General features: G+C 41.3%; 2 protein-coding genes and 1 non-coding gene across 3 annotated transcripts in view; 1 reads left to right on the forward strand and 2 right to left on the reverse strand.

Moving 5' to 3' along the window:
- Positions 1-6,833: 6,833 nt before the first annotated feature.
- Positions 6,834-132,833, reverse strand: LOC126271634 (hatching enzyme 1.2-like). Its single transcript, XM_049974168.1, has 12 exons — positions 132,638-132,833; positions 101,672-101,762; positions 98,706-98,772; positions 98,187-98,290; positions 93,648-93,729; positions 80,714-80,831; positions 73,644-73,819; positions 58,904-58,972; positions 37,639-37,748; positions 13,588-13,669; positions 13,401-13,514; positions 6,834-7,120 (listed from the first exon to the last, which is right to left on the reverse strand). Exons 1-11 carry the CDS (start codon positions 132,649-132,651, stop codon positions 13,411-13,413), a joined length of 1,017 nt encoding a protein of 338 aa, XP_049830125.1. The 5' UTR covers positions 132,652-132,833; the 3' UTR covers positions 6,834-7,120; positions 13,401-13,410.
- Positions 132,834-162,995: 30,162 nt separating this feature from the next.
- Positions 162,996-288,358, reverse strand: part of LOC126271602 (beta-glucuronidase-like) — a 129,493-nt gene continuing 4,130 nt past the window's right edge. The window contains exons 2-13 of the mRNA XM_049974165.1: positions 276,467-276,676; positions 253,615-253,797; positions 244,591-244,757; positions 236,190-236,335; positions 230,191-230,384; positions 228,819-228,965; positions 225,865-226,037; positions 205,537-205,680; positions 191,532-191,616; positions 189,320-189,496; positions 181,581-181,719; positions 162,996-163,342 (exon numbers count right to left, since the gene is read on the reverse strand). Coding sequence (XP_049830122.1) covers positions 163,158-163,342; positions 181,581-181,719; positions 189,320-189,496; positions 191,532-191,616; positions 205,537-205,680; positions 225,865-226,037; positions 228,819-228,965; positions 230,191-230,384; positions 236,190-236,335; positions 244,591-244,757; positions 253,615-253,797; positions 276,467-276,667 — 1,941 coding nt within the window. The 5' untranslated portion in view covers positions 276,668-276,676 and the 3' untranslated portion in view covers positions 162,996-163,157. The remainder of the gene's footprint in view (positions 163,343-181,580; positions 181,720-189,319; positions 189,497-191,531; positions 191,617-205,536; positions 205,681-225,864; positions 226,038-228,818; positions 228,966-230,190; positions 230,385-236,189; positions 236,336-244,590; positions 244,758-253,614; positions 253,798-276,466; positions 276,677-288,358) is intronic.
- Trnat-ugu (transfer RNA threonine (anticodon UGU)) lies at positions 169,694-169,767 on the forward strand. The gene has a single exon. It is a non-coding gene; the product is annotated as a tRNA-Thr (tRNA).

Below are 288,358 nucleotides of genomic sequence, written 5' to 3' on the forward strand. Positions count from 1 at the left end.
CGGGAATATACATAATGGATGTAAGAGCAAATGTTGGACACACATGGTTGACAACATATGGAAGTTTGGGTCTGGTCGCGAGTTGTGCTCAGGTAGCCAAATGTTAAAGCTGACCACCCTGGATAAGCGGGAAATCCGGAGCAGATTTTCATTGTTATCATCCCTTTATACATCTGAAGGTCACCCATATTCGCAACTGCAAATAAATTTAATCTATTTGTGTGTTTGTGTAAGGAGGCAAATACTGCTAGCACAAGAGAAAAAACATGTGATCGAGGAACACATTGCTCAGTAGAGTGCTGCCAACAAGATTGCTGTTTTAGGCTCCGTAGCTCTGGCTGGCTCGGGGCTGAAGGCTGGTAGGGGTGCGCCTGTGACACCGCGCCCCGCCACTGCACTTCCATGTCGAATACAAGCAACTGCGCTGCCAGGATGAGATTTCCACTCTGCAGCGGAGTGTGCGCTGACATGAAACTTCCTGGCAGATTAAAACTGTGTGCCGGACCGAGACTCGAACTCGGGACCTTTGCCTTTCGCGGGCAAGTGCTCTACCATCTGAGCTACCCAAGTACGACTCACGTCCCGTCCTCAGGGCTTTACTTCTTCCAGTACCTTGCCAGTTTGGAAGGTAGGAGGCGAGGTACTGGCAGAAGTACCGTATTTACTCGAATCTAAGCCGCACTTTTTTCTGGTTTTTGTAATCCAAAAAACCGCCTGCGGCTTAGAATCGAGTGCAAAGTAAGAGGAAGTTCTGAAAAATGTTGGTAGCTACCGCCACAACTAACTTATGCCGTCGAATATATGTAGTGCTACACGGGAATGCTTTGCAGGCACAAAGATAAATACTGGCGCCAAAACCTCTGCGTCAGTAAATAATTCTTTTTTAAAAAAATGTGGAAGACGAGCTTTTTGCTCCGCCCCGAGTTTCGACCACTGCATCTTCATACATTATCCAACGAAGTACATACAAATTAAGTATTGTTCATCTTCGAATTTAGCAGCATTTCAATGTACTATGAAAATCCGACTGGCAAGACTGTTTGGGGTGTTTGTCAATATTGCCAACTCTATGTTCTTAATTTTTTCTTACCTGTGAGAAGAGACGGTTGCTAATAGGAACTTTTATGAATTGTGAATCACATGCAATATTCTCTTCCCCATAAGAATAATACGAATATAAACATTTTGCCATGTATTCTTTCGTGTTTGCTGCTATCTCATTTAAAACCTGTTTGCCTAATAAACTACGAAACTAGAGTGAGACAACAGCAAACACGGAAGAATGTACATATCATGTCATGTTTATATTCGTATTATTCTTGTGCCTAATAGTGACACAGTCAGCAATGAAGCATGGCAATTGACTAGATTTTTAATCCTAAGATGACTCCAATTTCTGTGCAGAATGTAATGTACTTAGAGGCGTCTGCAAAGATTTTCAAACGGAGAAAACTTTTCGCTAAACTCTCGTTCAGAACATCTTCTACCATACGCAATCTATTATTTGGTTCTTGTTGATCATTATCAAAGAAAGCAGCAGTGTAAGTAACAGCAAATAGCAGTCTCTTGCCATTGTTTCGCTAATGAGACGATTCCTCTCTCTCTCTCTCTCTCTCTCTCTTTTTTTTAAATTGTATGCAGCGGTAGCGTGCACAAAGGCAGGCCATGCCGCGAGCGGCGACAGGCCGTAAACACAGAATGCAACAAACGATGCATGACACAGTATAGTAATACATTTTTTAGCTAGAGTGACGTAAACACCTATAACAAAGAGAACGACACTTATCATATCAAAGAAAAATAAGCAATCAATTCATACCAGACGAAGCACGTGAAAAAGGAAGGGTACCCGTACAAATACGAACGGAGTGCCAGACGCTTAGACCTGGCATAGCTTAACTGCTAAGCTTACGACTCGAACCAAACTACTGTAGCTCTATCTTCATTCATTCGACCTAAATTGTGTCTCATATTACAATGGACCATCATTGTTTCGATTTGGAGGTGCGGCCTAAAACTTTTCTCTCCCTTTGAATTTCGAGTCTCAAACTTCAGGTGCGACTTAGATTAGGGAAATTTTTTTTCCCTTGATTTCGAGTCTCATTATTCAGGTGCAGCTTAGATTCGAGTGCGGCTTAGATTCGAGTAAATACGGTAAAGCTGTGAGGACGGGGTGTGAGTCGTGCTGGGGTAGCTCAGTTGGTAGAGCACTAGCCCGAGAAAGGCAAAGATCCCGAGTTCGAGTCTCGGTCCGGCACACAGTTTTCATCTGCCAGAAAGTTTCATATCAGTGCACACTCTGCTGCAGAGTGAAAATCTCATTCTGGAAACATACCCTAGGCTGTGGCTACGCCATGTCCCCGCAATATCCTTTCTTTCAGGAGTGCTAGTTCTGCAAGGTTCTCATGAGAGCTTCTGTAAAGTTGGAAGGTAGGAGGCGAGGTACTGGCAGAAGTAAAGCTGTGAGGGCGGGGCGTGAGTCGTGCTTGGGTAGCTCAGTTGGTAGAGCACTTGCCCGCGAAAGGCAAAGGTCTCGAGTTGGAGTCTCGGTCTGGCACGCAGTTTTAATCTGCGAGGAAGTTTCAACTAAGCTGCCATCTGTCAGACCTATTCTCTCACCAAATGGAGTAAAGGTCATTTTTTACCAAGTCAAGAAGCACTCTGTTCTTGGCTATCGGACGAAATACGCTTTTGATATTCCCTCTTTTTTTTTATTCTTCCTACTGTTGAAGCCTTTCCCCAAGTATATGTTACAAAAACCAGTGATCTACACGCATCTTCTAGTGACTGCACCGCAGGTCCAAACTGGAAGGCATTACATATCTGCTGTCTGCGTAGGACTTCTACTGTTACACGTGTGTCAACTTTCCGCATCTGAAATGACGAAACCCCTCTTTGCCAACTTGTATAGGTCACGACGCGTTCACACTGTGGGTAGCCAATTGCTGCATGCAGATAGGGCTACGCCTGCGCCGGTTTCTATTAAGAAATAGTTCCGTCGTCCTTTCTGTAGATCTGCATGTCTAGAAATGGAAGCTTTCTATTCCTTTCTAGCATCATCATGAACTTGATGCAGTGATAAAGGTAATTAAAATGATTCAGCAAACAGAACAGAGCGTCTAATCCATGTGGCCAAATCGTAGAAGTATTGTCAACTTATGTTCACAAAAAGTGAAGTTTTAAAACCGCAGTCCTCAGCGTCGTGTCTTCAAAATCATCTAAAAATAAATTTCTGACCATACAGGATAATGGGCTTCCAGACACCACTCCCTCAGTTTCTTAAAAATAATTATCATAAATAAAAAAATGTTAGTTTCACGTCCAGTTTTTCAGTAACACAAAGGATGTGTAAAGAGGACACCAGGTAAAAAGAGAAACTACATCAAAGCTCACAGGTAAATGCATGGAACCGAAATACAAAGACTTCAACCGCTGGATAAAAAAGTCATATACCTGGGAACATGACACTCACAATTTCCAAAGTTAGGGCTTTGAACAGATGTTAAATACATGCCCAAGTTGTAAGTGGGTACAACCAAGTTACCTACAACTTTGACTCATATTGTGTGCAGGTTTTTTTTTCCTGCAACTAAAGGCTATCTCAATTAGACGATGTGCCATTGACTCTGATTAAATCAGACTCTAAGTAGTGTTCCTAAGAGTGCCAAAGAGTTGGTGCTAATTTGTATGCCAGGTTGAGAAATCAATGTTTTTGTCTCCGTTACTTCTATTATAAACCATTAGGCGTTGATAAGTTGTCTCTGTTCAGTTTCCTTAAATGCCTATAGATAACAAACACAGTGTGACACTTTTTGTGGCGTGTTACAGCCAACCCACGGCACGTTTGAATTCCCGCCCACCCCGCAATCCACTTCAATCTGTTACTGACACTTGTCCGCCGCGAGTAGCGGCTGAGAAGACTCGGTTCGACACTGGGAACATGCAGGGTGCACGTTCTAGGGTGGTGCACTGTCAAGCCCGTTTTATGTACATTGGTTTGTTTGCCCCGTGGAGCACTCAGAGGGGCGTGGTTCCATGTTGTCGGAGGACATGTGGCTATTGTAGCCATGGGGTGAAGCGGTCGCGGTACCAAGTGACAGTTGGGGAACGCCGGCGAAAGTGGAGGGAGCAGAGCAGCTGGACTAAGAACGGCTGACTGGAGGTGCGGACGTCTGTAAAGGAAAGGATCGTTGAGCTGCAGCAGCAGAGGGTGTTTACCTCTGTACACCCAGACGATACGACAGCTGGGAGCCATAGAGGAATCGTCAAAGAGAGTTTCTGTTATGACCAATGGCAAGAAGGGCATAAGAGTGCATTGTGCCGTTGCGTGGTGATGGTAAAAGCATTTGCGCTCGCATCAATGCCTGCTAGAGAGTTGAATTATCAAAACACACGGAAGCCGTTGTGAGGCTGTATTGGTAGGACAGTGCCTCATAAAACTGTACTCGAATCTAAAAGGCATGGCGACAATACCGGGTCTGGCCATCCTGATTTAGGTTTTCCGTGATTTCCCTAAATCGCTCCAGGCAAATGCCGGGATGGTTCCTTTGAAAGGGCACGGCCGACTTCCTTCCCCATCCTTCCGTAATCCGATGAGACCGATGACCTCGCTGTCTGGTCTCCTTCCCCAAACAACGCAACCCCATGGCGAGGCCGTGTTGAGTTCCGATTTTACTACAATTGTACTCTATTTAATAAAGTGTGGTGAGGTCGTGGTGTGATCCATTTGTATCCTAGTGATTTGCTTCTGTGAGGCTGTTGCCAGTTTACGCACCTTTATAGTTGACTGTATGTTAGTGACAGTCGTCTTCCAACCTCTACACCTTGCGTGGCACAGCAGTGCAGCAGCGCAGCCCCTGTGAATCATGGGTCAGGTTGGGGGTTGGGGTTGTTTTGGGGAAGGAGACCAAACAGCGAGGTCATCGGTCTCATCGGATTACGGAAGGATGGGGAAGGAAGTCGGCCATGCTCTTTCAAAGGAACCATTCCGGTATTTGCCTGGAGTGATTTAGGGAAATCACGGAAAACCTAAATCAGGATGGTCGGACGCGGGACTGAACCGTCGTCCTCCCGAATGCGAGTCCAGTGTGGTAGCCACTGCACCACCTCGCTTGTTGGTGAATCTAGAACTATACCTGAGCACACTAGTGCTAACCATCCAAACAGATGAGAAATGTATCTTGGTTCTGATACCAAGTAGAGTACTGCAGTCTAGTGTAGTGTTGTACAGTAGTGTAGTTCAGAATTATAAATTACAACATTTGAGATAGAGCAGTGAGCATAGTGTAGTATACCAACAGCATGTGGATTCGGGATTCCAGGTGAACATATATCTTTGTGCGAGATGGGCAAATGTTGTATGTAGACATTTGTTTCTTAAATTTATGATGTCTTCTACTTAGATATTATATGTATATTTTCCCCATAAAACACCATAATGCTTACTTATACATTTCAAATAATGTGCTATGTTGATGCCAGTTCATGAATAACGTTTGGTCTGTGTTGTATCTAGGTAAAAGACTAAAAGAGAATAGCAAGTCAATAATTGCCATAATTGTGGTATCAGTCCTTTCCAACAGCTCCGAAAGAACAAACACCTCATATTCAGGGTGTACATAATGTCCGGAAACACTTTCAATTATTTATTGCACAAGAACCAACATTGTACAGATATCATACATATGTCATTTTGAAGAGAAACCCTGAAAGTTTTTTTTTCCTGTATACCGCCACAGCGTAGTTTGGTAATTTGCTGATAGTTAGCGCTAGTCGCAAATATGGCGAGTTCATGTGCGGGGCGGGCTTTCTGTGTGTTGGAGTTCACTGTTTCATGAAATGCGTCTCCCCGAACACCAGATCCCATTCCGAGTGAAACTTTCTATGGGGGACACATTAAAGATCTGGTGTATGTACCGCCTCTACCAAGTGATGTAGCAGAGCTCCGGGAGAGAATACGGGAAGCGACTGCCACAGTCGATGATGCCGTGCTGGGATGGGTATGGCAAGAATTCGATTAGCGTATTGACGTCTGCCGGGTCACTCATGGTTCGCATATCGAATGTTTGTAAAAAAAACTTTCAGAGTTTCTCTTCAAAACGCAATATATAGATGACATCTGTACAATGTTTAGTTCTTGTGCAATAAATAACTGTAAGTGTTCCCGGACATTATGTACATGCTGTACAATTATGGTGAGGCTGGCCAATGATACCTTAAGTGAAACGCCGCGAGTAATGAGGATTATGGGCAGACACACTACGTCAGTAGTGTATGGATAAGTTGAGAAGTCGAGTCTGACGGGAGGTGTGCTCGGGTAGACCGCGCAGTTGCGATGACCACTGTGCCTCGACGGCTTAGCGATCAGAGCGCCTGGCCAGTCAGCAGGAGGCTCAGGTTCGAATTCCAGTCTGGTGCAAATTTTCAACTGTCCTCATTGATGTTAATCAATGCCCACTGACAGGTAAATCTCATTAATTCCTTTCTAGCTTGAAATAAATGACAGTTTGTGTGTCAGTGTAGAATGCATTTTTCGGGTATGTTGATGCATCTGGTGTTTAATTAAGGTGTTGGTTGTAGCTGGATGTTGTTGTAGTATCTGATGACCTAGTGTTGTTGTTGCAGAATTATCAGTTTCCCCTCTGCAAAGTTATTTTAAGTATCTTAGGGTAAGTTGCTCTTTGATGTTCCATTGCAGTTTTAATTCTTTAATCCGGTGAGTGAGTAATTATATTTTATCAATTTTATTTTGTTATATCGTAAGTTGATTAATTTGGTATATTGAACACAAATGCCTGCTGTGTTTACTTATGCATGCACTGTGGCATTGTAAGTTCTGTGTTAACAAATCAATGTACTTGTTTCAGAGCCCACGCTTGTACAGCAACCTTACAGTTGTTACCAATTTGTTAACAAATAATTCATTTTTGCACTAGTAACACGGCAGCTGTGTATGTACAGAGCGTCATGTTTGTGGTGCACGCGGGCAGGACCTAGCAGGTGCCGCAGGCGGCGGGGCAGAAGGCGGCCATGTAGTCTGCGGAGGCCGCGCACTCGCCCTGCTGTGCCCAGCGCTCAGATTCCTCGACCTCGTCGACGCACACCCGGTCCGCCGCCACGCCTGCAACACGACATGACTCAACAGTGCCTTACGAGCCGCAGCTGCAGATGTCACTCAGCAGTCTGTTTAATCAGCAAAATCATAAAAACTCCTAACAACTTATATTTTATAAGGATGGAAACTTATTAGCATAATTTCTGATATCCCTTTTACGAGGTTCCTTCAATAAGTAATGTAAAACTTTATTTTTTCTCTGCCAGTTTGAGACTGAAAAAGTGCGGAATTTGTTATGGTACATGGTACATGGTGGAATACTCGCGCTTCAGCCCCTATTTTTTCATGAAGTGCCAACAGGTGGCACTAAACGTAGCCATCACAATGACGTCTGCAATGCAGCTGCGTGTCAAGCAGAGAGCTATCACTGAGTTTCTTTCGGCGGAAAACCAGAGCATCGCAGATGTTCATAGGCGTTCGCAGAATGTCTAGGGTGAGCTGGCGTTGAAGAAAAGCACAGCGAGTTGTTAGGCGAGGCGTCTGTTATCATCGCAAACCTGTCAGATGTCCCGCGTGCCGACTGGCCACACACAACATTGACTCCAGCAGTGTTGGAACGTGCGGACACTCTCAGTTGAGGTGATGGACGGATCACAATCAAACACATCGCTAGTCAACTGGACGTGTCTGTTGGTACACCTGACACACTCACCCACCAGTTGGGGTATTCATAGGTGTGTGCCATCTCGATTCCTCGCCATCTAACAGTAGACCATAAAGAGCAACGGAGGACCATCTGTGCGGAATTGCTAGCGCATTACGACGCAGATGGTGACAATTTTTTGTTGAACATCATCACGATGATGAAACATGTGTTCACGACTTCGAACTGGAAACAAAACAGTAACGCATGGAGAGGCACCAATTATCTCTCCTCCAAAGAAAAAATTCAAAGCCGCACCCTCAGTCGATAAAATAATGGCGATGGTCGTTTGGGACTCTGAAGGGGTTATTCTGTTTAATGTCCTTCCTCATGGTGCAACGATCAACCAACTTCTCTGCGACAATGCAAGACCCCACACTGGTCTTCACACACAGACTAGTTCACAAAACTTCACTGGACTGCTTTTCCTCATCCACCCTACAACCCGGATCACGCACCTTACAACTTCTAGATGTACTCCGCAGGAGGCAGTACATGGACGACAGGGAGAGTATTGATGCAGCAAGCCGTTGGCTCCGACGTCGACGAGCAGAGTGATAACATGCACGCATACACGTCTTCCCAATAACGCTGTAGCACTGAGCGGAGATTCTTGAAAAATAGTGTTTTGTTGTCAGAAGTGCGGGTATTGCAGAATAATTTGGTCATGATGATGATGATGATGATGATGATGAAAAGAGGTTGGTGGCGAAAAAGAGATTATTGAGTAGTCGTTAGAACCTACGAAGCTGTTCTGGTACAACATGAATCAGACATCTTTCATCAGTGTTCTTACTAGAACTGTCCCTGTCGACCTGCTGCTAGAAATGATTACAATTTTCCTTCCCGCCTCTCTTCTTGTGTGGGTCGTACAACTTTTTCAAAAGAAAGTTTTTTCGAAGATAAACTAAAACTTTTCAGTACTTTATCAACCACTGTGTGGACGTTGTAAATCTGCTAGAGAACTACAATAGGATTGATGGCACCATTTGTTCTTGCAAATGTGTGGCAGGAGATAAAGTATCTTCTAGACAGAGTCCACACTACTCAGTGCTCTCAAATCGAAGTCTTTTACAAGTCTTCGAGTTGTTCTTATTATCTGTGGAAACAACAGTGTAATAAACAGGAGTTTCCAAGATAAACATATTTGTTTTCCTCGGCTCATTTCCCGTCACCCAGTATATGAACCGACGGAGGAGCGGCAGCAGCACTAGTCTGTTCTTTGCGGGAAATGCCATTGGAATCACCGCCCGGTCACCTAAATTTAGGATTTCCATGGTATCCTTAACTGCTTAAGGTGAATATCAAGACGGTTTCTTTAAAAGGATACGACTAATTTTTTTTCCTTTTCCGTTCATCCGTGCTTGTGCTTTGTGTCCACTGTTCTCATCATCAACTGGAAGCCTACGCTTCAAGTTCCTGCTTCCCTTTTTTTTTGTTTTCTCCCAAGTGTGTTTGAGTATAACGTGACTCATTCTCTGCACAGTCCTGAAAGTCCACATGTTATCGCTCTACTTTCTTTTTCATTTGACAGGTTACATATTAATTTCCTATTTGTTTTACTCCAGTGTCATGTTTCGTTCGTAATGTTTCACTTTTCACTAAATAAATGTACACTAAGCTGGCAAAAGTCATCGAATACCTCCCAACACCGTGGTGGGCCTCTTTCTGCCCGGCGTAGTGCACCAACTCGGCGTGGTTCGGACTCAACAAGCCTCTGGACTTTCGCTGCAAAAATATTGAGCCATGCCGCCTCTATAGCCATCCATAATTGTGAAATTGTTGCCGGTGCAGGATTTTTTGCACGAAATAACCTCTCGATTATGTTCGATGGGATTCGTGTCAGGCGATGTGGGTCGCCCTGCGGCCCGAAGACGTGACGACGTTGCTAGGGAACATGAAGTCCATGGATGGCTACAAATAAACATTCCCAGTCAATGGTCGGTTCACTTGTACCAGAGGACCCGTTCCACTCCACGTACACACAGCCCACAACACTATGGCGCCATCACAAGCTTGCATAATGCTTAGTTCACAACTTGGCTCCATGGCTTCGTTCCGTGGGGTCTGCGTCACACTCGAACTCTACCACCAGCTCTTGCCAACTGAAATTGGGAGTCATCTGACGAGGCTGCTGTTTTCTAGTGTCCAACCGATGTTCTAGCCCAGGAGAGGCGCTGCAGGCGATGTCATACAGTTAGCAAAGGCGCTCGTGTCAGTCGTCTGCTACCATAGCCTGTTAACGCCAAATTTCACCACAATGTCCTAACGGATACGTTCATCGCACGTCCCACATTGATTTCTGCTGTTATTTTACTTGCTTGTCTGTTAGCACTGACAACTCTATGCAAACGTTGCTGCCTTTGGTTTTAAGTAATGACCGTCAGCAATGCGTTGTCCGTTGTGAGAGGTAATGCCTGACATTTGGTATTCTTGGCACACTCTTCACACTATGGATCTCGGAATATTAAATTCCCTAACAGTTTCCGAAATGGAACGTCCTATGCGTCTAGCTCGAACTACCATTTCGCGTTCAGAGTCTGTCAATTCCTGTAGTGCGACTGTAACCACGTCAGAAGCCTCTTCATTTGACTAACCTGTGTACAATAGACGGCTCCGCCTTGTGTACACGATACCTACGTCATATGGATATGTGCATATCGCTATCCCATGAGGTCTGCCATCTCCGTGTAGTTAGGAGTTATGCAAAAATGCTTGTGATACCTAATGTTTAACAAATTCCTTTGAAAGTGGCGTCTGTAACCTGTAGCCAAACAACCAGAATGACGTCGCCACGTTCTGGTGCAAGAAGAAGCTTCAGAGAGGCCGTACGGACATTGCGAAAGTCTCTGCTCTGCCGCTAAATCGAGATTAGTTACCACACATCAAGACCCCCATTGCTGCTGGCGGGGCTGGAACGCTGTTGACACAGGGGACAGGCCATCATGGTGGTGGCCCGGATTGTGCTCTGACCATTCCTGGTAATGCGCTGCTCCTGGGGTATACGCGATCGAAAATAATGTCCTGTGAGATCAGAGTGGGGTCGAGCGATCACGAATACCACCCGCTCGGCCTACGCTGTATCTGTCATTGTCTGCAACCAGCTCCGAGAGGTGCTCAACCACAGTCGAGGACCGGATCTGCATCATCCAGCCTCATGCTATTAGACAGCGCCTCCGCTAGTTGTGAAATTAAGTGGCGCGCCAATGCCTGAGGCTGCCAGGAGCCGAATGGCTGCCTTCCAGGTGGGAGCTATCTGGTGGTTGACTTAACCGGCTTCACGGCACCGACCCAGAGCTCCAGGGTTCATACACACACACTCTTACCACTTAGCCACAACCTCTACCCGCGATCACGCACTTTGCTAACTCAACCTTCCATCCTATGCTGTGGTCGCTCAGTTCGATTCTGTGCTTGAGTTCTCCCTGAGCTGACCGTACATTAGCGCCAAACGGCTTGACAAGCTTGCAAACGGCCCTGCATTTCATTGGATCACGACTGTTCTGCTTATCAAGCTAAGCACACTCGCTACTCTCTGGGACCAGTCTGCGCTGCTGGACTCTGACTGGAAAATGACGTCACGTTAGCTGCTGTGTTGCTCGTAATGAGCAAAAATGCAATTGAGTTCTCCTTGCTTCTATGACTTTATGGTGGCCGTCCATCTGGTTCTATATACCTGCTGCCCTACCAAACACCTCGCATCGTCATCGCCACCTGCAGTGAGGTCTATAAGCACTCAGGCCATCCTCACCTTCTTGCACTGGAAATACTGTACACTTTATAACAAACAAAGATTCAGGGATCTTATGGCAACCGAGCTTACGTACCACCCTGAATTGATCAAAAACTGTGATCCCTGATCTCCTGCCGCCAATGTTTGTTCTGATTTCGAAAGTAAAATACTGGGATTCATTATCTTCACGTAAGTACACTATACCCTGAAGTATTTACGAAATATTTTGGCGAAATATTTTTTGCATGCTACTATGCGAAAGTTTAACATTATTAAAAGTAGTCATCCTATAGATCTAACTTAAAAAATATAACCAGAAGAGATTGGAACTACGAGAAATGTATTTTGGTTTCTTTTTTATATGATTTGTAACAAACATCACGTGGATTTTGTTTTCCGAATTTAATTTCCCTAATACCAAATATCATTGCATTGCTCACTAGAAAAAGAACCACTATTACATTTCAAAAACACAGTTAACTTCTTCGTAAACAGTTTATGTCCAAGTAAAATTTTTATATAACAAAATGTAAACAAACATTGTTACGGGGTATATCTGGAAATGTATATTCTCTTTTATCGCTATATAATATAAGTCATTATCATCTTTGAAGGCACGGTTTCACGGCCACATGTACTGATAAAATTCTGTCTACTTCCAGCTGCGTAAAGTGGTTTAAAATCCACAAGATTCCGGCCAAGTACTCCTCGTTCATTGCCAAGTGGTGACTGCCTTTGGTTGTTGCTGTTATATTCAGAAGCCCACTCTTGAGACGGCCGGGCGGGTCCCAAGCCGTGTTTAGCTGCAGATCGCCGTCTTTAATGAGGGCTTTGTCACAAATTTTTACCTCGATCGCTTCTTTAATCACGCTGTCCCTGAAACTACTAGTCCGTATAATGACTGATGTCTCTGAACTAGCAGTTCCAGGGACAGCGTATTTAAAGAAGCGACAGAGATAAAAAAAATTGTGACAAAGCCATCAATAAAGATGGTGGCCTGCAGCTAAGCACGGTCTGGGACCCGACCGTCGGGAGACAGATTCAGGTGCGGCAGACACGCAATGAAAACATCGCCTTGTATGGCGCTGGAGCGAGCACCAGTCACGTCACAAAAGGCAGCGCGGCTGTCTAAGGACGGTAGCCGCAACCAAAGACAGTCACCACTTGCTAATGCCCGAGCAGTATTTGGCCAAAAGCTTGTGGATTTTAAACCACTCTACGTGGCAGCAAGGCGAGAGAGTTTTATTATTATTGTTTTTATTCTCACATTTTTGTTACCATAAAAAGCTAAAGGTGATTACTGTTTGTAAAACTGGATGCTGCTATAAAACATTATTTCAATAAAACATCTTCGAGAATATACTGGAAAACAATGCTGTATTGTATAGAACTGAATGTGTTCCAAAAGAGAGAGTAGCCAGTGGGAGTCAGCCCATAGTCAGTTGCCCATAGCAATCAGTCCAGTCGAGTGTCTGCAATTCGCTTTTTTATCTTTTGTATGTGAGCGACAGTAATATGTCTTCTGTTCTGAAAAGTGTTGCGCAGGAATTTCTCTTATGTGCAATAATGTGAATGGTACGTTTTCCTTTTGTGACCAGACAGATGTGCAACAGAATGTGAAGAATTGTCAAAGAATAGCGTTTTCATTGAAGAATAAACAGCCTGAAGACAAAGTCATCTCCTACCAAGGCGACAAGCAAACATTCTCAACAACGAAAAAATGAGTACTTATCTTACGCTAATAATGTTCATCAAATTCTGTTTCGGGTGGTGGGGGACCGCTCTTTCTGTAACTTTTCGATGTACTACATTACCACACTTATGAGGTAAAACAGTATGTAAATGTTGATAAAAACTGCAAGAACTTCTTATATTTTTGGAAAGAGGATCACTTAAAGTTGTAGACTGACCGCAGGAGCCTCAGGAGAGCAAGCAGCGCATCTTCATCCAGATGGAGCTGTGGAGCAGGCACTGCTCGAAGGGCGGCCAATGGTTGCAGAAGAGATCGTCGTCGGTGCAGACTGCTGGAACAGAGGAAGGCGTCTGTAGGGCGAGCTCACCATCAGGCCAGCAGCCAGGAACACTGAGGGTACTCACCAGGGCGCGGAGGCGGCTGCGTGGCCGGCCTCACCAGCGTGTTGCGGCAGCCGTACAGCAGGTTGATCTTGGCCACGTCCACCTGCAACACGTGCGCGCACGTCACCAGCTCGCAGCGGGAGCTCCACACCTTATCATGCTGTCGAGGACTATTTTGACAGTGACTGGACTAAATAACACAAACACCTGATAATACAAGGAAGGTTAGGTTAGTAGTATTACAGCCAATGTTTACTTCTGTCAAGACTTCCGAGTTGAGAGGCTGTTGTCGATAAATAAAACTATTCACTCACGATTCCTCGCCATTTGATGTGGACATTTTCAGAATTGAACCAATGCCAACAACCGCGTAGATAGCGTAATGGGCCCAAATATTTAGTGGCGTTATACAGAGGGCGACAAAAGTGATAGGATACCTCTTAATATTGTGTCGGCCCTCCTTTTCTCGGTGTAGGGCAACGACTCGACTTCGCACGGATTCAACATGTCGTTGCAAGTCCCCTGCATAAATATTGAGCCATGCTGCCTCTGTATCCGACAATAATTGCGCGAGTGTTGCCGGTGCTGTATTTTGTACACGAACTGACCTGTCTATTGTGGCCCGTAAATGTTCGGTGGGACTCATGTGGATGGCAAACTATTCACTCGAATTGTCCAGAATGTTCTTCAAATCAAACGTGAACAATTGCGGCCTGCTGACACGACACATTCCCATCCATAAAAATTCCATCATTTTTTGGTCACATGAAGTTCATGAATGGCTGTAAATGGTCTCCAAGTAGACGAACATAACTATTTCCAGTCAATGATGGGTTTAGTTGGACCAGAGAACCAGGTCCATCGACGTAAACACGGCCCATACCGTTATGGACCCACCATCAGCTTCTACAATGCCTTGTTGAAGGGGCCTTTGCTATGTGGGGTCTGCACCACCTTCGAACCCTACAATCAGATCTTATCATCTGAAATTGGTTATCATCTGATCAGGCCACCGTTTTCCAGGTGCCTAGGGTATAATTGATATGATCTCGAGCACAGGAGTAGCGCCACAGGTGATGTCGTTCTTTTAACAAAGGCACTCACTTCGGTCGTCTATCGCCATAGCCCATAACGCTAGATTTCACCGCATTGCGCTTAAAGACACGTTTGTCGTACGTCCCAGATTGATTTCTCCGCTTATTTCATACAGTTTTGCTTGTCTGTTAGCACTGACAATTCTAAACAAACCCCGTGTCTCTCCCTCGTTAAGTGTAGGCCGTCGCCCAGTTTGTTATCCGTGGTAGAGATACCGCCTGACATTTCGCATTGTCATCTCACTCTTGACACTGCGAATCTTGGAATATTTCCGAAACAGAATTTCCCATGCGCCTGGCCCCAACTGCCATTATGCGTTCAAAATATGTTAATTCCCGTTTTGCGGCTATAATCATGTCTGAAGTCTTTTCACATGAATCGCCTGAGTGCAAATGACCATTCCGCCAATGCACTGCCCTTTTATACCGCGTGTACATGATAGGACAGCCCTCTGTATATGTGCACGCCGCTATTCCATGACTTGGTCACATTGACAGGCTGATGGCTGAAACAGTTTCTATACAGTGTGTCAATTTTAACTGAAGACATTCAAGTATCTGGAAAACTATGTCTAGGTAGATTGTGCCTACAGGTCACACGCATGTGTCATGTTTTAGCTACAAGTTTGTCTAGCATGACGAAAGTGGCGGCTGAGCACCCGATCATCACCAAACGACGAGCGCAAGAGATCTTTCAAGCGTCCAGCTTTTTTTTTTTTTTTTGTTCTAATAAAGCCCCATGTAATTCCAAGCATGTGTGTCAATTTTTACCTCTCTATCTACATTATTCCGTGGTTTATTAAGTTCTCAAATTTATACTGACTTTTTGATCACCCGGTATTATCAGCACCTGACAAAGTTGATTTGTTTCCTTCAATTTACGACTATGATCACAAACTGTTTGTTATCAGATTCCCGGTTTTGGTCTTTAATGGTCGTCATCAGATCTGTTTCATAAAATAATTCGTCTGCGACAACAGCCACATATCTACTACACTTGTCTGAACGTATTGCATGTAATGTAATGACAGATACGGAATTCACTGGTAAACTAAACTAAGGCCTGCTAACACATTTGTTACCAGTACCGTTAGAATCCCACTCAGTAGCGGGAGCGCTAATGCACGCCGGTGAGTTTGACTCTAAGATGTTCTGTTCTGGTCCTTCTACAAGGGGTTCTTTTTAATTGAACACATTGAAATATCTCAAAAACTACATATTGCTTCAAAAAAAGTTATAATTCCAATTGCTTTGTCGCGGACTGGTACATCCAATGATACCACACTCGACACTCCATCCCATCAAGGTGGTGGGGGCAGCTTTGAAATCTTCAGTGGGAACCCCCTTTTTTTACTGCAGATTAAGATTCCACGGCAATATATCATAACTTCTAATAGGAAACCCCATTCGTGACGCTGTATTCCTCCGACATGACGTATCGAACAGGGGACTACTCAACGCGCCACTGCATCCATGGCTCGAGGCGAACCCTAATCTACTTTTCCAATGGGAGTAAGGGTTCAAACGTTGTATTGCCAACTTGAATACACTTAGTATTAGAAGTTATGAAATCCTGGCTTGTAATACCCTTGCAGCATGGAGGTGGGGTTCCACGAGTCTCTGAATGCTTCGAGGGCCATTGAGTAGCATTTCGTGAATTACGACGGTGTTTACATTTTTGTTCCTCCGATTACAGCGCCATCTATAGCGAAACGAAGAAAATGCTTCAGGCAAAACATGTGCAGCTTTCACTACAGAATCATAATCTGCAATAAAAAAAGGGGATTCCCGCAGAAGATTTGAAAGCCACTCACGCACGGGTTGGGGTGGCGGGCCGTGTATGGTGTCGTTGTAAGTCCCCTTTTGAGACAAATAAATTGGAACACCTTTTTTTGGTCCGATATGTAGTTTTCCACATATTTGAATGTCTTCAGTTAAAATTGACACTCTCTATAGAAACTGTTTGAGCCATCAGTACTTAGCCTGTCAAGGAAGCTATGGTCATGGCTTATGGAGCCTGATTATCACACTTTTGGACTAGATTACAAACTTCCTCGGGATGTTTGGTGGAGTAAGAGTATATGAAACTGTTCTTGGTGATCTCCACACGGACTTTCAAACTATGTGTGAACCTCTTGCTGCCATTCAAGCGGAATGTGGTGTGCTTCAGCATCGAATATCAGACTCGTACTTCTATTCTCTTTCAGCAAGAACGACATAAACACAACATGTCATTAGACAAGCATTCATCAGAGCCACCCGCATAAAACTCTTAGATACAACATTACACACACGTGTGGCCTACAGGCACGTTCTACCTATGAGATATTCCAACCGTTAGTACCATGCCATATTTACAGTAATTGTCGCTATTATGACCGTGTGACAAAGAAAGACGAAAAGCCAAGTCGTGTGTACGCAGCCGTACCAGCGAAAGCAGTGCGCCTGAAACTGCACAAAACTAAAATTATATTAAAAATGCTGTAGCCACACCTGCCGTTTTGTAAGCGTTGATTGTGATTCTTTCCGGGAATGTGGTAGTCCTTGAGTTTCCAACAAACATAATTATGTAATTGTTCAATCTTAAATTGCTTTGAATGGATGTCCTTAGTTTTTTTTACTGTCACGGCTCAATGATTCCATACTGTATAAGGAAACAATATAGACATATTTCGCTGATTTGTCAAATTAAATTAAATTTTGTGACTTTGAATGTCAGCAAGCAATCTGTTTCAACAAGCATAAAGCATCTGCATCTCTTCTATTCCACGAAGCTTTTCCAACACTTCTACTGCCTTGAATCTAAAAGCCCTTACTTAGTCTGTGGAAAGGACACTGTTTGTCAACGAGTAATATTTACCGAGTTCCGTTCCTTAGATAGTTTTCACTATAATCAATTACTTACTTTGATCTTCAGTAGATAATTACACTACTGGTCATTAAAATTGCTGCACCACGAAGATGACGTGCTACAGACGCGAAACTTAACCGACAGGAAGAAGATGCTGTGACATGCAAATGATTAGCTTTTCAGAGCATTCACTCAAGGTTGGCAACGGAGGCGACACCTACAATGTGCTGACATGAGGGAAGTTTACAAACGATTTCTCATACACAAACAGCAGTTGACCGGCGTTGCCTGGTGAAATGTTGTGATGCCTCGTGTAAGGAGGAGACATGCGTACCATCACGTTTCCGACTTTGATAGAGGTCGGATTGTAGCCTGTCGCGATTGTGGTATATCTTATAGCGACATTGCTGCTCGCGTTGGTCAATAGCCAATGACTCTTAGCAGAATATCGAATCGGTGGGTTCAGGAGGGTAATGCGGAACGCCATGCTGCATCCCAGTGGCCTTGTATCACTAGCAGACGAGATGACTGGCTTCTTATCCGCATGGCTGTAACGGATCATGCAGCTACGTCTTGATCCCTGAGTCAACAGGTGGGGACGTTTGCAAGACAACGACCATCTGCACGAACAGTTCGACGACGTTTGCAGCAGCATGGACTGTCAGCTCGGAGCCCATGGCTGCGGTTACCCTTGACGCTGCATCACAGACAGGAGCACCTGCTATGGTGTACTCATTGACGAACCTTGGTGCACGAATGGCAAAACGTCATTTTCTCGGATGATCCAGGTTCTGTTTACAGCATCATAATGGTCGCATCCGTGTTTGGCGACATCGCGGTGAACGCACTGCGGAAGCGTGTATTCGTCATCGCCATACTGACTGGCGTATCACCCAGCGTGATGGTATGGGGTGCCATTGGTTACACGTCTCGGTCACCTCTTGTTCACATTGACGGCACTTTGAACAGTGGACGTTACATTTCAGATGTGTTACGACCCGTGGTTCTACCCTTCCTTGGATTCCTGCGAAACACTGCATTTCAGCAGAGTAATGCACGACCGCATGTTGCAGGTCCTGTACGGGCCTTTCTGGATACAGAAAATGATCGATTGTTGCCCTGGCCAGCACATTCTTCAGATCTCTCACCAATTGAAAACGTCTGGTCAATGGTGGCCGAGCTACTGACTCGTCACAATACGCCAGTCACTACTCTTGATGAACTGTGGTATCGTGTTGACGCAGCATGGGCAGCTGTACCTGTACACGCCATCCAAGCTCTGTTTGACTCAATGCCCAGGCGTATCAAGGCCGTTATTACGACCAGAGGTGGTTTTCTGGGTACTGATTTCTCACTATCTATGCACCCAAATTGCATTAAAATGTAATCACATGTCAGTTCTAGTCCAATGAATACCCATTTATCATCTGCATTTCTTCTTGGTGTAGCAATTTTAATGGCCAGTAGTGTATGTTAGTTCGCGCACTACAGCACTTAACTGTATAGAAAACGTATCTGACGTCCAGACGATCACTATATTGGCGTCCACTATCCACTATAGTCTTAAATGTCTTAGGGAATCCGCAGATGAACTAGTACAGAAAATTCAGAGAGCATTATTCACTCACAACTTTTTTACATCGTCAAGAAGAAGCATTGTAATTTTTATAGTGACAAAACTGAACAACTGAACGCCATTGGATCGTAGAAGATTGTGAATTAGCATTGCTTTAAAAGTGTATAGATAGAAGCAGTGTTGCTAGATCTTTCGATTAGTTTCTTGCAGGTATTGTGAAACGCCCGCTGGTGTGACGTTGACAACACGACAATTGACACCAGGAAATACTAAATGTTCAGAATTTCAACTTTTTATATTCCTCAGTGCCAAGAGTGTACTGGGAGTATCTCATTGAAATGATTATCCTACAACATCGACAAAGCAGTGCCTGATGCCTCCTTTTGAAGTTTCAAACGCGCTTTTAAAATGAAACCAACGACTGAAACTGATGTCATATTGACGGTGGAAGTCAATGTTTCAGCAAAGGCATAAGTCCCCGAAAGCATAACACGTCTGATGGTAGCATATCATTCAATGGCCGCGACTATCGGGTCATGCTGGTTGCAAACGCGAACGCTAGGGCTGGTTTTCCGTAATCTGGGGAATGGAGGCTGTTCTCCAGATATAATCTGTCTAATAGATTTGTGGTCTCACCCCACTAAGCCAGGTTAAACGCTTGTGGCTTTCCAGGACGGCAGAAGTTTTCCAACAGCTGTTGGAGAGAAACTTCTGGAATTCCTGGCAGGAAGCTGCAGCTTACATAAATGCTGTTAATGAGAGCAGGGAATCACCAGTGGAGATGTGTACGTTCTGATCCCGAAAGGTGAAAGGGCTGAGTGTTAAATAATTCCCTGGGGAGTTTAGGAGCAGAGGAACCAAGAGTGTGCCAGCAGCCCTTGCGAAGATAACAGAAGACGTGGGCCATGTGGGGTGGAGTTAGTGTTTTAAAAGAGTGCTTCGGACGTCGGTAGTTAGTGATCCTCAGGAATCAATAAAATTGTTTATTTATTTAAATGTCAAGTTCCGTAGGACCAAATTGAGGAGCAAATCTCCAAGGTCATGGAACGTGTCAGTACATGAACTTACAACATAAAAAGTAATAACAGATAAAAATAAATGTTCATGAACCTGAAAGAAAATCAGTCCATAAGTTTAAGCAAACGCTATCAGCAGTACAATGAGAATCATCTTAGTTTTTCAAGGAACTCCTTGACAAAATAGAAGGAGTGACCCACAAGGAAACTCTTGAGTTTCGATTTGAAAGCGCGTGGACTACTGCTAAGATTTTTGAATTCGAGTGGCAGCTTATTGAAAATGGATGCAGCAGTATACTGCACACCTTTTTGCACAAGAGTTAAGGAAGTCCAATCCAAATTGAGGTTTGATTTCTGCCGAGTATTACCCGAATGAAAGCTGCTTATTCTTGGAAATAAACTAATATTGGTAACAAGAAACGACAATAAGGAATATACATATTGAGAGGTCAATGTCAAAATACCCAGACTCGTGAACAGAAGTCACCAAGAGGTTCGTGAACTCACACCACTTATTGCCGAACCGCCCGTTTCTGAGCCAAAAATATCCTTCTAGAATGGGAAGAGTTACCCCAAAACATAATACCATACAACATAAGTGAATAAAAATAAGCAAAGTAGACTAATTTACGTGTCGAAGTATCACTCACTTTCGATACCGTTCGAATAGTGAAAATGGCAGTATTAAGTCTTTGAACAATATCCTAAACGTGGGCTTTCCACCACAGCTTGCTATCTATCGGAACACCTAGGAATTTGAACTGTTCAATTTCACTAATCATATGCCCGTTCTGTGAGATTAAAACGTTAGGTTTTGTTGAATTGTGTGTTAGGAACTGTAAAAACTGAGTCTTACTGTGATTTAACGTTAGTTTATTTTCTACAAGCCATGAACTGAGGTCATTTACTGCTCTACTTGAAACCGAGTCAATGTTGCACACAACATCCTTTACTACGAAGCTAGTGTCATCAGCAAACAAAAATATTTTAGAGTTACCCATCATACTAGAGGGTATATCATTTATATAAATAAGGAACAGGAGCAGCCCCAACACTGATTCCTGGGGCACTCCCCACTTGACAGTACCCCACTCAGATCCCACATTACAGACGTTATCAACAATGAATAATGACCTTTTGCTGCCTGTTGCTAAAGTAAGAGGTGAACCAATTGTGAGCTACTTCCCTTATTACGTAATGGTCCAACTTCTGGAGCAATATTGTGTGATCAAAAAATACGTCAAGTGTTCGAAACTTCTAGTTTAGCCCATACAGTACCTCACAGAGAAAAGAGAATATAGCATTTTCAGTTGTCAAACGACTTCTAAAGCCGAACTGTACATTTGATAGCAAATCGTGTGATATAAAATGATCAATTAACCTTACATACACAGCCTTTTCGATAACTTTTGCAAACACTGATGGCATAGAAATAGGTCTAAAATTATCTACGTTATCCCTTTCTCCATTTTTATAAAGCTGCTTTACTACTGAGTAGTTTAATCGCTCAGGAAACTGACCATTCCTAAAGGAAAAATTACAAATATGGCTAAATACAGGGCTAACATGTGGAGCACAGTACTTTAATATTCTACTAGACACTCCATCACAACCATGAGAGTCCTTAGTCTTCAGTGATTTGGTTATTGTCTCAATCGCCTTCTTGTCTGCATCACAGAGGAGTATTTCAGACGTCAATCTCGGAAAGGCATTTGCTAAGAAATTTATATGATTTCTTGTAGATACTAAATTTTTGTTTAATTCACCAGCAATGCTCAGAAAATGGTTGTTAAATACTGCACATATATCTGATTTATTAGTAACAGAAATATTATTACTGCTAACTGACTTTATATCGTCAACCTTGTGCTACTGACCAGACACTTCCTTCACAACTGACCATATGGCTTTAATTTTATCAAGTGAACTAGCTATTCTATTTGCATACCACATACTTTTTGCCTTGCTAATAACATTTTTAAGCACCTTACAATACTGTTTGTAATGGGCTACTGTAGTTTGATTGTGACTACTTCTAACATTTTGATATAATTCCCGCTTTGTTCTATATGATATCCTTATCCCACTAGTCAGCCAACCGGACTGTCCATTACTGCTAGTACCCCGTTTAGAACGTTCTAATGGAAAGCAACTCTCAAAGAGCATGAGAAATGTGTTATGGAAAGCACTGTATTTATCATCTATATTATCGGCACTATAAACATCTTGCCACTTCTGTTTCTTGACAAGTTTTGAAAAACTCTCTATTGCTGTTGGATTAACTTTCCTACGTAGTTTGTAATTAAATACGACATTGGTTAGAGTACAAAAACCTTTTAGTGTTGAAATTTGTGCATCATGGTCTGAAAGGCCATTCACCCTTTTACTAACAGAATGCCCATCTAGTAATCAAGAATGAATAAAAATATTGTCTATGACTGTGCTAATGTTACCCTGCACCCTAGTTGGAAAAAACACAGTTTGCATCAGATCATATGAATGCACAAGTACAAGTGTAAGTAGGCTGTTTAGGTTTTTTTATTGGTAACGCCGCCGCCACGTAGCGCTCTGTATGAAAATCACTGGCTGTGCCTTGTGCAGTCTGTGGCTGGTTTGCATTGTTGTCTGCCATTGTAGTGTTGGCCAGCGGCAGCTGGATGCTAACAGCGCGTAGCGTTACGCAGTCGGAGGTGAGCCGCCAGCAGTGGTGGACGTGGGGAGAGAGATGGCGGAGTTTTGAAATTTGTAAGAATTGGTGTCGTGAACTGATATATATATTATGACTATTAAGGTAAATACATTGTTTGTTCTGTATTAAAATCTTTCATTTGCTAAATGTGCCTATCAGTAGTTAGAGACTTCCGTAGTTGGAATCTTTTAGTTAGCTGGCAGTAGTGGCGCTCGCTGTATTGCAGTAGTTCGAGTAACGAAGATTTTTGTGAGGTAAGTGATTTGTGAAACATATCCCTGAAGAGGGGCAGCAGCCTTTTCAGTAGTTGCAGGGGCAACACTCTGGATGATTGACTGATATGGCCTTGCAACATTAACCAAAACGGCCTTGCTGTGCTGGTACTGCGAACGGCTGAAAGCAAGGGGAAACTACAGCCGTAATTTTTCCCGAGGACATGCAGCTTTACTGTATGATTAAATGATGATGGCATCCTCTTGGGTAAAATATTCCGGAGGTAAAATAGTCCCCCTTTCGGATCTCCGGGCGGGGACTACTCAGGAGGATGTCGTTATCAGGAGAAAGAAAACTGGCGTTCTACGGATCGGAGCGTGGAATGTCAGATCCCTTAATCGGGCAGGTAGGTTAGAAAATTTAAAAAGGGAAATGAATAGGTTAAAGTTAGATATAGTGGGAATTAGTGAAGTTCGGTGGCAGGAGGAACAAGACTTCTGGTCAGGTGACTACAGGGTTATAAACACAAAATCAAATAGGGGTAATGCAGGAGTATGTTTAATAATGAATAGGAAAATAGGAATGCGGGTAAGCTACTACAAACAGCATAGTGAACGCATTATTGTGGCCAAGATAGATACGAAGCCCACACCTACTACAGTAGTACAAGTTTATATGCCTACTAGCTCTGCAGATGACGAAGAAATTGAAGAAATGTACGATGAAATGAAAGAAATTATTCAGATAGTGAAGGGAGACGAAAATTTAATAGTAATGGGTGACTGGAATTCGAGTGTAGGAAAAGGGAGAGAAGGAAACATAGTAGGTGAATATGGATTGGGGCTAAGAAATGAAAGAGGAAGCCGCCTAGTAGAATTTTGTACAGAGCACAACTTAATCATAGGTAACACTTGGTTTAAGAATCATGAAAGAAGGTTGTATACGTGGAAGAACCCTGGAGATACTAAAAGGTATCACATAGATTATATAATGGTAAGACAGAGATTTAGGAACCAGGTTTTAAGTTGTAAGACATTTCCAGGGGCAGATGTGGACTCTGCCCACAATCTATTGGTTATGACCTGTAGATTAAAACTGAAGAAACTGCAAAAATGTGGGAAATTAAGGAGATGGGACCTGGATAAACTGAAAGAACCAGAGGTTGTACAGAGTTTCAGGGAGAGCATAAGGGAACAATTGACAGGAATAGGGGAAGAAATACAGTAGAAGAAGAATGGGTAGCTCTGAGGGATCAAGTAGTGAAGGCAGCAGAGGATCAAGTAGGTAAAAAGACGAGGGCTGCTAGAAATCCTTGGGTAACAGAAGAAATATTGAATTTAATTGATGAAAGGAGAAAATATAAAAATGCAGTAAGTGAAGCAGGCAAAAAGGAATACAAACGTCTCAAAAATGAGATGGACAGGAAGTGCAAAATGGCTAAACAGGGATGGCTAGAGGACAAATGTAAGGTTGTAGAAGCTTATCTCACTAGGGGTAAGATAGATACTGCCTACAGGAAAATTAAAGAGACCTTTGGAGAGAAGAGAACCACGTGTATGAATATCAAGAGCTCAGATGGCAACCCAGTTCTAAGCAGAGAAGGGAAGGCAGAAAGGTGGAAGGAGTATATAGAAGGTTTATACAAGGGTGATGTACTTGAGGACAATATTATGGAAATGGAAGAGGATGTAGATGAAGACGAAATGGGAGGCAAGATACTGCGTGAAGAGTTTGACAGAGCACTGAAAGACCTGAGTCGAAACAAGGCCCCCGGAGTAGACAACATTCCATTAGAACTACTGATGGCCTTGGGAGAGCCAGTCATGACAAAACTCTACCAGCTGGTGAGCAAGATGTATGAGACAGGCGAAATACCCTCAGACTTCAAGAAGAATATAATAATTCCAATCCCAAAGAAAGCAGGTGCTGACAGATGTGAAAATTACCGAACTATCAGTTTAATAAGTCACAGCTGCAAAATACTAACGCGAATTCTTTACAGATGAATGGAAAAACTGGTAGATGCGGACCTCGGGGAGGATCAGTTTGGATTCCGTCGAAATGTTGGAACACGTGAGGCAATACTGACCTTACGACTTATCTTAGAAGAAAGATTAAGGAAAGGCAAACCTACGTTTCTAGCATTTGTAGACTTAGAGAAAGCTTTTGACAATGTTGACTGGAATACTCTTTTTCAAATTCTAAAGGTGGCAGGGGTAAAATACAGGGAGCTAAAGGCTATTTACAATTTGTACAGAAACCAGATGGCAGTCATAAGAGTCGAGGGGCATGAAAGGGAAGCAGTGGTTGGGAAAGGAGTGAGACAGGGTTGTAGCCTCTCTCCGATGTTATTCAATCTGTATATTGAGCAAGCAGTAAAGGAAACAAAAGAAAAATTTGGAGTAGGTATTAAAATTCATGGAGACGAAGTAAAAACTTTGAGGTTCGCCGATGACATTGTAATTCTGTCAGAGACGGCAAAGGACTTGGAAGAGCAGTTGAACGGAATGGACAGTGTCTTGAAAGGAGGATATAAGATGAACATCAACAAAAGCAAAACGAGGATAATGGAATGTAGTCCAATTAAATCGGGTGATGCTGAGGGAATTAGATTAGGAAATGAGACACTTAAAGTAGTAAAGGAGTTTTGCTATTTAGGAAGTAAAATAACTGATGATGGTCGAAGTAAGGAGGATATAAAATGTAGACTGGCAATGGCAAGGAAAGCGTTTCTGAAGAAGAGAAATTTGTTAACATCGAATATAGATTTAAGTGTCAGGAAGTCATTTTTGAAAATATTTGTTTGGAGTGTAGCCATGTATGGAAGTGAAACATGGACGATAACAAGTTTGGACAAGAAGAGAATAGAAGCTTTCGAAATGTGGTGCTACAGAAGAATACTGAAGATAAGGTGGATAGATCACGTAACTAATGAGGAGGTATTGAATAGGATTGGGGAGAAGAGAAGTTTGTGGCACAACTTGACTAGAAGAAGGGATCGGTTGGTAGGACATGTTTTGAGGCATCAAGGGATCACAAATTTAGCATTGGAGGGCAGTGTGGAGGGTAAAAATCGTAGAGGGAGACCGAGAGATGAGTACACTAAGCAGATTCAGAAGGATGTAGGTTGCAGTAGATACTGGGAGATGAAGAAGCTTGCACAGGATAGAGTAGCATGGAGAGCTGCATCAAACCAGTCTCAGGACTGAAGACCACAACAACAACATAGGTTAATCTTAGTCAGGGCCATTCTCTTGTAGGGATTACTGAAAGTCAGATTGCGTTGCGCTAAAACATATTGTGTGTCAATTTAAGCACAGTCTTGTATAATTTTTCTAAGGGGACGTTTCATATGTTGACCCTTAGCCGAGGATACCTCACTGGAATCTTCTGATTTTTTTCTTGTAGTTTGTGTAATCAGTGTAGATTTTGTTTATTGCTAGCGCGTAAATGTAGAGAGAATCTCCTTTGTAGTTGTAGTCTTTCATTGTTGTACAATAAAAGAGTTGTAGCATACATGTAGATTTGCACCAAGTATTTCGCAGCTGCGCTTGCAATTAACTAGATATTATTTCCTATGTCAATGTGTTCTCTTATTTTTGCTCTTCAAGTTGTGTTTTTCTGTGTTGTCGTGTGAAATATTGTGACAATAATGGCGTGTGAAAAACGTAATACTAGGCTACAAAGTAAACTGAGAAATGACAGTGAAGACGAAAGCAGTGTGTTAGCGCCACCGTGTAATAAATTAACTAATGTTCAAAGTAGTAATTTGGTAATTGTGCATAGAGAAATGCAGCGGGCTGCAAATAATGGTGTAGGCAGTGAAACAATTAGTGAACAGGGAAGCATTATTGATCGATCGGTCGGCAACAGCTCGCGTCAGGAATCCGAAATGACAGGACACAATCTTGCAAATACTGTACATTCAGGTTTTGCGTCCTCACCGTTTTCTCTAATAAGTCAAGACACATTTTCTGCTTGTTAAAACGTGAATGTTGCCGGTGCAAATGCACTGCCGAAAAGCATAGAGGAACAGATTCCAGACACTAATACATTATTATTGCATTTAATGCAACAAATGAAACAAAATCAGAGACAAACACAGCAAAAGCTTCAAAAGCTAGACACAATGGAACAAAATCTTCGGAAGTTAGACACCACACTTGAACAAACACGTGAAGATTTAACTACTGAGTTACATAACATTGAACCGAAATGTCAAAAAGTCTGTAATGACGTAAAAAAACAAATTTGTGAGCATTTTCAAACTATTTTTTCGCGACATGAAAATGCATTACAGAATCACGAAGCAGCCATAAAAGAACTGCAAACTACTGTTCATGAAAATCATGAGACCTTTCAAGCCAAAATTGACTCAGTTGCATCTACCGATTCGGTTACGCAACTTGCAAAAACTCAGCAAAACTTGAAGGACACAGTAGATACGATTTCAACACAAATGGACACTCTGAAATTTGGTTCAGAAAAACACACTGAGGAAATAAGTACACTATCGGAGAAAGTAGCCGAACTTTCGGATCAGTTCATTAACTTATCTGCAAAGGTAGATGATGATCTGAATGATACAAAAGACTGCGAACAAATTAGGAAATTCAAACAAAATCAGAATCAAATTAATACGCAACACCAAAGATAAATCCGGGAAGTACAAGATCAGCTGACACAGGTAATACAAGAATTACGTATTTCAGAGGACACTCGCGCTCCAACACGGGAAGAGGAACTTAGAAATACGGAAAAGCCACAAAATAATAACACAGGGCATTTCGGAAATTATGAAAGAAATTGGCAAGGTGCACCGAATTTTGAGATGGAACCGCCGACACGACGTAACAATGACCGATATGCTACCCGCCGACACGATGATTTTGACTATAAGCTGTTCATTACTGCACGTAAATTCAAAACATTTAAGAATTCTGGCAACGACTTTCATCCACAAGCGTGGCTCCATCAATTCTCTCATTTTTTTCCTCCCAACTGGTCATTAGAGCACAGATTAGAATTTATGTGTGGCTACTTGGAGACTGAACCAGCTGTAAGAATGCAATCGGTCATTCACGATTGTCACAGTGAAGGAGAATTTTATCATGCCTTCCTCTCAGCATATTGGTCTCAAGCTACATAAGGCCGAGTAAAACATAGCATCATAATGATGAAACATTTCGAATAATCTGAATTTTCCAATCTTTTCAAATATTTCGAAGACATGTTACATAAGAATCAGTATCTTGCAAACCCATACAGCCCCTCAGAACTCATCCGCATTTGCTTAACTAAATTACCTGAACATTTACGACATATTATTTTGGCAGGACGTTGCAAAGACGACATTGAAGATTTTCAGGGACTCTTACAAGAATTAGAAATTGACACAGACAGTCACAGGATGCGAAAACAGGAAAACAATCACTACAGGTCACATCCGTCGCAATTCCGCGATGAAAGAAACAATAACTGGACACGACAAGGCTATTCTTAGAACATAAATCGTGACCAAAACAGACACCACCCAAATGACAACCACTGGCAGACTAATAGTTACATAGAAAGATCGCATTTCCGTAGTAATGAATATTACACAAACAATCATAGAAACAGACAATATGGCAACCAGAACTATTATTATCACGGGAGACAGAGTAATTTCAGACGCAAGGGTCCACCGCGCAGTGATAATTCAGGGAGAAATTCTCCACCACTTAACCGACAAGAAAGAAACTATAGGAACTACCGACATGACGACAGACGATATGATCGTAACGACAGACCTTAATTGCAGCAGAACTGGCGGGATTCAAACAGAGCAGGGCCCTCTCGACAAGGTGAAGTTGTAGAAGTTAGGTCTCCAAATCCCAATAACGACGCGCGCCAACTAAGAGATAGCAGACAATGACTTGCACCGCAGGCAGCCACGTGCGCCGGCTGGCTCAGAGAAAAATAACATAGACGAAAACCTTGAGCTAATTTTAGCATTCCTTACCGACGTATACAACATGATAATTGCTTCGAAGTTGAAACTCTGCGCACTAGGAAGAGTAAAGGTTTACACCACATTTCACACGTAAAACCGTTTATTGAAATATAATCGGCTTTTTGACTTTGTCCTTGCCATAAAGCTGTTCTCTTCACATTACCAGTATGCTTTGTCAGACTTATAAACTGTTAATATGCAACAATATTTGAAGTTTACTATCCAGTCTAGAACCTACAGAACATATTTAGACAGTATTTACGAGTGCATTGTTAAAGTGAACAGACGTCACAGTGTTATTGTGTGTGTACATTCTTGCTTGTTAGTTGCGCGATTACGTAACGGCTACAAGGCTTACATAATTAGAACATTTACCAGTACTGCTAATGATATTTTAATGCAACATTTTGGTTTACTTGAAAATACATTCTTTATTTGAAGTTCATTCGGTGAGATTAAAGATGACTTAGCAATTGGTTTCTTTGACAGCTACACGATTTTATCACGACGCTACTAGTGAGTGACAATTTACAATGTTGCTTTTGGGGTGTATCTGTTTTATATCTGCACAGTTTTTCTGTATTATTCTGGAAAGTAAAACATGTTTTAGTAGTAACTTTTGTGGTATAGCTACAATGAGACAGCCTTTATCGTAGCACAACAATACGTTACATTATAGTACTTTCTTGATCACGGTAAGCTACATAATAACTACGATCTCTATACGGAAAGCATTTCACTTTCGTTTATGATGAGGTAAGTACATTGACTTCAGCAGAACTTTGCTTACAGAGGACGATAACTACGACAGTTCCACAGAAATATCTTGCAGCAAAACGCACATTTATCACTGCAGGGCACGCATTTGAGTGATTAATTTGGTACTTAAACCATTTATTTTTCAAGATTGTTGAATTACAAAGAAAGTTTTTCGTGATACATTTCATTCCATTGCTGTAATCTGTAACACCTGAGGGTATAATTACATTGATCCTCAGGGGGGTACACGCTTACTTTGATACCATGTGCGAGGCAAGCACACGGAGCCCTAGCTAATATGGTATTTGCTTATACAACTTTACACATTGGTACCATATTTCTCTAACACAGAATTACACAGCTATCTGATCACTTAACTGTGAGAGACAAACATTCATTTTACTATGTCAGTGACAGATGTTTACGCTATTACACAGTTGGATAACTTCACACTTATGAAATTGTATTTTGTCTGTACTTTGTGAAATTTTCATATTTTTTTCAGAACCATTGTGATACTATGAGAGCTTTGAATGATGTATTTGGTATGGGATCATGATTTTTAAAGTACGTTTGAGGTAGATGACACTATTGAAATGAGCAGAGAATTCTTTTTAGGTTTTGAAAGTATGGCAGAAAGCTACGACGATTTTGAGATTTGACTGACGTGTTATGATATTTTTACGACGACGATGTGTATTATGCTGTTGAGGTATGTTTATGATCAATAAGCTGATGTTCTATGAGGAATTTGATTATGCTACATATCTGTTGGGATGAAATATTGAAGTGTCGACCAATACGTATATGTATAATAAGGTAAAGAATAATTAGTAGTGGTTAGTGACTCTGATTTGTGGAAAAGCATGTTGGAACCCAAGAATCGTACTTTCAGAATTATGAAATGTATGTATATGTGTAAATGTATCACAACGCTGACGAAATTTTTTTGGACACTGTTATATTTACAGGATTTTGTTTCTACAGATTTGTAACGCAAATTTTCGACCTGTGAATTTTTTATATGAGACTGTCACTGTAGCGGAAACTGATGTCGTAAATATTTCGGTAAGAAAGTTAAGTGACCACCTGCACCTAATGCGTTGTGAGGTGCCAGGTGTGCCAGCCGCCTTGAGAAAAAGTAATTAGTGTGTGCCTTTTAGAGGCACAGGTGGAGAAAAAAAAAGAGGCCGTTATCCTCGCTATTGACATTCCTTTGTAGAAAGCATCGTAAATACGACACCCTCAAACTTGAAAACATGATTACACTGTAGAGTTCTTAATTTATGATATTTACTGAAATGAAATGATGAGAAACGTTTCATGTCTATTGTCTTGCTAGTTGAAAGATTGTTTACTGCATTATGAAATGTCTTATGGCTAGCGAATGACGTTTCACGCCTTGCTTTGCCTATTTTGTTTAATATCTAGTTTGTAGCTCCACTGCAGCATTGGTTAAAATAAAATTTTATAGATGTACTAATATAAATATTTTATGCCTACAGATCCAGTACATAATAACTTTATAATCTACTCCAAAAAAATGAGGGAGCACAAAAAGACATTTCCCTTCACATGAACTGCATACATAATTTTCTTTTCAAGTACTTGGTAATTTATTTCATAGAATAAGTTTTTGTGGTGCACCACTTTAATTATATAGACATTAAGATGTGAATATACAATTCCCTTATCTGCATTGTTGTCTTTAGTGTACTATTTTTCTGCTTGAGCTTTGTCATGTTTAGGTATAAGTTATATTGCCTTATATTGGTTGTAATATTGCTGCCTGCTTTGACAACTTCCATTTTTTTTCATTGCTGTTTGTATTAATTGTTTTGTGTTGCTGCATTGCCTCGTCCCTTAGTTTAGCATCTGAGCTCAGTAGATTTAAGTTAGATTAATAGGGGGTAGCCTATATAAAAGAATGAGTTGTGATGAATTGGAAGAGATGCACTGAGAGGTTATACAAAAAATGCACAGAAAGCAGGTACAGGTAGGATTTTCTTGGAAATAAATGATGAGGTACGATACCAGAAAATAAATAATGAGGTAAGAAATATGTGAACATATAAATACAAAAAGCATGCTTTGATAGGATTTTTTTTTTGGTGGAAACAAATGTTGAAATAAGACGAAAGATCTATGGAATGAAGTTTTGGGTTGGACTGCAGAACCAATGTTACCCTGAAAACAAACCCTGTCCTTTCCTTTTGTGTTATCCCACTACGTGTTTGTGTACCCCTGTGTATTTATTTTCTTCCTATCTCTGTGTACTGTTTCATAGAATTTTTTCTCTTCTAATACTAAGCTAAATTCACTATGATGAGGAATACTGTTATCCTCAAATATAATTTGCATTAATAACATGTTATTTACTTCATAAAGATGTTTACACATTATTTATTCTGTTTTGTTCTAATGCTCATGTGTGAAGTTGAGGTTTCAAAAGTTATTCTGATCTTTTATCTTTTATAACACTGATGTATTTGTTATTTCGATTCTTTTGTAAAGCCTGTATTACTGCAAATGTTATCTGTACTATTATGTTCTTTAATGATATATTTTGTACCTTTGTTATTGTATTCTCACGTTATAAAATTGCAATTGACACCAGTTCATCAAATTAAGTAACTTGTAAATTACATTTCACTGCACACGTTTCTGTTGGTCATAGTATATGGACAATATGTGAGAAGAAGAACTGATAGTGTTTGCATGTGTGTTAATAATTCAGCAAGGGACTGGACAACGGCATTGCTGGTTCTAAGGACAATTCCAAAAACTTTGTAAGTGCACAAGTGGTGGTTGATGGACTTGCTATATTCTCCACAAGACTCTTCGATGGTGATTGTGCACCTGCACAGTCGCAACAGATGGCTGCTGGCTATCTCTACAAGGACTGAAGTGGGTCTACACCTTTGATGACTTACCAATACCATTATTTCTACAAGGACTGCAGTGGGTCTGCAACTCTGGTGGCCCACAAATACCGTAATCTCTACCAGGACTACAATGGGTCTACTCTGTGTTGACCTACCTACCAATATTCTTCAACTTCGACTGACTCTGCTGTGGGTTTGCTCTGTTGTGGCCCATTACCTGTCTGCATGTCAAGAGCACTGTCTTTCCGTTGGAAGGACAACACTACTTCTTCAAGACTGCATGGAAATCCACTACTTCCATGTGCATTTTCTTTTATTGCTCAGTCTTTGAGAAAAACACTGCTATCTTACTGTGATGAATGATCAGGACTGTCTATATGGACTGTGAGAAAATTTTAGCGTTTGACCAACATTGTATCAATAAGTGTGTGCATTTGATTTCTTTGTTATTGTAATCATAATTATGAAAAAAAAATTTCATATCTGTATTGGCCACTGCCCAAAACAAATTGTAAATTTTTTTGTGGGGAGCATGGGGGCTATGAAAGTAGGCTGTTTAGGTTTTTTTATTGGTAACACCGCCGCCACGTAGCGCTCTGTATAAAAATCACTAGCTGTGCCTTGTGCAGTCTGTGGCTGGTTTGCATTGTTGTCTGCCATTGTAGTGTTGGCCAGCGGCAGCTGGGTGCTAACAGCGCGTAGCGTTGCGCAGTTGGAGGTAGCCGCCAGCAGTGGTGGACGTGGGGAGAGAGATGGCGGAGTTTTGAACTTTGTAAGAATTGGTGTCGTGAACTGATATATATATTATGACTATTAACGTAAATACATTGTTTGTTCTGTATTAAAATCTTTCATTTGCTAACTGTGCCTATCAGTAGTTAGAGACTTCCGTAGTTGGAATCTTTTAGTTAGCTGGCAGTAGTGGCACTCGCAGTATTGCAGCAGTTCGAGTAACGAAGATTTTTGTGAGGTAAGTGATTTGTGAAACATATAGGTTAATGTTAGTCAGGGCCATTCTCTTGTAGGGATTGCTGAAAGTCATATTGCGTTGCGCTAAAAAAATATTGTGTGTCAGTTTAAGCACAGTCTTGTATAATTTTTCTAAGGGGACGTTTCACAAGGACTCACTGAGTGTAGTACGTATAAGTGGTGATTATACAGTTATATGTAGTACCTTAATATGTACATATATCAGTGGTTTGTGTGTGTTTGTGTGTGTGTGTGTGTGTGTGTGTGTGTGTGTGTGTGTGTCTCAAACATTCATCCCGCAGACATGTCACAACCTTCACACCCTGATGATTTCCGTGTGATCGTAACTGCACCACATTTTAATACTTCATCTGCTGCCCAGGGGAGAATAAACAATGGATTATTTGTGCAATGCATACTCTGAGGGGTCCCGGCAGAGGTTCGAGTCCTCCCTCGGACATGGGTGTGTTTGTTTGTCCTTAGGGTAATTTAGGTTAAGTAGTGTGTAAGATTTCACACACATTTGAACATACTTGGAGATAATAACCAACCTTAAAACATACGACTTGTAATAACTATAATTATTAGTCTGCAGATGACGAAAATGATGATGTAATGTTGCTTAGTACATCATCCTCGAATAGAACGAGAATAACACTCGCTCAGCCTGTACTTGAGTATTGCTCATCAGTGTGGGATCCGTACCAGGTAGCATTGACAGAGGAGATAGAGAAGATCCAAAGAAGAGCGGCGCGTTTTGTCACAGGGTTATTTGGCAAGCGTGATAGCATTACGGAGATGTTTAGCAAACTCAAGTGGCAGACTCTGCAAGATAGGCGCTCTGCATCGTGGTGTAACTTGCTGTCCAGGTTTCGAGAGGGTGCGTTTCTGGATGAGGTATCGAATATATTGCTTCCCCCTTACTTATACCTCCCGAGGAGATCACGAATGTAAAATTAGAGAGATTCGAGCGCGCACGGAGGCTTTCTGGCAGTCGTTCTTCGCGTGAACCATACACAACTGGAACAGGAAAGGGAGGTAGTGACAGTGGCACATGAAGTGCTCTCCGCCACACACCGATGGGTGGCTTGCAGAGTACAAATGTAGATGTAGATGTAGATCCTCAATCAGAAAAAGAAATATCTGCAGTTATGCCCGTCACACCCAGAATATTCCGTACGTCATTACATGACGCGTTGCGGAGGGTACCTTTGTTGATACTAGTCATTCTCTTTTTTGTTCCACATGCAAAAGGAGAGAGGGAAGTCTATATGCCTCCGTACGAGCCCTAATTTTTCTTATCTTCTTGGTCGTTTGTCAGCGACAGTAGAATAATTCTACAGTCAGTCATTTCTCTAAATTTCCTCACTGGTGTTTCGCGGAACGGTCGTCGTCTTCCCTCAAAGGATTTCCATTTGAGTTCACGAATCATCTCCATGATACGCGAGTGTCGATCGAACGTACCGGTAACAAATCTAGCAGCCGCCTCTGAATTGCTTCGATGTCTTCCTTTAATCCGACCCGAAGCCGATCCTAATCGCTTGACCAATAATTACGAATGTGTGGCACTACCGTTAGTATGTGGTCTCCTTTAAATATGTCGTACACTTTCTTCCAACAAACTGAAGTCGACCAATCGCCTTGCCTACTACCATCCTCACGTGCTCGTTCCATTTCATATCACTTTGCAACTTTGCGCCCAGATATTTCATTGACGCAAGTGTGTCAAACAGTACACCACCAATACTTTATTGGGACATTACATTACCGTGTTTCCTACTCGAGTGCATTAAATTACAATTTTCTACGCGTAAAAATAAGCTGGCGTCCATTACAACAAACAGAAATTATAAGTCACTTTGTATCCTCCCACAGTAACTCAACGATAACGCTTTCCCCTACACTACAGCATCATCAGCAAACTGTCATAGATCTCTGCCCACCGTGTCCGTCGTACGTTGTACGTAGAGAACAAGAGCAGTCCTGCCACACTTTGTCTCCGATGAACTCTCACAGCCCAGGACAACGTATTAGGTTCTGTTACTTCTACGAGCACCTAATGTATCGGTGCAAGAGGACAGAAACCAGACTAAGACGGAGCTGTCACTTTTTGTGGTGCTCGTTTTCCTATGCAGTCGCCAGACCTAGCTTAAAAGAAAACAATTGAATCACTATAGGGCGTTGACTAATGTTATAGGAGTAGTGAGTTTTAACGCTTTCTCAAGAGTCAGGGCGATGCTAACGACCTTATGAGACTGATGGTACGTGTGTAGCATTGCATACAATTGATTGGATCCACCAATAAACATTTCCGATCATATCAACATAGCAGTATGTCGCATAATTCGCCTAGCACACCGCTTCTGGCCACGTCTGTGATTGAGAAATCTCGCGAGGCAGCAGCAGCGTTGAGGACAGCCTGCGTCCTGTGCCCTTAGACAAATCTAGTGTATCAAAAAAAAAGAAAAAGAAATAAAAACCACAAGGAGGAAGGTAGAAGGCACAAATGTTACATTCAATGACACCCGCGAACTCATATTGACGATTCAGTACCTGGCGTCGAAGTTACAACGAGTGAACCGCTCAGTTCTACGAACTTCCCACCCTTTGTTCTTCTTTCCCCATCATATGGGTGTATAATAGATGGGAGAAACAGAAGTGTCTGTAGTAAATCTTTCCCCCTCATACTACGCTCCCATATATTTCTTCTGTACACTTAATAACGAGCTGAAGCTGCTACCCAAAATATTGTGCTGTGTGTGTTAATGACCTTCACTGCAAATTCAAAATTTGTTGGCAATCTTGTATGACTTCAGGTGTTTCAGCTATCGCCATCATCAGACTGAGAATGAATACAACAGATACAATGTTTCTCGTCAGGTCGAGGTCTATGGTGCAGTGTTCAGAACACTAGACTCCAATTCGGGAGGACGACGGCTCAAATCCCCGTCACGTCATCTGGATTTATTTTATCCGTGATTTCCCCAAAACGCTCAAGACAAATCGTCCTTTGAAAGAGCTCGGCGGACTTCCTTCCCCCTCCTTTCGTAATCCGAGCTAGTGCTCCACCTCTAATGACCACGTAGTCGATAGGACGTGAAACTCTAGTTTCCTTTTTTTCTCGTCAGGAATAGTACCTTTCTGTACCGTAAATGAGAGGGAATTCCAAATAAAATACGATCCGGTTGATGGAAGGAAAGAGGGGGAAAGCGATTACTTTTTTAGGCACCTACTACATACACTCCTGGAAATTGAAATAAGAACACCGTGAATTCATTGTCCCAGGAAGGGGAAACTTTATTGACACATTCCTGGGCTCAGATACATCACATGATCACACTGACAGAACCACAGGCACATAGACACAGGCAACATAGCATGCACAATGTCGGAACTAGTAAAGTGTGTATCCACCTTTCGCAGCAATGCAGGCTGCTATTCTCCCATGGAGACGATCGTAGAGATGCTGGATGTAGTCATGTGGAACGGCTTGCCATGCCATTTCCACCTGGCGCCTCAGTTGGACCAGCGTTCGTGCTGGACGTGCGGACCGCGTGAGACGACGCTTCATCCAGTCCCAAACATGCTCAATGGGGGACAGATCCGGAGATCTTGCTGGCCAGGGTAGTTGACTTACACCTTCTAGAGCACGTTGGGTGGCACGGGATACATGCGGACGTGCATTGTCCTGTTGGAACAGAAAGTTCCCTTGCCGGTCTAGGAATGGTAGAACGATGGGTTCGATGACGGTTTGGATGTACCGTGCACTATTCAGTGTCCCCTCGACGATCACCAGAGGTGTACGGCCAGTGTACGATTGTTTTGAGATATGGAAGGATGAATGCAGATGTGTCTGGACTCGGCTTTGACGACTACTACTTGCTGTGCATGTGCGGCAACCAGACAGAGCTGCGGCATTACTTCGTTTCTTTCATCTCGGAGTCTCTAAAACTAGGATGAACACCCGCAGCGTCCCAGTTGTCGAGAGTGTTAAGAAGTGATGAGCGCCGCGTGTCGTGACTCACCTCGCTGAAGCCTCGCCGTTGGCCGATGGCGGCTTGTGGGTCCCTGGGCACGATGGTGGGCGAGCGGCCGTCGCGCGAGAAGTCCAGCCTCCCGTAGTGCATCAGCGAGCCTGCAACACGCGGACACCGCCGCCGCTGCATGTCTCGAGAACGTCTCTGCGCTCACAAAGCTAACGAACAGCACTGGGACGGGCAGCTACGCAATAAACATGCAATTCCATTTTGTTGCTTGCCAAGTGTGTTTTTCACTTCCAAAAGACACAAGCAAAAGCTCCAAACAACCACTATTACCTAACTTCTGTGACATGTGCAAACCACATGCTACGAATTATGACTTTCTTGTTTTTCTTGTTCATAAATTTTCTGCTCAGCGTTCTGTATACCACGCACTGACTCATTCCACGATCGAGTAGCTTTGGTTAGTATGGTTCCACGAAGCCTCCTGAGTAAAAAGTAAAGAAAAGAAAAACTCCTGGCTGTGTATAACAGTGGTTTCACCTCTTCTGGGACCACTATCATTGAACTAGATTAAATAGCCCAACAAAGTTTAGCACGTAACTAATCTTTCCAATTAACAAAAAAAATTACAGCACTAATTTTTAAATGATGAAAGATAAATTGTATTTAGTTCATTAGAATTCTCGTAAGTTGCTGTTTTATGGAAACAAGAGGTAATAAGTCGGTGTGATTGTTGGCACTGCCAATTTATAACCAAATTTTAGTTATATTTCGTTTGGTCTCTCCATATGCACATCCTGTGTCATGCCCTGAGTTCATTCCTTTCTTGTTTTCATTGCTGCCACAATCTAAAAATCTACTTTCGCAACTGTCTGTTGCAGCGAATATAATCAGTATTCTTAAAGTCCTTTTCCAATAGTAATCGATACTCGCCAACACCCTATTGTCCAAACATTGCCCGTTCCGCTTTGCTATCTTCTTAGAGTACAACTAATTGTACCTTGGCTCGAATTTCACTATGTGAAAATATTCGTCCATTCAGTGTTAAGTGGTCTTAAAAGGACCCCTTGAGTGCGAGATCACAAGTTCAATCTTTAGCAAGGCTCATTTAAAAGTCTTGTCTTAACAATTATGATAGGAAAAATATTAGCTGCTAACGACAGCAAACAGTTAGGGGAATAAGTAAATACAGATTTAAATAAAATGCAAGAACAAGTAAATAATCTGGAAAAACAATGGGAGGATATGCACACTGTAATGGGAAATCAAATCAAGGAAGGAAAGAATGTGTGCGAGAAATTTGGTGTGCAAGTGGCTGCTAAATCTACTAACCTGGAAAGTAACAAAACTCAATTTACTACAGCTGTAGGTAAACAACTACGTAACCATGATGGTAGATTAAAAAGAGTAGAACCAAGTGTTGCTAACAGTAGTGGCTATGTAATATCTAATGGTGTGGTAGAATCCTCAGAAATTGAAAATGTGACACATCGGCTGTTTGTGAGATTTGATCCAAGTAAAAATGTACATCCTAAAGAATTTTGGGATGATTTTCAGGAGGTTTTGCCCAAATCATGGAACGACAAGCAAAAAAATTGGTTTTATAGCGTCAAATTTGATGGGTGAAGCTAGTGTGTGGGGAAATTGGGCAGTAGATAAATATGACAAGATAGAGGATTTTAAACAGGCATTTCTTGAGGAATATTGGCGCAAACGGAAGCAGATGGTCAGATGAAAAATATCACCCGAAGAAAGATACTATTACGAGGTTTGTGCAAAAATGGGTCACAATTTTGTCATATTTGAGCTCTAAAGTGGAGACGGAACAGATCAGTAGGAAGATAGAGAATAAGTTGCCTTTGTGCTGGCGTAATAGAATAATCTCTGAACCTACGGATCATATTGATAAATTCATTCATTATGTTGAGAAGGTAAAAAATCTTCTAAAGGAGGCGGAGAATGCTAGGAGGGATTATAGGCCTCCTGTTAAGCAAAATGAAAGCAGAGCTGAGGCACATGCAAATAGGACAAGACTGCAAAGATCCAGTAATTAAAGAACCAGGTACCGAGGACGAAGGGGTGCTGTTGGAAGTAGGTGTAATGACAGAGAACGAAACGTTGAATACCGACAGCGGTAGTCCACTGACTGCGCGGAGTGCCGAAGACAGCCAGACGAAAGAAATGTCAGTGACAATTACTGCGTAGGAGAGGGGGAAAACTAATGGCATTTGCAGGATGTGGCACCACAGGTTAAATCCGCTAGCAAAACCTTTTGTAAGGCAGCCACCAACTGAACATCTTGGGGTTGGTATAGTAAAAACAGATGTTGCAGAGGAGAGGGACACTGTTAAAATATGTGTTTTTCATTGAAGTGTAGTAGCGTAAGAAAAGGCTATAACAGCGATTCCGGGAACCACGTTAATGAGGAACAGCTATTAGAAAATAACGATTCAGAACAGGATGTTAGTGTGAGTGAGCACTGCAATGCAGATGAGGAGCTTACAGTGAAATGTGGAATTATCACTGTAATAGGGGAAACGATGTTAGAGGTACCCGAGGAAGAATATAGAAAGGCAGAGGAAGTTTTACGTAGATTAGGAGTAGTGTCTCATAGTGACGAAGAAGGAACAGAAGTGGAGGAAGCAGGGGGTTATTTTGATAATTCTGGCAAAACAATAGGAATGGTTGCATAATCTCATATTATTATTATTATTAAAGAAGGAGAGTGTTGGGACAAGGGTTTTGATTTGTCAGTAGTGGACAGACTAATTAAATCTGCCACAAACAGTTAAAGAAGAAGAAGACTCCGTGAATATGTGAGTAATTTCCACAGAAGGTGCAGGATTCAATAGACGTGATGTAGTGCAAGATTTGTTAGATGAACCTGATTCTGAAGTCTGCAGGACAGCCTATAATAGAAGTTATTATTTTTAATGAGAAGGTTCCTTGTTTACTGGATAGTGGTTCCGATTTATGTGCAGTGTCACAGGGTTTTGTGAAAGCTCTCCCCACTAGTAAGGAGTGGATATAATGCCAGTGAATGGCATAAATTTTGTAGCCACAGGGAAAAGTAAGAAGGAAGTTAAACATGAAGTTATGCTACCTGTCAGGATCGGTGATGTACAGTTGGGCCACAATTTTCTGATAATGAATAACTTAAGTGTGGAAATGCTGGTGGGAGAAGATTTCTTAAAAAAAGTACGAAGGAAAAGTGGAGTTTGGACGTAATGAAGCGGTCCTTGTGGTGAAGGGAAGAACAGTAGCTATTCCTTTTATTGGAAAAAGGGGGCAATATGAATCCGACGAGCAAAGTGACAGACCTATACGTTACCGCCAAAAGAAAGAAAGAGGATATTGTGGGGTATAATGAGTATGGTGAAAGGAAGGAAGTAGATCCTTCCGAGGTAGAAAACATCCGAATAAGACTTAACGGAAAAGTACAGGGATTATCGGATTTGACAGAAACACAAAAGAATGAGGTAAAACAAATTTTGAGCACGCATCAGAAATTGTTTTCTAACCAGCCAGAACTAGTTCGAGATTACGAATGTTATCTAACTGTAAAAGAGGATGCACATTTCTTATGAAAGCCATTCGCTGTTGCGGAAGTACACAAAGAAGTTGTGAGAGATATGATGCAGAAAATGCTTAAAGCGGACGTTATAGAAAGGGGAATTAGTGTGTATAACTACCAATTGGTTGTCATGCCTAAAAAAGATGGTTCTATTAGGCTCGTTTTGGATGCTAGAGCTTTGAACAAAATAATATTGCAAGAGAGTGAGAAGTATGAAAATATAGAAGAATTTTTGCAAAAACTTAAAGGTGCAAAATTTTTCACATCGATTGATGTAACTGGTGGTTATTGGAACCTACCCTAAGCGAAGAAATCTGGGAAATACATAGCTTTCCTGTTCGAGGGAAGGTGCTATCAGTACAAGGCTCTGCCCGTTGGGTTTAACATCAGCGTTTGTGCATTTGTTAGGGCAATGTCCCTAGTGCTAGGTGACAAGTTATTAAGAAGAATTACAGTTTACGTGGACAATGTTTTGATTTCAACTCCCACTTGGGAAGAACACTGTATGTTGTGGATAAGGTTTTAGAAGCAATAGAAATGGGTGGAATGAAACTCAAATTAGACAAAACGGAATTTGTGAGGAAAGAAATAAAATTCCTGGGACTAACTGTTAGTGGAAAAGGAAATATGCCCGATCCTTAAAAAATTAAAGCGATTAGGAATTATTTGGCACCTACTGCCCGAAAGGAATTAAAAGGTATGTTTGGTCTTTTTGGATTCTATCGAAAATTTGTGCCTGGACAATTATTCAATGCTCCTTGTCTGAGAGAACGATTAAAGAAAAATGTACCGTTTAGATGTACAAGTGTGTGTCAGAGGGCCTTTGAAGAACTTAAAGAGGCGCCGCCGCTAAGTAGTCAGATCGTAACCATCCTGACTCTGCCAGCCTTTCTGTCTTGGATCAGATGGATGTGGTTCTGGTCTGAGGGTGGAACTGTTCCAAATTGAAACAGAAGGAGAAAACCAAGATCACAAAACGATCGCGTTTGCTACTCGATCATTGCAACAGGCGGAAAGAACTATGACATTTCGGAGCTGGAAGCTCTAGCAATTATATTTGGGCTACATATATTTTAACATTACCTATTAGGCCACAAAGAAATAGTGTACAGTGACCATCGGGCCTTATCATATTTGCAGACATGCCAACTAAAACACGGCAGACTGAGGAGGTGGTCAATGTATACGAATGTTCAGCAATTTGGTATAAAGTACATAAAGGGCTCAGAGAACATTGTAGCCGATATATTGTCTGGAAATGTGAAAGAAAACGGGTAAGAAGTAGTTCCTTTAGGACAACGGGAATGGAGTGATGTTTTGCTGGCAAGAATACAATTAGAGGAAGAACGACCGCTTAAACGCATTTGTAAGAACCTCAGGAGGGAACAAAATCAAGATGACAATATTAAACTGGTAAAAAGCCGGCTAGGTCATTGAGATTTTCCGAAAATAGCGGAATATTACAAAATACATCAGGAGCTATGATTGAGGCGAAGAAAGAAAGATGAGGAAAAATGGCGCATCTGTTTCCGAGAACAACATGTGGACTGGCTGGTAGATTGTGTGCGTAGGAAGCACAGGCATTATGAAGCCAGAAAAAGTATTGCGAAACTCAATGAGGTAGTAATTTTCGATAAAATGTGTTGCACGGTACAGAAAAGGCTGGAATCTTGTGACAGATGTCAGAAGGTGCGAGCAAATAATACAATCATACAGGGACAAACGTATTTTGTGGAGCCTCAGAATAGACTAGATCTTGTAGCTGTGGACATTTTTGGTCCTTTACCTGTTTCAAGGTGGGGTTGAGAATATGTCTTTGTACTGGTAGATGGATTTACGAGGTATGTTACGTTTTACCCTATTAAAAAGGCAAACTCCAAAGTAACTATCAGTAAACTAGAGAAAGATTATTTTGTAAACATTGGGGTGCTGAAAGCCATGTTTTCAAATAATGAACCACAATTCGTGTCCAAGAGGTTTGATGAATGTTTAAACAAAAGGAATATAAAACAAATAAAGATTTCAGTCTATTTTACTCAGGGAAATATGTGCAGAAGAATAACTAAACTAAATCGTCTCTGTAGGACGTATTGTCATAAGAAGCACTGAGCTTGAGCCAACTACTTAGAATATTTTGCATTTCACACTCTTACTGAAATGGCCATGGAGCAGAAAAAGAGGACAGCACAGGAAAGTATTAGAAAAAGGGCTCTCGAAAAAAAAGAAGACATGATGCGAGAGTGTGTCCTACAAGTTTTCAAGTAGGCAATTTAGTGCTGGTGAAACCAAGGAAAAAACTAAAAAGCTTACTGCACAAACAAAAAAGTTCACAGATGAATATGTGGGGTCCTTTAGAACTGTGGTCAAGCCTCATACCAATGCGTATAAACTAGAATATGTCAAGTTGCACAAACTTCTGGGATTGTGAAATATCACACACATACAAAAGGATGATGGGGACAGAAGTAGTTAATAGACCTAAGGGGACGCACTTTCTTAGCGTCGTCAGGTGTAGGACGAACACCAGACATCCTGAGTTGTTGAAAATATAATTTCTTTTTCGTTTCGTATTATCAACCAAACTCTTCATCAATCAGAACTTTTTTGCTATTTTATTTCCTTCTTCCCTATCGTAGTAAATAATGTATATAAAATTGTACAAAGAGAGTAAATGCCATCAGATAATAAGGGAACTGGTAAAAGAAAGATATTTTTGGAGGTAAATGATTACTAAAGACTAACACCAATGAATGTGGAGTGAAAGCTGTGTAAAAAAATATACTGTAAAAATAATGTAATGTAACTCCTTAATAAATGATTTCTAAGCCATTTTCAGAACAGGTAGAAATGATGTTTGAAGATGTTTGTGGTAAGAGGCATAAGAAAAGAGCCTAGTAGAAGTAAGTAAATAGATTATGTATCTGATGTTTATTTGAGAGCCACGTAAGTTGGCGTGAATATTTTCAACATTTAGAGTAATTTTGCATTCTCTGTGTATCATAGTTTGTTTTACGTAAAATCATAAGATATTTTATAGTAACTGTAAGGTAAATATTTTTTCTGAAAAGAAAAGTTAAAGAAAATATTTGTTTTACGTAAAGTCATAAGATATTTTATAGCAACTGTAAGGTAAATATTTTTTTTGAAAAGAAAAGTTAAAGAAAACATAAATTTTTGAAAAAAAAGTTTTTTTTTTGTTTAGCGAGAACTTGCATAGAAGGAATTCTCTCACTACAAAATGCATATAATGATTTTTTGAAATGAGTAAAGTAATAGTGCCAATCTGGGTACTGTTGGTTTTAATAATAGTAATTTCACTCTTTACTGAAAATAATTAGTACTGTATAAGATTATTTGATGAAAGATGTTGAATTTCAATGAATACTGAGTTTTCTTGGAAAAGAGTTTTGTGAAATAAGCAGTAAATTTCGAGTACACTAAAATTCTGGAAGGTTCCTCGCAAAGTTTCCCCTTTAGATTTGAGAACACAAATGCAAATAATGATACATGTACATGTTAAAGTTAGGGTGCAGAAACTGAGAATGGTGGCTTAGATTTTCAGGTACGAAATTTTGAAAAACCTAATACGAGACTACAAGAAACCAGGTCAAGGACAGATGACTGGACGCTGCATCACACTGAAGTGCATCTAAAGCAACCAAAGTGTAAGAGTGAGAAATAAAAATGTTCTACCCCAGTGCTGCTACAGAAAGTAAGTGTTTTCTTACTAAAGTATGTAAAAAGATGCTCCCCAAAGCGAGAAGATTAAGAATAAGTGAAGAAAATTTAATTGTAATAATACAACGAAAGAAACATTTTATCCACAGCGATGATTAAACATTGTGTTATCCTGATAGAAAATATTGTGGAATATCACTAATTATGTCGAATCTTTTGTATAATAATACACTACTGGCCATTAAAATTGCTACACCAAAAAGATAGGCAGATGATAAATGGGTATTCATTGGACAAATATATTATACTAGAACTGACATGTGATCACATTATCACGCAATTTGGGTGCATAGAGCCTTGAGAAATCAGTACCCAGAACAACCACCTCTGGCCGTAATAATGGCCTTGATTCACCTGGGCATTGAGTCAAACAGAGCTTGGATGGCGTGTACAGGTACAACTGCTCATGCAGCTTCAACACGATACAACAGTTCATCAAGAGTAGTGACTGGCGTATTGTGACGAGCCAGTTGCTGAGCCACCATTGACCAGACATTTTCAGTTGGTGAGAGAACTGGAGCATGTGCTGGCCAGGGCAGCAGTCGAACATTTTCTGTATCCAGAAAGGCCCATGCAGGACCTGCAACATGCGGTTGTGCATTATTCCTGCTGGAATGTAGGGTTTCGCAGGGATCGAATGAAGAGTACAGCCACGGGTCGTAACACATCTGAAATGTAATGTCCACTGTTCAAAGTGCCAAAGGGACCGAGACGTGTAACCAATGGCACCCCATATCGTCACGCCGGGTGATACGCCAGTATGGCGATGACGATTACACGCTTCCAACGTGCGTTCACCGCGATGTCGCCAAACACGGATGCGACCATCATGATGCTGTAAACAGAACCTGGATTCATCCGAAAAAATGACGTTTTGCCATTCGTGCACCCAGGTTCGTAGTTGAGTACACCATTGCAGGCGCTCCTGTCTGTGATGCAGCGTCAAGGGTAACCGCAGCCATGGTCTCCGAGCTGACAGTCCATGCTGCTGCAAACGTCGTCAAACTGTTCGTGAAGATGGTTGTTCTCTTGCAAACGTCCCCATCTGTTGACTCAGGCTGGCCGTTGTGGCTGAGCGGTCCTAGGCGCTTCAGTCTGGAACTGCGCGACCGCTACGGTCGCAGCTTCGAATCCTGCCTTGGGCATGAATTTGTGTGATGTTCTTAGGTTAGTTAGGTTTAAGTAGTTCTAAGTTCTAAGGGACTGATGACCTCAAATGTTAAGTCACATAGTTCTCAGAGCCATTTGAACCATTGTTGGCCGCGCGGGATTAGCCGAGCGGTCTAAGTGCGCTGCAGTCATGGGCTGTGCGGCTGGTCCCGGCGGATTCGAGTCATCCCTTCGGCATAGATGTGTGTGTTTGTCCTTAGCATAATTTAGGTTAAGTAGGGTGTAAGCTTAAGGACTGATGACCTCAGCAGTAAAGTCCCATAAAAAGAAAAAAAAAACCATTGTTGACTCAGGGTGAACCTACCGATTCCATATTCTGCTAAGAGTCATTGTATCTCGACCAACGCGAGCAGCAATGTCGCGATACGATAAACCGCAATCGCGATAGGCTACAATCCGACCTTTATCAAAGTCGGAAATGTGAATTTACGCATTTCTCGTTCTTACTCGAAGCATTACAACAACGTTTCACCAGTAACGCCGGTCAACTGTTGTTTGCGTATGAGAAATCGGTTGGAAACTTTCCTCATGTCAGCACGTTGTAGGTGTCGCCACCGGTGCCAACCTTGTGTGAATGTTCTGAAAAGCTAATCACTTGCGTATCACAGTATCTTCTTCTTGTAGGTTAAATTTCGCATCTGTAGCAAGTCATCTACGTGGTGTAGCAATTTTAATGTCCAGTAGTGTATATTAGGTTTCATGAACACTACAATACTGACTGTAAAGAGCACTAAGTGGTTTATTTCATTGCAAAACAATATAGAAATTTGTCAAGCAATTGGTTAAAGTATAATTTAATTTCGAGGAAAACTTGAATATTTGCTAGTGTAAATCAATTTTATTACTCGCTATCAAGTCCAAGCCTTTGAAATCTGATGTAACATCGCAGAAATTGTAATGCATTTTTGATATTTCCTCCATTTGAAGAACTTGTAAGTAGGAATAATTTTCATTAAATATCCCATAGTTAAATTTGTAGGTTCAGTTAAAGAATTCAGTAATGACATTGCCGTTACATGAACCTTAAATGCACTTAAAAGCAATTTTAGGTTCGTAGGGTGTGCGTAACGCAGCAAGTTATTACGAGATGACATTCGTTGCAGTAAGGCACACAGCCATCTTGTACGGTGGCTGCAGGATGGCTTTGTATTTTTACGCTTTTCTCACAGCATAGCTGCCGTGAGAAATGCATAGCGTAACATTCAGTTGATAAAAATATTCATACCCTTTACTAATCTAAATAATCCATATTAGTTATCATCAGATTTTGGTACACAGCCTTTTTTTATTAATAGAATGACGCTGTCAAAATTTCGGAATTTTATTTATTATTGTTCTGGAGATAAAGTGAATTATCTGAAAGTCCTAAAACCTACGCTTGTTTTTTAAAACCAAGTTAGGAACAGTAACAGATTGGCTTTCATTATCATTTGAAGCATTACAAAGTTGTCAGTCCATACAAATTAATTAATTAGAATTTTCTTTTTTAGTCAATTTGCATTACGTAATACAAAAATCAGTCAAAATTATTATTTTATTATATTTTGTTGTGTGAGTGCGTGATAATGATTGAGAGAGTGTATGTGGGACATACGTTAAATTCTAATATTTCATTTTACGTAAAACCTTGTACAAACGAATCGTGGGAAAGTTATGTTGCAACCACAATTCAGGTGACGTATGTCTGTGTGAGCATGCTTTTGTATAAAAGCAGCCAGAATGGCAGTTAGAGGCGGAATAAGTTTATCAATTTGAAGAATATTTCGCACTTTGTTTATTTTGATTAAACATAATACAAGAAATCGAAGTTTTGCTGACATTAATTACTATCAAATTAGTGGTTGGATAAGGTAAGATTTTCCGCTAGAATGATCAGGAAGCTATGTTCTGTTTGGCCGTTTAGATCAACAGCCAATCAGAATTGCGCCGTTCCTGTGCAAATAGGGGTGTGGTCAGACAGGAGAGTACCTCGATAGAGTAGCTTGGTAGCCAGCCTACGGGTGATCGCTCCTTAAAAATATTCTGTAAGATCATGAAATAGTGAGCTAATTTCGATTCGAACATATCGTGACTGAAGCGGCTGGAGATATGAACATTTTATTGAAAATTTGGTGTTTCTAAATTAAATAGTTTGAGAGAGAGGAGTGTGTCAACTTTCTGGTCGTAGTAACAATTCCGCGTGGCGTGTTTCGTGCTCTGTACGGAATATTTTGGCGAGCACTTCTTACGAAGAAGACCACTGAAACGACCGAGTGTTTAACTCGCAAATAGTTGTGGGTCTGCGGTTGGTACAACGTAAAAATTAGTCAGGTCGGACTTGCTAAAATTCTGCCTGCTTTTCAAGTGAATATTTGATATAAAGACAGTGAACTTTCAATGATAATGTTTCACCATATTAAATACGGACTTGATAGCCATTTCATGTGTTTCAATACAAATAAAAAACAGAGTTAATTTAATTTTAAATGCTTTTCTGCAAGTAGACTGAATATCCCGAAAGCCCGATTTTTTAATCATGAACTTTCAGGAAGTGGCTTTCAACTATCTACGCGGCCTCTGTGTGGTAGGTATTAGGTAGTGGTTTCATCGATGCTGCTTTACACTGCCTAGCATGTATCTGCTACCACAGAGTGAAGGGACATCGAGAAGAATCCTATCGAGGTAGGTGGACTGAACGATGGCATTAAAAACAACACAGATGACCGACCCCGCCCCATCGCAAGTGGTAGTGTTGAGAGTGCGATGGGAATTCCACAGTTAATTGCAGAGGAGAGAGCGGATAGGTGGAAAGAGTATGTTGAAGGGCTCTATGAAGGGGAATATTTGTCTCATGTGATAGAAGAAGAAACAGGAATCGATTTTGAAGAGCTAGGGGACCCAGTACTAGAATCAGAGTTTAAGATTACTTTCGGTGGACAAGATAACATTCCATCAGAATTTCTACGATATAATCATTGGCAATAAAGCGACTATTCATATCAGTGTGTAGAATGTATAGGTCTGGTGACGTACCATCTGATCACTGGAAAAATGTTATCCACACAATTCCGAAACTGCAAGAGCTGACAAGTGCAAGAATTACAACAGCTCATGCATCAAAGTTACTTACAAGAATAATATACAGAAGAAGGGGGAAGAAAATTGAGGACGTGTTACATAATGATCAGTTTAGCTTTAGGAAAGGTAAAGGCACCAGAGAGGCAATTCTGACATTGTGAGTGATAATGTGAGCAAGGCTAAAGAAAAATAAAAGCACCTCCATAGGATTTGTCAATCTGGCAAAAGCATTCAACAGTGTAAAATGGTACAAGATGTTCGAAATTCTGGTAAGCTATAGGGAGATACGGCTAATATGCAATATGTACTACAGGGAGATACGGCTAATATGCAATATGTACTACAGGCAAGAGTGTACAATAAGAGTGGAAGACCAAGAACATAGTGTTGGGATTAAAAAGGATGTAACCTTTGGCCCCTACTATTCAATATATACATCGCAGAAGCAATTATGGAAATAACAGATAGGTTCAGAAGTGGGACTAAAATTCAAGGTGAAAGGATATGGATGATACGATTCGTTGATGAAATTGCTGTTCTGAGTGAAAGTGAAGAAGAATTAAATGATCTGATGAATGGAATGAACAGTCTAATGAGTACAGAATATGGATTCAGAGTAAATTGAAGAAAAACGAAAGTAATGAGAAGTAGAAGAAATGAGATCAGCGAGAAACTTAACATCAGAATTGATGGTCACGAAGTAGATGACATTACGGAATTCTGCTACCTATGCAGCAAAATAACCAATGACGGGCGGAGCAAGGAGGACATAAAAAGCAGGCTAGTACAGGCAAAAAGGAAATTCCTGAGCCAGAGAAGTCTACTGGTATCAAACATACGCCTTAATTTGGGGAAGAAATTTCTGGGAATGTACATATGGAGCACATCATTGTATGGTAATGAAACATGGACTGTGGGAAAACCGAAAAGGAAGAGAATAGAAGCATTTGAGAGGTGACGCTACAAAAGAAAGTAGAAAATTAGGTGGACTGATCAAGTCAGGAATGAGGAGGTTCTTCACAGAATCGGAGAAAAAAGAAGTGAATGGAAAAAACTGACAAGGAGAAGGGACAGCATGATAGGACCTTTGACAAGAGGTCAGGGAATGACTTCCATGGTACTACAGGGACCTGTAGAGGGCAAAAGCTGTAGACAAGGACAGAAATTGGAATATGTCCAGCATATAATTGAGGGCACGGGTTGCAAGTGATATTCTGAGATGAAGAGGTTGGCACAGGAAGAGGAATTCGTGGCAGGCAGCATCAAACCATTCAGAAGACAGACGACTCAAAAATAAAATAGTTACCTTATTTCGTTGCAAAGCGACAGTGAGCGTATTTATTTCTCCAAAGAAATCCGTTTGGTGTGATATTTTTGAATAAATACATTATATGTTATTTTGGTGCGGTCAGAAAGAAACATTGAGCAGTAGGAGAGCTTTACGAAGGCGCTACTGTCCACCACCAGCAGCTGTGGTGAGATCCTTTACTTCGCACACATACGATTCCTGATATAATGTGATCTACTATCTTCAAACTGTCTGCTCTCAGCCCTGTCCGAATGTGCTGTCTGTGACTTGAAAGGATCTCAGGCGATACGTCTGGTGCTGTGGTGGAACTTGCAGCTCAGTAAGTTCATATCTACTGTATGAGGGCTCGACGCCGGAGGCCAGCATCTTGCCCGCTCGCTTACCCTGCAGTCCGCGGTTTGAGGTTGAGCTTTCCTGAGGTGCGCATGCGCAGTCTGGTGCATGTTTATGTTGCAGGGGGCTCTGGTTGTCACCTTTCCCTGCGAGGACGTCACAGCCCTTCCCCACTTAGGTAGGCAGTGCTTCTCTTATAAAAGAATGTATAAGCTGGCGAGCCACTACAGGTCTCCACAATCGCAAAGGAAGATGGCGAGCAGGTGTATCGTTGAAATTTTATGTGGCTTCCACAACCCACGTCTGGCACAACACCTGAGAACTTCAAAATCAGTTCTGTTAGGAAACATAATTTTTGTCCAAGGACGTACTATTCAGACCACAAAATGATATTCGCAGGCTTCATATAGGTCAGAATCTATTGAACTGAGTATCATTATAGTCACATCACTGGTATCTAGCCACTTATGAGAACAGCGACAGCACTCACGTGTATGAAATGAACAGCTGGCAAAGAGATCAAGTGTTTGGGAGGCTTGTCTTATATCTCTGAGTAAAGAACATGTCACGCTCCGGCATACCTTCAACAACAGGCTCCCATAACAAACGGAGCCAGTCAGTGACAAAGTATATATGGCCCTTTTAACTAAGAAAAGAAACGACTCAGGGCAATGCTTCATCTATGTTATAGAAGCCGGGGCACGTGCCCGGGAGACAGTTTCCGTCTGGACGCGGTTTAGTGGCAATTGAATGAAATGAGTAAGGGCTAAAGTAGGAAATAGGAGAAGAAATAGAAGAACAGAGTGTGCTATAGGGCGGTCAAATACAAAGGGTGCTGAGAAAGGATATCAAGAAGAGACTCTCATTGGACTGTGCTGAGCAAGAATATCGTAAGACCTACATTTCCTTGTTAAGGAGATGTTTTTGTCTTAATCTCGACTTGTAGGTGTAGAACTCTCTTTATGCCAAGTACGCCAACGCAACTAAATGTAAACAGTACATTCTGTGTTTAGTATTTTATTGATTACAGCACCACACTTAACAGCAATAAAACAGTGAAAACGGTATCGTGTTACTGTTGTAAATAGTGAAATTTTGGACAGTGTGTTGTTCCATGCTTTGAATTGCTTGAAAAAACAATGACTGAAATGTGCACCTTTTACTTCATTATAAAGCTATGTTGAACTCAATAAAGGAATAAGCAGACTGAGCCACTGAGAAAGGGGAGACGTCGGCAGTGTGGTGGCGCGCCACGTAGGCGTTTCCTCGTGGATTACACCGGCTGCGCCACTGGGCACTGATTCAGAGTTTAACGCCCTATCGACCTCCAAGTAATTAAAAATCGAACATGTGGTCGGATTACACGACGATGGATTGGGTTATTGGCTGTAAGTGTTTTAAAGGAACCATTCCGCCATTCAAGTAAGTGACTTAGGGATGCCGCGAAATCTTGCATCTTGGAGGGTGGTCGGAAATTTGAACTTACTATTTCCGACTATGAGTCCATTACCTTAATCATAACGTCGCCTTACTCTGTAAGATACACTTTAATATGACTTTTGTTACTAAAATAAGTGAGATAAAGAAAATATTTTATTTTAATCCAGATTTTGGACTGTTACCAACTCTTGTCAACTCATATAGGTTTTCCTCGGTTTTCTCAAACATTTATTGTTGGATTCATTACCTTGACCGTTAATTTCTCCAGTCGCTGTACATTATAAGTAATGTGAAGTTATCTTATATAGAAACATCATTGTGGACATTAAATTACATCTCTGTCGGTACCTCGTATAGTGTGACAATCATAATGAAATTGTAAACACTTACTAGAAGTTCTGCTACTGTTATTTATTTGCTCACAAACCTGTTTTCGGTTTCTTAGGCCAGCATCGAGTGAAAACAAAAGGTCTCAACTTCGAATAAAATGGCTTGTGACTTACACAGATTTTACAGATTCGGAGTTTTTACAAGTAAAGGCACAGCATTAACAAATTACAAAGAAGAATTTAACAGAGAAGAAAATAACTAACATCGGATTCTGTGTCACATTTTCATAGATTTCGAATACTTTCAGTAGTATCATCTCTTGAAGGTATCTAGAAACTCACAGTATACATCACATGACTCTTTTCTGGTAAAACATACTTTTGTCAAAGTTAAACCTATTTTCCCTGGGATTCAGCAACTCACATATTCTGACAACCAAATTATAACAGCTCTGCCTGTCAGATCAACATATAATTTTCGCCAGTTCTTGCAGTCGACCCTACATAGCCCACTTTGTCTAAAAGGTTTGATTACATTTCAATATTTTGAATATTACCTTGGCGATGTTGTAATACGCACGACTGCAAGATTTTAACTTTTTTTGTAAGCCTATATGAAAGTCTGACAACGCTTGGAACAGAGCACCAGTTTTTGTCATTACCCACTGGTTTATGTTGCCCAGCGTACAGAAGTAGTAGGATTTCACTAAATTTGATTCTTTGAACATTATCAGTCAGGTCATAGCTATAGCCATTGCAGAGCACAATGAGTCTGATTGTTCACAATTGTTTCCTGAAGGCAGTTTTCATATAATGGAGCAGATACATGTGGCCATGCTCTTTGAAATGGAAAGCTACATGTTTGTGATTTTGTGAGTGCTGCTAGCGTGCAGCGAATATAATGTCGCTGTTTTTTTTATAAATACAAAAAAATAGAGTTTCTTTGTGTTGGTGTTTGTATTAAAGTCCGAGAAATTTATACAACAACCTCATAGCTCATTGTGCAATGACTGAATAATATTGGTATTTAATGTTCAAAGAATGTTTTTAATTGTCGAGTTGCACCTGCACACTAGCACAGCACACTATCCATATCTGAGACAGTATTTAATTTTGCATTTCATGGGTGCTTTATGTAAGGAAACTTGTTCGAAGTTACCTACGAAAAATTCCGACAGTGTGAGACTGAAAGGGAAAGTCATGGGTAGGTTATGAGACAATCTATAGAAGAGTTCTCAGACTGGAAAGAATTATGTTATACGCATTTTTGAATACCAAATATTAATCATCTAATTCTATGTGACTTCTGGTAGATATGTGAAAAAAAGTCGGCAGATATATTAACGCACTCATCAGCAGATAATTCATAAGTAAGCTAGTGCTCTTAGAAGTTCGGAACTGGATGACACATTATATCTTTAGCTTTATCCATTAGAGGTATGGAGTTTCTGACAACAAACGTGGGAGGGAAATCCAAGAAGAACCAATTCAGTACTTTTCTTTGTAGTGATGTGTTCTAGCTCCTTCACAAATAACAATGAGCACAGAATAATGACAGTACTGGGCGTGTTACAAATGTAAATGTAAAATTTCGTTCCCTAGAATTTTGTAAATCCCCTGATTTGCTTTCAGAGTAGAATAGTAAGTAAGTGTAGGTATAAAATTTTGTTAAGAACCAAAGGAGGCGGCTAAGTGGGGCGTGTCTGCCGACTACACAACGGCACCCTAATTCAATATCAACATGGGTGACCCGAAGTACAAATAAGCTGTGAACTGATTTCATCAGACTGTGAGAGAGGGAAGCCAAGAACAATCAAGTCATCACTTCAGCAACAGTACGGAACAGACAGAACGTGCTCCTGTATGTATTAAACCGGGGACCTAGAAACAGCGGAGAGGCTTCGTCCCACCGTAGCCCTCAGTGGTTCACAATCCCACAACAGACGAGTGTAACCCCAAATGTTTGCATGGTAGAATAGTTATGGTGAGTTATGGTGTATGCATACGTGGAAACGGTGTTTGTGCAGCAATCGCCGACACAGGTGGAATAAGGGGAACCAGCCCGCATTCACCGAGGTAGGTGGAAAACTGCCTGATAAACAATCCACAGGCTGGTAGGCACACCGGACCTCGACACTAATCCACCAGACGTATTCGTGCCTTCCCGCCCGGGAAGCACCGCGTTAGACCGCGCAGTTAGCCGCGCAGGCTACGTGCTACTTTAATGAGGCTAAATATAGTAACTTTACTTAAAGATGCCACAAGAACGCCTTTCAGGGGGCAAACTTCTCATAAAGGAACGCTCTGAAACCCTGAAGTTAAACACTAGATCAGCCAAGAGCACTGACAGGCTGAGGAAACGAGGGCACAATCGGTTACCGGTGTAAAATAGGGCGAGAGGGGTTGAGGGGAAGCACGTCATCTACTAATACAAAACCTGTGCCCTCCTCAAGCTCATTGTCAGAGTTGGGCCATTGCAACTGCGTTACGAATGCCGGTGGAAGACCAGTTCTGTTAAGATGCAGGATACTCTGGTGAATTCAAAAAGTGTCTACAAGCTTCCAGCAACTTGTCCACTGCTGAAAATCCACAGCAGCCCGACCGGGCAGAGGACTTGCAAACCGCATTTCGTCCGGTCACAATGTGAATGACTGACGATAGAGGCTGGGCCGGTCTTCTGTGGATGAAGAACGGATCCGTACGTCTGCAAGACGTTCGACTTAGGTGCTGGGGGCCTGTGTCGCCGGTACTGGGGCAGTACAAGTACCACCTTAGCGGCTGCATGCTTCGGCAACCATTGGGGCTGTCCTTCCTGTTGCTGCTAGGCCTTCTGCCTCCACGCCTTCTCGACAACCTACATCAGGGATGTGCAGATTTTTGAAGCCGAGAGCCAAAGCACAGCTTCACTGTTGGAGAGCGCTTGCGCTCTGACGAACGCCCACAGTGACGCCAGGCTGCTGAGACGCTCCTATGACGGGGCTGCGGCAAACACCTCAGGCAACGTCAGCACCTGAGCTCAGCAAGTTCCTCGCCGGACACTGAGGTGCTGTCCGCGCTTTCAAGCAGCGCGGACTCAGTACGGTCACCGCTGAATAGTGCTGGGATGAAGACAGATTGTAAAACTCTCGCCAATAAACGATTGTCAATTGAATGACGTTTCGTCAGTTGATGATGATCTATGAAGCTGAAGACCTGATTATGGATAAATAAAACTGCAGAATATCAGAAGTGCTTGCTTTCTTGTTCTCTTTAAAATCATTCAACCCATTCGTCGCTACTCTGCCCTTAATTTCGGCTTTCGAGCTTTGCATTCACTGAAAATCTTCTCAGGTATTTACAGCTGTCCGTTCTTTGGAATGTCAAATCTTTGACTACTGGTGGCATCTTTTCGTTCCCCATCTTATTGATGTCCAGGTGATTTCTCCTCCCGTCACTAATTTAGGGTTGTGCCTTTAATGCCATACCTTTGTATGTAGTATCCACGTAATGAGGTTTTATCTACTTTCAGTTATTAGCACACTGATATCTGCAAACGCAAGGGGGAATAGAATCACTATCAAATGTTTATTATTATTCATTGCAATTAATAATCAGCCGATAACGTAGCTATATGATCCGTGAATATGTGAGAACGTTACATTAAAAACTTACAGTATGGCAGTAGTCGTATGTCATAAAATTTATATAAATAAAAATCCAAGAAGAAGGGAGCCATAGACTTTAATATCCCCATGCAACTCACCCTCCCTCATCCCATGGGACTCTGAAGACAGCTTTTGGATTTAATTGAGGATATTGACGCGAAGAGTGATAGTCAGGAACTGTACGCTACCAACTCACTTCACTTTACCGGCCAAATATTGATGAATAAGTTCTTTTCCTTCACCTAGAGACGAACCAGTAATTCTCAGCGCAACCTTGGGACCACGACATACGCCCACAGTGACGCCAGACTGCTCAGACGCACGGATGCTGCATCCTCCTATGACGGGAGATGGAAGCATGTGTTCGTTTGCGCAGGCAGGACCTGTGAGAGGTGAGCTCAGACAAGAAATTAATGAAAAACTTTCATGGAAAATCTGTCCAGTGTACGCAGACCTAGTTGTTTTCTCAATTTCGTTCTTACCACCAGCCATCACTATTAAGTAATTCCTGTAATCATTGTCATCTACATCATAGTTGTGGTACTTATGTTTTAGTGCGTGGCTGAAAAGCTTCCCCCTCTCCCTCTCCCTCACCCTCCCGCCTCCATTTGATCCGTTATGAAGCTGCGAGGGGGGCATAATGATCCTCAGTAGGGGATACTTGAGAGGGGGCTTTCCAATTCTGTGGTTACCTTAAAACCAATGGAAATACTCTGTAAAACTTTGTTCGCAAGCGGAGGATTGTAGGTATTTTTAATATGTATCTGCTTTTCTCCAATTCATTCAACTTTTTCTCCAGATTCGTTTAATTCTGGTGCCACCCATTTCTGTGAGGAGTCATTATTCGCATAATGAAGACGTAACGAGGAATATAATGTACACAGCGTCAACTAGACTAACATTTCTGAAATATCATGTATTCATGTAGTAGTAGAATTTACAGTTAACGTACTTCATCTACTATAATCATAACTTACTAATTTTAGTAAGTTTACATTACCATAGATGAAGTACATTAACTGTAAATATTAATAATAACAACAAAAACAATAATAGACACAATTATGGATACATCATATTGCAGAAATGTCAGTCTAGTTAGCACCATGTACAGTACATTCCTCGTTACGTCTTTTACATTTAGTTGTGTCTGGTTAGATGGAACAGATCGAGGTAAGGATTTGGATAATGTCCTCACAATGGCTTTGGTTACTGTACTACTGCCCTGCCGATGTACCGAAAATTATGTCGAACGTTCGAGTATCAGGTGTACAAATTGTTTCATTCCGCTGTGTTTTAATCATTTCACTGAAACTCCACATTTGTACTTCGAAGACGAATAAGGGAAGAACGTACGACACAAAGCAACTACTGTTTTGCAAAACATGGCTTTGTAACTTCTCCATGCGGTAACAGGTATTGTCTTAAGCAAACGTTTAGCTTTTCGTTTCACAATATCTAACATATGAGTTTTGGGAATTTGCTGCACATAACTCCTTTAACAAGGATTTTTTTCGGGAACTCGTGCATCTAAAATCCATTCGTTATCCTTCAAACTTGTAAATACAGAACATCATATTTTAAAATAATTTTTATTCGATTATAGCCGTTCGATGTGGGGAACTCCACTAGTAAGGAACGTATGAAACATGCAGTAATAAAACATCGTAACTTGATAGCTATTTAGTATTAGAAACATCCGTTACACAATAAAGCTTAACTGCATTGTACACTGACTTTTCGTTACATCTTTAACGTTTCTGAATCTTCTGGCTACCTTATTAAGCGTCCTTGTCTACACATACAAAAAAAATTACTTACGTCGTATCAGCTGTCTCCTCCCAGAAGAGACATAATGAAAACAATTTCAGATTATAATGAGCCTACAAGATAACGACTTAAGCAACATTTATATCTCGCTACTGAGAATTATGTGTAAAAATACATAAAACATGCAAGCATAATATTGCGAAAACCTGCGGGATTCAAAGATTTCTCTCTTTGAACACAATAATAAATGCGTCGATAAACGCGCTCCAGTGAAGATAATGATGTTAGTTACTCACACCACAAGAAATAAAAATGTCACAGGAAATGGTTGCACGATATAGGTCAGAACATTCCGTAACCAGTTAGCACAGTTCAGTAGGAGCAAGCTTGAAATGCTGACCAGCCGTGCACATTCGGTATACCGCGACGTCTGTAACACCCTGAGGTGAATGACCGAGCCGAGCTGGGTAGTCGCACGGTCTATGGGCGCCTTGCCGTGGTCCGCGCAGCTTCCCCCGTCGGAGGTTTGAGTCCTCCCTCGGGCATGGGTGTGTGTGTTGTGCTTAGCGTAAGTTAGTTTAAGTTAGATTGAGTAGCGTGTAAGCCTAAGGATCGATGACCTCAGCAGTTGGTTCCATAGGAACTTAACACAAACTTCTAAATTGAATGACCAAACGGCTCTTCGACAAACCCATGGCAGCCATCCTTTCGGTCCTGAGGGAGCAATGTCGGTGCTTCACCTTTAATAACATTGACAGGATGTGAAGCTCTATCGTTTCTTGCAAACTACAGACATTGCGCGACTGCTTTCTGTCTCATTGCGTAAGAGTTGTGCACATAAGCTGATACTTAAATTTATATATCCTGTGTATAACTTGGAAACATCATATTACTCAGTAAGATGAAAGCGCAGCCATCTGTCAGGTTTTTATACTAGACTTACCAGTGTCGTACGGCAGGCCGAGGCTTTCTGCTATGTGCCAACCATGCTTCTGGAAGTTGGACTCAAAACCTGCGACAAAGTAAAACAGGCGAAGATAGTCATGCTCACTCTTTGTGTTAATAGTAGTTAGATTATTGGTTTTTTAAGTTATCAGTGTTTAGGCTGGTACGCTGTGTTTCCTACCTTGGGTTGACCTCTTCATCACTACATCACATCTACAACACTCTATAATCTAAATTCTTCATTTGTGTGGCCATAGTGACCGTAGTTGCTTTACAATTCTTGAGGGTATTTTTGTTCTGTCGTAAAATGAGTGCCTTTCTTACCAGACGCGTTTCGCTTGATTGCGGTAAAGCATTACCAGTGGTCTGTAATTAAATTATTTACATTTTGATTTGCAACAAAAATACACTTAAGAGTTGTAAAGCAACTACAGACACAATGGCCACACAACGAAGTGTTTTTCGATCTAAAGGCAAATAAAAATGTAAATAACTTAACTACAGAGCACTGATGATGCTTTACCTCAATAAAGGGAAACGCGCCCGATGAAACAAATCACGCATTTTTGTAGTTGTAACGACAGAATAAAAATACCCTCAAGCTCTGTAATCTCTTCTAGTGTCTCAGATTACTTGCGGTATTTATCTCTTGCACTGCTCCTCCCAGTGCAGTTTAATATTCTTGGATGTCTCACTAACCTTTCCCTTGTTCCGGTAGGTGTTCTGGATCTACTTCTATTCTCCCCCACATATTCCCTTTAGCAGGTTGTCTATCCACTAAATTTTTTAACGCTCTTTGACAGCATCACACTTCAAATGCTTCCAGTTCCTCATTCTCTTGACTACCAGGATCAGCTTCCACACGACGCTGTGCTCAGAACTTACACTTACAGAAACTTCGTCAATCACACATCAATCTATGATATCATTAGTGCTCTTTAACTCAAGAAAGCTCTCCTCCTCTGCACCATTTGACTACTTATACCTTCGTTGATGCTGCTCTTCTGTGTAATCTCGATTCGTAGACTGGAGGATACTTACACAATTGAGACGTTATCAGTTCCGATGTTAAGCGAGTTATTATGCTCCTTTCTCCTAGTCTTCATCACTTTCGCCTTTTTTCTGTCTATCCTTAAGCGACATACCGCATAAAGTATGCTATCCATTCCTTTCAACAGGTGTTCTACTAAGTCTTCCTTACACGTGCTATGTCGTCTGAGAACCTTAGCGTTGTTACCTATTCCCCTAGAACTTTCAATTTGCGTTATGAAACGCTTCCTGACTTCGTTTGTTTCTTTTTCGGCGCCCAGTGTAAACAACTGTGGTGATAAACTGTAATCCTGGCTTGCACACTTCTTAAGGTGAACCAGTCTCTTTTGACCTTCTATAATTACACCTATGTGTTTTGTATACGTTGTGTATTATTCGTCTGTCTCCACACTTTAGCCGCAATCTTCTAAGGACGGTGAATACCTTATTTCACCATACATTAACGAAAGCTTCCTCCACATCAACAAATGCTAGGAGAGTATCCCTATCTTGTCCGCCTTCCCTAGCCGCGTGGTCAGTCAGTCTGCATGTCGTAACAGTTGTGTGCAGACCAGCCACGTCTCGTTGCTGTCTGCTGTCAACAACACTGCGTTGGGTGAGTTAGGCGCCTTGCTGTTGTAGACAGCAAGTACTCAATTTAAGGAAATTTGCTGTATAATGCTATAATGTCACTACCAACACGAATACATATATTGAAAGAAAAGTTAGACTATAACTATATTCGACCGAATCCTAGCCCCAAGAACCGATAAAAATCACTTTTGAATACATAGTACGCATCCATGATTCACCACAACCTGAGCCAGCAATCAAAACCTGCCACAAGACAATCTGAAAACATAACCGAAAGATCGGCTCCAAAAACGAAGGGGAATTAGAAGCACATAGCCAACCAAGGCACTAAACATATAGGTGAACTACTATGTAAGCAAGCTAAAAGACTACGAAATGCATTCGCAAATTGCACATACAATTTTACAACGGCTACACCAACTGCTAACATATGAAAATTTGTGCTGGACCAGGACTCTAGTAAATCGTATAGCCGTTGTATAAAGGTAGTCGCAATATGTGGATGCAAAATTGGTCGAACTCTACCGACACTGTAAATTCAGACACTGCACTAATGTAAAGCTAAAAGAGTCGGAAACAAACAAATGGAGCAAACCTCTGGAAAGACAACATGACAACAGGTGTGCTAAACGTAATTCAGAGCAAAGAAACACTTTCCTCCTTAAGTGCAACTGTCAGGATGATTGCAGGGAGGAAAAACTTCGGATCTGACCATTAAGAGAATAATTCCACAGGCCAACGATGGAAAAACTTTTTTGCTGATAATACCTTATTCTTATGTTTTTAGGGTCGGAAATCCAAATATGATACTTAAAAATCTGTATCACCCACCATTTCTTCACATTTTACAGTTAAAGTTATTAAATTAAGCGATTTTTTAAAGAATTTAACAGCTTTTTATCTAGTTAAAATAATCTAAAAAAAGGAGGTGTAATGAATGTATATGACGTTGGTAGCACTGCTGAAAAACATTTTCTGGCAAAAAAAAGAGGTCTGTAACACCGAAAATGCAGGATACAAGGCACCTGCTACCGATATATACATTTCTTTTTAATTGTATGTAAATATTTGTAATTAAAATGTTTTCTTTTAATAAGTAAGGACATTGCTTCACTGTATGTCTACATTTAGGTAAAAGTCTGTTGACTTTTCATTTTATTTATCTGTGTTTTACTAAGAAACTTACAAGCACTGGGAAAAAGCAGAAGGAATTGTTATTTGCATCGACTAGCAACGATAATGGCAGTGCTTGTGCGTTGTAAGGTCTTTGGGTAGGAGGTTGTTGCGCAGAGCGCGCGGAGAGAGCGGGTATTCTGGTATTTAATTCTGTTCAGGTCAGTAAAAAAGAAAGGGCTCTGTTGTTCAGACAATAATATGAAATCCAATTTGAAAACTAAGTAGGTGCAAAGTAAAAAGTGCTTGCCTTTCTCTAAATTTCTTTGATGACATTATGCTGAGATCTCTGAAAGTCACTTAAAATTAGTGTTAAAAAAACGTGACATCCTTCAGTTGCCACGTCAGTGTTTAATAATAAATGTTTTTCTTTCCCATCATCTTGTACAGGATTTTTGATGTAAATCACCCTTTTGTGCTAGCGACCGTAATTATTTCCTTTTCGTTCATTAGTGTAACTTTTGGATTCATGATCAGTGGTACCCCTTTTCCGTCCAGTGTTGTTCGTGAGTGAATGCACAAAATAACTTTGATTTTTTCAAATTGTAGCCCTGTTCAATTTACTAAAAATAAGAAAAGTAATTAGACTTTTCTATCAGTAAGATCGGTTGTACACTTAACCTTTAGTTATTGGTATTAATTCTTCGGGAAAGATAGCCTTATGCAATTAGAAAAATTCCATTAGGTATACATGCGATCCACGGTCATAATTTATATCGCAATCAGTATAGATCGATTAGTAAGGGGGAGGTTACAGGTCGATTCTATTTTTGTGTCAACACACGGTGTTTTGTTTACTGTCAACCTAACCTCACTTTCCCATTTCCTGTACATGTGCTCAGTACAATATCTAATGTTTGTTGTAAAAACTCAGCTGAAAGTTTTTGTTACATTTGCAGTGAATTTGTGATTAAAAAACACCAAAGAAACATTACAGACTTTTTGAAAAATGTGTATCTATCATACGGTGGATCTAAACTTGGTGATCAAAATAAATCTTGCGCGACGTATATGATATGTTATGTGTGTGTTGAAGATCTGAGAAAATGGTCCAAGGAGGAGAAAAAACCTTTAGATTTGCTGTTCCTATGATGTGGAGGGAACCAAAAAATTATTCTGATGATTCCTACTTTAGCAGTGTTGATATTACTGACCATAATTCGAAAAACAAGAAGGTAATAAGCTACCATAACCTTAGGTCCGCCATCCGACCAGTTGGGCATGGTGCGGATTTGCCGGTTCCTGAACCACCAGATGATTTACATTCTATTCCAGCAGAAGCATTTTCTGATGTACAATGTGATTTAGATGAACCAGATGATGATGAATTACATTATGATAAAGAAAGTCTAGACCCCCAAACTGTTTACTCAGACCGAGCTTAAAGATTTGGTTAGGGGTCTGGGTTTAACGAAAGAAAAAGCTGAATGGCTTGGCTCTATATTAAAAGAAAAGAAATTGTTGGAAGTTGGAACCAACAGATACATGTATAGAAAGAGGGAGCAGCAATTTTCCACTTTTTTTCAACAAGAAGGTGATTTAGTGAACTGCTGATGAATGAGTTTGGTACTGAATACAAAAAGGAAGACTAGTTTAAAGCTGTATTATTACACAAGGGTAACATATATGCATCTATACCTGTTGGACATTCTGTACATATGAAAGAAAGCTATGAAAACCTAGAAGTAGTGCTAAAGAAAATAGCCTATTCTGCTCATGGGTGGATGATAGTGGCGGTCTAAAAGTAACATGCATGCTTCTTGGTCAGCAAGGTGTCTTTACAAATTTCCATGTTTCTTGTGTGAGTGCGACAGTGGGGCTGGGGATCAACACTGGCGCAGAAAGAAGTGGCCTATGAGGGACCCTTTAAGACCTGGTGAGAAGAACATTCTAGGCAAAAACCTTTCAGATCCAAAAAAACGTACTCCTGTCTCCTGTACGTATAAAGTTGGGCCTAATGAAACAGTTTGTAAAGGCTTTGCCTAAAAATGGACCATGTTTTAAGTATCTCTGCCAAAAGTTTCCACACCTTTCAGTAGATAACTAAAAGAAGTCGTCTTTGTCGGACCTGACATTAGAAAATTGATGTTTGATGTTAACTTTGTATCCACAATTAACTTAAATGAGAAAGAAGCATGGGTATCATTCAAGCAAGTCGTTACAAACTTCTTAGGACATGAAAAAGACCAAAAATATGTTTCTATTATAGCTACAATGTTAAAGAAGTTTAAAACTTAAGGATGTTCAATGAGCCTGATAGTTCACTTTCTGAACAGTCACCTTAATTACTTCCTGGATAACAAAGGAGATGTTAGTGAGGAACAAGGAAAGCGTTTTCACCAATACATTAAAGTGATGGAAAAAAGCTACCAAGGCCGCTGGAACAACAACATGATGGGGGACTACAGTTGGTAACTTCACCGAGAAGTTCAGCAAGCGACTTATCATAGAAAAATCTACACAAGAAGGCTTCAAAGAAAAAAGAGAAATAAAATATAAACCAATTCCAGGTGACAAGCGAAACCCCTATTAACATATATCATTGTTTTAAGTACTTTATTGTAAATACAAACCATCCTTACGTAGTAACAAAATGTTTCATTAATTTCTCCATTTACCGTATAGCATAGGATTTTTATACTATGTAATAAAAAGCATATTGCTGGAAAACTATGGGTGATACAAAAAAAGGCTACTTTTGGAGTCATCACACAAAAATCTATAAAAATCAGGTATCAAAATAAAGTTTCTCAAAAAAAAATTGCTGGCCTGTGTTCTTGGAACAGAACGGAAATAACAAAGAAAAAGTCTAAAGCAACGTGCAGAGGGGAGTGTGCAGATGAAACTGAGGAAACCGTCTAGGATACAGATGTGATGGAGATACCTGAAGCAATAAAAGAAGCATTACTCTGCCAACGAGTACACGAGATGCTGAGAGAGGACAACACTTCACTTCACATGGAACAGAAATCAGAAAGTGGAGCACCAAACCGTGTCTACAACGGCGAGTGTCAACTCCACCCAGAGAAACAGTACATGCACTCACTACAAGCGAATAGCGCTGAGACACTAAATATCATTAAACTACATTCAGCTCTACAGTTAAATAATCTGCAAGATTTCTTATCCTCCGCAGAAATATACATAGGGTTGCTGCAGAAAAAAACTTATATCCAATTAGAAAACTAAGGGACTGTAATGCCATAACTAACCGAGGAAACAGAACGCACATGGCCACCCTCAAAAGAGGGGGAATACCATTTTTTTTAAAAAAAGCGGAACAGCTCCCAGACAGTAGAAGAATCGACGGTACCTTCAACAAAAGCAAAATCAACAATATCTATGCACAGTCCAGAAGTAATAATAAGCACAAGAAAGTAGAGTTCTTTAAAGGTGAAACAGTCCCTTCTTTCGGAAAATCCTATGGAAACACCATCTTCGCAGGAGATTTTTAACTGTGTGGAAATTATTCAGATAGTTAAAGGAGACGAAAATTAAATTGAGACGGGGAACTGGAATTCGGTAGCAGGAAAAGGAAGAGAAGGAAAAATAGTAGGTGAACATGGACTAGGGAAAAGGAATGAAATAGGAAGCCACCTGGTAGGATTTTGCACAGAGCATAATTTAATCATCGCTAACGCTTGGTTTAAGATTCATAAATTAATGTTGTACACGTGGAAGAGACATGGAGACATCGTAAATTTTCAGATTCATTATACAATGGTCATACAGAGATTTAGGAACCCGATTTTAAGCTGGAAGGCATATCCAGGAGCAGATGTGGACTCTGGCCACAATTTATTGGTTATGAACAGTAGATTAAAACTGAAAAAATTGCAAAAAGGAAGGAAAGTAAGGAGATGGGACCTAGATAAGTTGAATGAACCGGTGGTTGCTGAGAGTTTCAATGGGAGCATAGGCAATAGTTGACTAGAAAAGGAAAACGTACAGTAGAAGATGAATGCGTAGCTTTAAGTGATAAAATAGTGAAGGCAACAGAGGGTTAAATACATGGAAAGACAAGGCCTATTAGAAATCTTTGGGAAACACGAGAAATAATTAATTTCATTGATGAGAAGAGAAATTTCAAAAAATGTTGCAACTGAAGCAGGCGAAAGCGAATACAGACGTTTAAAAAATGAGATTGAGGGGAAGTGAAAAATGGCCAAACAAGAGTGGACAGAGGCCAAATGGAAGGATTTAGAAGCAGCTATATGAATAGCAAGAGCTCAGATGGAAAGCCAGTCCTCAGCAAAGAAGGGAAACTGAAAGATGGAAGGAGTATATAGAGGGGTCGATACATGCGAGATGAACTTGATGGCAATATTACAGAAAAGGAAGTGGACGTAGATGAAAATGAGATGGGAGACATCGTACTATGAGAAGAATTTGACAGAGCTCTGAAAGATCTACGGTAAGTCGAAACAATGCCCGAGTGGTAGAGAATACTCCGTCAGAATTGCTGATAGCCTTGGGAAAGCCAACCATGACAAAATTCTTCCATCTGGTGTGCAAACTGTATGAGACAGGCAGAATACCCTTAGACTTCAAGAAGAATGTAGTCCAATTCCACAGAAAGCAATTGCTGGCAGGTGCGAAAATTACTGAACTATCAGTTCAATAAGACACGGTTGCTAAATACTAACACGAATTCTTTACAGGAGAATGTAAAAATAGTTAGAAGCCAGCCTCGGGGAAGATCAGTTTGGATTCCGGAGAAATGTAGGAACACACGAGGCAGTACTGAACATACGATTTATCTTAGAAGGTATATTAAGGAATGGCAGACCTACGTTTTAGCAGATTCAGAGTTTTAATTTTGATAATGTTGACTGAAAATTTCAAGATAGATGGGGTAAAATACAATGAGCGAAATGCTGTTTAGAAACTGCGCAGGAAAAAGACGGCAGTTACGAGAGTAGAGGGGCCTAAAAGGGAAGCAACGGTTGAGAAGTGTGTGAGACAGGGTTGTAGCCTATCCCCAATGTTATTCAATCAGTATACTGAACACGCCCTAAAGGAAGTCAAGGAAAAATTTGGAGCAAGAATTAAAGTTCAAGGAGAAGAAACAAAAACTTGGAGGTTTTCCGATGACAGTGTAATTATGTCAGAGGCAGCAAAAGACTTGGAAGAGCAGTTGAACGAATAGATAGTGTCTTGAGAGGTGAATGTAAGATGAACATCAAAAAAAGGCAAAATAAGGGTAATGGTATGTAGGCTAATTAAGTCAGGTGATGCTAAAGTAATTAGCTTAGGAAATGAAACACTTAAAGTAGTAGATGAGTTTTGCTATTTGGGCAGCAAAATAATGAAGGCCGAAGTAGAAAGGATATAAAATGTGGACTGGCAATGGCAGGAAAGGCGTTTCTGAAGAAAAGATATTTGTTAACATTGAATATAGATTTAAGTGTAAGGACGTCTCTTCTGAAGATTTTTGTCTGGAGTGTAGCCATGTGTGGAAATGAAACATGGAGGATAAACAGTTTAGACAAAAGGAGAATATAAGCTTTTGAAACGTGGTGTTTGAGAAGAATATAGAAGGTTAGGTGAGTCGACCACGTAACTAATGAGGAGGTACTGAACAGAATTGGGGAGACATTAAATTAGTGTCACAACTTGATCAAATGAAGGGATCGGCTGCTAGGACACATTCTGAAGCATCAGTGGATCATCTGTTTAGTATTGAAGGAAGTGTGTCAGGGAGCGGGGAGGGGTAAGAATCGTAGAGGTTGCAAGAGTTATTTAGAGATGAAGTAGAGGCTCGCACGGGATAGAACGGCACGTAGAGTTGCATCAAATCAGTCTGAAGACGACAGTAACAGTAACTCAGTTTTAAGGACCAAGCCTTAAAAAATGCGCAGAATTCAATAAAAAATTATCCTTGCAGGAAGGTTTAACCGGATCTTCAGTCTTAAGGACCAAACAACTAAAGTTAACAAATCGACGTTATTAGACGATCTAATCCTTGCACTACAGTTGATTGATACTTGGGAATTGAAGCATGACACACAACCTGGATTATCATGTCGCATTCAAGAGATAAAAGTATGTGGCGTAGAAAGACAATGGAATTCTGTTATAGCTGCCTCAGAGATCTGCACCTTTCAGAAGAACAAGTAATAGGAAATTATGCGAAGATAAAACAAATTATAGCAAAACTAATATCACTGAAGAGGCAACAAACAAAAGGCAAGAAACAAAAGGCAGCAAAATAAGATCTAGACCGCAGACAAGATAGATGAAGATTATATGCTGATATACCATCTGTTATGACAGTTTCACTGAACTTAAACCAAACGATGGGAAAATTCTCACGATGCAAACCGAAATTATGACGGCCATATTCAACCAAGTCATAGCACTAAAGACCAACAATTCTCCAATGAAGATGCTCAATACATGCTATCAAGCAATGAATGAAGAGAATTCGGTGCCGAGGAAATAGAAAACTTCACTATGGAAATTTATGAGGACTGGGACTGCTGTGCAGTTGTAACGAGATAATAAATCTAAACAGTGGGATTCCAATTGTGCTCCTAGAGGAAATGATAGTCTCAGTACCGAAAAAGAGAGGAAAAAACTGTTGGGAATCTAAAGGCAATGAGCCTCTTGAATGGCGACTACAAAATTATGGTGCAGCTATTAGTGAAAAGACAAAACTGCGATGGACACAACAGCCTGGGCAGTAACAAATGAGCTTCAGAAGAGACAAGAAAATCCTTCATTTTTTTGAATACATAACCTTTTCAAATAAAGTGCGCAATAGTCTTCCTAGAGTTAGAGAAACCGTTTTATGGAGCAATTTTTGCTTACCACCATCTTCGCAGGATGGGTCTCCTGTGCCAATTAACCAGTATCATACAAAATATCTTATGCAGTGGTGTAGCCAAATAATATAGTCAATGGACAACTAACACAGAGATAAAGAGAAACGACTCCATGCGACAGGGATGCTTGATCACCACGGCGCTTGTCGCCATTGCTGTCAAATCTTTGCTGCCATTCTAGCAGAAAAATTACAAGGACTGTTTATGAAATGGAAAAATTGTGTGCAATGCGATGCAGACTATATAGGCTTCTTGATCCGGTGTGAAGAAGTACACACAGCTCTGGAGATTATATCCAAGTATAAATTACTGCCTGAAGCCAAAATAATTAAAAAGAAGTCATACACAATGAACACGGGAAAAGGCATCTAAATACATAATGATGATCAGCTAATGAAATGTCGAAATGAAGAGCGGGTGTATCTAAATTCTGGAGTATCATCCAACACGCCATTTCTGCGAATTATCAGTGGGTTTTCTTTATTGAAATATGTGAAATGCGAACATTTTCCCAAAAGGAAAACGGATTTCACAAAAGAAAACCAACTGATGATGGCACAGAGGTGATGAAACATGTTTCGGTCACATGAAGAAACTATGTTTTACTCAAAAGGCGGACTTTATATCCAGTAGTTGTATCTTTTCAGATTGGTCATAATTAATCTTAATGTTGGTGTATGTCGCGAGATGTATTGCACGCAAATTTTGGTTCACAGTTATTAAATGCTCTGCGAAATTTGAATGTGTGATGTCACTCTTCAGAGCTCCCTTGTTAGGAAATTCTTGTGTTCTTAGTTCGAATGCTGACTATTTCTGTTCCTTACGTAGGTCTCTGTGTAGGATTTGGGTGGGTGGGGGTAATCATGCGTTTAAGTGTGTGTGTGGGGGGGGGGGGGGTGTATTTTATTTCTCTTCTGTGTCCTGCGTCAGTTCTATTAAGGCAACGAAGAGTGTGTTGTTGCAAAGCGTTGTGCTTTCATTTATTATGTTCTTCGTTTTACTATAGTCTAAAGTATGCAATAATTTATTTCTAAAGTTAATTTCTGGTGTAAATTGTTGTTGTGTTTTAGCAGTTTCGATATTTGTAGGATTGTGGATTTCATTTAATAAGCCTTCTGCGAACGCGGAATTCTGCTTTTACTGTTTAGAGATCTCATGTGTTCTGAGTATTTTCTTCAAAAGTTTCTGCAAGTTTGCCCTGTGTACTGGGTTTGACAGGGGTTACATGTGAGTTGGTATATTCTTGCATTGCTGAAATTGTCTGGAGTTCCTTTGTCTGATCTTAGTCTTTTTTGTAATGCGTCGATTGCTCTCAATGCTACAAGGATCCCTTGCTTCTTCATTACATTTCCGGTTCTATACATTACTTTATTATTATTTATTATGTCCGCCCCAGGTAGGTGTGTGATGCGGGGTCGGTAGCTCAGTGTGTTCGGTCAAAGGGCTGCTTGCCCTCTTTAATAAAAAAAAACTGAGTAAACGAATCAACAATCAACTTGAACGTATGTCTTGTGACGTGTGCCCATACCAAATGCAACGAACAATACCGAATAAAAGGCAAAAAAAAGTGGTCAGCGTGAAAGAATGTCAATCCAAAGGGCCCGGGTTCGATTCCCGGCTGGCTCGGGGATTTTCTTGGCAAAGGGACTGGGTGTTGTGCTGTCCTAATCATGATCATTTCATCCCCATCGACGCACAAGTCGGCAAAGTGGCGTGAAATCGAAAGACTTGTACCCGGCGAATGGTCTACTCGATGGGAGGCCCTACTCACATGATATTTCCATTGTTTATTACGTACATTATGTTAGTGCGTAACATTTGTTTTTTTCTGACCAAATGTGGTCTGTTGTGTTGCCTGTGTTCTGCCTCTTTGGATGTGCACTTGTGTGGCACTTCCATTACCTTTCATGTTTATTTTGTTGTTGAGATGGTTTACGGTGTCTGTTTTGTACTCATTTTCAACAGCAATTTGTTAGCTTATTTTTAGTTCATGTGTGTACTTAGGGGCTTGAAAGGTGTTATTTTCAGCCTCTGGAGCATGAGTGTAAAACTTTAATATTTATGACTTGTTGGGTGGTTGGATATGTTATGGATGTATGTTTTGTACTGATGTGGAATACGTCTTAATTGTTGCTTCTTGTCGCTGTGGGGTGCAGGAAACTTTGTGGGAATACTATGTTCATGTAACTGTGTGTGTGTGAGAGAGAGAGAGAGAGAGAGAGGAGAGAGAGAGAGAGAGAGAGAGAGAGAGAGAGAGAGAGAGAGAGAGAGAGTGAGTGAGTGGGTACATAAAGCTGACCGTCTACATTTGGCCAGACAACGCAGAAACTGGACCCTAGCTGACTGGTAGCATGTGGTGTGGTGCGAAGAGTCACACGGCTTTGAATGCCCCGACGGCGTGGGGCTAGGGATGGAAAAGAACCGGCCAGTTAAAACCGCTGGTATTTTTCAGTGCTGTCTTAATAACAATAAAGACTGAAACGAGCGACAAACAAATGGCATAAGAACTGACACAGCCCTTCTGAGACAATTATATACCTGTTACCATGTGGCGTGGCCTACTAGATGTTAGGCCCCTCTGGTCTATATAGTAATTTCTCACTGTCGTCATTGGACATCACGTGTATTACAGAACGTGACCACCCCTTCATTGCAAATATTTTACAAAGTGCAGTATGAATGAAGTTCAATGCTCCATTCGCTTTAAAAGATTAGAAACAGAAGGAGCCACAACAAACTTGCGACATAATACGAAGAGAAAACTTAGTACTTAACAGTTCATTTATAGTTCACAATAAAAATAGAAAGCAGCTGATATGCTGATTGTTTGTACACAGCATGCCTTCATCTGCTTTTAACCCTTGAAACCTGACAAATTAACATGAAAAATACAGATCTTCAGCCGCAGTTGTCATCCACTAGCATTGACTATTCGTAATGTCTAAGTAGTGGTATGATCCACGTTTATCATAAGGCTTTCGAGGAGAGTTTCAAAAAATTAGAATCAGAAGGAGGATATTGCTCATTTTTTGTGATAGTCCATCACTCACCGCACTTCGGAAAGAGTGGACGGACTAAGTTTTCTTTTATTTGACTGTGTGAGATAACAGGCGACTCGTCGTGCCCTGCAAAAAGTTCTAAGTTCTTAGGAAGCAGTGGTCGCACGGACCGTACATAAATTAATAGTAGCCAGATGAATCATGATACCTCAAAAAGAAACATGTACATTATTATTAGTTGCAATATGATTCTGATTGCGTAATCAGATTTTCAATACATTTATTAGTTTAAAGTTTCGTATCTGACGGTAAATTATACAAGTAACACAAAGGAACTAATTTCCAAAATATAAACGCTTCATCCGATTTTGTCGATCGCCATCTCTTTAGAAAGCTGCTAGTGTAAACCTAAATTAGTATGAATTACAGGCATGTAACTTGAATAGTACATGAGTTATTGAAAGTCAAAGTGGCCGATTACTATCGATTGTGTCAGGCCATAACTACTCCACTGTTACGCGAAAAAAAGGTTGCAGCATGCTTATAAATGTATTTATTCATCTACGTCTTTGTTTATATCCGGTATATACTAATCATGAATTCGTGGCGGGCCGCATCAAACCAGTCAGTAGACTGATGACCAAAAAAAAAAAAAAAAAAAATACTAATCATGAAGAAATTGGTTAAATATTTACTGTGTTTTAGAAAGCTCAGAGACATTAGGCTACTGGTCTACCTTTTGTTCTTTTCCTTTGATATATGTCTATTTAATTTGTTTATGTATCTAATAATGTGTGTTAAGAGCGTGATTATGGTCCAGCTGTAGGAATATTTATTTAATTTCGAGTTATTCAAATGTACATCCAGTACTTTGAATGTGCTTCATTATTTTTGTGTGGGTGTGTTGGATTGAAGACATGGCGGGAGCACTCTAGCCAATGACAGCTGTCGTGAATGCGGAGACTGGATGGAAGGTGGTTCTGGGCAGTGCGGCGTTGTGGACACTACGGGACAGGAGGAGGGCTGGACGCGGCGGACGCGCCGTCACGGCACAGACTTGCAGTGCGGAGCGGTTTGTGGGTGGTCGCGAGAGACAGAAATACTTCTGAACTTGAGATGTCCGTGGCTTCTACAGAGAAGACATACTGTGCGTTTAGAAGTGAATATCTTGCGAGCTATATTGTTGTTAATAACTAATTATGTGCAGTAGGAATCTATTGTTTCCCTGTTATTCAGCCTATATTATATTTAATTGCTGGACCATCGACACCAATAAGTGTTTTGCAGAAATATACCGCTTTCTCAAAAGTACTTCTACTATCTTACTCATCATTTAAAGTCATTAAGATAGTACCTGCAGATTTTATTTGCTTGCAATCTTTCATAATTCGCAATTGCACAGTGACAGAAACCTTCGACCATTCGATTCATGTGTGTATTCTTATCTTGTGCTGTAGACTCAGCAGTATTTGGCCTGTAATGCGGCGACTACATATCCCAGCCCCTAGACAACGTAACCAGCCAAAACTTTTATTACTGCAACTGTGAGTTGGAGGCTGCGTAGTTATTTGAAATTCCACAACTGTTTAGTTTAACATTTAAGTCCTATGCATTTTGAAACTGAGGGAGTCGCAACTTTGCAATCTTTATTGGGTTCTACGATTATTACAGTAAATAACAGAAAAAAACCTATAATCGGTTATTTCAGAAACTGGTTATTTCTAGCAGTTTTAACAGTCCGGTTAAACTGGCGTTGCAAACGCCGTTGTCGCATTTGTAACACCATTTCCCGTCACATGACCGAAGTTAAGCGCTGTCGACCTCTTCTGGCACTTGGATGGGCCACCGTCCGATCTGCCGAGCTGTGTTGGCAAGCGGGGTGCACTCAGCCCTTGTGAGGCCAATCGAAAACTGACAACGGCCGGGAGAGTGGCGTGCTGACCACATGCTCTTACATATACGTGACGTCTATGAGCTGAGAATGACACGGCGGTCGGTCGGTACCGTTGGGCCTTCAAGGCCTGTTCGAACGGAGTTTGGTTTTAAAAAAAAATTGGCGTTGAAAAATCCGATATGATCCAAAACCGGTTTTTTCAGCAATAATTGGCATCCCTACCTGGGATAACGTTGTGCAGCAGGACGGTGACGTAGTCGTCGCGGTCTGAGCGGCTTTGCTCGTGCCAGAAGCCGAGGGCGTGCATCAGCTCGTGCTGCACGATGCCCTTGTAGACGCAGCCGGGACCCAGGCTCACCGTCTGCTCGCCGCCCACGGGCCCGACCAGGCTGCTGCACCTGCCACAGCGCACAGAGACCAGAGTTACTTGCCGTAGCGCTGCTGGCAGTTTCCGCCTCTTAAATCTGTAATCAGATCTCACCGTCTCTCCCCTACTGCCCAACCTGAGTATCGAAGACCAAACCATAAATTAAAGAAAGGTTCAGAAGCGGAGTTACAGAAAATCACCAGATCCAGATGAAGCACTCTCTGTTTTACAGATAGTACTCTACGGCATTGGCCCCTTACCTAGCTTGCATTTATCGTGAATCGCTCGCCATGCACAAAGTCCCAAGCGACTGAAAAAAGTGCACCAGTATATAACAAGGCTAAACGAATAGAGCTGCAAAATTGCAGACCAATATCCCTGTCTTAATTTGCTGCAGAATCCTTGAACGTAATCAGTCTGGATATCATATACTTTCTTGAGACTGAGTAGCTTATGTCCACGAATCAGCATGGTTTTAGAAAGCACCTATCGTGCAAAAATCGGCGTGCTCTTTTCTCACGTGATACACCGTGAACTATGGATGAAGGGTAATAGACAGATTCTATATTTCTAGACTTCGAGAAAGCGTTTGACACGGTTCCCCTTTGCAGATTGTTGACGAAGGTACGAGAGTATGGAATAAGTTCACAGGTACGTGAGTGGCTCGAAGACTTGTTAAGTAATAGAACCCAATATGTTGTCCTCGAAGGCGAGTATTCATCAGAGACAAGGGTTTCGTCAGGGGCGCTCCAGGGAAGTGTGGTAGGACCACTGTTGTTCTATACATGATTTGGCGGACCGGGTGGGCAGCAATCTGTGCTTGTTTGCTGATGATGTTGTGGTGTACGGTAAGGTGTCGAAGTTGAGTGACTGTAGGAAGGTAAAAGATGACTTAGACAAAACCACTAGTTGTTATGATGAATAGCAGCTAGCTCTCAATGTAGAAAAAGTCAGTTAATGCAGATGAGCAGGAAGAACAAACCTGTAATGTTCGGTTACAGTAGTACTAGTGTCCTAATTGACACAGTCAAGTCGTTTAAATCTCTGGGCCTAACGTTGTATAGCGATATGAAGTGGAATGAGCATGTGAGAACTGTGGCAGGGAACGCAAATGGTCGACTTCGATTTATTGAGAGAATTATAGGATAGTGTGGTTCACTTGTAAAGGAGACAGTATATAGGGCGCTGTCGCGAACTGTTCTTGAGTACTGCTGCAGTGTTTGGGATCCGTACCAGGTCGGATTGAGGGAATACGTCGAAGCAATTCAGAGGCCGGCTGATAGATTTCTTACCGGTGGGATCGAACAACTCGTAAGTGTAACGGAGATGCTTCAGAAACTCAAATGGGCAACTCTACAGGGATGGCGACTTTCTTCTCAAAAAACGCTATTGAGAAACTTTAGAGAAACGTCATTTTAAACGGAATGACGAACGATCCTATTGTCGCCAACATACAACGAAGATAAGATACGGCAATTTAAGGCTCATACGGAGGCATACCTCGCTCTATTTGCGAGTGGAACAGAAAAGGAAACCACTAGTAGTGGTACAGGGTAATATCCGCCACGCACCATACCTCGGCTTGCAGAGTATCTCCGAAGATTTTGATGTAGTTAGGGTGAAAGGGTGTTAATCGTAAGATTCAGTGATAGCATTACCATCCTTTGTGCAAGTGAAGTAGAATTGTAGCACATGTCGAGTGGATTCAACAGTCCACAGAGTTCAGAATATAGATTTAAACCCAGAGGCTGCGCTAGTATTAATCGTCCTCGTAGGAAAGAGGAAATTTTGTTAAAAGTCAATGAACGTGCTGTTGGACGATGGAATCTGTGGCCACTGGCAGAGTGTTGAAACAGTCGACGGCTAGTAGGGCAGGAAATGCAAACATGGCATTCGCGAGTGCGATGCTGCGACAGCGCTATTGCGCGCACGAATTGTTTTGTGTGAAACAACAACGACGCAGCAGACCGCAGCGTCGCTTGAAGTTATTGCGATATGAGGCGAGGAACTAGACCAGAGCCAAGTCGAGACTTCAAGATGGCTGACGTTTGAAAATTTATCTCTGCCATAGTTTCTGTCTCTCTCTGACACTACGTCAGAGGTAAGGGAAAAGGCAGTTCAAATAATGAGGTACTTTTACCTTTGGACGGAAGGTGTGCTAGGCCTGTCGAGCGTGGGGACGGACCTGTGCTGGTCCACGCTTATAGGGGCCAGTCAGGCAGTCATGTTGTAAATGTTCTTATTTTATTTCTGTGTACTTGTTCGGGCTGTTTTCTGCCTCTGGGGGCACAACACCGGGGCGGGACGGAACGGCAGCTGAGTACTTGGAGACTGCACGGTCTGCCTGAAGGAGGGCAGTGACAGCGGTCTGCAGTGGATCCAGGATGAGCCACATTCGCTTCCCACCTGGCATTCCGGGATCCGGGCGAGGCGTACGCTATGGGAGACGTAGCAGCGTTGGAGCAGTGCCAGAGACAGCAGCGGGTGTGGCCATCTGGCAAGCATCACTGGCTGCAAGTTGCGGCACGGCATCCAGGAGGGTGCGGGTTCGAGTCCGGTCTGTCCTTGGAGCAGCGGTGGCCCGAGGGCTACGAGTGACCAGTACTACCACCTTTGTCAAACAGTCGGACAGAGCGGGCCAAACGGGGCAGGGGGCAGTGAGGACCAGGGACTGCCGAGCAGTTCTAGGCACCACAGTCTGGAACCACGCGACCGCTACGGTCGCAGGGTCGAATCCTGCCTCGGGCATGGATGTGTGTGATGTCCTTAGGTTAGTTAGGTTTAAGTAGTTCTAAGTTCTAGGGGACTGATGACCTTAGAAGTTAAGTCCCATAGTGCTCAGAGCCATTTGAACCATTTGACCAGGGGCTGTAACAGTCTTCGGATTCACGAGCGGCTACGCGGCACAAGAGGCGACGCCTCGGCGAGTGGCGACTGGGCGAGCAGGGCTGAGTTCCAGCTGAGCGGTCTTGCAGACAGCAGCAGCAGTGTCAGCAAACCACTAGCTGCTGAGCCGGCTGGGCGTGTGGCACAGCACTCGGGCTGCTGCCGACAATACTCTGCACCCTCACTGTAAATTATGACAATAAAGTAATGCCACCAAATACCTATGCATCACTCGGTATTGCCACTTGACACTATTGAACTTGCTCGGCCTCCTGGCGAAAAGCGGATCGTTGGGACCCGGCTTCAGCTCATCCATCTTGAGTCCCGGGTTCGACTATCCCGACACCCCCGTATCAGACGAAATTAACAACAAACTTGAAATCGTAATTGGGGACCATGTGCAAGACGAAGCGCAGAAATTCTCCTACCTCGGAAGCAAAATAACCGATTATGACACAATGTGAATTCGTCTCGCCTAGCGAGAGCTGGCAGAAGGGTCATTACTGCTAGCGCAGAGGACGAAGAGGCTGGCCCAGGTAAGCGGAGCGGAGGGCGCCTCCAGGAAAGCATGCTTGAGGAGGGTGAGGAAGACACAATGGCTCTTAAGGCGAACGAAATATAAGATGCTTAATCCATATTCAGGAATACTTGTCGCAGCCCATTCAAAAATGACGTAGTGAAACCAAATACATCATAAAAATTACAGTGGTGAGACGAGTCCATTGCAACTTTAAGCAAGATTCTACCTTATATATTAAGACAGAGTGGGCAACAGAAATTCATAATATATTAACATCCGCTCTGCTCACTACGTACTAATAGTACAGGATTGAATGAGAAATTGTTAGATTTTTTAACCGACTTATGCCGTTGCGTACCGATTTCGCGCTGAAACCTACTATTTGTGAAAAAATGTTAACATAAAAGACCTTTTAACCGTCAGAAACAAAAGGCCATCATAGATGCCCATCTTCATACCTATATGTTACAAAGCTAACTTATTAATCACGTGTAACAGACACCTTTTTCATATTATCTCATTACAAATACCATTTCCTTCCTTTTAATGTGCGAGGTGCATTCAAGTTCTAAGGCCTCCGATTTTTTTTTTTTTTTCTAATTAACTACTCACCCGAAATCGATGAAACTGGCGTTACTTCTTGACGTAATTGCCCTGCAGACGTACACATTTTTCACAACGCTATGCCATGATACCATAGCAGCGGCGAAGGCTTCTTTAGGAGTCTGTTTTGACCACTGGAAAATCGCTGAGGCAATAGCAGCACGGCTGGTGAATGTGCGGCCACGGACAGTGTCTTTCATTGTTGGAAAAAGCCAAATGTCACTAGGAGCCAGGTCAGGTGAGTAGGGAGCATGAGGAATCACTTCAAAGTTATCACGAATAAACTGTTGCGTAACGTTAGCTCGATGTGCGGATGCGTTGTCTTGGTGAAACAGCACACGCGCATCCCATCCCGGACGTTTTTGTTGCAGTGCAGGGAGGAACTTGTTCTTCAAAACATTTTCGTAGGATGCACCTGTTACCGCAGTTCCCTTTGGAACGCAATGGGTAAGGATTACGCCCTCGCTGTCCCAGAACATGGACACCATCTTTTTTTTTTTTTTTTTTTAGCACTGGCGGTTACCCGAAATTTTTTTGGTGGCGGTGAATCTGTGTGCTTCCATTGAGCTGACTGGCGCTTTGTTTCTGGATTGAAAAATGGCATCCACGTTTCATCCATTGTCACAACCGACAAAAAGAAGGTCCCATTCATGCTGTCGTTGTGCGTCAACATTGCTTGGCAACATGCCACACGGGCAGCCATGTGGTCGTCCGTCAGTATTCGTGGCAACCACCTGGATGACACTTTTCGCATTTTCAGGTCGTCATGCAGGATTGTGTGCACAGAACCCACAGAAATACCAACTCTGGAGGCGATCTGTTCAACAGCCATTCGGCTATCTCCCAAAACAATTCTCTCCACTTTCTCGATCATGTCGTCAGAGCGAGCCCGATGTTGTTTCGGTTTGTTGTCACACGATGTTATGCCTTCATTAAACTGTCACACCCACGAACGCACTTTCGACACATCCATAACTCCATCACCACATGTCTCCTTCAACTGTCGATGAATTTCAATTGGTTTCACCACGCAAATTCAGAAAACGAATGATTGCACGCTGTTCAAGTAACGAAAACGTCCCCATTTTAAGTATTTAAAACAGTTCTCATTCTCGCCGCTGGCGGTAAAATTCAATCTGCCGTACAGTGCTGCCATCTCTGGGACGTATTGACAATGAACGCGGCCTCATTTTAAAACAATGCGCATGTTTCTATCTCTTTCCAGTCCGGAGAAAAGAGATCGGAGGCCTTAGAACTTGAATGCACCTCGTACTATACAGTATGCCACAGACAATAACAGTGACCTCTGCGGTGATCCATTACCTCTGCCTGTCGTACAAGCTGACTTTTCTAAACGAATGTACTTTCCGAAACAACAAACATATTTCTCATTCTCGCCAACTACCCTTATCCCAATGACTATACTTATTCCAAATACTGTCATGATTTACTACTACAAAAGTGTGAAAGTTTCGCACGTGTCCCTTGATAAAAATTAATCCATTACAGCGATCACATCAAATGAAGGCTGAAAGTATCAAATGTGAGTCGATATCAAAAGTTACAGACGATATTATGAAAGATAGATACTCGTTTGTGCCATAACCCCAAATCCTCAATAGTTACACATAGTATGAAGGCAGTGTCAGTCACTTAGTTTCTCACCAAATGAGCCCAGATAATGGTTACCTACAGTTAACTGTTAGATATACTTTCAGCGAATGTTTTTAATGGCAATTCATAAAAGTAATATTAAATAGCTATGGAGCTGTAAATGACAAGTAAAACATATGCACAAACGGGCACAAGAACGGTCATCCTTGAAACTCGCCACACGTATTTTGTAGTTTTCATTTAATTCTTTCACAAGCAGATAGAAGCATGTTTATGAATTGATCTAATAACTGACTTAATATTGCATTGTTATTGAAGCGAGAGGTCGCAAAATGACCTTAATAAATGTGGGATTCATTTTACCGTTTTGTTGGACTTAAAATAGTTGCGGGTAAGAATATGGTTATACTTCAAATTTTCACAGGATTCGGAATATTTGACGGTGGTTTCGACGATTAAGTTTCAGCGCGCTTATGAAGTGTAACTTTATTCGAGGGACGCGAGGTAGCGGAGTACTTTACCAACTGTGCTGCAGTTAACAGTGAGACTCACGTGGGAAGGAATTGTTGGCTTGTTTTTACAGTGATCATTTAGGATAAAGAACTTTAGTTTTATGTTGCAATTAATAGTGATAAACTATGCTGCTGGAATTTGAGTATTTTCTTCTGAAGTATGTGATTAATCGACTGTTAAACGCAATTTGCACGCTCGTGTTCATTTCACGTTGAGGGGACCACAGCAGTGACACGATTTTCCCATTGATCACCGGCTGATTTAGTCGGGTGGTTGTAAATCTTGCTAGTCGGTGGCTAGCGTCATTGATCCTCGGTGGGTTCAACCCTTTTCGAAAAAGTCAGTGTTTTCGGAGCGCGTGTGATGGTTTGAGAGCCAGTCCATCAGGATTGGCTCAGGACAACCTGTGTGGAACCGTATAATCTGATGGTCAAACGAATAACCAGGATTTGTTTGCATGGATCCTTTGCAGGTTTCTTGGGTTTCAGATGGCCCTGTAAACTAGTTGGTAGGGGTCCATGATTGTTGCCCAACGTGCGTCGGTGCAACAGATACTGTGTTGCACAGTACATCAAATTCCACTGTTGCTACTAGCTCCTTTGTTTTATATACTTCTGACTTCACATGCCATTTGGTTGTAATTCACAGCATTAAAATTGCTGAAGATGTACAATTAACCCCCGAAGCCGTTAGCCTTTAATAACGGATACTGTGTCAGAGCTGGAATTTTCTTCGCTGTACTTAGACAAGCGATGAATAGCTAAACTTCATCGACTGGGCTGTACTCACCCGGCGCCCTTGCGGAGGTGCACGTAGCCGGTGTGACGGGCGCGCGGCACGAAGCGCACGCACGTCAGCTCGTGGATCTCCCGGAAGGCCGCCGCCACCACCAGCCGCTCGCCACTCGCTGCAAAGAGAAGAGACACAAAAACCCTACAGAGACGCTCTGTGCACTCACTGCCCTTCCAGCTCTGCAGATTCAAATGTGTGTGTGTGTGTGTGTGTTTGGGTTGAGGTTACTACATTAAACAATACCTGATGAAAACTGTCCGGACAGCTATTAGTGGACTTAGCATCAGGTGTGTCAACCCTTCGCCTTTATTACACCTTAGACTCTGCCAGGACACTTTCAACGAGGTGTCTGAATTTGTGGAGGAACAGCAACGCATTCTCCCTCGAGAGCTGAAACCAATGAAGGTAGCGATGATGGGCGCTTGTGTCTTCAGCCAATTCGATGTTCTGACCTGTCCTACAGTTGTTCTGCTGGATTCAGGTCGTGACTCTGAGCAGGCCAGTCCATTTCAGAAACCCTATTCTCCCAAACGTTTCTTTATGACAGGGTGCACTGTAGAGCTCATGCAATCAATCATTGTCTTCCAACTTCCTTTACTGTATGTGGTACATAATCTTGATAAATGTTTTAATATCCCTCAAACAATCCAGGTTGGAATGTAATAATATTATGAAAAGACATGTTCATGCTCACCATATAGTGGAGATGGTGAGTCATAGAGAGCTACAACAAATGACTGTCACAAATAAATATTTCGCCCAGTAAGGTCTTCATCAAAAATAGATGAAAAACACATCACACACACACACACACACAGAAACGCGCGCGCGCACAAACGCAACTCACACACACAACTGCAGTCTCAGGCAACTGAAACCACACTGTGAGCAGCAGCACGAGTGGGTGGTGGGAATGGCGACAGGGTGGGGGTAAGGAGGAGGCTCGTGTGGGGAGGAGGAGATATGGTAGGAGTGGAGGAGGCTAGGGCAGTGAGGAGGAGGGGAGGCGGTCAGTGAAGGGCTGCAGGTTAGACGGAAGGGGAGCAGTGGGGAGAGGGGTAGTCGAAAAGGAGAAAAGTAAAAAGAGTGGGTGCGATGGTGGAATGAGGCTGTGTAGTGCTGGAATGAGAACAGGGAAGGGGCCAGGTGAGTCAGGACAATGAATAACAAAGGTTGAGGCCAGAAAGATTACAGGAACGTAGGATGTATTGCAGGGGAAGTTCCCAGCTGTGCATTTCAGAAAAGCTGGTGTTGATGGGAAGAATCCATATGGCACAGGCTGTGAAGCAGTCATTGAAATGAAGGATGTCATGGGGCAGTGTGCTCAGCAACAGTGTGGTCCACTTGCTTCTTGAAAACAGTTTGCAGTCGCGATTCATGCAGACAGACAGCTTTTTGGTTGTCATGCCCACACAGAATGCAAATTAGAATTTTTGATGAAGGCCTCACTGGTCAAAAGCCTTATTTGTGACTGTCTTTTAGTTGTGCTTATCTGCGATTCATCATCTCAACTATATGGCGAGTAGCAACTTTTCTTGTTTAAATATCGTTCCATATTTAGCGTTCTCTTAAGTGCAGTAAAAGAACCGTAACTCTCTACGAAAAAGATCCCCACACCTCAAAATCACCTCCTCCATGCTTTCCTGATGGCACCACACGTTTTGGAAGGTAATTTTCTCCAGGTATTCGCCAAATCCAAACCCTTCCATCAAATTGCCGTAGCATATAGTGTGATTCAGCACTCCAGATCTCTGTTTTCCACTCATCTGCTGTCCAGAGGCATCACTCTTTACGTGCCTCAAGTGCCACTTAGCATGGACTACAGAAATGCGTGGTCTCTGAAGAGCTTCTTTACCATTGTACCCCATTATTTTTAACACTCTCTGCACATTGATTCTGCTACTAGCTGGACAGCTGGTATAGTAATTTGAAACTCACATATGATTCCTTCGGCTGATTTCATGGGCTGCTCGACATTTCTTTTCCCTCAGCAAATGAGGTATGCCTGGCCTTCATTTAGTTCTGGCTGTTCCTTCATGTTTGCATTTCACAACTACATCATCAGCAGTCGACTTGGGCTGCTTTAAAAGGGCTAAAAGCTTCCTTAGGTATTGTTACTAAAGTGACATCCAGTGACTAGTTCACGTCCAAAGTCACTGAGCCCACCTGACTGACCCATTCCGCTGTTTCTGCTTCTCTTCTCACAACATACTACTTGTAGCCCCCTTGTACGTGGTTGTATCCTCTCCGCCTTACAATGGGATGTCCAGATACTTTTGATCAGATAGTGCCCGTATCCATTTCCAGATTTCTGAGGTAACTATTACGATAACTAGATATCTCGGACGTGGTAAGGAACTCTACATAATTAAACGCTGTGTGGTTACCATAAGACACTTCCCAGTTGCTTGTGTGAGAGCCTGCCCATGTGGCCATGTATGTAGCCTGACAAGCAGCAGTAAATATTCAAGCGAGGAAATGGCACCCGCCTCAGACTGACCGTACCTGACTACCTGCTAACGAATCTGAGTGGCTTTGTGAGCCACAGCAGGAGTCTGGAACCCACATAAAACAAGGCAGAACAGAAAGCCAAGTACCCACCATCATAGAAAACAAAGTAACACAACCACCAACTTTCCTAATGTGGGTGGAAAGAAACAGGTGTCCCCCCCCCCCTCCCCCAGCCTTATCATCGCCCAGTTACACGATGGTATGGTATACATCTGTGCTCACAGCGATGCTGCAGTGGAAAGTATTGATAATGGTGGGAGCACATGTCGACTTGAGACCGTGTAAATTGTGAAATTGAGAATGTTGTGAGAACTTGTTGCCATTATAGTTCTTAAATAAATTGCATAACACATGAACTTCTTAGTTATGAAAACCTCCAAATTGAAAACTGGAAGTTGTACTAAAGTGAATGAGGTAAGAACTGATGTAAACAATTTATTATTGTTATTACGAGGGTCACTCCAAAAGAAATGCACACTATTTTTGTAAGAATACAGTTTTCATTCTGCATGTGTGAAAGTTTTACAGTGTGTAGATACATTCTTCCTGCTCGTTTTCAAACTTAGTTCAACCTGTTCCCGTGAGTGGCGCCGTCACAGCATGTCTTCAAGAGGGCTGCTACACTTGACGTTCATCAGAAGCAACGTGCTGTCACAGAATTCCTGTGCTGTGAAAATGAGTGGGAAACATCCACAAGAGATTGAAAAAGGTGTATGGAGATGCTGTTGTCGATCGCAGTACAGTTAGTCGGTGGGCAAGCAGGTTACGTGCTGAAAGCACTCACGGCAATATTGAGGATTTTCCTCACAGCGTCTGGCCTCATACGGTGAAAGTGTTGGCGTTAAGAAAGGTTTGTGCCAGGTGGGTTCCCAGAATGTTGACAGTGTCTCACAAAGAAACAAGAAAAACGGTATGCAGCGAACGTTTGGAACAGTACGAGAATGGTGGAGATGAATTTCTTGGAAGAAATTTGACAGGTGATGAATGGCTCCATCATTTTCCACCAGAGATGAAGAGGCAGTCAATGGAGTGGCATCATGCAAATTCACCCAAGAGAAAAAATTTAAAAGCATACCTTCAACTGTAAAAGTTATGGTTACAGTGTTTTTAGATTCCGAAGGACTCTTGCTTGTGGACATCATGCCAATGGAACCATCATAAATTCTGATGCATATGTGACGACACTGAAGAAACTTCCAGTTCGACTGAGTCGTGTTCGACCACATCGGCAAAAGCAGGATGTTTTGCTATTGCACGACAATGCACGGCCACATGTCAGTCAAAAAACCATGGAAGCGATCACAAAACTCGGATGGACAACACTGAAACACCCGCCTTACGGTCCTGACCTGGCTCCATGGTACTATCATCTCTTTGGGAAACTGAAACACTCTCTTCGTGGAACAAAGTTTGAAGATGATTACTTCCTTGTGCACGCTGCCAAACAGTGGCTCCAACAGATTGGTCCACAATTTTACCGTGCAGGTATACAAGCGCCGGTTCCAAGATGGCGTAAGGTAGTTGAGAGGGATGGAAATTATGCGGAGAAATGAAAATATTGTTCCTAAAGGATGTATATACACACTGTAAAACTTTCAAACATGTAGAATTAAAGATGGATTTAAAAAAAATAGTGTGCATTTCTTTTGGAGTGAACCTCATATTATATATGTTTGTACATTTTTTCTTATTATTACTTACAACCTATGCATCTGCGGCATGTTAGAAATAGGGATGACAACAAGGTACATTGAGTGGTGGGGAAGGGGAGCAGATAGTTACAAACTATGACCCCATCAGAACCGAACTCTGCATCCACACCTTAACTCCAGAACTTGTCATTTGTCTCTACCTCTGGTATTCTTAGAAACATTAATGCATTGGTTTTCTGGGGCAGATAGCAACGAGTTCGCTAGCTCCATATTATGACACAACTCACGTTAAACATTCAAATCATAATGTGACATTTAGGAATTACTTTTCCAATGCCTAGCTGTCTCCTGTTTACCCTCACACTTACGTGTATGCCTACACATACATTTCGCTGTGGGCGTGCTGAGTCACTATGGAACCTAGACCACGTACATGAATAAGTGTATACTGTAGTGTGGCTATCTACTCACTTAAATCAAGAGCGGTAAAGGTTATTGCTTGCGGGCTGTGCCTGAACAGGAGTGCGAAAGCGCTTAGCATTGCTTCACATTTCCCCTACAGCCACACTACGCTGTCTGAACGCGAGGAGAGGGAAGAGGGGACAACAGCGAACGCGCCGCATTTAAATGGCAGTATAGTCGTACCACATACTACTTGGTTTTATATTTCACATCTCTCATCAACAAAGCTCACAAACAAAACAAATTTTCAGTACTATTTAATTATTTTTCTGGCTCTCAAGACATAATATCATTTTAAATGGTACAAACTGTCGGCATACAGACACACGCAGACAATTCCTCAGACTTTCCTACTTAAGTTGCCACGTAATCGTGACATATTTAGTTTCGTAATCGGAAAGAGGTCTTTCACCCAAATATGTCCATCGAACTATTGACGCAGTTTTGCAACCACATTATGGTGACTTGGAAACTCTACCTGAGGAAAGCAATGCAGACATCCTGGACAGGTTGAATGTAAAAATATTTGTCATCGAAACTGGAATTAATTTGCAGGTCTGACAGTTACATCAGCAAATGTAAAGTGTCACTTTCAACTGAAATGGCAAACAATCTCACAAACAGCTCGGAAACAGATGTAAGACTGAAAGTCTCCTCAAAATTTTTTATAAAACTATCCCTGCAATTCTTTCAACGCCACAATGAATTCTTTAAACTTGACGTTTTCCTTAAATCCAGTGACCTTATGAAACTGGACTGCCTTCCTCCGAATGTGCCTTTCTTTTTTAAATGCTTCAGCATCCAATTAGAAAAAAATTACCTTGCACTGTCGTATGCGTACAGTGTGCAGTCAGGCACACTTAAAATGAGAAGTCTACACTCCATTCCGAATGATCTGAGTTTCGTCCTTGCACTCCTTTGTCCTTCACAAATTCAACAATAGTGAGTTTAAATCGAAAAGTCGTTCCAGGCAAGCCCCTTATCTTGACCAACATAATTTGCAGTAATGTATCCGTACTCTTCGTTCAGTTCCACTGAAAACTGTTGCAACTGATCACGAAATAATGCGAGCGACTTGAAAACTTTTGCTGTTCGCGCCACCAAATTCTTCAACAGCTCCAGGTCATCATGTTTAGCACAAAATGCTTTTTGATGTACAGAACAATTAAATCCGTGTGTGGATCGTTGTAATTATTTGCTCTTTCATTATCAACGAAATTTTAGATTCTTTCTGTATGGTACTGTAACGTCGTTTTGTAGCAAATGAGCAGTACCTGTCGCATACACGAATTGAGAATTCTCATCCCCAGCCTTTTAAAGGATGGCAAAGATAGATCACTATACTGCCTCTCTTTGTGCAAACGACCACTGGACTTGTGAATATCCTTCACATCATGAACAAGTAGCGATGGTTAAATAACACTAACAGCACGATTCTGTCGAACTGAGAGGATTGTACTCACAGAAAAATGCCGCGCCACAATTCTACATGAAACGTGGCGCTGTGCCGGGTACTTCCGAGAAGCGCCGAACAAAGCCGAGTGACAGGGCGAGGCCTCGGACTACCCGCGGTTCGCCACGTTGCACGTGCGAAGTTCGCCACCCCATGGCTGGTCCTGACTTGCATGATACAACCACCACCACGACTCCACCCCAGGATTTTTTCCTGCAGCATTGATGGCTGTTTAATAAGTAATGCAACACTTTGTTTCTGTATGCAGGTTGGTTTCATTCAGATTGGAACACACCTTACTATTCCCCACTCTTCTGGCTACAAAATCCTCTTTTTCGACATAACCGTTAAATGTGACGGTCTTTCGCCACCTTACTGGCAGCCCCTGTATGCCCGCACGCTATCCCTCTCCTGGTCACGTCAGAGCCAACGTCTTGCTACTTTAATAACCTTCTCATCATCCACGTACTGCTCCCCATGGACTGCATCCTTCATTGAGCCAAACAGATGGAATTCGGAAGGTGCGAGATGTGGGCTGTAGGGTGGATGGGGAAGAACAGTCCAATGAAGTTTTGTGAGCTCCTCCCGGGTGCACAGACGTGTGCGAGGCCTTGCATTGTCAGAATTGGGATTTTGGTGGCGACGAATCTGCCGAAGTGGTTTCTTCAATATCCTGAAGGTATTACGATACACTTCAGTGTTGCTAGGTGCACCATGGCAGAAGGTATCAAACGAATAACCCCCTCAGAGCCCAAGAAGCCCGTCGCCATGACTTTCCCAAGTGAGGGTGCGGCTCCGAACTTTTTCTTCATTGGTGAGGTGGTGTGGCGCCACTCCAGGGACTGCCGTTTTCTTTCCAGTTCAAAGAGATGAACCCACCTTTCGGGTCTGTGACAAATTTCTACAAAAATTCTCATGACCAGTCTCGAATCGCGCAAGCAATTCCGCACAGATGGACCTTCGTTGCTCTTTACAGTCTTCAGTTAGGGGGCGATGAACCCAGCGAGCCCACACATTTGAGTACCCCAATTGGTAGACAAGTGTCTCAGCGCTACCATCAGGGTCGTACAGCTGAGCAGCGATGTATTTGACTGTGATCCGTCGATCATCTCAAATAAGTGTGTCCGCACGTTCCAACATTGCAAGTGTCCCAGCTGTGTGCGGCGGGCCGGTATGCGGGAGACCGGACAGGTTTGCGTGACCTCGTTGCAATGACGTCAGAAGTCTTGTCCAACGACTAACTGTGCTTTCGTTCACTGCCAGGTCTTTTGTAAATATTCCGCAAGCGCCTATGAATACTTGCTATGCTCTGATTTTCCACCGAAACAAACTCAATGACAGGTCTCCTTTGGAACGCACACACTTAACAGACGGATTTTGAAGGCAGTGTAGCCTAGAGCGCCGCCATCTATCGGAACTTCGTGTAAGTAAAGAAATGGAAGGAGAATATTCGACGATGTCCTATAAAAAATAGCGTAATTTTTTAAGCGAAATATGCCGAGAAAATATGCGTTACATTACTTACTTACGTCCCCCGTATCTACTGACGATATTAATACATTTTGAGGTGAGACCTGTCGAGGGAATCAACGGGAAGGGGGAGTTGGAGGGGGATAGTGCATCAACAACAGTGAAGCAATGAAAGAGATCGCAATTTTTATCACCATTGCATAGATTGCTCGCTTGTTTCATTATTTATGTATTAAGTGCGAAAATTCCGACCTTGATCTGCAGTTACGTTTTGACATCAGAGAGTGACATCGTCCGTTAAAAAAATAGTTCAAATGGCAATGAGCTTTATGGGACTTAACATCTGAGGTCATCAGTCCCCTAGAACTTAGAACTACTTAAACCTAACTAACCTAAGGACATCACAAACATCCATGTCTGTGTTTCCCACCCATCTCAATAGCTGAGAAGCATGTGACTCCATCCCTTGGCGAGCATGCTGCTTCGCATTTATGGCAAAATTTCATGAACGCTTGTTCTGGAAGAAGTATTTAAATAGGATCGAAACTAACAGAATATGGGAAACGGTTTATCAATATATTGGAGATGGTAACCATGGTATCTGGAATAACTCGAGAATAGAGATTTCTTGAAGACGGGAAAGAAGGAGCATAACACAACAACTCTCAACACATGATCTATCAGCTGCACTTTGTATACGGAACGCACATATACTGAACGCAACTAAAAAACTTTTATTTCAAAAGATTTTTAAGTTTTTATAAAGATGTTTTAAAGATGAAACTATGTACACTGACGAAAAAGTATCGGAACACCACAAAGGAGTTGTGCGACGTAACCTAAAGTTGGTAGGTGTGTCTTTACATCTGAAAGCTGATGTCTATTCCAGTTTCGCGCCAGTCGCATCAGTGTGGCGCTAGTAGCGCCACTGCGAGGATGCAATTAGGTCTGTTTTAAATACACTCTGTAACGGTCGTGAGCGTTAGTTATATTTGAGATTGGAAATGGTAAGTTGATGTTAATCAAATCAAGAACGCATTTAACGTTACAAAAACGTCATTATGAATACCTAACTGAGTTTGATTCAAATGGCTCTGAGCACAATGGGACTTAACATCTGAGGTCATCAGTCCCTTAGAACTTAGACTACTTAAACCTAACTAACCTAAGGACATCACACACATCCATGCCCGAGAGCCTGCGACCGTAGTGGTCGTGCGGTTACAGACTGAAGTGCCTAGAAACGCTCGGCCACACCGGCCGGCTAACTGAGTTTGAATGAGGTCGTGTAATGAGGTTACGATAAACTTCTGCGACACTGCAGAAAGACTTGGCAGGAATGTAGTCACTGTACGTGATTGCTGGCATTCTCTGGAATGTACAGTCACAAGAAGACCGTCACTGGAAGGCGACGTGGTACTACCGACAGGCGAGGCGTATGGCTCCAGCGCATCGTACTTCATCTGCAGCAGCAATATGAAAAGCTGCTGGCACCTCAGTGACACAACGAACTGTTACTCGTGCAAATCGGTTACTTCAGGGACAGATCCGAGCCAGGCGCCCTTTAGTGTGCATTCCACCGGCCCCAAACCATCACCATTTGCGACTTCAGTGATTGTTGGTTCTTCAAAAATCAAATGTGTGTGAAATATTATGGGACTTAACTGCTAAGGTCTTCAGTCCCTAAGCTTACACGCTACTTAACCCATGCCCGAGGGAGGACTCGAACCTCCACCGGGACCAGCCGCACAATCCATGACTGCAGCGCCCACAGACCGCTCGGCTAATCCCGCGCGGCGAAAGTTGGTTCTGCCTCGGTGCCGGTAATGACCGCGTGTTGGTTAAAAGGAGGCTATCTGAGGGCCTGCAAGCAATCTGTCTGCGTGCCAGACACACTGCGCCTACACCTGGAGTTATGGTCTGTGGTGAGATTTCGTACGGCAGCAGGAGCACTCTCGTGGTTATCCCACGCACCCTGACTGCAAAACTGTACGTCCGTCTGGTGATTCGACCTGTTGTGTCATGAACAGCACCCCAGGGAGAATACTCGCCCACATACTGGTGTTGTAACAGAACCCACATGTTGTGTTTGCCTACTCGATCACCAGATATCTCTCCAATCGAACACAAATGGGACATCATCGGAAGACAACTCCAGCGTCATCCACGAACAGCATTAACTGTCCCTGTATTGACCTACAAAGTGCAACAGGCGTGGAACTCCATCCCAGAAACTGACATCCAGGCCGTTTGAATGCTAGCATTCAACATTCTGGTGGTTACATCGATTGTTAATGCACCTGCATTTCACATTTGCAATCCCTTATCTCGCGTTTACATAACATATAATCTTGTAATGTTAATCACCGAAATATGTCACCTAGAGAATGCATTGCCGAAATTTCATCTTTCTACACTATTTTTTTGTGTTGCGATTGTTTTTCGTTAGTACATTTGATGTACTAGCTATATCGATTACAGTTTCCATCTAGGAGGCAAAGACCAAACGGTGGAAACCAAAATAGGAGTACGCTTCCCACAAAGCAGCCCGACGACCCTGCAGTGAGTCAGCGGTATCGACCGCCGTTATCAGAGGTTTGCATGTGCAGGGGACACCCGTCCACGAAAATATGCTTCATGTTTGCGCCGAACGAACAGAGATTGTGGTGATACTGCATCTCTGAGCTGTGTGTGGCCAATTTCGTATCGGATTTTATATGAGAGGTTTAAGTAAATACTCATCAGTTCTTCCCTACAGCATAATGGTGAGAGATAGGAACACCGTAGAAACAGATTGGCAACAGCAATTAAAGCTAGCTCCTCAACAAAAAAAGTTCTTATTATTACGTATGACAGGGAGTTTCTGAAGAAGTCTCTGGAATGTTCCCCGTTTAAAAACGAGGGAAAGAGAGACCTGAATTACCTCAGATGTTATGGTACAGAAGGATCCTGAAAGTCTGGCGAGCATGTATGAAAATGAGTGGGCAACTTATGGACACGGCGGCTGCCTGCCGAACTATATCTCAGTGTAGTGAGGCGACAGAGAAATCAAGTGTTGGTGGGATGGTGCTGGTGGTGGTTTGATAATCTTGATAATTTGGGACGTTTTTTCTCGTTTAGGCTCTTAGTACTGGTTTTTACCAAAAGGAAAGTATCTTCCACAATGAACTGTTTCCTAATCTGTGGCAGCCATTTGTAACTGAACATTTTCTGAGCCAAAGTGTTTATGCTCCAGTCAACTGTTGCGTCATAGTACGAAGTAACTGACGCGCTGGCCTATGCAGAGACCTAGACTGCAGCCGTTGAAAATTTTTGGTATGAACTGCAGCATCGGTTCAGTACTAGATCAAATCTCCCAAGCCAGGTCCAACACGCAAGTTATTACAGGCACGACTCGTAGGTTACTAAGCCAATTATGCCAATACTGAGAAATATGTGCGTCATACTAAATTATTGATGATAACGTGCACCACAGTACCAAAAAGTAAATTGCGATTCAAATTCATAATTAAGGGTATTCGCAGTAAAGTCCTCCTAATTAATGAAACGTTTCTACGAGAAGTATTGACACCGTTGTCAGTAAATTTATTTCCTTGATTTTCGTCTTTATCTACATCTACATGACTACTCTGCAATTCACACTCGCAGAGGGTTCCTCAAAACACCTTCAGATAATTTTTCTACCGTTCCACTCTCTGACAGCGAGTGGGTAAAATGAATGCTCCAAACTTTCTGTACAAGCCCGGATATCTCTTAATTTATTACAATGATCGTTTCTCCCTATGTATTTTCACATTCAAAGACGATCTCGCCGCAATGAAAAACGCATTTTTTAATGATTGCCACCCCAGTTAACTTATCATATACGTGACACACTCTCCGCTGTTTCGCAACAACACAAAACGAGCTGAAATTAATGTATTTTTCTACAGAGTTTGACATACCATTATTACACGTATCTATTGAACAGAATATCGGTATCTTTTTTTGCTACATTTTTACAGCTCTATAAATATCTATGAAAAAAAATCACAAAATCTTAGGACTCTTCTCTTACGTAAATGGCTTCCTACTGCAGAAAATTAAAATTCCTTCCACAACATGTTTCACTACAGTATTGACTAATAGAACGTCGAATTTAGGTGCTATAATGTCAGCGGTTTGAGAGGAAAAGGTACAAGAGTTGTCAAAACATAATTTCGGAAAACCTGAATCACAGATTTGACAGTGTTAGTATCAGGCCTTACCTTATATGAGTAAACTAGAGCAAACCATATGGATCCTCCTCTTCAACCTCAAGCAGTCTTTTCTTTCCTTGTCCTCTTAGGTTAACCTGGTTTTGAAAATGAGCAACAATAATGTCAGCTGCATTAATTCTCCTGTTATCGGTTTCCTCAAATATCGACAGCGTGAAAGGTCCTGGATCAAATCCTAGTATCTGGAGAGTCTATAGTCTCCCAATGTTAGCACAGTTAAAAACTAAACAAGCATTATGCGGTAAGGAAATGTTGTCTGGTTGCATGGTTTTCCATGAATGCACTTTTATAGAAGTTCTCGATCTGCTAAGCACCAAAATATTCCCACATTGTGGCTGCATAAAACTGGAAGAAAACACCACAAGAATAAATAATATGAGGAAATACAGAACAACAAAGGTGCGTGGCCACCTGCAAGCTTTTGTTAATTGTCATTTTTATCCCACGTAGAAGTGGAATTGGAAAGTACTGTTCAAGAATTGAAATTTAAATACTGTGTAGTAAATGAAGATTCAATAACAATTTTTTCACAATTTTCGTCGCTTTCGCTAATGTCCCCCCTTAAGAGGGCTGCTCAGATTGTCACCTAAATCGGTTATGTAGATTGGGGAGCACCATGTATCATTTCTGTTTCACTTTGGCGATATTCCGTCCATTACTAAGTACTGTGACCTTTCTAACAGGAAATCACTAATTCAGTCGCACAACTGAGAGGATAATCCATACGCACACAATTTGATTAGAAGTTGGTTTTGAGGGATGGTGTCAAAAGCCTCCTGGAAAGCTATAAATATAGAATCAGTTTATGAATAAAGAGCTAGTTGTGTTTCACGATAACAATATTTTCTGAATCTGTGTTGACTGTGCTTCAGTAGACGCTTTTCTTCAAGAGAACTCATTGTTTTATACGCGTTCTTAATCGTTTATCAGCAGATCTATAATGGCTAATTCCCAGAATGGGTGCGTACATATGTAAATTATCGTGAGTGCAGGATAAATGCCTTCGTAAAAATTGTTTATAATCGACACATTAAAACTATTCGCATGGATCACAAGCTCTGTGCAACTGCGCGGCGTCGGAAGCTGTAAGAAGCGGCCTGTAGACGGCATGCAGTGGCGACACTCACTGAAGGCTGCAGAGATGACGTAGGGCACCATGCCGCCCTCCCAACGCCGCGTCGAGCTGTCGTGGTTGGCGGCATCCGGGTCCTGAAAAACACACCACATAGCGGGGTCTCAGCTAACAAACTGACCAAAGACTCCAAACACTCATCTCGAAGGCAAACCATTCATGCCAGGTATCCAGAGCTGGTATCATGACTGACAGTCGTAATTAATTATGGCAGCAGATCCAGGGGTCGAGTTATTTGGGGAAGGAGACCAGACAGCGAGGCCATCGGTCTTATCATACACCCAGGTGACAGCAGTCATAGTATAGAGATATGCCCATATACATGTGGCGGTGGTATTACGTACACAAGGCATAAAAGAGCAGTGCACTGGTGGTACTGCCATTTGTACTCAGGTAATTTATGTGAAAAGGTTTCCGACATGATTCACCCACTCTCAATAACACTCAGCCATAAAAGCAGCTGATTTGCCCTTCCTAAACACAAGAGAAAATAATTCCTTCATACTACGAGGGTCGGTCAAAAAGTAATGCCTCCCATTTTTTTCTACTTAAAAAAATTAAGTTAAGTGAAAAATTTGAATTTGGCGCCATTCCTCAAACCTTCTTCTGCAATCCACTCCAGTAGTAACTTTCTGTGTCAACAGGTGGCAGCACAGCAGAAGTTTGTAAGATGGCCGACATCGATGTTCGTTTGAGACAGCGTTGTGTGATTGAATTCTTGAATGCAGAAGGTGAAACGCCCATACGCATTCATGAAAGACTGAAGAAGGTGTATGGTGTTGTGACAGTGGATGTCAGCACTGTTAGACGATGGTTTCGTCGTTGTAAAGAAGCTGAAGGACAAACACCGTTGACTGACGAAAAGCGGAGCGGCAGGCCGGTGAGTGCAGTGACTCCACACAACATTCAGCAAGTTGATGACATCATTCGTGGTGACCGTCGGGTGACTGCAGATGAAGTGTGTCGCATTATTTCTCTTAGTAAAGGCAGTGTGATCACGATTATTAAACAATTGGGGTACTCAAAAGTTTGGGTTCCAAGAATGTTAACCGATCAGAATAAAGAGGCAAGGAAAACAATAGCCTCCCAACACTTGCAGCGCTTCCGTTTGGAGGGAGATGAGTTTCTGAAAAAAATTGTGACCGGGGACGAAACATGGGTGCATTTTTTTGAACCCGAATCAAAGAGGCAGTCAATGGAGTGGCGTCACACAAGCTCGCCGAGGAAGAAAAGATTCAAAACTGTGCGATCGGCAGGGAAAGTTACGGCAACAGTTTTCTGGGATACAGAGGGTGTGATTCTGGTTGATTTTTTGGAGCAGGGATGCACAATAAATTCTGTTCAATACGTCACAACCCTCAAAAAACGTAAAGCACGTCTTCAGCAAGTTTGCCCAACAAAATCAATGGCAGATGTTCATCTTTTGCATCACAATGCAAGACCACACACCAGTCGTCACACCTCTGACGAGATTGTCAAAATTGGATGGGAAGTTTTGCCTCATCCCCCATACAGCCCTGACCTGGCACCATCAGACTTCCATCTGTTCGGGCCACTAAAAGAAGCTCATCGTGGGATTCATTTTGAAGATGAGGAGACCGTCAAAACATCCGTGCGTCAATGGCTTAGGAAGCAGAGCTGTGATTTTTACCGTGCTGGGATACATGCCCTTGTTCAAAGATGGATCAAAACTGTAGAGATGGGCGGAGATTACATTGAAAAATGACAAAATAATCCTCAATGTTGTGGTTTTCAACCTATGTAATTGCATTTAAATTTCCTGACAATTAAACGTAGAAAAAAAATAGGAGGCATTACTTTTTGACTGACCCTCGTATTACTAAGCTACCTGCCTTTGTGCAATATTTTATGTTGCCATTCGTAATATCAATAACGTACGCATTACACTAAAATATTAACAATAGGGACGTTATATACACATCATGAGATGTTGAATGAATAGCCCTGTAAATTGATTTGTATAACATACAAGTAAACTGAAATAATTTTATGTCGTAAAGCAACATATACATTGAATGGCACTGAAAAATTGTCACTGTGACCATAAGTAGGAGAGAGAAACTCTGTAAGGTGGCAGAATAAATGAAAGATTCGTACCTTACATGAGAGCTATATACATCGCAACGAGAAGGTGAATATGACACCTAATGTAATTCAGCAGTTATGAGTAAATTTGCCTATCAGTATGTAATACAAAAAGGGATGACAATCACCGCTAATTAACATACTGTTCCTATATAATGCATGTCTTGGAGCAGCAGGTGCAACAAGCAGTGTGAGGCGATTTAGTTTGAAAGCCAGAGGGACAAAGGCAGAAGAGAAGGCACACCACAGGAGTTACCACAGAAACCACTTAAAGGGGTGGCAGGTGGAAAGTCAACGACCCAACGAGGTGACTCTGGCAGGAGAAATGCATGTAGCGGCACGTCTACAGAGGGACAGAAAAAAAGCTTTAGAAAGCTGCATTTCAGAATTCCAAAGGGATATGAACAAAACCAGTGACGCATTCGGATCACATGTGACACATGTGAAGGTCAATGTACTTTAGACGTCTAGAATGGGCACAAAACGTCCGATTGGCCGAAACGCACTAGTATAAAAAAACACTGGAGTTTCGACGCAGTTTAATAGAAGGAACATTGCGATTGGTAGAGAGAGTTTCCAAAAAATAAGAGGAACGCTCCTATAGGTCGAAAAAGGCCATGAACGTGAAGAACGAATGAACCCAAGAGGGAGAGGCAGTTCGGCCATGAGTAAGACAAGAGAGAATTTTTCAGGGACTCTTCTCTGAACTAAAGTTAAGTGCAGAATGGAGCATTAATTGTTCTTGTGAGAACTGAGAGGGCACTGTAACATGCAGCCTGCTCCAACCATGTGCGTGCATATCGCCACCTACAAAGACGAGGGCTGAGTACATGTTTTCTGGCGTAACAAGAAACATAGGGAAAGTTTCTGCTGGAAAGTTCAGCAAAGGTTTGATTAGTTTTATAAGAATTTCAGAAGAAGAGAGCAGCCTAGCAGACGGCAGCTCGTCGCAGCTTAAGGTAAATACCGCATGCACATGCATAAACTTTGTTGGTTCACCAGCTTGCGTCCACTATAAACTCAAGTGGCTTTGGGTTGTCTTTCGCTCAGTTTGTCACATAACTAACCATCCACCGTAGACTTGATTGTCATCCTAAATAGTAATGAACTATGAACCGGAATCGGAAGATTATCGTAGTACTGACCAACATGACAATGTATGTGCAGGAACAATTTTGTAAAAAAACTTCTAATTAAACTCTAATATTGTTCTGTTTAGGATTAATATTCTTTCTGAGAGTTAATATTTAATATTGTTGTATTTAGGATTATTTCACTGTTTGATATCGGCGAGATGCGTTATCCTGACAATTGTTTTTATGTTGTCAAATTGAAAACTGCGTAAAGCATGTATTTTTTGTGCTAAAATTGCGACATTGAACATGTCATTTCAACTTACACAGTTGTTCTCAATCCTAGAATAAGTACCCACGTTACAACTCTTGAGAAGGCTGGACTCGGTTGTAGGCAGGCATGTTAGTTTGTGGAATGATTGGTGAAACTGTCACGTAAGGTGTAAAAAAACTTCTGCCAGTTGCATAGTCTTGGACTTTGCAATATTTTCAGCTCTCTTTTGACTTGAAGGAATTCTGATAATTGCTAGGTCTTGGGACATGGAAATATTCCAACTGCAGTTGGAATCATAAATATTTTGAGCATTGCTGGACTTGGAAAAATGTTCGACTGTCACCAGACTTTGACTTATTTCTGTCAGACGTCGATCTAAGAGTTGCATGTATGTTTTATATAGATATAGAGAACAACTAATAGTAACACAGAACGTAGCGGACTGTGGCTATAACACAGGAGACAATAACAGAGAGACACAAAGAGACAACGACAACGAGCTAGGCTGAAAGAGTGAGAGAGAAAGGGCGACTGGGAGTGGATGGGTATGAGCGACTTAACAGCGATGTGCTGCTGGATGTGAGTGAGTTATGCTTAGGGGAGCTTGAGGGAGTCTGAGGTGCGTTGCATGCTGAAAAAACCTCGAGTATGTTCGCATGCTAAAATTTTTGGAAACGTTCTTGAAGGTACAGTGGAAGCTAGAATGAGACAGCCAAAACCCCACTTTTCAGAGTCTTTTAAATAAACAGTAATACATTCGGATTTATTGTGCTTCGTAAGGAGAGATTTCCCTCTTGTTTGCAAGTCTTCTAACTGCAGTAGATTCTCAAGAGAGCAACTCACAGCAGCAAATAAAAAAATGGAAACAATGAAAAAGAAACAAATCAATGCAAAAAGAAAAAAGGGCACGGTTATTTCTGTGACAAATCTCTCAATGTCTCTAACCAACGCATGTCAACAAGAAGTTAATCTATAACCATCTTTTATACCTGGTATGTTCACAGGCAACGAGTTTTAGCTCGGATACAGTGCTGGACTTCCAATCGACAGTTCGCGGTATGCTGTGTCGAAGCCCACTCACCTCTAGAACGTCCTCCGGGGAGACCCCAGCGATGTCGCCCTCGAAGAGCCCCGCAGCAAGGATGGGGTCCGGGGAGCCGTCGTCCAGTGGCGGCTGCAGCAGCGCTGTAACACGACACAACATAGCACATCGCGCTACTGGCTCCAAACTCCAAGGGCGGCACAGGCAGCGAGGTAGCACCAAGCCAGGAGTATACCATGCCATTTCGAAATGTTCTAGGCAAACTTAATGAAATAAATTATGTCACCAACTGCAAAAAAATTCTTTTGATGGGAGGTGACCTTTCAAGCTTACGTGTTTGACGTACCACTCTCAAATAACACTGAAATGTCTGTAAATACACACTTGAATTATCACAGATGTATAATTTTGAAACATCACAATTTACATCTGCAACCTGCAAATCAGAGAGCAAGGAATGCTAAAATTTGTTTCCTCCGATGTACAACGGAGTATGAAAAGGAAAAATACTTATATGACTGTGTGTTCTTCTAAAGTGGCTGAAGTACCGGCACGCACCTTCGGCAGAGGTGGCAGACAGCGCGAACTCCTCGTCAGAGATGGGTTCCCCTGGCTCGTCTACTTCCTGCAACACACACAACAGGCGCACCGATCAACATGTCTGCTCACAGGTGACGGGCCCTGGCTAGAGTGGCGCTCTACCACAACTATGGTTCGGTATTTTTGGTAGAGAACATAGACGATGTAGTAAATGGTAGGATTAATGGTAGTATTGCTAGCATTGCCAGAGAAAGAAACGTAAGTGAATGTATGAGAGAGAAACTTGATCGTGTAACTTCTCCACTTTTATATAACCAAACCAATTACTTTTGATGTAAGTGCAAAACATTAAAACACCTGTATAATCATTATTGTTTTTTCATCACGATTAAAGGCAAAAGTTTTCTCTAATTATTTATAAGTGTGAGAGCTATTTGTGAATAACAGAAACACGTTTTATATGAGCTTGACGAAGTACCGAAGCGATTTTTGATATTTTTTCGTTGTGTGTTTATTTTAAATTTTACCTTTTTTTCTTTGTGGCAGTTATGTTTTCTAGCCCTATATGATACACCTCTATTGATTTTTTTTAAATTTTTTATACAACATCCCTTTTTTTCACGTTACGAATGAACTCTTTTCGAATAAAACCTGAATTAAACATTGAAACTTTCATTCTTTCTATAAATACTCTTTGTTTTAAGTAACAGACAGGACGCTAATTGGGTAGTAGCCTGCAGTAGTTTTACAATGGTATTCCTGGCCAATCCTGGATGTCTGTTTTATTTCCTTTCCCAGCTGTCCTTCCAGTGGCCGCAACATCATCTTAATCTTGCTTAGGAAGTAACGTAATGAACCAATGTTTGCGAATTGTATCATCTGTGTCGTGAATGTTTTAACTGTTCCTATGTTATTATAGAACGTCCGCGCATTTGCCAAGACAGGCATGGTAGGCCTAAAGAGTGCAACCGGGATACCAGTTCACCAGAGAAACTGCGGGAGGAACCAGACTACGTCAGTTTCAGCTCTGTGCTTCACGTCTATTGTACGTGGTGTGCTACACAACAAGCATAGAGCGCAATAAGTGTCAAAACCCTGATTCCAAGTTCTTACAAAAATATTCTAGTGAAACAACCTCAACAACATTTTTTTACACTACTGGCCATTAAAATTGCTACACCAAGAAGAAATGCAGATGATAACCAGGAATTCATTGAAAAAATATATTATACTAGAACTGACATATGATTACATTTTCAAGCAGTTTGGGTGCTTAGATCGTGAGAAATCATTTTCGAACATTTTCTGTATCCAGAAAGACCCGTACAGGACCTGCAACATGCGGTCGTGCATTATTCTGCTGAAATGTAGGATCGAATGAAGGGTAGAGACACGGGCGTAATACATCTGAAATGTAACGTCCTCTGTTCAAAGTGCCGTCAATGCGAACAAAAGGTGACCGAGACGTGTAACCAATGGCACCCATACCATCACGCCCGGTGATACGCCAGTATGGCGATGACGAATACACGCTTCCAATGTGCGTTCACCGCGATGTCGCCAAACACGGATGCGACCATCATGATGCTGTAAACAGAAATAAATTACGTTTCGCCATTCGTGCACCCAGATTCGTCGTTGAGTACACCATCGCAGGTGCTCCTGTCTGTGATGCAGCGTCAAGGGTAACCGCAGCCATTGTCTCCGAGCTGATAGTCCATGCTACTGCAAACATCGTCGAACTCTTCGTGCAGATGGTTGTTGTCTGCGGGACCCATCTGTTGACTCAGGGATCGAGACATGGCTGCACGATCTGTTACAGCCATGCGGATAAGATGCCTGTCATCTCGACTGCAAGTGATATGAGGCTGTTGGGATCCAGCACGGCGTTCCGTATTACCCTCCTGAACCCACCGATTCCATATTCTGCTAACAGTCATTGGATCTCGACCAACGCGAGCAGCAATGTCGCGATACGATAAACCGCAATCGCGATAGGCTACAATCCGACCTTTATCAAAGTCGGAAACGTGATGGTACGCATTTCTCCTCCTTACTCGAGGCATCACAACAACGTTTCACCGGGCAATGCCGGTCAACTGCTGTTTGTGTATGAGAAATCGGTTGGATACTTTTCTCATGTCAGCACGTTGTAGGTGTCGCCACTGGCGCCAACATTGTGTGAATGCTCTGAAAAGCTAACCATTTGCATATCACAGCATCTTCTCCCTGTCGGTTAAATTTCACGTCTGTAGCACGTGATCTTCGTGGTGTAGCAATTTTAATGGCCAGTAGTGTATATTCAGAATATTCAGAACCCCTGCGGGACTTAGCGAATGCTGCAAGCAGTCGTGCAGTGATGCTAAAGGATAAGGGGGCTACTAGCACGTGACAGATTCAGAGCTTCGTCAGACCGGAAGCGTGTCTAGATGACCGAGACGGTTAAGCTGACCGTTCTAGGGAAGCAGAGCAGCTGGGCTTGAAGCCCGGTCCGGCAAAAATTTTCAGCCTTCACCATTGATTCATTTCAGTGCTTCTAGACGGCCGAATGTCCTAATTTCTCTTAATAGTTTGTTCTATATGGCCGCTGTAGCACCAGTGGTATCTGTTCTGTTGGACATGTCAAATGTGTTAATATCTAAGGAGAAACAGACAATTTACAAGGTAACGACAGCGGAAACCGCTGGGCTAATGATACCAGGATGTATGAGGTAGTGAGGTATTGGAATCTTTGAGACGGGGACTGCAGAAATGTGAGTCCTCTATAAGACCGGAAACAATAATTCAAATTTAAAGTGAGTTTGATGAAGAAGATAAGAACTCTACGTGTCGTGCAGAGTAAGTAGAGAAACAGAATAGATTTATGTGGGCTTTCGGTGTCTTCAGTATAGCACCTCGTGGTGCGTGAATGCTGGATTACTTAGGGCGATACTTTTTAGCAACAAGCTGCCTGGCAGGAAGGTGTGGAGGCCGGTGCGACTGACCTGGTCGGGAACGCCGAGCGGCAGGTCGAAGGCGGCGGCTGTGGCGGCGGCGGCCAACAGGGAGAGCGCCAGCCACGGGCACGGCAGCGGCCTGCAACACAGGGGCGCCGGTTATCGTCAAGACAACCGGTTTTAGGTTATACCTTGTAATGGTACTCCAATTACGTAACCATTACGGCACCTCAACTCAACCTCTCGATACCAGCAATACTCTACTGTGTTTCTGTAAAGTAGTTGACGTATTTCTGAGACAACATTCAGATTTGATTTCATTAATGTGGAGGTATTTTGATACATCGATATGTTTATATTGCAATGATATTATTCTTATGTGTATTCTTTCTTTTGCAACTATGATCTTTGTCGTACTTGTAACTCTTGATTTTTGGGCGCATAAGCGATTATTAGTTAGTTAGAGTGTTAGAGAGTCGGACCTTGAGAAAGTCAAGTCTTGGACGTCATGTTGGAAAGACGCATATTGTAGTTAGCTTATAAAATGTGAGGAAGATGTTTTCAAGTATGTTTTGTATTGCGAAGTGATGTTTTGTGTGTTACGTGATATTGCAACAAAATAAAAAGGAAGCGTAACTTAAATTCAGAGTGCTGATTACTTTTTTACATCACCATTGGCCTGCAAAAGTGTAATCTTCAAGAATGGTTTGTGAATCACATCTATAAAACTTTTGATCGCAGAATAAAACGTAGTCCTCTTTGCATCCGAGCTTGGAATCATCACCACCTAGATTTTCGACGATTCAGCCATGATTTTACAACGAGACCAGCGTAGGAAACACGAAAAGATGAGTGCCTAGTTTATTCATTATTACATGAATCACTATTAACTGTGCTCTAATGACACCTGCCACATAATAACTTTTTTGTTACCCGAAAATGCAGTATTTAGCAGCGTGAGCAACACCACAAACATTATTAAATTTTGACCTTTGTTGTGGTAGGGTTGTTAGAACCTGTTTCTTCATCTCCAGTTTAACCTGACTCTTAAAACCGCTCAAAATAACCAGTATCATAAATAAGCAATTTCCGGTTTGTTACTGCTATTATTTCCATTAATAGACGTAGAAATCGAACAATAACCGAAAATTTCTAAGACTTCCTCAGTCATATGCATTATAAGTTTAATGACACATCGAATCAAAATGTCAAATAAAATAGTTAAATTTAAAAAAAGCTTAGTCCACACACTGTTCGTTGTCTTTCTCGACAAGTAATCGGGGCTTGAATGCTGTAATAAATCCAGCAGTATTCTCCTCGCGACTCAAATTTTTTGAAATTCTGCTCAAAAATCGATTCTTATAATACCGGAATGAAATGATCGAATAGCATTGATGACCGCGACTCCCCAGCTCGGAAAGTAAGCCACCGAGTTGCAAGTGTTTTCACTTGCCCCTACAGTGGAAGACTTGCGCATCCATGATGAGAAAATGACTATGAGGACAATACAGCTGCCAATCTCTGAGCGGAGAAAATCTCCGACCCAGCCAGGATCCCATTCGAGTCCGCTGCGTGGCAGCCAGATGCAATCACCACTCACCTTAATGGCATTAAGGAGAGTCACTGCTAAAGAATGAAAACTGACGCTAGAGAACTCTACTTTTAGTGTTGTGCATTTCCAAGGACTGCAAATAGACAAACCTAGACACAGGCAGCACATCAGATACTTTCTATTTTTTTTATAAACAATAAATGAATCCTTATGTTTTCAACTAATATTGTTACCTTATTTCCTTACACTTTTATCACTTCCTAGAAAAGGAAGACAAATAAGAAGCTTTTATGCACAACTTCTACAGTTTTGTTTTCTTTAATTATTTTGAATTTAAAGAAAGTTTTATAGTCAAATTATTAACTTCCTTTTTAACATGAATTTGAATACAATTCATTTTTTGATGATAAAATTCAGAATGCTCTTTCAAAAATATAAGTGAACGCTTTAGATAGTAATCAAAATAGATCGTTTATCTGAAACAATTATGTGGAAACAGTTAAAATTTGAGTAATGAATTAATCCAGTGGCCCATATTTTCTGTCCAGTATATCATAAGCACTCGTCCTATAATGAGCTGATTTGTAAATCAGCTGCTTTCATCATAAGCAATATCATTCAAATACGAAACCAATCATTAAGAAGCCATAGAACATCTTAAACGACAAATAATTAATATCGAGTAATACAGAGCGGTTAACATTGCAAGATCACAGCTTAAGCTAAGCACGAGATAAGCCATTGCAAATGTGAAATGCTGGTTCATTAATAACTGGTGTAACTGGTAGAATGTTGAATGCAAGCATGCAAACTAGCGTGCATTGTGTTGAAGAAGTGACAGATATCAATTTGTAAGATGGAGTTCCATGACTGTTGCACTTCGCGGCTCAGTACAGGGACAGTTAAGAGCTGTTTGTGGGCAACGCTGGAGTTGTCCCATACGTGCTCAACTAAAGGCAGCTCCGTGATCGAACATGCCAAACCAGCATGTCGACACTGTGTGTAGGATGTTGGGTTACAACAGTGGCATGGGTACGAGCGTTATCCTGTTGGAAATTACTCCTTGGTATGCTTTTCATGAATGGCAGCACAACAGGTCGAATCAACAAACAGACGTACAAATTTGTAGTCACGGTGTATAAGACAACCACGAGAATGCTCCTGTAGTCATACGATATCGCACCATAGACAATAACTCCAGGTATATGTCCAGTGTATCTAGCACACATACAGTTTGATTGCAGTCCGTCAAGAGGCCTCCTTCTAACCAATATATGGCCATCAACGCACCGAGGCAGAACCAGTTCTCATCAGCAAACACAACGGACCTCTCCACCCTGGGTTCCAATGAGCTCTCGCTTGACACCATTTAAGTCTGAAGTGTTAGTGGTTTGGGGTCAATGGAACGCACGCTACGAGACCTCTGGCTCGGAGCTGGCCTTGAAGTAACCGATTTGTAACAGTTCGTTGTGTCACTCAAATTACTGCTCCAGATGCAGTGTGATGCTCCAGAAGCAGACACCAAACACTATGGTCTTCCCTGCCGGTAGTGTCGCGTGGCCATCCAGAGCCCAGCCTTCCTGCGACTGTACAATGTCGTGACTACCGGTGCCAGCAACCGTGTACAGAAGTTACGTTGCTGCCAAGTCTTTCTGCAATATCTCAGAAGGAACATCCAGCTTCTTGTAGCGCTATTACACGATCTCGTTCAAACTCAGTGACGTGTTGACGGGGCATCTTTGTTGTCTTAAAAGGATTCTTGACTGGCACTAACTCACCATAGGCAATCTCAAAAGTAAGTAATGTTCACGACCGTTACAGCATGTATTTATAGCAAACTTGGTGTGCATCCTCACAATGGCGCTACTATCGCTACCCTTATGAGACAGGGGCGAATTCTGAATAGACATCATCTTTCAGATGTAGAACCGCACCTACTAACGTTTGTTTGTATAGCAGAACTCCATCTTGCTGCTGTGAATTATTCCGTCAGTGTATAAATAAGACTGTTTTAAATGAAACTAAACAAATAAAGAAAAATCCGGTTATTCAGAACTAAAATGTCGATGTCGGTATTAACCGGCCGGTTTTTTCCAATCCGTACAGTGACAGGGCTCGCATCATCACGGCGCACTGAGGGCGCACTCCACTCCCGCTGGGTGGCGTCCACAGAGGGCTCCCGCTTAGCCGGATTAAGGGGACACAGTCGCGAGGGAACTCCCTTAAGGAATCAATGCCAAAACGAGCAAACGTCAGGTACACTTTCTGAAGTAACTAATGGAGATAAAGACCTGAAACTTTTACAGTGTACAGCTGAAACATCATTCTCAAATCACATAAAAATGGTTAATGTATTTTATATATTTCAAGAGTAATAATTTTTTTGTTCTATAAGACAAAAAATTAAAACTTTTCTAAACACATCAGAGCTTGTAAATCTGTTCTTTTTATCACTACTGGTCTATTTTTTATCTAATTAATCATCGTTGTATTAACAAGAGATACTGTAAGTCTGATGTCTGTAGCAGTCATAAGTTTTTGAGAAAAGTGTACCAGAAGGTCAAAAAATGTAGTTTTGAGAAAAATGGTAGGGCTATTAAAGTTTTACATGCAAGAAAGTAATGTACAATGTCATACAGACACACTTTTAAAACATTCCAAGGCTATACTGTGGCTCCGCTTCTTGATCTTTATCTTCTTTTCTTTGATCTTCTGACTATCCTGGCCTCATTGGTAGCATTTCCTGCAGAAATATCAGCATAACGGATACGGTCCATGTCAATCTTTTTCAGTCCCTTTTCAGTATTGATACCATCCTTTGTTCCCAAGAGTCTTAATACATCAGTCTTCTTTGACACACCAGCATTGAAGCACATCACTGCATCATGAACACCAAATTTTAGTGTTTCTTTTCTAACGAAAACAGTTTTTGGTAGCCTTGTCCAAATGACAGAATTCAAACTTTCATTTGGGTTTTGAGTTTTTCCATGGAGACACTTTTTCAAGAGCTCTTGTTGGCTAAGGTCTCTGAAAATGGGTTTCACAGCTAGCAGGATTTTTTCTGAAATTGAATGTTTGTGCTTATAGCTGGAAGATGCAGCTGGGTTGTTGAATTTACACCAGCTGTCAGGTCCCCATGGGCAAAGGTTATGTTGTGGTTCCCCATCTGTTGAAATTTTGTGAAAGAATATAGCCCATATGGCTCTCCTCATTGCTTCTACATTGTTGCAGTTATTTCTAATGGCCATACCATAATAAGTCTGGATCCTGTCTATTTCAGCCTTTGTCAGGCCCTCTTTACCACCTAACTTTTTTTTCCTTACATATCTTTAGAAGTCGTGATCCCATTCTTTTCTGTACATGTCATATACATTCCAGTTTATTAATTTTGACTCTAGGCCCATAAGGTTTATCTTCTACCACTTTCTGATAAGCCTTACTGTCCCCGTCCCCAAGAGAGTCTGTATAGAGGATACCTCTTGAATGCAAAGACCTTTTGAAAATGTTAGCAACACCAGCCACTTCATTGCCTCCACTATAACCATCATAGACCTTTTTGCACACATGTTGTATAGTGGGATTTTTGCTACAGATGTCACAGAACTTAGTAATAATCTTTTGTATCCAGAACCTTCCCAGTATCAAAAGAAGTTGCTGACACAATGCCATTTAGGGATGTATGCACACGTTTCTGCCAACTGCCATCAAAACCAGCAGAAATTTGCCTTGGGTCAGATTTCGTATCATTCAACTGAACTGCTTCTTTGACTGCTTTCAACATTGTAGATTCACTTACCTCAGCTACAACTGCACCAATAGTCTTGTTGTAAACATCAAACTTTCTTGGAGGTGGAGGAATGTTCATCACTGCACAAAGAACAGCACCTGCACTTCGCCCTTTGCCAATAGATCTAAGTTCATACACTGATCTTATATTGTTTTCATACCAGATGCTTCTTGTTACGTGGGATGACATTGTATTGACAGTACAGCTACATTCCAAACAAGTCAAAAATAAATTACAAACAATTCCCTTGGTTTTCACCGCATCTTCGTGCAAAGCAACGTTTCCACCACAGTTTTTCCAATTTGTGTGTTTTTCGATAAGTTCACGTAATAACCTCATGGAGATCAGAATGTTTGTGTCAGTTACAACGGAAACATTGTTCATACTACATACTGCATTGTCACGCATTTGAGGGGCACTTGGAAAACCGGCAGCCTTGAAGCACTGACACTCGCACTGACTTCACTTTCAATATTATTTTCTGCCCTCTGTTCAGAACTAGCAGTTTCGCGGTTTATTTTTACATATTTATTTCCACGAAACTTAGGCTTATATCCAAACTTCCTTATTCTACCCATTGTGTTATAACGTTTCTGTGAAACGTTATACATTACATTTGTATCACCAAAACGTAAACAACTAGGATGAAGAAACTGACAAACGATAGTCGACATTACAGACAGGCTGGCAAACATCAGAATACACTTCTCTCTTGCAACCCAAATAAAGAGTATTTATATCCGTGGAACATAAATGATTGTTGTATTATAGTCAAATGCTGACTACTGCGCAAGACACAGCAAAAATGGACGTGGCGCTAGTTTCCATGCTTCACGAACAAATTAATAACTCCGAATCTAATAATCAGATTTGTATGAAACAAACGGCATTTTGTAGCCAAAACATTGGAGCATAGATTAAAACTTTTAAAAAAATCGATTTTTTTAGTCTGTTCGCGACTGTGCCGCTTAATGCGGACCTGAGATTTCTCGCATAATCCACAACACGAATGGTTTTGCCGGAAACTACTATCATATGACGACATCTCTTTTTTCTCAACGCATACTAGTCGTATAGGAATGATTGTGTAAGGTTTTTTAACCGGCTTCTAAGATTGCATACCGATTTCGCGTTTGAGGTTAATTTTAACATTTGCGATCACTATGAACAAGTCGCAGGGACAAAAATTTCAAAGAGTGAGATTCTTACAGATCTCGTCTTTGCTCACAGATAATAATTGTATGTAGCCTTTTCAAGGGTAACTAAATCAGCTAACAATTTTTATTCATTGAAGAAAATTAAAAACAAACAGAACACGAAGATTACATTCTTACGTCACATATCGTTTACACTGAGGTACTGTAATTCTCTGTAGACAATTTTGTTCAAAATTATATGCATAGAACTGCATACACAAGTATGTGTCAGAGATTAATGATTATTATTTTTTCACTTCATTCGGTTTGTTTTAAAATGTTTGCTTTTCATTTCCACAACTACTCTTATCCCAAGACGACACTTATTCCACACACTCCCATTATTCACAACTATAAATGTGTGAAAGGTTCGCATAGGTCCCCTGGTTTGCTATGTTATCCAAACATGCTACATGCCACATTAGAAAGGCCACTCCTTTAACGGAAGGCTGGCTGTACTGGACACGTGGGCTTTTTTTAAATTACATTTCTTTCTTAACATTTTACTGGAACATTTTTCACACTAAACAGTACTATGATCATTGATTTAAGAAGTTATAAGACTCAGTGTCATAAGAATATACGTTCATTTACTTTTAACATTTTTCCATAGTTGAATTTGAACGTTTAAATCTTTGTCGGGTTGTGTCGGACATGAGATTGTAATGCGTTGTAGTATTCACCAAATAGTTTTTGTGACTAACATAAAGGTAGCAGGAAGCGGGAAGTGAGCTCCCTACAACAGTTCCTGTACTGAGGTGTCGTGCTCGCAGCCGGGGATCTACAAATTCTCCTTCCAGCCTGCCTGCTCCTATCCCTGCCGCAACCATTAAAGCAGCTCAGCCTGCCTCAACAGAGAAACAGGAGCGCATGTCTACTGGAGCACGGGTGTTAAAGCGGACCGACTGCGGTTTAAGCAAGCCTGGCAAGCTTTACGGGATCCATTCAGCCTGTTGTACATGATAACAGTTGCGTTATCAATCCAACATGACTAGCCAGGTATATGTTTGCGTAGGTGGTTTCACTGCAGCTCATTTTTTCATAACGATGGGAGCAGCAAAATGAAGAAACCTAATTTAAATGTGATTGGGCAGAAATTAAGAATTCGGAATATACAGGGTGAGGCAGCTAAGTCATAACACCCCTTTTATCTCCCCAACGATAACAGATACAAAGATTATGTTTAGACAGTGAATTGCTGGGACAGGGGATACTTGAATACATCACATTTCATGTTTGTGCTATTTTTTATTAACACTCCACGGTTGCTAATGCTGCCCCTGTCGAAGCCAATGTGGGTACTCTATTGACCCGTAATGCATATTATGCAAATTCACATAACCGTGGTTGGTGAAAATCGGTTCTTCAGTAAAAAGTACCCGTTGGAAAAACGTTGGATCATACGGTAGGCGCTACAGAACGAACCGGCAAAATTCCTGGCGCCGTTCGAAGTCCACACCGAAGAGTACTTGATGTAATGAGAGGTGAAATGGGTGAAATCATGCCGGTGCAATATGCTTAGAACACTTCTCTGACTTATACCACATTCCGAGGTGATACGTCGCGACAAAACAGTAGCGTCGTTATGTGCCAACGCTAGAACGCTCTCTTCATGTACCTCGCCAGTTGCAGTTTTCTGCCTTGTCCTCTGTATGGCGTTCCATGATCCCGATTCAAGTAGTTTCTTGCAAATACGTGCAAGAAGCTGGCGCGTAGGACGCTCACGATCAGGATACAGCTCTCCATATCGCTTTATTGCTCTAACAGCATTTCTTCTGTTTTCACAATACACTAGAAGCACAACTAACTTTTCTTCGTTGGTGTACATGTCTGTTCCAAGAAACTGTGACGGTAATGCGATGTCTCATTACCCCAGCAGCATATTTATACCCTTCTCTCCAGCTACCTCATGCGTGACCTTGCGGCGTTATCGAGAAGCAGGAAAACAACGTCTTCCCAGTTAAGTTCCTCAGTAGTCAACAGGAAAGGTCGCACTGGACAACGCCACTTCGAAGGACGAATACGATACGCATAAAAATCATCCCATCTACACATTCACGCTGCTGCGGAGCTGGAATGACGTGGTTGCGTAGAAGACACTCATAGCGGTTACCAGCAACGTTACAGATAACAGGACCAGAAGCAACTGTCTCTTCGAGAAAATATGGCCCTCTGATAAATGATGCCGTAAACGCACCCCACACAGTGACCTTTTCAGCATGAGGTGGTACTGATTGATTTGCGTGTGAATTTTTCGTCGCCCATTTTCGACAACTCTGTGTCCTGTCCACAAGATCTTCCACGGCCAATCATTGTCCACTTCCATGCGAGCAAGAAATTCTAAAGCAAAGGTCTCCCTTGCTGGCAGGTCAACAGGAAGCAGCTCGTACACATGGGTAATTTTGAAAGGTCAGCAAAGAAGGATGTTTCGTAGGATTTTAGGCGCCGCGCTCACGGGTACGTCCAATGTTCGGACCATTCTCCACGCACTACACGTTTGCGCACTCCTGCATTGCTGTGGCCACTGCTTCTACTGACGTCGAATCAATTCGTTTCCTCCGTCTACCAGGTTGCACACCAAAAGAACCCGTCTTTTCGAATTTCCGAATTATTTTCACCAAACCCACGGCAGTCATCGGACCAACGCCTTTTTTCAAAGCCTTCAGTGTCCGGAACTTCTGCAGAGCGACGTGTGCAGAGACATCATTCTTGTAATACAGCTTTACAAGCAGAGGGCGATCCTCCATTGAGACAGTCATGGTGAACGTCGCAGACACGAAAGGAGGAAAAGCCGCGTACCCGGCGTGTTTATACCGACTTCAGTGGGTCGTGTGCGTGACAGTGGTTGCAATTTACGTATTCTGACACAAACGTTTTCCTCCTTCTCGGATAATATTCCGTTGCAATTTGACGTCGCTATGACCGGTGGTGATATTTGTAAAGCGTTTTGAAACTTTAACTTTAATTATAATCACGCTGTGTATTTAAATGAGCCTCGTCTTGTGGTACTCGGGTAAAGAAAGACTTTTAATCAACTTCCGAATTCTACTCATAACACATCAGCGGAAGCGAACAAAATAAACAGCGTGTGACGAGCAGGTAAACAACACTCCTTTAGCCTGCTTGGGCTGAACGTAGCTCGGCTTGGACGAGAGTGAAGCAGCCTGCACGTTCAGCTGGTATCTTGCTGCAGCTTGCCTGCCTGGCTAACAGGCAAGCATGGCCAGTTTAAAGGCGTAATGTGAACACCTCTGGCTTATAAGCTGCAACTCTCTAGTCACAGGGCAGCATTATACTAAATTATAAATAACGTTGACAACTTGATGAGAAACAGTTAACACTCATTCAGTAAAAGAATGTACACAGTAAATAAGCAACTTTAGTTTGATAACAGGGCGTCGTGGTGAAGTAAGAGTTCTGAACTGGCCTAACACAACTCAGTGAAAGACGACTGCCTAATATAACAGAAGTGCCAGTAATTTAATTCGCGCTCAATTCATAGCTACACACTGCGACATCCCGCATCGACTGCGACAATGGAACGTTACTTGTTGATAAACGCTGGTAACTCGTTCATAACAGGAACTGCGCGAACGAAGTGGTGAGGCCGCCTAAATTTGCCGTCGGCTGAAGAATGTTCGTTCATCTGTGAATTGTTTGGTGGATGAAGGAAGTCCCTGGTATTAGCACGTCTGTGGTGTCACACTGACGTAACTACTGAATAATAGATCGGACTGTTTCATTGTTATTTACGCTTTCCCATTGTTCTTACTATTGTTAGATATTTTCGCAGCTTTCAGTGTAGAGAATAATGTCACTTTTATCTAAGGGTATAATAAAAATGCAATATTACATACTATCAAGCAAAACACAATACTCCAAAGCTAAGTATAAGAACTGGAAATTCCCTAGAAACAGATGACTTTGTTGGCACTCCGAAACATACATTTCTTTTGATTCAAAATCGCGTTACAGATCTCGTTCCTCCACAGTTCACACATCAATGGTGTGATAGGAGCCGACTATAGGAGCCGAGTTTAGAAATGACTCTAGTCCAATATTTATCGCGTCAGATATCACCCAGTCTCCCCCAACTTACGATCTAATAGACGGAAATTGACACTATATTTCAAACCACATGTTTTAAGCTGTCTTTCGGAAAATGAGGGTCCAGTTGTTTCTGTTTCTGATTTTCAATCACTTTTTCTCCTGACGACGGATCGTCCTCGTTTTCCGAAGAGTCAGACCATCGGTATAGTCAAACGGATTTTGTCCTGCATACTCTAATAACAGATGAACACATTTACACAATTGGTCCCTCGGTCGCTTCAGCTTCGCTCTCTTCGTCTGCTGAATACGCCTTGTTTACTACATCCGCTTGATTTAGTTACTCAAATCCAGGTTCACAGACACCACTATTTATCCAATCGCGGACTATATCGTCACCTGCGATTCTGCTACCAAATATTTGTGTTCCATACCAATATATTTGCTCGTATTCTAACAGAATACTTAATGTTTTGTTTTTATCTGTTTTAAAAACTGGCACACAATGCAAGGGTAACTCGCAAGCTGGATAATCCACAACCTGAAGTTTCTTGTACCTTTCAGTCGGGATCGCTATGTAACTTCATTTTAAGCGAGGGCTGCTCTAATGACACTGTAACCACACCCTCCCAAACTCTCGCTCCTACAACGCTTCCTGACAAACGGAAAAAACTGCCGTTGTACATCTGGCAGGGATCAAACACTTATCTTTAGACAATTACTAACATCAGAATAGTGTTATAGCTATAATTACATTTCCTATGAGATATTTTCAAAGCAAATTACAGCTGTAACTTTATATTGCACCACAATATTACTTTTAGAACCGGGCCGGAGTGTGTGCAAAGGATGCAGATCTTTCGAGATTGAACCACATCTGCAGGGCAACATAGATTTAGAATAGCAATAGAACCAGCCGTTTGGTGTAGACACGATGTACACACATCAAAAAAAGTTTTGCATCACATCGGTTCCGAGAGTTCCGGAACCTGTACAGAAAACTGGAATAGAGATCAGCATAAACATCATTTCAGCCCTTTTTATTGCTCACGAAAACCACACTAAAATCCCTGGGCTAGCAGGACAGAGCGAATGCGGTTATATTTGTGCAAAGGGGCCAAAATAAGTTACTGTCATTTGCACTCAACATATAAATTTTATTTGTTGATAAGCACAATCACATAAACAAGAATCAAAACTGACGAGGTTTTAACGAAAGACTTCCTTTGATTTAATTTAGATCGGCTGAAGGCCACTTAGAAAATCCAAGGCACAAGGCCTAAGCAAGGAATTGAGGTACAGGAGTTCTTCAGGATGTTTCACTTCTTTAGAAAAAATTTTTTATCTTCAATATTAATAGGCTGAAAGCCTTAGCTTAAATTTTTTCGATAGAACTCGGCTGAAGGCCACATATTAATCAAGAACAGTGTTACGGCTTAAGGCCAAGACAAAGATTTTCAGTGTTTAATCTAAATAGGTTGAAAACTTGGATGAAGGCCGCATATCAACAAAACAATTTAACGGCTTAAGGCCTAGGAAGAAGAGCTTTCAATTTGAAAAGGCTGAAGGCCTTATCTTAAAATATTTCGTGTAAAACACGGCTGAAGGCCTCATACAAAAGAATAACAATCTTATGATTAAGGGCAAGACAACGATTTTGTATTTTGAATTTTAGAGAGTTTAAAACTCGGCTGAAGGTCACACATGATGTAGAAAACAAATTTGCAGCTTAAGGCCTAAGAAGAAAAGCCTTGCAGTTTTCATAAGCTAACACTCGGCTGAAGGTCACACAGAGAAATCAAGACTAAAAAGGCAATCAGTATGTAAAACACAAGGAGCGGCGCTCAGAATGTTTCAAGGGTCGGACTGGGAAGGTAACAATAACGCACATTTAGGTGAGACAGACAGCCAGACCGACAACCTCTTAATCGGCAGACAACTCAACAAAAAGCCAGCAGACGAACCAACCAACAAGATCAGTTCTGCTCCACCCGACCAGCAAAACGACAACAAGATGTCAATAGCACAACTTCTGGATACTGGTGCCCAATCCATGCAAGTCAGAAAAAACGCCCAAAACTACTAACAACACCTCAGCTGTCGAACTACACGCCTTGCTGGACAACATCAACATGACGAGGAAAATACACTGCCAAAAACTACGTCAACGACCAGGGCAGTTCACCGGAACGCAAACGGCCACAAGGCAGAAGATACCGCTGGTACACTTCATTAATGAAGGAATGCATTAAATTAAGTTAAACATCACATAGGAAGACGGCTGCAATTCTAGCCAACTTCAATGCACACACATTGTTGCTCGCGGGAATCTCCCAGAAAGTGACAACCAGGATCAAACGAAGAGATGTGACAGCAATTGGGGCTTGATAGTAGGTTAAGTGAGCACTCAACTTAAGTGTTCAGGATCGGTGGGCGACGAACTTCGTAACCCTCCCAAGAAGCGCCTCCAACTCCAACTGCACCAACCGACCAACTGCCTCACACACGGTTAAAGACCAAATACACGTCGGCCGATGAGACGACCGACCGTACGACCAACCAACGGTCGTTCCTGCTCCAGTGTCCTTCCGTCGGACAGTGCATGTGTGTCCCCATCAGTCGGCAAGTACTGTCTGTCAGTACCTCACTGGCGCTCTGTCCCCGACACTGCTCCATGTTCGACTGCACTTCTGGTCCGTCTCCAACTGACTTCTAGACACACGACGACCCGGAAAAACTATCGGTCGCTTCAGAGATGGTACGACAGTGCACTTATCGATAAGTGCTCCTGTTGCCACTCATGGGCAAGTAAGGCAGAAGTTAGTGACGCCAGTAAATGGAATAAGAAAACGAGGTGGCAGTGCCATAGAAGAAGACGACAAACAATAAATGGCATGAACACGAGCCGTGCACAGCTCACACACATTGCATGTTATACCACCAAACAGCAAAGGTCTTCAAAGGTGGTGGTCCAGATTGCTGTACACACCGCTACCTCTAATACCCAGTAGCACGTCCTCTTGCATTGATGCATGCATTCATGGCATACTATCCACAGGTTCATCAAGGCACTGTTGATCCAGATTGTCCCCACTCCTCAATGGCGATTCGGTGCAGATCCCTCAGAGTGGTTGGTCGGTCATATGGTCCATAAACAGCCCTTTTCAATCTATCCCAGGCATGTTCGATTGTGTTCATGTCTAAAGAACATGCTGGCCACTCTAGTCGAGCGATGTCGTTATCCTGAAAGAAGTCATTCACAAGATGTGCACGATGGGGGCTCGAATTGTCGTCCATGAAGACGAATCCTTCGCCAATATGCTGCCGATATGGTTGCACTATCGGTCAGCGGATGGCATTCACGTATCATACAGCTGTTACGGCGACTTCCACGACCACCAGCGGCGTATGGCGCCCCCACATAATGCCATCCCAAAACAGGAGGGGACCTCTACCTTTCTGCAATCGCTGGGCAGTGTCTCTAAGGCGTTCAGTCAGGCCGAGTTGCCTCCAAACACGTCTCCGACAATTGTCTAGTTGAAGGCATATGCGGCACTCATCGGTGAAGAGAACGTGATTCCAATCCTGAGCAGTCCATTCGGCATGTTGTTGGGCTCATCTGTACCGCGCTGAATGGTCTCGTCGTGGAAAAGATGGACCTCGCTATGGACGTCGGGAATGAAGTTGCGCATCATGCAGCCTATTACGCACAGTTTGAGTCCTAACACGACATCCTGTGGCTGCACGAAAAGCGTTATTCAATATGGTGGCGTTGTTGTCAGGGTTCCTCCGAGCCATAATCCGTAGGTAGCGGTCGTCCACAGAAGTAGTAGCCCTTGGGCAGCCTGAGCAGGGCATGTCATCGACAGTGCCTGTCTGTCTATATCTCCTCCATGTCCGAACAACATCGCTTTGGTTCACTCCGTGACACTTGGATAGTACCCTTGTTGAGATCTGTTCCTGGCACAAAGTAACAATGTGGTCGCGATCGAACCGCAGTATTGACCGTCTAGGCATGGTTGAACTACAGACAACACGAACCGTGTACCTCCTTCCTGGTGAAATGACTGGAACTGATCGGCTGTCGCACCCCCTCCGTCTAATAGGCGCTGCTCATGCATGGTTGTTTATATATCTTGGGGCGCGTTTAGTGACATCTCTGAACAGTCAAAGGGACTGTGCCTGTGATACAATATCTACAATCAACGTCTATCTTCAGGAGTTCTGGGAATCGGGGTGATGCAAAACTTATTTTGATGTATGCAAAAGGGTCACTAAAAAAAGTTTCCATCTGAGAGTGTTGCTTCAGCATGTATGTGTCATAGCACGACTCCTATGCGAGTATATAAGTACCAATATATAGGCAAAGGATTAGTGCAGCATTCGTCTCTTCCGCCGTGTGAGCCGTAAATTTGGAAATATAAACTATAGCGACGTTGTTATCAAATGTGTCTGTATGTGGCTGGCGAACGACAGACACCGGTAGACATCCATCGGAGAAAACACAGGAGAATAAGTGAGGACACAATTTTCCATTTATGTTAAAACACCATAATTCACCATTATTAAATCTGTTAAGTGTTAGCCGGCCGGAGCGGCCGAGTGGTTCTAGGCGCTTCAGTCCGGAACCGCGCGACCGCTACAGTCGCAGGTTCGAATCCTGCCTCGAGCATGGATGTGTGTGATGTCCTTAGGTTAGTTAGGTTTAAGTAGTTCTAAGTTCTAGGCCACTGACGACCTCATGAGTCCCATAGTGCTCAGAGCCATTTGAACCTTTTTTTTTTTTGTTAAGTGTTAAAGAATGTCATGTAAACTTATGAGATTATGAAATTTTATTTACGTTATTCAGGACCAAAGTTAATTATTTGTTAGCTAAATATCGGTTGGTTACAATTAAAATGTAACTACGCATAGAGGTCCACTATGTGCTGTAATTATCGTATGGCAATGAAACTTGATAGATATGCTAGGCGTTAATGCGGAACCGATTCAAACTGGAAAAAAATTAGTTCCAGTTTTGGTCACCAGATGCAAATCTGTCGCTATATATCATCTCATCGACATTTGAGAGAACTGTGTAAGTGGCAGTTAATAATAAAATCAACATTACGCTTTTCTCGCTTGTTTGACCTTTTCTGCCCATTTCCTGTTCCTAATCCATTATACACGCAAACATTTCTATACGTCTTTCCTGCATTCACAGCACCAGCTTTGCACCTGGCAGCCAGATTTGGAACTAATTTGTTTTTTCAGCGTAAATACGTTCCGCATTAATGCATTACAACACCTACTTGGTTCCGCTGCCATACGGTAATGACAACCCACACAGGACCTCTGTGAGTAGCTGCAGTTTCATTATAACCAGCCAGCATTTCCTTTTTGATTATGGAAATTTAGTTGGTTTTGCACAAAATATTTTTATTTAACGGAAAATCACGTAACATCTATACGTAAAGAAAAACCCATAGCCTTCCCACTGTCCGACATTCCAACTTAAAATATAGTTAAAATAACTACTGCCACTATTTTAGTTATTCGATTTTACTGCGCGAATTTTAAATTTAAATTGCTCCTAAGAACCGACTGCAGTAAAATTTAACTGAAGTTACACTTACGGTTTCTAGAAGATTCTGGGGACAATAGTAAATTATACTGTTGTGGTCTTCAGTCCAGAGACTGGTTTGATGCAGCTCTCCATGATACTCTACCCTGTGCAAGCTTCTTCATCTCCCAGTAACTACTGCACCCTGCATCCTTCTGAATCTGCTTAGTGTAGTCATCTATTGGTCTCCCTCTACGATTTTTACCCTCCACGCTGCCCTCCAGTACTAAATTGGTGATCCCTTGAGGCCTCAGAATAGTCCTACCAACCGATCCCTTCTTCACGTTGTGCCACAAATTCCTCTTTTCCCTAATTCTATTCAATACATCGTCATTAGTTGTGTGATCTACACATCTAATCTTCAGCATTCTTCTGTAGCACCACATTTCGAAAGCTTCTATTCTCTTCTTGTCCAAACTATTTATCGTCCATGTTTCACTTCCACTCAATACAAATACTTTCAGAAACGACTTCCTGACACAAACGGTAAATCTATACTCGATGTTAAAAAATTTCTATTCTTCAGAAACGTTTTCCTTGCCATTGTCAGTCTACATTTTACATCCTCTCTACTTCGACCATCATCAGTCATTTTGCTCCCCAAATAGCAAAATTCCTTTACTACTTTAAGCGTCTCATTTCCTAATCTGATACCCTCAGCATCACCCCATTTAATTCGACTACATTCCATTATCCTCGTTTTGCTTTTGTTGATGTTCATCTTATACTGTCCATTCCGTTCAGCTGCTCTTCCAAGTCCTTTGCTGTCTCTGTCAGAATTACAATGTCATCGGCAACCCTCAAAGTTTTTATTTCTTCTCCATGGATTTTAATTCCTACTCCGAATTTTTCTTTTGTTTCCTTTACTGCTTGCTCAATATACAGATTGAATAACATCGGGGATAGGTTACAACCCTGTCTCACTCCCTTCCCAGCCACTGCTTCCCTTTCATGCCCCGCAACTCTTATAACTGCCATCTGGTTTCTGTACAAATTGTAAATAGCCTTCCGCTCCCTGTATTTTACCCCTGCCACATTCAAAATTTGAAAGAGAGTATTCCAGTCAACACTGTCAAAATGCTAGAAACGTAGGCTTGCCTTTCCTTAATCTATTTTCATAGACAAGCCGTAGGGTCGGTATTGCCTCACGTGATCCAACATTTCTACGGAATCCAAACTGACCTTCCCCGATGTCGGCTTCTACTAGTTTTTTCCATTTGTCTGTAAGGAATTCGAGTTAGTATTTAGCATCCGTGGCTTATTAAATTGATAGTTAGGTAATTTTCACATCTGTCAACACCTGTTTTCTTTGGGATTGGAATTATTATATTCTTCTTGAATTCTGAGGGTATTTCGCCTGTCTCATTCATATTGCTCACCAGATGGTAGAGTTTTGGCAGGGGCAGACTATCAGTAGTTCTAATGGAATGTTGTCTACTCCGGGGGCCTTGTTTCGGCTTAGGTCTTTCAGTGCTCTGTCAAACTCTTCACGCAGTATCGTATCTCCCATTTCGTCTTCATGTACATCCTCTTCCATTTCCATAATATTGTCCTCAAGTACATCACCTTCCATATACTCCTTCCACCTTTTTGCTTTCTCTTCTTTGCTTAAAACTGGGTTTCCCTCTGAGCTCTTGATATTCATACAACTGGTTCTTTTTTGTCCTAAAGTCTCTAATTTTCCTGTAGGCAGTATCTAAGTTACCCCTAGTGAGATAAGCCTTTACATCCTTACATTTGTCCTCTAGCCATCCCTGCTTAGCCATTTTGCACTTCCTATCGATCTCATTTTTGAGACGTTTGTATTCCTTTTTGACTGCTTCATTTGCTGTATTTTTATATTGTCTCCTTTCATGAGTTACATTTAATATATCTTCTGTTACCCAGGATTTCTACGAGCCCTTGTCTTTCCACCTACTTGATCCCCGGTTGCCTTCACTATTTCATCCCTCAAAGTTACTCATTCTTCTTCTACTGTATTTCTTTCCCCCATTCCTGTCAATTGTTCCCTTATGCTCACCCTGAAGCTCTGTACATCCTCTGGCTCTGTCAGTTTATCCAGGTCCCATCTCCTTAAATTCCCACCTTTTTGCAGTTTCTTCAGTTTTAGTCTACAGTTCATAACCAGTAGAGTGTGGTCAGAGTCCACATCTGCCCCTGGAAATGTCTTACAATTTAAAACCAGGTTACTAAATCTCTGTCTTACCATTATATAATCTATCTGAAACCTTCCAGTGTCTCCAGGCCTCTTCCATGTATACAACCTTCTTTTATGATTCTTGAACCAAATGTTAGCTATGATATGCTCTGTGCAAAATTCTGCCAGGCGGCTTCCTCTTTCATTTCTTAGCCCCATTCCATATTCACCTGCTACGTTTCCTTGTCTTCCTTTTCCTACTATCGAATTCCAGTCACCCATGACTATTAAATTTTCGACTCCCTTCACTATCTGAATAATTTCTTTTATCTCATCATACATTTCATCAATCTCTTTGTCATCTGCGGAGGTATTTGGCATATAAACTTGTATTACTGTGGTAGGTGTGGCCTTCGTGTCTATCTTGGCCACAATAATGCGTTCACTATGCTGTATGCAGTAGCTTACCTGCACTCCTATTTTTTATTCATTATTAAACCTACTCCTGCATTACCCCTATTTGTCTTTGTATTTATAACCCTGTATTCACCTGATCAAATGTCTTGTTCCTCCTGCCACCGAAATTCATAATTCTCACTATATCTAACTTTAACCTATCCATTTTCCTTTTTAAATTTTCTAACCTATCTGCCCGATTAAGGGACCTGACATTCCACGCTCCGATCCGTAGAACGCCAGTTTTATTTCTCCTGATAACAACGTCCTCCTGAGCAGTCCCCGCCTGGAGATCCGTATGGGGGACTATTTTACCTCCGGAATATTTTACCCAAGAGGACGCCATCTTCATTTAACATACATTAAAGCTGTATGCCCTCGGGAAAAATTACGGCTGTAGTTTCCCCTTGCTTTCAGTCATTCGCAGTACCAGCACAGAAAGGCCGTTTTGGCTAATGTTACAAGGCCAGATCAGTCAATCATCCAGCCCGTTGCCCCTGCAACTACTGAAAAGGGTGCTGCACTTCTTCAGGAACCACACGTTTGTCTGGCCTCTCAACAGATACCCCTCCATTGTGGTTTCATGTACGGTACGGCTATCTGTATTGTTGTGGCACGCAAGCCTCCCCACCAATGGCAAGACCCATGGTTCATGTGGGGCGGGGGGGGGGGGGGGGGCTGTCAAAAAAAAAAGGCACGCTAGACAGAGTCTTGGTCCCCTGTTGTTTGTACACATTTGTTTGTATGCAGTTCTTTTCTCTACGTGACGGGCGGATGTTGTTTTCCACGATAAACATTTTATATTATGAAGCAGTCTATCAGTATTGTTTGTTTAAAACTGTGAACTTTTAACAAATACGTTTGTCAGTTGTGATCCAACATGTGACTTTGTATTGAAAAATAAATTTGTGTTGATTTATGAGAAAGGTTTAACTAAAGCACGAAAAACAAAAAATCATTAATGTAGGACAGCAAATGTTCTCATTCATGAAGTTAAAAATCTGGTACCCCTGGGCAATTAGACCATTCAACTAATATCAACAACTGGATATTCTTTTTTGACCTCTTCGTCTCTAATGAAAATATCAGGCGTCATACTATGATTGGACTTGTTAGCAAGGCAATGTCAACAACTGAGATTTACGCAAACTCTAAGTTTCATGGATAATTTCTTTGAATGCTTTCTTTAGGTATTGAAAGTAGTTTGAAGAGGAAGGGAGTGTTTCACACTGATGAGCGATGCAGCCCATCGAGGCACGGACTCCATAGGGTACTTCATGCGACCGAGACTTCTGATGAACTATACGATTCAAGGCGAGTAGCATCCTTCACGACAGTGCCAAAGATACGCTCATTAAGACTGAAATCAAATAATCACAGGGAAACTACTTTCATCCCTATTAAATGTTGATCCAACCAGTATGATAGCTTCGAGACTCCAATTGTGTTATTCCTCTAACTGCTCTAATTTTTGTACTTAGTGACACTAGTGCTCGTAATTGGTTAATTGGTGCCAGTGCCAGATGATGCAGTTGGTGGCTGGTGGCACGCAGTGATGGATACATATGGGCGGCGCGCACCCCTCCCTTCCCCCTATCTTGTGGGCGTGCATGGGAGCTAATGCTGAAAGCCACTTTGCTCATATTGTTGAAGAGGCGAAGGCAGTTAAGGAAGAGTTAGACGTGGAGATGAGTGTTCCTCGTTTTACAGGCAGACAAAGACACAGGGAAAACTGCGATCATAATGATGATCCTATGATATATTGGAAAATAACTGTATTTATTCTAACACTGGACCATGTTACGACTGATATGAGAGAACCTTATTACTGAAAAAAATATTTATCATTTAAAATTCAATATACCTTTGCCCTCACAACTACTGAAACATAATGGTAAAGATCTAGTACATAAATTGAATCAGTGCTTAACTGAACAACCGTTCTTTGAAGAAGGATCACACTTTGTGGTTAAAAAGAGACTATTGGGAGAGATTCTTCAATACAAGCGAACGAGCATAAACGCCCTTAATGATCGCGATTCTGTTATACAAGTGTTGTCACTCTGTCCTAGAGCTGACTATCCTACTTTGCACACTCTGTACAAAATATTTGCTAGTCTTCCTGCATATTGATACAGTAGAACGAAATTTTTCAACATTGCGACGTACAAAGACATGGCAGAGGTCGACAATGAAGGAGGATCGACTTAATGGCTTAGCTCTGCTGAACGCTCACCCTGACATTGACTGTCCTATTGACGATGTAATTAATCAATGGCCAGTAAGAATAGGAGCATAGAGGTCAGTTTAGATAAAACTTTCTTAAACTTTACATTTGACTTGGTTAATTGCTATTACGTTAAATGTAAAGATAGCTCTAGAAATCTTTAGCACTCCCTCCTCGAGGATTTCCTGTATCCACCACTGAAGGCAGAACCTGTCTATCAATGAGCAGGTGAGGGACACGCTCCCCTGTGCCCCATCCAGCGGATGAACACGTTATCCAAGTGCTGTTGATCCAAGCACGAGGCCCTGCCAGCAACTGCTGTAAGTGGTTCACCAGGTTACTCTCAATTGATCTCTGACCCAGTGTCTCGACGACTTCATAGATCTTATGTCCCAAATATCTGTCTCTAATGATATGGTAGCGACCAAGTGCACTGAAGTATCGCGCCTTGACTATTCTGCGCGCAACTGCAGCTAGGACTCCACCGTGGCGTCTCCACCAAACTCTCAAAATCGCTAAGACCACAGGAAAGCTTTCGTACCAACGTAGCAGCTACCTCTAATTACATTGCACACCAGAGTCTTTTTGAAGATGCCCGTTTGCCTGCATTATTACTGTCAAATGAACGAATTCGATTTCTTGTTCGATTCCTACATAGATTACCAGTACTGCAGACATCCTCTGTGCGTTCCCAACTTCAGTAGGCACCACTTACAACGTCAACTCAACATTTCCATCACTACGCTAATTACTTGTATTCAATTTCCCCAACATTATTTAACCGTATGTACAATACTACTGATCTAATACGCCTTGAATTCTTCCATCACAGTGAGCTTATTTCCCTATAACTTCATAAATCGGCCATTTATCAGAATAAAGTGCCTGCATATTTTCTTTTGCAGTTTTTGTGATCCAATCATCACACATTCCTGAACTGCCATTATTTCAAAATGATATCTATCGCTTAGTACTCATCTATGTCATGTATTCAGATTGTCTGCCACAAATTCAGTCGTTTTATTTTCAACTGTGGATGCCATAGGCGCTTCATTGTGCACAGCACATCAGCTACATAGTTTCCAACACTCTACATAGTGCTGCGTTGGACGAAACGTTAGGAACGAAAAAGTTTCATTTCCCGGAAGATTCATCAGTAGCTGTGGCATCTGGTCGTAAAAACCTTGACGGTATGATCACAAGACTGTACAAGGAAAAAGTCTCAAAATGAATCAGACGTCTGGAATTTTTACTTAAGAAGAGAGCAAGTTTTTTAATTTGTGCTTTATCTTCCTTGTGGCGTTGTAGAGACTCGTCCTCTATTGAAAACTGAAGGGAATCATTTGGACATCTTGAGCTCACATATATGTTTATATAGAAGCAACACTACTCCGAGAAAGGATACATTGTACGGGAGATGTATTCTGTTAACGTAACTTGCTGCAATTGCTTTTATTCATTGCTGGTAAGACACAGATAGAACCGTGGAAGCTATAAAGGAGACAGCCACTAGAAGTCGTAAGAATAATTTCGAAAAACTGCAAACTAATGTAGGAAATACAAATATTATGGTGTCGTCTGGTACTCTTCTTAATGAGTTAGAAAGAGTGTTGTCTCAAGACGAGATCTCCGTCCTATCAGAAACAGCAAACTGTGCTATGACACCTGTGAAAGTCTCTGTTGAGATTAACGCGAATGTAGCGGTAGATATACAAATTCTCCTAAAAGAAATTGCAGATGCCAAGTCGAATCGGAATCCCAAGAGTATTGTGTCAAAGTAACATTCCTAATTTAACGAAAGGTGAGAGAAAGGTTCTCAATGATGTAAGAGATGAAGAGGTAGTGCTTCCTCCTGCTGACAAAGGGAATGGTGCTGTTGTTATGAATAAAGAAGATTAGACCGATGCTGTGTGTCACAGGCATAATTTCCTACGCATAATTCATAAAATAGATCCTCCATTCAGACTCATTGCTGGTGCTATCAGTTCCCCGGCATATTAAATAGCAAGATATCTGGCAACTCGTTTACAGCCGTATATTGGGAAAACTAACTCATACATGGAAGACTTGCATCTTTTCGTAGAGAAACTTGAAGGGAAATTTTGGATCCTTGAAATAATCTTATAAGTTTCGACATAGTTGCCTTTTTGCTATGGTCCAGATGGCATAGTTATGGTTTACATGATAGAAGTGTTCTCAGGGGATTTGACTGCCCTTTTTAAGATTGCCTGACTTCTAGTCAGTTCCAGTGGGATGTTGAATTTTATGATCAAGTTCATGGTATAAAAATTAGATCCCGTGATCGCTAATTTTTAAATGGAAAACCTGGAAAAATCAGCTCTATAAAAAGCAAATAAGAAACTTTATTATTGGTATCGGTTTCAGGATTATATATTTGTCGCTTGGTAACCGGGTAAAAAAGCTTTAGAAGAACTTTCTGTTATCTAAATAATACAAATCGGAAAATCTAATTTACCTTGTAACTGGAAAGTGAAAATGAAATATCCTTCTTGGATGTTTTAGTTAAGAGACAGAAGGTCGGAATATAAAGTTTTTCGTTAAGTACACGTAAGGGAAATCGTCTACATAAGAACGCTAACCACCATCCACAACAAAAGAGGAGTGTCTTGTCGGTAGAGCGTAAGGAATTTGTGTGCTGGGTGTGCTGGAACTCCTGGACGCCGAATTAAAACATCTGATGTAAGTTCTCGAGAAAAATTGCGATTCCGGAACAGAAGTAAATACAATTCTACGACCAAATAACAGTGTACTGAAGGACTAGAATAAAACACAACGCTGGAATAAGACTGTTTCTCTCCCTTTTGCTTTATCAACAAGGAAAGTAAGTCAACCCCTGAGACCTGTAAAGGATAGACGCCCTCCTCTGCCTGTTTGCGAGATATGCACACATCAAAAAAAGTTTTGCGTCACCTCGGTTCCGAGAGTTCCGGAACCTGTACAGAAAACTGGAATAGAGATCAACATAAATATCATTTACTTCCTTTTTATTGCTCATGAGAACCACACATTGCGTGCTGTACCACTATACAGCGAGACCATCTGGGGTGGTAGTCCAGATTGCTGTACACACCGGTACCTCTAATACCCAGTAGCACGTCCTCTTGCACTTATGCATGATCGTATTCGTCGTGGCATACTATCCATAAGTTCATCAAGACACTGTTGGTCCAGATTGTCCCACTCCTCAACGGCGATTCGGCGTGGATCCCTCAGAGTGGTTGGTGGGTCATGTCGTCCATAAACAGCCCTTTTAGTCTAACCCAGGCATGCTCGATTGGGTTCATGTCTGGAGAACATGCTGGCCACTCTAGTCGAGCGATGTCGTTATTCTGAGGGTAGTCATTCACAAGATGTGCACGAGGGGAGCGCGAATTGTTGTCTAAGAAGACGAATGCCTCGCCAGTATGCTGCCGATAAGATTTCACTAACCCCGCCCAAATATATAAACAACCATGCATGAGCACCGCCTATTAGACGGAGGGGGTCCGACAGCCGATCAGTTCCAGTCATTCCACCAAGGAGGTGGTACACGGCTCGTGTTGTCTGCAGTTCAACTGTACCTAGAGGGTCAATACTGCGCTTCGATCGCGTCCGCATTGTTACTTTACGCCAGTCAGTGTATAAGACACCATAGTAATTAAACTGAAATTGTTGAGCGAAGTTTTCGCGAAAGATGCTACGCACATAACATACAAAGTGACAAACTGGAGGCCCAATACAATAATTTGATCAAAGAAATGATGAAGTACTTTGAAACTTCCTGGCAGATTAAAACTGTGTACCCGACCGAGACTCGAACTCGGGACCTTCGCATTTCGCGGGCAAGTGCTCTACCATCTGTGCTACCGAAGCACGACTCACGCCCGGTACTCACAGCTTTACTTCTGCCAGTACCTCGTCTCCTACCTTCCAAACTTTACAGAAGCTCTCCTGCGAACCTTGCAGAACTAGCACTCCTGAAGGCTTAGCCACAGCCTGGGGGATGTTTCCAGAACGAGATTTTCACTCTGCAGCGGAGTGTGCGCTGATATGAAACTTCCTGGCACACAGTTTTAATCTGCCAGGAAGTTTCATATCAGCGCACACTCCGCTGCAGAGTGAAAATCTCATTCTGATGAAGTACTTTCGTAGTTAAGACAGAGAGTTTGGCGGACATAAAACAGAGTCCGTCCTGATTCTACTACGGCCTGGGGGGTAAGCACAGAGAAGTATGCAGAAGATATAATATTTTGATTTTGGAAAAAGCTGAATGTTTCGTAGAGGGAATCTGTCAATGTTTCCCAGAGGGAATCTGGAGGCAGCTACAATTAATAGAGAAGTATTCTGCAGCAGCAACTCACAGGCACATGCTTCTATATTCTCATCAACAAAAAAAGATTTCTCTCAGTATTTTTGACTTTGTGTCAAAGTTTAACTTACGATGCAACTCCTCGTTTTTACACTAATAATAATTTCAGTAACCAATTTTCCAAATCGTGCACAGCAAGCTAGTAGGACCCTGATTGATAACAGTTTTATAGATCGTGCTCAGGCTGAAACAATTAATTACGTCATAAATGAAGGCGTTCAAGACCTGATGTTTCAGCTGCCGAGAATTCCTCCGGGCTGTAAAGCCGTGTTCCATGGAAATCTATCTCTAACGTTTCGTCCAAAGCTACGTTGGACATATTCGGAGATGCTCCTGGTTGTGCTGAGTCTTGCCGACTGACGAGTCGTGCGCCGAAGAACGGCCTAAAATACCGTGGAAAGTGGGCGTGGTCTGGATTTCACGAGACAGCAGAGGTAAACCTTTTCAAGCATGAAATATAACTATCAAAACTTTTCATCGATTCTGCAGCGCAACTGTCCATATATCTCTGAGTTTAATAGCATCTTCTATTCTGTTAAAATTATTCCCATGTTTATATATTTCGATGGATTCACTGTATAGCTGTGGATAATAGTTCGTCATAGTAAATAAAACTTCAGTTTCCGAAGATTTCACTACGCGATCACCCGACTGAAGGGCGTGTTCTGCCACGGCTGACTTGTCTGTTTTCCCTAGTCGGCAAAGACTCTTATGTTCCTTCAGCCGTGTATTCACACTTCTCTTTGTAGTTCCAATGTAAATCCCACCACGTGTACCCGGAATCTTGTATACACCACCTGCAGAAAGAGGAGGACGTTTGTCCTTAACGGAACGAAGTGCTTGGCCTATTTTCTTAGTTGGTCTGAAAATCGGTCGAACGTTTTTTCCTTAAAATCTTGCCGATTTGATCGGTTACTTTTTTGTTGAGGGGTAGAGAAACCGTGTTCTTCCATCACTGTATCCTATCGTTGTCCTCAGGCCTCCTGTTATTTATTTCCCTACTAGAGTACTCATTCTGTAGATGTCTTAACTCGGCGTCCTGGTATTCCGGCGCACAAATCCTTTTAGCTCTGTCCACTAGATTTTTAATTACACCTCTTTTCTGTTGTGGATATTGATTGGAATCCTTATGCAAGTATCTGTCGGTATGTGTAACCTTCCGAAAGACTTTACGTTTCAAGCTGCCATCAGTCTGTCTAATAACGATAACATCCAAGAAGGATATTGCGTTGTCTTTCTCCATTTCAATGGTAAACTGGATTTTAGGATTTAAATAAGAAAAGAATTCCTCTAACGCTTTTTTGTCATGAGACCAAACCACAAATGTATCATCCACGTATCGATACCATCGACATGGTTTCTTATTCGATTTTTCCAGAGCTAATTGTTCGAATTTTTCCATGTAAAAATTGGCGCTCGTTACCCATGGCCACACCATCAACCTGCTCATAAAACTCATCCTCCCACTGGAACTGACTAGAGGTGAGACAGTGTCTGAAAAGAGCAGTCAAATCTGCTGGGAAAACATACTCTATGTAAACCATAACCTCGTTAAGCGGAATCATCGTAAATAAAGACACTATGTCAAAACTGACTAGAATATCGTAAGGAGCCAAAGTTAGTCCCTTCAGTTTCTCAATGAAATGACATGAGTCTTTTACACAAGAATCAGTTCGGCCAATATAAGATGCCAGATAACTTGCTATTTGAAACGTTGGGGAATTAATATCACTGACAATGGGTCTCTGAGGAAGGTTAATCTTATGAAATTTAGGTAGGCTATAAAGTCTGGGACACATAGCTTCATTCCTCAACAAACCTTTCTTCTCTTCCTTTTGAATTGAAGTAGATGACTTTATCAGCGTATTTGTTTTCCTCAATATGCTAGCTTTAGAGTCTTTCTTAAATTTATTATATTGTCCTGACGTTAAAAGTTCCAAAATCTTACTTCTGTAATCCTCCTCATTCATAATAACCGTAGCATTACCTTTGTCAAAAGGAAGAACAACTATCCCTTCATCTACATTTAAATCTCTGAGAGCCCGACAAATAAACAATGTAGAGCCTTATAACCCTGGCGCAGGTTCATGCAGTGCACAAAGGTTTATTAATGAGAGCAGGATAAAATGTTTTAAGAATAAGTTAAATGGGATTGAATAGGATGAGGCACATATAGAAACAGATGCTAACGCTAAATTCAGTTCATTCCATAGTTAATTTGTGTCAATATTTAAAAGCTGATTTCCTATAAAATATTCAGAAGACCTATTAAAAAGTTAGTAAGTGACAGATAACTAAGGAAACTAAAATCGCATGTAACAGGAAGAGGGAAATTTATATAAATCCCAGAACAAGTCAAGTTCCCACATTATTTGTATACCATACTACTATAAATACTTAGCCTTTTAAGGAAAATTATTAAAACGCCCAGAAGTCTGCACATCCTGACAGAAATAAATAATGAAAATAATGAATTTAAAACAATAAGGGGTACTGTGAAATGGGAGACAGGACAGCCAGTCAGTGTATAAGACGCCATACCAATTAAACTAAATGACAATGATGTGACTCATAATTCATAAGATGCAAGTACTTTCAAGAATCACTTTGTAAATGTTGCAATAAAAATGGGGTAAATGGTTCAGTCGAAAAAGCAAGAGAATATATTAAAAACGATTTTGCACAAAACTTGCAAGCAACTAGAAGTAGCACTGAACTTAATAGATTTACAACAATTCTGAAAAAAGTAAACTCATGAGCTGTTGATGTCATTTCAGACACAATTCTGAAGAGTTGATCCAGCTTAATAAGTAATGTCTTTTATGAAATGTGCAATGCATCAATGGTACAGAGAATTCTTCCAGACAAGGTAAAACATGCAACTGTTAAACCTCTTTACAAGAAAGGTGACAAGACGGACTAAAACAATTAGCACCAGTTTCCTTACTGATATCTTTTTCCAATATATTAAAAAAAGTCGTGTAGTCACACTGAAAAAGAAGCAATTTACTTAGAAGATCACAGTTTGGATTCCAAAAGAGTTGCTCAACTCAGAATGTGTGATCTTCCCAAGGCATTTGATTGTGTAGATCATGTTACTGTCTTGGAAAAACTCGCGTTTTGTGGAACTGATGGCTTTACACACAGGTGGTTTAAAACATACTTAACAAACAGAATACTAAAGGTTATGCAGAATAATTCAAATAATGTTGGAAGGGTAGAAAATGTTAGCGATTGGGGAGACATCACAAATGGAGTCCCACAGGGTTCAGTTTTGGTCGGCGCCTATTCCTTATTCATGTGAATAACTTTCTACTTAACATTCAGTAAGCAGAATTGGTACTTTCTGCAGATTATACTAGTTTTGTAATACATTCCATTATAGATAAAGCTACAGAAGAGATAGTAAATGATTTTTTCCAAAGAATTATAAAATAGTTCTCAGAAAACGGATTTTATTCAAACTTACAAAAAACACTATATTCAGTTCTGTACAACAAATAGAATCATGCCAACAATTGATGTAGCATATGTTTAGCTGCATACATTGATGAAAACGTAAACTGAGAGAAGCATATTACTGAGATTCTCAAACAGCTCAGCTACTATTTCACTTCGTATAACTGCTTATGTTGGAAAACCCGAATATATCTCCTGACATATTTTGTATATTTGAGCTCAATAATGTCTTGACGAATAATTTTCTAGGATATCTCTTCACTTACAAGTTTTAAATCTAATTTAAAATCGCTTCTCCTGAAAACTTCTTTTATTTCATTGATGAATTTCTACTTAAAAACTGGTAGCCAGTAAAAAACAGAATAAAATAAAAATTGTTTTTAAGTGTAATTGCATGAATGTGGCTAAAATAAGAATTTGTTCATTGATGTTAACGCTAATCATATACAAACATTCTGTTAACTGATTGTTGCTGTATAATTATGATAAAAGAATGGTTCACTTAATCTATGGAATATATAACTAATCAACTGATAACTTGATTGCAGCAGACTGAAAGTGGACCACACAATGCAATAGATTCTATTTTATGCAATCAAATTTTAAAACTGTACTGTTCCAGCATTTAAAACAGTTCGAGCTCGCTGTAATACTGTTGCAGAATTGACACTGTTAACTGAGCGCTTGTAAATAAGACAAAGATAGAGCTGTCTATGTTTGTATCATTGTCAAAGCTTATAAGTCTAGCTGACTCCATATCTACATTATTTTGTTTTTAAGGTATGTGAGAACGCAGTAAAACAATAATTTCGACAAAGACACGTGCACAACAAACAGCTCGCACATCAGAGAAGTATGTAGAATGACAATGGGAAGTATGGTTTGGCGATGCGCAATTTCTCATATATTTCAACACGCAACATTCTAATGTACGAGGGCTGTCCAGAAAGTAAGTTACGATCGGTCGCGAAATGGAAACGACTATGAAAATCCGATAAAGCTTTGCAAAGATGTGTTGGGCAGTGTCTCTAGTATGGCTCCAGGTAGAATTACGTCGCTCTTTTCATTCCTGAGCTCTTAGTGAGAGCGTAAAGATGTTATAGAAAATAGTGTCTCCCGCCAAGTACGAGGGCCTCCTGAGAATTTTCCCCTGAAGCTATGCAACGAACATTACATAACTGTCGTGCGGTTTCTTCTTCAAGCCAATCCAGGGGCAATGAAGATGATCCTGCACCGTTTCAATTGGAAATGATTGGTTACCCACAATACTGCCCGTAATTGTCTCCCACTGAGTTTCATCTCTGCTGAAACGAACCGCTGGCTACGAAGACAACATTTTGGCACAGACAACGAGCTTTAGGCCAGCGTAGAGAATTGGCGGAAAGCACTGGCGGCTGCCTTTTATGATGAGGGCATTAGAAAGTTGGTACAACGCTACGACGAATGTCTGAGTCAGAACGGCGACTACGTAGAGAAGTAGCTGAAAGGTGTAGCTAACTGTTACAAATAAAACATTTCTGATTTTCACTGTGAATTTCATTTCGCGATCAATCGTAACTTACTTTCTGGACAGCCCTCGTACACTGTTGTAAATGAATGTAACAGAGTTATATGTATAATTGATCATTAAGATCATGAACATATGTTCCTCTCATAGCGTAGACGACAATGTTTGTGGCGCTCTCTTGCTCGGTTTTAGGAAACCAAACGAAGAGCACGTTTTGTACACCGTCTCCGGTGGGCCGCTTGAATTTGCACGCGCAACGGCCCGACTGGCTAACTGGAGCGCAAATAAACTCGTAAACTGCACAACGTAGCAAAGTCAGGGGAAATCTCTCTCCTATACGAGAATATATATGCACGTTGTATTCACATGGTTGACAACATATGGAAGTTTAGATGTTGCCGTGAGCTGTACTCGGATAGCGTAATCGTAAGGCGACCGCCCACGCTAAGCGGGACATTCGGGTTCGAGTCGCGGTCCTGACAGTTGACCATATCCGCAAATGAGAGTATATTTCATGTACGTTTTTGTTTTCGTCTGTAGTATCAGGTATCGATGCCTTAAGTGGTACGGCAGCACGTTCCTTGATGTTCACATGCCACTGTGCACATAGCCGTGCAGCTGAGGAGAGGCTACGGTTACAAGTGGATATATTAGCATGGCAAAGCTGGCGCGTACCTGCGTAAAGTCATGGGCGGTTTCGTCGGCGTCGGCTGCGGTGGCGCGTGTGTGTTCGTGTGTGCGCGCGGCGACGTCTCGGCCTCTTGCGACGCTGGCTGGCTGGGTATCTGCGCGGAGCACAGTGTGCGGCGGCGAGGGCGGAGCGCCGCTTTATAGGGGACCGCCACAGCGGGAGGCACCACCCCGCCCCACACACCACACCACACCAGCCGCCCACGCACGGCACAGGGGCCGCCGGCAGGTCGCGTGGTTCCGCTACTGGTGAGCCCCCCCCCCCCCCCCCCCTCTTCCTACCCCACAACCCACGTCTAGCAAAGCCACAAACATTCGTTTCTACGAGTCGTGTGAATAAAGCGGAGAATGTACTTTATTCTCAGAATTACTGAAAATATTCGCAGGTCCGCATGAATGAAGCGAGTCGGAAAATATACTTCGCCTGACGATGTTCTTAGCTTGAGTAAAAGGGTGGAGAAAGTTCTTCCCGAAGAACATTCTTCGAACTCATATGAAGAAAACTAGAGAAGTTTCCCACATGAAGAGATCGCTCTACACCTTATGAAATGAGCCCTGCAGCGAACCTCCATCTGAGTGGTTCTGTTGAGATTAAGCTTTACAGTCTTTTTAGCAAAGACGGGAGAATTTACGTTGCTCTGAATGCAAAAAACATATGCTTAGCTAGGGGTGGTAACAACCAACCGGTTAAAACCGATACCGGTGTTTTGTTCCCAAATAACCAGTGTTCTTCGGTATTTGTTTGGTCTCGGTTATAGCAAGTGCTTTTTTTTATTTTTTACTGACAGTCGGTTAAAGAAAACGAATTTTCAATTAGCGATAGCAAAATTGCTAAAATTTTTGGATCCTAGATAAAAACTTTTTTTAAAAAAGCGAATAACTTTTATTCCTAAAATTAGCATTGCTTTGAAGTATTGCGTTATTATAGAAAATGGTAAAAGCGATCAGCGCTGTTGTAATAACAATACCGACAAAAACGAGCAACAAACACAAGGCATAAGAATTGATACACCTTTGCTGAGATAATAATGTACCTGTTACTATGGCATGGCCTATTAGATGGCACACATATACGTGCAGTGTGCGGGACTTGACCCACATGCTCTATTTTGTAATTTCTCGTTGTTGTAGTCGAACATTTGTTGTATTACAGACTGCCGCCATCCCTGGTCTGGAACTATTTTACAAAGTGCGGTATCAGTGAAGTACAGAGCCACACTTGGCTTAAAAGATTAAGGACGGCTGCGCAGGGTGGCGGCGCGGTTTGAGGCACCGTGTCACGGACTGCGCAGCCCCTCCCGCCGGAGGTTCGAGGCCCTCTGGCTTAGGTGTGTGCGTTGTTCTTAGCATAAGTCAGTTTAAGTAGTGTGTAAGTCTAGGGACCGATGACCTAAGCAGTTTGGTCCCTTAGAAATCATGCACTTTTAACATTTTGATTAAAGAAAGGATGAACCACAAACAAACTCGCAACATGACAATAGGAGACAAAACTTAACAATTCATTAATAGTTTAAATAAAAATAGAAAGTAGCCTCTCTGTTTTCTCTGTCTACGTAACGTGGCTTTACCTGTTTGTAACGTCTGAAAACGGACGCATTGACAAAAAGATATAATTCTTCTAATTCACTTTTCACACTTTAGCACTGACTATTCATAGTTCCCGACAGTGGCATTATCCTCGACTACGACATAATTTTTGAGATGGGTTTCAAAAAAATACTGGCGATTTTTTGTAGTATTCAGCCACTTATCACTTTTAGAGAAAAGCATCGAACGGCTGACGGTCTAACTTTTCTATTTTTATTATAGTTTTTAATTTAATATTTTGATTCTATGTAACACGAAAACCTGAGGACGTCATAAATTTTCGTTCTGTGTTCGATTTCTACGTTTATTACAGGAAATAACGGGAACAAAAAACCGAAAATCGGTTATTTAAGAAATTGACTAATATGAGCGGTTTCCACATTCAGGTTAAACCGGCGTTGAAAAAAAAATGATATATCAGAAAAACGGTTGTTTCAGCAATAACCACCATTCCAGTAAGTAGCTCGAAGAAATTCTGAAGAGAGAAACTGAAGGAGTGTATGCAGGTTTAACAGTGAATACATTGTAAGTGGCCCGAAGAAACTCTGAAGAGAGAAACTGGAAGAGTGTATACAGGTTTAACAACGAAAACATTTTGACTCGTGAAAGGGAACGGCTGATTTAGTTCCCCAACTTTTGGTAATGCGAGCAAATGCTCCGCCTCTAATGACCTCATTATCGATGGGACGTTTAACTCTACTCTTCGTTCCTTCTTCCTGGATAATATCTCAGGTAGCACGTTGCTATAGTCAAGTAATGAGTGGCTCTGTCTCTTTACCGTTAAGATATGACTATTTGTTGACAGTAACTATCTTCCACGAGTTGTTGTCGACGCTAACTGATGCTGTCCGTGTCAGTTTTATAGGCAACGAAGTGCACGTCTTAGATAACTGATACAGTCTCTCTGTCTTCGCAACATCATACCGCGCCTAAATCGATGATTGACAGACGTGGGTTAGTGATACATTTCTGAACTCGCACTCAGGAAAGACTGGAACAGTTCCTTCAACTCCAAGGACCGAATGCTCCATTTACAGTGCTCTCAGTGTGGACTCAACGTTGAATTCCCAAATTCCATCTTTTCCTTCTCGCGACTTTAATATCTGGGTACACTTTCTGGCATTACCGTTCAAACACTTCTGACAAGAACCACAGAAGCTGTAAGAAATAAAGAGCTATAATTCATTCCCAGTTTTATTAGCCAACTTCTAATAGCCATAGCTCAACGCAGTTTCTCTAGTTTCAGTGTTTTGAGCTCGATTACTCGGTTATAGATTTAAGTTTACTTCGTCTGAGCTGCTACATCGGCTAACCACTTGACACCCCATACTGACGGTTTCGGGTACAACCATCCTCAGCTACAAATAATAATGCGTAGAGACGCGAGACAAGTGCGTCACTTAAAGACGAACATTGTGGCAACTCGGCTTCTGTACGAAACGGAACCAGATACAAAGGTGAATAAGTGCTCATTTTTCTTGAGGGAGGCGTTTTAGAGCCCCTGTTTATTAGACATTTCTTTCTTATTTTGATCCACACCACCACCTCTGAAAGTTTGTCACTGGAGTTCTGGTTCACCTATTTGTCCTGTGTGTCATGACGTATCACCTCGTACGGGACTGAATATTGTTCCAAATTTTCTTTTTGTCAATTGGTTGCTCTTAGGAATATTACAGAGTGATTAGTTCATGGGGCTCAAACTTCTTGAATATCTGATGAATTGGTGTGTCCATACTACAACCTCTGAAAGTTACCTTCCCTACAGTCTTCGTAACGACATTATCGATGTGTGTTCCACTGACAGAGGTATGAGAACGATTTTCGATTGTAACATTAGACTTGGTAGTTTCCGTACCAAGGTTCCTCAACTCAGATTGATACATTTACACTTCTCCATTATCCCTGAAAATCTGTAACATCATCAAGGAGTCACCCTGTATATTTCTCACGCCTACTCCGGTTTTCGTGTTGGTCACAGATGTCACCTTAGCTGTTGTTCAGTTAGACAAATGACTGTCGAGCAGTGATTTAAACGACTGAAGTTGAATTTGGTGAAATTACTGTAATTGATTTACTCTTAATTAAACAAAGTGAATTTAAGTACAACTGGTTTAACCTTGATATTTATGCACATCTGAATAACGATTGATTATTTAAGTAGGTGTGAGTGATGTTGAATACAGACACAACGGGAAGATGATGAATATATAACGAATTTCAAAACGCAACGGAATGAATTTACTGCTATTTAAACAAAAGCGCGCACACAGATAATATTTATGTCAGGATTGAAGACAAACCTGCCGCCTGAACTACTGTTCCCATTATCTAGCAACATTAAACACTCCAGCAGCTCTAGCTGATTACCAGCTAGACAAGAATGAACATGGACAGGGCGGAGTGTCTAAAGCAGCACGGATTGTCAGGGGCAGCAAAGGGATATTCAGACAACTGTGCGCAGAACGACAACACTGAACACTGGTGCGGTAATGCGTCGTCTTTTCAGACAAGTCCACACTTTGCGTGCACCATCACGGTGATTTTATCCGTGTGTGGAGGCTCTGAGCCTCCAGATTGAATTCGCCATCGTCATAAGAGTCCAGTATCTGAAGTTACGATATGGGTTTCCGCTGGGTACACAATACGGTCACCTCTGGTTCGCATAGCCTGTAAATGGACAGCCGTTCTTGCATTTCTGACGTATTGAGGCCAGTGGGTGCACTATATCTTAGAGGTCTCCGCGACGTTATTTTTCAGCAAGATAACGCAAGACCGTATGCTGCCCATGCTGTCCTGATCTATCTCTACAAAGAGGGTCTTAGATAGTTGCCCCAGACAGTTCGTTCCCAAGATTTCTCACACAAAGGAAGCAACTACAGTCGTTTGGTTGTGGAAATGTTGTTGTTGTTGTGGTCTTAAGTCCTGAGACTGGTTTGATGCAGCTCTCCATGCTACTCTATCCTGTGCAAGCTTCTTCATCTCCCAGTAACCACTGCAGCCTACATCTTTCTGAATCTGCTTAGTGTATTCATCTCTTGGTCTCCCTCTACGGTTTTTACCCCCCACGCTGCCCTCCAATACTAAATTGGTGATCCCTTGATACCTCAGCACATGTCCTACCAACCGATCCCTTCTTCTAGTCAAGTTGTGCCACAAACTCCTCTTCTCGCCAACCCCGTTCAATACTTCCTCATTAGTTATGTGATCTACCCATCTAATCTTCAGCATTCTTCTGTAGCGCCACATTTCGATAGCTTCTATTCTCTTCTGGTCACTATTTATCATCCACGTTTCACTTCCATACATGGCTACGCTCCATACAAGTACTTTCAGAAACGACTTCCTGACACTTAAAACTATACTCGATGTTAACAAATTTCTCTACTTCAGAAACGCTTTCCTTGCCATTGCCAGTCTACGTTTTATATCCTCTCTACTTCGACCATCATCAGTTATTTTGCTCCCCAAATAAAAAAACTCCTTTACTACTTTAAGTGTCTCCTTTCCTAAATTAATTCCCTCAGCATCACCCTACTTAATTCGACTACATTCCACTATCCTCGTTTTGCTTTTGTTGGTGTTCATCATATACCCTCCTTTCAAGACACTGTCCATTCCGTTCAACTGCTCTTCCAAGTCCTTTGCTGTCTGTGACAGAATTACAATGTCATCGGCGAACCTCAAAGGTTTTATTTCTTCTCCATGGATTTTAATACCTACTCCAAATTTTTCTTTTGTTTCCTTTACTGCTTGCTCAATATTCAGATTGAATAACATCGGGGAGAGGCTACAACCCTGTCTCACTCCCTTCCCAACCACTGCGTCCCTTTCATGTCCCTCGACTCTTATAACTGCCATCTGGTTTCTGTGCAAATTGTAAATAGCCTTTCTCTTCCTGTATTTTACCCCTGCCAACTTTAGAATATGAAAGAGAGTATTCTAGTCAACATTGTCAAAAGTTTTCTCCAAGCCTACAAACGCTAGAAATGTAGGTTTGCTTTTTCTTAATCTAGCTTCTAAGATGAGTCGTAGGGTCAGTATTGCCTCGCGTGTTCCCATATTTCTACGGAATCCAAATGTATCAAGACCGAATAACTGTATGATTCTACAAAGGTCATCCGAAAGAACTTCCTCCTCCTCTGGCAGCTGCTTTTCGTAGTTCAGTGGCGCAACGAAGGGTACCTAGCGATCCGAAAAATGTGTATATAATTCTCATTTTCAAGAAGGATCGTAGTACTGATACCCATAATAGGGGTAACATCAGTCTTTTGTAGAATTATGAAACATGTTCTATGTTCAAGAATTAGGACGCTCTTGGAGAATAAAAATCTCCTCTATAAAAATCAACACGTATTCTGTAAATAGTGATCTTGCGAAACTCGGCTCGCTCTGTTCCTCCATGAGATCCACAGGGCTGTAGACGACTGTGGTGATGTTGATGCAGTGTTCCTTCATTCCAGGAAGGCATTTGTCACCATCCCGTTCTGCTTACTAAGGAAAATACGTGCTAACGCAACAGGTTTGGGACTGTTTTCAAAACTTCCTTGCTGCAAGAACTCAAGACATCGCATTTTTGAGCCATCAGTCATTCTGACTGTTTTGACGCCCCCTCTCCATGAATTCCTCTCTTGTGTCAACGTTTTCTTCTCAGAGTACCACTTGCAACCTACGTCTTCAATCATTTGCTGGATGTATTCCAATCTCTGCCTGCCCGCGCAGCTTTTACACTCTATAGCTCACTCTAGTACCGAGGAAGTTATTCCCTGATATCTTAATAGGTGTCCTATCATCCTGTCCCTTCCTCTTGTCAGTGTTTTCCATATATTCCTTTCCTCGCCGATTCTGAGGAGAACCTCCTCATTCCTTACCAAATCGGTCCACCTAATTTTCAAACTTTCCTTTGTAGCACAACATCTCAAATGCTTCGATTCTCTCTCTTTCGATTTTTCCACAGTGCATGTTTTACCATCAAACAATGCTGTGCTCCAAACGTAGATTCTCAGAAATTTCTTCCCCAAATTAAGATTATGTTTGAAACTAGTAGCCCTCTCTTGGGCAAGAATGTCCTTTTTCCAGTGCTAGTCTGCTTTTTATGTCCTTGCTGTATCCGTTATGGTACTTGAATCATGGTCTACAGGTAGCTTGTTTGGCTAGTAATCAAAACGTCCTCGGTCCCGGGTGAAACAAACCACTTTTTAAATTTTGAATGAAAATTATCAGCAGTAGCGGCAGAAGGCTTACGGCATAAGAAAACACTTTTGTTCTGCCAACGGTCTTGTCAAATAGGGCGGACTCAGGTACAGGGCACTCTCTTGCCCTTGTGGTGAAAACTGTTCCTGAAAGGCGGAAGAATCAACAATCTTCAACGGCATGAGGATGCAGAAACCAATGGAAACTACTGCATCAAAGACATATAGTGTGTATCTTCAAGACATGTGGCCTGTAACGTAAAAAGTCCCCCATTTGGATCACCGGGAGGGGTCTGCCAAAGGAGAGGTGACCATGAGAAAAAGCTCGAATAACGTCGCTCTTAATAAAAACAAAATCGACAGATATAAAGGTAATTTCTGGAGTACATCAAAGAAACGTGCTAGGACAATTACTGTTTAGATTCTACATAAATGTTCAAGTAGACTGCATCGGAAGCTCTTTAAGACTGTTTGCAGATGTTGCGATTGTCTATACATAAGTAGCACCGCCAGAAGACAGTAGCGATTTGCAGAATGAGATACAAAGCTCTGGTAGTTTACCGTGACAGTAAATAAATGTAATATATTGCGCGTACATAGTAAAAGAGTCCAATCCTGTACAGCTACATTGTTGACAACATATTGCTGAAAACAGTAACTACAGTAAAATATCTAGGGGTAACTATCTAGAGCGAACTTAACTGGAAAGAACACATAAAATAGAAAGCAGGAAAAACAAGTACCAGAAAGATTAATAGCAAGAATGTTAAAGAAATGCAACTCATTCACGAAAGAAGCGGCTTACAAGGCGCTTGTTCGACAGATGCTTGAGTACATAAAAGATGAAAGAAAATCGGAGCACCAAGGAGTTGTGCGACATAAACGAAATTTGTTTGGCGTGTTTCTATAACTGAAAGAAGATGTTTATTTAAATTTTGCGCAGTCGCATACTAGTAGCGACACTATGAGGATGAAAATCAGGTTTGCTTTTAATACACACTGTAACTGTCGTGATTAGTTATCTTTGAGATTGGATGTGGTGAGTTGACGTTAGTCAAAAATGCCTTTAAGGTTACAATGATGCCATTATTATCAACTCACTGAGTTCGAACGAGGGTGTGTAACAGGGTTATGAGAAGCTGGATGTCTCTTCTGCAATACTGCACAAAGAGTTGGCGGGAATGTAGCCACTGTACGTGACTGCTGGCAGTGGTGGTCAGAGGAACGTACGGTCGCAAGAAAACCGGGCTCCAGGCGGCCACGTGGCACTACCAAGAGGGAAGACCACGGTGCTCGGCGTAAGGCTCTGGCGCATCGTACTGCATGTGCAGCAGCAGTTGGCACCATAGTGGCACAATGAAATGTTACCCATCGGTTACTTCAAGGACAGCTCCGAACCAGACGCGCTGTAGCGTCCATTCCACTTACTCCAAATTATCACCATTTGCGACTTCAGCGGTGTCAAGCGAGAGCCCACGAGAGGACGTGGTGATGGTCTGTTGTGATTTCTGATGAAAGTTGGCTCTGTCTCGATGCCAGTGATGGCCGTGAGTCGGTTAGGAGGAGGCCACTTGAGAACCTACAACAAAGCGGTATATGTGCTAGACATAATGGACCTACACTCCTGGAAATGGAAAAAAGAACACATTGACATCGGTGTGTCAGACCCACCATACTTGCTCCGGACACTGCGAAAGGGCTGTACAAGCAATGATCACACGCACGGCACAGCGGACACCTCAGGAACCGCGGTGTTGGCCGTCGAATGGCGCTAGCTGCGCAGCATTTGTGCACCGCCGCCGTCAGTATCATCCAGTTTGCCGTGGCATACGGAGCTCCATCGCAGTCTTTAACACTGGTAGCATGCCGCGACAGCGTGGACGTGAACCGTATGAGCAGTTGACGGACTTTGAGCGAGGGCGTATAGTGGGCATGCGGGAGGTCGGGTGGACGTACCGCCGAATTGCTCAACACGTGGGGCGTGAGGTGTCCACAGTACATCGATGTTGTCGCCAGTGGTCGGCGGAAGGTGCACGTGCCCGTCGACCTGGGACCGGACCGCAGCGACGCACGGATCCACGCCAAGACCGTAGGATCCTACGAAGTGCCGTAAGGGACCGCACCGCCACTTCCCAGCAAATTAGGGACACTGTTGCTCCTGGGGTATCGGCGAGGACCATTCGCAACCGTCTCCATGACGCTGGGCTACGGTCCCGCACACCGTTAGGCCGTCTTCCGCTCACGCCCCAACATCGTGCAGCCCGCCTCCAGTGGTGTCGCGACAGGCGTGAATGGAGGGACGAATGGAGACGTGTCGTCTGCAGCAATGAGAGTCGCTTCTGCCTTGGTGCCAATGATGGTCGTATGCGTGTTTGGCGCCGTGCAGGTGAGCGCCACAATCAGGACTGCATACGACCGAGGCACACAGGGCCAACACCCGGCATCATGGTGTAGGGAGCGATCTCCTACACTGGCCGTACACCTCTGGTGATCGTCGAGGGGACACTGAATAGTGCACGGTACATCCAAACCGTCATCGAACCCATCGTTCTACCATTCCTAGACCGGCAAGGGAACTTGCTGTTCCAACGATCGTCTCCATGGGAGAATAGCAGCCTGCATTGCTGCGAAAGGTGGATATACACTGTACTAGTGCCGACATTGTACATGCTCTGTTGCCTGTGTCTATGTGCTGTTCCAACAGGACAATGCACGTCCGCATGTATCCCGTGCCACCCAACGTGCTCTAGAAGGTGTAAGTCAACTACCCTGGCCTGCAAGATCTCCGGATCTGTCCCCCATTGAGCATGTTTGGGACTGGATGAAGAGTCGTCTCACGCGGTCTGCACGTCCAGCACGAACGCTGGTCCAACTGAGGCGCCAGGTGGAAATGGCATGGCAAGCCGTTCCACAGGACTACATCCAGCATCTCTACGATCGTCTCCATGGGAGAATAGCAGCCTGCATTGCTGCGAAAGGTGGATATACACTGTACTAGTGCCGACATTGTGCATGCTCTGTTGCCTGTGTCTATGTGCCTGTGGTTCTGTCAGTGTGATGTATCTGACCCCAGGAATGTGTCAATAAAGTTTCCCCTTCCTGGGACAATGAATTCACGGTGTTCTTATTTCAATTTCCAGGAGTGTATAATTACACTACTGGCCATTAAAATTGCTACACCACAAAGATGACGTGCTACAGACGCGAAATTTAACTTACAGGAAGAAGATGCTGTGATATGCAAATGATTAGCTTTTCAGAGCATACACACAAGGGTGGCGCCTGTGGCGACACCTACAACGTGCTGACATCAGGAAAGTTTCCAACCGATTTCCCATACACAAACAGCAGTTGACCGGCGTTGCCTGGTGAAACGTTGTTGTGATGCCTCGTGTAAGGACGTGAAATGCGTACCATCACGTTTCCGACTTTGATAAAGGTTCGGTTGTAGCCTATCGCGATTGCGGTTTATCGTATCGCGACATTGCTGCTCGCTTTAGTCGAGATCCAACTACTGTTAGCAGAATATGGAATCGGTGGGTTCAGGAGGATAATACGGAATGCCGTGCTGGATGCCAACGGCCTCGTATCACTAGCAGTCGAGATGACAGGCATCTTATGCGCATGGCTGTAACGGATCGTGCAGCCACGTCTCGATCCCTGAGTCAACAGATGAGGACGTTTTCAAGACAACAACCATCTGCACGAACATTCCGACGACGTTTTCAGCAGCATGGACTATCAGCTCGGAGACCATGGCTACGGTTACTCCTGGCGCTGCATCACAGACAGGAGCGCCTGCGATGGTGTAATGTTATTTTTTCGGATGAATCCAGGTTCTGTTTACAGCATCGTGATAGTCACATCCGTGTTTGGCGACATCGCGGTGAATGCACATTGGAAGCGTGTATTCGTCATCGCCATACCGGCCTATCACCCGGCGTGGTGGTATGGGGTGCCATTGGTTACACGTCTCGGTCACCACTTGTTCGCATTGACGGCACTTTGAACAGTGGACGATACGTTCCAGATGTGTTACGACACGTGGCTCTACCCTTCATTCGATCCCTGCGAAACCCTACATTTCAGCAGGATAATGCACGACCACATGTTGCAGGTCCTGTACGGGCCTTTCTGGATACAGAAAATGTTCGACTGCTGGCCTGGCCAGCACATTCTCCAGATTTCTCACCAATCGAAAACGTCTGGCCAATGGTGGCCGAGCAGCTGGCTGTACCTGTACACGCCATCCAAGCTCTGTTTGACTCAATGCCCAGGTGAATCAAGGCCATTATTACTGCCAGAGGTGGTTGTTGTGGGTACTGATTTCTGAGGATCTATACACTCAAACTGCGTGAAAATGTAATCACATGTCATTCTCAGAATAATATATTTGTCCAATGAATACCTGTTTATCATCTGCATTTCTTCTTGGTGTAGCAATTTTAATGGCCAGCAGTGTATTTTCTTGGGTGAGATTTCGTACGACAGCAGGAGCACTCTCGTGGTTATCCCATGCACCCTGATTGCAAATTTGTACGTCAGACCGGTGATTCGACCTGCTGTGGTGTCATACATTAATAGCATTCCAGCGGGTGTATCCAACAGGATAACGCTCACTCACATACCGCTGTTGTAGCCCAAGATTCTTTACAGGGTGTCGACATGTCGACTGCTCGATCACTAGATCCGTCTCATATCGAGAGCACATGGAATACTGTCGGATAACAACTGCAGAGGAACCCACAAACAGCATTAATCGTCCCTGTATCGACCGACCAAGTGCAGCAGGCATGGAACTCCATTCCACGAACTGACATCCGGCACCTGTACAAAGCAATTCATGCACGATTGCATGCTTGCATTCAACTTTCTGGCGCTTAAAGCGGTTATTAATGTACCTGCATTTCACATTAGCAATGGCTAATTGCTTTCATTTTACTGTGGTCTTCCAATGTTAACCACTTATATACGTCACAAACACAGAGTATTTCCTAAACTTCATTACGATACGTTACTTATTTTTTGAAGTTGCGGTTTTTTGCCGGTAGTGTAGTCATAAATTAAAAGTAATAAATTGCTAATCTCAGACGCTGAACAGTATTCATCAGAAGAGGAAAAGAACTGTGAAGGAACTCTGCATGTAACCCAGAGCTCTTGTCAGCACGCTTTTTTTGAACCAATGTCCCTTTGTAGTCTCGGTTTAAAGAAATTCACTAAAGCGTACGCTCTAATTATCTTCTCCGGACAGTTATGTAGCGTGTAGTATGTATTCAGTCTTTTATGCAGACGTGAGAGCTTATGCATTAGCACGTTACCTATATTTTTGGCATTCAACAGTAAACTACTAGCCATTTTTTTTTCCAGGCAGGTATAGATTCCAGTTTCAGTTGTGGTGACGCTTTACGATATATGAGGGAATGCTGAAAAGTAATTGCTCCCAATTTTTTGAATGAAGACTTTTAAAGCGTTGTAAATAATACAAACGTTATTAACATCCTACGTCCTTCATTCTTCATATTTATGTATTTGCAGCCCTCTGCCGCTAGAGAGATCGTAACTACTGCGTTTAACATAACGGTGTGTAATGTAACTGCGTCGTTGCGTGAGAAAGAGCGTGGCGTGCTGTAACCGAGTTTCGAATTCCAAGACTTGGTCCACACATAGAGCAGCCCCTCCTTCAGCACGACAATGCGAGACCGGACACGAGAGCTGCGACATCTGCAACAATCTGAAGCCATGAGCTCTCTGTCATCGGTTATGCTTCATACACTCGCGACTTGGCCCCATCTGATTTTCATTTGTTTCCAAAACTTCAACAACACCTTCGAGAACTTCACTTTGATAGTGATGAAGCGGTGCAGGCAGAGGTGAAGTGTCTCCCTCAACACTGTCAAACATTCTACAGTGAAGGTATCAACAAACTAGCTTCTCGTTGGGAGAAATGTATTGGTCCCCCGGATTACTACGTTGAGAAATAAATATGCAGACACAGATAATAAAGATGTAGAATGTTACTAATGTCCGTGTTACTCAAAAAGCTTGAGTTTTCACATAAAAAGATCTGGCAGCATTATTCTTCAGCGTCCCTCGTAGTACACCGTACTATTCGCGAAACTGTTAGCTGCATGGCACCAGTTAGGGTGACGGCCTGTGCCTTTCATCGATAGTGGATGAGAAGCACGTGCGATCCGTCATCAGACTAATACAGTATTTCTGAGATCTCTATTCACACATGACACTGCTACATTTCTCCCATAAAATTGAATCTCCAATTATTCTAAATATCTTTCCGCACGATAACCGTTGTCATTCTTCGTGCGTCTGCCGATTCATCTTTCCTGTAAAACTCTGCAAAAACTGCAGTCACTATTTTGTGTTTATTTGCTTCCACAGTCCTGCAGTACTTTCGAAGAAAAAAAATCCGCCTGAGCATTTATTAAACGCATTTATTTACTATCGTGGCTACCGTACCATTCTCAAGTAACAGATCAGTATGAAGTGAGTCATACATATTAATTCCTCTTAAGAGGACGCGCAAAGTGATAAAACAAAGTGCAGGATGACATTAATTTAATAAAAATTGTTGTAAAGGTAACGGAACAAAAACAATACAGATGGAAAAAATAAGTAAACAGTTTATTATTTCAAAAGTAATCGCCGAAACTTACGTTTCTCCCACTGTGAGACAAGACGGTGAATGTATTCATGGAAAAAATGTCTGCGGCTACCTACGGAATCATGATTGTACCCAGAAGTGCACCTCTTCGTCCGAAGTAAATCGACGGTCATGAATGACTTGCTTCAGGACTCCAAAAATATGGAAATAGCATGAGGAGAGATGAGGACTGTTTGGAGACTGTGTAAGGGCTCCCCCAGGGAAACTTCCGCAGCGTCTCGAAACAACTTAGGCAACATCTGAGCGGCCCCACATCATCATCATATCAGCTACATTCATGTTTAAGGTTCAAGGAAGCTGTTCCGGCTCCAGCTTCTTAGCTTAATCACTTCTTGTTCCGACGTACGTCACTTAACTTTTGGGGTATAAATTGCAAAACCTTTTTAGTATACCCGCTTTTCTGCATTCTGTTTCTTGCTTACACGTGTCGATTTTTTTCTGTTATTTCAAATATTCTGTCTCACTTATAGTATCTTCGTTTCTTAGTCTGTCTTCTAGATTATATCCTTCAGCGGACCTGAGAAATTTCATTTCTGACCACACTCTTCGATAATTAAAAAAATGTGTGACTACGGCCTCCCGTCGGGTAGACCGTTCGCCAGTGCAAGTCTTTCGATTTGATGCCACTTCCGCAACTTGCGCGATGGGGATGAAATGATGATGATTAGGACAACACAACACCCAGTCCCTGAGTGGAGAAAATCTCCGTCCGATCGATCCGGGAAACGAACCTGGCCCCTCAGGACTGTCGCACTGACCACTCAGCTCCCGGGGGCGGACCACTCTTCGTTTTACGACTATCTTGTTTGCTATCCAAGCCTCGGATCTGTAAAGTAGCAATGAGACAGCTAGTGTTTTATAGAATTACAGGTGCGTTTCTTTAGGTGTTTTTTTTTCATTTGATGTTATTTTTGCTTACATTTTGCTTTTTTATTATATACACTTTTATCGTTATCAAAAAAATATTGCAACCAAGATAATTAAAATTATTTGCTTGCTCGATTACTTCGCTTTCTATCCATTTTTTTTAATCACAGCTGCTGTTTACCAAAGGATTCGTTACTTGCCTTTTCTAGAGATATCTATAAATTATAACGTTGATCAATTTGGTTTAATTTAAAAGTTTTTCTTTGTAGTTCTTCTGAAGTGGCTATTGCAGTCTGGTCTTCAGCACATGTCAACATTCATATATATGATGGTCCTTATCTAGTTTTATTCTTTTGTTGCTTTTTGGTTTCGCTAAGTCCACTTTTTAATCGTGTCATTTTTACTGAACTGAAAAAACCGGGAAAGACTGCAAACTTCTTTTAACTCCTTGGTTAGTTGTAAATCGTTCTTACTTCTTTTGTACCCTGCGGAAATTGCAAGGCCGCGCGGGATTAGCAGAGCGCTCTGAAGGCGCTGCACTCATGGTGTGTGCGGCTGGTCCCGACGGAGGTTCGAGTCCTCCCTCGGGCATGGGTGTGTTTGTCCTTAGGATAATTTAGGTTAAGTAGTGTGTAAGCTTAGGGACTGATGACCTTAGCAGTTAAGTCCCATAAGATTTCACACACATTTGAACATTTGTAATTACAAATTTAGGTTCATTGTGCAACATTTTTGGGGAGCATATCAAATGTCGAGGAATTCTTTTTTCTTGTGATACTGACCAGGGTGAAAACACATAGTCAGCTGGTATAGACGTCATTAGCAGCGAGTTATTTGCGTAAGGCGGAATTATCTTTAAACTAAGGCTTATACACTTCTTAAATTTACGCGGGGAGAAAGCGAAAAACTGAAAATCTGATCAACAACAGTTAAAGGGGTAGGGCATCAAACGGTTCGACGTGGAGCACGAGAGGCACCAAAGGATATTTTAATTTCCACTGTTGACAATTTTACAAATACATTCATAAAACTTTGTCAGCGTGACCGGGAAGGGTTCAGTATTCACACTCATAGCAGTGGAAGTTCAAAAACTTAACAAAATAAATGTTTTACTCGTGAAATTTCATCATTTTCTCACTTACTATTAGCAGAATTTGTTGCTATAGGTACACACTTTTCTTCATATGTAGGAGAGATTCTTCCATGAATTTTGCACATCATACAAACTATACTTCTAGGTGTATGAAACTCTAAAATTTTCCAAATCTACTTAAAACTGTGGTAAAAATTGAGATAATTAACTATAAAATTTGAGTTTTTTCTAAACATGAAGTTTAAAATGTAAGTTGAATGTAAGGGTAAATTAAATAAATTCTTGAGTTTCGTACACTTGTAAGTATGGTTTATATGCAGTGCAAAATTCATCTAAGAATCTCTCTCACATGTGAAGAAAAGTGTACAGCAAATTCAGCCAATAGTAAGAGAAAAACACGATGAAATTTCACATGTAAAAAAAATCAATTTGTTATGTTTTTGAACTTCCAGTGATATGGGTGTGAATCCTGAATCCTTATTGGTCATACTGACAAAGTTTTATGAATTTATTAGTAAAAGTATAGACAGTGGAAATTAAAATGTCCTGTGGTGCCTCTCCTGCTCCAAGACGGCCCGTTTGACATCCTACCCCCCTAAGCACTCCATTTTTAAGCAGAAGATGGAAAATACTACAATAATTGTAAGAAAACAAGTGTTTCAACAGCTGGAACTAAAGCACATGCCAAAAACTTTAACTCTACGGTAAAGATCAATATCTGAAACAATTTTAACTGAAGACCACAGCGGATTTAGATTTTGGCGAACAACCATGGATTATATACTCACTTTGACGATCCTGATAAATGAAGGAAGAGAATTTGATAATGGGACACACACAGCAACATAGCTTCCATCGACTAAGTCAAGCAGTGTGGCAGACTGAGCAGGACAAATCCATGGTCAAGCCTGTTTTGTTATGGACCGAGCGAGGTGGCGCAGTGGTTAGCACACTGGACTCTCATTCGAGAAGACGACGGTTCATTCCCGCGTCCGGCCATCCTGATTTAGGTTTTCCGTGATATCCCCAAATCGCTTCAGGCAAATGCCTAGATGGTTCCTCTGAAAGAGCACGGCCAACTTCCTTCCCCATCCATCCCTAATACGATTAGACCGATGATCTCGCAGTCTGGTTCCCTCTCCCCAAATTAACTAACCAACCTGTTTTGTTATGCATATAATATGGTATATGTAAACACTGTTTAGACGAAGGCAATGTTCTCTTAAGAGAAGTGAGCGAGCACCGACGATCATCTTAATGAGCTGTTACCCGAGAACGACACAGTAGCCAAAATCGCCATCGTTATTAAATGTGTTTAATACCAATGTATGCAGGAAATGGCAGTTCTATCTTTAAAAAAAAGGAAGAAAGATTCGCGCAGTCCTACTGGGTTTGGCCTTTACACTTCTGAGTCCAATAGTACAGGTTTAACTAGCATTTAATACGCAGTCCCGTTTCCAGACTGCAGTTTCCCAATAACATGCACATTATCACTTCTGTTGCCTACCATGCCTTTCTTGTTTCATTCCATTATGCATGTGAAATATGTCACGAATTTCAGTTTTGTTCGGTGTGGGGTGTGTCTCCGTCTTCTAACCTGCGTAGATTTGGACAGTGATCCGTACACCGCAACACACACCGGCTATGGACAACAATCATTATCACCAATTATGATTTTCCGCTTAACGACTGTGACGTTTGGTGACCATACCGTCATTGCATGTGACTGTGAACAACAGCTCCGATGAGGATTTCTGTGATTCACGTTTATTTTCAACTTCTTAGCGCTAGTCCACCGTTTTGTCACGATAGCACTTTCCCTTCCAGTAGGCCTGCGTCCGCCAGAATGTTTCTCACGCCATATCAGTTAATCATTTCACGATTTACATAAGCGGAAAACGGTTGTTCGGAGAATTAAGTCAGGCCCCACTGCTAGCAGGTGAGCAGTCAGAACATGCGAAGAATCCGGCAGGAAAACAGCGCCGACGCTCGATGACATCACTGCATCTAATTATACAAGCTCTTCCTCATCTCTTAGTAGTTTAACGCATTTTTATTAAGTTGCTTGCTAGCCTGTTTGTGTGTTCGGTAAAAATGTTATAATTCACTTTAAACGAACTCCCCGATGAGCTACAGACTTGCAAGTTTGAACATAGCGCAGAACGGGTTGATAATGCAATACTAACGCGCTTACTTGTCTGGTATGTAGCGGAAGGTACTTTGTGTATCACTGGTATTTCCACTTTTCCTGTTCCAGTAGCGTAAGTTTCACGGCGTGAACGATTGCTGGTAAGACTCAGTGTGAGATTGATTCTCTCTGACTTTTATCTTCATGGCCTTTACACGAGACTTGCGTAGGAGGAAGCAATATATATTGGTTGAGTCACGTGAGGAGGAACTGAAATTTACTACAATTTCCCTATTATAATCTCATCAAAATATCTGAAATCGATTAAAAGATTTCGCACACAGACAAGACTTTTTCGTTGAGTTATCAGTCTTCTGACTGGTTTGACGCGGCCCTTCGAGAATTCGTCGTCTGTGCCAACTTCTTCATCTCAGAGTAGCACTTGCATCTTACGTCCTCAATTATTTGCTGGATGTATTCCAATCTCCGCCTTCCACTACAGTTTTTGATCTCACCATATCCCTATAATACCATGGATGTTTTTCCCTGATATCTTAACAGGTGTCCCACAATCCTGTCCCTTCTTCTTGTCAGTATTTTCCGTATATTCCTTTCCTCGCCGATTCTACTGAGGAACTCCCCATTTCTTACCCTAACAGTCCACCTAATTTTCAACATTATTCTGTAGCACCACATCTAAAATGCTTACATTCTCTTCTGTTCTGATATTTTCACAGTCCATGTTTCATAACCATACAACTCTACAACTCTGTGCTCCAGACGTACATTCTCAGAAATTTCTTCCTCAAATTAAGGCCTGTATTTGATATTAGTAGACTTCTCTTGGCCAGGAATGCCCTTTTTACGAGTGCCAGTCTCCTTTTTATGTCCTCCTTTCTCCATCCGTCATGGGTTACTTTGTTGTGTAGATAGCAGGATTCCTTGACTTTGTCTACATCGTTATACCCATTTCTGCTGTGAAGTATCACGCAGTTCTCATTTCTACTACTTGTGGTTACTTTCGTGTTTTTTTTCTTCAGTTCATTCTCAATCCACATTCTGTACTCATTACGCTGTTCAGTCCATTCAATTCTTTTTCACTTTCATTGAGGGGAGCAATGTCAACAACGAATATTATGACTGATGGTCCCTGCGTAGGTTCGAGTCCTCCCTCGGGCATGGGTGTGTATGTTTGTCCTTAGGATAATTTAGGGTAAGTAGTGTGTAAGCGTAGGGACTGATGACCTTAGCAGTTAAGTCCCATAAGATTTCATACACATTTTAACATTTTATGAACTTGCGGCTATTGCTATCTTCGGAACTGTGTGGATGATGTTAGCGCCAGTCTCATACATTCTACATACTAACGTGAATAGTGGTTTTGTTGGCACTTTCTCCAGATTATAGTAAATCCAATGCAATATTATCTATCCCTTCTGCCTTATTTGATCATAAGTGCTAGAAAACTCTTTTCAATTCTGGCTCTAATACTCTGCTATGGTAACTAACGGTTACTGCTGAGTAGTTTCTCTTTACTCGTACTTTAGGTACTTGGGCTATGGACTGCTCTGTTTTTGCAGAATAGCTTGATGTAGCCATAGGGTCGAGCCGTGCACATCTGCTTTCATGCCCTGCAGCTGAATCACTGCAAATAATAACGTGTACCTGTGATCCTGTAGTCAAGTAGCCTATGCATTGGCTAGGACTGCGAGTTAATAAAATACCCAGGAATACAAAATAAATATAAATGAATAATTTAATAAAAGGGGGTCTGTCCTAACGCCTTTAATTGCTGTAGACGGCAGAGAATTGGGTAGAATAATGTTTATTCGAGAAAGGACATCTCAAATAAACTGGAACTGGTCGTACGATATTCATTTAAAACACAGACAGGCTATAGCCTTACCAGCTGCAGCAAAGTTACTTTGAGAGCGTTAAAAGAATGGTAGAAAATTCCCCAGACTAAATAGTGATCAAAGACATGCAAAAACTAAGTGCAATTAGCAACCACAACACACGAAATATTCACCAGCACAAAACAGTTCAGAATTCAGTATGATGGTTCACAAATTAACATACGCAATACCAAGAATAGTAACTCAAACTATGTCTATCTTCAGTTCCTTAATGTAAGCGGAAAAAATTAGAGTCATGTTCTGAAGCCCATTCAGACCTCTCTAAACACAAATCCCCTCAAAAGTTAAAGTGTGGTAGCGGCCGTTCACTGCCCAGAATCAATCACTCAGACGACGGAATCGCGCCCGTTGCTCTAGACAGGTCTGCCTTCTTCCAGAACTAGCGTGAAAGCGTCCATAATGGCTCCCTTGAGCTTGTCACTTGAAAGGTCCAATCTGCGCTAGACTCCCGGAGTGATCCGCTAGTGTCCACTTTAAAGATACCGAAACGTGGTTGTATCATTGGGTGTACCCCATTTTTCTCCGACTGCAGATGTATTCAGATTCGCTTTAATATGTAACTGTGACTTATTGTCGAAGTTCAGAGAGCTGTAGCTTAGCCATCCTTATGATTGTCTCAGACTCCGCCATTTCCTGGAGCATTATCAGTTGCACAATAGCCATGCGACTGACAGTTGTCCAAATTCCTAGCACTGGAGTGTACCCGTTTCCAGTGACACAGCTCATCTCTTCACCTGGATGGCCAGAAACCGTCAACCAGCCAGCCTGGCTACGGCGCGCCCTGTGGCCTGGGCCTGCTGGCTTTCAGACGAGCAACAGATTCATCTCTCCTCAGTACCAGGCCTACGTGGATGACTAACTCGCCCATATACCCATAAAGTTACAGTTGGATTCCTTATCCCTTCCCTATCGACTCCTGTTTCTTCTTCTGTCGCGACATCAGGCAAGTCCTCCAGCCCACAGAGGCATTCAGTGTGCTCTATCCAGCTGCCCACTCTCTCCTCTGCATTTAATAGCGGAATTTCAACAGCAGTCTTAATGTTACCACCCTCGCTTTTAATTACACCGAAGGTTGTTTTGACTTTCTTATACGCCGCGTCAGTCCATCTGACAATCATTATTGTTTTGATTTCTTCACATTTTTCAAGCACCCATTTCGCCTTACCTTCCCTGCACTTCCTATTTACTTCGTTCCTACACTATGTGATAAAAATTATCCGGACACCTGGCTGAAAATTTCAAGTTCGTGGCGCCCTCCATCGGTAATGCTGGAATTCAGTATGGTGATGGCTCACCCTTAACCTTCATGACAGCTTCCACTCTCGTAGGCATACGTTCAATCAGGTGCTGGAAGGTTTCTTGGGGAATTGCAGCGCCTTCTTCAATGAGGACTGCACTGGGCAGAGGTATCGATGTCGGTGCGTGTGGCCTGGCACGAAGTTGGCGTTCCAAAACATCCCAAAAGTGTTCTATAGGATTCAGGTCAGGACTCTGTGGAGGCCAGTCCGTTACAGGGATGTTATCGTCGTGTAACCACTCCGCTACACGCCGTGCATTATGAACAGGTGCTCGATCGTGTTTGAAGATGCAATCGCCATCGTCGAATTGCTCTTCAACAGTGGAAAGCAAGAAGGCGTTTAAAACATCAATGTAAGCCTGTGCTGTAATAGTGCCACGCAAAACAACAAGGGTTGCAAGCCCCCTCCATGAAAAACACGACCACACCACCGCCTCCGAATTTTACTGTTGGCACTATACACACTGGCAGATGACGTTTACCGCCACTAGCCATACCCACACCCTGGCATCGGATCGCCACATTGTATACCGTGATTCGTCACTCGACACAACGTTTTCCCACTGTTCAATCGTCCAATGTTTATGCTCCTTACACCAAGCGAGGCGTCGTTTTCCATTCACCGGCGTGATGTGTGGCTCGACCATGAAATCCATGTTTTCTCACGCCCTGCCTAACTGTTATAGTACTTGCAGTGGATCCTCATGCAGTTTGGAATTCTTGTGTGATAGTCTGGATAGATGTCTGCCTATTACACATTACGAACCTCTTCAACTGTCGGCGGTCTATATCAGTCAACAGACGACTTCGGCTTGTACGCTTTTGTGCTGTGCGTGTCCCTCCACGTTTCCACTCCACTATCACATCGGAAACAGTGTGCCTAGGGATGTTTAAGAGTGTGGCAAAATCGCGAACAGACGTATCATAGAAGTGACGAACAGTCGCCTGACCACGTTCGAAGTCCGTGAGTTCCGCGGAACTCCCCATTACGCTCTCTCACGATGTCTAATGACTACTGAGGTCGCTGATATGGAGTACCTGGCAGTAGGTGGCAGCACAATGAACCTAATATGAAAAACGTATGTTTTTCGGAGTGTCCGGATACTTTTTATCGCATAGTGTAACTGATTTGTATTTGTGTATTCCTAAATTTTCCTGAACACTTTTGTACTTTTTTTTTTCGTCGAGCAGGTGGAGTATTTCTTCTGGTACCCATGGTCTCTTCGCTGTAATCGTCTTTGTACTAACATTTCTAGAGAAGTCTATTCATCGTCAACTGAACTGCCTAATGACCTATGCATTATCACAGAATCTATGACCCCAAAGAACTTCAAATGTATTTTTCCGTTCCTTAGTATTTCCATATCCCACTTCTTTGCACACTGTTTCTTCCTGACTATTCTGTTACACTTCAGCCCACTCTTCATCATAACTAAGACCTGAATCTGTATTGGCTCCTGGGTACACCTCACAAGCCAATCTCTGATTTAGGAATCTCTAGCTGACCATGGTGTCATCTAACTGAAATCTTCCCATATCTTCTGGCCTTTTCCAAATATACCTTCTCCTCTTGTGATTCTTGAACAGAGTATTCGCAGTAACTGAAATTTATTGTGGAACTCAATTAGTCTTCCTCCTTCTATTTCCCACTACCAAGCCCATATTACCCCTAACTTTTTCTTCTGCTCCTTCCCCTACAAGAGCAATCCAGTCCACCATGACTTTTAGGTTTCCACCTGTCTTTGCAGACTGAATTAACCGTTCAATATCCTTTCTATCTCTCCATCTTCTGCTTCCGACATCGGCATGTACACCTGATCTACTGTTGTCAGTATTGATTTGATGTCAATTCTGATGAGAACAACTCTTTCACTGGTCACAGTAACTCACTCTCTACCGGACGTCCCTACTCATAATTAATACTACTTCTGTTATACCATTTTCCGCTGCTGTTGATATTACGCTTTACTCATCCGAACAGAAATCCTTGTCTTCTTTCTATTTTAGTTCACTGACCTCTGCTACATCTCTAGTGAGCCTTATCATTTCCATTTTCAGATTTTCTAGCGTCTGTACCAGTTTCAAACATCTGATATCCCACGCCTCGAATCGTGGAACATTATCCTTTCATGGTCGCTTACCCCCCCCCCCCCCCCCCCCTGGCAGTCCCCTCTAGAGATCTGAATAGGGGACTAGTCTGGACTCTTTTGCAAATGGAGAGATCATCATTCTGACACTTTTTCAATTACAGGCCATACGTCATGTGGTTACACACTGTGTGTCTTCAATGCAGTATTTTCCATTGCTTTCTGCATTCTCATGCCGTGGATCATTGCTGATACTTCTGTCTTTTAGGGGACGTTTTCCACTCAAGGAGCAAGAGAGAGCTCTGAACCTCTGTGCGGTCCTCTGCCCTCTTTGATAAGGCAGTTGCAGAATGAGGGTGCTTTTCTTTTTTGACGTAAGTTTCTCCCAGCGTATACAATTTCCAAATAAAAACTTCCTGGCAAATTAAAACTGTGTGGTAGATCAAGACACAAAATCGATACTTTTACCTTTCACAGGCAAGTGCTCTACTGACTTTGTTTGTCAGGAAGCAAGTTAAACAAAACTCCTTTATTCGTACAAGTATAAATACAATGTAATGTCTGTCCTCCCAGCGGAACCAGCTACATTCAAATAAGGCATCTTTATTAATGAGGTGTGGGAGGTATGTAGAGAAAAAGAAAGTGAGCTAAGAAATGTGACGCCTTAGACAAAGAGAGAAGGAGGGAGTTGGATATGATAAGACTTGCAGGTATCCACCTGCTTGGCAGCTGGAGCATGGGTGCAGAGTGGGCAGGGGTCAACGTGTGAGACCTGGTCACAGTGCCCCTGGCTCCACTACCACGCACATGTGCTTGAAAGGAAGGTGGAAGCAAAGAGGGGGGAGCAGTAGAGTTGGGATAATGCCCAGCTTGGTCTGGTATAGTGCATAAAAGAAAGGGGCGTGTGTCCATGCACCTACCCCATAGTGGGTTACGATATGGAAATGTAATGAGAGGAACGGGGCGGGGGAGAGTCGACCGTGTATGGCACCATTCAGCTGAGCAGGGGTGACGTAAAGATCACACGAAGGTAACTGGCGAAGAAGGGACAGTTGCACGGTGGTGCTCGCTCTCATTGTGGGCGTTAGCAAGCATTGCCAGAGTTGTAAAAATTTTGGCACATAAGCAACTTCAGTCTAAAGATACGGCCATTTATGTCACAATTTTCATACACACTCTTCAAAACGTATAGGGTGTTTCCCATTGATCTAACATCACGAAATTTGGCAATAAGAAAGTGTTACGCCGGAGCCAAGGTAGCCCCTGAGGGCAGGCAACCCAAATCAAACCACAGAGGACGGCGTTGTCTATGTCCAAGGCGTACCAAAAGCACTATGGTAAACGCCGGCTATTTACGTACCAGATAATGGGAACAGACGTTCCGAGCACTACTTCCTGCAGGAGGAGCTCGAGCCACGGCATGCAGCAAGTATCACTACGCCAAAATCTGATTGACTGGAGACAGCTATTTAGGGGATAGAACCAGCCCCGAAGTTCAGTTTACTCCGGATGCCGACCTTCCGTACTTCGATCGCCGAAGATTAAGTATTCGTCTCTGAATTGGACTTTTACTTGTGTGTGTGTGTGTGTGTGTGTGTGTGTGCGTGTGTAACCACGATCCTTTGTGGAAAATTAGACGTGAACTTTGGTTTGCCTAAATAAGGAGACTTTTTCTGGCATTGTTATTGTTACCTTTTCGTTTGTTGTTCAGTCATCAACCTTGTGAACTTACCTCAATAAAATTTTCGTTTGTGAAAAATTGCGAATTGTCAGTCACAATAGAAAGGTTTCGCTGTACAAGTAAATGAAAACCTCTTAAATTGTTAATTTGTAATTATTAATAAGAAAAAACTATTTTTATAGTTTTTATCCGTCTGTCTGTTTGTCTGTTAATATTCTTTTTCTCTGAAGCAATTTGGCGCATCAGGTTCAAATTTATGTCACATACAAAAGTGTCTATGGATCCTTGACGGGTTAGAAACTTAAGCTTCTAAGTCAATGGACTCTAAAGATAAGACTATTTATATCATATTTTGCAATTTGGACGTAAGCGAAGGTTCACAGTACAAGTAAAGGAAAAATTCCGAAAATTGATAATTTCTAATTATATAACACCAAAAAATACTTTTTGTCATTTTTTATCTGTTTGTTTGTCTATCTATGTGTTAAGACCCTCTTTTCTCTGGAACAAGTTTACGCATCAAGTTCAAATTTATGTCGCATACTGAGGTCTATGGGCCGTTGGGGGTGTAAAAAATTTTACATTTCTAAGTCAAAGCACTCACAACATTCAGTCGTTTATGCCATATATTTTGATAGTCGCAAACTCACTCATCAAAATTTATAGGGATTCATGAACTTTGGGAAGAAGCAAGGTTTCACAGTACAAGTAAAGAAAAAATCATCTGGGGTACGAAATAAAACAAATTCCAAAGCTACCTCATAGCAAAATACTCAGAAAAAATCCTGAATGTCATATTTTGCCATTGATGAACGAAGACACATGGACAACCAAGACCATGGACGTGGTAGGCTTCGCGGCCACAAGCGGTGGTAGCGACGCGTCCCGACCGACAGCCACGCAAGCCGGCCGCCTGTTGTCAGTAGCCAATGACGACCGATGAAGTCGATTATCTTTTCGCCGCAAAACATGAATGCATTCCCTTTTGTCACGCTATGGCGTGCCATCCTGTTTTCATAAATTTCATGGTCGGTTACTTGCTTACGTATTTGCTATATTTAATTCACAGACTGTGTTTAGCGAAAACCAACAAAGGCTATATCTAATTGTTATTCATTTTTTTAAAACAAAAGCAAGGAAGTGTGGTCTTCGAGTTCCCATCTTCACTTCTCTGTGTGATATGTAATTATTATTCAGTAATAACTGTTAACTTCATACTTAAAAAGTGTTTACAAAGCATTTGTAGAATCCTTTCGTTGGCAACATTAACTTTTTATGTCAGTTTATTTACGTTTCAGATGAAAATGTATCAGGATTGCGCATTCATTGTTTGAGAGCATAACGACCGAATGCTATATCGTGTCGTGTCGTTTAAATATTGCTTACATACAAAGTCGAACCTGCAGATCTTTTCCTGAAGTCCAGACTGATACTTACCACCAAATTTTTACGTGAAACTAATACAGTATGCCCACGCTTAAAAATGCGTTTATCAATGAGGAAGTACAACAGCCGTCATTATCTGATACATCACGCGATGGCAATAGTATGACAGAAAGTAATTTAGCGAAGTTAAATACAAGAATTCAACTTCTGTGCGATGTATGTTACATTGATAGCTGCATCGTGCCATTGCACTTGTGATGTACTTTTCCAGTGACAAACCATTCTCAAATGCATTGCATATGTTTTCATCAAGTCCAGATCTTTTCCCAAATTTTATTCTGCCAGTAAGGAAAAATTACTTTACAAACTCGAACAGGAAGTCGCCACCTACACTAAAGGAAGCTGCACATGTTCATTAATTCTTAATAATATTAGTTTTTCAAATTTTCTGTATATTTAGGAAACCCACACGTCATCAATATTATTGTCAGTTTTGTCAATTGTCGTCGGGATTTTACAAGGTTAAGATGCTGAACACCCAAAATAAAGCGTGTTCCACAATTATGTTAGCTGTAACAACAGAAAACAACGAAAGAGACGAAATTGGTCATAGAATGACTGAAAAAGTGAAGCTACTTTTGGCATTTTAATTTACTGGCTGAAATCAAATTCGCTTTTCCGAAAGATTTCATAAAATTCTAATCGGTTCTGCGTAGTACGAAAAATTGTTAGTTTCGATCCGTTTTATTTATTTACCTTCATTCAGTCGAGGATCATCTCACAGTGGTATACGATTTGTCAAGGTAGTGCAATGCAAATCAGTAACTCTAAAAAAAACACACAGTGTACATTACGTGCTTTGTGGGGATAAGACAGGTATCCCGTAAGGGTAGGATAGGTGTTCGGCCGTGTCCTTGATTAAGGAACCATCCCAGACATCTCGCAAAAGGCAAAAAAAAAAAAAAAAAACATAGAAAGAAGCACGTTAATGAGGGATGAGTCTCTGTAGGCGAGATGTCAGGAGTAACTTCGAAATTTCTGGCGACAGGCATGTCATTCGAATGCTTGAAACTAAGTTGTGCAATATGATGACATGTTCAACTTTTTTAAGTTTTGTGATAATTTGGCGAAACTGAGATGCATTTCCGAGATATATTAATAGTCATTGTAGATAAGTGACTTATTTCTCGAAGTGGAAGCAGTATTTTCAAACTGCTACGTAATTCACCAACGTATATCGTACCATATTTTCCAATTAATAAAGTTAAGTGTCATGGAGAATCCACCTTTTACCATCCTAAGGTCGTATAGGCCAATTAAAACTGTTTTGTGTTATAAAAATAACTGAATTATTGAATCTCAGGTATAACATGCACAAAGCCGAATTGAAAACATAAGCAGCGCACACTAATGCCGAGTGCCTGGTTCAAACCGTCAATACTTCACCTCTCATAATCAGTATGTACTGACAATACGAAGAGTATAATGAGGGCAATCAGTACCGCTCGTCAATGTTTCTAGCACTGACAACACGTCAACACCGCCATCAGACGGTCAATACACATACTGAGAGTTTGAGTGCCTCTTACGCCACAGTGTTCTCACCGCCACTGCCTCTGAACTCCGCTCATGACGTCGCTTCACCCCGCTGGAGCCTGCCTACCTCTCCTGCTGTGCTGTCACAGGACACGAGTGCTCGAGTGCCGATAATACACTCCCATATATTTCCTCTTAACACCATCGCTATCGTCGCCAATGTCTCGTAGTACGCTCCGAACTTGCTCACATTATTGTCAGCAGTCTCTGATGGACGTTGCACGTCTGGAACTTCAAGTTTCAGTCGCTTCTGTTCCGTCTATCTTATTGTGGACTGTAATTTTTTACCGGACGCAGTTTGTGTTAACGTTTGACGACCAGTACGTGTGGTACAGTAACTGTAAAAGAGTTTAGTTTCGGCTGCAGATCGCAGCACTGAACGACCTCTGACATTCTGGCATCACCTTACGGCTCATCCAGCATATTTTGTTCTTAAACTGCAGTACCACGAAATACACAAAATTCTTATAGAAGTGAGTCACGGATGAAAACACTACAACAACTACGGTGTGTTGTGCCTGTAAACTGAAAGGCAAAGAGTGCTCGTGGTGGGACACGTAGCCTTTCCCAGAACAACGCAGTTGCTGTACAGGAACACCGGGTATTTCCAGAATGAGATTTTCACTCTGCAGCGGAGTGTGCGCTGATATGAAACTTCCTGGCAGATTAAAACTGTGTGTCCGACCGAGAATCGAACTCGGGATCTTTGCCTTTCGCGGGCAAGTGCTATACCAACTGAGCTACCGAAGCACAACTCACGTTTAATCTGCCAGAGAGTTTCATATCAGAGCACACTCCGCTGCAGAGTGAAAATCTCATTCTGGAAACATCCCCCAGGCTGTGGCTAAGCCATGTCTCCGCAGTATCCTTTCTTTCAGGAGTGCTAGTTCTGCAAGGTTCGCAGAAGAGCTTCTGTAAAGTTTGGAAGGTAGGAGACGGATACTGGCTGAAGTAAAGCTGTGAGTACCGAGTGTGAGCCGTGCTTCGGGAGCTCAGTTGGTAGAGCACTTGCCCGCGAAAGGCGAAGGTCCCGAGTTCGAGTCTCGGTCGGACACACAGTTTTAATCTGCCAGGAAGTTTCACCGGGTATTGGTTTCCCGTCCAGCAGGTTAGTGCAACTTGTGGTGATTTATGTAAATTTCATCCGGATTTGTTTCTTGCCTTGGTTATGTATCAACTATTAAGTCCTATATTTTGTAGTATATTAACGCATTTATGTATGAGGAGCGTTCACTAAGTAATGCAACATATTTTTTTCTCGGCCACTTTCGGTTGAAAACATACGGAATTTGTTGAGGAACATCATGGAATATTCCCACTTCAGCCCCTATAGTTTCACGAAGTACCGATAGGCGGCGGCGCTATCTATAGACTTTGAAATCGTGTCTGCAGTGGAGGTCCGTCCAAGATGAGCGCTGCCATTGAGTTTCCTTTGGGGGAAGACCGGAGCATCCAGTCATAGGCGCTTGACGAACGTCTACATGGACTTGACCGTGAACAAAAGCACCGTGAGTCGCTGGATGAAGCGTTTCTCACATCGCAACAACGTCGCGCAAACCTGTTCGATCTCCAGCGTGCCGGCCGGCCACACACACGGTTGTGACTCTGCAATGTTGGAACGTGCGGACAGTCTCATGCGAAGTGATCGACAGATCACAATCAAATATCTCACTGCGCAACTGGACGTTTCTGTTGGTGGTGCTGACATACTTCGTCCACCAGCTGGTCTCATCGCCGCCGTAAAGAGCAACGAAGGACCATCGCGGAATTGCTTGCGAGCTACGAGGCTGATCGTGACAATTTTTTGTCGAATGTCGTCATATGCGATGAAATTTGGGTTCATCACTTTTAACCGGAAACAATACGCGGAGTGGTGCCACAACAACTCTCCTCCTAAAAAAACCTTCAAAACTGCTCCCTTAGCCGCTAAAGTCAAGCCGACGGTCTTCTGGGACTCTGAGGGGTTATTGTGTTTGATGCCCTCCCTCATGGTGCAACAACCAACTCTGAAGTGCATTGTGCTACCATCGCCGGCCTGTGTGGCCGAGCGGTTCTAGGCGCTACAGTCTGGAACCGCGTGACCGCTATGGTCGCAGGTTCGAATCCTGCCCCGGACATGGATGTGTGTGATGTCCTTAGGTTAGTTAAGTTTAAGTAGTTCTAAGTTCTACGGGACGGATGACCTCCGAAGTTAAGTCCCATAGCGCTCACAACCATTTGAACCATTTAGTGCTACCATCAGGAAATTGAAGAAACGACTTCAATGTGTTCAAAAATGGTTTAAATGGCGCTAAGCACTATGGGACTGAGGTCATCAGTTCCCTAGACTTAGAACTACTTAAACGTAACTAACCTAAGGACATCACACACATCCATGCCCGAGGCAGGATTTGAACCTGCGAACGTAGCAGCCCACGTGATTCCGGACTGAAGCGTCTAGAACCGGTCGGCCACAGCGGCCAGCCAATGTGTTCATCGGCACAAAAATGCAAACGACCTTCTCCTTCTCTATGACAACGCAAGGCCTCACGGAAGTCTGCGCACCTGAGGAGCTCACAAAACTTCATTGGACTGTTCTTCCTCATCCACCCTACAGCCTGGATCTCACACCTTCCAACGTCCATCTGTGTGGCCTAGTGAAGTATACACTCCATAGGAAGCAGTACATAGATGAGGGGGTAGGTTATTGATGCAGCAAGACGTTGGCTCCGACGTCGCTTGGTGGAGTGGTACCATGCGGGCATACAGGCCCTCCAAGTAAGGTGGCGTAAGACAGTCCTGTTGAAAGGGGATTGTGTTGAGAAACTGGGTCTTGTATCGAAAAGATTGGGGAATAATGTGGTGTATTCAATTGCTGATTAAAACCAAGCTACATTCAGAAAAAAATGTGTTGCATTACATATTGAGCGCCCCTCGTATATTCTATATAGGTGGACATTAACAACAAGAATAGTGTTCCGTATTTAGTAGTTTATTTGGAGTTTACAGCGCGAGTGCGTTCAGAGTTGGTCGCGGGGTGCAGCGGCGGCCAGGTAGGGGGCGACGTCTTGGGGCGGCTGTGCGCCGTCCAGCTGCTGCGCCAGGCGCCAGTAGCGGCCACGCAGGTGGTGCGCCGCCGCCTTGGGCTGGCGCGACCGCGTGAACGCGCCCTTCCTGTTGCCGCCCGCACGCATGAACGCCAAGTCTGCAAACGAGAACATGTGCCGCGCACACTACAGTCGTTATCACGAAAACGGGCTGTCTTAAAGCATTGCCAGGTAGCAACCATTTCAATGGTTACTAAACATTTATAGAATAAAATTCCGCTTCAGTTACCAGTAATTTCTTAATTTATTCCACGATCTTCATCTTCAGGTGCCACCAAATAACTATGGTAACATAAATGTGTGGTGGTTGGGACAATCAGTGATATTTTTTTTTTTGGATGGGGGGGGGGGGGGGGTCACACATAGCCGACCGGTGTGGCAGAGCAGTTCTAAGTGCTTCAGTCTGGAACCGCGCGAACACTATTGTCGCAGGTTCGAATCCTGCCTCGGGTACGGATGTGTGTAATGTCCTTAGGATAGTTAGGTTTAAGTAGTTCTAAGTCTAGGGGACTGATGAACTCAGATGTTAAGTCCCGTAGTGCTCAGAGCCATTTGATCACACCTACATCAAACACGTGGAAGTGTAGGACCAGCAACTGTAGTTTTGGCTCTTAACTGCTTCAGTTATAATATAAAAGGCTACTGGTAATATGCTAATATTTGTAGCATACCACACACATAAGTTCAAAGAGAATCCAGACTCTAATGCTACAATTGCGTACATTAACTTTTACTGTCTCTAACTGCAACACAACTATTTTTCTCAATGGAAACCCAACATGTACATTTGAGAATGTTCAACCTTTTCATCATGCACAGGTGCTGCCAATTGATGGGCATCACTAAGAAAAAATCGGCAAGTAAATGTAGCACTGCGCAGCAACTCGTGACCATAAGAATAGACGGATGTGGTTGGTTCACTATATTCCATTGTATAATTGAATACTGTTATTGTTATTTTCCATGGTAATTATTGAATCATCATTTTACTATTTATTGCAATGGAGAATATTTTGTAATTAGCTGTTTTAGCTCATAAAATGAAGCCAAGTGTACAAAGTTTGTTTTGAAAATGGGTACATATTTTTGTATAAATCTTGCATCTAAAATCATTAAAATCATCTACGAGCATTACCCCAAAACGAAAAATTTTCTATCCTCCAGAAAAAATTCAGGTTTGAAAGGGTTAAAGTGATTTGCTTACTGTTCTGTTCAACAATACACTAGGCACAATGCAGCTCCACTGTGTTGTGTTCTTGGGCATGGGATGAGATATTTGTTGTTCCAAAGCAACTGGAAATCACGCTGACTACCCTGAAGTGATTGGTGTCTTCTGCGGGCGAATGTGCTAGGATGGTTGCTGCAAGTCATGTACCAGATATACCACAGATACTACCATCTCCTGTGGATACTGTCTGTTCTGCAGGAAATAGAGGATCAGTCACTCCTCATCCACTTAACTGTGAGTGGCGTGTCCGTGGCAGGTTTAGGCGTTCTGTATATGAGAAATAGGGACCAGGAAGTACTCAGGAGGCCATACCTATCCTCCTGACCAAAACATCTGAGGTGCTGTTTCAAACTGAAACTGAGCCAGTGAGACTCATTTCCTCTGTTGGGGAACATGCTGTGTCCCATATCAAAAGGAGGCAAACACAAACGGATAGGGGCCTCTTAATCATCAGCAGTTGAAATGTACAGCGAATAATGGTACCTCTTCAGGACATGATGGTAAGGGATGGGAAGGAACACCATGTGTGGATATTCCGGGGACAGGGAGGGAGGGGGAGGGGAGCCGGCGGACTCATTCAACATATTGAAGCGGTTATTCCTGCAGCTATTTAGTGAACAAGATGCAACCAACTGCAGATTGTGGTGCACATTGGCAGCAATGATGCCTGTCGTCTGGGCTCCGAGGTCATACCTAAATCGTTCCACCAGCCGACAGGGAAAGTTGAGAATACCAGGTTTCTTCCTGGAGTTCCAACGAACCTAACAATTTTCAGCACTGTCCCAGGAACAGATCATGGCTCCCTGGTTTTGAGCTGACTGGAAAGATGGAACCAGAGACTGTGACGGTTCTGTGACAAGCTAGGCTGTAACATCCTAGACCAGCGCCATAAGGTAGAGAACTGTAAGGTGAATGGCTCAGATGTGCACTACACATCAGAGGTGCTATCCAGGTAGCTGACTGTCTGAGGTGCATACAAGAGTTTCTTAGATTAGCCAACTCTCCACCAAGTCCAGAAAATGGTAGCTTTAGGAGACCCAGAAGTATCGATGTAAGTTCCAAAGAAATGCTCCAAAATAAACACACACACACACACACACACACACACACACACACACAGACACACACACACACACACACACACACACACACACACACACACACACACACACACACACACACACACACAATTACTAAATACAAGAAGTTGATTGAAAAATGGAAGTTGATAAGCAGTGAGATTTTTGAGGAAAAGTATAATTAAGTAAATTGAGGTGGTTTATTTGTTGAAATAAAAAAGAAACTCAGATCCAATGCCCTGCGTTATCATTTAAAGCCGTTTCTTGAAAGTTTGTACCAGGTCCTGTCAGGACAATTTAAATGTATCTTCAAGAGTCTGCCAGTTCAGTTTCTTCAACATCTCTGTAACACTTTACCACGCATTAAACTTGTGACCATACATGCTGCTCTTCTCTCTAAACATTCAGTATCCCCTGCTAGTTCTATTTGGCACAGGTCCAACCCACTTTAGTAATATTCTGAGATGAATCACACAAGTCATTTGCAGGTAATCCCTTTGTTGACTGATAACATTTCCCTAGTGTTCTACCAATAAACTGAACTCTGCCACCAGCTTTACCAATGACTGAGCCTATGTGAACCATACTTTTCATATCTGTGCTAGGTTTTACATCCAGGTATTTGCATCAGTTGACTAATTCCAGCTATGACTCATTGATAAAGTCATAAGATAATACATTTGTTCCTTATGGGGAAGTGCACAGTTTCAAATCTCTGAATATTTAAAGCAAGTTTCCATCTTTGAACTGCTATGAAATTTTAGCAAGATGTGACAGAACATTTATGCAGCTTCTTTCAGATCATACTTCTTACGGATAACTGCATCATCTACAAAAAGTTTGAGAATGCTTTTAATATTGTCCACAAGGTCATTAATGTACAATAAGAACAGGAAAGGTGGAAACACACCCGAAGTTATTTCTACATTCTACTCTTTACACCAGATAACTTCTTGCTGTGTCCTACTTGCCAAAAAATCCCCAATCCAATCACATATTTCGCTTAATACCCCATATAATCTTACTTTTAATAATAAGGATAGATATGATACTGAGTCAAATGTATCTATGTATCTACCTGGCTGTTTTCATCCAAGGCTTTCAGGATGTCATGTGAGAAAAATGCGAGTTGGATTTTATGGGATCTTTTTTTTTCAGAATCCATTATGGTTGACACAGAGGAGGTTATTCTGTTCAAGATATCCTGTTATGTTTGTGCTCAGAATATGTTCAAAGGTTCTACAACAAATGGGTTTATGGAACACTTCTGCTGCCCCTCTAGTAATATGTAACCTGAGCTTTCTTCCTACTTCCTGGCATGATTGTTTGTTTGAGGGATTTGAAGGCTAACTCAGAAGCAAATTTAATGTAGAATATGAATGGGATTCAATCAGGCCCCAGACCTTTGGTCCGTTTTAACAATTGCAGCTGTTCCTGAGCTCAGTGGCACTAATACTTATTTCATTCATCTTTTTTGCAATAAATAGTATGTGGAGTGTAGTTCTAGAAAGATCTGATAATGATATTTTCATGGATATTAATAAATGGTTTAAAGCCAACTCACTGACATTTAACTTCGAATAAACTCACTATGTCCAATTCAGAACCCGTAAGAGGTTTCCACCCAGCATATGCATAAAGTATGAAGAAGAGCGGATAGAAGAGGTTGACAGTGTTAAGTTCCTGGGATTACAACTTGATAATAAATTCAGTTGGGAGGGGCACACCACAGAACTGCAGAAACACCTTAACAAATCTGTATTTGCAATTCAAGTGTTAGCAGACATAGGCGACATAAAAATGGAAAAGTCCTAAATAATATCTCTTTTTCCAAGAAACAGCTCAGTTCATACATACAATACCAAGAACAAAAATGATCTGCACAAGGACTTAAAAGCACTTACTTTAGTTCAAAAAGGGGTCCACTACTCAGGAACACTCATCTTCAATAATTTGCCAGCAAACATAAAAAAATTAGTTACAAATAAAGATCACCTTAAAAAAACGATGTATTGTATATACTCATACTATTAGTATTGTTATTTCAGCTGTAAAAAAAAGTGACATGTTCCACATCCATGAGGATCTCCCCAGTACGGATCTATGGAACGAAAAACTAATCTAATCTAATCTAATCTAATCTAATCTTTTCAGAGGTGTTCAAAGTGTCATTCTCCCACACTGCACACATGAATCAAACCGGGAAAAAGCCCTCATAACTGGTACAATGGGACATGTCCTCTGCCAAGCACTTCACAATGATTTGCAGAATATGCACTATCCAGTCACATTAACGTCATCATGAGTCAAAAACCTGAATGACCACATTTTGCAGTACAGACCGCTACGAGATATGCAGGGTGAGAGTCAGTGATGTTCTGGAAGGCATCGACAGTACAGTGGCCAGCTGCACAAAGTTTCTCGATTGAGGATCCATAGGACAAACAGCCCTATCGAGGTACTCGAACAGATTCTCGACTGGTTTTAAATCCGGGGGGTTTGGTGGCCAGGGATGTATGGTAAATTCATCCTGGTGCTCTTAGAACCATGTATGTACACTGTGAGCTGCATGACATGTTGCATTGTGCTCCCAGTAGATGCCATCGCACTGGAAAGAAAACTGCATGTAGGGGTGGACATGGTTCCCAAGGACAGATGCATACTTCTGTTGATACACTGCATCTTCCAGAATGGTGAGATCACCCAGGGAATACTACAAAAACGTTCCCCACACCATTACTTTCCCTCCTGTGGCCTGGAATCTTCTGATGATTGTTGCAGGGCGTTTTCTTTCAGACATTTCATGTCGTAGGCACCAACGGCCATCTCTTCAATGGACCATAAAACATGATACTTTATCCATGGCAGAATGCAGTCAGTTTACAGACTTAGCCATCTGTGAAATGCTTCCACCATTGGCTTGAAAGCCAGTGATCATGTCCTTTTGAAAGTCAGATAAACTTGCTCGAACTCTTTCTATTACACAAGCTGAGACACATTATCAGTAAAAATCTGCTAATCTCCACATAGTTTGCTTTTTCCACTCACAACTGCAATATGGGGTATTTCTTTGGGGTAACTCAGTGGGTTCAAATACCATCCTCAAGTGGCAGAAGAAAGCAATCAGGTGCATTTTAGGACTAGCACCAAGACAAAGTTGCAAAAATCATTTTAAAGAACTAAAGATAATGACACTACCTAGCATATACATTTATAATTGTTTAATATATGCTAAAGAGAATGTAAAGAACTTTAATTTAAGATCTGAAGTGCATGTTCATAATACTCAAAATAACAGTAACATAGACCTACCATACACAAGGCTGACATTAACACAAAAGAGCCATAAACACCTTAGCTTGAAATTTTATAACAAACTCCCAAAGGCTGTGAGCGAACTACCAATGAATAACTTTAAGCAAACAATAGAAGTGTGGCTCAAATGTATGCCATATTACTCCCTTGATGAGTTTCTAAACAGTGACACAAAAGATATATGCTACATGAAACAAAAAACTGCCATATGAATTACACCTATATGTTTGTGACAGTAATGTACCAACAAAGACTTTTTACATGGATACGTAAGATGTACCATAAATTTATCATGATACTATTGTATATTTAACTATTATAATTTCTTATTATTATTATTATTATTATTATTATTATTATTGTGAATGAATAATTGTTGTACTATCAATATTACTTTAGCATGTATATCTGCTTGCCCTGCACAGGCACAATTATGTACAATAATAATTATTGTAATTAAAAAAAAGGAAGTATTGAACACACTGATGATGCAAATTCTATGTAAAACATACGGAAAGGCAAATAAAGATTCTATTCTGTTCTATTCTATTCTGTACTTATTTGAATATGGTGTCTGTTCTTTTGAACATGTCCAAAAGAACAGGCACCATTGATGACCTGCAGCCGTCTAGAGCGAAATTAAAATTATATATATTAATACCTTCAGCTGCTGATGGGCATTGATATATATCAAGAGGGACAGGTGAAAGTGTGTGCCCCGACCGGGACTCGAACCCGGTATCTCCTGCTTACATGGCAGACGCTCTATCCATCTGAGTCACCAAGGGCACAGAGAATAGTGTGACTGCAGGGACTATCTTACGGATGCCTTGGTGGCTCAGAGAGACAGAGCGTCTGCCATGTAAGCAGGAGATCCCGGGTTTGAGTCCCGGTCAGGGCACACATTTTCACCTGTCCCCATTGATATATATCAACGCCCGTCAGCAGCTGATGGTATTAATATATTCTAATATCGTCAAATAAATTGGTCTGTTTCCACATTACAACAGCAACTGCACAGTTTTCCATGTCCCCTGGAGATGGGGTGAACATTAAAAAAAGTAATAAACTATAGGGTCAGATTCCTGACTGGAAATGGAGGAAAAAAGTCCTATCCACATGTGTCTGTAAATGCGTCATTGCCATGGTATATGGGGTTGATGAATCACAACTCATCTGATCATGCGCCGTGAGTCTGACGCAGCATTCTGTAAGCAACAGAATGGCTGGTAGTCACGTCGGTAACAAGTCGTGATGGTGTTTGTGTACAGCTAAATGGATGGAAACGGTCCTACAGGATAGAACCCAGTGCCCCAAATCTGGTGTATGCACAATCTGCACCCTGCTAGTTTGTCTGTCTGAAAGGACCCATGTTCACATGAATGCTCAAAAATGGCTTGAAGTGTTATGTTACAGAGTTGGTGTCTGTAAGGCTACTTGTTTTGGTATAGATGTGCTGCCTCACGACCATTTTCATCTGCTTGGTCGTACACAAACATCGTCTGTTTGTTCCCAACATGAATACCAGACCATTCCTCTGCCCACAATATGCTGCATCAATCACACAGCTTGCAACACACAAGGAACACAACACATGTGGTCAGAGGAACTTTCATTTGTCAGCGCCATGTACCGTGGCAACGATGCATTTCCAGACACATATGCACAGGACCTTTTTTCCTCCATTTCCAGTCAGAAATTCATCCTTGCAGATGATCACCCTGTATTGTGTCCACCACTAGTGCTGCGACCTGCCATCTGTGAGTAGTTATTGCAAACACAGGCAGTACTCACATTAATATGACTGGACAGTGTAGATGCAGATGTTGAGGGATGTAAGTGGTTATAAAGTGTTGGAAGTCTTCTGCTTGTGCTTCCAATTTGCAGATAAACTACACTACTTTTTAGGTGGACATTAAGAACAAGAGAAGTTTTACTTGTTCAGTTATTTATTTAGATTTTACAGCGTGAGTGGGTTCAGAGCTCATTGCAGTTAGCAGCAATGGCTAGGTAGAAATCAACATCTTCAGGTAGTTGTGCACCATCCACTTGCTGTGCCAATCGCCAGTAATGGCTACGTAAGTGGTGTGCTGCTGCTTTGGGCTGGCGTCCCCGTGTGAACACGCCCTTCCTGTCTGCGGCCACATAATTGAACGCTGCAACAAGAAGGTGCTGTGTCACACTACTGTGGGACCAAACTAACCAGGCACACGCATGCAAGGACAGTGGTACATCCGGGTTCTTCAAGATCCACTAACACAGCAGCACAATTCTGCCCTCATCACACACTTCTATGGATTGAGTAATTAACTAAAAAAATTCATGGGGTACCCTGGAACAGCTGGCACCACCGCTTGTATTTGTAACTTCATTTTATGTGAATGTATGTAATAATTTTGAAATCATAGCACCACAATACTGAAGTGTGCTGCTAGAGGAGCCAAAACAAAATGGTGCTGCCCATCAGTAAACTGGAGTACTGTGCAGCTTACTATTTTCTGAATCTGAAGGGAAAAACATTGCAACCTTCACTGGAATCGAAGAGGTCATGCAATGGAATCCTGGCCAGAACTTAGATTTTTCAGTCTGCATTTTAAACTGGGCTTCACCTCTAAACACAGTGAAGATTCACCAGAAATGACACTTGGTATGGATTCCACATTAAACTGTAGGCCCCTTTCTCAGTTGGATAACTGGGTTGTGTGCCATCCAATTGAAAGCCTTGCACCAGGCCAGTGAGCCACATAAAATATTATTATTATTATTATTATTATTATTTATTTCCTATCTCAGACGTTATGTCTGGTTAAAAATGGAAAGTGACGTGGACCTCGATGAAGCGTGACTTCCTTTTAACTGTACGGTATATGTTACATTGCATTTAGGAACTTTCAGGTAATTGAACATGCATCAATAATTACAGATTTCTGTAGTTGTATATATATGTTTGGATGTAACTGTATTGCGTTGATGTACTGGTGGATATTGTGTGGTATGACTCCTGTAGTTGATAGTATAATTGGTATAATCTCAACTTTATCCTGATGCCACATGTCCTTGACTTCCTCAGCCAGTTGGATGTATTTTTCAATTTTTTCTCCTGTTTTCTTTTGTATATTTGTTTTATTGGGTATGGATATTTCGATTAGTTGTTTTAATTTCTTCTTTTTATTGGTGAGTATGATATCAGGTTTGTTATGAGGTGTTGCTTTATCTGTTATAATGGTTCTGTTCCAGTATAATTTGTATTTATCATTCTCCAGTACATTTTGTGGTGCATACTTGTATGTGGGAATGTGTTGTTTTATTAGTTTATGTTGTATGGCAAGCTGTTGATGTATTATTTTTGCTACATTGTCATGTCTTCTGGGTATTGTACATCCGCTTGTGATGTGGTCTACTGTTTCTATTTGTTGTTTGCAAAGTCTGCATTTATCTGTTGTGGTATTGGGATCTTTAATAATATGCTTACTGTAATGTCTGGTGTTTATTGTTTGATCCTGTATTGAAATCATGAATCCTTCCATCTCCCTGTATATATTGCCTTTTCTTAGCCATGCGTTGGATGTGTCTTGATCGATGTGTGGCTGTGTTAGATGATACGGGTGCTTACCATGTAGTGTTTTCTTTTTCCAATTTACTTTCTTCGTATCTGTTGATGTTATGTGATCTAAAGGGATGTAGAAGTGGTTGTGAAATTGCAATGGTGTAGCCGATGTATTTATATGAGTGATTGCTTTGTGTATTTTGCTAGTTTCTGCTCATTCTATAAAGAATATTCTTAAATTGCCTACCTGTCCATAATGTAGGTTTTTTATTTCAATAAATCCCCCTCCTCCTTCCTTTCTGCTTAATGTGAATCTTCTGTTGCTGAATGTATGTGATGTATTCTATATTTGTGGCATTGTGATTGTGTAAGTGTATTGAGTGCTTCTAGGTCTGTGTTACTCCATTTCAGTACTCCAAATGAGTAGGTCAATATTGGTATAGCATAAGTATTTATAGCTTATGTCTTGTTTCTTGTTGTCAGTTCTGTTTTCAATATTTTTGTTAGTCTTTGTATATATTTTTCTTTTAGTTCTTCTTTAATATTTGTATTATCTATTCCTATTTTTTGTCTGTATCCTAGATATTTATAGGCATCTGTTTTTTTCCATCGCTTCTATGCAGTCACTGTGGTTATCCAATATGTAATCTTCTTGTTTAGTGTGTTTTCCCTTTACTATGCTATTTTTCTTACATTTGTCTATTCCAAAAGCCATATTTATATCATTGCTGAATACTTCTGTTATCTTTAGTAATTGATTGAGTTGTTGATTTTGTTGCTGCCAGTAGTTTTAGATCATCCAAGTGTAGCAAATGTGTGATTTTGTGTGGGTATGTTCCAGAAATATTATATCCATAATTTGTATTATTTAGCTTGTTGGATAGTGGGTTCAGAGCAAGGCAGAACCAGAAAGGACTTAATGAGTCTCCTTGGTATATTCCACGCTTGATCTGTATTGACTGTGATGTGATATTATCTGAATTTGTTTGGATATTAAGTGTGGTTTCCCAATTTTTCATTACTATGTTTAGGAACTGTATTAATTTAGGATCTACTTTGTATATTTCCAATATCTGGTTTAACCATGAGTGGCGTATACTATCAAAAGCTTTTTGGTAATCAATGTATGCGTAGTGCAGCGACCTTTGTTTAGTTTTAGCTTGATATGTCACCTATGTATCTATTATCAGTTGCTCTTTACATCCTCGTGCTCCTTTGCAGCAGCCTTTTTGTTCTTCATTTATAATTTTGTTCTGTGTTGTATGTGTCATTAATTTTTGTGTAATGACTAAAGTTAATATTTTGTAGATTGTTGGTAGGCATGTTATGGGGCAATATTTTGCTGGGTTTGCTGTGTCTGCTTGATCTTTGGGTTTCAGATAAGTTATTTCTTGTGTAAGTGTATCTGGGACTGTGTATGGGTCTGCAATGTAACCGTAAAATAATTTAGTTAGATGTGAATGTGTTGAGGTGAACTTCTTTAGCCAGAAATTTGCTATTTTATAATTTCCAGGGGCTTTCCAATTGTGCGTAGAATTAATTGCTTGGGTGACTTCATGTTGCAAAATTATCATTTCAGACATTTGTGGTATCATCTTGTATGAGTCTGTTTCTGCTTGTATCCACCATGCATGTCTGTTATGTTCTACTGGGTTTGACCATATGTTGCTCCAGAATGTTCCATGTCTGTTATGTTTGGTGGGTTGTCTATTTTAATGTGTGTGTTATTTATTGTCTGATAAAATTTCTTTTGGTTTGTGTTGAATGTTTGGTTTTGTTTCCTTCTATTTTCACTTTTATGTATCTTCTAAGCCGTTTGGCCAACGCTTGTAATTTCTGCTTCTTTTCATCTAATTGCTCTATCACTTCTTGTTGTGAGATTTTACCTAACCTTTTTCGATTTTTGTGTGATATTTCATTTCTTATAAATTGCTTTAGCTGTCCGATGTCTTTTCTCAGTTTTTCTATTCTGATCTGTAGCCTGTGTTGCCATGCTGGTTTTGTGGATTTCTTCTGTGTGTTGGTTGGTTCTGATCTCTGCCTAGTGTGTATATTTAGTGTAGTGAGTGTTCCTACATAAACCAGTAGTTGTAACTCTTCCATAGTTGTATTTCCATTTATATTATTGTGTATGATTTTGTTGATAGTTGTTATTGTTGTTTCGACTTGTGGGTTATTTGGTGGTCTATGCAAGAATGGTCTAATGTCTGTATTTGTGTCTTTGTATTCTATATACACTCCTGGAAATTGAAATAAGAACACCGTGAATTCATTGTCCGACGAAGGGGAAACTTTATTGACACATTCCTGGGGTCAGATACATCACATGATCACACTGACAGAACCACAGGCACATAGACACAGGCAACAGAGCGTGCACAATGTCGGCACTAGTACAGTGTATATCCACCTTTCGCAGCAATGCAGGCTGCTATTCTCCCATGGAGACGATCGTAGAGATGCTGGATGTAGTCCTGTGGAACGGCTTGCCATGCCATTTCCTACTGGCGCCTCAGTTGGACCAGCGTTTGTGATGGACGTGCAGACCGCATGAGACGACGCTTCATCCAGTCCCAAACATGCTCAATGGGGGACAGATCCGGAGATCTTGCTGGCCAGGGTAGTTGACTTACACCTTCTAGAGCACGTTGGGTGGCACGGGATACATGCGGACGTGCATTGTCATGTTGGAACTTCAAGTTCCCTTGCCGGTCTAGGAATGGTAGAACGATGGGTTCGATGACGGTTTGGATGTACCGTGCACTATTCAGTGTCCCCTCGACGATCACCAGAGGTGTACGGCCAGTGTAGGAGATCGCTCCCCACACCATGATGCCGGGTGTTGGCCCTGTGTGTCTCGGTCGTATGCAGTCCTGATTGTGGCGCTCACCTGCACGGCGCTAAACACGCATACCACCATGATTGGCACCAAGGCAGAAGCGACTCTCATCTCTGAAGACGACACGTCTCCATTCGTCCCTCCATTCACGCCTGTCGCGACACCACTGGAGACGGGCTGCACGATGTTAGGGCGTGAGCGGAAGACGGCCTAACGGTGTGCGGGACCGTAGCCCAGCTTCATGGAGTCGGTTGCGAATGGTCCTCGCCGATACCCCAGGAGCAACAGTGTCCCTAATTTGCTGGGAAGTGGCGGTGCGGTTCCCTACGGCACTGCGTAGGATCCTATGGTCTTGGCGTGCATCCGTGCGTCGCTGCGGCCCGGTCCCAGGTCGACGGGCACGTGCACCTTCCGCCGACCACTGGCGACAACATCGATGTACTGTGGAGACCTCACGCCCCACTTGTTGAGCAATTCGGCTTTACGTCCACCCGGCCTCCCGCATGCCCACTATACGCCCTCGCTCAAAGTCCGTCAACTGTACATACGGTTCACGTCCACGCTGTCGCGGCATGCTACCAGTGTTAAAGACTGCGATGGAGCTCCGTATGCCACGGCAAACTGGCTGACACTGACGGCGGCGGTGCACAAATGCTGCGCAGCTAGCGCCATTCGACGGCCAACACCGCGGTTCCTGGTGTGTCTGCTGTGCCGTGCATGTGATCATTGCTTGTACAGCCCTCTCGCAGTGTCCGGAGCAAGTATAGTGGGTCTGACACACCGGTGTCAATGTGTTCTTTTTTCCATTTCCAGGAGTGTATGTCAACTGAAATTTTTCTTATATATCTAACATGTGTGTCACTTCATGTCCTTTTTGTGCTTGTTCTGGTGGGCGTCTTAAGATTTCATTTTCCTCTGATTGCTTAATTGATGCGTGTTGTTCTTTGTTTGTTTGCTCTGGGATGTTTGAGTCCATTACTGTATTTTCTTCTTCTGATTGCACATTATTTTGTTCCAGTATCTGTTGTACTTGTTGTTTGATGTTTTCTAATTCTGACTGGGGTATCCTATTATTTTTTATTATTACACAAATCTGATCAGCTAGTCATTGTCCTGTTAAAAATTTTAATTCTGGGTATCTGGTAATAAATGTTGTGTATACTTGTGATCTGTATCCAGTTGTGTCGGTTCCTAAGTTTGTTGCTTGGCAATAACAGAACATGAGATCAATAACAGAACATGAGGTGTCGGTTAACTTCATCTGACCATCTCATCCTCTGTCTTTGTTTTCCTTCGAGAGTGGTTGCAGCAAGCATCTCCTGCAAAACACCTCTATTTGGATTTAAATCATTTGCCGTGTGGCTAGCAGAGTCGTTACTATTGTGGACGGGCATAGGGTTCAAGCGCAGTCCCCGACCACTACAGCGCTTGTCCGAGGCTTTGTTAGTTCTGTCCTGAACCAACTAATCACACTAAAAGGGGTGTTAGCCCTATTAGTGGTTTATTCTCTTCATTGCCTTTTACAGCTGGCAGAACATACCAGAGGCCTATTCTTTTCCCGGGCCTGTTGTTATTATTATTACTATTATTATTAAGATCTTACATAACATTTCAAACATGATAAAGGAGGCCAACCTCTGTGGTCTACAACTATACACTCTCATTCAAAAAGTGCTCTGAACTGAGTCAGAACAGGAAATGTTGCCATTCTGAAAAGCCTATCCAGTTATCTTATTTAGCTATGAAATTGCCATGGATGAGTGAGTACTGGGTGTATCATCACAATTCTGAGACAAAGGAGCGATCTATTCAGTCAAAATTGTAGATTTACCACTGCTTAAAAACACAGTACCCAACCATCATCGAGCATGCTGATGCTGTTTGTTTTTTCAAAAACCATTACAGGATGGTACCACCGAAATCTTCTGATATGGATGTGGGAGACTGTCAAGACAAAGCTCTGTGGGAAACTAATGAAATGGGGTATTTTGGCTCGGTGACAGTGTCACAGTTCATTCTGCACAGGACACATTCACACATGCTACTTCTCTGGACTATGAAACGTTCCATTGACCCTTGTATACTCCTAACATTGAGCTCAGTGACTTTTTCCTTCCTTATAGGAGGGAGTCATTCAATGACAGGCGTTTCTGGACTATGACAAAGAGATTTTTTGATATGGAAGGTATTCTGAACAGTAAAAATGAAGATGTACAACAGAGCACTCTGCCAATTCATCCATTTTTGCGAAAATTGTTTCACACTGAAGGATGAATTTGCAGTTGAGGACTATCATTATCAATTTTTCAGAGATAATAATCAAAACTTTCATTAGCCTTTGTGTAGACCTACCCTGCTTGCCCTACTTGTTTGTTTACAGGTTGTAAATACAGCTAGGGCTCCCTCCACATGGTGAGGTGAGTTGACCTTATGGAATTTAGAGGAGGAATAATTTTGGTACTGAATGAACTGGATACTCTACCTCGTGGTAAATTTTGGCATTCCTCAATCCCTAGCCAATATATGACTCCTGGGAACATTCCTTAACAAAGGATGACACAAATTTTAGATAATCTGGAGCACAATTACTCAACATTAAATCACTGAATCATCCAAACACATCCTATGAATAAGGATAAAAATGTAGAAGCACATATGTTCCCAGATAAGACATATCATCATGAATTTCTAGCTGATAGTTTGAATCTGGTATGGTGCAGACTGCATAAGGCTTGGCAGTCTTTCAAATGTGATCCTACAGGAGACTTACCAAGACAAGATAAATTGATGATTAAGGAATGAAGACATTCTGCAGTGAGTTGGTGAGCAAAAAAAATGCCTTTTTTCACACTGACTGTCTTATGGCCACTGGTGGCCATAGCAGAACCACATGCCTGTTCACCATAGCAAAGCCTGACACCTAATGCCATGTGCTTGGTCTGGTCTCGTGGTAAAACATCTATTGTTAGCATGCAGCAGCCAACACGTTAAAGAACATAATGAATTGCAGATACAGAATGACTGGACACATATGACAACATAAGGGATGGGCCTAACTATGACTATATAAAGAAGATCAGTGGTGATATTAGCTTCAGTAATGAAAAACATAGCAGGAAAGTGACAGAAATGGAAAATTTTATGAAATCATATTCTGATTTGATGGTTGGAACAGCAGCACAGACCATAAGATATCATGAGTTCAGGTTATCAATAAGTTTCTTTGGACTCGAAAAGTGGCTGCTTGTCACTGTTTTCCCTACCAGAGCAGTAACAGGCAGAGAACTGTAATTAAATCAGTTATATTCTCGATAAAACACACAAATGTGAGACAGTCATATCACAAAGAATGGAATTCAGTTGACCTACAATTGTGCAGTAAATGGCTAGCCACTGGCTTGTTGTAGTTCAAGCTAAATGTGCTTAAAGCAGTTGCAGAATCAAATGAGAAATGACAATAATGGGACCAGTTCCTAGAGAGACTAATAATCAGAAAAACAGATAGGAATGTTGGGAACTGAAAATCATGAACAAAAGCCATGAGGAGTCACATAATGTGAGCACATGGACAGGGCTAGCATGGCAAAGCTTACAGCTCTAACATCAGTACAACTATGATGATGGATGCTCACTGTCCAAAGCATATATCTTCTGCTTAATAACAAATTTGGCAGAACCATTGTACCATGAAAATTTTTAACTGGAGCTTACTTATCTACAAATAGTTGCTCCCAAGATGATGCATGGCAACACATGTATGAGAAAATGGTAGCAACTACCATGCTACTCCTACTTATGAAGTGGACCCATCTAAGAGATGCCATGAAATGGGGCTGATGAGTGTCTCTCAGTAATTTTTTACCCTAAGATGCAGCACAGCAGCAAGCCTCCTCCAATAGAAAAAGGTCCCTGTAGCCAACTATTCTGAGGACATTAATGCGAACAGTTCTTATTGCTTCCAGCCAAGGGGGCATCTCGAACCCCTAGTGCTCAGGTTGGCGAACATGAGGTGACACCAGTTCTGCTGCGTCAGGAATCTGAAAGAAAGAGCCCTAGAATTTTCACTGATTTTCACTATCTTTTATGAATTACATGTTTGATGATCACGAAAACTGCTCCTCCCCGGCCATTTGATAGGCTATCAGTGGTTTCAGCTGTATAGGAAAAACTAGTTTTAATGCATAAATTCATGGGTTAATTTCAATGACATTTTAATTAATTGATTTATATGTCCATAACTACTGCCAGTGACCTCATGGTTGCTTAAACAATACAGATCTGTGATTGGAAACAAATTATAATTTAATTTAACCCTTTTTCTTTGTTAAGGGGGCTGGATTGAACAGCTGTTGAGTCTTCCCCACATGCTCCAAGCATCTCAGAAAAGTCTCCTGGTTACACATTCATTATCAAATTTCTTATTTTGGCTCAAGGAGGTTAAAATTCAAGGCAAAGTATGACCAAATAAAAAGTTACGGAAATACAAAATTTCTATCTGCTAGTAAGAATTTCATGAAGAAGAGACTTCAAAATTTTTGGAAAAAAGTGTGCAGCTTCACAAAATTAATGCAGTCCTTCGGTCACTTCTTACCCAAGCTGACTCTTCAAACATACTGTGCTGGTGTTCTTTATTATGTACATTTAGAGTCCCTTCAGTAAATGTCAGGCACTATTTCCTAATCAATCCTTCATTCATTACAATAGATTTTCATTATTCAATTATTAGTTTTAATAGATTGATACTTTATATCCTTCAGAACTACACAATGTTGCAACTGTCACACTTGACTACATTGTTAATTAATATGCGTACAACAAACAAATCAAAATTTACACTATCCCATGATTTGATAGTGTTTGTTGTGACCAAGCAAAAAACCCATACACGAATTTAGTTTACAGCATTTGTCACAAATGACAAAAATGAACTCTTTTGCATATTAGATGTCAGTATTACAAATGACAAACGAAAAATGTTCGCTCTTCCAGATTAGACTAGATTAGATTAGATTCAGTTTTCATTTCATAGACCCAAAAAATGAGATGACTGTCATGGGTGTGGAACATGTCAGAAAGTATAACATAAAACGTTTGAATACAATACTTACTACCCTGATCATTTGTAAGGAGATAGTTGAAGTAGGTTAACACAATACAGTAAACTGGAACAGCTAATATTTACAGAATTAACACACTGTCAGAACGAAACACTGTTATGCACTATTAATAAATTTATCATACACAAAATACCTAGTCTTGACTGTCGTGAGCAAGTTTTGTCAAAACTTAAACTGGCTTAATTGTCTCTGTTAAAGATATTCATCTAAGGAGTAGAAGGAGTTGCCAATTAAAAAGTCTTTCAAACTCAGTTTAAACCATGCTTTATCTGAAACCAAGTTTTTAATGGTTGCTGGCATCTGACATCATTCTCACAGCAAATACAGATGCGTTTAGGCACTTAAACAATTCTGTGGTATGCCTTCCCAACTGAATTTGTTATTGAGTTGTAATCCAAGAAATTTAACACTGTCAACCTGTTCGATCTACATGTCCTCATATGTTATACTATTGCTAGAAGGAAATCTCTTACAGGTTCTGAACTGCATATAGTGGGTCTTCTCAAAGTTTAATGACTGTGAATTAGCTTTAATAACTAATAAATGACAGTGAAAATTTGATTAGCAGCTACTTCTAAATCCATAATTGACTTGTTACTTATTGCAATGTTTGTATCATCTGCAAACAAAACAAACTTATAATCTGGCAATGTAGCAGACGAGATGTCATTAATGTACACAAGAAAAAGCAATGGACCCAAGATGGAACCTTGAGGAACACCACATGTAATTATTTCCCAGTCAGATGAAGACTGACTGCTTACTACACAGGTATTTCACAATGACTCCTTTTGTTTCCTGTTAGATACATAAAACTCAAACCATTTCACAGCATTGCCAGTGACACCCTAATATTCTAATTTACTTAAGAGAATGCTGTGGTTCACACAATCAAAGGCTTTCGACAGGTCACAGAAAATACCAGTAGCATCTATTTTATTACCTAATGAATTAAGTGCATTCTCACTGTATGTGTGCTTTCTCTATATCAGAACCCATAAGAAATCCAAACTGTGACTTGGACAATATATTATTTGCAGTCAGATGTTTAACAAGATGCTTGAACACAACCTTTTCAAATACCTCTAGAGATTTATAGAGCTAAAGAATGAATAATTTAGGATTAATAGCATTTGCACTGGCATTCATTTCTCTGGATGACATTTCATTAGGATGATGTTTCATAGAGTATATAAGGCTATTGTACTTACATTGACCAGTTTGGAAATCAGCAAAGTTCCATATCAGTTCTCCAATAAAGTAACCTCTCTCTCGAAGAGTGTCAAAAGCCTTAAAGTGCTCAGACATCAGAAGCACTTGGTACTCTTCAGACCAAAGATATTCAGGTTGCTGTGGATGAATGTGACAGTTTGTCAATATCAACGAATAACTGCAAAGGATATAATTCAACAATGATTCATAATTTGGTGAAAGATACAAATAGGAATTCACTTTTGAGTTATGTGAGCACACATTTGACTCCATTTTCAGTGCGCTATTTTTAAAGACATGATCATATATTATAAACCAGTCCAATAATTCATATTATTTACTGTTGTATTTGTAAAAGAGGAATGAGAAAGCAGAAATATTCAGCCAAAGTGTATCTTTTAGAAATTTACTGCATTACTTGAATATTTGTAGAATTATGAGAACAAATGTCATTGTTAGTTGAACTTCTCTGTCCAACAGAAAGTAAATGATTTCTTCACTATGATAAAACAGAAATTTTGTCTCTGATTGACACAAATATTGAGACAGTGACACTTTTTTTTACAGGCTTTTCTTAATTAATTGTGGCATTTAGGCATGACATCATAGATTCATCATTTGCAATATGACAGCAAATTTAGTAAGTTAGTAAAATGATGTGTAGATATCATTTATATACTATGGTATCATTCCACTAATTCGATAAGAATTGGCATATTACTTTACTGATGAAAATTATTTGAAGAGACAGCAATTTGCAAATACGAAAACACATCTATTCTGTGGTTCATTTTATCTTGCTTTGTCTTTCATAAGTGAATCACTCCATACTGAAAGGCCACTGTCACAAGTTTGAAGGAACTGAGTTATTGCCAAGATAATATACCTACGGAATCTCATAAAGCAGAGAAACTGGGACCTGTGTTTCATAACTCTCTGAGAAAGGATCTCAGTCCAAGACTGAGGCCTTTTCTGTGTATGTTAGTGGTAGCTCAGAAGATGATTGCTTTCCATATTTAACAGCTACCTTCCCTTGTCTCTAATAAGGCAATTACAGATTGCTGTCTAATACTTGTTGTGAAGTGGCATACAACATTCCTTAGCAGAAGAAGAAAATGAAATAACGTCAGAAAACAGACATAAATGTAACTTGTACAAAGAAAAATTATGTAAAACATGCAAGACTGAAGTGCAGTTCACACACAAATTATGAGGTCATAGCTACCAGGTGGCATTCTTTCCTTCCTCTTGACAGTGACTTCGATCTTCTAAATCAGTTGCTAAGGAATCGTAACTGAATCTACAGAATACATCAGATATGAGATCACTGTAAAAGTAGCAAAACCAAGAAGTGCCTCATGAAGGAAGAGGGAGCATCAGATGTTATTGATTTTACAACTTTCCAGCAAATGTTTTACAAAAAGAAAACTTGCCTATCAGTAGCAACTGTTCAGACAAGCATTCTTAGCTATCAGAAAATGTAATTTAAAATCAATAACTTCAAGCCTCTCATCTGCAATGCATAGTTTCCTATTCAAGTTGTTGCCGGATACTTCATTCATGTTTTATAAAATATGTTTTCCTGGGCTGTGCACATCTATCCACCAACCTACCATACCCAAAAGGATCCAAAAATATTTTTAAAATGGACAGTTGTATGTATGTATCTTCCATATCTCCTCCTAAAGCTGTGGGTCAATTTCAACTAAACTTTGTACACCCATCACTTACTGCTGGAAAGCATTACTGTGGTAGTAAGAACCACCTACTTATCAAAGAGGTGGGGGTGGGAGATGAAGAGACACTATAACCCATAACATGTGGATACCCAGACTTTATCCATCTCTTATTTTTCAGACAGTATCCACATATGCCTACCATACCCAAAAGGATCCAAAAATATTTTTAAAATGGACAGTTGTATGTATGTATCTTCCATATCTCCTCCTAAAGCTGTGGGTCAATTTCAACTAAACTTTGTACACCCATCACTTACTGCTGGAAAGCATTACTGTGGTAGTAAGAACCACCTACTTATCAAAGAGGTGGGGGTGGGAGATGAAGAGACACTATAACCCATAACATGTGGATACCCAGACTTTATCCATCTCTTATTTTTCAGACAGTATCCACATATGCCACTAAATATATGAGGGTCATTTTTAAAGTAAGAGCTGATTTGCAATGGAGAAAGAGAAAATTTATTTATGAACGTAAATTTGTTTCACCATCTACAATATGCAATTTTTTCAGTTTTTAACATAGTTACCATGAACATGAAAACATTTGTCAAGTTATGGCACCAGTTCTTAGATCCTACCATCGATTGCTGCCTCTCTGTTAAACCAGTTAGTAACAGTTTCTTTCAACATATCAATATTTTCAAAGCACTTTACATCAAGGAATTCCTTCAGTTTTGGAAACAGGTGAAAGTGTGATGGTGCTACTTCAGGGATGTATGGTGGACGATGCAGTAATTCCCAATAAAAACTGGTCCAGTTGTGTCTTTGTTCTTGCCAGAACATGAGACCAAGCATTGTTGTGAAGCAGAACGATGCTGCTACACAGCAGCCCCCATTGGCAATTTGAAATAGTGCACCTAAGCTTTAATAATATTTCACAGTATCTCTGTGTCATTCCTCTTGGCAAAAAGTCTAACAGAAAAATGTGTTTCCAATCCCAAAAAACCGTGGCTTTGATTTTCCGTGTTAAAGGTTCTTGTTTGAATTTTCATGCTTTTGTCATGGAGTTTGAATGTTAAAATTTCAGGAAATACTCAGTGGAAATGGCAACTGGGTATCAAGAATCATATCTTGATAAAAAAAGTCCATATCAAACATAGGGAAAGAGGGATAGACATTATAGTCATAATTATCAAAATTTGCAGCACTCTCTCATCATATCATTCAAGATCTGCATTCTGAAAAGAAGAAGGAGGAGGAGGAGGAGGAGGAAAGAAAGAAACACACAGTGCCGAGAAATTACACGGCTGTCATGATTTAATAACCTATGAGCAGCTCAATAATGGATGTAAAGGCTTGAAGCTCTTGAGTGAAGTAAACCATCACTACCACCATCATGAGACCATCATGGCAAGAACAGTGTGGAAACTTAGCAAAGTGCAGCTTTTCCCCTTTAAATTAATAGTTAACTGGAAGAGGGTGGATACTGACAAGGTATAACAGGATAACTCAATAATTTCAAAAGAAGGTAGAAGGTGAAGCTGTGGGAACTGAGGCTGAATGTTATACATTCATGGCAGAGTTTAAAAAGTGCAGTCACGAGGAGTATGTTTGGAGGTCATGCATTCATGAGACATTTCAGAGTTATTGAGGATTCATAGGTCTTTGATAGTTTCATGAAAGAGTCAGAGATGCAGGCATCTATTCAAATGTGGCCATCAAAAAGATACCATGACCATTACTTGACAAAATGCCTAATTGTGTATTTCCAATTGGATCTATTCAGTTTAGGCAGGGGTGTGATTTATGACACTGCTCCAGCAACAACTGCCAATAACACAAATAATTGACATCCTTTTAATAAAGTCATATTTTACTAATAAGAACTTGGTAAAAAAAGCTTTCTAAGGCCAAGATTGCATAAAAATTTCTTTATTTTCAACAACCAGTTTTGACAACTTTTATGTGATCTTCAGGTCTGTGGCATACTACACCTATGGGGAAAATATTTTATATCATGAATTATAACATAGTACCTAGAAAAGAAAAAAATTATTTGCCACCACAGGAAATGGAAAAGGAAACTCTACATTTACATACCTTCCAAATTTTTGCTACAAAATCAGTTCATTGTGACATGGAACTTCACACCAAGTTGTCATGGTAGTGGATGGAATGTAGCAGCTTATACAAAGGTTTGTCATAATAAAAGCAGTCAAAAAGCACCTTGTGTACATGGCCATGTCCATATATGTAACACTCACAAATGATTGATAATTCATAAAAATCACAATATAGAATAAAATGCACAGTAGCTCATCTGTTTACAATAGCTTGACATTTTCCATTAATTGCTGATCCACCTTAGATGGTGTGTAAGGTAAAGCTGGAAGGCAGTGCTGTACAGATAACATGTGTACAGCATGTTACAGCCAATAGATGGATTTTACATAAGTATCATAAGAACAGAAAGTTTTTTTTTTTCACATTTAAACTTACATACTTCTGTGAGTGGTCTTAAAACACTGTAACATTTATAAAACTGTACTACATCAGTACATAAAACTATATTATGTACGTATGTATGCGAAACATGTTTCATGTACAGATGTAGTAGAGTTTTGTAATCAATACAATGTTTAAAGACCACTCACAAAAGTATGTAAGTTTAAATGAGAAAATTTAGCAGGTGCTGACAGGTGTGAAAATTACTGAACTATAAGTTTAATAACTCATGGTTGCAAAATACTAACATGAATGAAAAACTGGTAGAAGCTGATCTCAGGGAAGATCACTTTGGATTCTGTAGAAATTTTGGAACACATGAGGCAACACTGACCATATGACTTCTCATAGAAGATAGGGTGAGAAAAGGCAAACTACATTTGTAGCATTTGTAGACATGGAGAAAGCTCTTGACAATTATGACTGGAATACTCTCTTTCAACTCTAAAGGTGGCAGGGGTAGAATAAAGGGAGCTAAAGGCTATTTACAATTTGTACAGAAACCACATGGCAGTCACAGGAGTTGAGGGGAGCAATGGTTTAGAAGGGAGTGAGACAGGATTGTATCCCGTCCCCAATGTTATTCAATCTGTATATTGAACAAGCAGCAAAAGAAACAAAAGAATATTTGGATTAGGAATTAATGTCCAGGTAGAAGATATAAAAACTTGGAGGTTCACTGATGACATTGTAATTCTGTCAGAGACATCAAAGGACTTGGAAGAGGCGTTGAACAGAATGGACAGTGTCTTGAAAGGAGGCTATAAGATAAACATCAGCAAAAGCAAAATGAGGATAATGGAATATAGTCTAATTAAATCAGATGTTGCTAAGGGAATTAGGTTAGGAAATGAGACACTTAAATTAGTATATGAGTTTTGCTATTTGGGAAGTAAAGTAACTGATGATGGTCAATGTAGGGAGGGTATAAAATGAAGACAGGCAATGGTATGAAAAGTGTCTCTGACAAAGAGAAATTGGTTAAGATCAAGTATAAATGTAAGTTTCAGGAAGTCATTTCCAGAAGTATTTGTATGGAGTGGAAGGGAAACATGGACAATAAACAGTTTAGACAAGAAGAGAATAGAAGCATTTGAAATGTGGTGCTGCAGAAGAATGCTGAAGATTAGATGGATAGATCATGTAACTAATGAGGAGGTACTGAATAGGAATGGGGAGAAGAGAAATTTATAGTACAATCTGACTAGAAGAAGGAATCGGTTGGTAGGACACATGGACACATTCTGAGATGTCAACAGATCACCAATTTCGTGCTGGAGGAAAGCATTGGGAGGGGGGGCGGGGGGGGGGGGGGGGAGGTAAAAGTCATAGACAGACACTAAGTAAGCAGATTCAGAAGGATGTAGTTTGCAGTAGTTACTTGGAGATGAAGAGGCTTGGAGATGAAGAGGCTTGCACAGGATAGAGTAACACGGAGAGCTGCATAAAACCAGTCTCGGGACCGAAGACCACAACAACAACAATGTTTAGAGACCACTCAGAAAAGTATGAAGTTTAAATGTGAAAATGTAACAATTTATGTTATGGGCTTATGACAATGATGTAAGAGCTATCTAATGGCTGCAACACTATATATGTGTTATCTTTGTATGTTGCTAAGGGAATTAGGTTAGGAAATGAGACACTTAAATTAGTATATGAGTTTTGCTATCTGGTAAGTAAAGTAACTGATGATGGTCAATGTAGGGAGGGTATAAAATGGAGACAGGCAATGGTATGAAAAGTGTCTCTGACAAAGAGAAATTGGTTCAGATCAAGTATAGATGTAAGTTTCAGGAAGTCATTTCCAGAAGTATTTGTATGGAGTGGAAGGGAAACATGGACAATAAACAGTTTAGACAAGAAGAGAATAGAAGCAATTGAAATGTGGTGCTGCAGAAGAAACCTTCGTAACCTCTTGGTTCATCCCTATGAAATCCCCAAACCACCTTCCTACCCTCTGGCTCCTACCCTTGCAACCGCCCCCGGTGTAAAACCTGTCCTATGCACCCTCCCACAACCACCTACTCCAGTCCTGTAACCCGGAAGGTGTACACGATCAAAGGGAGAGCCACGTGTGAAAGCACCCACGTGATTTACCAACTGACCTGCCTGCACTGTGACGCTTTCTATGTGGGAATGACCAGCAACAAACTGTCCATTCGCATGAATGGACACAGGCAGACAGTGTTTGTTGGTAATGAGGATCACCCTGTGGCTAAACATGCCTTGGGGCACGGCCAGCACATCTTGGCACAGTGTTACACCGTCCGAGTTATCTGGATACTTCCCACCAACACCAACCTATCCGAACTCCGGAGATGGGAACTCGCCCTTCAGTATATCCTTTCTTCTCGATATCCGCCAGGCCTTAACCTCCGCTAATTTCAAGTTGCCGCCGCTCATACTTCACCTGTCTTTCAACAACTTCTTTGCCTCTGTACTTCCGCCTCGACTGACATCTCTGCCTTACTCTTTGCCTAAATATGTCTGCTTGTGTCTGTGTATGTGCGGATGGATATGTGTGTGTGTGTGTGTGTGTGCGCGCGCGAGTGTACACCTGTCCTTTTCTTCCCCCTAAGGGAAGTCTTTCCGCTCCCGGGATTGGAATGACTCCTTACCCTCTCCCTTAAAACCCACATCCTTTCATCTTTCCCTCTCCTTCCTGAAGAAGCAACCATCGGTTGCGAAAGCTAGTAATTCTGTGTGTGTGTTTGTGTGTTTTGTTCTTTTGCCTATCTGCCGGTGTTTTCCCGCTTGGTAAGTCTTGGAATCTTTGTTTTTAATATATTTTTCCCATGTGGAAGTTTCTTTCTATTTTATTTACATTATTGTATATTGTGATTTTTATGAATTAAAAATCAGCTGTGAGTGCTACATGTATGGACAAGGACATGTACACAAGATGCTTTTTGATTGTAAATATTGTATTGCTGAAAAACCTTTCCATAAGTTGCTCGATTTTATCCACTAACATGACAACCTGGCATGAGGTTCCAGCTCACAATGAACCCAATTTTTAGCAAAACTTTTGAAGGTATGTAAATGTACAGTTTCCTTTCCCATTTCTTGTAATGTCAAATAAAAGCTTTCTTCTTCATTTCTTAAGTACCATGTCATAATTCATAATATGAAATATATTCCATCTAAGTGCACTATGTTATAGACCTAAAGATGATAGCAAAGTTTGTTGAAACTGGTTGGTGAAAATAAAGAAATATTAATGTGATCTTGGCTATAGAAAGTTCTCTTACCAAGTAAAATACATTGCTCCTTCTCATGTCTCAACATGAGAAAATTCAATCTAGTTTTTGCACTTTTAACACTGTAGTGGTTCCACACAGCAGTAAATGTGACTTTACACTACTTCAAGAGCCACAGAATAACCTGTCCCTCAACAAGAATGACATCAACAGCTTATTTTTCACAAAACATGGGGAAACAAATTAAATATCTATACTGTCAACAGGCCCATAGGAAGAAACTCATAGTTGTATTATTTCTTTCATATTCTTAGCAGAAAACTTTCATGTTGCTATGCTTTCTCTTACCATGTGAAGCCCCACCATACTATCAGCTCCATATTCAGTCATGATTATTGGTTTATTATACTTTTCCCTCCAGTTTTCCATTTCTTCAAGTAGTTTGGGAACTATGACTCCTGTAAACCCACTATCAAAGTACCACGCATTATAGCGATTCACACCAATGATATCCAAAAACTGGCCCTGTAAAAAGAAAAGCAGTTCATTTGTGAACTTTGTATGAGTCATATAAAATCTGTAACTGTTATTTATTACTTTTTCTAAATATCTAACTCATCACATGAAAGGGTCATCACTCTACTTATTTATGGTAGATGAATCAGATCTATGACATGATTCAGATTCAGAGTCTTTACTAGTCAGTCAGCATTTGTACATGCAACACACTTTTTGAGTACACTTACTGATATTACAAAATACATACTTACATTATTTATGTTATTGTATTTGGCATTTGTAAAAAATCTTCTAAAGAATAAAATGGGTTAGCTACCATTTCCTTAAATGATTTGATTGGTATACTTGTGATATGTTTACACAGTCTGTTATATATATATTGACTGCCATGTAGGTGTGATTATTGTTTGTTTTTGCTATTCTTTTTTGTGGTAAGAGCAAAGTACTACTGATTCTTGTGTTATAATTACGTCTTTGATTTGTCACACTTAAATTTGGTAGTTCATTGAGTATGTAATTAACTCTTTCTAAAATATATAAATTAATTACAATCAATTACGTAATGTGTGAAACAAAATTGGTGTAATAAGATTGAATAGTGGCATCAGTAAAGGATATAAAAAGGGCGAAGCAGAGACAATGCATGTTTGCCAGTAGTACTGAATAACTTCCACTGTTTTACATACAGAAAAGACTTTTACCCAAACTAACAGTATTTTTATTGCATTTTTGAAATATACATTCATTAACTAGGTTCATTAAATAATGTCATTAAGATAACAGCCTTCTTGTTAGATGCAACTTTAGAGTCCCTCCTTAAAACTCTGCATGACTTCCTCCAGCATTTCATTCAACACAGCTGCAATTTCTTGATGAATATAAATTTTCAGGTCATTGATTGTGCAAGGCTTGTTCACATACACTCCTGATTTGAGGGAACCCCACAAAAAGAAATCACAAATTGACAGACTGGGAGAGTGCACAAGCCAAGATACATTGCTGAATCATGAAATGATGAATCCAGTTAAACATTTGCTGAGCCAGTTCTGCAGATGCTCTTGCCATTTGAGCTGCCTGATTATCTTGTTGGAACAATATTTTTCTCTCCTTCACCTTTCCTGTTTCAGATGCAGGAAGCATTTCAATGTACTGCACTGATATCACAGTAACTGTGGTTCTTTTCCATCACCCCCCCCCCTTTCAAAAAAGTAAAGACACACTGTACCACATTTACTTTTTAGCTGTGGAGATCTCTGGTGTAATTCACACGGGTTCTCCAGCACCCATTACAGACAGTTCTGTACATTAACATAGCCATCCTGATGGAAATGGACTTTGTCATTTATCACTGTTAGGACATCTCCATCTTCCATAAGAAAGGCATTTGTTATGCCACAAAATTTTTTGTGTTGCTAAAAAAGCCTATAACTTAGCTGCTGCATCATCATTGTTTTGTAGCCTGAAATTTGTGATCACTTGGAGATGTGATGAATCAAAAATGTGATGTAACCAGTTCTGTAACCTGTTGCCTAGTTGATCCTTTCAGACTAGCAAGAAGTGCTCCACTCTGTCCACATTTTCCAGAGTTTGGACTGAATGGGGAAGACCTGGTGATTTTTCTTCATCACAGATCCAGTAGTTCTAAATGGGTCAGCCCAACATAGTAGATTGTTTCGATCTGAGGTGCGCCTTCATGTTCAGTATTAAAATTTCTACTGAAATGAAGTTGAATCCTGGGCACAGAATCACTGTTTCTAAAAAAACTGGTTGACAGTAAACATATGATACTCTGTGCTCCATTGCTCCATAGCAACATAAACAGTGTTGTCTGAGGTGTCCACCAGAGCTCACCCAAGGTTAATACCCCATTCTTCACTGAGCACTATCGGTTTGAAAAACATACATTACCTAGACTCCACCCTGTATTTAAAAGATGTCACAAAGGGATTGCAATTAGAACAGGTCAATTGACCTAATCTGTGAAAGGCAGAAGAAAATAAACTACAAGGAAAATTATTATAACTTATCTAGATTTTCATACCGCACGGTCCACATCATAGGTTGAAGTCATAGCAATTGTAGTAGGACGTGTAGCATCAAGACTTTTCACGTGGTCAATAAGTTCTCTGCAAAAAAGAATGGATTATATTGTTAAAGTACAGGACTGCTGTGGAATACTCTAGAAATAATTTAACAAAGAAGTTATAGAAGATACCAAAAATTATACAATAAAACAGCTTTGCACTGCTTTGTAAACATGTTATTTTCTTGATTTTATTTCTTGCACCACACTCCTTACTGGCTTCTCGAAAAATGGTGCATAGGGGATTGCTGGGCAGCATATTTTACAGAAAGAAACATCTTCTGCTGAAGCGATTATTCTGTATATTATGTAGACCACAATAAATAGTACTCGAATACTAAAGATGTAAATGTAAGTAGAAAAATTTAGAATGAACAATAAAAAGTTGTGCTACTCCCCAGACTGGCTGGGAGACTGGCACAATAGCAGTTAAATGTATTATAAAAAAGCAAGCATATTTTAGTAGTTATGTCCCCTGTGCATTTTTGGACTTTTTATTTGACCTGTTTGCTATCATCCAATAGTGGAATGTACACATTAGAACAAGGTTCTGTACAATATCTGGTCCAGTGTAACAATCAGATATCAGGATGATTCAATCCAATTACAACTGTACTACCTAAATCTGGATGAGTGAATTCAATTGCAGTCCTACCATCTAATAAGAAGAAACACTACCAACAATCCCAACAATGTTTCAGTCTGGCAAACTGGCGTGTGCAATGTGCAATCTAAAATGTTTTAATTATAGAACAAAAAGTTAGCAAAAATGAAACATAAAATATTAAACAAACGGCTGAAAGGTGAACATAGAATTTAATAAAATCCTGTAGGACACTAATGTGGGCTAAATCAAACTGTTTAAAATCCAAGACAAATTTTTAATCAAGACATATGCACTCAAATGTGCAAATGAGGGCCTTACAAGGATATATGATAATTCCGTTGAACAACACTCAAACCAGTGATGCGAAATGTTATGTTTATGCATGCCGACTATTTAATGCAGTAGAATGTGTGGTTTAATATTCATACAGATGCATTTTAACTCTCTGAAACATGTAGCAAAATCTTAAAATTCATTAGCATGATACCTCAGTAACACTGAAAACTACAGTTTATTACTTACCATTACCATAATGAAAAATATCTGACAAATTCATCACATGATTATCAACAATAAATGCACTGAAATATTACAACTCGCGGCACCCTTAAACTGTCTGAACAACAATAAAGTCTGTGTGATCACAGAAGAACAAGAAAGCCACATGAACATCTTTAAGGCCCAACAGAATTTAAAGCTCAGAACTCACTCCCACAAAACTATTCTAATTCCTGAAAGATTTCTAATTGTTCAACCTCTTCCATTGAAAACTCACTAGCAAAAGGGTGCACATACTGCTCTGTGCAGTACTTTAAGCTCATAGTAATGCGGTTACTGATGTACTCAATACAAATATTTACAAAATGATCACCATTCAATTTAAACAATAATTTCACATGTGTACAACTTACTAATGCATAAATTAAATTCTCACAGTTTGAGACCTCTCATTAAAATCGTCATACACTGATCACCAGAACATTGAGCATTGACCTACCACTTATATAAACCTGTCCTGGAGATAGCAGGATCACTTGGTGAAGAATGACTGCTAGTCAGACACATGCACAGTGCCTGCAGTATCTGTGATGTACTCTACATCTACATTTACATCTACATCTACATACATACTCCTATATCCACCATACGCTGTGTGGCGGAGGGTACCTCATACCACAACTAGCATCTTCTCTCCCTGTTCCACTCCCAAACAGAACAAGGGAAAAATGACTGCCTATACGCCTCTGTACGAGCCTAATCTCTCTTATCTTATCTTTATGGTCATTCCACGAAATGTAAGTTGGCGGCAGTAAAATTGTACTGCAGTTAGTCTCAAATGCTGGTTCTCTAAATTTCCTCAGTAGCGATTCACGAAAAGAGTGCCTCCTTTGCTCTAGAGACTCCCACCCGAGTTCCTGAAGCATTTCCGTAACACTCGCATGATGATCAAACCTACCAGTAACAAATCTAGCAGCCCACCTCTGAATTGCTTCTATGTCCTCCCTCAATCTGACCTGACAGGGATCCCAAACGCTCAAGCAGTACTCAAGAATAGGTCGTATTAGTGTTTTATAAGCAGTCTCCTTTACATATGAACCACATCTTCCCAAAATTCTACCAATGAACGGAAGATGACTATCCACCTTCCCCACAACTGCCATTACATGCTTGTCCCACTTCATATCGCTCTACAATGTTACGCCCAAATATTTAATCGACGTGACTGTCAAGTGCTTCACTACTAATGGAGTATTCAAACATTACAGGATTCTTTTTCCTATTCATCTGCATTGATTTACATTTATCTGTATTTAGAGTTAGCTGCCGCTCTTTACAACAATCACAAATCCAGTCCAAGTCATCCTGTATCCTTCTACAGTCACTCAACGATGACACCTTCCCGTACACCACAGCATCATCAGCAAACAGCTGCACATTGCTATCCACCCTATCCAAAAGATCATTTATGTAAAACAAATATTCCAAGACTTACCAAGCGGGAAAGCGCCGGAAGACAGGCACATGAACAAAACACACAAACACACACACAGAATTACGAGCTTTCGCAACTGGCAGTTGCTTCGTCAGGAAAGAGGGAAGGAGAGGGAAAAATGAAAGGATGTGGGTTTTAAGGGAGAGGGTAAGGAGTCATTCCAATCCCGGGAGCGAAAAGACTTCCCTTAGGGGAAAAAAAGGACAGGTGTACACTCGCACACACACACACACACACACATATCCATCCGCACATCCACAGACACAAGCAGACATATTTAAAGGCAAAGAGTAAGGGCAGAGATGTCAGTCGAGGCGGAAGTACAGAGGCAAAGAAGTTGTTGAAAGACAGGTGAGGTATGAGCGGCGGAAACTTGAAATTAGTGGAGGTTGAGGCCTGGCGGATATCGAGAAGAGAGGATATACTGAGGGGCGAGTTCCCATCTCCGGAGTTCGGATAGGTTGGTGTTGGTGGGAAGTATCCAGATAACTCGGACGGTGTAACACTGTGCCAAGATGTGCTGGCCGTGCATCAAGGCATGTTTAGCCACAGGGTGATCCTCATTACCAACAACCTATCCAAATTGAACCCTGCCTTCAACAGTTCCGTCCTCCATCACAGCGGGACCCACCTCCTCTTCCTCAAAATCACCCTCTCCAAACCTTCCAGGAATTTCTCACTTCCAGCCTTGCCTCTCAATCTTTCTTGAAAAACCTTAATCCTACTCCCAACATCACCACAGCCGACTCCCAGGCTATCCGTGATCTAAAAGCTGACCGATCCATCATCATTCTTCCGGCTGACAAGGGTTCCACGACCGTGGTACTTGATCGTCGGGAGTATGTGGCTGAGGGACTGCGTCAGCTTTCAGACAACTCTACATACAAAGTTTGCCGAGGTAATCCCATTCCTGATGTCCAGGCGGAGCTTCAAGGAATCCTCAGAACCTTAGGCCCCCTACAAAACCTTTCACCTGACTCCATCAAACTCCTCACCCCACCGACACCTCGCACTCCTACCTTCTACCTACTTCCTAAAATTCACAAACCCAAACATCCTGGCTGCCCCATTGTAGCTGGTTACCAAGCCCCCACAGAACGTATCTCTGCCTACGTAGATCAACACCTTCAACCCATTACATACAGTCTCCCATCCTTCATCAAAGACACCAACCACTTTCTCGAATGCCTGGAATCCGTACCCAGTCTGTTACCCCCGGAAACCATCCTTGTAACCATTGATGCCACTTCCCTATACACGAATATCCCGCACGTCCAGGGCCTCGCTGCAATGGAGCACTTCCTTTCACGCCGATCACCTGCCACCCTACCTAAAACCTCTTTCCTCGTCACCTGAGCCAGCTTCATCCTGACCCACAACTTCTTCACTTTTGAAGGCCAGACATACCAACAATTAAAGGGAACAGCCATGGGTACCAGGATGGCCCCCTCGTACGCCAACCTATTCATCGGTCGCTTAGAGGAAGCCTTCTTGGTTACCCAGGCCTGCCAACACAAAGTTTGGTACAGATTCATTGATGACATCTTAATGATCTGGACTCACAGTGAAGAACAACTCCAGAATTTCCTCTCCAACCTCAACTCCTCTGGTTCCATCAGATTCACCTGGTCCTACTCCAAATCCCATGCCACTTTCCTAGACGTTGACCTCCATCTGTCCAATGGCCAGCTGCACACATCCGTCCACATCAAACCAACAAGCAACAGTACCTCCATTATGACAGCTGCCACCCATTCCATATCAAACGGTCCCTTCCCTACAGCCTAGGCCTTCATGGCAAACGAATCTGCTCCAGTCCTGAATCCCTCGACCATTACACCAACAACCTGAAAACAGCTTTCGCATCCCGCAACTACCCTCCCAACCTGGTACAGAAGCAGATAACCAGAGCCACTTCCTCATCCCCTCAAACCCAGAACCTCTCACAGGAGAACCCCAAAAGTGCCCCACTTGTGACAGAATACTTCCCGGGACTGGATCAGACCTTGAATGTGGCTCTCCAGCAGGGATACGACTTCCTAAAATCCTGCCCTGAAATGAGATCCATCCTTCATGAAATCCTCCCCACTCCACCAAGAGTGTCTTTCCGCCGTCCACCTAACCTTCGTAACCTCTTGGTTCATCCCTATGAAATCCCCAAACCACCTTCCTACCCTCTGGCTCCTACCCTTGCAACCGCCCCCGGTGTAAAACCTGTCCTATGCACCCTCCCACCACCACCTACTCCAGTCCTGTAACCCGGAAGGTGTACACAATCAAAGGGAGAGCCACATGTGAAAGCATCCATGTGATTTACCAACTGACCTGCCTGCACTGTGACGCTTTCTATGTGGGAATGACCAGCAACAAACTGTCCATTCGCATGAATGGACACAGTCAGACAGTGTTTGTTGGTAATGAGGATCACCCTGTGGCTAAACATGCCTTGATGCACGGCCAGCACATCTTGGCACAGTGTTACACCGTCCGAGTTATCTGGATACTTCCCACCAACACCAACCTATCCGAACTCCGGAGATGGGAACTCGCCCTTCAGTATATCCTCTCTTCTCGATATCCGCCAGGCCTCAACCTCCGCTAATTTCAAGTTGCCGCCGCTCATACCTCACCTGTCTTTCAACAACTTCTTTGCCTCTGTACTTCCGCCTCGACTGACATCTCTGCCCTTACTCTTTGCCTTTAAATATGTCTGCTTGTGTCTGTGGATGTGCGGATGGATATGTGTGTGTGTGTGTGTGTGTGTGTGCGAGTGTACACCTGTCCTTTTTTTCCCCTAAGGGAAGTCTTTTCGCTCCCGGGATTGGAATGACTCCTTACCCTCTCCCTTAAAACCCACATCCTTTCATTTTTCCCTCTCCTTCCCTCTTTCCTGACGAAGCAACTGCCAGTTGCGAAAGCTCGTAATTCTGTGTGTGTGTTTGTGTGTTTTGTTCATGTGCCTGTCTGCCGGCGCTTTCCCGCTTGGTAAGTCTTGGAATCCTTGTTTTTAATATATTTTTCCCATGTGGAAGTTTCTTTCTATTTTATTTAGATCATTTATGTAGATAGAAAACAACAGCAGACCTACCACACTTGAGCAGGGCAAGTTGCGTGTTTTTGCAGGAGCAATGCTTTCTAAAGCCGTGCTGATGCATGGACAGCAACTTCTCTGTCTCAAGGAAATTCATTATATTCGAACTGAGAATATGTTCGAGAATCCTGCAACAAACCAATGTTAAGGGAATTAGTCTGTAATTTTGAGGATCTGTCCTTCTACCCTTCTTATATACAGGCGTCACCTGCGCTTTTTCCAGTTGCTCGGGACTTTACGTTGGGCAAGAGATTCGCGATAAATGAGTTCGACCAAAGTCAGATTGTCATGGCCTACAGGGCTGGCATGAGTATTTTAGAAACCTTGTGACTTGTTGGATGTTCATAGAATACTGTGGTGAGTGTCTTCAGCACATGGTGGAACCAAGATGAAATCACATCCAGACGTCGTGGGGTTGAGCGCCTTTCCCTCGCAACAGATGTCAGATGTCATAGGTTGGGCAGACTAGTAAAACAGCGCAGGCTGTGAACTGTGGGAGAACTAGCATCAGACTTTAATGCTGGCAGAGTACAAGTGTGTCTGAACCAACAGTGCACCAAACACTCCTAATGAAGGGCCTCAACAGCCAATGACCCATGCATGTGCCAAAGTTAACACCACAGCATCAGCAACAATGACTGAAATGGTCACATGACAATTGGCACTGGATAGTGGCAGACTGCTCCATGGTTTGATGTATCCTGATACCTTCTACATCACGCCAATGGGAGGTTGCAAATCCATTGTTTTCCAGGGGAACAGCTCCTTGACACCTATACTGCAGAATGGAGACAAGCTGACGGCAGCTTATTTTCATTTACCTGTGTGCTTAGTAGTTTAATTTTTGAATTTCTTGCAGATTTGTGTATTTGATAGGCACCGACTCATGTTTTAATAACAGTGTAGTGTATAGTTCCACCATATTTAATATGAATAGGAACTGTGATTGCTGTGTTCAGATAAGAGTTGAGCTGGTGGCTCCTTGCTCACAGCTCCTGGTGGTGCTGTCATCTGTCGGTCTGTCTGAGGGCACTGCCAATAGACATCAATGCAGGGAGCCACATGTGGGAATTCAAGGGACATGCATCACAACCCAAGTGCCCCTCAGTCGTGCACCACTGTGGCTACCCAGTTGCTACCCACACTGAGGTTGGCTCTGCACTCATTGTCAGATGGGCAGTGGGCCCAAGTAAAAGGCATTTCCAGTTCACTTGACAAATGAATTTCAGGTGCTGTCTGTGGGTAATAAAGATCCTCAGCCAGACATTGTCACTTGTCCTGTTTCAGAGGAAGCCTCTCAGCCTGCAAAATCTCTGTATTCACAGAGGGTGGGATTACTGGCAGGTGGGGCTCCAGTGTTAGGTAAATATTTGTTCCTCTCATTGATATAGCTGCCAAGGAGGGGAAGAAGTTCAATGTGCATTCTGTGCACATACAGGCATGACAGCTGGGACGAGATGAGGAGGAGGGGGGATGTAGTACTGGTATCCAAGGTTGGTAAAGACTGCTGCCATTCTTGCTTGTGAGAGGAAGGCAGAGCTCACTCACCATCAGTAGCATTGTCAATAACACTGATTGTGGACCTTTGGTACAGAGCCAAGTCGGAGTTTTGAATCACAGGCTTAGATGGTTTTGTGACCGTGTCTGCTGCAGATTCTTACACTTCTGCCATAGAGAGTTTGGGGTGTTGAGTTCCACTTAATAGCTCAGGGCTCCATAATACACTAGAACTGGCTTCACAGATAATGGGGGCTGTGTGGAATGGACTGTGTGGTTTCTTAGCTTTCTTGGGAAAGAATGTAAAGGGCTCCATTATCAGAGTGTTTGCAGGTTGAACACAGGATGAGGGTAGAACTAGGAACTATACATATTATAGATTTAAATTCTCTTAGCAGTGTTGGGGAAGAGCCAGTGTTCCATGCTAATAGAAAGCACTGAGGCTGAAATTGTTATAAGTACTGAAAGCTGACAAAAGCCAGAGGTAAGTTCAGCCAAAATGTTCACAAATGACCTACCAGGGTTCAGGAAGAATAGATTAAATACAGTTGTGTTGGCATGTTTGTTTTTGATAGAAGTCGTTTATCTTGCAATGAAATTGGAGATGATAGTTCCAGTGAGTCAGTACAGGTAGAGGTTATACTTGACATCTGGAATACATTAGTAATTTGTTTCTTTTACCAACTTCATGACTCAAATGATACAGTTTCTGAAACATTCAAAGAAAACTTGAGTCTCATCTCAAATATGTACCCCACTCATACAGTTACAGTCGGTGGTGACTTCAATGTACTCTCAATATGTTGCTGAGAATACATGTTCAAAGTAGATGGTACGCATAAAATATCAAAGTACATACTGCAGCCTACATCCTTCTGAATCTGCTTAGTGTATTCATCTATTGGTCTCCTTCTACAATTTTTACTCCCCACGCTGCCCTCCAATACTAATTGGTGATCCTTTGAGGACTCAGGACATGTCCTACCAAAGGATTCCTTCTTGTAGTCATTTTGTGCCACAAATTCCTCTTCTCCCCAATTCTATTCAGTAACGCCTCATCAGATACATGGTCTATCCATCAAATCTTCAACATTCTTCTGTAGCACCACATTTCAAAAGCCTCTATTCTCTTTTTGTCTAAACTATTTATTGTCCATGTTTCACTTCCATAAAAATACTTTCAGAAAAGACCTCCTGCCACTTAAATATACACTTAATGTTAACAAATTTCTCTTCATCAGAGATGCTTTTCATGCCATTGCCAGCCTCATTTTATACCTTCCCAACTTTGACCATTATCACTTACTTTACTTCCCAAATAGCAAACCTCATCTACTATAAGTGTCTCATTTCCTAGCCTAATTCCATTAGCATCATCTGATTTATTTAGACTTTATTCCATTATCCTCATTTTGCTTTTGCTGATGTTCATCTTATGGCCTCCTTTCAAGACACTGTCCATTCCATTCAACAGCTCTTCCAAGTCCTTTGCTGTCTCTGGCAGACTTCCAATGTCATCAGTGAACCTCAAAGTTTTCACTTCTTTTCCCTGGACATTAATTCCTAATACAAATTTTCTTTTGTTTCTCTTGCTGCTTGCTCGCTCAATATACAGACTAAATAACATCAGGGATAGTCTACAACCCTGTCTCATTCCCTTCTCAACCACTGCTTCCCTCAACTCTTGTAACTGCCATCTGGTTTCTGCACAAATTACAAATAGCCTTTTGCCCCCTTTATTTTACCCCTGCCATCTTTAGAGTTGAAAAAGAGTGTGCCAATCAACATTGTCAAAAGCTTTCTTCAAGTCTATAAATGTTACAAATGTAGTTTGCCTTTTCGGAACCTATCTTCTATGACAAGTCATAGGGTCAGTATTGCCTTGTGTGTTCCAACATTTCTATGGAATCCAAACTGATCTTCCCCGAGGTCAGCTTTTACCAGTTTTTCCATTTGTCTGTAAAGAATTCGTGTTAATATTTTGCAGATGTGACATATTGAACTGATAGTTCAGTAATTTTCACACCTACCAACACCTGCTTTCTATGGTGTTGGAATTATTCCATTCTTCTTGAAGTCTGAGGATATTTCACCATCTCATATGTTTGCTCACCAGGTGGTAGAGTTTTGTCATGGCTCGTTCTCCCAAGGCTATCAGTAGTTCTAATGGAATGTTGTCTCCTCCCAGGGTCTTGTTTCTTCATCTACATTCTCTTCTGTTTCCATAATATTGCCCTCCAGTACATCTCCCTTGTATAGACCCTCCATGTACTCCTTCCAACTTTCTGCTTTCCCTTCTTTGTTTAGAACTCTTAATATTCATACCAGTGGTTCTCTTTCCTCCAGAGGTCTCTTTAATTTTCCTGTAGGCAGTATATATCTTACCCCTAGTGATATACTCCTCTAAATCCTTACATTTGCCCTCTAGCCACACCTGATTAGCCATTTTGCACTTCCTGTAGATCTCATTTCTATTTGTATTCCTTTTTGTCTGCTTCATTCACTGCATTTTTATATTTTCTCCTTCCATTAATTAAATTCCATGTCTCTTCTGTTACCCAAGGATTTCTATGAGCCCTCATCTTTTTACACACTTGATCCTCTGCTGTCTTCACTATTTCATCTCTCAAAGCAATCCATTCTTCTTCTACAGTACTTCTTTCCCCCATTCTTGTCAAACATTCCCTGATGCTCTCTCTGAAACTCTCTACAACCTCTGGTTCTTTCAGTTTATTCAGGTCCCATCTCATTAAATTCCTATCTTTTTACAGGTTCTTCAGTTTTAGTCTGCAGTTCATAACCAACAAACTGTGGTCAGAGTCCACATCTGCCCCTGGAAATGTCTTAAAATGTAAAACCTGGTTCTTAAATCTCTGTCTTGCCATTATATAATCCATCTGAAACCTTCCAGTGTCTCCAGGCCTCTTCCATATATGCTACATTCTTTCATTATTCTTAAACCAAGTGTTAGCTATGATTAAGTTATGCTCTGTGCAAAATTCTACCAGGAGGCTTCCTCTTTCATTCCTTACCTCCATTCGATATTCACCCACTACTTGTGCTTATTTTTCTTTTCCTACTATTGAATTCCTGTCACCCATGACTATTAAATTTTCATCTCCCCTCACTATCTGAATGATTTTTTTTATCTCATCACACAGTTCTTCAATCTCTTCATCATCTGTGGAGATAGTTGGCATATAAACTTGTACTACTGTGGTAGGCATGGGCTTCGCATCTATCTTGGCTACAATAATACATTCACTGTGCTTTTCATAGTAGCCTACTCGTGCTCCTGCTTTTTTTTTTTTTTTCATTATTAAACTTACTCCAGCATTACCATTATTTTATTGTGTATTTATATACCTGTATTCACCTGACCAAAAGTCTTGGTCCTCTTGCCACTAAACTTCATTAATAGCCACTATATCTAACTTTAACCTATCCATTTCCCTTTTTCAGTTTTCTAACCTACCTGCCCGATTAAGGGACCTGACATTCCACACTCCGATCTGTAGAAGAGCAGTTTTGTTTCTCCTGATAATGACATCCTCCTGAGTAGTCCCCAGCCAGAGATCCAAATGGGGGACCATCATCATTTAGCCATACTGTAAAACTCCATGCCCTTAGGAAAAAATATGGCTGTAGTCTCCCCTTGCTTTCAGCCATTTGCAGTACCAGCACAGCAAGGCCATTTTGGTTTATGTTACAAGGCCAGATCAGTCAATCATCCAGACTGTTGCCCTTACTACTACTGAAAAGGCTGCTGCAAGCCTTCGGGAACCACACATTTGTCTTGCCTCTCAACAGATACCCTCCATTGTGGATGCACCTACAGTAAGGCTATCTGTATCACTGAGGCACACAAGCCTCCCCACCGGTGGCAAGTTCCATGGTTCATGGGGGCTCTTAGCAAAAATTAATCCTGAGCAAATAGGGAGCATCATGATGGATGCAAGATTTATTGACCTGGAAAAAGTGTTCAGGAATGTAAAATAGTGCAAAATGTTTCAAATTCAAAGCAAAGTAGCTATAAGCTATAGGGGAAAAAATAATATTCAGTACTTACAAGAATCAAGAGGGAACAATAACACTGAAGTGCTAAGACTCAAATGCTCAGATTAAAAAGAGTGCAAGACAGAGATTCATTCTTTTGCCCTTACTGTTCAGTCTATACATTAAAGCAGCAATCACAGAAATAAAAGAAATGTTTACGAGTGAGACTGAAATCTATGATGAAAGGGTATGAATAACATAATTTACTGATGATTTTGCTATTCTCAGTAAAAGTAAGAAAGAATTACAGGACCTGTTGACTGGAATGAACTGCCAAATGAGTGCAGAATATGAATATGAATTGAGAATAAACTGAAGAAAGATGAAAGTAATGAAGAGTAGCAGAAATGAGATTAGTGATTAAGTACACATCAAAATTGTTGCCCACAAAGCAGATAAATTTAAGTAATTATGCTGCCTTGGATGGATGAACCAAAGAGGACATAAAAAGCACACTATCATAATCAAAGAAGACATTTCTGGCCAAAAGAAGTCTGTTAGTATCAAACATAAAGGCCTCCATTTGAGGAAGAAATTCCTGAGAATGTACAATTTGAACACAAAATTGTTGGTAGTGAATCACGGACTGGGGAAAAACCGGAAATGGATGGAATCAAAGAATTTGATATGCAATGCTAAGGGTGGATTGAAAAGACAAGGTATGAGTAGTTTCTCCGTAGAATTGCCAAAGGAAGGTAGGTACTTGAGCAAATCACTGACAAGAAGAAAGGACAGGATGACATGTGATAATTTTCTGTGGCTCTGAAGGGGACCTGTAAAGGCTAAAAATGATAGGGGAAGATAGAGATTGAAATACATCCAACAAATACCTGAGGACCTAAGGTGCATGTGCAACTCTGAAGAGGTTGGCGCAGGTGAGGATTTGTGGTGGATCACATAAGATCAGTTAAAAGCCTCACAGGGAAGGGGAGGGGGGGGGCACTATATCCTGTTTCATATTAAATAATTGCTTTACTAAATACAGGTTCATCGTTTAAATAAAATCATTTTGGATGCTAGGTCATGTGTTTGTAAACCAACTGTGCCACCAACATTTTGATCATTTTTGCAGCATTCGTCTTTGGTGATGCTGAAGAGCCTTACTGCTGTAAAGAGGGCTGAAATGTTGGTTGTATAGTTTTTTTAGTGTTTTATAACAACTCAACCTAATAACCAAAATGACTTTTTTAAACATGCACATTTATGGGTTTAAAATTACTAATTTGCTTAAATAAGTCCATTTTTATAAAATTTTCCTTACGAACATATATGTCTCACAACTGGGGATCATATCTATTTCCTGTTATCCCTTGTTCGAACAAGTGATGTGTTCATTACTGTGCAACATAGCTTGTCTTTTATTCTGGTATTTTGATTACACTTATTTAGTTTAGATCACAGTACTATTAATATAATAGATTATTTTAAACACCTTTAACAATGAAAATAAAAAAATTAAATTAAGGGAGTAACAATTCACTCAAAGAAATCACACCTATGTAAGACACCTTTCCAAATAATTTCCATTTCAAAATAAAGTGAAAAGTATAGAACTAGGATTTGTCTTATTCATAAATAGTACTGGTTAACTGCATGCATCCTAATACACTGATTCAATAAATATCTAGCACATAGGCCTAAAAGCCAACATTCGTCACAAAAGATAAATTTCGTGACTCAACATAGTTTCTATATTCACATGCCGTCATTTATTACAATTGTAATGTGGCAGAATGGGACAATTACCACACATTGCTCACTGTAAAGTTACACTAAACCTACAGTGTCATTCATTATCTGGTTGGTATATGAATTTTGATGTACAAAACAAGAACTCGGACATATAATTGGCAGTTTTTCATTACAGATTCAGTGTATATTAACTGCTAATTTATGTAGCCCAAATCAAACAGACCCACATACTATGACGTCCAAATTATTTAGGAAGACTCACAGTAAATGTATCTGAAGTACACAACTTTATATTATTGGAAACATATTAGAAATATAATCCATAGTTAATCCACTTGAAATCATGTATTTACAAAACTTACTGTCTCTAATCATAGAATTGAATATAAATCAATGTAATTATTGAATATAGAAGTCTGTGCCAAGACAAAGTTAAATCTGTGACCAAATTATCCAAATATTTAAAACATTGATTGCAAACTATGAAATGTAGAGAAGCAGCATGTTCTTGTACATCTCTCATTATTGTGATTTCGTGTAAATGACATGGTTGAAGCCGTGTGAAGTCAATCTTTATAGAGACAATGATGCAAGAGAATCTTTGTATTTTTTTGTCCTAATAAAAACTGGAAGTAATAATTATGATCATTTAGTAGTTAGTGCTATCAAACTGTTCAGAGAGTACTTAAATTGAATACCAGGGATATCACAATGTATAAGTTATCTTTTTATGGAAATGCAACACCCCTTCAATAAACTGAAAATTCAAAAGATTAGTATTGAAACTGCAGTTGGTACATTTCACATTTATATATGGTGACTACATGCAGGACAGTGATGATAATGGAAAGAAAACACGCAAAGGGAGAATAAATGTTCTTGGCACCTCAAAGTAGTGTTTATCATCTGCTGAAAGATTTATTGCAGTGCAACATGTGCAGAATTGAGTTTATAGACACTATTTTTGAATAATACTGGAAGATACCATTTTACCAGTAAGTAAGTTCTAACGTCTGTTGCTAATCACCTGTAGTAGTCCTCAGTTCCATCAAGCTGTGTACGTGGTTCATTAGATACTGACCAAATGATAACACTTGGCCTGTTCTTGTCCCTTGTAATCAACTCTGTTAGTGATCTTTTGTGGTTTTCCAGTAGCTCTGGAGAATAATTCCTGAAACATACAGATCATAATACATACATTTAAAACTAGGGATTGAAGAAGTTTCTGTAGATTGTGATGCAATAGGCCAGGTAACAATATAAGGAAGTTACAGATGCCAGGATTGATGCACATTCTGATCTAACAGTTCTATATAGAACAAGTGTTATGTAAATGACTGCTAATATGGGCAATCTTGTTTCCACCTGAGTAGAGTTTATAATTAGCTATACACTAAGAAAACCTTGTTTCCAGCTTTCAAGTTATCGTTATTTTATGCAAGTTTACTTTCACAGAAATTTCCAGAATCTCTGTTTGCCACCAGTCCCTGAAATTATATTCACAAATTGTTTACTTTGAAAATGTCTGATGTATAGTGTTAATTATTAAATCAAGATTTATTGTAAATATTAGTAATGAAAGATATTTTGTAATTAACTTATTGTTTTCTGAAATTAATTGTCAACCCGTAAGTCCTGAGAGAACTTCACAATGAAAAATACATCTAACAATTAATCAGTTTATGTTAAATGTATTTTCATTTTTTGTACCTAGTATTATGTAAAAGCATAATTTTAATTATAAGTTTGACTGTGTACAAACACTAACATTAGTATGTAATGTGATGATTATTGTAACTTGTTTATAGTCCAGCAGCAGTGTTCATCAATTCAGTCTGAATTTAATCTGTGTCGTGTCTATAATGGGAGTTAGTTGGCGCCAGTTATGAAGATGTCATCAGTTTTATGTCAAAGTTCAATAGCACACGATGTTTATTGTAAAAAAAGTTTTTTTATATTTTGGTGCAAGTGGAAAAATAAACATAACATTAAACAGAAATATTAATCTGGTTGTTATACTACATTACGTACAAAAACCCAGACAGAATTTCCCAGAGATAGTATTCTTCTAAAAATAGATTTAGGTAACAGTTATAATTCAATGTTTTTGCCTCTCAGTGATGTACATTGGCAGTAGGCACTAATAAAACTCCACCACTTCTTAAAGTCAATCTTTACATTAACAATTGTTATATTGTTTGTTGTAAAGGTGCAATTGTATAAAGAAGAATGCCACCTGACCACTTGAGAAAAACCACAGTTTGAATTTGCTAGAGCAATATGAAATCCTCCACAGATGCCTATCCAAGCAGACAAAAAGAGTGCCTTAGAAATCAATCAAGTATGTAATGGAAGCCTGATAAGACCAGAAATGATAATGAAATACACTCCTGGAAATGGAAAAAAGAACACATTGACACCGGTGTGTCAGATCCACCATACTTGCTCCGGACACTGCGAGAGGGCTGTACAAGCAACGATCACACGCACGGCACAGCGGACACACCAGGAACCGCGGTGTTGGCCGTCGAATGGCGCTAGCTGCGCAGCATTTGTGCACCGCCGCCGTCAGTGTCAGCCAGTTTGCCGTGGCATACGGAGCTCCATCGCAGTCTTTAACACTGGTAGGATGCCACGACAGCGTGGACGTGAACCGTATGTGCAGTTGACGGACTTTGAGCGAGGGCATATAGTGGACATGCGGGAGGCCGGGTGGACGTACCGTCGAATTGCTCAACACGTGGGGCGTGAGGTCTCCACAGTACATCGATGTTGTCGCCAGTGGTCGGCGGAAGGTGCACGTGCCCGTCGACCTGGGACCGGACCGCAGCGACGCACGGATGCACGCCAAGACCGTAGGATCCTACGCAGTGCCGTAGGGGACCACACCGCCACTTCCCAGCAAATTAGGGACACTGTTGCTCCTGGGGTATCGGCGAGGACCATTCGCAACCGTCTCCATGAAGCTGGACTACGGTCCCGCACACCGTTAGGCCGTCTTCCGCTCACGCCCCAACATCGTGCAGCCCGCCTCCAGTGGTGTCGCGACAGGCGTGAATGGAGGGAGGAATGGAGACGTGTCGTCTTCAGCGATGAGAGTCGCTTCTGCCTTGGTGCCAATGATGGTCGTATGCGTGTTTGGCGCCGTGCAGGTGAGCGCCACAATCAGGACTGCATACGACCGAGGCACACAGGGCCAACACCCGGCATCATGGTGTGGGGAGCGATCTCCTACACTGGCCGTACACCTCTGGTGATCGTCGAGGGGACACTGAATAGTGCACGGTACATCCAAACCGTCATCGAACCCATCGTTCTACCATTCCTAGATCGGCAAGGGAACTTTCTGTTCCAACAGGACAATGCACGTCCGCATGTATCCCATGCCACCCAACGTGCTCTAGAAGGTGTAAGTCAACTACCCTGGCTAGCAAGACCTCCGGATCTGGCCCCCATTGAGCATGTTTGGGACTGGATGAAGCGTCGTCTCAAGCGGTCTGCACGTCCAGCACAAACGCTGGTCCAACTGAGGCGCCAGGTGGAAATGGCATGGCAAGCGGTTCCACAGGACTACATCCAGAATCTCTACGATCGTCTCCATGGGAGAATAGTAGCCTGCATTGCTGCGAAAGGTGGATATACACTGTACTAGTGCCGACATTGTGCATGCTCTGTTGCCTGTGTCTCTGTGCCTGTGGTTCTGTCAGTGTGATCATGTGATGTATCTGACCCCAGGAATGTGTCAATAAAGTTTCCCCTTCCTGGGACAATGAATTCACGGTGTTCTTATTTCAATTTCCAGGAGTGTAGTAAAACCTTGCACATAGAAGAGAAACAGCCACACTTTGGAAAATTTATTAAATATACAGTAGCGGATTCAGAGGGAGGGCTAAGAGGCTCAAGGCCCCTCCCAAAGGCATCTGGATCCACCCGTGACAAACCTCAAATTAAACTTGGTATTATCCTAATGTCTTAGTACTATAATACCTACTGTACAATTTTCATCACTTGTTACGTAATCCATTTTAAGTAGGTGTAGTATGTTTTCAAATTTTACATTTCTCTAAGAAGATGCTAATGTGACTAGTTTTTAAATCGCACGCCACGCACTCGGAACGCAGCTACATAACACAAATCACTGCCATGGTACTCGCGAGTGAGCGCGCCGCGCTGCTGTGCACATAGGGCATTGTTGTATGGTTTTTCGAATCAGACACAATAGAATGAGCTGTTCAAGTGGTTTTTAATTGTAATCAAGGCGTGCTTTTGTTTATATTTGTCAGATTTTCAAAAAATGGCATCAAAACGTAGACAAGGAGACCTTACTTCGTTTTTTTCTGTTTACTGAAAGGGAAGGAAGAAGAGTGAAAATGAACCTCGAAACAATGTCGGTGTCTTATCATTGTCGACTCAGCAGATACAGCTTTCTGATTATTTTGTATGTACTTAATGACATTCATACAAACACGGTTAGTCGAGTTTGTGACTTTTTATTGGGTTGAGTTCGTTGATCTTTCGCTCGGTTTGGTGCGGGTGGCCGTGGACTGGACCCTGGATCAGGATTGCGAAGTTAGTGATTTTTCCCACGAAATATGGTGGTTTTTAGTATCTGTCTAGTGTACAAATTTTGCATCTAGTGGCTGGTGTTAATTATGGTGGATTTTAAAAAGATTTGGGTGGTTTATGGTAAAATTATCTTTTTAAATCACTTGGTCCATTCTGCGTACAGAAAACAGCACCATGTAATATGCTAACGTCTAGCAGCTCTTAAATTTATATCGCCTATACATTTATAATTCACGGTATTTTGTCTTCGCTTCCAGTCTGTTTTGTGGCCGTATTGTTATGCACCTATTTCGTTTTGCGCTCTAGTATTAATAAATCCGCAATTGTATGCACAGTGCATATCTGTAGTGACGCTATTAATGTGGTGATTCTCAAATATCTTGCTGTTAGGTTGGGTTGGGTTGAGTAGGGTTGTTTGGGTGAGGAGACCAGACAGCGAAGTCATTTGCCTCGTTGGATTAGGGAAGGACGGGGAAGAAAGTCGGCCGTGCCCTTTCAAGGGAACCATCCTGGCATTTGCCTGGAGCGATTCAGAGAAATCACGGAAACCTAAATCAGGATGGCCAGACGCGGGATTGAACCGACGTCCTCCCGTATGCGAGTCCAGTGTGCTAGAACTGCGCCACCTCGCTGGGTACTTGCAGTTGTTTTAGTGCTAAACATATGTAAAGCAAAGGGACAGTATACCCAGAAATTTCGTGCAGAATAACCACGCAAAGAAAACTTAAAATACGTAGAAAAAATATAGTGCAGCTATAAAACATGTAATAAGACCGTATTTCGTGGAAAATGTTCTGCAAGATATCGATGACAGCATTTAAATCACTATAATTAATGAATCAACAGACATTAGGAATATCAGTAATATATTACAGTGCTGCAACCAATGCGATCACGTCCATTTTCTTTTAAATTAGCGGATCTCGAAAATTATAATACACAGTCTAGTGAAGACGCGCCTCAAGAATTGAAATTAGATCTAAATAAGCGGCAGGGAATAGGCACAGGCTGTACGAACGCAATTGTAGGTGTTCAAAGTTGTACCAACCAGATTTTGAAAAATGTGATTCTGGAATTGATTGTTATAAAATGTGTAAGCCATACAGTTCAACTTTCTACTTCTGCTGCAAGTGAGACGCTCCAGGAAATCTGGACTTCTTAGCTAAGAAAACGTATAATTGGTTTTTGCAGTCTGGAACTCGCCAACAGTGGTATTTATCAGGCTGTCAAAGGAGCAGAACCCCTTAAAATTCCACGCGCATGTGATACGCAATGGTTGTCCATAGAACCTTTGGTAACAAAATCTACAGACCGGCGGCTCCAGCTTAGAAAGCACATTGAAATAACGCGAATCAAAGACAACTGTTACACTGCAGAAATGCTTTATTCACTGTTTACTGATGAATCCAATTAGGCGTATTTAAATATTTTCCAAGACGATTCTTCTAAATGTGCATCTAGTTAATCACATTTTGATCCTAACACAGAGAATCGGTGGAAGCTGCTAAATAACCACGTTGTGCTAACAGAATCATTAATAAAAAAAGTTTTGTCCGTGCATATCCTATGCGAAGAAAATTAAAGTTAGACTTTGAAATCCGCTTAGATCGCAAAACTTATCTTGGATATTAGTTCGAAAAATAAGGTTAATGAATTGAGAAAATCTGAATTATACCCAGAACAAGAACGTGTCCTATGTCTGAGATGCATCCAGCTTGTGCACCAATAATAATTCAGTTGTTGCAACAACTTCCAGACAACAACGAAATTTTGAGGAGAATTTCACGTCTTAGAGTGTCCAAAGCTCTTCGTGTTGTTAAAGAGTAATTGATTCCTCTCCGTGAATCGTGTAATATTGACCCTGGCACAATAACAAAAACTGATTTCCATGACAAAGTTCAGCTCTTGTCAAATGGTCCGAAACAGACGCTGTTAATTTCTAGTGTGAGGTTCTTTAACGCAGAGATGCAAATGATGTCAACTCATTTCACGAATTGGCAACTTTTGCGCTGTCACGACTAACGTTACCATGGTCGAATGCGGAAGTGGAAAGACTTTAAAACTAAAGCGAGAAATAAAGTGAAATCCGAAATCATGAATTCGCTTTTGTCGATTCGAGCAGGAATCGGAAGGAAAAAACTGTGTTGCCACAATAATGAACTGTCAACAGAAATGCTAACGCAGGTAGGAACTTACAACTTAGTAACATAGACAGCCACAGCCGTTGAAAACGCAGACAGCTGTTAACTGATGGTTTATTTACCCGTCTGGTTTCGCTTCGTTAAAGCAGCATATTCGGATGTAATAGGTGTCACATAAATCAACACATGGAAATGCTCCCAGCGTTCGTAGTCTGTGAATCCACTATTGCTTTACCCTTACGATAGTGACTACAGTTGCCGCATCCCCTGCACTATTCGCCCCAATGTTTCACCGGTTTTTATTCGTTGAGCACTTCCCCTCTTCATGTGGTTGGATTCTCTGACTACGAACGTTGGGGTACCTCCATGTGGTAATTTATCTGACACCACTAACACCTGAAGATGTTACTTTAACGCAGTGAAACCGATAGTGTTAACAGACCATCAATTATCAGCTGTTTACTGTTTTACTCAGTGTCATGTGACCTGATAGGAACTGTTAACGACATGTAAAGCATCTGAACATACTCTGTCCGGTATTACCTCAGCCTCTGGTGTTGACCCTTCTGTGGAGGAAGGCGTTGGTAACACCGAGCTCTTCATTTTCTCTTAGTTAAGTTCTCTGTGCCACATTTCATAATTTTGTTCTAGCTTTAAACAAAGTGATAAATTGAACTGTCTCATACTTTTGGTTACTCAACGCACTCAGTGCTTAAAAGACAACAGTCTAATGGTTTTGTTGAAGGCACGATAAAAAATATAGTAGTGTATAGTTTTGAATAAGTTCTTTTAGAAGGAAATCTCATTTCGCTGTTGGCAACAAAAATGCTCTGAGCACTCGATCCTCTCTGTCTGCCCTACAAAAGACAGCGTGAAGTAATATTTAGGGTAAATAATGTAATGTAATATCAATCATAGAGTTTTTTTCGGTTTTGAATTCTTTTTAAACTACCTTTCTTAGCGCGCATGCCGGTGTTGGCGCGAATTTCATACGATTATACCGCGTTATTTACTTAAAATCTGTAATTGTTTGCTGCTGTTACAGAACTGGAACCAGTGTCAGTGGGAGTGGCTAGTACATCGAATACTTGCGCTGAAAATCCTTTTGATATTTCTTATGTGGTAGGAAAAGTACTCAGTGACGAGGAAAAGTATAAACATCTGACAGTCTTCAGAAAACCTTGTAGTGGGGGCAAGCATTCTGTGGCTCTAAGATCTTTAGACATTCGCCCACTTTGCAAATACAAAAAGACACTAGAAATCTTCAGAAACTATTCTGCTACAGATTATCACAAAATGACAGTTTCAAAAAGCACATTTCAAAAGTTCATAAAAACCCTGAATAAGCTGTAAATAATTTAATCGAAATTGAGAAACTGAAAATGATTATATCAAGCAGAGAGCGGCTGATTCCTATAGTAAAGACGATCATATTATGTGGTCGAGAAAACATACTGTTAAGAGGCCACCGAGATGAAATCAGCCAAGGGATATTTCGAGTTCTTTTAAATTTTAGCATTGACTCAGGTGATACGTCTCTCCAAAAACATTTAGAGATAGCGCCAAAAAATGCTACATATCTAAGCAAAACAACTCAGTCAGCTCATTGATTGTTGCCATTCTGTCATGAAAAACGTACACGACAAAGTCAAAGAAGCAAAATATTATGCTGTTCTTGGCGATGAAACAACCGATTCCAGTGGCACGGAAAAACTCAGTGTATGTATCAGGTGTCTCAATTTACAAGAAAAAGCACAATACACGAAGACTTCATATGCTTTCTGTCTACAATTGACATGACTTGTGCTGCATCAATCGATCAAATCGTTCAAGAATTAAATCAAGTCGGCCTACAAGTTAAGAATTTGAGAGGTCAAGGTTATGATGGAGGTGCCAACATGTCTGGAAAGGTCAGTGGCGTACAATAAAAGCAGTTCCAACCGCTAGCGACTTATATGCAATGTGCGGCATATAAACTAAACCTAGCTATCGCGAGAGCCTGCTGCTTGCGTAGTATTCGCAATATGATTGGAGTTGTATGTTGTGTTACCAATTTTGTGCGCGTGTCAGCAAAAGGATTGGAACTTATAAAGCGAACTATCCTTGAAAAACGAAGCGAAAAGAATTAAAGTTACAAAGTCTTAGTGACACACGCTGGCTTGAAAAGCATGATCCACTTTTTCAATTCAAAGAGCTCTTTGACTCTATCGTACAGTTCCTTGAAGAAATGGACAGAACTTCTCCGTCATCGGAAAGTGAATGTCTTCTGGCTTCTATTCAACGATATGACTTTGTCTTAACTTTGACGGTAACCGCCGATGTATTTGAAATTACCGTTTCGCTTTCGCGGCAACTTCAATCAACCTTTGCTATGAGATGGTAGACAGTGTAATAAGAACACTGGAACGATACAGAGAAACAAAATATGAATAAATTTTCCAAGAGGCGTGACATATCGTAGAACCTTTGGACATCCCAACGCAGTCACCCAGAATCGCCAAAAGTTCTGCTCTTCACTCAAATAAAGAAGCACCTGATGTTAAGGAATACTACAGGCAAAATAAACCTTTAATACATACACACGCTTTTTGCTTGATGCAGCATTTCTTTCTTTTCTGTTCGTTCGAGTTCGAGAATAATGTCATGTCGTGTTTTGTTTCAGATTGAATGTATTCCTTTCTTTCGTCGATTTTGTATTGGGGCAGTTGAGGAGTCGCTTTTCGAGAGCAGAGCACTCTTCAATTCTCGACCTGTTCACCCTTATACCAAGTGCCATCGTAAAAACAAAATCTGAGCTCTTTAGTGGCAGCTGCACGTGTTTACAGCAGCGACCTGCCCCATCCTCTCTCGTTATCGGGAGAAATAACTCTTTGGAAGGACAGGGAACATCCTCCCCAAACAACAGCAGAGGCACAACAAGAGACAAATGAATTTTTCCCTAATATAAACATTCTTTAACAAATTATCGCTACATTACCAGTATCTACTTGTAGTATGGAGCGTAGCTTCTCTTCGCTTAAACTGATCAAAGTCGTACCTTCGTACGACATTGACGGATGACGGGTTGAATGGTTTGGCTGCCATGTATATACACCGAGATATATCTGGCTACCTACAACCTGTCGAAGTCATTGAAGAATTTGCAAAGCGTTATCCGAGAAGACTCGCTATACGTTAAATGAGCAAAATAAAATTATGTGTGCGTTTTAGTGTATTAATGTTTACCTTGAGAAAGCCTACGCTCAGTTGGGTCAAGCCCCTCCTAAAACAAAACCCTGGATCCGCCACTGGAAATATGCATGGGTGAGATCACTTGAGAAAGCATAAGAAGAGTAAAAATATGGAATAATTTGCCAGGAAATGTCAGAAAGCGTCACCAGATTTAAATATCTCATCCACAAATGTTACAATGTCTAAGTATACGGAAATTTAGATAGTGATAAAAGGGAAATTATTGTACATTGATCGATTGTAAACAATTGTATTTCAATACTTCCTACATCTTCATACAAACTCTGCAAATCAGTGTGAACCGCAGACCAGATGTTAGTATTGTACTATACATGTCACAGTTACTGCTTGTTCCATTCACATATGGTACTCTTATAAGCTACTATTTCTGCATAAATCCTAGTGCATATCCTTGTCTGAGTTAGCCTCCTCGTGTAATTTTTCCTCCGCCAGAAGCACCATGTCATTTGACTATGTTTGAATCTTGTGTTAGTACACAGCATATAGTTTAGATCAGTGTGTCTGAGTTTGCATATTTAATTCCTGCAGTAACTTTCGTGCAAGCAGAGTTTCTAGCGTTAACAGGAAGCTGCGATAGGATAGCAGAATACATGTGGCGTGCACATGGGGCATTTTTACGTTGGAGAATCCCTTCCCTTGGGATCAGAGATGAAATGCCTGCAAAAAAACGAAGTTACAACAGCCATAACATTCCCAGATAATGCTCATCATCGCAGATCGGATATAAAAACGATTTTCAAGTACAACGTCTGAACTTTATAGGAATATCCACAATGGATGTACGAGTCCAGATCGAAGAGGCATGGTTGACCACATATAGAAGTTTGGGTGTGGCCGTGCGTGGTGCACAGATATCCAAATGGTAAGGTGATAAGCGCGAAATCCGGGTTCGAGTATCAGTCCGCTACAAATTTTCATTGTCGTCATTCCATTCTACAGCTGATTTTTGTCATTATTTGCAATTGCGAATGCATTTACAGGGTACAGAAAAGGTTAGTATGATATTAGTAAACTGCAGGTCCATCCAAGGAAGAGTCCTAGAATTAGTACTGCTTATTGATGGTTATAATGCCCAGATAGTATTAGGAACAGATGGTTGGTTGACACTGGAAGTGACGAGCAACGAAATCGTAAGTTCAGATTGGAATATTTATTATAAGGATAGGTTACTCACCTCAAAGAAAACTATTGACACACAGCCAACATGGGTTTAGAAAACATCGTTCCTGTGAAACACAACTAGCTCTTTATTCACATGAAGTGTGACTAGATCGATCCCGTATTTCTGGATTTCGGAAGGCTTTTGACACTGTACAACACAAGCGGCTCGTACTGAAATTGCGTGCATATGGAATATCGTCTCAGTTATGTGAGTGGATTTGTGGTTTCCTGTCAGAGAGGTCACAGTTCGTGGTGATTGACGAAAAGTCATCGTGTAAAATAGATTTCTGGCGTTCCCCAAGGTAGTGTTATAGGCCCTTTGCTGTTCCTTATCTATATAAACGATTTGGGAGACAATCTGAGCAGCCATCTTCGGTTGTTTGCAGATGACGCTGTCGTTTATCGACTAATAAAGTCATCAGAAGATCAAAACAAACTGCAAAACGATTTAGAAAAAATGTCTGAATGGTGCGAAAAGTGGCAATTGACCCTGAATAACGAAAAGTGTGAGGTCATCCACATGAGAGCTAAAAGGCACTCATTAAATTTCGATTACACGATAAATCAGTCAAATCTAAAAGCCTTAAATTCAACTAAATGTCTAGGTATTACAATTACGACCAACTTAAATTGGAAGGAACACATAGAAAATGTTGTCGGGAAGGCTAACCAAAGACTGCGTTTTATTGGCAGGACACTTAGAAAATGTAATAGACCTGCTAAGGAGACTGCCTACACTACGCTTGTCCGTCCTCTTTTAGAATACTATTGCGCGGTGTGCAATCCTTACCAGATAGAACTGACGGAGTATATCGAAAAAGTTCAGAGAAAGGCAGCGCGTGTTGTATTATCGCGAAATATGGGAGGGAATGTCACAGAAATGATACAGGATTTAGGCTGGAAATCGTTAAAAGAAAGGCGTTTTTCGTTGCGACGGAATCTTCTCACGAAATTCCAATCACCCACTTTCTCCTCCGAATGCGAAAATATTTTGTTGACACCGACTTACATAGGGAGGAACGATCACCACTATAAAATAAGGGAAATAAGAGCTCGTACGGAAAAATATAGGTGTTCATTCTTTCCGCGCGCTATACGAGATTGTAATAATAGAGAATTTTGAAGGTGGTTCGATGACCCTCTGTCAGGCACTTAAATGTAATTTGCAGATCCTCCATGTAGATGTAGGTGTAGATGTAGAATGATGACGGCGTATTTGTTTTATTAAAGAACTTGAGAATATCTATCGAGGTTATCATGGATTCTGATTGAGAATTTATGTGGGTGAAGTCAATCACCAGAGGTTAGTCAAAAATGGTAATCGTATGCTTCTATAGACCACGTGGGTCAGGAGCTGTAGTGGTAGAGTGTTTCAGAGAGAACTTGCAGAATATCATTAATAATTTTCATCTTCGTGTTGTAATTGAGGGGAGGTGGGGGGGGGGGGGGGAGAACTCCAACTTGCCAGATAAAGATTAAGAAAGTCATGCTATCACAATCGGTGCCAGAGACAGGGTTTTGTGTGACATTACTATGACTGACTTGTCTGAAAATTACTTCGAGCAAATAGCTAGAGAACCAAGTTGTGAAAGAAACGTCTTAGACCTCCCAGCAACAAACGGGTCGGAACTTACCAAATCAGTAAACGTAGAGGAAGGTAGTGATCATAAGGCTGTGATAGCAACTATTACTGCGGGTTTTACAAGGAATGTTAAGAAAGGGAGGAAGATATTATCGCGTACGGTAGCAAGAGTGACAGAATATAAATTGCAGAGTGTCTGAATAGTCAGCATAAAATATTCAGTGATGAGGACGAAAATGTGGAGCACAAATAGGGAAAATTTCAAAAGCAACATTCAATATGCCTTAGATGGGTATATTCCAAGTAAGTTGCAGTGAAACAAGCCACATTACTCCTTCTTTACCATTAACAAAGAGATCGAGATTTTCTTCACATTACGACAACATTTCCAAATTTAGACCAAATCAGGTATACAAACAAACACTAACGACTTTGTCAGAGGTAGGAGATATAATCTACACCGTAATGAAACTAGTTTTATCACATAATAGAAAAATACCATGTCTCTGTAAAATAATTTCTCTACAATTTAGGTATTTATGTTCAGAGGAAAAGTAGAATGGGTTATAATATTATTTAAATATTTATTAGCGTACACAAACTAAAGGTATTTTTTCACAACGGCGTTTATATTTCTAAATCGTATTTACTCACATCAGTTCAAAAATCAAGTAATGTCCAAATGTGACTAGCTAAAATGAAAGACATAAAAATTTTAATTCTTCTTATGTTTTCAGTTATCAGCTTTTTTATAAAAACTAAATACAACTTATCAAACAATCGTATAACTCCAAGAATCGAAGCTATTAAAACGCAATTGTTGGCTTGTCAGTCGGTCAGAGAGGACGTCAGTGTTGGATGGTTCAAATGGCTCTGAACACTATGGGACTTAACATCTGTGGTCTTCAGTCCCCCAGAACTTAGAACTACTTAAACGTAACTAACCTAAGGACATCACACACAACCATGCCCGAAGCAGGATTCGAACCTGCGACTGGAGCGGTCACGCGGATCCAGACTGAAGCGCCTTTAACCGCACGGCCACACCGGCCGGCATCAGTGTTGGAGGCTAGTAGCTTGTTATGCTTTGATGCTTAGCAACGTTGCTCAACAAACTATGTTTTTATAAATTCTAATTTGTATACAGCAGTAATGAGGAGATGGCATGGCTTTCTGAAATGAACAAATGGAAAATATCTTTTGTCCAGTTTAATAATTAAACAACCTACCGCCCAACATTTGAAAACAGCTGGAGAAAGCAGAAGCAGATCAGCGCACCAGCTAGATAGGTACCAGAATTCAGATTCTTAAATTGAATGTATTCCTCTCGTCATAACTTCAAGCACTGACAAGTAAACAGATGTACTGTCATTGTTGTCAGATGGGCTAGCCGCCAATCTACTACCACAGTCTCAAAAATTATATTAGACTGTGCTAATACTTTTTACATATGAGAGGGGTTTACAAATATCTTAGGGGGTTGTGAAAGACTCGCCATGGTTTAATAGCTGTATTAGAAAGCTGTTACGTACACGAAGGAAGCTTCACCACAGATTTAACGGAAGTCAAAACCGAGCTGACAACAAAAGCCGAACCAAGTAAAATTATAGTATGAAGAGCAATGAGAGAACTGTTCAGTAACTCTGAAAGTAAGGTTTTGTCTATGGATCTTTAGTCTTGTGTAAAATTACTAAACAGTTCGAAATCTTCTATTCACTCACTCAGTGACCACACTGACACCGAAACGGGAGACAACAAAAGGAAGGCCAAAATGCTGAATTTGGTATTTCAAAATTGTTTCGCTGGGGAAGATTAACACAATCCCATCTTTCAAATACCAATGTGAAAATGGTAGATATTTAGATAACGCTTCAAGAATTACTACGTAGTGGAAAGGCATCAGGACCAGATGAGATATATAAGATTCCACGAAGATTATGTGATAGAACTTGCTCCCCTTCTAGCAACAGTTTATCACAGATTGCTGAAGCAACAAAGAGTACCTGGTGATGGAAAAAAAGAGCAGTAGGACAAATACATTTAATTATAAAATCCTGTATTGTTGAGATCAGTCTGTTGTAGATTTATGGAACACGTTCTACACTCAAGAATTGTAACGTTTTTGGAGAACGAAAATCTTCTATAAGACTCAATGCGGATACTGTAAAGAGCTCATGCAAAATCAGTTCACGCTGTTCCTCCGTGAGTTCCATAGTGGTGTGTATACAATGATGCTCATGTTGATGCCGTATTCCTCGACTTCAGGAAGACTTATAAAAGCGCCCCACACTGCTGATTAGTGAAAAAAATAAGCTTATCGAGTGTCACATCACATTTTTGACCAGATTCAAGGCTTCCTTGCAGCTACAATTTACCATGTCACCGTTAATGGGTCAGAATTGGCAAGTGTAAAGGTAATTTCTAGAGTACCCCAAGAAAGTGTGATACAACCATTACTTTTTACCATGTATATGTAATAGAAAGCCGGCCAGTGTGATCGAGCGGTTCTAGGCGCTTCAGTCTGGAACCGCGTGACCGCTACGGTCGCAGGTTCGAATCCTGTCTCGGGCATGGATGTGTGTGATGTCCTTAGGTTAGTTAGGTTTAAGTAGCTCTAAGTTCTAGGGGACTGATGACTTCAGACCCTGAACGTGTATATAGGAAAACAAATCCACCATAATACAAATACACTTTAGATGCAAACTGCTGGACACAATATCTACCATAGAATATCTAGAAGTAAGTATCCAGACTGATTAAGTAGAATGCCCATGACAGGAAAAGCAGATGCTTGACTGAGATTCATAGGAAGATTCTTATGGAAATGTAACTCATCCAGAAAGGAAGTGGTTTATAACGTATTTGTTAAACCGATTCTTCAGTACTGTTCATAAATATGGTATTCTTACCATGTACGACATGTAGAGAATATCCAACAAAGTGCTTTTCATCATGGGATTGTTTAGTTCACGTGAGAGCATTACAGAGATTCTCAACAAACTCCAGTGGGAGACATTACAAGAGAGGCATTGTGCGCCATGGAGAGATTTCCTATTGATATTTCGAGAGAACACTTTCCAGGAAGAATCAGACAACATATTACTTCCTCCCACATGCACCTTACAAAAAGACCATGACGAGAGAAGTCAAGAAATTGGAGCTAATACACAGGGTTACTGACAATCATTCTTCCCATGGGCCATTCGCGAGTGGAATGAAGAAGTGGTTGATCTTTTAATAGTATCAGAAATTCCTTCCGCCACACATCAGGTGGCTTGCACAGTATGATGCCGATCGACGTGAAAGAATGAGTGTTTAAATGCCTCAGCGCATGCTATTACCAGTCTGATCATGCCTTTGTGGTCCCTGAGGGAGTGATAGATAGGTTGAAGCCTGAAACATATTGCTAGTTTTTTCACTACTGTTTATTCGACCTTAGCTTTTCATGAGATAATTGGTATTTACTTTTAAGTGACTGTTAAATAAAATTCCGAAAAGCTCAAATTATGTTCTGCCGCGAATCACACAAATCTTTGATGGTTCATCCTACACTTCTTTTTATAAATTTGAGATACCACATTATATTTGAACTCAGAAGATTCTACAACATATGGAAATCAGTGTTCCCGTAGATCCTTTCTGATGGCCTCCTTGTACACAGGTGTGACCTGTGCTTTGTCCCAGTCACTGGGCACAGTTTTGTACGAGGGATCTGTGGTATATTACAGCTAAAATAGGAGCTAACTCATCTGCAAATTCTCTGCAGAATTTGACACGATTCCATCAGGTCCTGGAGCCTTGGAAGCAATAGGAAGAGGTACCGTATTCACTCAAGTACAAGATAACCCTGAACATACGACGACCCCCTTTTTTTTAAGAGCCTCCTTTAGAAAAAATTATATTTCAGCATATTCTGACAAATAAAAATTACAAGATGCTATTGATGTAATGAATCTATCCACAAAGTTGAACATTACACGTATTCTAAATTTATGCTATTTATTGATGGTCTTTGATAATACAGAGAGAGAAAAGTTAACAAAAAGAAATTGTTTACACTAATTTTTATCTTCATTGCCTTCTTTGTTTACTTAGCCTGTCGTCTATGGTATCGCTATTTTTCATCATCGTTGGCGTCATCTTAACAGGACAGCTGTGAAAGTTATTTCTCCATGGTCACAAATATGTGGCTGTTTCCACCGATCATGTCGCAATTTCTGAGGTTTTGGTTACTGTGGGACGCAAAAAGTTGCTGTTTTTTTTTCTAAACACAGTGGATTTCGCCTCTATGCTGACGCGAGGTTGTTATAATGTCTCTTGCTCCCAAACATATCGTCTGCTCGCGCTCTCTCATTGGCTTTGTACAACCAGCAGCTAAAATGTCTCCAATCGTTCCCGTCGTACCTCACAGTGAGCGTCGCCAAATAAGTACACCCATACCTAGACTTTTAGCGTCACTTGCAGACGTATTTGCTACTGTCGAGTGTTTGTCCAGTTTTGAGGTCAACCTGATTCCGAGTGCAAATGGATTCAGGCAAACCAATTTGATTATGGTAGATGTTAATAAAAAGCCAAAGTACGCAGTGTACTCGTATATTCCCATTGTTGGCTGAACGGCAAAATTTCTGCCTGCTCAACACTCACATCTGTGCACTCATCGTAGTTCACAGCCAAGGTGCGCCACAGTCCCCCCCTCCAGCTTTCAGTAGTGCTGTACTTGAGCAATAGTGAAACATGGACGGAAATGTCTTCTAGAGTGGAGGTCGTAGGTAGAAACAACAACTACTATATAAATAAAAGATCGGAGTCACTATTCAGTCCGATTTTCAGATTTTATCTCCACAGCAGGTTATTCCACTGTAACTTATTCTCGCGACAACAGTTACCGTCAGTTTAATATGATTTATTTCGTTCGTTAGACTTTTCATCTGAATGTCGTCAGGTTGTTCTAAAGCTAACTGAAAGCTAGTGATGATTTTCGCCAGTATTCTAACACGTGTATCCCAACCGACTTTCTCATTTGTAACCCGCTTGGTAAATCGTTAGTTTCTCATAACTAAATAAAATGATTCACTTGGGTTGTGAATTAAGTAATTGTTTTTGAAGAGCAAGATTTTCGCCTTTAAATGTTACTTTAGCTGAAAAAGCAGCATAATGTGTGTGTACGATATCTATACATGTATGAGAACGTGTATTGCACACCTGTTCAAATACAACAAGTTGATGAAATTTAATGTTATTTCCTCCTGTGTTTCGCAAAATTGTCATTTTTAAGAAGAATATTTATTGTTGTAGTGGCTAGATCGTAGTTACTCGTGTATCAATTGAATTAGCGCCACGAGTTAAATGTCACGTGGCTGTTAGAGCGACGTCGATAGTGTATTGAGCGCTTTGGCGTGTCGGAATATCTCGAGCGATTGCGACAGTAACATTGTTTTAAATGTCGTATGCTTAGGGATTGTTCAAAATAACAAATAAGTAAGTATGAAACCACAATATCAAAAATTTCACCTGTAAATGTAAAACGACCCCTATACGAATCTTTTAATCCATGTAACAACGTCGACTTCAGCAGCAACAGTTTAATCCACCAATACAAGGCGACCCCTTAATTTTCGAATGTCGAATTTAGGGGAAAAAAAGAGCCTCGTTTTGATCAGGTAAATATGATATATTACGTGCGATATTCACTTTATGTTCAAGAAATTGAGAATATCAATATTTATGAATTAATAAAAATGCTTCATTTAAGAAAACAATGGTATATTACTTCTAGATGAAATTAAGTATGGAGTTCCACGAAATTAATAAATCAAAAAATAAAATTAATATATTTTTTAATGTAATGGTAGGGGATCAGATTCAAAAATATGTAGCAGATATAGTTAATAGTCTATTTCTGTCTAAGGCTGACAAAATTGATTTGTGAAGGAAAGGGAGGGGGATCAGAAAATTAAGGACAAATTATTGGAAAATTTAACTAACAATTTTTTACTTCCTTTCTAAAATAACGGAAACACTCAGTTTCTAAAGAGTGCAATTATATTACGTGGTTGACAATATGGTAAAAAAAAGTAAAGATGTACACAGCCCTAAAATTGGTCAGTGCTTTACTAGGCATGGCCCTATTGAGGTCATACAGCCTTACCAGTTACAGTAGGAGCTATAGTTAAAATGTAAATACTGAACCATCATACAGCTTGGTATTTCTCGTATGTACAAATAATTTCTGGAGGCAAAAGAAGCAATAAGTGACAAGCATAATACTTTGACTGCTTCTGGATTGAAACGTGGACCTACAGATTTTTAGTGTGTCACTTACAACATTGATAACAATATCCCTCCGCCACACACTGTTGGGTGGCTTGCGGAGTATAAATGTAGATGTAGATGTACTGCACCAAAATGAAATGGCTCAGTGATAGTAGGATTAGACAAATATGGAGTACTTCAATAATTCAAGATTATTTCCAAGATAGATTAATGTTAAACATTTTTAAGAGGGCACATACTTATGACAGCTAAAACTGGAAAAGTGATATTGTGAATTTCATAAAAGATTCTGACTGAGTTACTTTTGTCATCAGAATTACTGAAAGTACCTTACCATATGAAACATGTTGTCAACAGTTAATTGTAACTCAAAAAACAGTAACATGTAACATTCATTAATATGACAGTTGACAGAGAAATGACTTTGACTATTCAGGACAGAAAGGGGTGAATTATTGAGCCAAAAATAAAAATCTTTCATGGTTTACCCACGTGCCACTGCATTCTGCCAGTGCTAGACACACATTGCAAGGATTAAATTTCGGCTGGTGGACTAGGATAAAATAGCGGTTGTGTCAGGTGTGGCGGTAGACTGGAGCATATCCACCTCCTACATGCTTCTCAAAATCCACAAACCTAACAATCCTGGATGCCCAATTGTAGCTTGTTGTTCTGGTCCTACTGAAAGAATTTCCACTCTGGCTGACAACACTTCCAACCAATTGCCTCTCACATCAAAGTTCTTTCATCCCCACCTCTTTATCCCGTGAATCCCTAGTTGTCACTCTTGATGCCACCTCCCTTTACACCCACATTCATTGTGTCCATGGCCTTGCCACTATTGTACACTAGCTCTCCCAATGTCTTTTTGGCTCCATACCCACTACTTCATTCCTCATTCACCCTGCCATATCCTCACACACAACTAATTCTCCTTTGAGGGGAACAGATTTCGTGTGCCATATTCTCACCACCACCCCAAAAATCAACAGTGAACTAGCACACCCCTCGTCACCCAACATCACCTTGGACTGGAACAAATGAACCATATCCTTCAACAGAACTTTGGCCCAGAAATGAGGGACGTCTTAAAGAAGATCCTTCCCATCCCTAAGTGATATTCCATTGCCCTTCCAACCTAACAACGTCGAGTTCCACCCCTGATCCACTCCCATTCCCAATTCCTTGCCACAGGGATAATATCCCTTGGTAGAGCCAGGTGCAAGTCCTATCTGTCCTAAGTGCAGCACTTCCTTCTTCAGTCGTCTAACAGCCTTATCCTGTCACATCAGAGACAGGGCCACCTGAGAAAGCAGCCACACCATATATCAACTGTGCTGCAATCGCTGCACAGCTTGTTACATCAGTATGACAACCAACCAACTGTCCACATAGCTGTTTCACAACTCAGTTCATCTGGATCCTTCCCTCCACCACCAGCTCTTCTAGACTACACAGATGGGAGATATCCTTAAAGACATCCCTTGCTCTCGTAGCACTCCTGACCTCAGTCTCCATTAACCCACTGTCCCCTTATCTTCTAACTGACAATTTCTCACTCATTTGCCCTGTCACTCCCTCCCACCTCACATCACCTTTGTTGTGCACTGTATCCCACTGGCATCAGTATCTGTGTACCACATGCCTGCCCATGGATATGTGACCCCTCCCTTCCTCATTCCTAGCCAGCATACATGCCCCATCTCAATGTGTTAGCTACTCACCCCGAAGCACTCTTCCTGCCTCCCATCTCTCTCTCCCTTACCCACCTCATCCTAACCTGCTTGCCAAAATACAATCCTGGCATTGTGTGTACAGCTGGTAATAAGTGTGTGTGGGGGGGGGGGGGGAGGGGGGGCTGTGCCCTTTTGCTTTTGTGTGTACCTTTTGACAAGCCAATGCTTTTGCTATTCAGTGAATGGTCCCCTTTACCCACAAAATATTTACATTTTGTCATAACATTGCTACATATATTAATCTAAAAGGTACTCATGTAAATTGGCACTATATTGCCACATTTTTCACTCAGAAAGTTTGGTACAGTTGAGAACTAACTAGAAGGTTTCGCATCATAATGAGAGCTCATAATTGTGATGTGGAGTCTGCAAATAAGTAACAGACTTTGACGGACCTAGAAATCAGCAAGTCAATCACCTATTAATATTGGGTATGTAGTTAACTTATAATGTAGAACTGGATTCTTATGAGTAGGATGTTTGGCCAAGCTTTCATATTGAACCTAACTATGTTACTGAGTTACACATTATAGTGGTTAATAAGTGCAGCCAATTTTACAGTATAACTTATCTGCCATGAAAACAGTTATAAAATTTTACTTCAATCCATATTTAATGAAGTTCTCATATAATGTAACACTCACTCAATGTTGAGGCCAGGAGATTCATCAATAATCATAATTCCTTGTTGGTCAGCAAAGTCCATGGTCTCCTCAGCATAAGGATAATGTGATGTTCTGTATGCATTGGCTCCCACCCATTTCAGTAGGCTATGATCTCGAGAAACCATAGGAAGATTTAAGCCCCTACCAAAAACCTGGAACCATTTCAGTTTGTTCAATACAGTCACTGAAACATGCATTGTTGTGAAAGATTACTTTTTAATTATATAAATCTGTGTTATAATTTTTTTAATCAGATTTAAATGGATACAAATAAGCCCAGACTTACCCGACTAAGAGTAATTTTTCCATAGCTCTTTCTAAATCATTTCCTGTTATCAATGTATACAGCAGCATATAGGTTTGCATTAGAAGTTAAAGAAATCTAGATGATTTTGTGTTCTTTTATTATTTTAAGAGTTCATCCTTGTAACTGTTTAAAGTATTCCTTCTAATGCTATAATATGTATTATTTCCTCAAATTCTATAAACTGTTCATTGGATCAAGATTATTGTCTCCTAATATTTTAGTGTGGCATCTAAAGATCCAACTCTGTCATATTAACAGCATCATAATCAGTGGGCTACTTAATTTTGTTCTTTAGCTTAGTTTATCTTTGATCTCACTATCATTAAATTTTAGCACTCTATGTAAAGCTGTGTCAAGAAAGAGAGAGATATTGTGAAAGAGCAGCTGAGTATCATCTCAATGAGATGTGGAACTAATTCATTGTATAGTAGTAGATAAACAGAGAATGATTATAAAACACGTAGGAGGAAAAAAAATATTATTCTGATATTCTGATAGCAAGTAAGACCTGAGTAGTAGCACAATAAACTGTTTACCTGTTCTAGTGCCCCAACATTTCCTCATTCCATGAGGTTGTTTTCAGCAGTAAATTGAAATCACCAAGCTTTCACTACATTCTAGTTAGGACACACACTCATTAGATGATGAATACAGAATTTTCTTTATTCCATTTTGATATCCATTACAATATATATCTTTAATTCTTACACCTTTATTCCTTGATTTCTTTTTCCACAATTCTTGCACTGTGCTCTAAACTATTTCTGTTAATAAAAGTCAAAGTTTTTTCTTTCATCAGCAAACTTGGGATGATCATTGTTTTGGAGAATTTTATTCTCATTTTTTCTTTTGCTCTTACAGAATTTTTGTTTTGCCCACACATCTAATGGTTGTTATTGCTTTCTTCCTTTTTTACATTCAGCCACTAATGTTAGGCATGCAACCTAGAAGGCTATCAAGTTTGTTTTGTTTTTAGGTTTCATCAGTTGATAATCTTGGTAGATTAGGCCTAACTTATGTAAGATATAGCTCTTTGTAAATAAGTTTACTTTTTTGTATTTGTGTTTATAATGCAGTACTGAAGATTATCTCAGAATTTAAAGACAATCTTAATATTTTCTTTCACTTGTTCGAGATATCAGATGTCCAAATATTAAAAATATTGATGGGCATGAAGAGCAATCCTTTTCAAACTTAAAGTATAAAAATGAAAATTCAATAAATGTGCTGTCTGAAACAGAAGAAATGTGTATACTGACGGGTCAGTGAATGGTGGATAATCACAGCATTACTTACAGAAAAATTAAGAATCTAGCTCTCAAAATTAGCAGTATACTAGTCAAAAAAGGAACTGTCAGTCCCAAAATCCGTTAAGTCTACTGTTTGTTTTTTCCTTTGTGTTTTTGTGGATTCTGTTTTATAACAGTCATGAACATTGATGTTTCCATAATAATTATCACTTCATTTTCTAAGTTGAGTAATTGGTAAAAGTCTAGAATAGGACCAGTGGCATACTTACACATTTCATGCAGGAATGTTGTCAGTCGTTGCCTTGAGGTATGATGGGAACAAAAGAAGATGTGTCAGCTGTTTGTGTTACGTAGCCAATGAGAGAGCAGCAGGCAGGCGAACAATGTTTTGAAGTAATACATTCAGAAGAAAGGGTGAAACACTGCTGTTAATAAAGATTATAAATTTAACTGCTCCTTCTTTGAATCATAGCTGTTTAAACTGTGCTAGTATCTGCAAACCAAGGACAGCATCGCAACTGTAGATATATTCAAAAAAGCAGTGTAATGTTTCTCTGTTCTTTGTTGCTATGCAGTCAATCTGCAGGAGCACACTGAGTGAATGGATCAATGTTCTTTAATTGAATCCTGGGCAAGATAGGTAGATGAATGTTTTTTAATTAAATTGTGGGAGGAGGTAGGGGATCAATGTTTTTTAATTAAATCATAGAAGAAAGTTGATGGATAAGTGTTTATTAATGTATTGGATGTGCAGCTCTATTATCAATAAACATGGACCTACTTGCCTTCTCTAATGATTTAATTAAAAAACTTTGATCTGCTTACTCAGTGCGCTCACACAGATCGATTGCATATTCATTTAACCATTTTTGTGTCTCTGGAATGAATCCATGAGACATGCACCAACATCAGTCCCTTTACAACTCTTGCTGCCACAATCAAAATATTTCTCTTAAATCTCACTAATACACTAAAAAACAGCTAACAAGACAATGGTTTTGATTTTGGAGCTAGAAATACATTGTCTCTCTTCTCACCTCTCATTGTTTATGTCAAATAATCATCCCATTGGCTACATGAAATAGACACGTTGCCAACCTATGAACAGTAAACAAGCACCGCCATAATTGCCACTGACTCTGATCTAGACTTTTGCCGAGTTTTCCATTAAATAAAATAGAGCTCTTAGCTGAAGTTCACTATATACTGTAAACAGTTCCATGTCTAATACTACAGCCATTAACATATATAGCAGCCTGTTAATTTTTTATCAGTGAACTTGGAAAATCATGGAATTAGACTATCTTCAGTTCTAAATTTCTCTAATAAATGCTCTTAGAAACAACTATTTTCTTTGAATTTGACTGCAGACTCACATCAGAATCCTCATGTCTTCCAAACCCTCTGAGATATACAGGCTTGTCATTGATAAGAAGTGAGGTGTTGTCCCACCTCAGTCGACGTATTCCCACAGGGAGTCTGTAAATGTCTTCTGTGCCCAGATCTACTGATGTCACATTCACCTGTGGGGTAAAAGATAAATGTATTGAAATCTTGTGAATTCTCTTCACTAACAAAATATAAGATGCTCATCACACATACACATTGAAATCACAGTTTAACAATTCTCCCTCACCCATCTGCCAATTCACCAATGTCAGTGTACAACATTAATGCACAGAAATCTGTATGACTACTATAATGAATCAGGTGCTCATCTAGATAAATGGCCACCACCAATCTGTGACCAAAAGCCAACAATGCTAACAACTTATGGACCATCACAGAAAATTGTTGTCATCAGTGGATGCTTCACAAGCTTTTTTGAAATGTCCAGGTGGCAACTCTCCCTGCAATATATACTTCATTTTTGCAAGCCTCTAGCCTCAAAAGTATTTCCCACTGTCCCATACTTCTGTATGGCCTACACCCCATCTCCAGTTACCACCAATACACTCTTGTCCACATACTATCCACAAACTTCACTTATTACTTTTTTATACATGTGTGTGTGTGTGTGTGTGTGTGTGTGTGTGTGTGTGTGTGTTTGTGTGTGTGTGTGTGTGTGTGTTTGTGTGTGTGTGTGTCTGTGTCTGTGTAAAGATTGCATGTCATCATCAACAGAAAAAAATATCACTGGTGAAGACAAGGAAAAATTGCAAATCTACTTATTTACACACAAAGAAACTTTAAGTGAAAAATATTATTGAAACTAATTTATCCTGCTGATCAAGCTATGCCTTGTTTTTGTTTAGACCAGTTTATTAAATCAAGAAATGCCAAGAGTGCAAATAGCGAACAATAATTTTGAACTAATATCCTTCTTCATCGCAGTATGTATTCTTCTTGTAGTATTATGAAGTACCAAATTAAGACAAGTACCATAGCCACTTAACAATTTCACGACTCTTTGCCATATCATGTGTTAAGTAGATACACACATTGGAGTCATTCTACCATTAGTATACGATATTTTCTCTACTTTCTCTGTCCAAGGAAAGAATTCCTTGAGCTGTCTGTTCTGATTTTTATTTTTTTTATTTGCAAAGCGGTTTCTAACATGAAATAACCAAACAACTAGGTAACACACTACACTACAAAGAACAGTTCTCTCTTCAAATAAACTCTATCAAGTACTGGTATCTTTGTATTCCATTACTGTTATGTAGCATTTTATCACCTCATGGTTAATACAAGAAGTCCACTATATTTCACATTTAACTAATTGTGAGAGCCTTTGACATTTACCTTCAAAGTATACAAGTACCCAGGATTACTGTTCATTAGATATGGCCACCAAGCATTTGCATTGATCACTGTCAGCTCTCCTGAGAAACCTGTTCCTGTAGCAACTACAGATCCATTGGCATCCAGTAGTTCAACCTCACATTGTGGTGTAACTGTCAGGTGGCCACCAGAAACAACGGTATAGTTCACAACACCTATTAACACAGCACAAAAAATTAAGCTGAAAAGCATGTCAATGACTGAAAATAATTAATACAACAACAAAAATCCTGGGTAAAATGGAAACAGTGATCTCAACCATTCACAATACAGCAATGAAGTTCAGCAAGAGCCACAAATAAGGTCTTCATTGCTGTAGCTCAGCTGTCAGAATTTATACAAGCCTTGCCAAACATGTACTGTTACTCTTCCAAGTTTTGCCCCATTTGTGTTGCATCATAAGTCCTATGGGACATCACATTTTAATCTTTGCTGAAATACATCTTGAAAGATGCACAACCTACGAGGAAAGTGTATCAAATAAAACTTGTTGAAGATAAAGGGGTTCAAAAGTGCCAGCCTAGATGGTGTTTTGATTGGTAAAAACGAGATTTTTATTATTTAAAACGGAAACTGTACTTTTTATTATTATTATTCTACAGCAAAAACTAAACAACTTTTATTTGAAATTTATTTTCATTGCCGTGCTAAATGGTGATGTTATTGTTGAAAATAGGCTAAACTTAATTTTTAACAGGAACCCCCATTGTAACTGCTATACAAATCATATATCTATAAAAACAAACTTTTGTGAAACTGTATCTGTTAAAATACTGGTCATTGGAATTAACCTTGCCCAATTTAACCACAAGAAGTTCACAAAGGAATATTTCATGCTGCATGACCACTTGACATTTCATGCATCATGACCGCTTGACAATATTTATTTTTTCTGGTTCTTGAGATAACTTATGCTTCTACATAGACTGAAAGAGGACATACTGTATGAAGAAGGGAGAGATGGTAGTGGGCAGTGTATAAGGAGATTGGAGAGGAAGACTGACAGATTGATTGATTGATTCATTTCTTTATTAATATGAGAAACATTTTAAATTTCATGGATTTCACAATTCAAATAATTGAACAATTAACAGCCAATATTTGACAATGAATGAGAGAGAGGGATATGGGGGAAGGGAGGGGGCTGTTTGTGTGTGAACTGTATGCAAGCATTATTGCCAAGTTACAGTTATTGACACTTTTTTTATGACTGTCTGCTGTTCCACAACAGTTTCATTTGGTGGTAGTTCACTTTTTGTCCCACTTCATACCTATATTTTGTTCTAACGCTTCAAAAATATGAACCATGAATGAATGGAATTAATACTTTCATGATGGGTGGTCTTAATTCCTGATGAACTATTTTACTCTCTGTGGTTTAGTCAGCTACATAAATTTCTCTCGATTATTTCACAAGTGTCTTCGTAATATGTGTGAGATACAAACTGCCAAAATGCACATTCAATCCATATGGAAGGATGCTTTAAATAAGACAGTTGGACTGGTAATGGGTAATAGTGGTAAAAACTTTTATCATATTCTACTTCCATCATTTTAATTTAGCCTCAGGAAGTGGAGTGAACAGTTATGTAAGTTACTCCCCAGTACTTGTGGCCAGCTACCCCATACTATTACGCTAAGCTAGGGGCACCACCACAGTACTGCTGAGCGAGGGACACCAACTTTCTGTGACATGGCAGCCGAAGGGAGGACCAGGTGTCATCACATGAGATATGCAAGAGGGTTTGCGAGGTATCAGTCATGACAGCAGGCCGCTCTCTTGCCTCTTGCCTGCCAGTTTCCTTACCCTCAGGACATGTCCACCAGTCCTTTCTATTGAGAGCAAAATTCTGTTTCCAGACCATGCGTGGTTCACTCTGCAGGTTTAGCCAGTTTCTGTGAATGCTGTACTCCTTAGTGGATGTTATTGGAAATGATACCCACATTCCTCTGAATCCTAGCATTTTTCAATTTACATGTGGGATGTCCGCCTGAGCTCCTGATACCATCCTGATCATATGCATCATCACAGGTTGTATAAAAAAAATTCCACAACAAAGGTACACTTTCTCATCACCATTTCTCCTCCAAACCACAAGTGTGATATTCCTGCAGTACAGAATAAAAAACCAGTTCAAAAGGAAAAATCTTATACATTGCCACTTGGTTGCCAGCATTTTTGTGAGAGACACATTAGGAACAGTTTTTATAAAAGTTTCTATTCATCATTAGTCTGTGATGCCGTAGTCTGCGTTCGAGCTGTGGAACGCAAATTAGGCAATATCAGTAATGTGAGTGCCACCATTAGCAGCAGAGCATGAACAGCCATGGCACATATCAAAATTGCCAGAAGGATGTGTGCATGTGATGACAGATCCAAGGACAGCCTGAGAAGATCAAGTATCTCTATATATTCAACTGGCTGTCACTGTGTTGAAGATAAGATCATCACAGTTAAAATTATCTAATGATTGCAACTAGAAATGCTGTGAGTGAGCCTGTTTACTGAGTAAACAACATTTCTGTGAGTAGTTTAATCTGGTGGTGTTTACTAATTTTTTGCTTCAGTTTTGTTTTGAGTAATTTAATCTAGTGATGTTTGCTATTGGTTTTTATGCTGTTCTGCCTTCTATCCTTCCTTATCGTGATTTTTAAGCAACTCTCAGTCCATATTTTAGGGTAACAAGTATCCAAAACATGATACTAAACTTTGTGCATGTTCATGGTGTGAATAATGAAGACATACATAACACTAAACTGACAATATTAACATATCGTGCAGTAGAACCATCTTTCTATGAGAAATACTTTACTCTTTACTGTAATAATAACACTGAGAAATCCAGCAATAATTACATGCAGCTGAAGTAATAGAATGATTGGTATTCTCTCTACCAGTACTACACTAAGGTACTAGAAGAATACACTGATTGTATTTAATGGGCTGTTCAACTGTATTGCTTTTTACCTCTTGTGACCGAAACCATCCCTGCTTTAATTACTCCTTTCTGATATCTTTTACGTCGTAATTACATTTGGTTTAGCCTACTTCAAGTCTTTATTCTGTCATTCACAAAACTCTATCCAAAGGTCCTGGTATTAATCTCAGTGCCAGCTGACCACCATGTCACCCTCTGTTAATGGTGTCATTGGATGCGGTGTAGGGGAACATGTGGTCAGCACACCACTTTCGTGACCATTGTCAGTTTTTATGACATAGAGTTTCTACTAATCAGTTGACATAAGTAGGCTGAGTGTACCATCTATCAGTCCTCCCACCAAAGAAAAATCCTGGCAGTTCCAGTAACTGATAGAACATCAGCTTAGCAGTCATCCACAGTGATCACTCAACTACAGAGGCAGACATTCTTTCATTCAGTTTAGTAAATTATACACTGTTTATCTGGTATCCTCCACTCTTTTGTCCAAGCTAGGAATAGTCTCACTACACACTCTTCAGTGTGCTCTAGTCATCATTCATTATTTTGTAATGTATAGATGGTAGTATGGAATAGCACCTGCCACCTTATATCATGTATTCTTTTGCACTCCATGTTGTTGTTGTTGTTGTTGTTGTTGTTGTGATGGTGGTGGTCTTCAGTCCAAAAACTGGTTTGATGAAGCTCTCCATGCTACTCTATTCTGGGCAAGCCTCTTCATCTCTGAATAACTATTGCAAACCTACATCCTTCAGAATCTGCTTAGTGTATTCATCTCTTGGTCTCCCTCTATAGTTTTTGCCGTAACCACTGCACAGGATTAGCTAAGCAGTCTAAGGCAGTGCAGTCATGGACTGTGCGGCTGGTTCTGACAGAGGTTCGAGTCCTCCCTTGGGCATGGGTGTGTGTGTTTGTCCTTAGGATAATTTAGGTTAAGTAGTGTGTAATTTTAGAGACTGATGAACTTCATAAGATTTCACACACATTTTCTTGCCACAGCCAGTCTACATTTTATATCCTCCCTACTTCGACAATCATCAGTTATTTTGCTTCACAAATAGTAAATTTTTTTTACTACATTAAGTGTCTCATTTCCTAATCTAATTCCCTCAGCATCATCTGATGTAATTTGACCACATTCCATTATCCTCATTTTGCTTTTGTTGATGTTCATCTTATGTTCTCCTTTCAAGACACTGTCCATTCTGTTCAGCTGCTCTTCCAGGTCCTTTTCTCTCTCTGACATAATTACAATGTCGTCGGCAAACCTCAAAGTTTTTATTTCTTCTCCATGGATTAATTCCTATTCCAAATTTTCCTTTACTGTTTGCTCAATATACAGATTGAATAACATCAGGGATAGGCTACAACCCTGTCTCACTCCCTTCTCAACCCCTGCTTCCCTTTCGTGCCCCTCAACTGCCATCTAGTTTCTGTACAAGTTGTAAATTGCCTTTCGCTCCCTGTATATTACCACTGTCATCTTTAGAATTTGAAAGTGAGTATTCCAATCAACATTGTTAAAAGTTTTCTCTACGTCTGCAAATGCTAGAAATGTAGGTTTGCCTTTCCTTAACGTATCCTCTAATCCAAGTCATAGGGTCAGTATTGTCTCGTGTCTTCCAACATTTCTACGGAATCAAAACTGATCTTCCCCAAAGTTTGCTCCTACCAGTTTTTTCATTCATCTGTAAATAATTCATGATACCATTTTGCAATCATGGCTTATTAAACTGATAGTTTGGTAATTTTCACACCTGTCTGCACTTGCTTTCTTTGGAATTATTATGTTCTTCTTGAAGTCACTGAGTATTTCGCCTATCTCATACATCCTGCTGACCCAGGTGGTAGAGTTTTTTCAGGGCTGGTCTCCCAAGGCTATCAGTAGTTCTAATGGAATGTTGTCTACTCCCAGAATATTGCTTCTACTCAGGTCTTTCAGTACTCATCATGCAGTATCATATCTCCCATTTCATCTTCCTCTAAATTCCATAGTATTGCCCTTCAGTACGTCGGCCTTGTATAAACCATCTATGTACTCCTTCCACCTTTCCGCTTCCTTTCTTTGCTTAGAACTGGTTTTCCATCTGAGCTCTTGATATTCATACAAGTGGTTCTCTTTTCTCCAAAGGTATCTCTAATTTTCCTGTGGACAGTATCTGTCTTACCCCTAGTGATATATGCCTCTACATACTAACATTTGTCCTCTAGCCATCCCTGATTAGCCATTTTGCACTTCCTGTCCATCTCATTTTTGAGATGTTTGTATTTTTTTTACCTGCCTCATTTACCGCATTTTTATATTTTCTCCTTTCATCAATTAAATTCAGTATCTTTTCTGTTACCCAGGGAGTATCTATTAGTCCTCATCATTTTGCTTACTTGATCCTCTGCTGCCTTCACTGTTTCAGGTTTCAAAGCTACGCATTCTTCTTCTACAGTATTACTTTCTGCCGTCTTGTCAGTCATTCCCTAATACTCTCTCTGAAACTGTCTACAGCCTCTGGTTCCTTCAGTTTATCCAGGTCCCATTTCCTTAAATTACTACCTTTTTGCAGTTTCTTCAGTTTTAATCTACAGTCCATAACCAATAAATTGTGGTCAGAGTCCACATCTGCTCTTGGAAATGTCTTAAAATTTAAAAACTGGTTCCCAAATCTCTGTCTTACCATTATATAATCTGCTTGAAATCTTCCAATGTTTCCAGGCCTCTTCCATGTATACAACCTCCTTTCATGATTCTTAAACCAAGTGTAGCTATGATTAAGTTATGTTATGTTCTGTACAAAATTCTACAAGGCAGATTCCTCATTTATTTCTTACTCCCAGTCTGTATTCACCTACTACTTCTCCACTCCATGTACATGTTTAAAATTTTCAGTTTTCTTTAGGCTCTTTGTGAATAAAATCGGGAAACTTTCTACTGTTGCTTTCTTATAAAAATACCATACATTAATGTGCCAGTAGTTTCACAGAATAGTATTTTTGTGAGCAGAAACAATATTCAACCTAAAAACATACCAGTTCCTTCAGCTGAATAGTCTGTAGTGATAGTGATGTCATCTATGTAGACTTCTGGTGTTGTATAGAGGACAACAGAGCGATGAATGCCAGCGTAATTGAAGAAGTCGAATGTGAAGGTCAAGTATGTGATGTTACCATTTCCCCTGCACAGGAATAATATTTGTATTTCAAGCATTATTCACAGCTTCAGCATTTCACCTGAACAATTTGAAAAACAGCACTCCACTGTTTTTAATGTACAATACTACATTATTGTCTAATCACAGATACGATTAATAAATTAACATAGGCCTAACATATGATTAGCAACTTCAAGTTTCTTTATGATTTAACTTAATTGTAATGATTTCTCAGAGATACAAGAGACATCTGTTACTAGTATTACAATGGTCCTCTGTAGACAGTCCATCACAGGAAGCTTTTTCTTGACAGTTCCTCAGATAGGCTAAAGCTAGGGAACAACTCACTGAAGCCTTGTCTTTTGTTTCGAAACTGACTTGTGGATTATGGCATGCTACCTGTAACTAGATTGAACATTTGTGCAAAGTGGTGAAAAATAAAATAAAAAAACTGGAGATCAATAGTTAGGATGGATCTATTTAGATGTCAGTAATTAGCACCAATACAAAACACTTGGCCACATGTCTAAGTATAAAAAATATGGTAAATCAAAATAAGTCTAAGTGAAAATGGTGGGTTCCATTTAGAAGGAATTCTGCTTATTAGAATTTAAGAATTGTCATTCTGTCATCGCGATGTGTAGACTATTTAATCAGTGATGCTATCAAGCATTTCTAAATACCACCAACATTCATAGATGATCTCAGTAGTCCGAAGAGAAATATATCAGCTGACTACTTGTAGGGGCTAACAGTACAAAACATTGAAAGACTTCACCTTTCCTTTCACTGTAATGCATGGAAATCGGCGTACTAAACAAAAAATGAGCTACAAATGCCACAAACAATGGTTTGACGTGTTCTCTAAAGGAAGCTGAAAATGAAACTGTGGCGTCTATGATGCGAAGTGACAGTTCTTTGCTTATGCTCTTTGATTTTGCCTTCAGTCTTTGTTCTCTCACACATTCTTCGACACCCATTTTCTATATTCGCTCTGTTCAGTGCCGAAACAAATGTTCATTCTGACTCTAAAAGTGTGTTATTATGGTTCTACGAAATGTAAAACCCACAGTGGTGTGTTTGGAAATTATGCTGTGTTTATTTTCATCATTAACGAACTTTGTGTGCCATTCCACATTGTCTTCGGCACAATGGATCTACCAGTGTTGTTTTGTAGTAGTGCCACGCACCCTTTTAACTGTACTTCCATTTATGCAAGTGTTCCTAATGGAAAACTGGCTAAAAGTGAACAATTACACGGCCCCTGCCATGCCAGCGGCCACTTAACTATTTCCGGCCCAACATGGCCACCGTCAGATGCTACTACACAGCAATGCCTGTCGCCCGGACAGTGCACACTTCTTAACGACATTGTGAATGATAATCATGTGAAGGACGTTGTGTTTCACCCTCCATTTAAACAGTCGCCTTCTAGTTGGTTTGATGTGCAGACGCAGTTTGAGAACTATACTTCAACGTTCACATGCCTGGGGTTCCACATTCTTATATGCCTATTGCCAATGCACCTCACTTCCCCCCCCCCCTCCCCCCCATCCTCCCAATGCACGCTGTCTCGACACCAGTTATCTCAGCCACGCCAGTTTCCATGACCATCGCTCCGTGGTCACACCACAATTGCCTTCCGCCAACCCCCGTAATAGCACCGGCCGTTTCTACGGTACTGGCTTCCGCATCCGCCCCCCCTTGGCTGCTTTGCAATCACCTTCCGCCCACTGTTCATCTACATCTACATCCATACTCTGCAAGCCACCTGACGGTGTGTGGCGGAGGGTACCCTGAGTACCTCTATCGGTTCTCCCTTCTGTTCCAGTCTCGTATTGTTCATGGAAAGAAGGATTGTCAGTATGCTTCTGTGTGGGCTCTAATCTCTATGACTTTATCCTCATGGTCTCTTCGCAAGATATATACGTAGCAGGGAGCAATATACTGCTTAACTCTTCGGTGAAGGTATGTTCTCGAAACTTTAACAAAAGCCCGTACCGAGCTGCTGAGCGTCTCTCCTGCAGTTTTGCACTAGAGTTTATCTATCATCTCCGTAACGCTTTCGCGATTACTAAATGATCCTGTAACGAAGCGCGCTGCTCTCTGTTGGATCTTCTCTATCTCTTCTATCAACCCTATATGGTATGGATCCCACACTGTTGAGCAGTATTCAAGCAGTGGGCGAACAAGCGTGCTGTAACCTACTTCCTTTGTTTTCGGATTGCATTTCCTTAGGATTCTTCCAATGAATCTCAGTTTGGCATCTGCTTTACCGACAATCAACTTTATATGATCATTCCATTATAATCACTCCTAATGCGTACTCCCAGATAATTTATGGAATTAACTGCTTCCAGTTGCTGACCTGCTATTTTGTAGCTAAATGATAAGGGATCTATCTTTCTATGTATTTGCAGCACATTACACTTGTCTACATTGAGATTCAATTGCCATTCCCTGCACCATGCGTCAATTAGCTGCAGATCCTCCTGCATTTCAGTACAATTTTTCATTGTTGCAACCTCTTGATACACAACAGCATCATCTGCAAAAAGCCTCAGTGAACTTCCGATTTCATCCACCAGGTCATTTATGTATATTGTGAATAGCAATGGTCCCCTGCGGCACACCTGAAATCACTCTTACTTCGGAAGACTTCTCTCCATTGAGAATGACATGCTGCGTTCTGTTATCTAGGAACTCCTCAATCCAATCACACATTGGTCTGATAGTCCATATACTCTTACTTTGTTCATTAAACGACTGTGGGGAACTGTGTCAAACGCCTTGCGGAAGTCAAGAAACACGGAATCTACCTGTGAACCAGTGTCTACGGCCCTCTGAGTCTCGTGGACGAATAGCGCGAGCTGGGTTTCACACCACCGTCTTTATCGAAATCCATGATGATTCGTACAGAGTAGATTTCTAGTCTCCAGAAAGTCATTATACTCGAACATAATACGTGTTCCAAAATTCTACAACTGATCGACGTTAGAGATATAGGTCTATAGTTCTGCACATCTGTTCGACGTCCCTTCTTCAAAACGGGGATGACCTGTGCCCTTTTCCAATCCTTTGGAACGCTTCGCTCTTCTAGTACACCGTACTCTGTGTAAAATCGAACTGGTATCCCATCAGGTCCAGCGGCCTTTCTTCTTTTGAGCGATTTTAATTGTTTCTCTATCCCTCTGTCATCTATTTCGATATCTACCATTTTGTCATTTGTGCGACAATCTAGAGAAGGAACTACAGTGCAGTCTTCCTCTGTGAAACAGCTTCGGAAGAAGACATTTGCAACGGCACCGGCCATTACACTCGTGCCGTGTCCACCTCCAGGCCTGCAGTTGGAACACATTGTGCCGTTGGTTACACCGGCTCACTCCACATTGTGTGCTGCTTGCGGCCGCCCCACCACGCAGACTTTGGGCGACGCACCATTCACCGCTACTGCGCTCCTGGCGTTGGGGGCCCCCTCCACCGCCGACACAGATCTTCACTACCAGTTCTACATCAACATGTGTTACCTGGCAGATTTCCTAAGCTGCCTGATTTTCAGAAGGACAACCCCAGGACTTGGTTCGCACTAGTGCACCATCTACTGGATATTCATGGAATTTCGGACAATACTTGCTGAACAGCTTTCTCGCTCTCTGGCAGAAGCTATCCACCGCATCATCCATGACGAGCACCTCGATGACTGCACACCTTTGCAGCTTTGGCAGCACATTTGTGCATTAATTGATGATCAAACACTACCAGACATGGCGATTTGGACTTTGTGGCCTGTCAAACTACCGTCGGACCTGCAACTTCACCTGTTATCTCACATCACGGACTGTCTCGTGTTTCACCTATGCATGGCCGATTGGGCCTACATGATCATTCGTCACCGACGCCGACTGTCATAGACAACATCCCCGACACCACCAGTTTGCATGCTCTGTCAACAGAGACCAGTGCGCTCCCATCAGCACCTTAGCTGCCTGTTAGGAGCTGCAACCTAGCGGCCTACAGGAGGTACTGCCTGCAGCCCTCGACAGCTGCCAACCTCGCCCAAGCACCAACCTGATCAGCTTCCTGCCCCGACGCAGTCAGCTGCACTGTACTGGTTGCACGCTACTTGTGGGGACACCGCTTCCAATTGTGCACCTTCCGCCTTTCCCAACTGAGACCAGCGGGCACACTTAGGCGCCAAGTCCTGCCATGATTCTTCACAGCACCTACCGTCTGATGCTGCACTACTTGCTTCGGCAGTGCAATGCCTCTACGTCACTGACTTGTCATCAGGCACTTGCTTCCTCGTCGACAGTGGCACTGACATCAGCGTTATCCCGGTTAAGCTTGTGGGCAACACACTTTCTCCTGCTAACCTTGATTTGATCGCTGCAAATCACTCTCCTATCATAGTCCTGAGCTCCATTAAGATGTCGCTTCATCTATCACTGAGTGTGACACTTCCTTGGACCTTCCACATCGCCAACCTGGTCGGACCTGTACTTGGGTAAGACTTTCTACACCATTGCTAACTTTTGCCAGACCTGAAGGCCGCTGCGCTCCATCATGCACCAGGTTCTGCCGTTCTGTGCTCGAACGAACTCGACACGTCTCTGCTCTTGGCCACGCCTTCCACATGTGCTTCTCTGCTTGAAGACATTGCGACTCGCCTCTCTAATTTATCGGACGTCTGCAAGCAGATCGACAGACTACACACTCATAACATGGAGTTATGCTCCCGCATTGCTACCACCTCTGCTGAATTGGTTCATGTATGAATTACCTTACGCGGCCTCTCTGCAGAGCTGGTCCTGTGAATGTAGCCTCCCTCTCCTATAGTCCCTTTGCTCTCCCCTGCTCCTGTATCGAGCTACACCTTTCCTGCTCCCTGTTCCACGTGGATGCAGTTGGACCTACAGGACACACTAGCCCCTGCTTTGTGGGATCCTTCGCATCTCGCGGCCATCGCGCCATGCCCGCCGTCGCCGTCTCCCACTGAGGCCTGCTCACATCACTCCAGCCCGGCTCGGACGCCCATGTCCTCATTTCGCAGGATCGCTCACTTTCCATGGCCACCGCACCGTGTGCTCAGCTGTCGCCTACTGCCAACACTCCATACACGCCATCCCAGCGCTCCAAGGTCAATCTACCTGCGCCACTCGTGCGCCCCTCTCGCCCACCACACATGCCTCCCTTTGTGGGTCTCAGCAATCGGCAACGGTACTGGTCACTGAATCTACACGATGGATGGCCTGCCCACACGTCACAAAGCTCGACGTCTTAATGCTTCAAAATGGCTACAAGCGAGTATGGGTTCTGTTCATGTAAAGTCTGTGGGGTTCCTCCCGGAGCCACGCCGCATCGCTCCCTGCCGGCCTGCCTCTGCTGACGCCTCACCCGCAGACACCGCCGCCATGGCCCCTGTCGAATTGCCACTGCCTGCGCAGCTGTCCAATGCGCAGGATCCTGACGACGCACTGAGATTCACACTTCTCACCCCGGATGCCACCTCTGTCCGCCACGTTGTCACGAGGATTTTGTTGTGGATGTGTGCTAGCTCCGCCCCGCCATTCTCTGCACTGCCGAGGTGGGGGGGGGGGGGGGGGGTCTTTGGCGTTTCGGACATGAAGCGACAGTTCTTTGCTTATGCTCTTTGGTTTTGTATTCAGTCTTTGTTCTCTCGCACCATGTTCGACATCTATTTTCTGTATTGGCTCTGTTCAGTGCCAAAATAAATGTTCATTTTGACTCTAAACGTGTGTTATTATGGTTCTACGACATTTAAATCTCAGAAAACTATATGCAAGTATAATAGAAACAGGAAGAATTCGTAAAATACCTGAAGTATGCTATCTTCGGCGAAGCCCTGTCGTACATTAGCTGTACATTTGATTTTTAGTGGCCATCAACCTCACACACAAATGACCATGTTAACAACCACGATATTCGAATATAGAGTACAGAAAATCCATTGTGGGTAACTGCATTTTAACAGGATTCACCTAAAGTTAATGTGTTATATGAGAAACAGTATTAACATCATCAGCTCAGATGGGAACCCAGTTCTAAGCAAAGAAGGGAAATCAGAAATGAGTATATAGAGTGTCTATACAAGGACGTATGGAAATGGAAGAACATGCAGATGAAGATGAAATGGGAGATACGATACTGCGTGAAGAGTTTGACAGAGCACTGAAAGACCTGAGTCGAAACAAGGCCCCAGGAGTAGACAACATTCCATTAGAACTACTGACAGCCTTGGGAGAGCCAGTCCTGACAAAACTCTACCATCTGGTGAGCAAAATGCATGAGACAGGCGAAATATCCTCAGACTTCTACAACAATATAATAATTCATATCCCAAAGAAAGCTTGTACTGACAGATGTGAAAATTACCGAACAATCAGTTTAATAAGTCACGGATGCAAAATACCAACGCGAATTCTTTACGGACGAATGGAAAATCTGGTAGAAGCCAACCTCGGGGAAGATCAGTTTGGATTCCGTAGAAATATTGGAACGCATGAGGCAACACTGTCCCTACGACTTATCTTAGAAGCTAGATTAAGGAAAGGCAAACCTACGTTTCTAGCATTTGTAGACTTAAAGAAAGCTCTTGACAGTGTTGACTGGAATAATCTCTTTCAAATTCTGAAGGTGGCAGGGGTAAAATACAGGGAGCGAAAGGCTATTTACAATTTGTACAGAAACCAGATGGAATTTATAAGAGTCGAGGGGCATGAAGGGGAAGTATTGGTTGGGAAGGGAGTGAGACAGGGTTGTAGCCTATCCCCGATGTTCTTCAATCTGTATATTGAGCAAGCAGTAAAGGAAACAAAAGAAAAATTCGGAGTAGGTATTAAAATCCATAGAGAAAAAATAAAAACTTTGAGGTTCGTCGATGACATTGTAATTCTGTCATAGACAGCAAAGGACCTGGAAGAGCAGTTGAACGCATTGGACAGTGTCTTGAAAGGAGGATATAAGATGAACTTCAACAAAAGCAAAACGAGGCTAATGGAATGTAGTCGAATTAAGTCGGGTGATTCTGAGGGAATTAGATTAGAGAATGAGATATTTAAAGTAGTAAAGGAGTTTTGCTATTTGGGGATCAAAATAACTGATGGTCGAAGTAGAGAGGATATCAAATGTAGACTGGCAATGGCAAGGAAAGGGTTTCAGAAGAAGAGAAATTTGTTAACATCAAGTATAGATTTAAGTGTCAGGAAGTCGTTTCTGAAAATATCTGTATGGAGCGTAGCCATGTATGGAAGTGAAACATGGACGATAACTACTTTGGACAAGAAGAGAATAGAAGCTTTCGAAATGTGGTGCTACAGAAGAATGCTGAAGATTAGATGGGTAGATCATATAACTAATGAGGAGGTATTGAATAGAATTGGGAAGAAGAGGAGTTTGTGGCACAACTTGACAAGAAGAAGGGATCGGTAGGTAGGACATGTTCTGAGGCATCAAGGGATCACCAATTTAGTATTGGAGGGCAGCGTGGAGGGTAAAAATGGTAGAGGGAGACCAAGAGATGAATACACTAAACAGATTCAGAAGGATGTAGGTTGCAGTAGGTACTGGGAGATGAAGAAGCTTGCACAGGATAGAGTAGCATGGAGAGCTGCATCAAGCCAGTCTCAGGACTGAAGACCACAACAACAACACATGAGACATCAGTACAAAAGTGTATGGTCCATTTTTTTCACTGAGCTAATGTTTCAACAAACATTTACCTAGCCACAGCTAGATACAGACACCATCGGTTGCAACTTTGAGAAGATGGGGCACCCCCACATTGGGATATTGAGTCTCACATTTTTAAATCAATAGCTTTTAAACCGTTGGATCCCTTTTATTGGACATGATGCAGTGTTCTGCTCTTGGTCAACTAGATCCGTAGATTTCACTTTATAGGAATATATGAAAGATCTTGTGTATGTGTCTCCTTTGCCGGCAACATGTGGATTATCGTTCAGAAATGCATTTGGGCACAGTGAGTCATATAAAACACTTACAAAGTAAGTAAAAAACTGGTCTGTCTTTTACATTTTCTGTAATTTTGTTCGATGTAACGCTACGCATTAAATAGTTGTTGCCGTTTGTAACTGCCGTATCCACTTCTAATTGCCCTTTATAAAGATGTGAAAAACGTGAAACTGTGAGGCTGTGTTATTAACGGGACGTGCAAGGAGTAAGAAAATCGTTCAAAGAATGTAGGCAGTACATTTCCTATAACACTGAAGTAAATGGACAAAACAGGAAAAGAGCGTTACGTTTGCATTTGCTCCAGCGATCCTTGTGGTATGGTGGTGCTGCTCAGAGTGTTGTTGACGGCGACGGTAATCCTGTTGCTCTCGCCGTATATGAGGTAAGAAGTGACGTCGGCCTGGAAGGGGAGATGGCCAATCTCGTGCGTCATCACACTGTAGCCGTTCAGCCACTGCAAGTCAGAAAGAAATACGTGTGTCACAGTCAGCCGGATGCAGTCACAAATAAAAGCAGACGCATTTAACGTAGAGTACGTTTGTGTGAGTGAGCGTAGTGTACTGCGCTTGTTCTCAATACTAAACCGGGCTGGTCACGTGATTTTGGAATGATGCTGCTTGTTTATAATGCGTGGTAGTAGCGCAGCTTAGAAATAACACCATATTTTATATACGTTTCTGTCCGTTTAAGTTTTAGTAACAGCTGTGGTGCAGTATTGTAAAGAGAAGAATTTAAAAAGAAGACACGTTACCTTTCAAAGCTATGTACAACATGTGTGTAATTGTAAATGTCGTATTGATACGATGCCCTTTGTATGTTGAAAAATCTCGAGACTCTGTATTATAAAGTCTTGGATTGTAGAAATAAGTTCTGCGGTTTTATGACCAAGAGTTTACGAGACAAGTGCTAGATAAATTTTGCAAGTGTGTTGAGTAAACTGCTAGCCATGTATACATATTACTTCTATGTTCATAGTCGATAAAACTGATACATGACAGTCTGACTAACTTTCTCCGGTTTATGTAGGTTCTCAAACCCTTGTGCGCATCTGACATGAGACAGTTATCTATACAGTGTCATTGTAATGCAATTAATTAGAACAGATTCGACAATATGAATTAGTGCAATAGAAAACTTAAAAAGCAATATTGTTGGCTGTGAATTCTTTTATTACTCCAAAATTCGAGCACTCATCTTGTATTTCTTTATGATTTGTGTGTAGTGTATGGTTTTACTTTTCTGATGAGATGGCGAAAAAATGTTATAGATATTTTACTTGACTGTAGAAAGCAGAAGCGTAAATAAAGAAAAAATTGAAAATAATTATGGAGAACCAGGAGATGCAAATCGCTTACCGTATTTGCTGTAAGAGCTGGGTTGGGTTGTTTGCGGGACGAGACCAGACAGCGAGATCATCAGTCTCATCGGGTTAGGTAAGGACAGAGAAGGAAGTCGGCCGTGCACTTTCAAAGGAACCATCCCGGCATGTGCCTGGAGCGATTTAGGGAAATCACGGAAAACCTAAATCAGGATGGCTGGACGCGGGATTGAACCGTCATCCTCCCGAATGCGAGTCCAGTGTGCTAGCCACTGCGCCACCTCGCTTGGTGCTGTAAGAATTTCATAAGTCTAAATGTATTGCTTTTTCGCAACACTTCGGCGCCGTCTACACTCTACAGTGTGATTGTAACAGAGATTGGACAATATAAATAAATGCAAATAGAAAACATAAAAAAATATTGTTTCGTGTCACTTCCTATCCCGTTATCGAAAAGATGTAAATGATGTAGAGTCTGTGCAATGATAGTGTGGCGAAAATGCACAATACCATTGTACTTCACATCTTTAAGTCAACGTCAGTTCCTGGAATCAAATTCTTAACATGTCTGTAAAACGCTTTACGAAGTTTCACGGAACTTCTGAAGCTGATCTATCTGTAGTAGCAAAGTAATAACATTTAAAACACGCTAAGCGCTATACAGGTTGAAATGCGCCGTCCCAAAATTACGTAACTTGAGCTGCAGCAACAGACGTTGCGGATTAATTGTCCTTCTGCACGTCCGAATCCTCACGTCATAAATATTTATACTCTTTGGCGTTTAATCTAGTCACACATTACTGAACGAGAAACGTTATTAATCTGATTTTATTACAGAGCCTTGTAGGATTATTATTAAGAGTTCTAACTAATTTAGCACCAAAAGAGAACTCTGTAGTCATGCATATTAACGGTGAGACCCAAATGCTTTCATCTACCACTAGATATCTCTCGTTATTCACTCTTACACGCCCTTCTTATGCAACAACGTTGATACCTACAAGCAATAAGGGTTAAATCCCACCACTCTTACATTTCGTTGATAGTGGGCAATGTAAATCAGTCACAGCTTGTGTGCAGTGTCATCGTTCTGTATCACGTAACAGCTACGGTCTTCGAAAAGTGTCATTTTTTGACAAATCAGCATCAGCATTACTCTTACACCTGCTGACACTATCGTTTGCTTACGCGCCCGTCCATAATAACCATCATAATTCTTAAATTCTTGCTCACAGAGTAATTTCCATCTGCTCATCACTAACATACCCATGAGACAGTTTTATCAAGTTACATTACCTCTTGCTTCTTCCCTAAAATATTGCCTTCGGATAAAGTAACAGCGTGTGTTCGAGAGCACTGTCATTCCTGTTTCTATTAGGGCAGGCCGCAAACGGTCATGAATAATTGGAGCAAAAGCGAAGACGAGGATAAACACCAAATACTGCAATGTATATATGATCGAGGCATCACACGGCACTAGATCTGTGGACAGAGACGAGAAAGAAAGTTGGTCCTTGCGTTGTTGAAGAGAACATTGCGACATTAGTCTAGAGATTTAGGGAAATAACATGAAACCTGCATTAAGATGGAGGCCTTAATCCACCTTTGAATCCTAATTTTAGTACTGCTCGGCAGTTATCTAACCGGTCGACGTCATTCGTCTCATTCAAACGGCTGCAACAAATCCCGGATGAATCTCTTAAGAGGGGTCCTTTGTATCTAGCAGCTGTGTAAGACAAATTTCTCAGTTTTTCCTTAAAAATGAAGTAACTTACTTAGTACCTTGTGACAACTCATCGAACGACATCATTATCGGCTAACGGAAGCAGTTACTCATTCATTAACTAGATTTTCGGTCCTCTGTGATTCATCTAAATTACAGATTTAGCACTGATGAGATTTACCACATTCATCATGTTGAATGCTTATCCTGGATTACTCTTCATCCAAGCAACCCGATAAATAGCTTTCAAAACACATTTTATTGAACTTTAATTATGGCACTTAATATTAAGAGGGCGTGATGAAAGTAACGCGTCCGAGTTTTTTATGTGAATACTCTTAAAACTTTTTAAATAAAACAAGCGTTATTAACATTTTACATCTTTATTCATCATGTTTACATATTTATTTCTGAACAAAAAAAAAATGGCTCTGATCATTATGGGACTCAACTGCTGTGGTCATTAGTCCCCTAGAACTTAGAACTACTTAAACCTAACTAACCTAAGGACATCACACACATCCATGCCCGAGGCAGGATTCGAACCTGCGACCGTAGCAGTCGCACGGTTCCGGACTGCGCGCCTAGAACCGCGAGACAACCGCGGCCGGCTATTTCTGAACATCCCCCTGGCGACGAACATATTTTTTCCAAAGAGAGGTCAATTTGTTGACACCGTCTTTGTAGAATGTTTGACCATGTTGAGGAAGCCACAAACCCACCTCTGCTTTCATCTCTTCATTTCTATCAACTGAAGTTCTCAAAGTAGTAATTAAAGTTCAGGGAAAAGTAATACAAACTTCGAGATTGCCAATAACATTGTAATTCTGTCAGAGACAGCAACGGATGATGCTGAGGGAATTAGATTAGAAACTGAGATATTAGATGAGGTTTGCTGTCAGGGCAGTAAAATAACTGATGATGGCCGAAATAGAGAGGATATAGTATGTAGACTGGCAATGACAAGCAAAGCATTTCGAAGAAGAGAAATTTGTTAACTCGAATATGCGCCAGCAAGTCTTTTCTGAAAGCATTTGATGGAATGTAGTCTTGCATGGAAATGAAACGTGAACGATACACAGTTTAGACAAGAAACGAATTGCAGCTTTTGAAACAGATGAAAATCGGATGGGTCCAAGTCGGGATTGTACGGAGGATGATCAATGACAGTGAAACACGGCGTCAGATTGTTGCAGCTGTCGCAACTCTCGTGTGTGTCTGGTATTTTCATGCTGAAGGAGACGCTGCTCTGTGAGTGAACAAATTCTTGGAACTCTAAACTCGATTACAGCGCGAAGTTTCTCACGCACCGACGTAGTTACGTTACACACCGTTATGTTTCACGCGACAGTTCGGAGCTCACTAGCGGCAGAGGGGTGGAAATATGACAAAATGAAGAATAAAGATGTGGAATGTTAATAACGTTTAAGAAATGAAGAATGAATGTGTAGAATGTTAATAACGTTTGTTTTATTTAAAAAGCTCACATAAAGAATTCGGAGGCGTTAATTTTCAGCACGCCCTCGTAAATAATATGACACAAAAATAACGCATGAAAATGATCAGATGTAAGGTTTGTAAGCAAAGTGTTATATACGGCATCAGAGTTGTATATGTGTTGTTTAAAATTTATGTCTTGTTTCTCCCTTCTAACAAATTTTGATTAGTAGCATTTCTCGCTGGTTATTTTGTTGATACCCAACAGGATTTTCTCCGCCGTTCTTTTTTTCATTTGCAGATCTTTAATTTTCAGTGCAGCCAAGCATTAATGATTTGTAAATAGAAAGATGTTTTGAAATAGTTTTTAATTTTATTTCCTAACACATTCGAGGCGGTTGACTGAATTAAATGAGGAAATGATTTCCGATCATTAACCAAAAGAATTGTTATTCATGGTTATATTAATCCCCCTCACGAACCATGGACTCTGCCGATGTTGGGTGGTTGGCTTGCCTCAGCGAAAGAGGTGCAGTCATAGTGGTGGGATATCTGTGGAGAGGCCAGTGGTTCCTGAAGACGGGCAGCAGCTTTTTCAGTAGTTGCAGGGGCAGCAGTCTGGATCACGGACTGATCTGGCATTTTGCGTCAGTCAAGAAGGCTTTGCTATTCTGGTTCTGTAAACGACTGAAAGCAAGGAGAAACTACAGCCGTTACTTTTCCCAAGGGCATGCAGCTCTGCTACATGGTTAAATGATGATGGCATCATTTTGGATAAAATATTCCGGAAGTAGAGTAGTCCCCCAATCGAATGTACAAGCGAGGACTTCTCAGGAGGATGTTGTCATCAGTCAAAAAACAAATAAAATGAAACTGGCACTCCTCAGGCAGGAGCCTGGAATATTAGATCTGTTAATCGGATAATTAGGTTAGAAAACTTTAAAAAGAGAAATGAACAGGTTGAAGCTAGATATAGTGGGAACTAGTGAAGAGCCAGGATGAACAGGACATTCTGTCAGCTGAGTAAAGAGTTATAAGTCACAATGAAATGGGGGTAATGCAAGAGTAGATCCAATAATGAATAAGAAAGTAGTTATTCGTGTAAGCTACTGTTAACAACCTATTGAATGCATTATAGTAGCCAAGATAGGCACAAAAGCCAACACTAACTACAGTAGTAAAAGTTTATATGCCGACTAGATCCGCAGACGAAGAAGAGACTGAAATGTAGTACGATGAGGTAACAGTAATTATTCAGATTGTCTTCATTGTGCATAGTGGGATTAATTTTCCAAGAAGGAGATGTAGATAGTTCCCGCTTTAATCATGAGCTATTTCTTCACTGATTCGAGCGCAAACACAGCATAATACAATGAAGCACCAAAGAAACTGGTACAGGCATGCGTATTCCAATATAGAGTTATGTAAACAGAAAGAATACGACTTTGCGGTCGGCAACACCCATATAAGACAACAAGTATCTGGCGCGTCTGTTAGCTCGGTTACTGCTGCTACAGTGACAGGTTATCAAGATTTAAGCGAGTGTAAACGTGGTGTTATAGTCGCCGCACGAGAGATGGGACACAGCATCTCCGAGGTAGCGATGAAGTGAGAATTTTCCCCATTTCACGAGTGTACCGTGAGTATCAGGAATCAGGTAAAATAGCGAATCTCCGACAGAGCTGCGGCCGGAAAAAGATTCTGCAAGAACGGGACCAACGAGAACTGAAGAGAATCGTTCAACATGAGAGAAGTGCAGCCCTTCCGGAAATTGGTGCAGATTTCAATGCTAAGCCATCAAAAAGTGTCAGCGTGCGAACCATTCAAGGGAACATCGTCGATATGGGCCAGCTCGTGTGCCCTCGATGGCTGCACAACACAAAGCTTTAACCCTTTCGTGGGAAAAATTATTGAGCAGTTTTTTTAAATGAATGGAGAGCAGATAGTAGTTAACAGATAGGTATATTTATCATACAGAATATCAAATTTGCTCCAACTGTGAAAGTGAGGTCACACAACAAGGTGGGAAGTATTCTTCCCACTGCCCTTCCTTGGAGTTAAATGACAAAAACAACTTTTTCAATATGTGTCATATTTAATAGATAAATTTACTTCTCTTGTTACAATGATTGTTCACAATTACTTGCTATTAAATTTTCTGAAACATGTGTCTATGCAGAGTGTTATTTGACAATATGTACAAACGCAGCGAGTGCTCTTTTCCGCAGCATTGGTACTACAATGACGGCACGTCCAGTAGGTTTCTCCTAAAATGGGTTGATGCTCCCCTACAGCCACATGACGAAAATCTTCAGGTACTTTACCCCTTTTTGCCCGAAAGACAGGTTTTTGTCCACGCTGTATGTGAGCTGATCATGCTGTCCACTTTCTCTTTTAGTTATTTTCCACAAGATAAAACTGTTCACTGCAGCAACGTCCACCAGGAAATAAAATATTCTGTGCCAACATTTTACAGAACGTCTGCCAATAGCATACCTTTCTCGTAATTGATCAAACTTATCGACACCACCCATTGTTTTATTGTATTCTGCCACAGCTTCAGGACAAGAAATCTCTGTACTACTACCATCCTTGTTTTTCCTTTTCACCGTTACTGTTTCTCATGGATCATGAACTGAGGACAGGAAAGTGACTGGGTGGTTATCCATCCATTTTACTGCAGAAATGGCTCCTTTTGTTTCAAACTGGACTTCTCCTCTTTCCAGTTTTACGTTTTCCTTCATAAATTTGGGTAAATCAAAAGTATTTGCCTTGTACTATAGCTTTGAGGAAAAAAATCACAAAATGTCACGCAAACAGCACTGAAAGGCTCTTCTACAGAGCAGCACTCAGCTATACAATGCCTCTGCGCGAAGGTACAGCAAAAACGATGGGAACTTCCGATTGGAAGCAGTACCCTATATTTTTTGTTCACTAGGTGGTAGCACAGTACAGAGGTGGGAACTGTGAATCCCACGGGATAGGAGCGAGTTCATTGTAGTGGGAAGCATGTTTCCCACGGCTCGCGAAAGGGTTAAGCCACGCCTGCGATGGTCAACACCGACATTGGACTGTCGATGACTGGTAACAAGTTGCACAATTGGAAACGTCACGTTTCAAATTGTATCGAGCGGTTGGACGTGTACAGGCATGGAGACAACCTCTTGAATCCATGGACCCTGTGTGTCAGCAACAGGCTGTTCAAGCGGATGGAGTTTCTGTATTGGTGTGGGGTGTGTGCAGTTGGAGTGGTACCCCTGATTCGTTTAGATACGACTCTGACAGGTGACATGTAAAGCATCCATTCATTTCCATTGTGCATTTCGACGGAATTGGACAATTCCATCAGGACAATGAAACACCCCACACGTCCAGAATTCCTACAGAGTGGCTCCAGGAACTCTCTTCTGAGTTTAAACACTTCTGCTGCTTCTGCTGGCCACCAAACTCCGCACACATGAACATTATTGAGCGTACATGAGATGCCTTGCAACGTGCTGTTCAGAAGAAATCCCCGCCCTCTCGTACTCTTAAGGGTTTATGTACGGCCTTGCAGGATTCATGGCGTCAATTCCCTCCAGCGCTACTTCAGACATCAGTCGAGTCCATGCCACGTCGTGTTGCGGCACTTCTGCGTGTCTATACCAGTGTCTTTGACTCTTCTTACTTACTTACTTGCTTACTTACTTACTCACTGGTCATACCGGACTAGAGAGTCCATTACCGCAGCAACATATTTTCTCCATCTGTCCCTGTCTTGGGCTATTTCCTTCCATTCACCTTTATTCAATACCTAGGCTCCTCTAATCAGCCTTCACATTGTCCTTCCATCTACTCCTCGGTCTCTCCACAGGATGTTTTCCTTCTAGGTGCCCTACAAGTACTCTGCGCGCTGCCCTGCCCTCATCCATTCGAGCTACGTGACCCGCCCATCGCAGCCTACGTGATTTAATAATACTGATTACGTCAGGGCTTGAATAGAGTTCGTGAACCTCTTCGTTATGCAGTTTTCGCCACTCTCCGCTAATGTCATCCCTTTTTGCTCCGAAAATTTTCCTCAAAATTTTGTTTTCAAATACTCGAAACGGCTTTTCATTTTGTACAGTGAGAGAACAAGTCTCGCACTCATACAGCATAACTGGTAGAATAATAGTTTTGTATATTAAAATCTTTAAATTCCTAGACAATATCCGTGATGAAAGTAATTATTCAGTGAGAAGTAGCACGCATTTCCCGCCCGTAATCTCTTCTTCAGTTCGGATTCAATCTCATTTCTCGAAGTGATGTCCACGCCTAGATACTTTTATGTGTTCAGTTTTTCAAACTGTATGTCTCCAACTCTTAACATTTACTGATTTACTGCTGTTGGCATTCTAGTAGTTACCAGGTATTTAGTTTTGTCTTCACTTATCCTTAGACCTGCATCTTCACTAGCCTTGATTAATGCATTCGCATTTGCTGTTACAGATTCTTTCCTATCGCTAATGATGTTTAGATCCTCTGCATACATTAATATCTTAATATTTCCATTTAACTTCACACCCTCTAAATTATCTGCTGCCATTCGTACAATATATGCTAGGACTAAATTAAAAAGTAGCGGAGACAGGGCATCTCCCTGCTGCAGTCCGTTCTTTATTACAAATTCTTCTGACTCCAATTTCCCCACGTGTACTCCACCTTTTGTGTTTTCCAAACTCTTCAGTGTATAAAACTCTGTACCAGTACAGGGCTAAGGAGACGAGCCACTGAAGAAAAGTGGCCTTCCTGTAGACTGCGTGAACCACGGCAACCGACGCCCCCACAAGCACTCGAGAGGCCCGGCGTACTCACCACCTGCGCGAAGTAGTGGACGCTGCCGAAGCGCAGCCAGACGCGTCTGCCGGACGCCCTCCAGGCGGCGGGCGCGAAGAAGCGCCGGTCGTACCAGGCCAGCCCCACGTGGTCGCGCAGCGCCGCCTCCTGCGTCACGTCGTTGTAGCTGGCCGGCACCGGCAACTGCACCACGGCGCCCGTCTGCAAAAGCGTGTCCGCGTTTGCGCCAGCTCTGTTCTCCGGGGTGTGGAAACCAGTCAACACGTACATTTCCTTCAAATGCGTTTCAAGTAAGTGACACAGCGCACGAAATACAGTAGACAAAACGCATGTTGCATATTGCCAAATCTTTAGTATTGAACGTTGTGACCCAGCAATAAGTTGTGTTATCAGTACATTGGCCTGTTTGTAATGCACCGGATGATCAAAAAGGAAGTACGAATTTGAAAACTGAATAAATCACGGAATAATATAGATAGAGAGGTACAAATTGACACACATGCTTGGAATGACATGGGGTTTCATTGTTGTTGTTGCGGTCTTCAGTTCTGAGACTGGTTTGATGCAGCTCTCCATGCTACTCTATCCTGTGCAAGCTTCTTCATCTCCCAGTACCTACTGCAATCTACATCCTTCTGAATCTGCTTAGCGTATCCATCTCTTGGTCTCCCTCTACGATTTTTACCCTCCACGCTGCCCTCCAATACGAAATTGGTGATCCCTTGATGCCTCAGAACATGTCCTACCAACCGATCCCTTCTTCTAGTCAAGTTATACCACAAACACCTCCACAATCCTATTCAGTACCTCCTCATTAGTTATATGATCTACCCGTCTAATCTTCAGCATTCTTGTGTAGCACCACATTTCGAAAGCTTCTACTCTCTTCTTGTCCAAACTAGTTATCGTCCATGTTTCACTTGCATACATGGCTACACTCCATACAAATACTTTCAGAAACGACTTCCTGACACTTAAATCTACACTCGATGTTAACAAATTTCTCTTCTTCAGAAAAGCTTTCCTTGCCATTGCCAGTGTACATTTGATATCCTCTCTACTTCAACCATGATCAGTTATTTTGCTCCCCAAATAGCAAAACTCATTTACTACTTTAAGCCTCTCATTTCCTAATCTAATTCCCACAGCATCACCCGCTTTGATTTGACTACATTCCATTATCCTCGTTTTGCTTTTGTTGATGTTCATCTTATATCGTCCTTTCAAGACACTATCCATTCCGTTCAATTGCTCTTGGACTCGCATTCGGGAGGACGACGGTTCAATCCCGTCTCCGGCCATCCTGATTTAGTTTTTCCGTCATTTTCCTAAATCGTTTCAGGCAAATGCTGGGATGGTTCCTTTGAAAGGGCACGGCCGATTTCCTTCCCAATCCTTCCATAACCCAAGCTGGCGCTCCGTCTCTAATGACCTCGTTGTCGACGGGACGTTGAACACTAACCACCACCACCACCACCATCAACTGCTCTTCCAAGTCCTTTGCTGTCTATGACAGAATTACAATGTCATCGGCGAACCTCAAAGTTTTTATTTCTTCTCCATGGATTTTAATACCTATTCCGAACTTTTCTTTTGTTTCCTTTATTGCTTGCTGAATATACAGATTGAATAACATCCGGGAGAGGCTACAACCCTGTCTCACTCCCTTCCCAACCACTGCTTTCCTTTCATGTTCCTCGACTGTTATAACTGCCATCTGGTTTCTGTACAAATTGTAAATGGCCCTTCGCTCCCTGTATTTTATCCCTACCACCTTCAAAATTTCAAAGAGAGTGTTCTAGTCAACATTCTCAAAACCTTTCTCTAAGTCTACAAATGCTAGAACCAAAAAAATACAGAAGTTCAAAAAATGTCCGACAGATGGCTCTTCATCTGATCAGAATAGCAAAAATTAACATAACAAAATAAGACAAAGCAAAGCTGATGATCTTTACAGGAAATGCTCATTATGTCCATCATCATTCCTCAACAATATATGTAGTCGAGGAATAATGTTGTGAACAGGACTGTAAAGCATGTTCGGAGTTATGCTGAAGCATTGGAGTCGGATGTTGTCTTTCAGCATCCCTAGAGATGTCGAGCGATCACGATACACTTGCGACTTCAGGTAAGTCCAAAGCCAATAATCGCACGGACTGAGGTCTGGGGACCTGGGAGGCCAAGAATGACGAAAGTGGTGAGGGAGCACACGATCATCACCAAAAGACGCACAGACGCACGCAAGAGACCTTTCACGCGCCTAGCAATATGGGGTGTTTTCTTGTTTTCTTTTTTTTTTTTTTTTTTTTTTTTTTTTGTTCTAATAATACCCCATGTCATTCCAAGCATGTGTGTGTCAATTTTTACCTCTCTATCTACATTATTACATGGTTTATTAAGTGTTAAAATTTATACTGACTTTTTGATCACCCAGTACTTCTATCGGAAGCAGTCCATGATTCTGCCGTTAGGGGGTAGTATATCTAGTCTTTGGCAACTGCGTCACCTGTGAACATTGCAGTACTCACGTTGTGTATCATTACGAGAGTTGTGTTGGTTCAGAGCCTGTATGTCCAAACGCATGTTGTTGTGAGTCAAAGTGTCTCTGGAATCTGAAACAACATTCTAGAAAGAGGATCAGTTGAAGATCGCCGCAGAAATGGCCGCAGAAGAAAAACAACAGGTATGCAGGACCGAGAGCTGCGTAAAACAGCAGGCAGAAACACCCAACACAACGCTACATGTTTACGGCGGCTGTGGAGGAATGGGATAATATACCAAGGCTCGTCTGGACAATTAACTAAGAAGTATGTCTAACTGCATTTAAAAGTATCTTCAGTTAAGAGGAGGGCCAGTTGGTTCCTATACGGTCTGTTACTCAACATGAGAGTGAGAAGAAACTGTAGTGTTTATAGTGTTTTGGTTTCTGTCTCTCATTTCTGTTTACCAAGTGGAAAAGTGTTTATCTTGTTAATTTTTGTTTCCTTATGACTGTAACTGACAGAACAAAATCAGTTTTGTTTCCTATTATGTCCAGTATTGACAATATAGCAATATGCAACACTTATTTTAACTTTTTTATTATTGATTCTGAGAACATGCTCTCCAAACGAGTAGAATATGCTGTCAATCAAAAAGTTCTTAAATTCGATCTTAAACTCCACAATATTATCTACAAGGTGTTTAATATGCTTTACCATGTGACTGAATGCGTGTATCGTTATGTATAGGATTCCATTCTGTGCTAATGTTAACCTCTTGAAGCCACTGCAGAGGTCGTTTTTGATACGGATTGCATATTCAAGTTTCTCATTACCTTTCGGGAAAAGAGGTAGTGGCAGTCACGAATCGCTTCAAAAAAGATATGTTCTGTGAAGCAGTTTGCAATATTTAATCCTTTTAGGAAGATGTCTGTGCTGAGATTTGTTCAATTAACTCTAGATACAGTTCTTACAACACACTTCCACATTTTGAAGACACAATCACTGTAAACTGAGTTTCACCAAACAATGGTGGTGGTGGTGGGTAGTGTTTAACATCCCGTCGACAACGAGGTCATTAGAGACGGAGCGCAAGCTCGGGTTAGGGAAGGATTGGGAAGAAAATCGGCCGAGCCCTTTCAAAGGAACCATCCCGGCAATTGCCTGAAACGATTTAGGGAAATCAGGAAAACCTAAAACAGGATGGCCAGAGACGGGATTGAACCGTCGTCCTCCCGAATGCGAGTCCAGTGTGCTAACCACTGCGCCACCTCGCTCGGTTCACCAAACAATGATTTCATGACTCGTTAGTGAATGGAAATCCGCAAAATAAATTATTTTCTTCGTTTTTAAAACACTTATACCAGTAACAATGCATACAACAAATATTACCAGACTGAAGCGCTTCATTAAGTGTAAGCAGCGAGTTATCCAGTGAAGGTCGTAATTCTACCTCTAGTGCTGAAAAATTAACACTTTCTATTTATGGCATTTCCTTAGTAAGCTATTTTTTATAGCTTGTGGAGTTCTATAAGAATTACTAAATTTTATGTATTGTGTGGTGTCACAGCCAGACACCACACTTGCTAGGTGGTAGCCTTTAAATCGGCCGCGGTCCGTTAGTATACGTCGGACCCGCATGTCGCCACTATCAGTGATTGCAGACCGAGCGCCGCCACACGGCAGGTCTAGAGAGACTTCCTAGCACTCGCCCCAGTTGAACAGCCGACTTTGCTAGCGATGGTTCACTGACTTTTATGCTCTCATTTGCCGAGACCATAGTTAACATAGCCTTCAGCTACGTTATTTGCTACGACCTAGCAAGGCGCCAGTGTCCGTACTATTGATATTGTGAGTCATGTACCATAAAGAGCGACGTTCTCCATGAATGGATTAAAGTCAAGTATTCCACCAGCTACGTCCGTTTTTCTCAATTCTAATTCCCTTGTCATGTTCCAGACCTCACGCCATCCTGCGTGAGCTGAGACACGTGCATTTCGGCCTCCTTTAGGTACGGGTTGGCTCTCCTGCCAACCACAACATATTGTATCTTCTCAAAATTTAGTTACTATGCATTTACCTTGGTCTACCTGTTGATGCCTTCAAGCACATCGTTGGCTGCTTTTTCGCTAAGGGGACGTACCATTTTTTATTTCTATCTTTGTATCGTCAGTCTTCTGACTATTCAGTGAAATATGTATATCGGAAATGACGGAGGACCAAAAACAGTACCTTGCCGTATTCTGTGTCTGATTGATTCTAAATCTGAGTGCCCGTACTTAAGTGACGGACATGGGACCATGTCACTCTGATTCCTGTACACCTAACCATTTTCACTGTCAGATGTATGGTTCAAAGCCACACTGCTATACGACTAGAAAATATACCTCAAGAGTTTGCTTGTGACGTGAGGTTAGGAAGAGTGACAAAGTTTTTTAAAGGCGGCTTTTTTCCGTTTTATTCACAGGATTGCATACTGTTGTGATAAATCTGTTGTTATGAAGTGCCCAACTGACCATTTAGACTAGTGGTAGTCAGTCTGGTGCCTTGGCGCGAGGCGGTAGGGGCTTTAGAAATATTTTCATTATATTTTCCTAAAATTTTGACCTAAAGTACTTGCTAAGTAAGTTCTATTATATGCTTTAACTCGCTGTAACACTGCTCTATACATCTTGTGAAGTAAAATTACTTCTCTACTTTTAAAAACCCCCATTACTGCGGAACTGGTGGGCAGCTAGGTAATTTTACTACTAACAGAGATACAAAAGCGGGCGCTGGGTAAAAAAGTCTACTCCCTCTGATTTAGACGAATGTAGTGCGCCTGACCATCAAAGTAGCCGCTACTAGGCTGTATCAGACGATGACCGTGCTACAGCAGAAACAAATTTTCCAACGTAATATCTTGTTCTTTTCTAATAGTACTGTTACAAGCACAAAGTTGACTCAGTCGGTATCGCAAAAATTTTTAGTGTTCGTCAAAGTTAATTTGCTTGTGTGTGCATTGTGATGTGATGTCATTAGTGGCAAGTGAATAAGCTGATTTACGTTTGTCCTCTTTATAAGCAAAGAATCATTCAAAAGGAACTTTTATTTAAAAGATCTAAGACATAGTAGCAGTACATTGCTTTTTCATTCAAAAAATGAAAGTAGGTGAGTAACCATATTTGATCATTCTGCTAACCAGGGCCAAGATAAGTATACACAGTACGTACATACTTCAAAAGACGACACTGCCACGTTTTTCTCGAAGGAGAGCCATAGAGAGATGCCGAAACAATTGTGAATGTAAGCACGATAGTGAGGTGATGTCATTACGGTTCATATAAGATGCAAATTAACGAATAACGTTAGTATATCGTACATTTTCCTATTGACATAGCTATTTGCATGTTATTCGAGATAGATTGTTCAGCTATGGAATGAGCTTTCGACAAGATATGATCCTAATGTACAGACTCAACGAGTTTTTATTGGAGTTGTGCTGCTTACGGAATGTAGATCTGAAGCATCCTTTGGCCACACTGTGTCGTGATATAGAAACATCTGATAATGTCAGCCGTCAGAATATGAAGTGGAACTTTTTTATGGGCTAAGCTACGCTTGGCCTAAATCGAGAGGCAACTTTGATTCATCGGTAAGAGACTGAAACTATGGGTATAGATCTACACCCTAAAAGTTAGTAAGCTCCACGTTATGTTGAACTAGTGAATGACATCCAACTTGTAAAATCCTGGACACGACAGTCACATGAAGGCGGCATACGACGAAAGTCAAATTGGCATGAAGTGTACTATATATATGTGATATGCTAATGATTAGCTTTTCGGCACTACAGAGCAAAGCAGGTTGGAGCAACCTCATCTACATTCTGTTTATAACGAAACATCACGCAGTGGGCTCCTCGTTCAGAAATTGTAACTGAATTTTGCTTGTTTGTGAGAAAGTGTTATGGTTTGTCTAAGGAGGAGAACATTTACCAGTACTTTTCGAAATTCGACAGCAGTATGTTCGTAGTCTCTCGACACTGCGGTTTATCGTTCAGTGATATTGCTGCTCGCGCTGGGTGGAATCCAATAACCGTCATGTGAATTTCGAATCGGTAGGTAGGGGAGAATCCCTTATCAACGCCATGCAAACTATCAACGACCCCAATCGACTTGCGCGCTAGAAGACAGTCATCTACCGTGCAGGAACCCACTACCTTCAGTCAAGTGATCCTTTTGCGTGTTTAAAGATAAGAATCCACACACATAGTCTAGTGACGACTGGGGCACTACGGATTGTCAACACAGAGACCAGTGCTGTGGCTTCCCTAGACACTACAATAGAGAGTCTCGCCAGCAGTTGTGCATCCAGCGACAACACTAAACACAGGGTGACACCGCGTCGTCTTTTCAGGCGACTACCGGTTCTTTGTACAGCATTCCGATGGACATCGCGGGTGGGGGCTCTGATGAGAACCGACGGTGCTATATTGAATTCGTCATCCTCATATGGGCCCAGGCGGGATGGTACGGGATACCATTTGGCACACAACACAACCATCACTGGCTTGCATATCCGGGAATCTGGAGACGAGAAGTTACATTTATCACTTGTTAAGGCTTGCGGCTGTGCCAGATCTAAAAGGTTTCCATTGTGCTATCTTTCAACGAGATAATGGAAGAACACATTTTGCTCGTGCTATCCTGTTCTACTTCGATGCAAAAGATGTTCAACTTTTACCCCGTCCACCACTTCCTCCAGAACCCCCCTCACTGGAAACATCTGGTCATAGATTGCTGAGAGACTAGCATGCAGAAATTCGCCTTGCACTACAACTGTTGAACTCTTGCACAGAGTTGAAGCAGTGTGGAATGACATACCAGTATGCATCATCCAAGTTCAGCTCAACTCAATTCCCATACTGGTTATACAGCGATGTTAGCCCAGAGTACTAAATTCCGCATCTTGTGTACTACCAAATCACTTTCATATTTCATCACGTGTTCTTCTTACAATATTGTACAAGCACAATAATTAAAATTTTGTTACATGCTGTCATGTGTAGTCTTGTTATTTCAATGACCAGCAGTGGAGAAGGAAAGGAAAAATGTGTGGAGGAGAGTAGCAGGGCAGTGTATATTCTGGCAAAAAATGGTGACTCATCACGTGTCAGTACTTTCTTATCTGCAGCGTCACATTATAGTTGAGACAACTGCACATCTCATATTTCTCTGACAGCAGCTAGTGCACTTCCTTATATCCAAGGCAACACCGGGAACGACATGCAAATGCAGGGAGGAGAGGGGAAGAGTGGAGAACCAGGTATTATGTCACATCAGCATCAACATTTTCTCTCCTTGGCCGTTTCACATATCATGGTATCAGTGTCATCACATCTGGTCACGTGCCAACAGCATTTGGAGGGAGGGGAGAGGCAGTGACACCCAAATACGGTGAAATACCTGATGTGCCGAAAACTTTGTCAGCAATGTTAGCGAGTGCTTAGTGCCACCAGCAGATGGAGGCACTATAAAAAGAGTGATGTTTGATTTGTGAACCACGATTTCGAACTGCCACCCATACACAGGTGCACGATTAAAAAACGCAACAGAGTCTTAAATTAATTATCTTCCATATCTAAAATGTTGAAAAATTCTAAAATGACTGCAAAATACGTCGGTAGCTGGAAAAGTGCGATGTTTACATTGTTTGTTGAGGTTAAGACATGAAAAACGCTGTAAGACTCAAATCAATTAATCTATTGTCACAATATTGCAAAAATACATCTCCAATGTAATAGAAAAAAGAGTAAATTTCCACATATATTCGTATCTGGCTAATCAGTGCTCAATATTCTGGAATATGTAGCCCAAAGCTAAATTTCCATGTCAGATAACAGTTGACATTTTGTAAGTTCCATTAATGTTGATTTGTAATGCAGTTTTGCGAGAATAGTATGTAAATCTCATGTATGCTTGTAACACAACACAATGTCTAACCAAAGACTTTTCTCAGTATTAATATTCTAATTTTGAGTAATTGCGTAATTTTTATATTATATATCTTGTCACTATTTTGAAAATATTTTATTATGAATGAACATGATTATGTAATTTAAATGCAATAGCTAAAAAAGAATTATGTGATAACATAAGGGTGATTCAAAAAGAATACCACAACTTTAAAAATGTGTATTTAATGAAAGAAACATAATATAACCTTCTGTTATACGTCATTACAAAGAGTATTTAAAAAGGTTTTTTTCACTCAAAACCAAGTTCAGAGATGTTCAATATGGCCCCCTCCAGACACTCGAGCAATATCAACCCGATACTCCAACTCGTTCCACACCCTCTGTAGCATATCAGGCGTAACAGTTTGGATAGCTGCTGTTATTTCTCGTTTCAAATCATCAATGGTGACTGGGAGAGGTGGCCGAAACACCATATCCTTAACATACCCCCATAAGAAAAATTCGCATGGGGTAAGATCAGGGCTTCTTGGAGGCCAGTGATGAAGTGCTCTGTCACGGGCTGCCTGGCGGCCGATCCATCGCCTCGGGTAGTTGACGTTCTCTGTAAACTGTTTATACCAACGTTTAATACACCACCTATCAGGAGGTTTAACACCATACTTCGTTCGAAATGCACGCTGAACAACTGTCGTCGATTCACTTCTGCCATACTCAATAATACAAAAAGCTTTCTGTTGAGCGGTCGCCATCTTAGCATCAACTGACGCTGACGCCTAGTCAACAGCGCCTCAAGCGAACAAATGTACAACTAAATGAAACTTTATAGCTCCCTTAATTCGCCGACAGATAGTGCTTAGCTCTGTCTTTTGTCGTTGCAGAGTCTTAAATTCGTAAAGTTGTGGTATTCTTTTTGAATCACCCTGTATAGTAAACACGCTGGTCTAGTCTGGGGGATTTACTATATGAACAGTCAAAGAGTATATTTGAAGTAGGGAACATTATCGTTGGGCGGCCACACACAGTGCAATTGAGTCTAGTCTGCTGTTAGCTCTTGTGCAGTAGTCAGGCAGAAGCACTCAGCCGCAGTTGTTGCTAGCAGCATGTAGTGTGGCGCATTGTCAGGTGCCAAACTGAAAGAATTGTATGCTCTGTCGAGGCATAATTACAGTGTTCATTGGGCACAGTGCAAAAAGCATCAAGAGGAATTAACACTGTGGTCCAAAATGCGACACTAGAAGGTCCTGTTGCTGTGCATTGTCGGCGATTAGTACCTTAAGCAGCACCAGCGGCCACTCATTGAAGTAAGACCAGACCAACTTTAATATTTAGGAATGTATCAAGGCTGGCCAGCATAGTAGTTTCATTTTGTGTACAATTACCAGCTTAACGTTATAGCTGTGTTACAAGTGCTTAAACCTGAACAGTTACCAAGTAGGGACATCCCATCATTATGAATTAAAACCGAGTGTTGCCATTGATAATACAAAGACTAAAATTGCTGAGCTAATTTAATTTAGATAATTTGTTTAAAAATGAAAGCTGTCAAAACTTAAAAAATAATTGAGACTAATAGTTAAAGATAATGGACTTTGTTGCTCGGTGAATTTTCAGTGGCTATGAAAAATAATGTAAGGGAGACTTCAAGGATTATTGTACATCACAATGTCTAATTTCCTTGTGTGATCAATAATCTGTGCTCTCATTTCCAAAATACGTAAGAGTTTTAAGCAAACGTTAATCGATAGTTATTTAATGAAAGTTACGCACTAGTAAGACACATTTATTTAAGAACAGAAATATTAACAGTATTTCATTTTGCTAACTGTGATTTTGAATCTGAGCTCGATTCAGCGTTATTGTGCCGACTACCGCCTGATTGTCTTGCATTAATACTAAATACTATTCCAACTTGATTAACACAGTGAGCTGGCGACCGTTTTCTATTATCATTGCAAGCCATATTAAAAATATTTAACTTCATTATCTGCAATTTCACTAACTTCTTTGCAGTTTTTATCATTTGTCAAAATTCTTTCGACCGTTATTGCGTAGTTGCATCCGCGCAGTAACGATCCGGTTATAGCTGGCTCTACATACTTTGGAATTATTCGTTTTTTGGAGCCGATGATTTTCCCAGACAACAGGGACATTAGGAATAGGTGTCATCAATTATTTCAGTTACCCGAAAGTGTAGGTATGTTATATGCTGTGTATAAATTAATGATGTCACAGCATATTCCACGGAAAATAGCGGCGAATAATAACACAACAGGATAATTTAAGAGCATATTCCGCGGTTTTTCTCTGAAAGAGAGCAATATCGCAATGAACAGATTGCGCCGCTGGACTATGTGTCCTGCATTCCTTGTTTTTATAACAGCAATTCTATGGCAGTCAGAGTCAGAGTAGCTTATTATAGCAGTATCCATACAGAATATAGTCAATGCCCTACCTGTACGCCAGTAGACAGGCAGCAGAAACGTTGTTAAACCCTACACAACGATTGTTCTGCAAGTTATTCGCTAACTGACATCACATGCAAGCAATTGGCACATAATAGAGCGGAGCACACAGCAGATACTGTTAGATGGTGTTTAATACACTTAAGAGGTCTTGAACAGTGTAAAGCACACTATAAATCCTGTTTACAGCTATAAGATTCTGTTGAGCCTTTTGTATTCTAAATGCAGTGGTAGTCTCCGCCAGTAAATACGAATTGTAAGTTCTGTCGACAGCAACGTAACAACCGTTTTCCGAGTTTAAAACTGATGCATTAGCAACTTGCAATGGTAATTCTGAACTGCTCCGGAGCAGCCGGTTTTCAATATTCCAGTGGTGAGCATCTCTGCGAGCAGGAAAAATGTCAGCCTATGTGTGGTGTTCTGCAGTTTGAATACTTGAGTATTAAGCCCCCAAAGCATTGTTAGTGTGGTACATATGCAAAAGAAAAGAAAACCAGAAATTTAGGACTTCGAAGTCATTTAGGGGGTTGCTAAACATAGTGGGATTAGCCGAGCGGTCTAAGTCATTGCAGTCATGGACTGTGCTGCTAGTCCCAGCGGAGGTTCGAATCCTCCCTCGGGCATGGGTGTGTATGTTTGTCCTTAGGATAGTTTAGGTTAAGTAGTGTGTAAGCTTAGGGACTGATGACCTTAGCAGTTAAGTCCCATAAGATTTCACACACATTTGAACATTTTGGTTGCTAAACTTTCAGCTACTTAGTTTCAGCTATCTTTACAACTCTAGAATGAAATTTTCACTCTACGGCGGAGTGTTCGCTGATATGAAACTTCCTGGCAGATTAAAACTGTGTGCCCGACCGAGACTCGAACTCGGGGTCTTTGCCTTTCGCAGGCAAGTGCTCTACCAACTGAGCTACCCAAGCGAAAGGCAAAGGTCCCGAGTTCGAGTGTCGGTCCGGCACACAGTTTTAATCTGCCAGGAAGTTTCACCTTTACAACTATCCACATCCCACACACGTAGATCATTGTAAATGGAAGATTGTTTAGGATTTCGCCAGGACAGTAAATAAGAAAGCATAATATATTGTCAATCTTTATTCTTGTCTGTACCTTCACACACAGAAAATTACTCTTTCTTTACTTTTATTTGGTATAGTTTCAATAATACCTAGTTTCATTTTTAACCTATAATTTATATCTACATTCAACTGTCCTAACACTTTCTTCAGCCAGTACTTTTAACAGGTTTAAGGAAGGGTTGTTCTCGAAATCCAATAAATATCAAGGCTTTTTCCTGAAAACTCTCTTTTTTGGCTTTGACAATTAGCGCTGTCGTTTCCAGCAGTTTTTCTAGGCAAGAATAAAGCGAATTTTAATTTTTTTATCTATTATTTCGTGCATAACACTATTATTATAACACTTCACATCTTACAGGGTGTACGTTTTTGCGAAATTTCAGCATAGAACGTTATGTTCACAACTTTTCCAAACGAACAGCCATTATATGTTATTATTCCGTTGGTTTTAACCACTGCAAATGGTTGGTCTGTTACTAAACACACAATATCTTGTTTAACACATTTAGATACGATGTAACCATCCATTGTGAGCAGATCCAGGTGGGAATGGAGCTTTACAAACAGATTTTTCGTGTGTTCTTTACTGTTGTACACATGCTCCAATCAATCATTTTCGGGCAGGATTCGAACACGTGGCCACTTGCCAGTGCTATTAATGGTCTGTGTTTCAAACAATATGTAAGCCTTGCCTGCATGTCTGCAATAGCTTTTCCTTACTCCGTTTTCAGTTTTTGTTCTTCCTTTAATGCAGTTGTCTTCGCAATATATTCCAGTTTTCGAGGTTTGGCTTCGATCTCTTCAGTTTCCAGTTTTCCTTTTCGTACACACACCACAGTAACTCCACTTAAAGGCGTAATTTCTATGACGGAGAATGGGTTACGTCTCTGCGATTTGACACTGTCACACACAAATCGTGGAATATAGCGTTAAATTATACTGCTATATTACTATTCGCCGCCAATTTTTGTTGCATACTCTATGACATCATTAACATCATAACACGAACAATGTGGTTGAGGGCTTGGTATTAGGCGTTTGTTTCAGCTGTGGCAGCATCATGGGTTGGCAGAATATCTAATGTTTCCCGCTGTCACCCAAAAATTTTAGAACATTACAACTCTCACATCTACATCTACGTGTGTGTACATTATAGAGAATATGACTACTTTAATATGAGTAGCGGCATTTGTTCAGAATATAAAGCAATGGAGGGTGGCGTTAGGCATATGTTGATGGTTCAATGCACCCGTAAGGCGTATGAAATCGAATTTTGGTAGCAGTTTTGCTTATATTTCGATAATCATGTAATTTAATAAGTTAGACAGATTATTAGATGCGGCAATATTTAATTTGTGGTTGACAGTTGTGAGATGTTACACAATATATGGTAAGTAGGGGGTCTCCCACTACCCCTCCCCTCCACTTAAATGCCCTTAACAAGTGGCCACATGTGGTTAAGCTGACGTCATGAGTCCTGAAATGGCCTTGACGATAAGAACGTGCTGATACTGGTGTTATATGATACCTGGTACTCCCTCCCTCACCTCCTCTCCCGTCGCTGGCCTTGGTATGAGGTTCCCAGTATGGCCTTCGAGATAAGGAAGTGTTGATGCTGCTGTCAGCGAAGTATGACATGCACGAGTGTCTCATTTTCAATGTGAAACTGCAGATAAAAAAACGCTGACAGCTGCTGAGTCAGCAGTTTGTGGCAGAACATACACAGCCCTGCTACTAGACGGTGCAGCGTAGAATGTCAGTTGTTTGATCAGAGACATTCGGTCTCTTGTCGCTTTTTTCTGACAGAATGAGGTAGCTTTGCCCAAACGAAAAAGTATCAGTCAATCTTTCTGCGAATGGAGAGCTTTGACTGACTTTCAGCAGACAGGAACGCTAAACTGTAAAAGTCAGTTTTCGTCTACCACGCATTGTTGAGCAAAGATACCACTTTCTCCTTGTTCGTCGTCCTGTACAGCATGTTGCAGCAAGTAGTTTTGCAGACATTTCTATAGATTGTTAGTGTGGTACATATGCAAAAGAAAAGAAAACCAGAAATTTAGGACTTCGAAGTCATTTAGGGGGTTGCTAAACATAGTGGGATTAGCCGAGCGGTCTAAGTCGTTGCAGTCATGGACTGTGCTGCTAGTCCCGGCGGAGGTTCGAATCCTCCCTCGGGCATGGGTGTGTAGTTTTTGTCCTTAGGATAGTTTAGGTTAAGTAGTGTGTAAGCTTAGGGACTGATGACCTTAGCAGTTAAGTTCCATAAGATTTCACACACATTTGAACATTTTGGTTGCTAAACTTTCAGCTACTTAGTTTCAGCTATCTTTACAACTCTAGAATGAAATTTTCACTCTACGGCGGAGTGTTCGCTGATATGAAACTTCCTGGCAGATTAAAACTGTGTGCCCGACCGAGACTCGAACTCGGGGTCTTTGCCTTTCGCAGGCAAGTGCTCTACCAACTGAGCTACCCAAGCGAAAGGCAAAGGTCCCGAGTTCGAGTGTCGGTCCGGCACACAGTTTTAATCTGTCAGGAAGTTTCACCTTTACAACTATCCACATCCCACACACGTAGATCATTGTAAATGGAAGATTGTTTAGGATTTCGCCAGGACAGTAAATAAGAAAGCATAATATATTGTCAATCTTTATTCTTGTCTGTACCTTCACACACAGAAAATTACTCTTTCTTTACTTTTATTTGGTGTAGTTTCAATAATACCTAGTTTCATTTTTAACCTATAATTTATATCTACATTCAACTGTCCTAACACTTTCTTCAGCCAGTACTTTTAACAGGTTTAAGGAAGGGTTGTTCTCGAAATCCAATAAATATCAAGGCTTTTTCCTGAAAACTCTCTTTTTTGGCTTTGACAATTAGCGCTGTCGTTTCCAGCAGTTTTTCTAGGCAAGAATAAAGCGAATTTTAATTTTTTTTATCTATTATTTCGTGCATAACACTATTATTATAACACTTCACATCTTACAGGGTGTACGTTTTTGCGAAATTTCAGCATAGAACGTTATGTTCACAACTTTTCCAAACGAACAGCCATTATATGTTATTATTCCGTTGGTTTTAACCACTGCAAATGGTTGGTCTGTTACTAAACACACAATATCTTGTTTAACACATTTAGATACGATGTAACCATCCATTGTGAGCAGATCCAGGTGGGAATGGAGCTTTACAAACAGATTTTTCGTGTGTTCTTTACTGTTGTACACATGCTCCAATCAATCATTTTCGGGCAGGATTCGAACACGTGGCCACTTGCCAGTGCTATTAATGGTCTGTGTTTCAAACAATATGTAAGCCTTGCCTGCATGTCTGCAATAGCTTTTCCTTACTCCGTTTTCAGTTTTTGTTCTTCCTTTAATGCAGTTGTCTTCGCAATATATTCCAGTTTTCGAGGTTTGGCTTCGATCTCTTCAGTTTCCAGTTTTCCTTTTCGTACACACACCACAGTAACTCCACTTAAAGGCGTAATTTCTATGACGGAGAATGGGTTACGTCTCTGCGATTTGACACTGTCACACACAAATCGTGGAATATAGCGTTAAATTATACTGCTATATTACTATTCGCCGCCAATTTTTGTTGCATACTCTATGACATCATTAACATCATAACACGAACAATGTGGTTGAGGGCTTGATATTAGGCGTTTGTTTCAGCTGTGGCAGCATCATGGGTTGGCAGAATATCTAATGTTTCCCGCTGTCACCCAAAAATTTTAGAACATTACAACCCTCACATCTACATCTACGTGTGTGTACATTATAGAGAATATGACTACTTTAATATGAGTAGCGGCATTTGTTCAGAATATAAAGCAATGGAGGGTGGCGTTAGGCATATGTTGATGGTTCAATGCACCCGTAAGGCGTATGAAATCGAATTTTGGTAGCAGTTTTGCTTATATTTCGATAATCATGTAATTTAATAAGTTAGACAGATTATTAGATGCGGCAATATTTAATTTGTGGTTGACAGTTGTGAGATGTTACACAATATATGGTAAGTAGGGGGTCTCCCACTACCCCTCCCCTCCACTTAAATGCCCTTAACAAGTGGCCACATGTGGTTAAGCTGACGTCATGAGTCCTGAAATGGCCTTGACGATAAGAACGTGCTGATACTGGTGTTATATGATACCTGGTACTCCCTCCCTCACCTCCTCTCCCGTCGCTGGCCTTGGTATGAGGTTCCCAGTATGGCCTTCGAGATAAGGAAGTGTTGATGCTGCTGTCAGCGAAGTATGACATGCACGAGTGTCTCATTTTCAATGTGAAACTGCAGATAAAAAAACGCTGACAGCTGCTGAGTCAGCAGTTTGTGGCAGAACATACACAGCCCTGCTACTAGACGGTGCAGCGTAGAATGTCAGTTGTTTGATCAGAGACATTCGGTCTCTTGTCGCTTTTTTCTGACAGAATGAGGTAGCTTTGCCCAAACGAAAAAGTATCAGTCAATCTTTCTGCGAATGGAGAGCTTTGACTGACTTTCAGCAGACAGGAACGCTAAACTGTAAAAGTCAGTTTTCGTCTACCACGCATTGTTGAGCAAAGATACCACTTTCTCCTTGTTCGTCGTCCTGTACAGCATGTTGCAGCAAGTAGTTTTGCAGACATTTCTATAGATTGAAAGCCTTCTACCAGCAAACATCGCTAGTATGAAGCTTAGCCTGCCGCAAGCATTGCAGTTGCCTTCATATGACTGCAAAATATGATAGAAGTCAGGTTAGGTACACTCGTACTGTTTTCGTGTAGTTTGTGTTCAGATTTCACTTACAGAATATCGAGTCTTTATTCACATTTCACTTTTTACAGAAAACTTGTTGGTCTGAATCTGTCTCTATTAAGCATTTGTAAACTTAAGTGGCTTATAAGTAGCTTTTTCCATTCATGGTCAAGTTTCCAGGGACTCTGTAATTTTACTTCCTTCAAAATCTGGGACGTTTTTCAAAATGAATGTAAGCTAATGTTATTCCCTGTTTATTCATCGCCACCTTGACAAGGTTGTGTAACTAACGTATTGGTAAATTATTCTGTTTATCTATTGCATTTGTGTTGTTGATGTGGTCTTCAGTCCTGAGACTGGTTTGATGCAGCTCTCCATGCTACTCTATCCTGAGCAAGCTTCTTCATCTCCCAGTACCTACTGCAGCCTACGTCCTACTGAATCTGCTTAGTGTATTCATCTCTTGGTCTCCCTCTAGCATTTTTACCCTCCACGCTGCACTCCAATACTGAATTGGTGATCTCTCGATGTCTCAGAACATGTCCTACCAACCGATCCCTTCTTCTAGTCAAGTTGTGCCACAAGCTCCTCTTCTCCCCAGTTCTATTCAATACCTCCTCATTAGTTATGTGATCTACCCATCTAATCTTCAGCATTCTTCTGTAGCACCACATTTCGAAAGCTTCTATTCTCTTCTTGTCCAAAGTAGTTATCGTCCACGTTTCACTTCCATACGTGGCTACACTCCATACAAATACTTTCAGAAACGACTTCCTGACACTTAAATCTATACTCGATGTTAACAAATTTTTCTTCCTCAGAAACGCTTTCCTTTCCTTGCCATTGCCAGTGTACATTTTATATCCTCTCTACTTCGACCATCATCAGTTATTTTGCTCCCCAAATAGCAAAACTCCTTTACTACTTAAGTGTCTCATTTCCTAATCTAATTCCTTCAGCATCACCCGACTTAATTCGACTACATTCCATTATCCTCGTTTTGCTTTTGTTGAAGTTCATCTTATATCATCCTTTCAAGACACTGTCCATTCCGTTCAACTGCTCTTCCAAGTCCTTTGCTGTCTATGACAGAATTACAATGTCATCGGCGAACCTCAAAGTTTTTATTTCTTCTCCATGGATTTTAATACCTACTCCGAACTTTTCTTTTGTTTCCTTTATTGCTTGCTCAATATACAGATTGAATAGCATCGGGGATAGGCCACAACCCTTTCTCACTCCCTTCCCAACCACTGCTTCCTTTTCATACCCCTCGACTCTTATAACTGTCATTTGGTTTCTGTACAAATTGTAAATAGCCTTTCGCTCCCTGTATTTTACCCCCGCCACCTTTAGAATTTGAAAGAGAGTATTCCAATCAACATTGTCAAGCCGGCCGCGGTGGTCTAGCGGTTCTAGGTGAGGAGTCCGGAACCGCGCGACTGCTACGGTCGCAGGTTCAAATCCTGCCTCGGGCATGGATGTGTGTGATGTCCTTAGGTTAGTTAGGTTTTAGTAGTTCTAAGTTCTAGGGGACTGATGACCACAGACCACAGATGTTAAGTCCCATAGTGCTCAGAGCCATTTGAACCATTTGAACATTGTCAAAAGCTTTCTCTAAGTCGACAAATGCTAGAAATGTAGGTTTGCCTTTCCTTAATCTTTCTTATAAGATAAGTCGTAGAGTCAGTATTGCCTCACGTGTTCCAACATTTCTACGGAATCCAAACTAATCTTCACCGAGGTCAGCTTCTATCAGTTTTTCCATTCGTCTGTAAAGAATTCGCGTTAGTATTTTGCAGCTGTGACTTATTAAACTAATAGCTCGGTCAACACCTGCTTCCTTTGGAATTGGAATTATTACATTCTTCTTGAAGCCCGAGGGTATTTCGCCTGTCTCATACATCTTGCTCACAAGATGGTAGAGTTTTGTCAGCACTGGCTCTCCCAAGGCTGTCAGTAGTTCTAATGGAATGTTGTCTACTCCGGGGGCCTTGTTTCGGCTTTAGGTCTTTCAGTGCTCTGTCAAACTCTTCACGCAGTATCGTATTTCCCATTTCATCTTCATCTACATCCTCTTCCATTTCCATAATATTGTCCTCAAGTACATCGCCCTTGTATAGACCCTCTATATACTCCTTCCACCTTTCTGCTTTCCTTTCTTTGCTTGGAACTGGTTTTCCATTTGAGCCCTTGATATTCATGCAGGTGGTTCCCTTTTCTCCAAAGGTCTCTTTAATTTTCCTGTCGGCATTATCTATCTTACCCCTAGTGAGATAAGCCTCTACATCCTCACATTTGTCCTCTAGGCATCCCTGCTTAGCCATTTTGCACTTCCTGTCGATCTCATTTTTGAGGCGTTTGTATTCCTTTTTGCCTGCTTCATTTACTGCATTTTTATATTTTCTCCTTTCATCAATTAAATTCAATATTTCTTCTATTACCCAAGGGTTTCTACTAGCCCTCGCCGTTTTACCTATTTGATCCTCTGCTGCCTTCACTATTTCATCCCTCAAAGCTACCCATTCTTCGTCTACTGTATTTCTTTCCCCCATTCCTGTCAGTTCTTCCCTTATGCTCTCCCTGAAACAGTTTGCATTTAGAGTTCGCAAATTCATTAACTCTCACCTTTTCCCGGTGTTATTAATTTCAGGCGTTTGTATTTGTCTCCATGTTATAATTCTCGTGCTCTTTCACAGAATGGTATGCTAGAACATGAATTGCGGGTTACTCTGCACATGGCGTTTTATAATCGATGAGCGGCAAGCAGGATGAGTTGATGCTGATGTAGTCACTCCGAGATTTTGTCCTGATGAGACTACGTAACTGCGGATCATTGCATTCGCAACACATGCTAAATGTTTATAGGTTATTAGGAAAAACCGGTAACAAACGACCAAGAAATTTATTCCTGCACAAATCTTACGTAAGAGGTGTGATTTGCAACTGTTTGAGATAGCATTGTATGTCATTAACAGTTTCACGCTCATGTGCTCGTCATTTATTACCATTAGTACAAAGGTCAGATGCCGTTATCACTGAGTGACATTCACATTCTGGGGCAACTTCCAGGGAATAAAATGGGTTCATCACTTTGTATCAACACACGTAGCTAGTACAGATACGAGGGTGCTTTATAACCTGGAAAATCTGAAGTAGTAGACGCTCGAAGGCAAATTCCTAATATCTCTCGAAAAGCTACTTAGGAAATTGAGTAGTCAGGTTATTAAGGTGAAGTTAGGGAACATTCTTCAAGCATCTTCATATCTGGTCCATGCGGAAGTAAAGAGATAAAATTAGACTAACAAAAACTTATTTAGAGGCAGATAATTAACAATTCTTCTCTGGATAATATCTGGAAGGGACGTGTAGTATGGTTCAAGAAGTCGCGAGTGCGCCTGTTTTGAAATACTGCAAGGTGCGGAGTGCACCGACGGCCAGATGAGGAGTTTTAACAAGTCGGGGGTGGAAGGTGTATTTTGGACTGTAAGTGTTGCTGTGATGTTTTGCGGGTGTTTGTCGTATCATCACTTGGGTATACTCATTCAGGTTATCGGAAGTGTGAATCCGCTTTTAACTGAATGTTCTCAGTGATTAAGTGTTGTCCCTTTTTCTATATCTACGCGGTGAATGTGCCAAGAACACTCCTATCTTCCAAGATAACAGACATGTTCGCGGGCCCACATGCATACATTCCTAGTTTGATAAACACTACGGCACAGCATCGCACCTCCACTAGCCCGATAAATCAGCTGATGTTACTAACATATGAAATGTCTAGAATTAACGTGGAACGAAGCGATCAATGCAATGTGGTAGCACTGCGGGATGTAATCATCAATCCGTGGCGTCAGCTGCATACGGCGGAGCTGAAAAAAAATTTAGACTTCCTTCCTCGGTGAACCGGGGTATTACGCAACCTAGAGGTAATGTTACACGGTATTAACGTAAAGTCACCCCAGGGTGACTATATTTTTGTCCAGAGTGTTTATATGTTCCATGTATTAAGTGATGTATAGGTTTAGAGTTAGTTATTTCCGTTTCTGTAACGGTATTTTTTTTAATGAGTAATAGAAGAGTTTAGTTGACGTCCATTAAATACATGAGTTGTTGTTTTTATTGGGGAGCCCCGTCCCCCTTAGTGAGATTTGATGAGATTTAGTGTCCCCCTCTTCCCATAACGTGGAGTTTACCCTGTAGTTCTTAAATAATTAAATTTATATGACGTGTTCATGGTTTTTTTCATACCACTAAAATACCTATTAGGTTGTTAGGAATTAATTCCGTAAAGCAAAATGTTATCCGGTATAGGAATGGATATGCTCTGAATATTCTCTGCTGTTTGGCAGCTTTCAAGACAATAAATATAAAAACTCATGTAGTCCATCTTAAACGTAATTATCGTTTTTGGCTATAATTTTACAGAACAAAATGTAGTGCCTAGATTTAGTAAGTGTTTTGAACAGTGTTTTTAACAATCGATTAAAACCACTTTATTTTAAACATACCAATCCTGAGTAGTATTCAGACAGACAGGCAGAGACAGCTGGAAAAGAAGGCTCCGCGACAATAGTATTAATCGTTTTGATGGGTAGCGAAATAATTGACATTTTTTGACGTAATACATACATTAGGCGACATTGGACCTTGATTTATTTTGCAGATGAAAAACAACACCGTTTGTACTTTCCTTTGAACCATATGATTACGCTGCTTTCCAGTCTACTGATTTACATGATCAGTAAGATGGTTCTTGTCGGTGAACTTCAGCTTAGCTTTCTTCCGTTAAAGATCAGCTTCTTGCTGGCGAATTTGTTTCTACTTGCCGGTGTGCTGTGTAACATAAACTTTGTCGAAGTTTTGATATAAATTCATTTTGAACACAATATCATCGGCCTTATATGCGTTGCAGAATATTGCAATTGACTCACTAACTAACATGCAGTGATTTCGACCAGCGCGGAAGGGAACTAACCGAATGAAATCACGGCACTTATTCCATACCGGCAAATCCCAGGCATGCACACGTTTAAAGCACTCGTGTTAGAGAGCCCATAAAGACTGATGGACACTATAGTACTGTCTATGCTTAAGATTAATTCTATAAAATAAAATGTTAGTTATAATAACGTAAATTCTCTGAACTAATAAGTTGACATGAGATTTTCATTGCCCCCATTTTTTTTGTGTGGGGTTTTGGGCGCAAAACATCTTAGGTCATAAACGCCCAGTAAAGAACCAGAGAATGCTGGGACCGCGGGGGGAAAAAACCGTTGCGAGGTCCAATACAAAAAGAAAAAAAATCTAAAACATCAAGACGTTACGGAAGAGTATCTAAAAGACGTCGACAAAGAACCGGAGTCACTAGGTAGAAATCAGATCTCTTTTGCCATATTACTGCTTTTTAAAAAACTTAAACGCGAGCCACAGCTCGCACGTTATCTGCTAAAATGTCCGGCAAAGCGGGCGGCAGCCCTACCGTGAAGCATAAGTGGCTAAAATAGTGGCAGAGGATCAGCAAATGTCTGACTGTTAATGGCTGGCTACAGAAAGGACAGCTGGGTGCAGGGTCGCCATTCAACAAGTGGCGGTGACTAAAGCGGCAGTGCCCTATTCTCAACCAAGCCAACATTACTTCCTCACGGCGAGATGGCCGGGAAGAAGTTGACCAGGCTGTTCGGAGAGGTTTCACTACTATGAGTTTGTTCCCATGAAGGGAGCACCAATGGTCATGCCAAAGTGACGCGAAACGCTGATAGAGGATAGTACAAATATATTGCGAGGTAACAGAGTAAGAGGCCGGCCGACCGAGGTGGACGGCGGCCTTGGCTGCAGCATCAGCAGCGTCATTCCCAGACCTACATGGCCAGCAACCCACATGAATATAACTTGATTCCCTACCCCCCCCCTCATTTAAATAATATTTGGTGAGATTTTGCCGTACCCCTCTCCCTATTTTGAACTCAATTAATGGATGTGACCTTACTTTCTGCTGCATTATGCTGATGGATTTAGTGTCCGTGCCGTGGAAGCTTCTTAAGGAGATCAAGGCCAGATACGTTGTCACATTATCGACTGAGAATTCAATACGTATCGACGTGAGTGCAGTTGGCATCCAGTCTGCTGGCAACACGTGTCGAAGCGTACCTGGCTGAGATCGGCGGAGTACCAGGCGTCGTCGTAACCCTGCGTGCCGGGGTCCAGGCGGAAGCTCCAGACGCCGTCCAGGGAGCGCAGCTCGCGGGACTCGGAGTCCCGAGGGAAGAGCAGCCCGCCGCCCACAGCCGGCGCCGCCCACGCCGCCCACGCCGCCAACCCCAGCAGAAAGCGCACTGCCCACTGCCTCATGTCCGCCACCTGCCCGGCACACGCCATGCGTCAGGTAATGCTCGCTGCACAGTAGCAAGCGGATGCGATTCCCGCACCACACAGAAACTAACCTAGCTACTTACTACAAACAGCTCTGTCCATGACCGTGATACGAGACCCATACTGGGCTTACATTTACCCATAAATAACAAACATAAAATTCGGAAGAATATTTTCTATCAAGGAATAGAACTGTACAATAAATTGTCTAAAGTCCAGGCTCCAAGACTTCGTAACTAAAAGTCTAAGAATCTGACCTTGCCTCGGATACTGGACCGAATACAAAATAAGCAGTCTGGACTAAGGCAAAACAAAACCAAATCCATTTTGAATTTGTCCTGTAGCAAGCGGCAAAGTGACCAGCGCCTGTTCACCAGTGGTAAAGAAAGCACTCCGCCTTCAGGCCACGAGTGGTCTATCGGGACCATCCGACCGCCGTGTCATTCTCAGTGGAGGATGCAGATGGGAAGGGCGTGGGGTCAGCACACCACTCTCCCGGGCGTTATGATGGTATTCTTGAGCGAAGCCGCTACTATTCGGTCGAGTTGCTCCTCAATTGGCATCACGAGGCTGAGTGCACCCCGAAAAATGGCAACAGCGCATGGCGGTCTGGATAGTCACCCATCCAAGTGCCGACTACGCCCGACAACGCTTAACTTTGGTGATCTCACGGGAACCGGTGTATCCACTGCGGCAAGGCCGTTGCACCTGTTCACCAGTGGTGAACATTTAACATACAAACACTTTTACAACCAAGTAAACTTCCTAACTGGGAGATACCGATGTATTAAAAGTACAGGAGATTCTAATTTTTGGACTTCAAGAAACACAAATGATGAACGGTAACACCATGGATTTCGGCAATTGTCGTCTTTTTAAAAGTAAAACTGATAAAAGAATACTTAATAACACACCACATCTGGGATTTACTTTTGCAGTCTGCAAAAAATATTTTAATTTCAATAACGGAGACGAAATCAATTAATAATAAACTATTGACAGTTTCTCTTAAGTGCGAAACTAAAGCATACACTTTAATTAATGCCCACGTAGCAGTCAATGAGCATAACTGTTATAAATCTGAAGAAGTTAATGAAGCTTGGGACACGTGAGAAAGCACTATCTCGAAAATTCCCTCAAACCATGTTAAAATTTTAATGGCTGATTTTAATGTACAATTAGGTTAAGAGAAAAAAAATTTAAGACAGTGGTGGGAGGAGTTCCTGCGCGTAAATGGGGAAACCTAAATGGCCAAAGACTTGTTGAAACGTGCAAAATTTTTAACCTTAAAATAATGTCTACACATTTTAAAATGAACCCTTCTAAACAAAAGACTTGTCGGGCACCCAATACATTCATTGTGGAATTTCAGATCGATCATATAGCAATTTCATACGCTAACTACAAAGAAATTTTAAATGTCCAAGTTAGGAAGGAGGTTAATATTGATTCTCCCCATTATTTAATGCGAATAAAAGTAAAACTTCAGACTCAAAGGCTCTTCAAAATAAAAACGTTACGCCAAAATTTGACACTACTAAAATAACCCGAACTCTAAGAAACAAATTTGACAAAAACATTCCAAAAATTGGTAAAGCCTAAAAGAAAAGTTCATCAGAACCGCACAAAATTTAATTTCGCTTCGAAAGAAGCGGAATTAAACAGCAGTTAAGTCTAGACATGAGGCATTCAAAAATCGGAGTAGTAACAAAACTGAAAATATGTACATCATCTTTCTAACTGTAAGAAAAGAAACATCTAAATTAATCTGACAGACAAAAAGAAACTACGAAAATGCCTGACTTTTAGAAGTATAAAAAGACTTTCAAAAGAACAATACAAGAAACTTCTATAAAATATTCAAAACAAAACTAACCGATTACCAGCCTCAAAGTCTTTGCCTCAAAAATCAAAATGGCAGTTGCGCTCTTAACAACCAGGAAAATTGCTAATTATTTTGAAAAAAAAACTATTAATCTGCCCAGAAGCAGTGAATAAATTCCAACCACTGCAAACTAACAACATCAACCCTAAATCTAATGAACCTGACGAAATGGAAATAACTAAACAAATTAAGAGACTTAAAAACAATAAAGCATCCGTAGAAGACGGTCTACTGCAGAACGACTAAAATCAGCTGGCACTAGCACTATAAAATGTATCAGTCAACTAATAGGACATATCTGGGAAACTGAGAAAATACCTGAAGACTGGAAAACTGCCCTAATTTATCCACTGCATAGAAAAGGGGACAGAACTGATATTAATAATTACCGAGGAGTCTCTCTTCTCCCGGTCACATACAAAATTGTGTCGCAATGTTTACTTGATCGAGCCCAATGACAGTTAGAACCTAAATTGGTGAATACCGAACAGGCTTTAGACAAAACAGATCCGGTACGGAGAAAATTCTTAATTTAAAACTAATCCTTAGACAGCAAAGGATTTCTGGTAATAATATTGTGTGTACAATTGTGGATTTTTAAAAGGCCTACGACTCAGTTAGTCGTGAATCTCTTTTCTAAATTTTAAAGGGACAAGGGCTAGATAATAAAACTGTAACACTGATTAAGGAAACGTTAAACGACACTAGCTATAAAGTTAAACTCATGGGGAAAATTTCTGAACCATTTAATATGAAGAATGATGTTAGACAGGAAGACGGACCCTTCCAATTACTGTTTAACTGTGTTTTTGGATAGGTAATTACAGAGTGGCAAGAGCAAAAATAGAATCAAAATGTAGATCAATCAATCAAGTTAGGAAGAAGTGATATTAGAGTAGGTTTCCTCGGTTTGCAGGTGATCTGGCAGTTTTAGCGAGGGATATTACCGCAGCTCATTAACAAATTGAAATTCTTAAAGAAGTTGCGGAAAAAGTAGGACTGTAAATATCGTTCGAGAAAACAATATATGACAAGTAACAGGCAAGCACCAATGTGTTTGAACGCGAAATGAGTAAAAATAACAAGGGTTCCTCAATTTAAATAATTGTGGGAGATCATACAAGAAAACGGTGACAAAAATTGGCAGCTGCATTCAGATTCGCACCGCACAAAATATTTATAATAAAGAATCACTTTCTAAATTAGACATTACAGCACTGCAATCAAATCTGAATGTCTTTATGGAGCAGAAACTTTAATTTCAAGTAGAAAGAGGGATACTGAAGAAATTCTAAAGAAAGAAAGATTGTTACGAAAATATTAGGCCTCAAAATTTTTGATGGAGGAACTTATAGACTGAGAAGCTATAAGGAAATAGAAGAATACACAAACGTACATGGTGACATGAGAAAACAAAGGCTTAAATTTTATGGCAACACTAAAAGAACGGCGTCCACTAGGTTGACAAAATAAATAGCAGGATTCTACGAAAACACAAATAAGCCCAAAACTGAACCAATTAAATGGATCGCTGCGACTAAGGAGCAGCCGGTATAACTCAGGCAGACGTTACAAATAGAAAAGCATTCAGACAAAAGATATTTGATTCGAAAGTTGGTCAGAGGGATATTAGAAAACAGACTGGAATACCATGATCTGAGGAAAGAAAGAGACTTCATTGCGACAGAATGAAACAAATTCGGACACAAACAAAGGCCATCCATCAAAAGGGACATTGCTTGATTGTACCTCGCATCGTTCTATTGGGCCCACAAGTGAAAAATAATAACAGTGATAATAATAATTGTCTAAAGGGAGTATATACTGAAGTACCAAAGAAACAGAGATACGTAAACAAGCATAATGCGGCGCTGCGGTGTGGGGCAGTTGTTAGATCGGTTACTGCTGCTACAATGGCAAGTTATCAAGATTTAAGTTAGTTTAAACGTGGTGTTATAGTAGGCGTACGAGCGATGGGGCACAGCATCTCCGAGGTAACGTTGAAGTGGGGATTTTCCAGTACGACCATTTCACCAGTGTACCGTGAATATTAGTAATCCGGTAAAACATCAAATCTCCGACACCGCTGAGGCCGGAAAGGGGTCCTGTAAGAGCGGGACCAACGACGGCAGAAAATAATAATTCAGCGTGACAGAATTACAACCCTCATGCAAATATGTGCAAATTTCAATGCTGGACCAACAACAAATGACAGCGTGCGAACCATTAAAGGAAACATCGTCGATATGGACTTTCGGAGCCGAAGGCCCACTCGTGTACCTTTGATGACTGCACCACATGAAGCTTTACACCTCGCCTGGGCCCTCAACAGTGACGTTCGAATGTTGATGACTGGAAACATGTTACTTGATCGAACGAGTCTCGTTTCAAATGGTTTCGGCGGATGGACGTTTATTGGTATGAAGACAACCTCACGAATCCATGGACCCTGCATGTCAGCAGGGGACTAATCAAGCTGGGTGAGGGTATGTACTGGTTTGGAGTGGCATTGGATCCCTGATACGTCTAGATAAGACTCTGACAGATGACACGTACGTAAGCATCCTGTCTGATCACCTGCATCCATTCAAGTCCATTGTGCATTGCGACGGACTTGGGCACATCCAGTAGGACAAAGCGACACCCCACACGTCCAGAATTGTTACAGAGTGGCTCCAGGACTCTATTCTGAGTTTTAACACTTCCGCTGGCCACCAAACTCCGCAGACGTGAACATTATGGAACATATCTGGGATACCTTGCAACGTGCTGTTCAGAAGAAATATCCACCCCTCTCGTACTCTTACAGATTTATGGGCAGCCCCGCGGGATTCATGATGTGAGTTCCCTCGAGCACCGCTTCAAACATCAGTCCAGTCCATGCCAATGTTGCGGCACTTCTGCGTGTGCTCATGGGGGCGCTACAGGATATTAGGTGATTGTACCAGTTTCTTTGGCTCTTCAGTGCACATATTATTTCTCAAGTTAACAACCGTTTTTCTCGACACATGCTAATTGTATAGGGACGACTGACGCATGGTTAGAAAGGTTATTTAACCATCTTTCGACATTGCATACCGATTTTGCGCTAAAACTTACTATTTGTGGAACGTTTTAACATAAAAGACTTTAAAACTATCATAGGCATCATGGATGCCCAACTTCATAACTATACAGGGTGTTCGGAATTTGCCGTTACAGACTTCCAGGACTTGTAGAGGGGAGTTCTACAGGGTTCCAATTCAGCCGCCCGACTCATCCACTTCTGCTTGAGGAACTGAATTAGAAACATTTAAGTAACAATTCGAAAGGAAACATAACGAAACAGCCATTTATCACTTAAGCACATTTGTTTGTATTAACACTTAAACGTTGTGTGTTTACATTATTCCAAACCGAAAAAGAACCCAGCATACCGTGCGTTCAGAACAGTACCGATGAATTACAACAGATGCTCGATGTGGCGACGCCCAACCTTGTTACAGACATTGTACCTACGAAGCGTGTTCTGGTAAACACCCCCCATCCCAGCTGGTGTGCCCGCAGTTTTTAGTGCAAGATACGACTCCACGAGTAGTAGTAGTCGCCGCCCGGTGTGGCCGTGCGGTTCTAGGCGCGTCAGTCTGGAACCGCGTGACCGCTACGGTCGCAGGTTCGAATCTTGCCTCGGGCATGGATGTGTGTGATGTCCTTAGGTTAGTTAGGTTTAATTAGTTCTATGTTCTAGGCGACTGATGACCTCAGAAGTTAAGTCGCATAGTGCTCAGAGCCATTTTAGTAGTAGCAGTCCACCTCACTACCGTATTACATACCCGGACAAACAACTCAGAATTTTCTCTTTACCTCAGCAGGCTTGGACGTGTGACACATCTGAACTGAAACCGTCGTAGAACGGAAACTGTACGTTTCCGGACATGGGTTCCTATGCAAAATATTACGTACTCACTCCTCTCTACAAGAGAGAATTTCGAACACACTGCATTGTCCAAGATAATAACCCTGACGACGGTCGTAGTCCGTTATCTCTGCCCGTCGTATGAATCAACTTTTCTAAACGGAAAAAACGATAAAAATACCTGTCATTGTCTCTTAGAATTGTGATTTACCTATTGCTACTAAGGCCTAAAGTAATTACATAAAACACGAAATGCAATTACAATCACAAAATCCAGTAACAGGTTATTGTGGTCTGAGTAATATAACAGATAAGAAGCGAACACTACGTTTTAACTTACACATTTCGTATTTATTTATTTATTTGTATTTTATATTCGTATTTCTCATTAAACTTCTCTTCAAAAACAGGCAAATGGAAGTATTACTGCTGAAACTTAGAAATTACAAGCAATACCGTATGAAAATATGTATACAAGGACGTATCATAAATTCATGATTTTTATTTCACAACTTTTGGTTCATATTTAAAGATTTTTCCCTTCCTTTCCACAGTTATACATACCCCAATGAACACACGTATTCCAAATACTATCATTGTTTTAAACCATAAAAGCGTATAAGTTGGCGCGGGTCTCCTAGTTTGAGGTATTACTAATAGAAACTTTCGTTTTACAAAATCAAATCTATTTTTACTGCCGTATATTTTTTACTTACTTTCCAGACGCCTTTCACCGTTGTACTACAGACAAAAAATCAAATGGCTCACAGCACTATGGGACTTAACTTCTAAGGTCATCAGTCCCTTAGAACTTAGAACTAGTTAAACCTAACTAACCTAAGGACATCACACACATCCATGTCCGAGGCAGGATGCGAACCTGCGACCGTAGCAGTCGCACGGTTCCGGACTGCGCGCCTAGAACCGCGAGACCACCGCGGCCGGCGGAGAAACTACAGCCGTTACTTTTCCCAAGGGCATGCAGCTCTGCTACATCGTTAAATGATGGTGGCATCATGTTGGGTAAAATATTCCGGAAGTAGAGTAGTCCCCCAATCGAATGTACAAGCGAGGACTTCTCGGGAGGATCCTGTCATCAGTCAAAAAAGAAATAAAATAAAACTGGCGCTCCTCAGGCAGGAGCCTGGAATGTTATATCTCTTAATCGGATAATCAGGAAAGAAATGGAAACCAGCGTAGTTTCAATAATGTATGTAAACGAACGACTGATGTGGATAGATTTGACAGTGTCTAGCAAGAAAATTAGGATTGTGTCAGTATATTTGCATTGTAAAGGGACAGATCAAGATAAGATGGATAGTTTTTATGAGGCACTCAATGATGTAGTTGTTATAGTGAAGGGCAAGGATAGTGTTCTGCTCATGGGTGTTTTTTATGCCAGGATTGGAAATCGAACAGAAGGATATGAAAGGGTTATGGGTAAATTTGCAGAGGGTATGGAGGCCAACAGGAACGGGAAACAACTCTTGGATTTCTGTGCCAGTATGGGCTTAGTAATCACAAACTCTTTTTTTTTAAATATAAGAACATTCACCGGTATACTTGGGAAGGCAGGGGAACCACATATGTCATTGACTATATAATAACAGATCAGGAACTCAGGAAGGCTGTGAGGGACACACGTGTATTCAAGGGATTCTTTGATGACACTTATCATAATTTAATTTGCAGTGAAATTGGGATTGTGAGGCCGAAAGTGCAGGAGGTCAGGTCCATATGTAGGAGGACAAGACTGGAGAAACTTCAGGATAAGGAAATCAGGCACAAGTACATAACAGCGATCTCAGAAAGGTACCAGTTAGTTAAATGTAGTCAATTACAGTCATTGGAAAAGGAATCGACAAGGTACAGGGACACAGTACTAGAAGTGGCTAAAGAATGTCTTGGAACAGTAGTGTGTAAAAGTAGGATGAAGCAAAAAGCTTGGTGGAATGACACAGTCAAGGCAGCCTGTAAAAGGAAATAGAAGGCGTGTCAAAAATGGCTACATACTAGAACTCAGATAGACAGAGAAAGTTATGTTGAAGAAACAAAGCCAAACAGATAATTGCAGCATCCAAGAAGAAATCTTGGGAAGACTTTGGAAACGGGTTGGAGATTATGGGTCAAGCTGCTGGAAAACCATTCTGGAGTGTAATTAGCAGTCTTCGAAAGGGAGGTAAGAAGGAAATGACAAGTATTTTGGACAGGTCAGGAAAACTGCTGGTGAATCCTGTGGATGCCTTGGGCAGATGGAGGGAATATTTTGAAGAGTTGCTCAATGTAGGCGAAAATACGATCAGTAATGTTTCAGATTTCGCGGTAGAATGGGATAGGAATGATGATGGAAATAGGATCACATTTGAGGAAGTGGAGAAAATGGTCAATAGACTTCAGTGCAATAAAGCAGCTGGGGTGGATGAAATTAAGTCGGAACTCATCAAATACAGTGGAATGTCAGGTCTTAAATGGCTACACAGGATAATTGAAATGGCCTGGGAGTCGGGTCAGGTTCCATCAGACTGGACAAAAGCAGTAATCACACCAATCTTTAAACATGGAAACAGAAAAGATTGTAACAACTACAGGGGTATCTCTTTAATCAGCGTTGTGGGTAAAATCTTCTCAGGTATTGTTGAAATGAAAGTGCGAGTATTAGTTGAGGACCATTTGGATGAAAATCAGTGTGGGTTTAGGCCTCTTAGAGGTTGTCGGTACCAGATCTTTAGCTTGCGGCAAATAATGGAGAAGTGTTATGAGTGGAACAGGGAATTGTATCTATGCTTTATAGATCTAGAAAAGGCATATGACCGGGTTCCTAGGAGGAAGTTGTTGTCTGCTCTACGAGCTTATGGAATAGGAGGCAAACTTTTGCAAGCAATTAAAGGTCTTTACATGGATAGTCAGGCAGCAGTCAGAGTTGACGGTAAATTGAGTTCATGGTTCAGAGTAGTTTCAGGGGTAAGACAAGGCTGCAACCTGTCTCCAGGTTATATGACAGAGAAAGGTTGAAGAAGCTACTGGAGGATCATATGTTGAAAACAATAGACTGGCTGGGTGAGATTAAGATATGTGAACACAAAATAAGCAGTCTTGCATATGCGGATGACTTAGTTGTGATGGCAGATTCGATTGAAAGTTTGCAAAGCAATATTTCAGAGCTAGATCAGAAATGTAAGGACTATGGTATGAAGATTACCATCTCCAAAACGGATTGAGTGCCAAATAGGAGGAACAAAGTTAGAACAGGTGGACGGTTTCAAGTACTTAGGATGCATATTCTCACAGGATGGCAACATAGTAAAAGAACTGAAAACGAGGTGTAGCAAAGCTAATGCAGTGAGCGCTCAGCTACGATCTACTCTCTTCTGCAAGAAGGAAGTCAGTACCAAGACTAAATTATCTGTGCACCGTTCAATCTTTCGACCAACTTTGTTGTATGGGAACGAAAGCTGGGTGGATTCAGGTTACCTTATCAACAAGGTTGAGGTTACGGATATGAAAGTAGCTAGGATGATTGCAGGTACTAGTAGATGGGACAATGGCAGGAGGGTTATACAATGAGGAAATCAAAGAAAAACTGGGAATGAACTCTATAGATGTAGCAGTCAGGGCGAACAGGCTTATATGGTGGGGTCTTGTTACACGCATGGGAGAAGCAAGGTTACCCAAGAGACTCATGGTTTCAGCAGTAGAGGGTAGGAGGAGTCGGGGCAGACCAAAGAGAAGGTACCTGAATTCGGTTAAGAATGGTTTTGAAGTAATAGGTTTAACATCAGAAGAGGCACCAATATTTGCACTGAATAGGGGATCATGGAGGAATTTTATAAGGGGGCTATGCTCCAGACTGAACGCTGAAAGGCATAATCAGTCTTAAATGATGATGATGGAATTTATGCACTTTTTAAGCACTGGAGGACTTGCATCGAGCATGGGGGAGATTATGTTGAAAAGTGGTACAGCTTTGTACCACTTCTGCAGAATAAATAATATTTAAAAAATATTTAAGTTTTTCATTTGACTCACCGTCGTAGAACCCGCCTGATGATCTGGATCCATGATTCGAAGGATATCTATCGTGTGTGAAAAGGGCAATCCATGTTTCGTACGAATGAACCTTTCTATATCTGTGCTGATTTGCGGTTAGAAATTTTCCTCTCTCCGGCAAACTCATTGCCTTCCAGCTTATAAAACCCCGTCAGTCCAAAAGGTTTCGCGAATGGATTATGAAAGAATAGAGAAAAGTCAAGATGGTGATATTAATGCTCCAGATGTTCTATATAGTCTCCTCAAACCCCTCCCTCTTCAACTTGAATACAGCGAACAGAACGTTCATACGAACATTTGAAACTGTCAGAAACGTCTTTCGTAGCGATTCTGCTCGACTTGCGCTTCACCTTGGCTTGAATGTCGGTTATGGTGCCGCCCGGGGTAGACGCGCGGTCTCAGGCGTCTTGTTACGGTTCGTGGGTCTCCCCCACGTCGGAAATTCGAGTCCTGCCTCGGGCATGGGTCTGTGTGTTGTCCATAGCGTAAGAGTTAGTTTAAGTTAGATTAAGTAGTGGGTTGGCTTAGGAACCGATGACTTCAACAGTTTGGTTCCATAAGGCCTTACCACAAAAAAATTTCGGTTATGCTGTCAAAGCGTTGATCCTTCGTGTGAATTTCTGCACATTGTCGTTCTGTGATAGATTCTATTGATAACACGAAGTCTCGTCACCCGTCACGACTTTTCACAAAAAAGAATTGACGCATTTTGCATTTCAATCAAGTCGCGACAGGAGTCCATGCATCGATGGTTTTATTCGGAAATCAAAGTGTGCTGTACAAATTTTGGACACACTTTTCTCATTCTGGAAAATGTCTTGAACACTTGATTTAAAGACGTGGCTCCACTACGATTTCCGACGCAATAACGTTCACACACTTCAGCCACACGTCCTCTGCTTAACACTGCCTACTGACAACCGACTGGTCGAATACACTTCAGCTATCTACATTTATAAACTCAGTCATAGTAGTTACTACGCTGACTTAGCTTACACGGCAACAATAAAACCAGTCTCGGAACTCTGGGCGGACGGTGTATGGTCAAGGATTCTGCAGGAGACGGACGTTAACAATACCCTTGTGTGTGTGTGTGTGCGCGCGCAGGATTAGCCGAGCAGTCTAAGGCGCTGCAGTAATGGACTGTGCGGCTGGTCCCGGTGGAGGTTCGAGTCCTCCCTCATGCATGGGTGTGTTGTTTGTCCTTAGGATAATTTAGGTTAAGTAGTGTTTACGCTTTGGGACTGATGACCTTAGCAGTTAAGTCCCATAAGATTTCATACACATTTTTTTGTTGTGTGTCCCACAACTCCTCCTAAACCACTGAACCGATTTCAACCAAACTTGGTACTCATATCGCTTACTGCCAGGCAACAACCGCTGCGGTAATAAGGACCTCCTACCTATCAAAAGAGGTGCGGACAGAGGTGAAAAAGAAGCGTAGTCTGCGAAGCGTAAAATCCCATATTTTATTCGCTCTGAATTTGAAATCGAGAGCACTTAGCGACTTGCAACAAACTTTACACATAATTTCAAAATATTACGAACATTTTTTTCTCGTTGGCAACCCGTATAAAATGATGAAAGGGAAAACATTTATCGCTAACTACTTTTGCCCTGTAAGTACTGCATGAGGCATGACATTGTAATTTATTACTTCTTTACTATTAACTACAGTCGTGACACTTTTATACACGTAATTGACATATGACACTGAATGTAAGTGCAAAATTATATCACTGTATGACTAATAGTTCAGGAGATATGACATCATAAACAATGTGATACCTGAAAAACTGTCGCATTACGCACGACATTTAAGTGTATTACTTCTCCCCTATTA

Source organism: Schistocerca gregaria, chromosome 1 (genome assembly GCF_023897955.1).
Source record: "Schistocerca gregaria isolate iqSchGreg1 chromosome 1, iqSchGreg1.2, whole genome shotgun sequence".
Classification (NCBI taxonomy): Eukaryota; Metazoa; Arthropoda; class Insecta; order Orthoptera; family Acrididae; genus Schistocerca; species Schistocerca gregaria.

Excerpts from the sequence above, each read along its gene's own strand:
- LOC126271634 (XM_049974168.1), bottom strand. Across the intron at positions 80,832-93,647 it reads CGTCATCTCTGCAGCCTTCA|CGAGTGGCGAGCGGCTGGTG; the intron begins GTGAGTGTCGCC and ends TTCTCTTTGCAG. Across the intron at positions 58,973-73,643 it reads GCTGCACAACGTTATCCCAG|GTTTTGAGTCCAACTTCCAG; the intron begins GTAGGGATGCCA and ends ACTTTGTCGCAG.